The following is a 220,143-nucleotide window of genomic DNA, read 5'->3' as shown; positions in this document are numbered from 1 at the left end:
CTCCCAGCCATCACCCCTTTTGTTTTGCCTCATGAAACCCATCAGGAAGGCCGGCAGGTCTTCGAAAGTGTCCCAGTCAGTCTTGTTGCAGGCCTCCTGGGTGGGAAATCTTTTCTTATTCACAATGCCTTATTTTCCAGAAATGCACCTTTAACCAGACCTTTCAGCTAATAGCCAAAACCGGCCAATTTTGCCAAAACAAACTAGATAAAGCCTGTTTTTACAAAAACACCGGTGAAAACTGTAGCTTTTTTAAAAAATAAAAAATCTTTTTGTTAAAAAGCATTTAAAAAAATTAATTAAATTAGTCACAATATGATGGGGGAACATAAGAGAGAAGGGCCAGAGGGGGGGCAATGGGCCAGAGGGGGAGCCATGGCCATGAGGGGAAGCGATGGGCAAGAAAGCAGAGGGGGAGCGGTGAGCCAGAGGGAGGAGCAGTCGGCAAGAAAACAGAAAGGGAGCTGAGGGCCAAAGAGGGATCAGTGGGCCAGAAAGCAGAAAGGGACTGGTGGGCCAGAAAGCACAGAAGGGGCAGAGGGAGTGGTGGGCCAGGAAGCACAGAGGGAGTGATGAGCCAGGGGTGGAGCAGTGGGCCAGAAAGCACAGCGTGAGCAATGGGCTATAAAGCAGAGGGGGAACAGTGCGCCAGAGGGCGAGCGATGGGCCAGAAAGAAGCTACAAGCAGCAGATTTGAAGAAAAGATGGGGGGAGAGCATGATAGATTAGGAGAAAGGATGTGAGATGCAAGAGCGAGAAGGAGGTAAGGACTGTAGACTGCAGGAGGAACTGGAGAGGGTAAATTCAGAGTTGGGCACATGGTTGAGAGTGTGGCGGGGACTAGGGAGTGTGAGTTGTGAATTGCCAGTGTAGCAGAGCAAGTGAATATGCACATGACTGTCCGGGTGAGAGGTCTGGGAGTGTAAATTGTGATGGAAAATTTTTGGAATTGGTGAGAGGTTTGGTGAGTGGGAGGTTGTGTGATTGTTTGGGGAATAGGAGAACACAGAAAAGGAGTATTTGCACCATTACAACTGACAATGAATCAATCAAGTCAATGATATATAAGAGGCACACACATTAAACAACTAGAGCAAAACCAATACTGTTTTGTCAAGCCGGGGACATCTGGGACTCTTTCTATTTGCTATCAGAGACCACATACAAAAGGTGCAAATAATGACAACCTGGATCTCTTCTTGCCTCACACAAACTGCCTTTTTCTAGAAACCTCGCTCTTTTACGCACTGGCAGTCTAACACCTGAGAGTCAATAAACAATTTGCTGCAACAATGCTGCATTAAATACAATTCTATACTGCAAAACTTGCTTTTTTATGCAAATTTTATTTACATTTCATGCCGTAATATCCTGGAGGATCTATTAAACAGCCATCATTTCAATTAATGGTTGCAGAAGACACAGTAAGCATCTTAAGAGTAGCCCTTTCCTCTCAAAATGTCAACTCTGCTGTAGTGATGTGTATTGTTTTATTTGCAAATGTGCACATTATAACAACAAGATGCATGCCTTTGTCAAACAGTGAATACAAGCAATTCATAAAGGATCTTCTGGCGGTTTGTCTAAGCCCTGAACTAGTTAAGTCCTATGAGACTGTTATGGATATCGCAAGTTGCCCGACGTCAGGTGCGAAATAATCAACCATTCCTGGCGTTTAGCCTCTTATCATCTTGCTTTATGCTATGCTGTAGTCGGGCATTTATAATGTGTTAAGGTATGCAAAATGACAGGCACTAAAAAAGGCCAGGATATACAGAAAATGTACAGAAAATGGCTTTAGAGCTACTTTTCTACATATGTTTAAAAAACAAGAGGGTTAATGAAGCAAACATTTTCAGTGTCAGCTGACCCATAATGGGCGAAGGGGTGCTGACCCACGACCTAATGAAGAGGGGCCACCAAATACAGAGCCAGCAAAAGCAGGGAAACTTAGTTTCCCTTCACATTTTGCACTTCCCCAGAGCGCAAGTCCAATGTTTCATGCAGGCCACAGGGCATTTTGTTTCCCTAACCTTGCATGGCCCATTGCACAAGCATTCTGGGAAAATGCAGGCCCACATGTGTGTAGGCGGTGCTTTTGTGCCTCCCCGGAAATTGAGGACTCCTGAGCAGTGACGTAATTTCATCAAAATGCTTGGGGTAGTGGAAGTGACATCACACAACCCTTGACCTCTGATGAAATCACAGGAAGTGATGTCATCTGACCACACCCCGCAGTGACATCATAGGAAGCGATGGAACACAACCTTTCACCCCTTTACAAAACTGGAAGGTGAATCACATAGCATTGTTTCTAAGTAGACTATGAAAAATATGGTTACAGTATCACCATACTGTGAATGGAAGCAGACGACCAAGGCCAAACGATAATGTTGTGATATTATATAGCACTTACTCTTAAGCGCTTCATATAGAACAAATATACATACGATATCACCCAACCTGTGTTGGTACTTATTTATCAACCTCAGCAGGAAGAAAGGCTTAGTTGACCTTGCCAGGAGGTGAACCTGCAACCTGCATATCACACACACATTGCAGAAACAAGCGCTCTACCCACTGAGCTATCTTACCGGCTATAGCTACCAGAAAACCAGCCACTACAGAAACAAAGAGCCACATGCTGCTGGCCACAGCCCGGGAGCCTCAATAAACCAAAAATAATAGTTTATTTTTTTTGTAGGGGTAGCAAGCGAGACCACAGGGGTAGCAAGGGAGACATCAGGGGTCGCAGTTGCGACCCCCGGCAACCCCTAAATGACGTCCCTGCTCCTGGGTAGTGGTTCTAGCATTATTGCTCCACCATACATGGCAGGAACTAGGCAGGGCATCCACCTGGTTTCTTTCTGCTGCAGGAATGGGTAAGCAAAAATGCCTCTTTGTATGTGTATATAAGGGTGTGTATGTGTGAGAGAGGAGTTGTGTCTGTGTAAGTATGCTTATGAAAGAGAGTGCAGTGTGAATGTTGTGTAAGGGTGTGAATGTGTGTGTGCAAATGGAAATGAAAGTGCAGTGTGAATGTTCAATGGGTGCGTGTATGAATAAGAGTAAATTGTGCATGATGTGGTGTGCGACTGCATGCAAGAACTGGTATGAATGTGTGTGTGCGTGTATGTGTGTGTGTGTGGGGGGGTATGAGTGTGTGTGTGTGTGTGTGTGTGTGTGTGTGTGTGTGTGTGTGTGTGTGTGTGCGCCCACACGCGTGCAGGCAGAGGGGCAAGGCTCGAGGGCCTAAAATAACCCAGTATGAATGTTATCTGACATAGTATGTTTTACTCACATTATGGGTAAACACATCTTCAGTGTTCTTACCTGGGGTGGGGAGATGACATTGGGGGCAGCCAACATGGAAGGTTTCTTACAGTGAGTGGCATGGCATGTTTTACTACAGTTATGGGCAAAGCCAAAATGCCTAATGCTCTTTTGTGGAATACTTGCCTGCATTACTGCAGCCAGTATGGACATGTTACTAGAGTGGTATGGCATGTTTAACTGGCATTATCGGCAACGCAACATGATGCGTGTTCTTTCATGGTCATAGTGACCTACATTGGTGAAATCAGTATGGTCAAGTTTACGTAAAGTTGTATGACATTTTTACTGGCATTAAAGTCAACAGGAGTATGCTCTTATGGGGGCATACTGACATATATTGGCAGAGCCAGCGCGGTCATGTTTTCTTATTGCATAATTATTGACATAATGGGAAAAGCAAACATGAATATAGTCTTATGTGGGAATGCTGGTACACATTGCTGTAGCCAGCACAGACATGTATGGGCACAGCCAGCATGAAAATGTGTTTTACACTGGCAGAATACTGGCATATATATCATGAGCAGGGACATCAGGAAAGTGTTGAAAATGTGTTGTAAAATGCTCCTGTGCACTGTTGGTGACTTGGATTTGTTCATGCGTTGTTCTACAAAACCGACTGTAGATTGTGTGATTTTTTTACCCATTTCTTTCGCAGTAACTATGCTGTAACTGCACCACTTTAACACATTATTTAAAAAAACATTCTTGTGAGTATTTACAACCCCTGGCTCTCCCCCTCCAACCCTCAAGCACTTTGATTGTTTCAGGCTCCCTTAATACATTTGGTCGCTCCCATATTTTCATGGGAAATGGTTCTGCACCTAGAATCAAAACATCCCCCAGCCGCTAGTGGTGATTTTAGTTGAGGAGAGCGGGCAGTGGTGTGTGCGTATTCTTAACTTTGGTGGGCAGATACTTTGCAGGTAGACGTGTAGATTACTGTTGTGTGACTAAAGTGAAAGCATTTATCCCTCCTAACCGAGGTTCATCCCTTGGGGCGTGGTACACAAATATGTCGATCTCCAGAGAGCCAACCTTTATGTCAGATTTCTGGCAGGGCCATCTCTGCGCTTTCACTTTCATGATTGCAATACCTACCTGTGCTACAAAACAATCACATGCTTTAACTAACTACTTTAAGGTGCTTACAACTTTTTTTTATTGCAAATCGTCATACTTTTACAGTATTAGGATAAAGGTTTCAATATGTGTACAATAAAAAAATTGCCTCACAGTTAAAAAGTCAGCAGCCATGGTTTAAGGAATAGCCTTTTTGCACAGAGGCGCTCACACTCTGCATTCCTGCGAATCGCAGCCACGAAGCTGGCCACGAACACTTTTCTCGTTGCTCTTTTGGTCCTTCAGGCATCTGAGCACCGTACACCCAGTGGTCGAAGTGTACAAAAAAAGTAGTGGAACAACGTTTCCTCTGCCCCGCCCCTTTTACCCCACCCCCCCCATACTCACAGTCATTCCCCCCACGTCCAATTCAAACCCCCTACCTGGGTCCTTCTTTTGCTCCCCTCCAACCCCACAATGCTGTGTTTTACAACAGTTCTCTCAAGACTGAAGAAAACATGAGGAAATAATATACATTTAAATGACCGAAATAAATGTGTCATTGTCCCCACTCAGTCTGCAGCTTTAAGCAGTCTCCCCTTCCAATCAGCCACCATTGGCATCTGTTAAGGGTCATGCCCAGGACTATGGCCACTGACACACCCCTCCCATTGCCTGCAAACACCTCTGTGCATAGCAAGCACCTCTGACCCTACAGCATTTCCCATATTGCTGCCTGACTGCCAGGAATGAAGTCGAGGGGAGTCCACCCACTTTTCTCAATCCCCCGAGCTAAAATGAGCAACATTGAATGTCCTGTTTGAACTTATGAATGTATGCCGACCTCGGGGGTTGAACCGCAGTTGTGAAGTTTGCAGGTTGGACAACTTTTTTATTTTTTTAACCTCCTCGCTCCGGCAAGGAGGTTAAATAGGTGCCGTTAGCACCCCATTGTCATTGAATGAGCCCGCCATCACAGACGCCTGCCCAGAGCTGGCCTTAGGGGGGGGAGCCGGGCGACCGCCGGGGCGCCACACCCCCCAGGGTGCCTTATGCCCCTGCCACTCCAGCTCGGGGGTGTCTTTCAAGGGCTCCCCGGAGCTGGCATTGTGGGACAAGGCGCAGCAGACGGCCTTTTACTGTAAAAGGTGCCCGTGGCGGCGGGTGCATTTAAATGCGCCCCTCTGCCGTGGACACTTTTCACAAGAAAAGGCGCCATTAACCCCCCACCACGCCAGCTCCGGGGAGTCTTTCAAGCGCTCCCCCGAGCTGGCGTGGTGGCAGAAGGTGTGGCAGGCGCCACATTGTCATTGAATGAACCCGTGATGGTGTGCTCATTCAATGACAATGGGGTGCTAAAGGTACCTATTTAGCCTCCTCGCCAGAAGGAGGAGGTTAAAAAAAAACAAAAAAAAAATTGCCCATCCTGGCCCTGCCGCCTTCCGCCCCGCCCCCTGTTAACCAGGGGGGCGCCGTGGTCCAGCTCGCCTCCCCCCATCCCAAAGGCCGTTTCTGGTATTGATTTTATGAAAGGCAAATGCCATTTGTCCTGTGTACTTTGGGTGGTCAGGCAAAGGCAATTTAATGAAATGTGCATATTTTCCCTTGATATGCTAATTTCTGTCAACGTCAACATCTCATTGCGTTTGTTAATGAGTCCCCCCACATTAATTTTTAGAATTTTTAGGGCTTGACCCCTACCGATTGCTTGGAAATTGCTTCACGAGCCAGAAGACCATTGATAAATAGAGAAAGCTTGGCCACCACTTGTGAGATATAGCACAGTGAGGTTTGACCCAGGACTGTTACTCGTGGAAGCTAGGTTTAAATTCCCAGCGGGGACAAAAACATTTTTTTTTTAAGTGCCCTTTCCTACCGTCGTGGAACGTACTCCAGGTCACATCAAGTAAGTGAACAACCCGGGGCACGACAACAGATTAACCTGAGAAGGGAACCTCGTACCCTTTAGTTCCCTCCCACTTCGACCTTCGTATAGATCAGACTATAAAATGACAGTTCTGACGTCACGAAGATGCCAGTTGGCTTCAGTTCTGTAACACAGATCATTACCCTGAGGTGCATGGAAACTTCCAAAGACAGAACTCGCGTGCGTGGGCGTGGCAACGTCAATGTTTTAAGCAAGGTAAGCCCAATAATGGAGCCATACAAGGAGTGGGCGCGGCTTAAATGCACGCCCTCTCCGCCTATTGGTCACAGATAGGCGTACTCGCCCCTGACATGCTCCTGCCCCTCCCATTTCCCCAGGTCACGGTGAGCGCTCTAGTGTCTGAGATGCCACCACAAGCCGGGTGCTTGTCACCTGTGCATGGCATCCGTGCACGGCTCGGGTCGCGTCGCAGCCGCCCCCTTCCCTCCCTGGTGTGCGGGGAGCGAGATGAGCCGCCCGTCCTCCGCCGGAGCCTCTGCTAGCAAAGCCTGCGGCAAGCAGCAGCCGCCGCCGTCGCTGCTCACCGGCGTTGCTGCGGTCGCTGCCGCCCCGCTGCTGCTGCCCGGAGCGGTCACCTCCCCGCCGCTGCCCGACCACCAGCTCATCTCGCTCTTCGAGTGCCCAGTGTGCTTCGAGTATGTACTGCCCCCGATCCTGCAGTGCCAGGCGGGGCACCTGCTCTGCAACCCGTGCCGCCTGAAGCTGACCTGCTGCCCTGCTTGCAGGGCGCCCCTCACCCCGAACATCCGCAACCTGGCCATGGAGAAGGTGGCAACCTCCGTCTACTTCCCCTGCAAGGTGAGCCCCCGGGACCCCGAAGAGGAAGAGTGGGGTGTGTGGAAAAAGGATAGGGAGTGTACCCCGTAGAGGAGAGGGGGGCAGCATTTGATGAGGAGTGGCCAGCGACGAGCTCCAAAGGGGGCAGCAAGGGTCACTGGGTAGAAGGAGAGATCAGCTGAGTGTGGCAACTGGACGAGGGCACACCAGGGAGCTTGGGAGCAGCAGGGCTAAGAGGAGCGGAATGGGTACAGGATAGACCTAAAAGATGCAGATAAGGGGCAACGGGGCGATGGATGGGAAAGCAAGGACCTGAGGAGAGGGGTTCTGGGTGGGGCCTCCTTCAGCATAGGAGGAGTTCAGGATGGTCGAGCTGATGGGGGCTGCAGGGACGGGATGGAGAAACTGAGATGGGTAACAGGGAGGGGAAGCAGGAGGACAGCAGTGAGCTGAGGGGAGAAGGAAAGAGGCAGTGGGTGGATGGTGAAACCGGGAGCAGGACATGGACCACAGTGAGCTAAAGAGTGTGGGGGGGGGGCAAAGGGTCAGCAGAGAGGCAAGGGGAGCTCAGTAGTGGAGTAGGCGAGGTGGGTGAAGTGGTGAGCCGAGGAGATGGAGAGCAAAAGACGGCCAACAAGAAAAGCGAAGAAAATAGATCAAAGGTCAGGGTCTCTGAAGGCGTACCCTTTTGGTGATCTGAGGCAGTCTGGATGCTTCGTCTTAGGGTCCATTGTATATTATCGGTATCTGAGCTGTACTAAGACCCAACTAGGAAATTAGTACATACCAGAGAAAAGTAAACTATAACCGCCCTCTGCCCAACTTTGGGATTACTTGTACTAGTGGACTATCCAATGACACAAATGCAACTTGAGGTACAGGGACAGAAAATGAGTAAGGTATCCAGCAAGCTAGAAGTCATTTTTGGAAAGTCAAGTCTGATGTAGCTGTTTAACGAATGTGGCACTTTGGCCATTGCACCAGTGTACGGTGGCGGTCATTAACAGCACTTATGAATCTTCCCAGGATAATTGCTATACCATGTGGCAGATAACCCAAGTTCTGGAATCGTGTTCCTCAGATGCGTGGAGATATTCACTTAGTTTATTTGTTCATCCATACGTATACTTCTTTTTTTCAATATTTTGTATTCATTCAAGAAGATTTGGGGTTGGGGGAGTGGCCATTTCATGTTTGTGACCGTCCCATTGAGAGATGGGATCAGAATCGAGCATTTCTACCTGGCCTTCTCGCGTTGCGTGAGTGGGATTCAATCTGATTACTGTCACATGATGCGTTGGAGCACATCAACATTATTCAGCCATTTTGATTTGTGTTTTAGTTGTTTCTCATACTAGGTACAATATTTCTCAGGAAAACTACTTTGAAACTGTAAGTAGTGGGCAGAAATTCCTTATCTGTAGTTCAAACTTTGTCTACAAATAAGCGAATGCAAAGTTTGATTGTTACTCTACCCACCTCGACCTTTAAAAATTAAAATATGATTTATTTGTTATTATAAAGAGTATACACAAAACCAAACTCACCTCCGACCCCAACCAGAACAGGCATCATCTCTTGGTCCAATTTTCAAAATGTATGATACAGTTCAGTTTCCCTCAACGCATACATAGGCGGAGGGGCCAAAGCTTATCGCCCCGGCAACCTCTACAGGACCCCGAGCATAGAGGTAGCAGGAGCAAGGAACAAGGAGGGAGTAGTAGAAAACGAAACGGTGTAGACGCAACAAGCATATTCATCTCCAAGGTAACTCCTATCACTCAGTCCTAGCTCGCAATAATAATTCCTGGAAAGTCGAAGGCAAAGCTCAGCAGATCTGGACCATGTTGGGTCCTCAAGTTCCACAGCGATGAAATTAAAACTTCTGGCTGAGAGGGCAGCCATCTCCTGCAACCAGTCCTCCACTCTAGGTTTGCTCAAGCGCTTCCAAGGCCACAGTGTCAGCCCCTGTGGTCAACATGGATAAGCACCACCTGACCAGAACATATGGGCATGTATCGCTTCATCCTCCGCCATCTCCTCTACTCTACTGCACCACCTGCAATGCAAACGTCATTTAACGGACAGTTCTCTGTGTTGAGACATATTAACGATATATATCTAACAGAAGGGAAACATTTCTCACTGTTATTGTTCAGTAATGCTCTCCTATAAAGGTAATCTTATGAATGATGACATCGTCATATTGATCTTCCTCTCTGTGCCGGCCCCAATTTCAAGCCATCTTCTGTCAAAATCAAATCTTTATTAAAATGTTAAACCACATCCCCCAAGGTGTTATCACAAGGGACCCCGCTTTCATCCTCCTTCATTAAATATCAGGTATGTGCCCAGTATTCCAGGCCAAAGAACCTTCCGCTCGTACTGCAGCCTGGGTGGATAACTCCCAAGTTAAGTCCTCGTCTCTCACCTAGACCCACAGAAAAAGCTCTGTCCTGCAGACTGCCTAGCTAGGTGCCCACTGAAAAATCTCTATCCTGCAGACTGCCTAGCTAAGTGCCCACAGAAAAAGCTCAATACTGCAGACTGCCAAGCTAAGTGCCCACCGAAAAAGCTCAATCCTGCAGACTGCCTAGCTAAGGGCCCACAGAAAAAGCTCTATCCTGCAGACTGCCTAGCTAAGGGCCCAGAGGAAAAATCTCTATCCTGCAGACTGCCTAGCTAAGTGCCCACAGAAAAAGCTCAATCCTGCAGACTGCCTAGCTAAGTGCCCACTGAAAAATCTCTATCCTGCAGACTGCCTAGCTAAGTGCCCACAGAAAAAAGCTCTATCATGCAGACTGCCTAGCTAAGTGCCCACCGAAAAAGCTCTGTCCCGCAGACTGCCTAGCTAAGTGCCCACCGAAAAAGCTCTGTCCTGCAGACTGCCTAGCTAAGAGCCCACAGAAAAAGCGCTATCCCGCAGACTGCCTAGCTAAGTGCCCACTGAAAAAGCTCTGTCCTGCAGACTGCCTACCTAATTGCCCACTGAAAAAGCTCTATCCCGCAGACTGCCTAGGCGCCCACAAAAAAAGCTTTATCCTGCAGAGTGCCTAGCTAAGTGCCCACGGGAAAAAGCTCTATCCTGCAGACTGCCTAGCTAAGTGCCCACAGAAAAAGCCCTATCCAGCAGACTGCCTAGCTAGGGACACCCAAGAAACATGGCATTGAAACTCTCTGGAATTGCATCTTATAACCGGGCATGCACATTTCCATTTCATCTCCCAATTAAATCCTCTGTACAGTGGTTTCTGTAGCACAAACCTAGCTGGAAACAAGAGTGATGTACAATAAATAGTGCTTGAAAGAGGGCAGGCAGTAATGGTGAATGTTCTACCAAAGAGGCTTCCTCCGCTATCTTTCTGAATGTGTAAAGAATGGACTTATTCCGCAGCACTATGCACAGGCAGCGACACCTCACCATATGATCAGAAAATATATATACTTCATACAAACAGCCTGTTTAGTGGTAGTCCGCGCGAGTCCTGAAATGTGCTACGGAATGTTCACTCTACACAGGTCTCCGTGGAACAGATGATCCAACACACATTCATGATGCTGGTAATCAGTATATTGACACAAGCAAAGAACATTAAAGAAAGAATAGACTTCTAAATCTATATGTACTGTAAAGATCTACCAATAGTGTAGGCGTCTTGGTACATCACAAAGGCCCTGTAGTGCACTCCTCGATATATATGATGGCTTAAAAGTACAACTCATTGAGGACCGGTATCTATACAGTATGTAATCCTATTTGTTGACAATCTCTTGCCAACACGTGTTTTTTCACAGTGCACTTCCTTAGGGTGTATACATTTGCCAAGACTGCTTCTCTATGTGAATAAAGCATTAAGGAAAAATAAAAAATGCATTCTCTTATACAAGGGAGATGGTTTTCCCAATGGAGTGACCACTGTTGTTTCGGTAAATCCCATCTGGTGGATATGTTTATAACTTAATTTAACTCTGAAAAAATTAGAACATAATACATGTAGACGTTCACAAAGTTTTGATATTGGGGGGATGAGGACAGCCAACTCTTAGTCTGGTGCTCTTACATGGTGAGCTTCTGAGATCAAGTGCTACGACCGTACTTTGAGTTACTTGCATTGTTGAATATAAAAATTGGAATCCAGTCTCCCCCTGCAATGAGAGCATCAACCTACAAGCACCCATGCCTATTATAAGGTTACAGAAGGCATTTCATATTCAACTTCCCAAAAATCCTCTCAACCCACTTTTGGGGAACCTGACACTCTCGAGGTAAACTCCTTTCCACTCCCCAGCTACGAGAGTGAGTTAGAGGTGCGGCTCTGCAATTAGGTGAGGGTTACAATGGGAGGAGCCAGGGCGCTAAAGGTTTTTCTGCCACAGTCTTTTTGGGCTGGAAGGATAGGAAGCAAGAAAAGGAAGAACGCACTAAGATGAGATTTTTTTTATTAATGTTGAAATAATATTTGCTAACTACGATAACAGAATAAAAAAAATTAGATTCAACAACCTATGGCATCCATCTCTTGGTTTGGCTTCTCCAATTTTCTTCCATCTGTGTCACAACTAGGGGTGCGCCCAAATTTGGCTTAAAGTAGGAATTCAGGCATATTCCAGCTGAAAATGAGAGATTCAGCTTTGGACAAATGCTCAATAAAATTTCTCTCAAAGCCGAATAGTTTCCCTTACAAATACATTAAGTACTGCCTTGACTGTGCCTGAAATACGTCAGGCATGTCATGGTAATCCATTGAAAGGATCATTAAAGAAAAGCTGTTGTCACATTTTTGATTGAGTACAGACAGAGCAGAGGTGTGAAAGTGCAAAATCTCAGCCCTTCATGTGCTGGACAGACCAACTTCAATCGGTAGTTTGCTGGGGAAGGGTGAGCTAATGAGATGTCTCTGGTCTCCCCTGCATAGTCAGCTGGAACAATGGTATACAAAGTCGCTATTGGAAAATTGTATTTTCTTCAGGACCATATTCATTTTCCGATGACCTTTGTGAATAATATGAAAGTTACAGATTATAATCCAAAAAATCCCCATTCCAAGTAATATAATCAAGTGGATTAATATAACTGCTGCAGATATCCCAGGAAGTTCCAACCCCTGAGTAAAATAGCTCAGGAGGTAGTGGGCCTGAAGCACTGTATTGAGCCTGTAAACCATGGTCATAAAGCAAGTAAAATGGCTCAGTGGGAAGTGTGCCTGTGACGGTGATGTGCTTGTAATATCAAAACATAACTTCCAATTCCTGCCCTCCACCTTTCTCATGTTGCTAAAATGAGTCCCTTATAATTGGTTAAAAGTGACGGATGTTACTAAAGACTGGGAGTAAATACTTTTAACCAAAATGCCCCAGTCTGTGGCAGCAGAGATATCTCTCCCATCATTAGAGAGTTAAAACCGAGGGGTTGTTTGAGTAATAAAGATGAGGAGATAAAAGTTTACAATTTAGAAACATTGGACCAAATGGATGTACAAGTGAAGCAAATAACTAAAATAATCATACACATGCCAATTAAAGATCCGAAAATCAACAATGTCCCGTCCCTATAGGGTCACCCAAGAGCCATGGAGGGTTCAGCATTCCCTATATATTTTTAGCTGGTGTCTTTTACCATGCCCCAAAACCCCACCAGGAAAACAAAGAGTCTCAAAGGAGCATTTGAAAGTGTGAGTAGACACTTTCCAGTCCCCCTCGCAGTGATGCATAGTATACTTTTAGGCTAGTTTTAATTACTTGGGTCCTGCCCAACAAGTGACTATGAATGCACAAAAATATAAACTGTGCTGTTATTGAACAGTTTATTTTCTGATAAATTATTCCTTTCATGGTTTACACTAACCTCTTCCATAGAAAACAAAGAAAAATGCAATGAAGAATGGGCATATATATTTTAAAGTGTGTGTTTTCATTTACAAAGTGTTTATCTTGGTCACATAATTAATGTATTAAAAAGGCAACTATTTGGCACTGGCTGAATACTTGTCCAGCTGTTTGGTATTTGGGTGAATTATTAAATCTACGATTCGTTACACCCCTAGACACAACAGAGGTGTTTGAGAGTCAGATGGTACTTTGTCATCTGCTTTTTCATACAACAAATGCCCATTTTGAGACTCCATCTACTCTATCTTCTGGAGAATCCACTATTCACATCGGTTTTGTACGATCGGACCAAAAAAAAAATGTGCTACAGTATAGTGAGCAGGGGTTGCGGGGGAAACCCCTGCAGCCCTCGTAGTATGTAAGTGTGTTCGCATGAGAAAGGTGCAAACTTTTGGTAGTTCAATCAGCCGTGGCCAGATCACTTAGAATCATTCACATCTGAGGGCAATCTTTGAGCATTTGCTTTAGAAAGCAAGAAATCTTACCATGCTTCAACACACGCACACAGTGGATACATGCCATTTGGAAAACGTCTGTGTTTTCAGCAGGCTTTTTCTTTCATCACAATTAATCCAATTAATTTGGTCTCGTGCAGGCGGTGAAATGATTGGCTTGTAAACACCGTTTGTCGTTCTGGTTGCCAAGGCAGCCAGCCAGCTTCTGTAGGAGGCAGGGGTGGACACCTAATTCGTCTCGGATACTTCTCCCTGCTTGTGGGTGGTTTGTGAACAGGGCATAGTGTTGCATTCCAGCTTCCCAGAAGCAGTATTGGGGTCAGAAAAAAGGTTAGGCTAGACTAATCCTGCAGTGTGAAGGCACTCGGAGCTAATTTTAGTTGACACATGTTCCGACAGGTAACGCAAAGATCAGCATGCCAGTACCAGGCTGTAGTACTTTCTGATGCACGTTAGGTGAGTGGGGAGGGAGAAGAGGCTTATGTGTAGGTATTTTGTAGGAAAAATGTGGTCTCTCAAGTTAAAGGATTCCTCGCCTGAAACATGTAGACTGTGCTCGGAAGTCTTGAAAGGGTGCTTCATGAAATAATTGTGCTTCCTTTTTTTGAAAGACAGCTTTGGTGAAGTTCACCCCGCTTTGGGAGCAGGGTGTCTGTTTAGGTTTTAGCATTGCTTTGTGTGCTGATGTTTTAATGGGATGCGTCTGCAGGAGTTCCACATTGGGATTTCCCTCTCTGCGCTGCATCTCTTGACCCAGTGGCATCGCAGGAGGTCGCATCCCATTTGGTGGCGAATAGTGTAGTCCTGTTTTGTTTTTAAATCCAGAGAAGCATAAACAACAAAGAAGAGTTTGGCGTTGTTTTTACTTTTAAAATCAGTTTAAGATTAACGATTTGAAAAAGGACCTAATCTAACCTATGTATTTGGCTGGGTCATGTTGTATGGTACTCTCCCGTGCTGTGCCAAAGTTCAACCCATGGATTCTGGAATGGCAGTGGAGAGCCGTTGAAGGGAGCTGATTCCAGCTCTTACTGAAATGTCTGCCTCCTGAGGTATTATACGCTACATATTGGTGACAAGGCAGCAAGGGGCGGCCAGGCGAACCGAGACCCCTGGCCAGGTAGAGCAACCTTTGCGTGTCCGTTCCCCAGCTGAAGGCCCTCAACGCCACTCCCTGCGGGGGGCTGTCTGGTGTGTGGAGGATCAGGTGTGCGGAAGGCTCCCTAGCAGCACAGGTCGTGGGATAGACACTGATAGTGACTAACGCAGCATACTCTTCCTCGTCCCAGTACTGCTGGGAAGTAATGCATACAACCGTTGGGAAGTAATACAAAAAACAAGAAAATATAGGAATAGGCGAATGGCACCCAGAATTAAAGTGGACTGAACTTTTAAAGGGAGAAAGAATGCAGCCATGGTGCCTGCTCCATGGCCATTCTTGGCGTCTCCTGGGGGTCCACACATACCATGGGAGCAGTGGGTTGACTCCTTTTTAGGTGTATGTTTGTGCCATTTGGGGTGCAAACTTTAATGATGATCTGAAGGAAGCGTCAATTTTGAACTGTATTGATGTTGAAGACCTGAGGATTTTTCACAATCTCCCTGATGTATCTAGCCCGGAGGGGCACGGGACGGTACATCGGGCACAACCAGGACGTATGAGGTGGCTTTGGCTAAACTAGAGACATTTTTGGGAAATGAAACCAATGTCATGCTTGAGAGATACTACTTCTTCACGAGAAAGCAAAAAAAGGACGAGTCCGTAGATGGCTATATTGCTAAGTTGAGGCCTCATCACTTCCTGCAAATTCACAGGTGTGGCTGACGAATATTGTAGGAACCAGCTCATGCTGTATACTGCAGACTTACAGATCCAATCAAAGTTGTGGCGAGCAAAGGACCCCATGTTGGGGCAGGCATTTGAGTTGGCAAGGACAATCGAGTTAGGAAACAAATGCATGAAAGTATCTGCTATTTTCAGGAGTGAAGAAGATTGTGTAGGATGATGGCAGTGACGATGCAGAGATTGCTTTGGGGAGGAAGTCCTTAGCTTCTGCTTCACTACGTAAAATGAATGTACGTGACAAGATTAAAAGGAAGAATCGCATGATAAAAATGTGCAGGGCACATGTCCGCAGTCAAGATGCTATAGGTGTGGACAATCCAGACATTACAGTGGCTAAACGAATGCCCTGCTGCCAATGCAGAATGCTATAAGTGTGGTATGGTGGGACATTATTGCAGAGCTTTCAAAAACTCTAAGGATAAAGGGTGACACAGCATAAAATAATTGAAACTCATTGGGGTACCCAGTAGTCTCCGCACCATTGCAGATCAGCAAAAGAATTACTGTAAATATTTGTAGAAGGAAGGGCCCGGGAGAATAAATGGAGATCGACAAGATCCTTTTGAATGTTATGGTGGACACTGGGTCGCCCCAGGCCACAGTGATTGTTCTTATGCATCGAAAAGAACTGGGTGGGTGCCTTCAAGATTTAAACCCACCAGTGTGAGAGCTACGGGCTATGGCAAGAGCCCTTTTATTTTTTGCATTTTTAAAGCACTCACACAGCTCGTGGCTCTGTTCCAGGAATAGTTTTTTTTTTTACTTGCATGATTGTTTTTTTTGTCTTAGTTGCATATTTATAACGCGCTTAAATACCCAGAGGTTTCTAAGCGCGGACCCGGGTTGCTTCGTGTCGTCTTGCTTCCAAGGCGAGCACGTTGGCGCTGAGCTATCCTCCCGAGCCCTATCAGCATTTTAGGATATACATGGGTGCACATCAAGTATAAGAATAGAGAGACATAATGTAAACTATACGTAGCTGAAAATGGATCATCTATCATAGGATTGGTGGAGCAAACTGCTCTATGACTTCAAATGTATCTGGGTGAAGACAACCCGATACTGAGTGTCAGAACCCAAGACACCTCCCCTAAAGAAGGGTAGGCGCATATGTTCAGTGATAATATTGGGAAGCTGAAGGGATTTAACACCGAATTGTGTTGAGAAGGGGAGCCAGGGCAGTGAGAAACAAACCCATTGACCGTAAGGACACTTAGAAAAAGGAGTTAGAAAAGTTGTGCAAGCAAGACATTATAGAGCCTCTAGTCTTCAGAATGGTTGTCTCCCATTGTGATAGCGCAGAAGGGTGATGGCTCGATAAGGATGTTATGTTATGTTATGTTATTTTGCATTAATATAGCACCTTATATACCATTGGTATGGTCTGAAGGCGCTGGTAGGTTGAACGCCCTTGGGAACCGAAGTTCAAATCAGTAGAGAGAGTCAAAAGGTGCATGTGAGCACCGGGTATGTGTGCAGCTCGTGCGATATCCGTGTAGTAGCTGCTTCTTAGCGGTAGGTGTGGTGGTTGAGAGGTCAGGAGAATGTGTTTGTTCAGGCAGGTTTTATCCAGAACGGCTGCGGCTGCGTTAGGCCTGAGGATAACGCCTGGCTGGGGGGTGTGAGACCAACAGTGTCAACTTAGAATGATGTGGGGGTGAGCGGCGGATGTTGATATGAGAACAGTTATACCGAATGGTGTCATAGTATCTCTGTGTTCTAGTTGAGTGGTGATGTAAGGAGAGAGTAAGCATGGTGGTGTGATATGATGAGTAATATGCTCTTTCAAACGTTCTTTACATTCTAAACCATACTATATACGTTGCGCAATATTTATGTGTTCCAGTCCGTACCGTGGACAGCTATCCATTCTATGCACCCCAGTCCGGTCCAAATACACTCTGGTCCGCCCTGCACGGTCTAGTCTGCTCCGCGCTTGCGCTCTTGTCTGCCACACGCTTGCGCTCTTGTCTGCCACACGACTGTCCACTTGTCTGCCTCACGCATGCACTTTGACTGCCCAAGGCATGCACTCTTGACTGCCCCAGGCATGCACTCCTGACTGCTTCATGCTCTACGCATTCAGTAGCTCAACATACTCATCCATTCTACGCACTCATCAGTACTGGATGCGTCAGTGCTCGTTGGTTCTACATGCTCGTTGGCTCTACGCGACTGGTCAGTTCACTCTGGGCACTTGATCGCTCCAGGTACTCATCCACTTTATGCCCTCACGCGTGCTATGCGTTTACCTGTTTTATGCACTCACCCCCTATACGGACTCACCCCCTCTACGGACTCACCCGTACCACATACTTAACCGTTCCATGCACTCATCCTCTCTGCACTCATCTGTTTTAATCACTCGTGATTTTCACGCATCCAGCAGTAATATCTTGTTCTATATATTCATCTCTACACTCATCTGTCCTATACCTTCATTTACTCTATACATCCACTTCATATATTCATCTGTTCGATACGCCTATCCGCTCCATACTCCATTCGGCTTCATACACTCAGCCTCTCCATACACCGATCTGCTGGCTGCATACCTTCATTACTCTGAATGTGTGTTGACCTTAGGGATATGTGTTGATCTTGGGCATCTTAATGCTAGCATTTGGGTTGACAGACATCCCCTCCCAAATATTAATGAGTTTTTGACCACAGTTTTTTCACATTAGACCTGTCATCAGTTTACCATCAGGTCATTCTGGATGAAGATTCAAAACACTTGAAATCTTTTGTTACACTTTAGGGGCATTCAGATAAAAACTCATGCGTTTCATTTTGGCAACAGCGGCTGCTGTTTTCCGGAGATTCATGCAACAGCTTGTTGGTGGTCTATAAGGGGTTTATTATTTTCAGTACGATATTCTAATAGCTAAATTCACACAACAGGAACATGATCCAAAAGAGGGGACTTGCATTGATTGAAAATTGAAAAGTACAAGATCAAACTTTAGAAATGACATATTTGGGCCATGTAATTAACTGTGAGGGCATCCAGCCTAAAAAGGAACTAGTTGAGACAATAGCAGATATGCCTGCCCCATCAGTAAGAATCAACTCTGGTCTTTTTTGGGACTTGCTGAATATTATTCTAAATTTGGCCCATGTTTTACAGAGAAAACTCAGCACATGAGAGGACTAATGAAAACATTTGTGAAATTCTGCTGGTCAGAGCATTGCCTGGCAGAGTGGGAAGACATCAAAATAAATGTCAGTAGAGCCCCGACTCTGAAGACGTTCAGCAGCACAGCTACACATATCATCACGGTGGATGCCACCAATGTGGACTTGGGTGGAGTATTGAAAAGATTCATGAGGGGAGTTGAGGTGACCTTTGCCTACACTTCCGGAGTGCTTAAACAAGCAGAGTTAAACCTCGTAAAGGAATACCTTGGTGGGAAGTGGGTTCTGGAGCACTTCAGGATTCTCATCTGGGGTCTTCCAGTGGTTGTTAAGACTCATCATAAGCCATTGATCCAAATCATGAATGCCAAAAGTCTGCATTTGGCCTCAACAAGAATACATAGGTGGATGTTAGAGATCATGCAATATAATGCCAAAATTGTGTGTACTCCAGGCAAAGGAAATGTTATAGCAAATGTTTTCTCCAAGCTACCGTGGACCAGTGGAGTTGTACAGTCAGATTTGAAGGATTTTGAAGAGAGTGTCATTGCACACAGACAACCTGGAATTGTGAGGGAGGAGCGAGTCAAGGAGTCTGCCTAAAACCCAGAACAGTGCTTACTCAGACTGGCCATTCATGATGGATGGGAATCTGTGGGAAATTCTCCACCTGAGTAGGCTCAAATTCAAGATGAAATTGCAGGCAACACAGAATGTGTGCATAAGAGGAGATCGTATAATACCTCTGAAATCCGTGAGAAACAAGATTCGTGGGTTGGCACATGAAGGACACTTGGGCAGGAGTCTCACAAAGAGATGGCTGGGAGAAAAATCCTTGTGGCCTGCGATGCTGGGAGAAGCCGAGGAGTTAGTTAGATTTTGTCAAGCTTGTGCAATCAGCGATAAATCAAAAGAAATGATTGTTACACCTCTCCAACCAGTGCGGACTCCCGATTCGGTATGGAAGATGCTCGCAAAGGATATTGCAGGACCTTTTGAGAGTTTGAAGACCTGCAGTGTATATAGCTGCGTTGATAGACTATACATCCAAATTGGGCGTTATGGAAGAAAATATGACCACCACAAATATTGTGAGATTTGTGGAAGCTTTGTTCAGGAGAGAAGGAGACCCGGAGGTATTCATTACAGACAATGGGGCACAGTTAATCTCTGAGACATGTTTTCTTTCTTTTTTAAACCATTATTTAGTAAACGTGCTTGAAAATACAACATAAATTAGGTCTGACCATTTCAAACAGTGCATTTTTACATCACACTAGATACTTTCTGAGGTAGGACAGGTTGGTTACCAGACCATTCTCATACATTATATCTTGGGACTCTTGTAGCTGCCTAGGGACTCTGAATTGGGCTCCTCACGTTGCATACACAGTAAAGGGACCAAAAGGGGACCACATGTCTACCAGTTTACACTTCACCGGCTGAAGCGGGGTCCATTTCTCTTCCTGATCGGATGCCCCACGTCACGGCCCTCATCCACTGTGCAACTGTTGGGCTAGCAGGTTTAAGCCACCTCAACAATATGCAGTGGACCGATAATAACATGCAGAGGCTGGCAAGTCTGTGAAAGCCTGATTGTAAAGTGTCGAATATGTGGAACAAGCATTGCCGTGGAGTCCCTACAATTTCACAAATAAACATATCTGACATCATGTCGCATACCCCATTCCAAAGGTCTTGCAGCTATGGACAGTCCCATATCGTATGAAAGTACCTTGCGTCCCCTGACTGGCACCTAGGACAGAGAGCAGAGTTCGCCTGAGAAATCAAATCCAACCTGGCGGGGTTATTGTGATATATATGTAACACCTTGAATTGATTTAATCAGAATCTGTAATTGAGGGATACTTTACGTGATTGCACACACCTGTGATGTCAATATTCAGATCCCTTGCCCAGTCACTCCTTATCTTATTTAAGGGACTATAGCTACGATCTGCATTAGCTCGTACAGCGCAGATACTCGGCCATCGGTACTGCTTGATTTCATTATAAACTCCAACATGGGTTCATCCGCAGGTAGTACTGGAAACCCCTCCCATGCCTCTCTAATAGCCCTGCATAGTCCCCCATATTGCAGTCCTCATGCTGTTTGTCTCTGCAGTAGGCCTGAAATTTCTTGGGGAGAGATAAAGTTACCCATCACATACACATCTCTCAAGGTCACAAACCCCTCCTGGGCCCACTGCCGCACTGCAGTCTTGTTCACCCTGGGCAATGATGGGACACAATTCCACAGTGGTAGGTCTCCATGGAATAGACAGGGGACCCCCAGAAATCTCCATATCTCATTTCATGCAAACGCAGTCACACTAGCATGGTTACACATGCATGGATATCTGAAATGCAGGGTCAGCACAGCCGATCGGATATCCCGAGTTCCCACTGCATAGCGTTCATTTTTGACATGTGGTTGGGTACTATTTTCTGTGAACCAATAGGATGCAAACTGCGCCTGTGCTGCCAGCCAATATTTCTCGAAATCTGGGGCCACCAGACCTCCATGCGAGTAAGGTCTAGACAGCGTGTTCCACTTTAGGCGGACTGCTCTGGATTGCCACATAAAGGTGTCTTTCAAGGCTCGCAGCTCTTTGAAGAACTTGCTCCCACCCACAGTGGCACGTTAAATAAAAAAAGAATACAGGAGTTTCGGGAGTGTAATCATTTTGAGTAATGTCACTCTGCCTGCCAATGTGATAGGTAATTTTGCCTGGTTGTGAGTGAAGCCATATATGCATCATAATTACGTGCCATCAACACAGAGGGGCTCCAACCGACCACCACCCAGTAGGTCTTGCGGTTCAGCTGTTGCATATGTTAATGGAAACATTTCCGATTTGGCGCAATTCACTTGTATCCCTGAGACCGCCCAAAGGATACTATGATACTATGTCCCACATGATTGGGGCCATATGCACTTGGGGATTTCGTACACATAGTATAGCGTCATCAGTGTATAGCTATATGATCTCCGACCTCCCATGAAATTCTCGTCCCTCTATGGAGGTCTCTATGACGAAAACCCGACAGTGTCTCAAACGCTATAGCGCAAAGTAGGGCGATAGTGGGCACCCCTGTCAATAGTAATGGGGGAGAGAGCATAACATTTGTCCTAACTTTAGCCAATGAGGATGTATATATTAACTGGTCCCATGATATAAATCGCGGACCGGAGTTGCAATTTTGAATGACTTTCCACATGAACCACCATGACACTGAATCAAAGGCCTTTTGGATATCGAGTGTGCCGCCACTGCCAGCACCTTAGGGTCTATCTGGGAAAGGATGTTAAATAACCATTGTAGATTAATTTCTGTAGATCACCCTGGTATAAAGCCTGATTGATCGGCGTGCACTATATAACCCATATATGGCATTAGTCTGGTGGCTATAACCTTGGCAAATATATTCACATCTGAGTTAAGCAGGGATAGGGGTCTATCAGACCCACACTGTTCAGCCGGTTTATTGGACTTTAACAATACCATTATCACTGCCTCTCTCAGCATGGAAGGAAGTTTCCCACAGCGGCATACCTCCTCCCACATCTCCAAGAGTCTAGTGACCAGATACGGCTTGAATTGCTTATAGAATTCTATTGTGAGACTGTCCAGCCCTGGCACCATCCCGCAGGGAGCATGTCTATGGCTTGAGTTATTTCTTCCAGTGACCTAGGGAGGTCCAATAATTCCCTGGCCTCGAATGACAGTTCTGACAAGGGAAGCTCATTCAAAAATGCATCCTTGTCAGGGAGGAGGTGGGCCTCATTCTCTGCGTACAAATTGGCATAAAAATTATGAACACCTGATTCACTCGGTAGTGGAGTGGACCTCATCCCCGTATGTATGAAAGTTTTGATTGCCTAGACAGTCTCCTTTCCCATACCTCTTCACTGCCCTTGGGGTCTCATAGAATTTCAGTTCCCTTTCTGCATGTGTTTTAAAGTTATCGAACTATAAATTGATGTCCCCTAGTGTGCTGGGCTGAGGCGAGGCAGCATATATTTGTTCCAATTGGTGCAGAGCAGCTTCACCGGCTTCTATATATCGACGTATCATCTTTAAAATTCCCAGTTCTGTGGCCATGGAATTCCCACTGATATAAGCTTTGAACGCTTCCCTTAAAACAGCACAGGATTCCACCAAACAGTGTTTTCCTCAAAGTACAATTTAACATGGTTCTCCAAGTCTGTCCTAAAAAACGAATCCAATAGCGCCAAGGGCATACATTTCCACATCGGTCTTAGGCCAGGGGTATCCCTCAGTGTCAATGTTAATATAACAGGGGAGCGATCAGAGCACATTCTTAGTAAAATCTCTGCCCCACCCACGGTTCCTACCAGGGAGTCTGACAGCAGCCACATATCTGTTCAGGATTGATGAATAATGATCAATAAAAGGAGTAACTACGCAAACCAGGGTTGAGCAACCTCCAAATGTCTACCACCTTCAGTTCATCCATACCACTCCACACAGCCCTGGCGTCCCTAGTGAGCTGCCTAGGCCTACACCCAGACCTGTCTAGATCTATGTCCAATATAGTATTAAAATGTCCCCCCAGATAACAGGCACCAAGAGGTATTGCGTAATAAGGCTTACTATTTCAGTAGAGAACTCTGGGTCGTCTAGATTTGGGACATATACATTCATTAGCAACACCTCTTTGCCAAATAATTTCCCATACATAAGCACATATCTCCCCAGAGGATCTACATGTGCTTTTTTGTGCACGTATTGTAGGTATTTGTGGATTAGTGGTAACACCCCTATACTCTGCGTGGAGTATGAGGTGTAAAACCTCTGTGCGCCCCAGCTATGGCAAACCTTTTGCACAATACCCGTTGCATGCATTTGTTGCCAAAGTAATACTTTATGCCTTTCAATGTATAGTTGTAGTTTCTGCATTTTAACAGGGTTCCCCAGGCCGTACACACTCCAATTTAGGCAGTTAATCTCATCGCACCCCTCTACGCCATTCAACAATTTTTGTCTCTGCCCCTGTCGGGGTCGACCCAGTGCCTTCCAGTGTGTGCATAACTTGATCTTTGTGTGCCATTTTAAATTAAACAAACTTGTCAAGCGCATTTTGTCCTTTTAAACCCCACTCACCTCCCCATACCCTTCTCAATCAGGGGAATGCATCTGCCATATCGTTCTTCCCAACAAAACCTGCAACTTCGCATGGGGGGCAACAGCCCACGCTTCAACACAGCATAACGCAGGATCAAAGGACAATATTTCAGGGTGTAACTCTGAAGCTGTCAAAAAGTCAACTATTAATACCGACAGAGCGGCTGGCGGCTACGATAAGCCACACCACACACACCCCCACCCTCGATTGCAAACGGCAAAGAAGATAGCTCGCAATCAACCACCGTGGCATCTCCAATCCACGGCGGCGAAAGGAAAACCCAGAGTCTCCACCGCGGCACCTCCAACGCCGCAGTGACAAGAGACACCCCAAGTTCAACAGTTTGATTAAGTTTGGTTGTGTGGGCGACAGATGCTTCAGTTGGGGAAGGAGTATGGGGAGGGGGGAGAGTTGGGACTTGATCACGTTATTTGTTGGCAGCAGGAAAAGCACGGCTATGACATGCACTTTGAGTTGAAAGGACACCAGGGCAGCCCAAACAGTCACAGCGCAGGACTCCTCTCGTCTAAACTGCGACCACTGACACAGACAATCACACACGACAAGGAATGAGTGTGACTGGACCAAACACCAAAAAGCTTACTCTCATGACGTGGAATGTTAATGGCCTGGGAAACAGTATTAAGAGAAGACTGGTAACACAATACCTGAATCGTCATAATCCAGACATAGTACTACTTACCGAGACACACCTGGCTGGCACAAGATGCCAATTTTTCAAGAGAACCAAATACCGTACAGCAATACATGCAGGCTTTTCAATGGGCTCGAGAGGTGTGTTAATACTAATAAATAAGAGAACCCCTATTGAAATATCCAGTATAACCCAGGATACTGGAGGAAGATTTGTCCTCATACAAGGAACACTATGGAACCAAACCATTGCCATACTGGCGGTCTATGCTCCCCCTGCGCTTATAACAACTCTACTCGACGACATCACACCGATCATAGCCAATAATACTGCAGATATACTAGTAATAGGTTGAGATTTCAACGAAGTAATGGATGTCAATAAGGACCGCACACATATAAGGGGGAGAAACCCAGCGATACCAACCAAAATAGCCACCTTCGCAACGGCAATGGGACTAAAGGAGGCATGGAGAGATTTGCATCCGACAGAAAGACAATACTCTTTCCACTCAGGTGCACACGCATCGTTGTCTAGACTGGACTATTTCTTCCTCCCCGGCGAAGACATGCACAAGGTAACTGAGGCAACTCTACAGCCCCGAGGGATATCGGACCACTCCCCGTTAATTATCCTACTTGAAACAGAAAGACCCCTGCCCCCACCGACATGGCGACTAAATACATATTATCTATATTCCCAGAGCTGGTAGAAAAGATCCAGGAAGCTACCGCTTCATATTTCGACCTAAATCAAGACTCTATAAACGATGAAAGTACCATATGGGAAGCATATAAGGCAACTTTGAGAGGTGAAATACTGAGTTGGACAGCAGCACACAAAAAAGCGCACAGGAAAGGGGTTGAAGAGGCTGAAACAGAGGTGAGAAATGCCAAAATGCAATATATAAACATGGGTGCATCAAATGACAACAGAACCCTGCAAGTGGCACAAAAGAAATTGCATAACATCATACTCACCTGTGCGAAACAAGCACACAGAGCCATGCACACTAGACTATATGAGACTGGAGACAAAGCCAGCAAGATGTTGGCGTGGTTGGAGAAGAGAGAGGAGGGGCAACGCAAGATAAGATGCATAACCACCATAAATGCAGAACGGACCTCGACAGATCCAGACATCGTTGAAACCTTCGCAGCGTACTATGAGGCGCTATACGCTCCCCCCCCGACGACTCCGATAGATCCCAGCATTCTAGATACACTCACCATTCCACATTTAAACGATACGCAAAGAATGAGTCTAGAAACAGAAATCACAGAAGAACTATCAACAGCCCTATCCCAACTCCAAAATGGGAAAACCCCAGGACCTAACGGCTTCCCAGTAGAGACGTGGAAAAAGATCGGCAGTGGACAAATAGTACCACACATGCGTAAAATGTTCCTGTATGCCAAAGGAAGAGGAATCCTGCCCCCGGATTTAAGAAAGGCCACTATAGTGGTGATACACAAGGAAGGCAAACCGTCAGACGCATGCAGCTCCTACAGGCCGATTTCACTTATAAACATAGAAGCCAAAATACTAGCCAAGGTACTGGCTAACAGGCTCCAGACAGCAATAAACACTCTTATCCACCCAGACCAATGTGGCTTCATGCCGCAGAGATCCACACGAATGAACATTCATAGGCTGCACGCCGCTATTGAAAAGACCCCAACACTGCAGGATTCACTAGCACTCCTCACAATTGACTTCGAGAAAGCCTTTGATTCAGTCCACTGGGAGGCCTTGTGGAACATCATGGGTAGAATGGGGCTGGGTGAACACTTCATAGGTTGGGTCAAGCTGCTATACAATGCACCGACAGCTGAGATAAGGGTGAATGGATGGACCTCACGTAGCATTAACTTGGGTAAAGGGACCAGACAGGGCTGACCCTCTCTGCAATGCTATTCGCACTGGCAATTGAACCCCTTGCAATAATGCTGAGAGGATCACAGCTGTGGAAAGGGTTCCAATGGGCCCAGGACTGGGAAGATAGAGTCTCCCTCTATGCTGATGATCTACTGATCTACCTGAGTGATCCATCAGTGTCATATCCCATCGTCACCCACATACTAAATAGATATGGAGCATTTAGTGGACTACAGGTAAACTATACTAAATCCATTCTATTCCCGATTAAAGGAATTGATGCGACAGCTCTAAATAACTGCCCATACAGAATAGAAACTGGGCAGTTCAAGTATCTTGGGGTACAGGTTACGACGGACCTCACGCAATATGTATCCCAAAACCTACACCCAATTAGAGATAGATCCGCAAACGATGTGAAACACTGGCTGACCCTCCCTCTTACCCTATTAGGAAGGGCGGCAATGTTTAAGATGCTGGCTCTACCACGATTTCTATACATCCTCCAGAACGCTCCACTGTATATACCCAAAATAGAATTCCATAAAATAGACGAGATTCTCAGGAAGCTGCTGTGGGGAGGAGGGCACCCCCGAATTGCACTAAAAACCCTACAACGCTCCGTATGGGAAGGAGCTATAGGACTTCCCCACCTGCAAACATACTACTGGGCAGCCCAGATGCCAATAATAAATGACATTCTTCACAACAACCCTGAATTACCACACATTAGAGCGGATAGCCAGATGAGAACAGGGCTCACCCCACTAGAGACCCTCTACCAAAGCAGGACACGCACGATCCCCAACACAACTACAGCACATAGAACGCAAATATGGATAGACGCACACAAGCATCTAGGTTTGGAAGGGAAGCTCACACTGGCACAGCCCCTATGGCGGAATAGGCACCTACCGGAGCTTGGTAACTTCCGAAATGGGCAACCTGGGAGGTAGCTGGGATAACAAGGCTAGCAGATATAATGCAAGATGGAGTGATAATACCATTCCAGACCCTGAGAGACAAATTCAAGCTATCTTCCACAGAACACTTCCATTACAGACAGATGCGTCATGCACTTACCACATGTGCGATAGACACACTGAACATTCCAGACTGCACACCAATTGAGAGGAACATTGTGGTAGAGTGTATCGATAGTAAAATAACCTCCATAATGTACAACGCAATAGCCTCTTTCGCTACAACGGAACTTAAAGACTTGAAAGCAAAATGGGAAAGAGATGTGGGACCAATACAACCGGAAGAATGGACCGAAGCACTCATGTATCCAAGGGAAGTCGCCATATCGGCTAGAATCAGACTGATTCAACTTAAAATCCTACATATAGTATACTACCCAAGAAAGGCCTTACATCAGTGGGGTAGAGCAACGGATCACAACTGTCTAAGATGCCAACAGGCGAGAGGGACCTTTTTTCACATCTTATGGGAGTGTCCACAAATCCAGATCTTTTGGCAGAAATGTTGTGACAGATTATCATCGGTCATGAGCCAAAGAATACCTATGGACCCCAAACTGCTATTACTCGGGATGGATGAGGACTTGGATATATCCCGATTTGAGAAACTCATGCTGGCAACGACCACAGGGCTCGTAAAGAGGAACCTGGCCCAGCTATGGGGCTCTCCCTCATCCCCACAATATGAACAATGGATAACGGACGTAGATATCTGTGTGCAAATGGAAACAAGAATATACACTACCAGAGGATGCCCAGGGAAAGCACGCAAGATCTGGCAAAAATGGGAGGACACATAAAATGTTGAGAACTCATGAATAGACTCGATAGACGTTCGGAGTCCCTCTGAGACCCACCTGCACTATGTATAAATTGGAAGCCCCAAAACCTACTATATGAAGAACCTTTTGTTATTTGAAATGTGTATGGAGAACCGTGCTTAGAGAATGCTTGTATGCCCGATTGGTGTGATCGTATTACTTGTCGTTAATTTGTATGTTTATAAAATCAATAAAATAGGTTATCAAAAAAAAAAAAAAGTCAACTATTAAACTCATAACTGACGAACCAAACCAATTGGCGGAGTTTAGACTATTTGGCATTCGCCCCACAATGTATCTTTACCACACCGGGTAGCACCAGGATCACAGCGGGTGCCTGTCTCTGAATCCTTCTAGTCACCCCGGTGGGCATCACTCATTTGGGTCATCCATTCGTGCGTTCATCCAGGAAGTTAATGGCTTCCTCGGGTATGGTAAAAAAGTAGACTTTATCCTTGTACTCAATCCACAGCTTTGCTGGATAGAACAATGCGTATTTCAGGCCTTGGTCTCAGAGCCTCCTTTTTACGGCTATAAAAGGTTTCCTTTCCTGTTGCACTGCCACCCAAAAATCTGGGTAGATATGGATTTTGTTGGCCCCCAGCATTAATTCGCCCTTACTTCCTGCAGCACGCAGTATAGCGTCTCTGTCTCTGTCTCTGTAGTTAAGTAGACGTGCTATTATGGGGTGGGGTGGTGTACCTGGTTTAGGTTTGGGGGCCAGGGACCGATGGGCCCATTCGAATGCGAACTGGGGGGATAGCTTAGGTGCCTTCAGAGGGGCATGCTCCACAAACTCTTCCATAGACCCATTAAGATTGTCCTCTGGATACCTATAATTCGCAGATTATTGCACCACAAATGGGATTCTAGGTCATTTTATTAAACTACTGGCCAGTACCTGTTTGGTGAGTGAGGTGGCATCCGCTCTCAATACCACGGTTTCGTCCTTGGCAGTGCCCATCATGGTTTCAGTTTCAGTAATGCGGTGGTCTGATTTCTCCATCCAGGCCTTAATGGAGCTGATGGTACCACTCATGTCGTCCAGCTTGGTGTGAATAGCTGAAAATCCCTCCCACACACACTCCATCATAGGGTACACCTGAGTTCCCCCAGGTCCAGTTCACTCCCAAAGGAGCTCACTGCTGCCTCAGAGTTTTGGGGGGCCTTGGCAAACATATTCAATGAACTCTGTTTTTTCCCCGTACCTTTCCTCATGTCGTGGTGTATCAGGGGCTTCCTTCCACCAGCCCGAGATGCGATATCCTTGCTGGGGAGGGCACGCAGGGAGCTTTTTCCTATATCTTCTCGCAAGGTCCCTCTGAGGGTTTGCGTCGCCTCAAATGTACTGTGTGACCTGCTTTGCAGTCACTGTTTGGCCCTCTGAAGTGCTCCTCCACTGATGTCTGTGGCTATATCACCCGTCTATCACGCAGTGTTGGGATCACCAGCTACCGTGATAATTTTCCCCAGCTTCCAATTCCAGTAAAATTGTCAGGCTTCTGCTCTTTATTTTGCAGTAATTGTCACAGCACGCTGGCTCGTTGACTTCATTGTATTGCTGACTCGGGCCCACGCCAGGGGCTCAATGCGTCTCTATCTCTCCCATGAACCGGCAGACTCCCCAGTACCCTGTAAGGCGTGGCAACGGTCCCTCAGCATGCTTGTCCGCTGCCCCTCTGTGAGCAGCAGCAACTGCAACGACCGCCCTCCCAGCGCCGATCATGTGCCACAACCTTGATATGCTAGCAGTATCCGAGGCCACACACCTTTCCAGCCCCTTCTCGCCTCTCCACCAGCGGGTCTGCACCCCGCTCCACTCCTTAGATCTCGCCGGGCAGGCTGAATACGGCACCGGCGCTCTGCCACGGCCACAGCGACACCTCGATTCTGCAGCCACACCACATAAGAAGTTCTTATCTGGCGGACTCGGTGACAGTCGTTTCTGACTTCTGTTTTATGTAAAGGCAGGTGTTTTCGACCCACGGAAATCATTTTAACCATACAGAAATTCCTGGGCTGTAAAGCTCCCAAATCAGGCGGCCATTTTCAGCCTTGTGCAACAGCACCACCATGCAAACGTTTTTGAGAGATTGTGGAATTGAGCACAGATGAACATCATTATAGCAGCCGTTGGCAAATTGACTTGTGGAGCGTATGAATGGCTTCATAAAGGGGATGATTCAATTGGCAGTGGCAAACTCCTTGCCGTGGAGAGACGCACTCAAAGAATGGTTGGATGCGTACAGGATGAGCCCTGATTCTATGACTGAGATTGAGCCTTTTGTCATGATGAGAGGTAGGGTCCGTGTAGTTGCCTGAGCCCATCCGGGTTGACGAAGAAATATGTTAAAGCCGTTGACATGGAGGAAGTTCTCAAGAGAGTGAGAGAGGAACAAGTAATGTATAAGAGCTATTATGATTGGATCAAAGCCACTTGTGATATTAAGTTCAAGGAAGGCGATTGGTTCAAGGGTTAAGCAACATCGCAAAGTTATTAAAGGACAATCCAAGGCCAGGAACCCCCAGAGGATTGAGAGAGTGGGGAAGAACAGAGTGATTCTGGATGATGGGAAGGTGTTGACTTTCAATGACATTGTTCATTCTTCTGCTCTGCTGATGTACCCTGTAGTGGAACACCAGGTGAAGAGCATGTGGTGCATTTTCCCAATCATGTGTGCCATCCCAAAGAATCTGCCTTGCCTACTGGAAGACAAAAGATTACTCCTAAAGTCAGAGATGATTTTGTTTATTACTAAGCTATGCCTTTTTCTAGTTTTCCATCCTATACGTTACCCACCTGTTCTCCTTTTCTTTCCCATTCTCTAGGTTACCTACCTGTTCTACTGTCCTTTTGTTACCAGTGTTTCCCCATCCGACCTTTTCTTCTTTTCCTCTACTGGTGTTTCCTTTTGTTGTCAGTTTGCTTGGGGGGAGATATTGTGTGATACTATCCCGTGCTGACCCAGAGTTCCACCCATGGATTCTGGAATGGCATGGTAGAGCGGTTCAAGGGAACTGATTCCAAGTAGAACATAGGTGCACAACATACGGGCCAGTTGCGGCCCGCCATGCCCTTTTGACCGGCCCGCGAGGCACAAAGACTTTCCTAATGGAGGGCGGCCCGCGGCCGCCCTCCATTAGGAAAGTCTTTGTTGTCTTCCGGGCCGGTGAAAACACTGGCCCTCATTGGCTCAGCACACACACGCATCACGTCGCTCCTACGAGCCACGTAATGCGTGTGTGCTGCACCAATGGAGGGCCAGCATTACGGCTGGCGTGGCCCATAAGGCTTGATGCCGGAAGGCATTTCAGCCTTGGACCATGCCAGCCGTAGTGCGATTCCAGCTTACCTGCCTGCCTGCCTTCCAGCACGTCTCCGGTAAGTGGTCTGTTTGTGTTTGTGTGTCGGGTTTGTTTTGCTTTATGTTTGTGTGTATGAATGTTTGTGTTTGAATGTATTTTGTGTATATGTTGAGATGCGGGGGTGGGGGGGGGGTGTCGGATGTGTATGAATGTTTGTGTTTGAATGTATTTGAGTGTATGTTGAGATGCGGGGGTGAAGGGGTGTGTCGGATGTGTATGAATGTTAGTGTTTGAATGTATTTTGTGTATATGTTGAGGTGAGGGGGTGTGTCGGATGTGTATGAATGTTTGTGTTTGAATGTATTTTGAGTGTATGTTGAGATGCGGGGGTGGGGGGGTGTGTCGGATGTGTATGAATGTTTGTGTTTGAATGTATTTTGTGTATATGTTGAGGTGAGGGGGTGTGTCGGATGTGTATGAATGTTTGTGTTTGAATGTATTTTGAGTGTATGTTGAGATGCGGGGGTGGGGGGGGTGTCGGATGTGTATGAATGTTTGTGTTTGAATGTATTTTGAGTGTATGTTGAGATGCGGGGGTGGGGGGGTGTGTCGGATGTGTATGAATGTTTGTGTTTGAATGTATTTTGAGTATGTTGAGATGCGGGGGTGGGGAGGTGTGTCGGATGTGTATGAATGTTTGTATTTGAATGTATTTTGAGTGTATGTTGAGATGCGGGGGTGGGGGGGTGTGTCGGATGTGTATGAATGTTTGTGTTTGAATGTATTTTATGTGTATGTTGAGATGCGGGGGTGGGGGGGTGTGTCGGATGTGTATGAATGTTTGTATTTGAATGTATTTTGTGTGTATGTTGAGATGTGGGGGGGTGTGAATGTTTGTATTTGAATGTATTTTGTGTGTATGTTGAGATGCGGGGGTCGGATGTGTATGGATGTTTTGATTTGAATGTTTTTTGTGTGCTGAGTTGGGGGGTGGGGGTTCGGGTCTGTATGGGTGCTTGTTTGAGAGTTTGCTGATTTGGGGGGGGTGGGGGGTTCGGGTCTGTATGGGTGCATGTGTGTGTGTGCTGAGTTGGGGGGGTGGGGGGTTCGGGTTGTATGGGTGCATGCTTGAGTGTGTGTGTGCTGAGTTGGGGGTGGGGGTTGGGGGGGTGGGGGGTTCGGGTCTGTATGGGTGCATGTTTGTGTGTGTGCTGAGTTGGGGGGTGGGGGTTCGGGTCTGTATGGGTGCATGTTTGTGTGTGTGCTGAGTTGGGGGGGGTGGGGGGTTCGGGTCTGTATGGGTGCATGCTTGAGTGTGTGTGTGTGCTGAGTTGGGGGTGGGGGGTTCGGGTCTGTATGGGTGCATGTTTGTGTGTGTGTTGATTTGGGGGGTGGGGGGTTCAGGTCTGTATGGGTGCATGCTTGAGTGTGTTTGGGGCATAGTGTTTGGTTGGGGGTGAGGGGGCCATGGGGCATAGTGTTTGGTTGGGGGTTAGGGGGGTGAGGGGGCCATGGGGCATAGTGTTTGGTTGGGGGTGGGGGCCATGGGGCATAGTGTTTGGTTGGGGGTGAGGGGGCCATGGGGCATAGTGTTTGGTTGGCGGTGAGAGACAGGGGGCATAGTGTTTGCTTGGGGGGTGAGGGACAGGGGGCATAGTGTTTGGTTGGAGGTGGGAGCCATGGGGCATAGTGTTTGGTTGGGGGTTAGGGGAGTGAGGGGGCCATGGGGCATAGTGTTTGGTTGGGGGTGAGGGGGCCATGGGGCATAGTGTTTGGTTGGGGTGAGGGGGCCATGGGGCATAGTGTTTGGTTGGGGGTGAGGGACAGGGGGCATAGTGTTTGCTTGGGGGGTGAGGGACAGGGGGCATAGTGTTTGCTTGGGGGGTGAGGGCCATGGGGCATAGTCTTTGGTTGGGGTGGGAGCCATGGGGCATAGTGTTTGGTTGGGGGTGAGGGGCCCATGGGGCATAGTGTTTGGTTGGGGGTGAAGGGGCCATGGGGCATAGTGTTTGGTTGGGGGTGAGGGGGCCATGGGGCATAGTGTTTGGTTGGGGATGGGAGCCATGGGGCATAGTGTTGCACTCCAAGAGTGAACTCAATAATAAAGCTAAAACAGGCACAGTTAGGAGATGTACATCCTTTGCTTTTTTGAGGAAACCTGACTCAACAAAGGCCATACTCCTCTTGGGTAACCCAAACAGCAAACTATAGCAGTCCAAAATAACGGAATGTCCAATCAAGGGTCAATAAAATATATGTAATTTAATTAAACAGACGATATACAATAACTAAATCGAAATAAATGATAGCAATGGAAAATGTGTAGTACAAAATGTAAGTTTGAAATGCAATAAAAATCGTTACCCCTCAAAAACATATCTTTTTCCATGTGTTTAATACAAATTGGGGGTTGAAAAAGCCTCCTGACATGTCCCGCCTACCGCCCCGCCCACTTTTACTTTTCGGCCCACTATAGCCCTCATGTAAGGTACTTTCGGCCCTCTGTCAAAATCAGTTGTGCACCCCTGAAGTAGAAGTTCAGTTCTTTCTCCCCTCCTGTAGAGGGGTCTCTGTTATAGTGAATACACCTCCTACCGAAATGTCTGCCTCCTTAAGTACTATTCGCAATCGGTCATTGGAGAATGGCTTGAGGTCCAAGCCTCGCAGGGCCACTAATAAAGGACAACATAAATAATCACTGAAATGGTCAGTGTAAATAACTCCATTAAGCTGTGTTCACTATCTATGCTGGTACTGGCCAATGTAAATCACTCCCTGAAGCTGCTATAACAGCAGAGGAATGATGCAACAAAATATGGGGATAAAACGGTATTTATTATCACTCTAATATCCATGGGGCATCATGTAGTAGCAGTTCTGGGCTTACAATGCCTAATTGTTGGCCATTCACATATTAATATGCTATCATTGGCCTGAGGCTTGATGTAATAATATCACAGTAAGTGTAGACATAAAGAACAGACTCTGCATGCCTTCCCCTTTATAATAAACTGCATTGATATTAACAAGTGAGCAGTCTTATGGATACAAAAAAATAACAATATCCTGATAGAGTTGAACAAATTGACTTATGTGGACATTTAAAAAAGAACAGATAATCTTAATTCTAGTGGGCATATTGGTTTTCTTTTGGGGCCAACAAACAATGGGAGAATCAGGCGCAGTGCCATCTTTGAAGCTAAATTGCATTTTGTGTACATGATCCATGACCAGCTCCTGGCTTGCCTTGTAAGAACTCTGATCCTTACACACATCATACTGCCATCCCGGCATTAAGGTACTACAAGGTAAACTCCCACAAAGTAGCTCAAATGGAGTAACACCTCTGGCGGGGTGTGGCATGATGTGGTAGATAACAAAAAATGGCTCCAGTTTTTCTCCATTCACACCCGTTCCCTACAGCAAGTGTGACTTGGTCTTGAAGCATTCTACCACACCAGTTCCCTAGGCACGAAACAAGGGACTATGAATGTGATTAATCCCTCATCTTTTGAAAGTTCTTCATTTCAGAGGCTACAAATTGCACCCTGTTATTGGAGAACAATTTCGAGCTAGCCCCTTCGACAGAAACAAACTCAAGGGCAGATTTAACAGGGCCTGGGATTCTCCACGGACATGCACATCGCATAAAGCCAAGGAGAAATCTAATCTATGACAACTAACATATACTTTAGATTCGGGGGCAAACTATGAATAGGGCCCCCAATAGCTTTGAACACTTTCTTCCACAGACTAGCAGGCAATTGGGTAGGAATTAAAGGGCCCACACTGGTTGATAATGCCCCCTCACTGGATGCAGAAACAAAACAATGTCTGCCATGTTTTCAGTATCAAATTTTTGACAACTGCATACAATTCATCAAAGATTTCCAATATACTTGTACCCAGGAACTCGCTTCCCGTTTGGCATGCAAACTCAATCTAGCCTCCCCTCAGCCAGCTCCCGCTTAGAGGCATGTGCCTTATCCCACTCGCCTTGACGATTTGGAGCAGAATGCCACCATGATACATCTGGCATTGCTACAACTCAGTCGCTAACAAATGCCACTTAGTTGTCCACATGTTCTTCATCCTGGCATTCTTTAAATGGATGCCTATGAGAAAATCAACCTGAATGATAATTTGTATTGGGAAGATATAGCATAGTACAATTAAACAGCTGGAGTGTCACTGACAACCTGGCATGTCTCTGCAAAATATGTCTGCTGCAATTCATGCCTAAAACCTCAACTAAAGGCTTATGGTGAATATGGATCACACATTCCCAATCCCACAAGAACGTGGGGACGTAATTGACTGTCCATACACACACCAGATCTTTCGTCCCTGTAACAGAATAACAGCTCTTAGCTCTAGACTACGGTGGGGAGCAGCAATATGGGCCTCATTACGAGTTTGAAGGCAGCAGGGCATGGCTGCCTCCAAACTCGGGTCCGGGTCCGTGGTCCCTGAATGGGGAAATACCGGGCCATTCCGACTTTGGAGGGCCCAGTATTTCCCCATTCAGGGAACACGGACCCGGACCATCCCCATTTGAGCCCCCATAGGGATCAATGGGAATGGGGAGCATTTAATGATGGGCCCGTTGTTAGCATGCTGTCATGATCTCTGCTTCCAAAGGGTCAGGACTTACCCAACTCCCTTGGAAGCAGACCCATAACCCCGGTTCCGGGTGCCGGCCAGTCCCAATTGGGACCTTTTGGACCCTGTCCTGGCGCCAGTGGCACCAGGCTCATAAATATGCCCAGTCCCAGCGCTGGAAGCGCCGGGCTCATAATGCTTGGGTTGACTTACCTGCAGCAGACCATGCTGCTTACTTACCTGCCAGTTGAGCCCCTGATCCTCTTCTGTTTGGGACTACTTTTCCTGTTGGGTGGGGCAGGAGCCACTCCCTAGGTTCAGAACACTGGAACTCTTCTTGAAAGCAGGAACTCTTTTCTTACCTAGGCGAGGCCGTGGAAGGAGACACCTAAGCACTACAGGAGGCTATTTAAACCACACCCGATGGATGAATCTTGCTTTGCGTTATTCTGCATTCTCTGCAGCAGAACGCTCACCGTGTCTTCTGATCCTGTGCCTAAGGGAACAAAGGCTTACCATCCTGGAATCCAGTCTTCAGCAGCACCTTTAAAGACAAAGAAAGAACAGGTTAGCACTACGGTCTTCAGTGGCAGCGCATCTCTTACCTGGTCCAGCGGCTGTCACCAACGCCTCGCGCTGCATACCTGCATCTGAAAGACAAAGGCTTACCGACTCTTCGCACGCTCCGGAGGTCTTCGCGCTGCATTCCCGCATCTGAAAGACAAAAGAAGGTGCGTTTAGAGACATTGGGCAACTTTACTACTCACGTGCCATCACTCCTTTCCACGCCAAAATCAGCGGGTATCCCAGCACCCTTCAGCTTCTCTAAAGCTCCGAACTTGTACCTGCAAGGTAAAAGAGACAGTTAGTGCACATCGTGAAGCAGGCAACAAGCGCTCACTTACGTGCTTCCAAGCGCTTCTATTCCTCACGCGGGTTCGATCCTCAACTCTCTTCAGCCCGCCATCCGCCATCGCCGGAACCCTGCAAAACAAGAGGTATCATTACAAAAGAACTTTACATAAGTCAAAAGCCATACTCACGTGCTCCTCGGCACCGCTCCACAGCAGCTACGCCTTACGCACTTAAAGACTTTTAAGACATTTGAAGTGCCCAGAACTTACCGTTCGTGCAGTAAACGACGGACAGCAGTCCTCTGAGGTCAAGAGGCCTGCACCCTTATCCAGTGAAGAAACTGGTTACGGCACCCTGCCCCCGAGGCAGATGGAGAGCTCGGCGTTCACCTACCTAAGGTGAGATCGTTAACCTTTGGGGTCCTACAGGAGAAGAGAAAGGGAAGAGGAGAGAGGCACCCAATAACCCCAGTTCATTAATCCCATATTTTCTATCTGCAGACATCTTACTCTCCGAGTCAGACACACAGTGCACAGAGGTCCAGCCCGAGGAACCAACCGTGTGTTACACATCACCTTTGAAGACACGGCATTCACCCAGTCAAGACCGGCGCCTCTGCGGGAATCAGGTGAGCGTTACACATGCTGGTTCCCTCGTAATGAGGAAGTACAGGGTTAACGGCGCCAGTACCTTTACTGGTGCTGTTAACCCCTTACCGCCTCACTTGTAATGAGGCCCTATGTTTTGCTATTGGAGATTTGTATCGGCACAGCCTGGAATCCGTATGCACTTGGATCTTAAATTAGGGTTCTCCTTCAATACATAAAAATGACAAGGAACTGTAGCATGCAGATTTTATTTTTGATTTCTCTGAAGGTTTTTCTCTTTACTTGGTCCAACAGAACTCCATCCCTTTTCATAGAAGCTTTCTCAGCAAAATTGCCTATCACTTTGAATAAAAATCATTAAGTCCCAAGGACATTAACTGCTCCTTGATTTGCGGAGAGTGGGCATCTTGGATAGCAGAGAAGAGCTTCGCCTTAGGCATTATACCCTCCTGTTACTAGGTATGACCCAAGCACTCCACAGACACGTTAGCAAAAGGACACATTTTCTTCCATAGAGTTGTCCTCTTGATAGACATTTTCTTTAGTACAGCATCCTAAATCTGACAATGTTCTTGCATAGTTTCAGAAGATATCAGACTGTCATCTTGGAAAGCAATTACAGCAGGCATATCTTTAAACCTGTGGTACATACGTTCTGGGAAAAAACAGTAATTTTTAAGCAACAGAACAATGAGGGTCTTCTCACAGTCAGCAGCGGCAGACCCTATACCCCCAGCAACCTAAAAAAACTAGGCCTTGCCAAAGCGGCCCAACTCTGGAACTCCCTGCCTCCTTCACTCAGACAAGACCAGTCCTAACAGAACTTCAGATCCAACACTATCACATGACTCAAATCCTCTGACAAGTAAACCTGGTCGGTGTAACCTACACCCAGGGATGACCCTATTTCCTTTGCTACTAAGATGTAATATAGCACTGCTTGATTGTGATTCCTATGGGAAGAACGTACATTTTTGTACTGTTTGTAATATTTGTAAATCCTCTCTTAGTTCATCTAGTCTTCATCCACCTGTGTATGTATTGTATTTTACTGTATGTAACATTGTAACTAAGCTTTGCACATTCTTGTAACTGCTGTGCCCTGATACCCCCGGGTCTGGTGTGCATTACAAATAATAAAACAAACAAACAAAACAGATGCACTTGCTAACTCAAAGGACATCCGTTTGAATCTAAACGGCCCATTTGGCATAAGAAATTGAGTTGGTTCATGGAGGTTTGATGGAAGGGAATCTAATATGTGCAGGCCATGTCTAATGTTTAAAAATGGCACGTATTACCAAGCAGGGCCAACATTTCATGTAAATTCAGCAGTGGGTGGCAGTCAAAAGCAATGCTATCTTCGAAGGTCCACACATAAGCTTAAACTTTGAATGGCTGCATTGTTAGAATGAAAGCTGAGACCCGCTCTGACGAAGAAATTGGTCAATGATATAATGTTTGGTTAACTCCTCCAACATGGAAGATAAATAACTCTTGCCTGAAATGTATGGGACCTTCCTCCAAAAATCTGATTTAATGTTGACAACACTGAAGACATCCGACCTGACTAGAGCAAATTGCAGAATGTTTGTCAAGCAACTCGGCAACCATATTGTCACACAATGCAAGCAAAGGATCTCTCTCACCCGGATGCAATCTTATTTTTAACGCAGCATGCAACTCCCATCCAGTTACTGGCACTCCGTTGTCAGTGCAATAGACCTTTGCTCTTGCCACTCTACCTCTGTATTCACTTTCACAAATTGTTTTCCTCTCATCTTTGTAACTCCCTGGAGAAATATCAGGTGGAAGCATGGTCTCAAAGGACCATAACATCGGAAATATAGTCTTAGGAAGTAGGGTGACCCAAGTTAAACACGAAGATGACGTCTTCCAAAACGCAAAACACACCACAGAAAGACGATACAGCATACCCCATCTTCCCGGACCGGCCAATAAACATCCTCGTCCACTACATGCTCAATGCAATCGTGTTCGCATGTTTTTTGTTTCTTCACCCTACCCATTTTGGCAAAATACCCTTTACATTTGCATATAGCACACACACAGTAAACAGGACACCTTTCATCATTTTCTGAAGGACCCACACTTGCATAGCAGAAACATTCCACGTTGTTGGGTACATTCCTCACACCTCTCGCTTTCTGCTCGTCTAAAGGTATTACTGCTTACCTACAGCACACATGTGAGCTGGCGGGTCCTGCTTTAACTCCTAAAAATTGCTTTCTAGTATTGCAATGGTTCTAGCCAGCTCCATTGTCTTTGCCTTTTGTGTTTCTGACGTCCACTTTCTTACCTTATCTTGTTGTGGGCGTGCATTAATATCTGATCTCGTAAAGCCTGTGCTGAGTTCATATTTTTAAAGTCGTACTCTGCTGCTAAACAGATCATATCCACGTCAATACCCTCTGAACTGCTCTGCTTCCTCGTTTAAAACATGAATCTCTGAAGCACAATGTTTGTTTTTTCTTTGAAACCGAGCCCAGCCCCCTCGTGGAAATGTCATACTCACTCAAGCCAGCCTCACCTGAAGGAAGGTGCTAAATGAGCCCCACAACCTCTGGTTCCAAACAACTTTTTTTTAAACAAACTTCTTGGAGGGACAAAAACCCTCTCCATTAATGCATTCTTCAAACTACTCCTGCCAAAGTACCCATGTCTGAGTTGGTGGAAACATGGTGAGAGGATTAGCAGTATGCAAGCCAGCCATATGATGGGTCACGACCTCCATGTTGTATTGCACTCACTGGTGCTCTGGCGTTCCAGCCTGCTCTGAGTGAGGCTGGGGCCGGCAGGAACATGGAACGCGTGCTATGCTCATAAAAAGACTGCCGCATTGCTTTATGGAGTGCCCGGAACGGACTCTCCCTATCCGGGGTGACGTCACAGCGTTTATTCTCACGCACCGCGGTGAACATGACATCCCTATTCTTTCCCCTTGATAACACCAATACAAACTTATTTACATATCCATCATTCACACCAACAGCCTCAAGTTAGCACACATAACTTTCCAGGGGGTTTCAGTGCCGCCCTCAGGTGGTATCAGCTGTGCTGCAACCCCTGGGGTCGGGGGAGGTGTCGGTTGGTTGCTCTCCTTCTGGCAGTAGGGCCGGACTGTCTGCTTCGGCCGGGCCGGGGGTTTGTTGCCATCCTCCTTCACGGCTCGCTTCCACCTCTGTTGTCTGTTCGGCCTAGCTCCTCTCTCCAGACTGTAGGGGGAATCTTCTTGAACCAGGCTGTGTTCCTGGTGATGAACCCTTCCATCATGGCCTGCTGTGATCATGGTTCCCCTTCATCTGGTCACCGTCCATGGAGTGGTCTCGAAAAAGGCTTAGTAGCTTAGTCCTCAATGGGTTTAGGAGGACGAATACCTGATCCCCTATATTTTGGTGGGACCTCTTAGCTTGTCTCTTGTTGCTCATATGGTCATTCACTCAACCCTCTTGTTGTGGCGGTGGTGAGATATTGATGAGCATAATAATGCTCTGAAAATGATGTCTGTCAGGGAGTAGGGGGTGTCGGTTGACGCATGGGGTAGCAACCGATCATTTTCGGGGAAATCGGTATATTTCTAACTCCAATGTGGTGGCTTGAGCCTTTGCAATTCTGAGTACCTTGTTAACTGTTCTCATAAAGCATTCCGCTTTGCCGTTCGTCTGGTGCCACCACGGTGTGATGAGGTGCTGTGTTATTTGGAGGTCATCAATGTATTTGGTGAACTCTCCTCCTTGTAATGGTGGCCCATTGCCACTTTTTATGTGCTTGGCAGCCCGTGTGTTGCAAACATCTTCTCTAGGGCTGGCAATATTGCTTCTGCCACCGGTGAATGAACCACCTCCAGGTCCGGGTATCGCAAGTGTTCGTCGATGGCCACTCAGAGGTATGTCGCTTCTTGTACCATGCAGAAATCGACAGTGACTGATTCCCAGCGTGACGTACCCCTTGGGCAAATCGACTTAGTTCTGCCGGTGCCCCAGTGGTCCGGCACAGGAGGTATGAGGATATGATTGCCACTTCTTTTGCATGGATCTGTGGGAACCACACTCAGTTTCTTATTCGTGCTCTGGTTCTCGCCATGCTCTGTTGGCCTTCATGCACTAAGGCCACAATTCTGTCCTGCAGAGTAGGCGGTACCAGGATGCACGTGCCCCTATGGATAGTTTGTGGCAGACTCTGAACACCCCTGCCAGGAAATTCTTTGCCCCGTAGTACAATTGCGATTGTTTTGAATGAAAGAATTCCATTCCCCTTCCAGGATAGCGTTCTTTGTCAGAGTACAACAGGGATCACTGTTCGTGGCTTTCACTATTTCCGATATGCTCACAGCCTTTAGTTTTGTTGATTGGATAATCAGACATATGTGTTCTTCCATTTCTACGGACTCCGATATCTCTACAGCTGTGGGGGCTTGTGGGTGCCTTGACAGGAAGTCTACGGGGTTGTCTGTGCCTGGTCTTTGTAGGTGGTTGAAATCGTACTGTTGTAGCTGCAGCAACCCCTTCCCAATCCATGCTGGTGTGTGGGGTGCTAAGCCCGTGAAGATGGGAACTAACTGTTTATGGGCTGTGTATGTCTAAGATTTCTACCCATACATGTACAAGTGGAAGTGCCTGCACCTCCACAGCACGGCAATGGCTTCTTTCTCGATGTGTGAGTAGTAATGTTCTGTGGGGGTGAGGGCCCTGGTTGCCTAGGCCACTGGTCGAGTGTCTCCTTCCGGGGTATTTTGCAACAGTACGACTCCCAACCCCACAGGGCTCATGTCCCGGTATAGCTCAGCAGGGCCGTCACGAGGGGGGTGCAGGAGGGGCAAACTGCCCCGGGCCTCGCGCCTAGGCATGTCATGAACCTTCGGACGCGTCCTTTCTGGACTTCCTGGTCCCTGACCCATAGGGGCTTGTACTCAGCAGTACTCCCAACATGGCCGTTGAACGCGGACCACTGTTTACCAGTTTCCGTGTCGTACGCATTACGTTCTATAAAGCGGACACGCCCCCGCGGCCCTGCGCATCTCAACGCTACCGCTTGTCGTGGCTAGATGTGTGCTACCGTAGTTCGCTTGTGCTTATCCTTTGATTCCTGGTTCCCGGTTCCCCTAAATTCCTCCTCCTTCATTCCCCCTCTTTTTGTCCTCTATTGCATCCCGGATCTCCGTGCACTCGTCTTCCGTGTGCACTCTTCGCGGTTTTCCTGGATTTCCTCGGACTTCCCCAGACATCTGAACGTTTCCAGGAGTCGGACCGCTGAACGCACGCTGGAACCCGAGGACCTACACACAGGGTTATACAAGACCCGAACTGTGCGAAAGAAGACTCCATCGAAGAACTCCAACAAACAACATAGACAGGTGAGAAGGGGGGAAACCTGTGACAAGGCAGGGCCTCGCGTCTGCCAGAAGCACAGAAACATCCTCAGCCTCATCAAGGTTGTTGTGTGAGGTTCTCATATTCGCAGCATTTCCAGCTGGGAAGTTTGTGAACATTGATTGTTGACCATAAATCCTCCTTCCGCCCGACCAGTCTGATTGTGTTTATTCTGACAAAAATGCAGCACGTTTTGTTTTGAGGAAATGAACATACTGCAAAGGCACCATAGCGCCAGTAATTAAGCCCGCCTTGAACATGTCCTGTCGCATCAGCCTATGCTCATGTGTGACATTTCCACATAGCTATACTTTTTAGCTAACGTCTAACTTAAACACCTGACTTAAAATACCCACCAAATACTCACATGAACAGTACAAATTAAAGTTCAGACTGCAAAGTGCTTTTGACTTTAAGGCCAAGACACTTGTTTTTTTTTTCTTATAGGGAAGTACTTTTTTATACACAGCTTTTTTTAACCTATGGCAGGCAGCTCTCAACAATGTAGACATATACATCCTCAATATTAATCATCCAAGTGATAGACTATGACATCCGTTTTAGCTATTAGGTGAGCCACCTGTAAGTCAAAACGACTGCATTAGAGTACAGATAGGGGGAAATGGCACAAAGCTTGTAGATGTTGTCTGGAAACCTCCCTCTACCCCTTATTGACTGCTTGATTGATGCTAATACCTATGGCTATTTCCACCCAGTCCCTGACTCCCGCCACCCAAAACACCTCCTCATGGCAACAATTTGAGCTAGCTTTAATCAATCATTACCGTCAAACTTTACACTCGAAGTGCCTGCCAGTGTTTTCGCAAAAGCATCTTCTTAGAGTGAATTACTTAATGGGCACTGTAAACACACCACTGGTGTAATAAACATGTATTGACCAGGTCTGCCTTCAGCCACTTTATTTAAAAGTACCATGCCTGTCCTTTGCTGAAGTCCTGTTAAAAACAATCATTGGCCAAGCCAACAGTTTTGGCGTGTGCATAAGTATTAGGTATTTTCCAGGCACTGCTATTAGATGGGAAGGTTCTCGAACCATTTTGCACCTGCTCCCATCGACGGTCAGTTAATTCCAATACAGCAGTACCTTTCCCATGCCTACACGAAAGCCCAAACTATTGCCATTGCAAATGCTTGTTTTGCTTTACCCCTGATGCACAGGGCCATGCATCAAGGGTAGAGCAAATTTAAATGTTACTACATGGCTAATCTGGACCACATTGAATGGAGGCCAGTCTAGCCAGTAATAACACTGATGGTGTGCAGCCAGCCTGGATATACATTGTGGGAGTCCTTATAGGGTAATACTGGCATATATTGGTGCAGCCTGCATGGACATGCATGGGAACATCAAGCATTAACATATTTTTATACTGGCATATGTTTTGGGCAAAGGCGGCATGAAATGCATTTGAAAATGTTCCTATGCATGGTTGGTGACTTGCAACTATTGGCTTTTCCATGTGCTTCCATACAAAACCAATTGCAAACTGTATGGCTTTCTACCCAATTTTGTTAAGAAAATGATGTAAAATGCACAATTTTAACCCAATGTCTCTAACATTTTCTCGGGAATGAGAACCCCTCTCAAGCACCCCTTGTTTGGTTTGGGCTCCCTCACCAGTCTCCACTGTACATGTCACTTTGTATGATGTGTGTTGTAATGCGCATACAGGGGCTGGACCGTCCTTAATGCTGGTGCCTTGCATCACATGTCGGCATGCCATCCTATTCATATTTATGCATATGATACAAAGGTTAGTCTGGCATAAACCTTTCTTCAGTAGAGAAACCTAACTTTGCTGTAGTTGATTCGCAGTTGTAGGAACACACCATATTTTGGTTCCTCCACACAAAAACTCAAGGGGATATTTCTCGTATTTCTGGGTTGTGGTGGTGGCCCCGCTGGCCCAGTGCAAATAATCATAAGGGGGCCTCACCAAATTTTTTGCCCCGGACCTCACCACACCTTGTAACAGCCCTGTAGTTCAGTCTGTAAGTAGTACTGGCCAGCAACGACTCTTTGATGCTCTTGAATGCCTCTTGGCATGTCTTGTTCCTCTCCCATCTGGTGTCCAACTTGGTCAGAGCTCGCAGTGGTTCTGATAGCGTGGTCAGGTTGTTAATAAACCTCCCGCAGTACGCGGCCATTCCCACGAAGCTGCAAACCTTGGTGGGCATTGTTGGTGGTGCTGCTCCCTTAATATCTGCTACGTTGAGGGGGGGAGGGGTTGCCGACATGCCCCTGCTTTTGAACACATGGCCAAAGAAAATTAGCTCCTCTTTGAAGGGCTCGCATTTGCCCTTGTGGATGGTCAGGCCAGCATTTACTTGCTGGTCAAGGACCGCTGCCAGCCTGCTCATGTGTTCTGTTTAGTCTTTTACATGTACAAGGATGTCATTGCTGACATTTAGGATGCCCACGAGGCCTTGTAGGATGGTCCGTTTGTTTTGCTGAAAAACCTCTGCTGCGAACGATATACCAAAATTCATTCTCTTGTTTCTCCTCAGCCCCAGATGCGTTGAGAATGTTGTTATATACCTTGAGTCTTTATGTAGCTTGAGCTTGTGATAGCCCTTATTTAGGTCTATTTTGGAGAACTTGGTCCCTGTGAGTTCTGCAATTATTTGTCCAGTGTTGGGGTGGTGTGCCTCTGCCGAATGATGGCCGCGTTAGGGAGGCACATATCGATACATATTCAAATTTTCACCGGTTGCTTGGGTTTCTTTGTTACGACCATCGGGGAGACCCAGGGCGTTGGTCCTGTCACTTCTTCAATTATTCCCATTTTCTCCAATTCGCGTACTTCTTTGGCAATCAGGTCTCTCATGTGGAACAGGATTCTCCAGTGTCATACTGCCTGCGGTTCTATGATTGTGTCAATATGTAGTCAGATTAAATTGTCCTTCAGGCACCCGATGCCTTGGAGTAGCATGGGATGCCTTGTTAGGTCGCAGATTTCATTGTCATCTGTGATGTCGCAGATACATTTGATCAGCCCTAAGTCTTCCGCTGAGCTCCAGCTGAGCAGGCATTCAATGCCCGCATCTACGACATACATTTTGTGATAGATGGTCGGCCGTGCGAAACCGCCCCACCACTGGTATGGGTTGCCAGCTGCCATATGCATACAGTTGTGTGTGGGCGTTCCTCAGCTCTGGTGACGTGAACATAATGCTCCACAAAAGCAGAAGGGGACTTTGACTCCATGTGGATGGTGAGCACAAGGCAGGCCCTAGGATTTGCATAAATAGTGACATCCGTGACATTACAGAAAATGATATGGATTGAGTCTTCAATACGAAACAGTATCATGGGAAGTTAAATTAAAAACATGTTGCAGTGATTAAGGCAGCAGAGAAATAAACTGTAACGTCCAGTATAGGAATGTTCACTACTAATATTTACCTAGGTAGAAATATCAGGAGTGAGACTTTTTACAGTGTGAGCTTAACACCTTAAACAGACGTTTCAATTTGGCAGATAAGGGCTAGTGAGACAAAAGGATTCGGCCAGGAGCACCCACTTTGGTTGAGTAGAGAAGCTGGGATTTGAGACCAGTTTGCAATTCAGGAACTTGAATACTTCTCTTCACCGATGTAATTGGTAGAAATATTGTTTGTAAACGGTCTTGTTGAAAAGTTTGTTTAAAATCACCATCTGACCGTGGAAGGTCTTGGAGAAATATGGTTCTTGTATTTTGCTAAATGAAGTTAACTGCTGTTTTTACAAGTGTTTCCCAAATCTTTTTATTTTTATTGTGGTTATGTTTGCCCATACTGTCCAAACTAGCAATATGCTTTTATTTCAGAAGCTACAGATTAGAATTATTTGGGCTGTCAAAAGAAATAAACTCCAAGCAGGCTATAAGGAGGTCATGTCAGGCAGGGATTGGCATGTTGCGTCCACTGCAGCATTACCTTATAGTGTGATAGAGCGTATTTACCTGGGAGGTCTTGAGGCAGGAAAGTAAGCATTTGTCAGGTCTTCAAATGTTGCAAAATTAACATTTGAAGGCTCAAGTCATTAAAAAAAAAGGAGTGATATGGGGGACTCAATGATGTACGCATAGGTGCTGAGAACATGGGGGCAAAGGGTGTAGGTGCACCCGTTCTCCTTGCCATGGTCCTCTAAATCACTGGTTGTGGCAAGGTTTCTTTCTCCTCCCCTTCTGGGTTCAGGCTTGGTGATGTATTAGCATGAATCTGGCAAAATGTAGCAAGTGCTGCTCACTTCAAATTTCGAAAGTAACTTCATTAATGTACCATCTAACCTTTGATTGGACGGGTTGGGCAGGCGAAATCTGCTTTGCCGAAGTAGCAGGGGATCCCCTGGCAGAAGATAAATCAGCAAGTTAGATGACTGTTGCTGAGATGTTATCTGCACAGACCTTCTGTAAATCATTGTTTTTTTTTCTATTCCTGCTGCAAAATATGCTGTAAAATGTGTTTGGACCTGGGGATGGATGTAGCTCCCTTGCGTCACTCAGTGTTGGAATCCCTGTCCCCATAGCAAAAATCAAATGCTGCCACACATTCATATATGCACAGATATATATATATATATATATATATATATATATATATATATATATATATATATATATATATATTATACTTATAAGAATTTCTTCCACGATAAAATCATTACTACAAGTGCAAGACTGGCAGTTGCTCATATGCAATATATATTGAGGTCCTACAGCACGCGAGGAGGATACATTTACGGAAGTACTCATGAAAGCAATAGACGATGCTAGGATTGAGTGTCCAAAACTCGAAATTCTTCTATGTGGGGATTTCAATATGGAATGCTACGACAAGAAGCAAAGGAAAATTGAGTTTTTGCCTTTGACCGCCGCTAAAAACATAACAAGAGGAGTAAACATGGAGAGGGTACTCACAGCTAGGAATATCCACATGGTAAATGGTAACTTGTTGGGCGACCAGCCAGCTGCCCCACATGGAAACGGGCCAACCAAACGAGCACATTGGACTACATCTTTGTATCGGAAAATCTTTTTGGAAACCTAAGATCGTTGAAAGTGGTCGCTACGACCCAGAGTGACCACAACATCCTGGAACTCGAAACTGAGGCCTGGGTCAAATTTCCCATTATTCCTGCTAAACATCTACTAAACCAGTTCCTCGAGTTAACTCCGGGGGGAAACAGACTACGCATGGGAAGAAAAGAGACGGGCCTAGCGTTGGACTCCTTAATCAAGGACCAAGGCTCCAACCTGATGGAATACGCTGAAGCACTGAAGATCTTTCGTACAAAGGGTGCTGCCAAGGGTAACTACCAATGTACCCGGCACACCCATGATTACCAAGTAGTGACCAAAAAAAAAGTTGTGAGAAAAGCCAGGAGGCAATTTCTTAAAACCAGTGCACCAGTTGACTTACTGCTGTATAAAAAACTCAGAAACAATTACAGGAATTGGCTCACGCAGCACAAACACCAACTAGTGCAACAAGATAGTGAGACGATGTTAAAATTGTTAACTACTAAAAACCTCTCCGGTATCTGGAAACTGATTAATGAAATAAACATTCCTCCTGACTCCAAGATGGTGAATCCCATAGCAGCAACTGTATGGGAAAGTCACTTTCGGAACCTTTACTCCTTGGGGAAAACCCGTGGTCCACAAACGCCCCTATTATCTAACGAGTCTTGGGACCTTAAATACGACAAACAAGACATCCTAGACCTCATTAAAAACTCAAACTCCTCAAGGGCCGCAGGACCGGACGGCCTAACCAACGACATCCTCAAAAAGGACCCGGAAAAATGGGCCGCATTTATGCTGTTGTTCAACGATATAAAAAGTTTAAAAAAGTTACCCAAATCGTGGACGACGTCCATAATCGTCCCGATTTTTAAGAAGGGTGACAGATCCGTGCCAACGAACTATAGACCGATAGCCCTCTTGGATGCCGTGGAAAAAATGTTTGCAGCACTTATTTTGAAACATCTGAACGATTGGAGTAGGTTGGCAAATCATTTGGATCCTTGGCAATCAGGGTTTCGTAAGGGCATTGGGACTTCCCTAAATGTTCTAATAATAAACATACTAAAATGCCTGGTCAAGGAAAAGAAATACAAGAACATCTACATTGCCTCCATTGATTTGGAACAAGCGTTCGACTCCGTCGACCGTTGTATTTTATGGCAAAAACTGAGGGAATGGGGTTGTCCGAACAACCTGAGAGAACCCTTGGAAGCACTGCACACTGGGACAACTCTAAAAGTTAGGTTGGACAGACAGGGCAACCTTTCAAACCGTGTGGAGGCTATGAATGGGTTGAAACAGGGCTGCCGGTTGGCTCCAGCGGTATTTTGTCTCTTTATATCTGACATGCAGGAACGCTTCGAAGCAGTGAGATGCTTCCCCCAAAGATCGCGGGGACTTCCGTGGGAAGACTGCTGTTCGCTGAAGACCTCTTGTTACTAGATCAGAACGCTGTTGGACTACAGCGTCAACTGAAGGCACTGGAGTCGTATATACAAGGAAATGGCCTCCGAATAAATCCAAAGAAATCAAAGATCTTGAGGCTAGGTCCCAGCATGGGTGCCAAAAATCTAAAGTGGTTCCTGTCGGGGGAAGTGGTACCAGTAGTTTCAACAATGGTATACCTTGGAGTAAACTTGAACAACAGTATCCAAGATGGTCCGGGTGTTGAAAGACTTAGAAGCAAAGTCATGAACTTGGCTTCTCAAGCGCTTTCAATGAAGCGGCGATACTGTTCCTTCTCTCTCCGACCACTGATAGACTTCTATAAACTGAAAGTTTCGCCCATTTTGACTTATGCTGCGGAGGCAAACTTCTTCCTTACCCCGGAGATTTGGAAATTGTTAGAGGGTTTATTTTGGAAAAGAGTACTGAGCCTACCATCATCTATTCCAATTGAAAGCGTCCGTAAAGAACTGGGCCTATCCTCACTCTACATATCTATAGTTTGGAAATCATTGACACTTCTTGGCAAATGTCTGCACCCACAGGAAAGAAGTGGTTTCTTGGCCATTAATGAAGCCATGACAAGAAAACAGATCCCAGCTTTAACCAAGTGGCAGCTAATCTGCACAGAAATCTTGAACAACATAGCCTTGGAACCAGACAACCTAGTGCAAAACCAACACCTGGTAAAGAGGAAACTTCTGGATTGGGACTGGACAGTTACCCTGGGCAGGTTTAGTGCCCTCCTGTCTATAACTCAGGGCACGGACGAGCACTATAGTAGAGGTACCGTGCACCCATATTTGGACAAATTTCCTTCTAACACGGAAAGGCACTACTTTCTAAAATTCCGATTAAATCTTCTCCACACAAGTTTTGGGGAGAAGAAACAGAAAGGAGGAGCAACCAAGTTTGATGTGTCATTGCTGTGGACACGAGGTTGAAACTTTACAGCACCTGGTGATGAACTGTGCTAATCTATCCGGATCCAGAGAAAAATGGCTAGGGACGCACTTTCAAAATTTAAGTACTTTATCCATGCAGGAGAGGTGGATAATTTTAAGAAGGGGAGGAAAAGTATCCATGACTTTGGCCCTGCCGAACTTCGTGAAAGAAATTTTTACAAAATTGGACACTTAGTGTCCTTTTTTTTTTCTTTTCAGCACACCACTCTTCCTCCCCTATATATAATCGATGTAATTTGTGTTCTGTAAGACATTTTTTCTTTTAGTATGCATTTAAAGTTTTTTTTTAAAACTAATTGATGCAATAAAATAAAAAATAAAAATATATATATATTATATGAACATAACTTAAAGTGAAATATTCAAATTCAGTTCAATTGACCTTTCCCTTTAGAAGAAAGTGCACAAGACAAATTGAAATTGATATTTTATTTATATAGCGCTCATACACATGTGTTTCTTACACACATGAGCATTTGCCTTTCAAAAAAGTAATCCACACTGGAAAAATAACCTGAGAGAGGAGAATTTCCAGTAACTATGTCAGCAAAGTATAGAAGGCACGCACCCTTTAAACTCAACAATTTATAATGAAATATTCCATAGAAAACAAAATTCAAACAGGAGACATGTGCTTTGATGACACTTTTATGTGGTCTTGTGGGTAAGCGTCTGCACTGGAAACATGACAACCTCGGGTGAAATCCAAGTAGCCGGACACCCGAGTCAGCTAATGTTTTTTTTAAATGCTGGTCTCAAAAACACCAAACAGGGTTTTTTCTGCCCCTGGAAAAAAGTGCAGATGCTGTCCACCCACATGTATCCTCAACTTGTGCCCTGAAATTCCGCACAGGTCCGGAGCCAGAGAAAATAACCCCTCCAGTCGCCACCCTCCCTTGCCACATCTGAGCATATAGTCATGATTCTCATCCTTACCATTCTCACCTCCACATTTGGCTTTCAACAATACTCTGTTTTATAAAGAGAACTTGAAAAGTACACAAACCATAGTAAAGTAATCGCACATATGTATTTAAATCCTTATGGAAATATGCTAGGCAAAAGTTTACAATTGTGGCATATTTACCCCCACCTTGAATGGAAGAATACAAATACCTGAATGAAATTTAGCAGAAAGCAAAAAATGGCCTATGGATTTTAAAAATGTACTTTCAAGACTTAAACACTAAAAGGTAACGTGTCAAAAGGTTACCTGTTTGTGTTTCAATGTTTGTCAAAGGCATGCTTCATATACAATGGTGAAAAAAATGTTACATTCTAAATAAACAAAAAAGAAAAAAGTTTTGGGGTGTGGTAAATACGTGAAAATTGGGCAGATAGTTTAAAATGTTTTGTGTGATATGTATAATTGTGCTCGAGGGGGACACAGATTTTAGGCAGACAACTGGTGCTTTGAGTGTGCTTTCAAAATAAGAAGGTCCCTTTTCAGTTCTTTACAAGAAAACGTTAAGAACATCTTGCCCAAAACAATGGTCTTTTAAATAGGCTATCACTTGTAAATTGCTCCCACTTTCAATGTTTTGCTTTAAGAAAGAAAGCGATAAGCAGTGCTTACGAGGCACGCAGCGTCCAGTGGGCCGCTGGGATGGGGCATTTGTCTCGAGAGCGTTGCAGCAGCAGCAGGTTGAGAGTTGACACGTTGCCTCACCAGGACAAACAGAAAGGGAGCCGAGCCTCTTACATGGAGGGTAGGCTTTTGAAATAAATATTCCTTTCTATGCTGGAAATGGGCAGCTGGTGCCTGCGGTGTCCATATGACTGAGGGGCCTGGGTCAGCCGCACAGACTGCCAATGCCTCGGGCCGTCCCTGGTGGAGCACTCTCCCTGATGGTGAGCACTCTCCCTGAACACACATGACCGAATGGTACTTAAAACGTGTCTAAATATATGCCAAGTATGGGATGTTATCCTGGATATGTTCCCCAAATCAGCCCATGGAGTGCAATGGGCAACGTTCAACACAAGAAAGAAACTGTAAGAAATGACAGTAAGTAAACGCACTGTGCTCGCTTCCTGACCCCAGAAAACTTTGTCACGCAAGTCTCCAAGCAAAGACTGATACAGAGCGTCTGCAAGCTCCTATAGCCGTCACTCCTCTACAACCAGGAGCAGTCGCTGATGAGCAGCATACAATGGAATCGGGTGAGTCAAGGTATAAACTATTCGGACATCCTCATTGCCAATATTTGTAACAGCAGATAAATATGGAGTGTCTGAGCGGTAATGGTTCCAGGTACAGAATGTCTGACCGTATTGAACTTTACCAACATTGCATCACTGACATGAGCCATGGTGTAAATATTATAGGTAATTGTAGACATAAACAAAGGACCCACAAGTTGTGCCAACAATCTGTCTTTGCCACCACGAACATTATAAATTACTTGCATATTTCAAGCTACTTCTCAGTCTGCACAAACTAGTCATTAACATTTGCTAATGGCGACCCTACTTTACAAACTCACATCTATTCATTGAATTCATGTCGTGCCCACATACCAAGGCGGCCAGATAACCCACACACACAGTTATACTGACTAAAAAATACACATACACTACACACACACACTCTAGCACTTATCTGAGACAGTAACATACATTTGCACCCAGGGAAGGACCATTGGCCAATCAGATGGCTGGAACAGCAGCTGCGAATATACCTTCTCCGTCCGCTGTTCCAACCACCCAAGGCCCTTCCCCGGGTGGCACGATAAAAAAAAAATGATGTTTATATGGACAGGCAAATTGTTGCCTCCCCCTTCCCGCACCCCCTCAAAAACAACAAACCCCCTGCTTACCCCCTCCCAACTTACCTGCAGGACCAGAGCTTTGAGCTTTGGCTCCAGTGCTCTATCCGATCCCGGATGTCACCATAGAAAGGGAAAGGGGACGTAGTCCCTTTTCCGTATGGCGGAGGCCATCTTTTTTTAATAAAAAAAATGTTTTTCTTCCCTCAGTAGATTGGCTGCACAGACAACCAATCTCCAGAGGGTGGAAAAAACAAATCTTCACACCTCAGATGAACCCCGGAGTCAAATGGCTTTGACGCCCTGGCGAGGGGGGCGGATATGGCCGATAATGGTCCACAGCCCTACTATGGCTCGGGCTGGCAGGCTGTTAGTGCCCATGTCTGCCCCCTCCACCCCCCCCCCCGCCGCGGCGTAAAAGCCATATAACACATGCACCCCATGCAGATTCCAACCCTTGCATCTATTTGAGTAGTACCATATTAAATGATTGGTGCACACTCCTGGAGCGAACGCATTCCCCACCTCTACCATATATATCTTCTTGGGCCACAGACTATTGTCCATACCACAAAACACCCACTTGCAGAGGCTGATACACTGTGATTGGCATGGGTGCTGGGGTGGGAGAGGGAGGTCCTTCTCCGGATGGGGCTAGTGTGCGGGAAGGTGGTCCTTCTCTGGATCCAGCCTGGTACGGAGAGGCTGACCATGCCTTGGGACCTGAAGGCATTGTGCTACTGTATCTCGTGCATGAAGTCTCAGACTCTGGTTTGGCACAGCAGAGTGTCAGAGGGGACCTGGCAGCTCACTGCTTATTGACTAGCCCCCATCTCAAAACTCTTCAATGTAAAATTAGCACATCTGGCACGGAAAAATACTTCAAATACCTGTAGGATACATCGTTGGGGTCAGCCTTTTTCCAGGGTCTTGAGTATTTCCTTCTTTGGGCTTCCATACAGGTGAAACCACTGTGTTAACTGCACAACCCTTCCGGATACGAGATTGATGTTTGAATGGGGAAAATGCAGAAAACTGTGGTTCAGGAGAAAACACATCAGTGTTGGTCACTGAAAGCAAAAGGCTGTGGGTGGAGACCTCGGATACCTCTATTCCAATAAAATTGCAACAGGGAGGCAGCAAGGTGGGCCCTCTCACCAGAGCCCACTTAACGGCATGTATGGAAATCATGGGAGCCAACTTCTTAGGTCATTTGAGGACCAGTTCACTTGAAGGGAGACTTCATGAAATCCATTGCAGATATCAGCACTGATGTGCCGAAGGTGGAGGAACGTGGAGGAACATGTTCCTCTGACTGAGGTGGCCATTCATGAAACAGTAGAAACATGATAAATTGGATATGCAACTGGAAGAAGTACGTAAAAGGCCACAAGCTTGGGAATTACACTGTGAAGATCTTAAATATAGATCCAGAAGGGAACATTTAAGAATTAGAAACTTGAAAGAGGGAGTTGATCTGCTTTTGTTTCTTAAAAGAATATTCACACATGTTTAGGTGGCCTGGCAACTTCCCTACCTAAGATAGAAAGGGTGCACAGAAAGGGTGCTGAGAGAAAGCCGGACTCTGAAAAGCCCAGGGATAGTGTGCTAAAACTCTCATTTCATTTTAAAGGGAGTCTCATGTGGGAAAAATACATCTCTTCTTAAGTATCAGAGTTTAATTTCTATCAATACCTTGCCCAAAACACTCACAAAAGATGTTGCAACCAATTACTAAGAGAACTCATTAAGCACCAAGTCAAATATAAGTGTCCATTCCCCTTTGCCCTGCAATTTACATGCAAGAACACTCTATTTAAGATTACTACCAAGGAGGAAGGTTGCTCAATTTTGAAGAACAAAAAAAACGGACTGCCATACATCCTCAGGACAAGGGTGAATACATGAAGGCACCTCGTCCCTGGAGATGGACTAGAGCAGGAAGTCGACCAGCACGTACTGTTCTGATATGATCTAATCACTAGTCAGATTTTTCTTTTGATTTTTGCTATGGGAGAGCTGGCACTGCAAAGGAAGAATTTTATTCGATAGTTATGTCTGATGGTTGAGATCATTTTGCATTCTACACCAGGTTGGGCTTGGGCTATTCCTTATTTCTGAATTGAGAATTGAAGGGGAATGAATCTGGGGGTGGAGGGTGGTCAACATTACACCTATATCCCATCCCCAAGACACACCGGCTTTCCACAGGTAGATTGATTATCCTTTCTAACACCTCAGGACTTGGTTTTACTGCACTGATCCAATAAAGACAAAGGGCCTCATTAAAAGTTAGCCGGTCCGGATTTAACGTTGCTGGTAAAACTGTGCCGGCACCGTTTCCGGACTGGCTAACTACAAGTTCTGCGTCCGGTGGTGTTACCGGCCACAGATGGACGTGAAAACACTGGCACCATTACGGCATGGTGCCGGTGTTTCCACGGCCCCCATTCCCATGGAGTCCTAACGGAATGCCGGCTCCAAAATTACCAGACCACCAGGGCTGTAATTTCGGCAATTCTGGAGCCGGTAATTCACTCCAAGTCCGGCAGCAGATTTTCCGGCTCGGTTACCACCGGACTTGTAATGAAGCCCTTTCTTCTGTCGGTCCCATTGGAGAATGTTTTTTCTGATTTTCGTTTCTTTAATTCTATTTGTGGAATTCATGACTTCTTGTTTAGTAATGAGTTGTTGGGTGGGCTTAGGAAAGACGGTCCTTATAGCCGTATCACATCAATAGTTCTGGCGGAATTGATGAGGAGTAGGAGATCTTTGTTCTCTGAGAGGGCATTTCTGGACATGAGAAAGCTGATTTTTAATAATGTTGCTGAGGGCTTTTCTCTAGCTAGAACTTTATACTTTTTATTATGCCTAAAACTCCTAACTATTAATATTTGTGGTTTAAACTCTCCAGCCAAGAGGAAGACAACATGCAATATGTGTAAAGAGAATGCCTGGATGTGTTTTGACTTCAAGAGATACAATTGGTAAAAAATCTGTTTCAAAGTTTCATCACAAACTGTACCGTCACATCATTATAGCCTCCACCTTTACTAAAATGTCATGGTGGTGATTGGGTTTCAAGGGAATGCCAAATTTGCCATTTTAGCCCATGCAGTGGATAAGGAGGGCAGATATGTTATGCTCAAAGGTCGCAGACAGAGAGAGGGACAATGACTTTCATATGCCTTTAACAGAGGTTAAGTCTCCTGTTTAGCAAAGAAAAGGTGCTAACCTTTGCAGAAGGGGAGATAATTCTCATGGGAAACCTGGATCTAGAGTGGGATCCAACTTAAGATTAGTTGAGATACCTACACTGTTATGGGGCAGAACCCACAAACAGGCTACGGGCAACATTTGGGGTTCAAGTGCTGGTTGATGTCTGGAGCGAGATGTACCTGTGGTAAAGAGATTATACATTACACTAAAGCATGCACCAGTCTTTCTCTTGCATAAGTTGGAACTTGTTGGGTCAGATCTGTCCTCACAGATTGGATACATTAGAGACGGCTAGTGCCCTCACGTTTTAGTGATCGTTGATTTGGGTTTCACACAAGAAAGAACGGGGTTGTTGGTCATTTCAGGCCAATCTTCTTAAGAATCTCCTTGTAAAGGCTGAAATGATCAAAATGAAATGCTTTATTTTTACATTAAGCAACCCAACCAAACCCAATTAGGCCAACAATTGGGACACAATCAAGGTTTTGATGAGAGGGCGATAGTGAGATTTATAGTGATGCACAGAATGCATGGATTTGCTGAGGCCTCTCTTCTGGAGGACCGGAAAGGACTTGAAACTGATCAAAAGACGGCACTGTCGAGAAGAAAACTGTGGAAGATGTGGGCTTTGAGGACAGAGAATGCTCTCCTATATACATTTCAGCACCTCTATATTAAGTGTAATTGAACTGATAAGCTCCTAGCCTCTTAACTGAGGGGCGTGGGAGCTTCCCGGGAAATTAGCAGGATTCAAGATGCACAAGGACTACTGCATACAATTTAGTTGTAAATAATTAGTTTGATTTTAGTGAACTGTACCGGTCGGAGGGCCCCCTCTGAGACCTCTATTTCAAACTGTCTGCAGGGACTGACCCTTCCTTGTACCACCTCCTAACAGAGGGAGGCACTAGAGCATCCCATTGCAACTGTGAAAGTTCTATCTGCAAATAAACCTATAAAACCCCACCATCGTGCCCAAAGGGGCTTATGAGCAAATTTAATAATAGCACTCATTCTAGCTAATCTCTGTAATTCATGTGGACCAAGAGGCTTTACAACAAATTCAGTAGTGGAATCAAACATTCTGTTGATCTAATGTATGGAAGGTGTCTGCAAGGTGTATGAAGAACATCCAAAGAGAATGAAACCCAGCAGCCCGTCCATCACCTACAATATCAGGCAGCTCTTAAACTTCATTGATGACCTGACTGACCTCAGTTGTCTAGTGTAAGTGCTGTACAGGATTTCCCTTACCAGCGCTAGTCTTGCCTGTCTATTTCGCACCTTCCGAAGTCAATGCTTTGCCATCATACCTAGTGGTTATTTACTTCCCACTGACTAAGCCGCTGAAGGAGTACTCTGCCATTACCAAGATTTCATTGTTCCTCATTTTAATATGCACTATTTTAGGAAGCATTTAAACTGTGCCACACCGCCACCGTAGTGGTGTCGTATCACCCATGCTTGTTAAGAAGCAGGCGTAGTGCCTCCCATCCAGGGTATACCAATGTTCCTTGCAGAGGTGGAAAGAGTACAGGGACCACAGATGATGAAAGTGGGGTATATGCTTGGGTGTATGTGGATTGAGTCATTAGCAGACACCCACGACTCCTCTGCTCTCCACTCGTGATATCCAGGTGATGGGGAGACTTTGCGACCCTTGCAGCACTCATGCGTTATTCATATACATTAGGCACCAGGCAGCACTGGCTGAATTTGCAGCGACCTCGACCTCTCTACACCAGGCAGTGCCGACTGCATTTGCGGCGAGCCCGACCTCTCAGCACATGGTGGCTCCAGCTGCTTTTGCGGCAGCCTGGACCACAAACTCTACCAAACACCAATTCTGACCCTGGTTCCCCACAAGCACCACTAGCTGAATCTCAGCCCTTCATATATGAAATGTCAAAGAATTGATTAGTAACTGCACCTGGCATGTACAAGATAACAGGCAAATTGCACCCACAGTGGTTGTGATAGAATCATCACCATCGCAATGGGACAAATTGGAATGTACTGAGGGGAATTGTCAAGGGAGGATGTGTGCCATGGCCATGTCTTGCACCAGAGGCCAGGTGGGGATCCCCCATGTAATACTCCAGGAGGGCATCAAGAGCCATCCCCTGAATCAGTCTGGAAGGAATAGGGGGATGGGCAGGTATTTCACATGCATGAACCATAAGATGAGCCGTCCATGGTCAAGGTAACCACTGAAAAGGTTCAGTAAGCACTCGCTATCTGGATAGACTCGCCACACTATCCGCTTAGGCAAACCGGGAAGTACAATCGGTACTCCTCTTGTTGCAAATAGGTGGAGCATAGACTGTCGCTAACCGTTTTATCGCAGCCACAAGAATCGACAGACGAAGCCAATAACCTGAGCGGGCACACAAACAACAACTCACCACAGAATTCTGCTTGGTACGTATAATGCACCACTCTGGTGGACACTGGCTGCAGGCATGACCACCTGCACACCTCAGAATACAGCAAGTACTATGAGAAAATTAGGTCATGCTGTTCACATAATTAACTGCCTACTTACACTAGATTATGCCTCAACACCTCTGACATCAGAATGCAGTGAAGACCTATGACAAATTTGGGCACGCTGAACACATAGCGAGTCTCTAGCATTCACGTCTTCTCCTGACTCGTCTCAGCACCCATCCACAATCCTAACCCAATGGGTTGCTTTCTACCGGAACCTGGCCAGCCCTGATAAGCCTTAAATGCATATACGCATCCTATTCTTACTTCGTGACCTTCAGCACTTTGGACTTCGGTCCTCCGAGGGTATTCCCACTAACAGCGTATGAGACTATAATAATGGTAAAAGGCACTATATAAATGACAAGTACAATACAATACAATATCCAAAAAACTAAAGATTCTGAGGCATGTTTCTCTTACAGATTCATGGCAGCGATCACTGTGAGTGCCAAGATTTACACCAAAACCTTTGCTTCAAGGTTAAAAGATATTATTCTACAATTAGTCGATGTTGATCAGTCAGGTTTCAAAAGAAAGACAGACTTGATAATTTAAGGATGCTATACCACCTGATTGATAAACGTCCAAACATATTTTTCTGCCTTCTTGATATCCCTGGATACTGGAAAGGAACTTGATATAGTAGAATGGAACTTTATGTTCTAGGTAATTAGGGTGATGGGCTTTGAGGAGGGCTTCCTGTCCATTGTGAAGGCTTGCTATTCGACAATGAGGGATATGATATAGGTTAAAGGTCAAAAGAGATCTTTATCTGAAAGGCTCAAAATACGGGTGACTGTTATCTGCTTTTTGTTTGCCCTAAGCCTTGAACCACTTGGGACCAGAATAAGAGAACATATGTGAATTCAAGGAATACAATTTGGAGCTATGACTCAGAAGACAAATATGGTTACAAATGATGTTTTACTATCCCCAGCTGATCATCACCACCTACCTTTATGACAGAATGTGAGCTCTATAGAGTAGAGGAGGGTGTTAAAATTGATTTATGAGAAATCTGAAATCCTTAGCTTAACTTTTAAACCCCAAGAAGTCAGCACAGCCTAGAGTGTCTCGAATTGTAAATGGTCCTCAACAAGCAATACATATCTGAGGATAGTCTTGACTCCAAATCCTAACTTCTTCTGCCAGGCAAACTACCCAACTCTTTAAAAGCAAATCAAGACACATATGGTGAAATGGTCTCCAATGGGAATTTAATGGATCAGCCTAAAACACAATTTAAATTAACGCATTGCACTGTCTACTGTATTTGGTCCAGGTGCTTCCGGTCATGCTCCACTGTAAGGAACGTATGGTGGCAACAGTAAAGTCAGACACAGGTGATCACAGTTCAAGGGTGTTTATTAAACTGTAAATGCAGCATGGAAAATCAGCCTAATCTGAACCTAAATCTAAGATGGGAGCAAGCGTCGACCATCAAATGAAAAATAAGGCAGTCCTTGTGGCATTGTGTCAAAATAAAAGAGCCTATACTAAGAACATTTATTGCCAATTCCTTACAACTAATGATACAAAGAGTGAGGGATAAGGGTTCAGTAATGAAAGAAGTGTTCACAAATAATAACTCAGGATGTGCCAGGGGTCTCCCTTCCCCACATTTTCAGCATGGGACAAGGTGGGACCTTGGAGCACAGTACACTCTTGAGCTTTCTCAGCGCGAGCTAACAGTTCTGTTGCAGCTGTCAGGTTCTTCGATGGATAAGTCTCTTTTCAATGAAAAGTCTCTTGCCTTTGAGGGCCTGATGTAGTCAACAACAAACAAACAAAAACGTCCTTTCTCAATGGACTTTGGGTGAGGACTTTTCACTCTTGGATCTCCCTCGACCGGGCTCGGACCCAATTGATAAGGGGGACCATTCACATCCCCTGGTCATCCAATGCTTCTTGCTTTCATGGGTCTTAATGTCTTTTTAAACAGTTCTTCAGTCTTTGCCCCTGATTGTCGGATTCCCTCTGCCGTGGTCCTTCTCGCCAACTTCTACAGACAGTTCACTATGGGACTTTAGATTTCGCCCGGTCTCGTTTGCATCCCTCCGCCGAGTTCACTCTTGCCAAATTCTAGCAAACAGTTCACTATGGGACTTCAGACATCGCCCCTTCTCATTAGCATCTCTCTGCCAATTCCACTCTTGCCAACTTCTAACAAACAGTTAATGTACTAGTTTTCACCATGCGGGATTCATTTCCCTTTCTTTCACAATCATCGGTCGGTGAAAGACTTTCAACGGTACACAGGATTTTACAGGACCCATGTATGATCACTTTGACCTTTCTTCACCTCTTCCCAAACTCTTCTGGTTATGGTAGTCTCTATCAGGTAATCACCGAGAGTTTCCTGCGTGAGCACCCACATGGTGCCAGTAGCCTCTTTTATGGGTTTCCCCCTCTTTTCTTAATAGTTCCTTTCAAAGTTCAAATCAGCTCATGCCACTTTTCGTTCAACACAGTTTGGTTTCTTATCGACTCTGCCCTCAACTCACCGGCTGTGATGAACCACTTGGCCTTCTTCTCCTTTGAGTCAAGGTTGGTACCACTGAGGCAAGCGTCTCTCCCCGGCTTGGTTATTACCGTAGACATCTGCTGCCACACGCTGGCCTTTGTTTGTGGTCTTATGTTTCCATCCGCTGAGGTTTCACGGACCTGGATCGGAAAGGGCAATGTCACTTCTCTCCTTGTTACCCTCTCGGTATTTGCCGTCTTTCGCCTCCTTTTGAACTGCCGTGCTGAGTTAGCCCTCACTTTGTGTGGTCTGTCTTGCTCATTCTGTGCTCTTATGCTCCACCTTTTATCCCTATGAGGAAGGGAAAGGGTCATCAGGTGTGTGTGATTTTAGTCAATTGCCCGACTTTGTCTGACCCTTGTATTGGTACATGTCAGGTAAACGGCTCTAGAATTAGTATGCCGTCTTCCACGGGGTAAGAATGGGTTTGTGTCAAAAGGGGGGTTTTGTCATAGGAAATTATATTCTTCATCCCGAGGGGGTGGGGGGTTGGTAAATTCAGAAGGGTGAGATTGGTAGGGTTTTTGAAGCAAACGGGAATGATCAGCATTATTATCACAAAATAAACAAGGGGGTTTGTAGGAATGGTAGTGTTTTATCTGAGCAGGTTGGAAATACAGGAAATGATAATCGGAGGGACGGGAAGAAGAATGATTGGGAATATCCGGTTAGAAGACAGGATAGAAAGGATTCTGGGAGTTGTGGTTTCTGATGGATTTATCAGATTCATAGGGGTTGTTGTATTCTATTTAGGGAGATCAATTGGGTGGAAGGGAGGTAGCCTATGAAGGCAGCCTATAAAAGCTATAAGGACTTTGTCCTCCTCACCTTCTTCCCCGTTATAATACTGCATCTCACCTGGGGTATTTCCCCAAACATATCCCCAGGTTCCCCAACCCAGGTGATCCTCCCTCACTCTTCCACCCCCAGGGTTGGGATCTGAGAGTGCCACACCTTCCCTGGCCACTTGAATAAGGGACTACCAAGGTCTACCTGGGAGAATACCCTCAGGTTTCTCACACAACTCATATTTTTTTTTTAATTGACTAAAATGTCCCTGGGCTTCATCTGTCATCTTGTCTGTCATCTAAACTACTTCAATATCCTCGAGACAAAGGAGAGTTGCATTTTCTGGATTTTATGGCTTACTTCAATACTGCGCCTGATATTCTACTGGTCACAGAATGAATTTGGAGAAGGTTTTGGTGTGGATGGACCAACCAATGATGGGGCCCTAACTAGCAGGATCAATGTGGTTACCAGAAGGATAGACCTTGTATCAAAGTGTAAAGAGAGGAACGGTAGCAAAAAAGTTGATAAATTGGCAGCTGTGAAGGATTTAACTTCCTTCCCTAACCCTGACTTCACCCCAGAAAAACCTGGGAAAAGTTTGATAATTTGGAAATCGGGGGATGTAGGAGACTTGGTGACCTTTTTGTTAAGTAACTGATTAAACCGTTTCAACAATGTAAAATGGAATGTAATCTCTGTGAGGTTGACTCCAGTATCTGCAAATTCAAGTTTGGGCCCTTTTTTCGGGTCGGGCGGGAGCGGGGAGGTAATGGGGGGGGGGTGTGATTCCCCTAAATACAAAAAAAGCATGCCATAAGCTTACCCCTTTCAAAATATGGTGAACACAAATAGGCACGTCTCACTTCACTTCTTTTTTATTTGTTGAGTCAGCCCAAAACCATACAGAATGGCGTTTTAAGCTAACCAGGAACATTTTTGTACTGCTCTATTAACTACTCCAATCTTGTCTTTCCCAAGGATCTACCTCTGGCTCATCCTTATGTACCTCTTTGGTTATCTGCAATATGCTCATACCCTAGGGGAGCTCTAACTCTTCTCCCTGACTCCTGTCGTTATCCTCCTATGCTTCACCATGGGCTAGTATGTCCTTCCATCCACTTGCACCCTTTGGCTGTAGGGCATGTGTCCCTTCTCGTCTTCTCCTTGCTACATTACTACTTCTCACCACTGGTCTTCTGCTGATATTCCACCTTCTTTTCCTTAAAGACTTCATCACCCCTTGATTACTAATTGCCACCTCTTCCTGTTCATTACAGGTGTTCTCTTTCGAAACCTGTTACCTGCTCTACTTCTCTGTACCAACTCCTCCTCAATACCTTTTGCCTTATGTCTCTCGCCACCACCTCACATCTCCCATGTATACCTCCAATATTCTCCAGCCAACCCCCTACAGTAACCAGCCTCTTGCTCCTTGTGCATCCTTGTGTTGTTATTGTGATCTGTGATATTGTGATCTGGTGTGTGTTATTTGTGTAGGGGATTGTGGAATGGCTATTCTCTCAACATGGGTGGTTCCGACGCATCAGGATCTGCCTCAATCATGCTCCATCTACCTTCATGGACATTGCAGTCTTAATGAAAGTCTGCTATCTTGGGTTTTCAGTCTGGGCATACACGAGAGAAGACTGTCCTGTGTGTATAGTGCAGGTATTTTTGGAAATGTGCTGGATTGAAGTAAGCTAGTGTCTGCCGAAAGTGGCAACTCATTCATGCTTGCTCTTTGTCTGTTTGGTTCATGCATGTTTCAACATAGGCTCTGGAATAGAATGACCAAATGGATTGGTTTCAACACTGCAGGGTGCCTCCTGTGAGTTTAGGTGCAATGTATGGTCAAACCTTTCTTTTTTTTTTATTTTCAAAGTTTATTTTTTTATTGAAATCTCGGACCACATAAAATACATCTCAATATGTAAACCAATAATATATAGCATCACAACTAATTAATATTCATGTGCTGAAACTTCATTTTAACTGATTAACAATGCATCTGTTGCTCTTACACTCTTTATCACATTCCTATTAAACAGGTTAAGAAAGGTTAGTTTGAACTGGGATTGCAAGCAATTCAAAAGCAAAAAAGGGGAAGGAAGAAAGGTATTAAAAAAAAAAAAAAGACTTCATAATATCTTTGGTACTTTTGTCTAAGTCACACATTTCGGAATCATTGTCATGGATTCAACAGGTACTTCACAAGTCTCGGTTGAAAAAACATGTGCTCCTTTTCTGCTACATAGTCTAGGAATGGCCCCTATGTGCGTGTGAATTTAGGGAGCTTCCTTTCGATCGTGGCTGTCAGTTTTTCCATCGCAAATAGTTCCCAAACTTTCACCCACCAATATGCAATATGCGGACCCTCCACATCTTTCCAAAATCGGGTTCGTGTGAGCCGAGCGGCCATAAGTAGTTGAGAGATTAGTTCGGCTCTGGGGCCCGACAACGGGTAAGTTCCGTCTTCAGGGACATCCCCCAACAACAGTATTTGTGGGTCCATTGGAAGCAATGTATCACAAATCTCCTTGATTTTGGATCGTATCGCCAGCCAGAATGATTGTATAATCGGGCAACGCCACCACAAGTGTCTCAGGTCACCTCTCTCGCCACACCCGTGCCAACATGCATCTGGAAAATCTGGGTTCATTGCATGTAGTTTATGTGGAGATAGGTACCAGTGATAGCATAGTTTGAGAGCCCCCTCCCTTATGGGGGCCCTACTCCATATCTTTTGCCAGGAGTCCTGGGGAATCGTTATCCCCAGTTCCCTTTCCCATGCTAGCATGTAGGGTAATTTTTCCTCTAACGGGGCATTCTCCAGGAGGCGGTAACAAGCAGCTATTCTATGGGTCCGTTGGCCCTCCATAACTGTCAGTTCTATCCCTGCAGGGGGTCTATTGGCTGCTCGTCTTATGCTCAGGTGCGTGACCCAATGACGCAGTTGTAGATATCTGAACCTCTCTGTTTCGGGGAGCCTAAACTTCATCTTGCATTGTTCAAAGGTTAAGGGTATGTTGTTATCGTAGAGGTCTCGTAATCTTAGCGGTTTCCCTTCTGACCAGAGGTGATAAGCATTAGGTTGGAGACCTGGAGAGAAGGCCAGATTCTATATGATAGGAGAAAGGGGGCCCAATCCGGTTGAGAAGTCTCGCTGTGCACAGGCTTTATCCCAGCAACGAAGTGTATTTGTTGTGGTAGGCGGTAGGGAGGTTTGGTGAGTACGTGCTTCTTTTGGGAGGAATGGCAGGAAGCTCAGGGGGACGGACGACGCTGCCTGTTCAATATCGCGGACCAACCCAGCATTACTGCTACCTGAGCTGCTCTGAAGTATCTCGGGATAGAAGGGAGTCCTAGGTCCCGGAGCGCTTTCCGCCTCCTAAGAAGTCTGTGCGGGAGTCTCAGTTGTTTCCCTAGCTATAGGAACCGGCCAATTTCTTTTTGCAGTTCAAGGAGATCTTGTTCCGGGATTGCTATTGGGAGGGCATGAAATGTGTATATGGGTTTTAGGAGCAGGGACATTTTGACTGCACTAATACGACCGAGCCATAATATCTCTTGCGTTGCCCATCTATGCAGAGAGTCCCTGGCTTCCTTTAGGAGGTTAGGAATGTTGGCCTTCAGCAGGCCCTCGTAAGTTGGAGATAAGCGCACCCCTAGGTATGTAATGTTTGTGGACTTCCATTGAAATGGGTATGTGTTCTGTAGTCCTGTTAGAGTGGCCTGAGATTCCGACAGGCCCATTCCCATTGATTTTTCCGAATTTATTGTGAACCCGGGGACCATAGCAAATTGGGCCAATAAGTTCATGAGGATAGGTAGGGAGCTACAGGCCTCCCTAAGAAAGCAGGACACATCATCCGCGTACAACGCGACTTTATGATATTGCCCTTTGAAGGCGGATGTGTTGGGCTAGGGGCTCCATCGCTATTGCAAAAACCAACGGCGACAGAGGGAATCCCTGCCTGGTACCCCTGCACAGGGGTATTTGAGAAGACCACTGCGAGTTGACTCGCATGCGAGAAGATGGTGTCTGAAAGTTTGATAAGATTAGCCTAGAGAATTTAGGGTGAAAGCCTTTTGAGACTAGGTCTAGGTATTCCCAGGACATACTGTCAAACGCCCTATGGGCATCCAAGGACTGAAGAGAAAGGGTGCCCGGGATTGACGCGGCCAAGGATATAAGGTCTATAGCTCGGCGGATGTTATCATACACCGAACGGCCTTGGATAAATCCAATCTAGTCTCTGTCTATAATGTGGGGCAGAATCTCCCCCAGGCGGAGGATAATTTTGCTATATATCTTCGTGTCTGAGTTAAGGAGAGCTATTGGCTGATGAGATGCACATTCTGTTGGTTCCTTTCCCAGCTTCAGGATCAGGGTGGTGGCCGATTCTGCCATCGTCTGTGTGACAGTTCCTTCTTCCCATAGGGAGTTAAAGAGTTTTGTGAGGTGGGGTGGAAGTTCAGCTCTGAGGATTTTGTAAAACTTATTGGTAAACCCATCAGGGCCCGGGACTTTGTCAATGGGAAGGGCTTTGATCGTATTTTCAACTTCTTGGGCAGTTATAGGGTCCTCTAATGAGGCGCATAAGGCTTGTGGGATCTGGGTGACTCATGCCTCTATTATACATTTTTTGGCGGTTTGTAAATCTCCAACGTATATCCGTATATAGAACGGATGAGTGTATAGAGCGGATGAGTGTTAAGAGCGTGATAGGTGCGCAGGGCGGAAGAATGCACAGAGCGGGAGAGTGCGCAGAGCGGAAGAGTGCACAGAAGAGGCCACAGAGTGGAAGAGTGTGTAGAATGGAGGAGTGTGTAAAAACGATGGAATGTGTAGAGTGGATGAATGCGTAGAACAGACTAGTGAATAGAGCAGACGAGTGAATGGAGCAGATGAGTGAGTAAGAGCGAATGAGTGTGTGAGAACGGAGGGTGCGTGCGAGCAGATGGGTACATGAGAGCGCGTGAGTGCATAGAGCAGGTGAGTGCATAGAGCAGGTGAGTGCGTAGAGCAAGTGAGTGCGTAGAGCGAGTAAGTGTGTAGAGCGGGTGAGTGCATAGTGTGGGTGAATGCGTAGAGCACGAGAGGACATAAAGCAGATGACTGCCGTGAGCGGATGAGTACATGGAGCAGACGAGTGCATAGGGCGGATGAGTGCGTAGAGCTTGCAGAGCGGATGAGTACCTAAAGCAGATGAGTGCCTAGAGCAGATGAGTGCTTAGAACGGACGAGTGCCTAAATCGGATGAGTACGTAGAGCGGATGAGTGCGTAGAGCGGATGACTACGCTTAACTGTTGAGCGCCTTCAGCGGACGGAACGGGTGAAGTTTGTGGATGCAATGGGTGATGTATGTAAATAGAACAAGTGATGTATGTGGATGGGACGGGTGATGTATGTGGATAAGAACCGGTAACATATGTGAATGGAACGAGTGACATATGTGGATGAAACGGATGAAATATGTGGATGGATCGGATTAAGTATGTGGTACAGATGAAATACGTAGATCAAGTGCATAAAACAACTTAGAAATACTCTGGACGGATCGGAATGCATTGGACGGATTGGAGTGCGTGGAACGGATTCGAGTGCGTGGAAGAGACTGGAATGCATGGAGTGGACTGGAGTGCATGGAGCGGACTAGAGTCCATAGAATTGTGCAACTTTCATGGAAAGGTTTGGAATGCATAGAACGTCTGAAGAGCATGTAACCCACCATATCACATCACCACGCTTACTCTCTTCTTTACACCACCAGTCAACTAGAACACAGAGATACTATGACAACATTCGGTATAACTGTTCTCATACCAACATCTGCTTCATACTGCCCATCAATCTAACTAGACACTGCTGGTTACTCACCCCCAGCCAGGCATTCTCCTCAGGCCTAACGCAGCCACAATCGGGCTGTATAAATCCTGCCAGAACAAACACATACTCTTGATCTCTCAACCACAACACCTACCGCTAAGAAGCAGCCATTACACGAGTGCCACACCAGCTGCACATATATCCGGTGCTCACACGCACCTTTTGACTCTCTTTACTCTCTCAACTGACCTGAACTTCGGTCCCGAGGGCGTTCAACCTACCAGTGCCTTCAGACCATACCAATGGTATATAAGGTGCTATATAAATGCAGAGTAACATAACATAACATAACGTGAGGGGCTGCTTGCTCTTTAAAGTAGTTTTCCACATTGCAGAGTTTTCCCTCCTCAGAGGAAACATGTCTGCCCAAGTGTTCTCGCAGGAAGTCTATCCTGATCCGTTTTGCTTGTTTTTTTAAGTTTAGCTGCCAGTAATCTATTAGCTTTGTTCCCTTTTATATAAAAGTATTGTTTTACCCACATTATTTTGTGTGCTGCTCTGTATGTATGGTGCGCTTCTAGCGCCTTCTGTGCTATGCGAACATCTCTCAAGAAGCGGCGCGAGCCCTTCTCTTTATGTATTGCTTCAAATTTGCGGGCCTCTCCCTCTAGTTGGGACTGCAAGACCTTCCTGGCCCTCCCCCTCTGTGCAGCTTGTTCTATCAGGTGACCTCTGATAACAGACTTTGCAGCATTCCACATTACCCCGCAGCCTGTATTCCCTGTGTCATTCTCCTGAAAAAAGTGATTTATTGTTTCAGCTATGTGGGCGTGGATTGCCAAGTCCTCCAAGAGATCATTTAATCGCCAAGATGGTCTTTGTGGTGGGGCTTTTTGGGGAGGAGTTAGTGTTAGGCGCACCGGTGCGTGATCTGAGAGGGCATCTGGGAGAATTTCCATCTGTCGGCCATGGGATAAAGCTGTCATAGAGAAGAAACATATCTAGTCTGGAGAACCCTTTATGAACTGGTGAGAAGTATGTATAGTCTCGTTCCTCCAGATGTAAGAACCGCCATACTTCGATAAGGGAATGCTCTCGCAACAACGTAGTAAGGGCTAAGAAGTTTTTCCTGTCATTTGCCGTTGGGGGAAGTGTCTTATCAATTAAGGGGTTGACCACTGCGTTAAAGTCCCCACCCAAAATTATCTCGCCCTCAGCATGCTGCGCCAGGGTTTCTGAGAGTGAAGAAAAGAACAGGTCTTGTTTAGCATTCGGGGCATATAACGAGCTCAGAGTCATTTTCTGCCCCCACATTATTGCTACTATAAGGAGGAAGCTCCCCTCTCTGTCTCGTATTATCGTCAGTGCTTTTAGGGGGATGCCCTTGCGCACCAGGATGGCGACCACGTGTTTTTTCGAGCTACTGGAGGCAAAGAATTTTGTTGGGTAGAGTTTACTGTTAAGGCGAAATTCGTCGGCAGGTTGAAGGTGGGTTTCTTTGAGAAATAGGAATGCTGAATGAAGTGTCGCTAGTCTTTGGAGTAATGCGTTATGTTTTAGGGGGGGTCAATCCTTGTACGTTAAGGGTGGTAAATGGAATATCTGGGGTCGCCATTCTGGGGTCGCTCGGCCTCCAGTGATATGCTAGTTAACTTCTTTTCCTCCCTGACTGGGGTCCCACCACCCCCAACAAACGATCTGGGAGGGTCGCATGGGGGCAAATGGCAACTCCCACCCCAGGGGCCAGAAACTCGACAGTGACCTGTGATGGACCATGAGAAAGACATATTGGCAGAGTGACCAACAGCAACCAAGAGGAAACAAAAACTATAATAAACGTAAAAACTAAAACATGAGAGGCTCTTAGTAGCCTCAATTCCGTCTTCAACTTAAACAAACCGTCAGCAACAATGGGTGCAATCCGACTTGGGTGCCCCAATAAGATATCTTATACAACCTTTGAACTCCATGAACTCCCCTTGTGGCTAATATACCCCATGCTGGAGCATTTCAATGGGTAGTCCCACTTTCAGTTCAGAGTTCTGTGAGATTGGCATTGCGGATCCCACTCTAGGTGACCGTGGTCCCCAAAGCCCCACCGGGAGATGTGGGGTCACAACTCTCTTGTTAGGGCTCAGTTCCACGTCCATCCTGGGCAGATCGGGCAATGTCATGTCGGCATAGATTTCCTAGAGGCCTTGATTCAGCTCATGCTACCGGGGGTCAATTTGTATTGTCTATCCTCTTCAATAGATTTCATTCAATTATATGTTTCTCACGGGGATGGCCTTTGAGTTGTTTGATGGAGCTCTAGTGCGTCTCTTCAAGCGCAATTTCCATGCCAGACTCTGCGGCTGCAGTCTATAGTGTCGCTCGCAGCATAATCCAAAAGATCATAGGAGTGCATCTCCCTTTTACCTGGCTTTATCACTGGTCAGCAGGGCGCTGTCCTGTTCTTGGTGAGTGTCCGGGTCGTTCAGTAGGTGCTGAGTGTACGTGCCATCCGTGGTTTCCATTTCCTGGTAGGAGGATCGTCCTACTCGCCGCCAACCCCTGGGCCTTCTCTTCTTGTCTTTTGGTGTGGGTTGAAGATCATGATCTACCCATGCTTGGGAGTCTCTGTCTGGTGTGACTTCAGTGCCTCTCTCCGTCATTAGATCCTGTGCCTCTGCTTCCGAAGAAATTATATAGTATTGGTTGTGAAAATCGAAGATCAGTTTACAAGGGAATCCCCACCGGTAACAAACTTCCGGGCTTGCAGCCATGAGGTCACCCTCTGCAAACGGCGGCCGATCATGAGGGTGTATGGGGATAGATCCTGAAACAGTTGTATTGACGCTCCGCGGAATTGTATTGCTTCAGCTTTACTGGCAGCCGCCATAATTTCTTCTTTCTGGCAGAAGAAGTGGACCCAGGTGAGGACATCCGGGAGGAGGTTCCTTCTCTGTTGGACCGACAAGTATACGTGATGCGTCCTATCTAGAATTAGTGTCTCAGAGGAGGGGAGACTCAATAGATTCCGGAATAGGTCGCTTAGATAGCTGGCCAACTCCTGGTCTGAAACTTGCCGGGGAACCCCTCGAAGGCGCACGTTGTTCCTCCTTGACCTATTCTCAAGGTCTGCCTGTTTTGTCCAGATGTCTTCTAGGTGTTCTTCGATCGTCCGCACCCGTTCCGTGAGCACTTCAGTATCGTGTGTTTGTTCGCATGTTATGTTTTCTAGGTCATTGACTCTGGCTTCGAGTCATCCCAAATGGGTAGTTAAATCAGACAGCGACCTAGCCAAAGAGTCTTTCGAAGTTTTTTATCTCTGATTTGATTTCTCGAGTAATCTCTTGTTTAAAAGAATTTAGGATCTCTTCAAAATCATTTTTGGAAAATGCCATGTCTGGGAAAGTCCCTGTAGTGGGGGCTGGGTGAATATCCGCTATCACTGTGTGGCTTTGGAGATTAGGTGCTGCCTGGGGTGCTAGGAAGGTTTTAATGTCCTGTGTTTTCTTCTTCCCTATTGCTTTAGGCATCGCCAAGAGAGCAGATACTGGGTAATTCAAGGGCGAAATGGATGCCCATATGGTACTGGTGGACTGATGCAATTGGGCAGCAGTTGCATGAAGTTATACGGGGTAACCAGAGGGACCAATCAGATCTAGACCCCTCCGAAAGGCGTTGGGTTGAATCGAGCTGGCACAGGTACAACTCAGGGTCACTGGATTAGGGCTCCAAGGGCCATTCACTGGTCTGAGATTAGTATCCGAAGATGCAGCTGTTGGGTCGCGATGGGAAGAGCTTCTGGGCAGGGAATAAGGGCAAGGACTACCCCAGACAGGCAACAGGACCGTGCATTAGCATGGGCCAGCCAACTCAGACCAAGGGAAGACAGGACCAAAACCTCCCTCCGCTCACCTTCCTCTTTTCAGGCCAGGTTTCCTCCTGCCATGCCGCTTATTAGATGGGCCTTCTGCCCTGCAGAGGCGCTATCGGCTGGAGCGGGATCCGCTGCGTCCCCTTCATTTCAGGGAGGTGGGGCACCGCAATCCTCTGCACCCGAGTGGGATCTCCTCTGTTCCTGGGCTCTGGCAGCACCCCCAGGACAGCAGGGCACGGTCCGGGCTATGAGCCCAAAGCAAGTGAGCGCTCATGGTGTAGCGCCCCTCCTCCAGCCTGGGTGGGCAGAGCACCACCACGTCCCCGGGGCCGCCAGCCATCGCCACCGAGCACGCTCCGTCTCCCGCACCGCGGGCTCTCGCTCTCTCCTTCCCGCAGCTCAGAGGGACCACGATTTCAGCTCCGCTCCTCTGTCTATGCGGCACCAGCACGCCGCACCCCGGCAGTCACATCAGGCTGTTCTGGGTTACCAGGAGTTATGCTGATTCATTGGTCCGCTCTGCCATCTTGCGAATAACGGTCCAAGGGAGAAGGGGAGAGTTCTGTTGTTTTTTTTTTTGTTTTTCTTTCCTCAATTCCGCTCCGTTTTCCCTGGGATATATGATCTGGTGATCCGCATTTGATTCGGCAAACAGTCCTGCCAATATGCCCTGGAGATCAGGTTGCTAAACGCTAATATTGCATTATTCGGGGCACCCTTTAGCAGAGCTCACAGCAGGCACAGCTTCATTGCGCGCTGCCTATGGTCAAACCTTTCTTTAACACTGCAGTCCCTAAAAGGGACTATATCCCATGGATCTGTGTGATGCCCCCGTGGTTACCTAATGTGATATGGTGTGGCTAGCCAGATATACTCCCCAGGCCAAGCATCAGGCCACACAAGTGGTGGCACCCTGCTCTCTTGGTTACTCCACCATCCATCTCCAATGGTTAGGCAGGGGACTTTGTCACATATTTTCCCACCCCCATCCATTTTCTTTGGAGCTTTCTCCGATGAAGTCAAGGGTGACAGCTTAAAAAAGTCTACATTTTCCCACAGATGTTCATCCTCATGAACAAAAGTAAACTGGTGAGGCTGCAACCATCTGATTACTCAAGTAACTGATTTTGCTTTATTAGCCAACCAAGTAGTATGGGTGTAATCAGTGTAAAATGTCAGGCTGTTTGGTTGTACCCCCATACCTGTTTTTTGCACAAACCTGTTGTGTTCTAGAGTATTATCCTTGATATGCTGTCTGTTAAGGTGCAGGACATTTTTAATGAATATATGGCATTTCATTCTCACTGTCCCTCTCTCCTGGCCGCTGTCAAGGTCCTGTGCTACTACCTTACTCCCCTACTCTGAAACCAGAGTAATGTCTCCTTGTTATTCTTGTTTGGACTTTTCAGCAACATTACCAATTGTGATACTAAATCTAAACTAAATACATTATTAAGAACATTTATCTACCCTTTACCCCCATTCCAGTACATCATTTAATGAAAGCTCATTTAAAAGTTGGTGCTAATTGAATTAATTTAATTTTGATACCATCCTCCAGGTTACTCATGTGTATTAAAAAGGTATTTTATGGTGCACTCTTAAACTGTCCATCTGCTACATCATGGTGGTTTGAAATGTGTTATACCATTCAATCTATTACATTGGGTCTTTTATTCCTGACTGAAACTTGGTTTTCACCCACCTAGTAGTAATTGACTGGTCTGATCAGTTTTATTAATTGCTTTTAATCTTTTAATCTATAGTTCATATCCTCACACTGCTCAACTAGTTGCCCCTAAATTTGCCACTTGCAATATTACTTTTTTCCTACATCTATTTTACGTTATGCAATAACGTCCGATGTTTCACAGGCATCAAATGAAACTGACACACCCACTCTATTTAATACTTTTTATGACACTATTTCTACATCAATTAATACCCCTTCATCTTTTAGTATGGGAAAGACAGCATGAAACAAACCGCAATCGGTGGTACACTCCTGGACTGACTGCCTGACTACAAAAGGATATGTAATTTGGTAAAAACAACAGAAATGGCCCCAGCCAGAAGTCGCTCGAACAGCTCAGTTTACCTCGGCAGTCTCGGAAAAAGATGATTGCCAATACTAAATCTAAATATTTCGCCAAAACCATTCAAGAATCTGATCCAGCTTTTAGAACTATTTTTGCTACTGTGTATTACTGCTTTTTTTAATAAGATAAATCTGATCCGTAGTGAACTCCTGAATAAAATGGCTGCTGTTGATATTCCTTTATTGCTTCCTCTCCCAAAACCAACCTGGAACTATTTTCATCTTCTTTCAATAGAAGACTTAACATCTACTCTGAATGCATTCAATTTGGTTTATTCTGATGACCCAATTCCTGCAAGATTGACGTTTGTCTGTTCGTATAATGTTAATTCAATTATAAACTCACTGAAGGTACTTTTCCATCATAATTGAAAATAAGTCTTATTACACCTTTCAACTTAAGAAACTGTTGCTGGATTTTTATGATTACTCCAATCTTAGACCAATGACCAGTGTCCCATTTTTTGGAAAAATTCTCAAAAAGGTGGCTTTCAGTTGAGTAACCATATAATACAACATCAATTATTTGACTTGTGCTGGCTGCTTTTTGTCAGTTTCGTAGTACAGGAACAGCTACACTGGATGACGAATTGAATATAACCGATGCTCACAAAGCTTGTTTACAGGTACTAATTGACCTATTGGTGGCCTTTGATACTGTAAACCAGGAAATCCTGCCTTGTATATTTTTAGTGCTCGGATGGGCTTTGATGGTACCATATTTAAGATGTTTGCTCACATTACAATCGCTGGTTGCAATGTGTTCTTGCGCAGTCAAATCAATCCTTCTCAGCTCTAGCTTCATGTGTGGTCTCACAGGGTTCAATTTTATCTCTCACTATGTTTAATCTCTATGTCGAACCTTTGGGAGATATTGGCCCTCATTACGAGGTTGGCGGTAACCCTGTAACACTGATTCCGCCACCTGAGATCCCAGTGCCACCAGGATATCACAAGTGGAGGCGGAATGGTAAATCCCCATTCCCATGTTTCTAACAATGAAAGTGCTTCAGTGAGAGACATGCCGGTAGGGACCTGATTTACCAGAAGGTCAAGCCTACCGACATTCTCTGAGCATGGCTGTCGGAAAAGGGTGCCAGTACGTTGCTGCCACCACCCTTGTTTCCAGGCCGCCATACTCGCAATGAGGCCCATTGTCTACCAATACAACATTGCCATTCATCAGGACGCCGATGACGTATAGCTGTGTCTTCATGTTTCCTCAGCTGATGACATCTGCAAGCTAACAGTTGCCTAGCTAATATTGCGAAGTGGATGGAATTGACTAACTTCGAATTTAGCTCTAGTAAAACTGAATTGATTCTTTTTGTTTCTCAGTCAGGAAACAGACATTAAAATCTGGATGGCCACTCAAAATAAATGAGGGTATTGTCAGTTTTCTAACCTTTTGCCTAGATTCCAAACTCTCACCGAAATATCATACTTAGAAAAAGCTAAGGCTTATAAGGTTGTTCTGCTTCATCAACCTCCCAGTTTGGCAAATCACCTGACAATATTAGTGGGATCTAGAGAACCTGAAGTGAAGACATTCTTCATCTCATGATCCCTAAAGTGGTGAAATCCTATACATCACGGCAGATGCTTTTGGTTGCTCTACCATGCGTGTGGAATTTATTACCTACTACCCTTTGGCTTGACCCTTCCCTTTTCCACTTTAGCAAGAAGCTGAAAAAGGTTTGTTTCCAACTTAACCTCAATAGTCTGTAGGTCCATCCTTTTGTATTACTGATTAACTGTTCTGCGTTCCTCTGCCTCTGGTTAGGTTGCTCAATATAAACATTTAAAATAAATATCACTGTTGCCTGCTTAATGGAAAGACACCCTAATTCCAAAACCGCATAATTGTGTTCACTAGTTTTCTGCTGATTCATTGTATAGAGTGTTCTACCCCACTATTTTCTTGGGATAAACCAGCCCCAAGATCCACCAGGAAGGTATTTTTGTATATGTTAGGCAGAATCCTGTGCAGTGCCCTTAGGGACCACTACACACAATTAAGACTACAGGTGGCAATACAAGTTTTACCTTTGGTACAAGCCTGTACTACTATGTTAAAGTGGTAGCAGTAGCGGAGCAGCCAGGCTTATCTCAAGAGTATATGAGCAGTAGCAGAGTTACACAAAGGGACCACAATTACTGTGACTCAAGCAAACACTGACTCAAGGTTTCAGGTAAAAAATATAAGTACATTTATTTTAAAACCAATTGTTATTAACACAACACTTCTATTAATTCAAAAACCACACGTAAAATATACTACAACTAACCAATTCACTTTATACAGTATTATTCGAGGTAAGTACCCTGTGTTTGAATGGACCGGTGTTATAAAACAGAACACGTTACCATGAATACAATTGCAATCACTTTTTGACAGTTCGGTCTACTAGATAAACGTGTATCCGCAGCAAGAAATATTACCGGGGTAAGAACACACTTAGCACCCGAAATACCCAGAGAGAGTTGGGGGCAAAAATCACAGGCAATATGTTGGTTAGACAGGCAGAATCGAAGAACACACACAGACAGGAATTCAAGAGTCAAGGGGCCGGGGCCAAAGTCAAATGACACCGGGTGCTTGTTGTCGAGGATCACACAGTCGGAAAGTTCGAGATTCAACGTTGCCAAGAATACTTTGATATTGTCAATGTTTGGAAGCAAAAGTTATAAGATGGAGGGAAAAGTAAGGACAAGCCTTAAAATAGAGAAATAGGGATTTCACCCAAAATTCCTCAAACAGGACACAGTACCTTTCTCTAAGTACAAACCTAGTGGCATTGCAGTTGTTCCTGTTGGTTTCCCGCAGACCCATGCTTTCCTGCAGCTTCAGCACGAAGGACGATGAGGGGGTCCGCACCACACAGGGATGAGGCCGGCAGCAGCGACAATGAATAAAAGGTGCGCTCCTAAAAAACAGCAGAGGTTCTTCAAGTGGCTATCCGGACCACTACAGCAGTGTGCAGCGATTTCGACCATGAAGGCGACCTCTGACTGAAGAAGATGAGCTGGTTATCCCCACCAGGCTCAAGGGAAGAAGACTCCGGACTGGATCTCCTCTTAGTCGTTGAAGGGTAGATGGCTCAGGACTACAGCAGGGCTTCACCGGTACGGGGTAGTTCCAGCAGTCGACCTCTCCTCCACTTCTCGTCAGTTCCTTGTAGTTCCGGTGGCAACTCTTTGACTTCCAGCCGAAGAGACCTGCCTTTTATGCGCAAAACCCCCATTCACACAGCCTGGCTGTCAATCACCCAGCAGGGGGGTTGTCCAGCCCGGACAACCACCTCAGCCAATCATGAAAAAGTGCAACTTGGGTTTCCTAGGATACCCTGTGCAGGGGGTGACTATACCCCCCCATCCCATTCAGCCCACCTAGACACCCAGGCGCCTGGAGGCGGGCTTCTTAGCAGAAGCCCGCCAAAAGACAGTGAACAAAGAAGGCAAACCTGGTTTGCCGCGCAAAGTAAAACCCAAGTAGGGTTTCAACAAAAAGAAATGGCGAATAAACCGCACCGGAGACAAAAGAAAAAGCATTTGGTCAAGCGGGTTTAAGTTCGAGGCTAACGCAAGAGCCTACAATATTACCATGGTTATATAAGATAACTGCAGTAGAAAATTAGGGTAGATACCACTGCCACAAGCCATGTCTAAATGTTAAAAAGAGCGAAACAATGTTCTGCGAGGTACAGATAAAAAGAGTTAAGAGTTAACCCTTCCAGCACTCCATGTAAGATGGTGTGTATTGGATCCGTGGTTAAATTTCACTAAGTAAAGTTAATGGTAACTTTACCCTTTTCTGGGGGACAGTAGTCGCCTCAGAAATGGAGTCGGCGGAGTCTGAACGACAACCCTGTGCCACTGCACAGAAGGTGCTGTGTGACACACAAAGAAGGGGGCTACAGAAGTGGCGTACTTCAGAGCCCACAATCATAAAAACAGGTCATAACACAGCAAAACACAAGTAAGAGTGGGGGAAAGCTCACACTCTTACCAAGTGGAAAGAAACAACTCCAGGGATCCAGCAAAGCTGCTGAGGGACTCACTAGGTAAGGAAAATTAGCCATGAAATGAGAATTCTCCCTAACAGTGTACAATGAAGTTCTAGTTAAAATCTGGCATTATGAGGAGGGACCAATGTCAAAGCGTGTGTTCAGGCGTCTACAGACACTGTTCATCTAAGTCCAGGAGATGTTGCTGCTCATGGGATTCTTCAACACTGTCAGTCAGAGTTTCTGTGACTGTTGAAAAGTTTGGTATGAGTTGTGCTAGTAACTGACAAGTCCTAATATAACTCACAGTAGTTTTCTTGTAGGCGGAGAGACCTTCTGTATCATCTTTTATCGTTGAACAGAGCCCTTTCTCACCTTAAAGCCGAGATAATGTACTGTTACTCCGGCCAGGTGAAATTCATGTGGATTAGCAGCATGGTTAGCCTTCCACAAACTCTGGGTGACCAGGTACGGGTCATGCATATATTCTGACCAGGTTTTACTGTGTATCATTTTCAACCAACTGGAGCACAGAAAAGCTTGGTGGGGTGCAGGAATCTGTCTCTCACGCAATGAAAAGTTGCTTGGGTGGCGTGCGGCCCAAAAGGCAACCCCATGAATTTAAACAGACCTGAAGGTGGCAAATGCCATTTCTCGCAGTCGCCTGTAGACTGTAGCCCATGGCACCTGCCAGTGAATGGCGGCTGGAGAATGTTTGTTTCATTAAAGGGGTGTAAATGTATGCCTTGAATATGTGGGAGCCTGAACCAACCAACATTTTAAAAATAACAAGTTAAAATGTTGCGTTTTGCAGCAAACTTTCTGTGAAAAATGTGTTAAAAAGCCACGCAGTTTGCAATCGGTTTTGTATGGTAGCCTGTGAAAAAGAATCCAGTAGATGCAAGTAACCATCCGTGCGCCGGAGTGTTTCCAAATGCATTTTCATGATGCCTTTTCCCACAAAAGACGTTGGTATAAAAACGTTTCATGCTGGCTGTGCCCATTCATGTTCATGCAGGCTGCACCAGTAAATGCCAGAGTTAGCATACAAGAATGTACTCCTTTTGGCTTTGCCAGTAAAAAAATCTCATGCCACATTAAGAAAACATATCCAGACTAGCTGTACTAATGTGAGCCAGTCTAGCCATGTACTAACACACTCATGTGTGCTTTACCCTTGATGCCCAGTAAAAAAATGCCAGGCTATGGTAATACATTATAGTCAGATTGGCTGCACCAATGATGACCACTTTAGCAATGTAATAAAACTCATGCTGGCATCACCCTTCATTTCAGTAAAAAGTGCCATGACGTAATTAAAAAAAATCCATCCTGGTTGAACCAATGTGGGCTAGTCTAGCCATGTAATAACAACACATATCTTGTTTGCTTTAACATTGATGCCCAGTAAAAAGTGCCATCCTACAGTAATAAATGTCGAGACTGGTTGCATCAATGACGGCCAGTCTCGCAATGTTATAACACTTATGCTGGCTTTACCTTATGCCCAGTCATAAATGCAATGTCACTGTAAAAAACATGCCATCAACTAGAGGCCCGCTCCCAGCCAGGTGCACACACATACGTTCACAAATCATTCATTGATTCATACACGTTCACGGTTTTTCACACATGCACCTGTACCATATTCCTACACTTGCTCATTCACATGCACACGCAAAGAACATCAACTCTCTCATTCATGCACGTATACTTACACATTCAAAACCATGCATACATTCATACATAATTTTCCTTATCTGCAGCCCCATTTTGGACTCCACCTGAAACGATCATACTCCAGCTCCTGTGCAGCACACTGCATAACCAGGAAGTCGAGAGAACTTCCTGGTTCCCAAGAGCATGCATGGTAGAGCTGGAGCGTCTCCTTGGCGCTGCCCCCAATAGCCCTGACTGTGCAAGAGCACCCACTATGCCCATTCATGCCTGAAACTCCAATGGGCAATGAAAGTCTGGAGAACCAAAACTCTCCCAGGCTTGCATGGTCTATTAGACATGCACACTTGGGTAGTGTACACTGTCAAAGAGATACCCCTTTTCCCTTTGACTGCTAATGCATCCCAGGAGCTTGCTGCATCTAGGGGAGCTCTCAGTGTTTTCATTGGGCTTGCTTATCTCACCTATACGAGTGGTGGGATGATGCCCCAATGTACATTATGCAAGAGCCATCCATGCTGCTAGTAGCCCTTTGAGATTCATGCTTCAGCGTTTGCACCCCTTCCAACTGGATGGCGGCTTGCTTCTGACAACCAGTAGGGCCTTATCAGAACAGATTTCCCACAAAATGGTGTTTTTATAGAATGGACAAAGCCTTTTACTGTGCCAGGTTTGTCAGAGTAGACGTCTTGTAGTAAGTGTGGTAATCCTTTATAATAATTTGTTTGGTAGTTCTTCATATTTTCTGGAACCAGCTCCCTGACATTGTTGTTCATTCCAGAATCCGGTTCAGTCTCTGCACTGTCGTCTAGGGAGTGATCTTGTGGATCTTTCCAGGCTTTTAACCAATTGATATGATACAATTGGAAGGTTTTCAGCTAGTTCGCCTGCTGCACAAAAAATGTTGCATGGCTTGGGAAGTTCCAGGTCCTAGACATTAATATTTTCCTCGCTTTGGTTTGTTCTGTACCATTAAGACAACCACTTATTATCTATAGTTGGCAGAAGTACCAAGAGCTGGAATGATTTCTTCCCAGCCATGCTCCCTGAGCCTAGAACTTTTTTTTTGTCTTGACTCGCTGGAAGGTGCTGATTCACAATATTAGTGAACCGACCTGACCTTCTCTTGGATAGTTTGGGTAAACTGGGCAGTGTTCTGTCCCATATTCTCCAGGATCTCCCAACCCACTTTCAGTATGTCGAGGATGCCTTCATGTTCATGGCCATAAACTCGCCCAAATGGAAAATATTGCGTAGAGGCTTGAAGTTTCTTCACACCACAAAGAGCCCAGGGAAAAAGCTCATCCCAAGTTCCGACATGATCAACCAATTAATTACTAGCTTCTTCAGAGTATGACATTTTCCACACAATAAATGGTGGTGCAGAGTGTGTCTTAAGTTCTGTCATAAGCTTGGATGTGACTATAGACCCTTGGTCTGTAAAGATCTCTTGGGAAAACTCCACCCAGGACAAATGTGAGACTATATGCTTAATCATTTGCTATGAGGTGCTTTTGCTGAGTGGAAAGGTCATGTGGTACCAGGTGACCTAGTCCACTATAATCAAGATGTATTTGTTCCCTGATTTTGAGAGACTCTGTTGTCCATTCCCAGACCAGGAAAGGTTACAGCAATAGGCAAAGGTTCCAATGGGGCTTTGGTTACATCAGAACATTAAACCATTTGGCATGAGGTGCATCTTCAAAAGTTTTTTATTTGCTAAAAGGTACCAGGCCAAAAGGAGTGGTTGAGCACATAGTCCTGTGTTTTAGCCACGCTCTGGTATCCCAGTGTAAGATGTGAATGGACTAAATCAAGAACTGCTTTCCTAAAACGTGTTGGGAGCCTATAGCTGGTATGTGGTCTAACCATGCCATTTCACATTTTTGTTTCTTCACAGTAGAGCAATCCTTTCTTGCTCTACAAACAATGGGCCAGCCTTCCGCATTCCCATCAATGGGCAGGGGTTACAATTTGAAGTTGCAAGTCTCAGGAGGATAGCTCAGGGGCAACGTGCTCGCCTTAGAGGCAAGACGACACGGAGCACCACAGGTTTGGTCTGCGCTTAGAAACCTCTGGGTATGAAGCGCGTTATAAATAACCTATCATATCATATCTACTAACCAGGCATAAAAAGTCAGTTGCCCCCTCAATTCTGTACATGCACACAGATACTATTTCGTATTCGCCAAGAGTCAATTGTCCCTTGCCATTGACTAGTAGCGAGTGCCCAGCTCGAAACCTGAATGGCAATGGTCTTCTCAAAAGCATATCTGCAGAAAGGGTCGTTCTCTGGCCCATTGCGAATTTCGGGTTAGTGTAGGTGTTATGAGAAACTCATCACTGGGAATGAGGTGGGTATGAAGAACCACACACTTGGCCCGTTCCCCCACTTGTGTCTTATTTATTGAAGGATGTTACTTCTTCTGGTGCGAAAAATGGTGTTAAAAATTCTTTCAAAACATCAGGGCTATGACCACCCCCGCCCCTCGTCCCTCCCGGTACCATAATTCTTTGTCCAAAAGTTAAGTAGCAAAATGTTAACTACACCCTTCTGATACTCGTCTATAACATCAACCCCACCGGTGATCATGTACTACATCCAAAGACCAGATTCGGCAGCAATTCATTTGTTGGTGCTGCTTGAGAGTTGCAAGCTTCGGATGCTATGAATCACAGCCTGAAACTTGGTGTTGTCTACATTCTCTATGCTACATAAATGGAATCCAGCACATCCTGGGATGGCCTAAAAGGGAAGCTTAACTCTTTATAAGCCTTATCAGATTTAGTGCTAATGTTGTTGGGACATCATATGTCAAAATGCTGAGTAGGATCAACAAGTTAGACGTAGAATTCCTGTTAAGCTGTTTTAGGGGCAAAATATACAAAAACGGCAACTAAAATATGTAACGTAAAATAATGGCTTCCTTGGTTAATTAAGTCTCAGTTCCTTCCCAATCATCTCCCTTTACTAAGTTACTTCTGAAAAGAGGTCACTTTATAAGCAAACAGTCGCTGGTAAAAAAAAGTCTCTTAATTTTGCTTATCCTTCAGTGGGGCACAGAGATCTTCTCGTTTGTTTCTTGATCTTAGACTTCTGTTTCAGGTTTCCCATCTGGCAATTACTGGGCACGGATGAAGGCAAATCCTGAGATTCATGGACGTCTCCTCCTACCCCATAGTGTATACCACGACTTGTGTTTTCAAGACGTTTCTTGGTCCTGCTCTATTAACTTCTACAATCTATCTCTGGCCCCTCCCATCTTATCTACCTCCTCTCCACTGTAATTCCTATCCCTGAGTACTGTCCTCTTAAATTATTACCATCTCCTTTACACTTCACAATATGGGCCTAGCTCCTCTGTCCGCTCCCACCCTTTGACTTCAGGGCGTGGCTCCCTTTCTATCTACTCCTTCTCTGTATTGGACTTCACACCAATCTCCTACCTGATGCTATACATCTTCTCTACTTTCACTACTTGTCTTTTGCTGATGTTCCAGATTCATTTCCCCCAAGGCCTCATGCCAGTGCTCCACCACCACATGACTAAAAACAGATTGCTGGCTCTTGAGCACTCCAAGAGCCCGATTGCAGAAACTTTGCATGAGTGCAAGTGCAAAGTTGCACGGTTTTGGCACTAGGGAAAAGTTTGCCCTATTTCTAAAAACTCTGGGACATATAAGAAAACCATTGCACCATGACAAGTGCAGTTTGGCATGGTATAAGCACCAGGGCAAAAATCTCCCTAGTACAAAAAAGGTACATTTTCACTGCTGTTTTGCACTAGGGCACATTCTGTTACATGTGACAAACACAGAGAGGTTCAAAGTATAACTGTTGTTACCATATTCCATTAACAAAGAGATATTGGGCCTCATTACGAGTCCGGCGGTAACCGAGCCGGAAAAAACGGCAGGTTATCACCTGACTCATATTACCATTCCGCCTTCGTGATTCCCGGAATTACCGGGGCATTACGAACCCGGTAACTCGGGAATTCTGGAGGCGGAATTGTGGAAGTCCCCATTCCCATGGAGCCCCATAGGACAACATAGGGGTGGGGACCATGGAAGCACTGGTTCCGTCTATGACAGAGCCAGTGTTTCCGTGTCCACCTGCAGGTGGGTGGTGTTGGGACTCTTAATCAGCCGGTCCGGAAAGAACGGTGGTGGCGGTTTTCCCACCACCGTTCTTTCCGGACCGGCAGGGTCGTAATGAGGCCCATTGTCTCAGAGACCTTCAGGCAATGAGATTTGCAAATCCCATTGATCAGATCGCATCTACAACTACAACATTTAACCGTAGTCTAAACTGCCTCTTCATAAATGTCTGCTCATCAGTGAAAAACCAATTGCTGATCTGATGTGATTGTTGATAATGAGATTGATATGCTGTGTATGTCAGAAACATGCCTGTCTGACAGTGATTGGTGACTTGGTTCCTTGCGACTATAACAACTTTTACTGCTCCTGCAATAATTGTATTGGGGGAGGAGTCACAATAATGAACCATAACAAATTGTCCAACACAAAACAGGACTTGCCTTCTCTTCCAAACTATTAAACACTATTCGTTCAAAATTATATAGACACAGAATTTAAAACTAAACTATTACTTGTATACCGATCACCACATTCCCATAAACATTATACTAACGCACTGGCTGAAGTTGTAGCAGATGTCTTACTGTTTGGTAATCAAATTCTGGTCCTGGGTAACTTCAAAGTTTTATTTGAATTGTTAACTAAGACAGACACATTACATTTTCTTAAATGTATGGTAGAGCTTGTGCTTGAGAGAGGCCTTGAGTTTTCAATCAAGTTATACCTATATTGACAGCCGAAGCGCTATGCAAGGAAAGAACCCATATCTGCTCTTGGAGAAAACTCTCAAGGAGTGCTCAGATATCATCTGCAGTCAGGTGCAGTTTCTGTGAATCTGACAGTTAAATAAATAACTTGGGGAAACCTACTCAACAAAAACATTGAAGAAGTAATAGATATTCTTGTGCCTAAAAATGTTTTACATCAGAAGTTAATGAAGTCCAGCCTGATTCTTCAAAAATTGGGAAGAAAGTGGTAAGCTAATTACAACCGTGAAGATGGAGTGAGTTTTAAAAGTCAATCTCTGAAGCATGAAGCCACTTATGCAAAGCCAAGAAGTTCTTCCTGTTGGCAAGACTTAAAGGTACGACCAACATTTAAAAAAATAATTAATTGGTGACCAGATCCTGAATCCAGAGACCATAACCTCATGGATTGAAGCCACCCAGGAGTTAGTGACCTCACTCTCGATTTAGTGACCTCACTCTCGCACCATTTTGTGAAGAAGATCAATTTGATCAGATACATTTTGGCTGCCAGCACACAATGCTCACATCAGTCACCAAATATTAATTCACATGATCATACAGTCACTTTGACTTTAGTGGCTCATTTACCCTACTAGTCCTGGGGGCACTTCTTAGTAGTGCGACTAATGCCAAATGCTAGGGCTTTCTCAACAATCCTCTTCCACCAAAAATCACAAAAAACATTCTTTTACTATGCTTTGGAGGTAGTGGTTTGCCCAATTCTTAAGAAGGCCACATTAAGAACAGGTGACTTAAATAATTCTTGGCCGATCTCTTAGATTCCTTTTCTAGCTAATTTGCTAGAACGGGTAGTCTTAACCCAGTTACAATCATTTGTACAAAGTTTGCACTTTAGGTCCAATGCAAGCAGGCTTTAAACCTCAGCAGTGAAGCTGTAACCATGACAATGCTTTATAACCCAAAGGTGCCAATATAGCGGCTTCTGGAGCCTTGATTCTACTGGATCTTATGGCAGGGATCAATAGGTTATTCCTTGCAATTCACAGCGAATTAACAATGTTTGGTGGTCTAAAATCCCCTCTGAAATGGAGTAAATGCTTTTTCAACCAGTCCCTATTGAATTGGAAAATTGTTTATCTCCAAAAGAAGCTTTAACCTAGGGAGTCCCTCAGGTCTAGGCACTTTCTCCACTACTATTCAACCTCTACATGGTCCCGCTTGCAGAAATTATGCACAGTTATGGTATATTCTTTTGAATTATTTTGATGACACTCACCTATTTATAAAGTTCACTGGCAACAGAGAGGCAACATCCAATAAGGCTATGAACTGTGCTAGCTACCTGAACCTGGATGTATAACAACTATCCTAAAATTAATCCAGCTAAGACCGAAATTGAATTGGTTAATGCAAGCCTCGCCCCTGGGTACTAGTGTAGGGCAGACCACTAGACAAATAAAAACAATCCTCTAAGAAAAAACACTCTGTGCACCTCTTGCAAGGTAAACAAGGTTTATTTTGTATACAAAAAGGAAAAAGGTATGAGAGGGTGCTGTAGAACCCAACTGCCATGGAGATCTCTGGCCTAGTTCAAAGCACACACAGCATTTTAAGAGACAATGTCATCACTCGTGATGCAAACAGCATACAGTATTCATTCCCCACCCTCATTGGCAACCCCCTATGTACATACTACCTGTCCCCTGTAGTACCTCGATCAATTGGACGCACCTAATCTATTCCAACCCCCAGCACATGATCTCCCCCCTACCCCCGCCTTGAGCTCTGTGTACATGATTGGCAGGCATTTGAGAATGTTATCCTCCCAATGGGCCGAATCACGTGAAGTGCACCTGGACATTGACATGAGCTCAGTGGATAATTTCAGGGTCGAATTAGCCTTCTGGAATAAGGAAGCACTTGCCATGATCCCAGACACACAGGTGCCCCTGCTATGCCTCCCCTGCGCAGAACCAGATTTGTCGGTATCACCCCTTGCATCTCCATAGTACAAATCACAGGATATCTTGCTCTGTTCTCCCCCCTTAGCAGCTGCCCCTCCCTAGATTTCACCTGGGCCTCACTAATCAGTGGCATTATGACGGATTTAGGAGTTTTGTTTGTGGGCATCTGGCAGTTCAAATAGGATGACCAGCATTTTGGGGGACGCTAGTGCCCTAAATCTGGGTTGGATTGTTTAGGCAGCTCAGGACCTCTGCCCTGGTTCCCATGGGTTTGTCCTTCAGGACGGGCTCAGCTTTATCCGTGCTTGGCAATTCACATTCCATTCTAATTTTGCAGGCCTGCAACACGATACAATAACATTTTATCTATCCTGCTGAAGGCCTTCTTTTTCATCTCTCTTTCTGGAGAATGGGATGGGAAAGTGACTTGGGCCTCATTACTATGGTGCACTGCTAATTCTACCGCAGCCTGTGATGGACTAGGCCTTACTTTAATATCGCAGCACTTTGGTATTTCCTGTGGTGGGGACTGGAACTGACTGTTATGTTTCCTTTATTCCGTTGTCATGACTATATTTTAGTAACACACATACACCCTAGACCTAGGCCTTCTAAGATTCTGCAACTCCCTGCCCAAAATGCCCCGCACGTTACCCCACCTTTGCATGTTTCACCCTCTACAGCCGCACGCATCCATTTCTGCATCCACTTAATATATTTTCCTCAACCTAAATCACTGGGGGGACAGAGGAGCTGGACATGCATCCCAACATTTCCCCCTTTACTTAATCCTCCATTAACTAATCCCACTGCTTTGCAGCCCCTATCTCTGTGTTAATCCTTAGGTACCTATACCATGCACACCTAACGCATGCTTCCTCCGGCTTGGGCACATTTCTGTAGGGTGCATGTAAGGTAGATATAGACCCCATCACCTGCTAGGTTGACCCAATGTTCTGTGTAATTCTCTGGGTCTGGTGGAGGTGTGGTCAGAGTCTCCCGGTGGTCTATGTGACTCTCAATTCTCACCATGCGAGGCATCTGTGGATTGTCTATTTGAGCATGTTCATCTTTTCTACTAGGAAGTGTAATACTTGCCCCTATCAAGACCATCATCCTCGCACTGTTCGGGAGTGTCTTTACCCAGCACCGGAGTATCATTTGACATGTGCAGAACATCACCAGCAGGAGCACCATGACGGGGACCAATATCTTCACTACTACTCCAAGCCACTTAGGTGCCCATGAAAAACATTGTATCAAACCAACCTTCTGCTTCTACTCCTTCACTTTCCATGACTGTCTTTAGTTTGTGCAGAGCCCCTATTATATGCGACGGGGACCCGTTATCTGCATCATTTGGGGGGGGTCGTATGTGCAACATGACAATCCTATCTTCTTACATATGTCCCCTTCCATGGCTGTCTGCAAGTCCAACACATATCGATTCTGAATGGTCATCAAATGGATAGCACACATTTCACTCTGAATCACGTTCAATCCTTGCTCTGTGTCGTTTGCCAACTGTCACACCCCTGGAGCATCTCACAACTCCTCACTGACCATGGAAGCCAAATGTAGTTGACCCCTCCCACCTGGGTTGGCACGGGCTCCTGATTCTTGCTAATGGGTAACTTCGAGGCCGCCAATGGGTGGTGGGGGTGCTAGGGAGAATTTGTGGATAGGGAAGGGGGTGTTAGGGTAACCGGATAGAGGGTTAGGCTTCATGTAATGGATGGGTAGTGGGGCTTTGAAAGGGGAAAAATGCATATAACATTGACCATAAGAAAACGGCTATAACCCTCTTGCTCCTTGGGGTTTCTTACTCCTGGACACACTCTCCTATTCAGCAGAGCACATTCCTTCTTAGTGAGGAATATGCTTTCATGGTATTCGTACATTCAAAAAATCATACCCTAGTTTATAAGCGACTAACATAAGCATACAGCATCCAGGAAAACCTAGTCAAAAGCAGTAGCACAAACAGGAAAAAGAACATTAGCATAACATTTTGCACTTGAACACTTGCTGAGCATCATGACCCAATGACCTCCTAAATGCGCTTGGCAGAGGAGTTATTTCCACTGTTCAGTACTCCTCTGAAAGCAAAGCATGCTGTCTGGAAGTCTCCACATATGCGTGTGTTAGTAAGCAGCAACAAAACAAACATAGCGTGCCCTCAGGACACATGTCCTCTCTAAATGCTCTTCCAGGAGCATTCAAACGCTTCCAGCAAGGTTTCCTTCCAGCAGCGTTCTTGCCCTGGTAGCAACTTTCTTTCCAAGTGGCGTTCATGCGCCTCTCACTTCGCCTCCTTCCCTCCCCTGTTCACTTGCTCTTACGCAAACCACTAAATGAGGCACTTAACTGAGCCCTGGCCGGGCCGGATGGCACCTACCTAGGGCAAGGATGAACATGCGAGGAAAGCAGGTGGACCCTGTGGTCTTAGTAGCGCTTGCCTCTAACGCTGTGAAGGAGGGCGAGCCGATGTCCCCTCCAGTCCGTCATCCCTCACAGCATCTCACCATGCCAGCCTCCTTCCTCAGTCTTCCAGCTCTTCTCCCTGTTCTCCTCCAGCCCGTGCCTGCAGACGCCAAAATCACCAGCATGCAGCACGGGGCGAGGAGGAGCTTTATAGGAAACAGCATTGTGCGCACGCACACACTCCAACCGCCCATGATGCTCATGGGAAATGAAGTCTTTTGGCCTTTTCAGCTCATGAATGGAGTTTCCTGTGCTTTCCTGTCCTAACAGCCCCATGAAAAACCCCTAATCCCCATTTCCTCACACCAACTGGATCATTTCCCATCTGATAATGTAATGTGCAGCCATTTTGCATTGGTTGCAATCTGGGCCCCTGGTAACATGAGGGACGCAAAGAAGACCTCTGCCTTGTTAAACAGATGATATTTATCTGGAATTTCTTTCAGCAATTTGGAGGATTCTTCAGATAGTTACTTCAACCACCTTTTCGGTCTTCTAAGTGAGCGTTTCTTTCTTCTCACTTGCAGGGGCTGAGATGGAGGTTGCATCGACCTGCTTGCGACAGATTTTGGTGCTATTGTTAACTTGAAGTTGCAGATAAAAATCAACCTGTGTGGCTAATCGTATTGCTATCAGTTTGTGAAACACTGTCATCAAAGAATGTCCCAATATTGTGACTGCCCAATAAGCTTAAAATGGACATTAAAGATTTGCGTTATATTATGCGGTTTCAATGTAACATAGTTTGTTTCATTTCAGGATGGCTGTGCAATGCTCTAGCGTGATGAAGTCATTGCGCATTAAAATAAATAGCGGCCATTTTCTGATGCTGATCCCTTATGCAGGTTGGCGTTCTTGATGAAAGGACAATAGTATCCTTCTCTTCACTTACTGAGCCAACAGGTAAAACTGTAATTGGTAACCCCCTAGTATTTGCATCCCCAAATGGAACATGTTAATACTTTTTGGGACAATTCTTTGAGACAATTCTAATATCGCAAATATGAACATTTTCAGATTACCACACCCAACTAGGAGGTGACTAGAAGAGACATTTTTCTTGTCTTGAACCCTACATAAAAAATAAGGGTGAGTGCCTATTTAATCATTATTATTCAAGAGTCATCCTGAATATTGAACAGAAATAATTGAGACCGCCTTTATCAATATGAATAGATCATGTTCAGCAAGAATTATTAATTTTGGAATACTGAGTTCTTGATTAAAAAAAACGAATTCTGAGTATACTAACCTCCTGATGAACCACTGGAGACACAGTGGAGAAACATGTGTTCATATTCAGGTTCAGGTTAAAAATCAGTGAGAGTTCAAACACATTTATTTTCTCTCAAAAAAAAAGTTAACGCTCATTGAAGCCACCAATTGACATTTGATTTATTTTGTGCAAATTGGGCATTAACAGATGGAGTGATTCAATCTATGTGTGTTATCAACAAGCTTTAAATGCAATGAAAGACATGTAATGGAGAGGACATTTTCACTAAGAAATGACAAACTTAATTAAAAGATTATTTTCTTCACCCTTTTGGATCTATAGCAATCATTTACATCACACAAACTGGTGCAAATATAATGACCCACTTAAAAAAGATGTTGGTGCTATTGTTAAGTGTACTTCAGGAACCATGAGGATAGCAGTATGTAACATTGCCAATGAGTATGTTCCCCCACCATGATGGTGGGAGATGCAGGTATGCCTGCTGGCTCACACCCAATAGATGTCCATGAGTGCTACTGTACCTTTTCTGAGATCAGGGACATATAGAGTCTTTTACACTTGCTGTTGATTCCCACAGGAAAAGTTCTGTGGCCTCACAAACAGAACTCATGCTCTTCCACTGCTTGCACTTTTATTGGCATTGAATCCATGTCAGTTTAGAAACATATGTAGCCCATATAGTGAGACAGTTCTTGTTGCCATTCCATATCACTTCTTTGTCGAACCCCGCCAACCCCCCTGCGTGCAACTCACTACTGCTTCTTGCCATCTGTTTGTTTGCTATCTGTTTAATACGAACAACACACTGTCAGGGTTGGATTGGCCCCTCGACCTTTTGGCCGTGGCTGGGGCTAAATCGTCCTTGGGGAGTGTGGGCCGGTTTCTGGCCATGCCTGGGCCGGTTTGGAAGAAAAATAAATTAGAAAAAATATATATATCTTTTTTTTTTACTTTTCTTTTTTTTTCAAAAAGCCTTTCATCCTTCTTGGGTCGATAAATGAGTACCAACGCAGGTTGGGTGATATTGTATGCATATTTGTTCCATAAAAAAAGACATTAAGCGTACCTGCTATACAATAACATATTATCAATTGGCCTTGGACGTTTGCTTGGATTCACAGTCATTTAGTGTACTTAGGACCAATGCTATTTGATGGCACTTCCTGTTTTGTCAAGGGGTGAAAAGTCGTGTTTCATTGCTTCCCGGGATGTCACTATGGGGTGGGGTCAAATGACATCACTTCTGGTGATGTCGGTCAAGGGTTGTGAGGCGAGGGGTGGGCCACTTTTTTTGGGTGACTGGGCCTATTTCTTGTCCTAGTCCGACCCTACACACCGTCCATTTTTAGCAGTGTGCACAGCTTACATTGCGGGTCTTTGTCGTTCTTTGCACACTTGTCACTTTTCTTCATCTTTGTCTATTGGCACAACTCGCACTCTGTGCCCCTGGAACAAGCTGCAAACTCAACACAGTGCTAGATGAAGCAATCACTGGGCGTTCAAAGATGGCGTTTCTTGGGCCACTAAAATTGTGGGTGTTCCCAATGCGTGGGGGGATCAGGGAGCAGACATTGCAGCTCCCATGCACCCTCTGTTTCCCCACTGAGCGCATGTGGCTATACCACTCAGAATTCTGTATAGTGCACATCAGACATTGTATCCAATATAACCCCTTTATTCTGGTCATATTCACTTTCTTCACTCCCCCCCCCCTTTTCCCTCTCTGTTTCCATTGTCATATGACTATATCAATTACCCATGTTCATTGTACCTTTTTATGAGGTTATCTGAGAGAACAACAGTTCAAACTGTACCATCCTCGAAAAGATCATCTTCAGTTTTTATCACCCCCATCCCCTTTTATATGCCTCAACTATATAAACTGGCTGAGTGTGAAAATGCTGAAACCTAAGAAAAAGTCAGTACAAATATATACCCACATGTTGATTACACCATTAATACAATGAGAAGGCTGCAGAAACCAAGAAGTATTAGCTAACATTACATTTCATAAAGTGCTTGATGTATTTACAAGTGCAGCAATTATTGTATGCCAACATTCAGTGAACATTGTAGCAGATGCAATCTGGAGATGCTGATAATATCTGTGTCACTGTTTGGTGAGATGAGGTAGCTGTGCTGTGCAAAGGTAATGCGGTTGACCGAAATACAACAAAAAATAATAATGTCCAAGTGGAAGGAAGTGAATAAGCAGCAAAAAGGCAATCAATAAAACAGTCTCTTGCAAAATCAATTAAATGTAGGAGTCCTTTTGAGATACATAGGACGAGAAACAAGAAGGATGTCTATGATCCTGTTCTACAGATTCAGGTGCAGTAGGTGTTGTATGGGGGGACCGACGGACATCTTAGAGATGCACCTAAAACCACGCTCCTTCAGTTGGACCGCAAATGGAGTTACATAGACAACGGTGAGTGGGCCATTGTACCTTGGTTCACTCCACCTGCGGACAAAGTTACTACATTAACCTGGTCACCAGGAGTCAGCTGAATGGGTGGCAAGCTCTCAGATTCTGATGCACCGCATTTTCTTCTTCCGATCGCCATGCTGCTATGTGTAGAGAGATGAGGTTTATTGATTTCATAAGCATGGACAAATATATTTTAAATACATCACCCAAAATGGATTCAGCCCTGTTGGCATAAGAGGCACTTCGCATAGGTGAAAGTAGTGTGTGTATGCGCCGCTCTGTCATTATTTCGTGAGAGAAGAGGTGATGGTCCCTGCAGGGCTGTGTCGGCATACTGAAGAGGCCCAGGGGCAAACAGTGGACCCAATTCTTCTTCAGGCTGACATATAACTTTGAGAGCTTGGCCTTTTAAGTGGCCATTGATCCGTTTGACAACACTGTTGGCTTGGGCTGGTAGATGGAACACAATGTTTGTCGAATTCCTAATAGAGCTGTTATTTCTTTAAATCGCTCATTAAAGAAGTGGGTGCCATTGGTCAGACCTAAGTACTTTGCACACTCCCCAGCAGGGAAAAACTGGTTACATTAAAAATGTTGCTGCTGACTTAGCATCAGGATGTGCACAAGATCTGGCCTCAACCCACGAGAGAAGGGGCACACAACAACAATTAGGTACCAAAATGTGTTGCACCGTTCTCCCATGTCAGCGAAGTTGATGTGTAATTCCCTGAATTGTCTACTGGGGTGGGGGTAAAGTGCCTCACAGCGTTCGTAGTGTTTTCCCCGTAGTATGTGGATAGATCACACAATTCAGCAATTCCTGTAGGTTTGGAACATACCCATCCTCCTGTATGTCTGCAGCTATGTGCTTTTTTGACAGATGGGAGGGGTGGTGCAACTGCTCGAATGCTACCATCCCCAATTCCTGGGGCATTACCAGCGTACCTGTGGTGCCCTGTCTCCATATCTGATCCGTAATGGACTACTCTTTTCTGACACTGAAGCGTTTCTGTCTGTGGTGCCTGCCCTGCAGCTCTATTATTTGTGATACTGCCAGTGTTGTGTAAGGGACCTGTAATTGGACCTGCATACTTGCTATCTATGTGTATTCTGAAATGTACAGAACTGGGAGATGGGCGGCTATCATTGCAGCCTGGTCTGCTGCAGCGTTCCCAAGGGAAATTACATCAGTGTTGTTTGGATGATTGGCACATTTCACCACTGCTACCAGAGTGGAACACGACAAAGCATAAATCAGTCTGTCTAATAGGGCAGCATGTTGTGTTGGGGACCCATCTGCTATTTTGAATCCTCTCCCATCATGACACCCCTGAATGTACAGTGGTAGCAACATAAGCTTCATCTGAATAAATGGTCACTCTGCAACCCTGGGACACCTCTAGCACACCTCTAGCACTTCATACTCCGCGTCTACTAGCCAGACCACTGCTGCCCCTGTGTGCCTTTTGCCATCTCCTGGTCAATAGACGCTGACCCATCAACAAAGAACACCTCTCCGTCTTCAAGGGCACAATCTCATGCTTTTGTAATGCTCTTCGTATGTGGCACAGTCATGTACTTCATCATTGTGAGTGATTGCTTCTGTCAGGAAAGTGGCTGAGTTCACTATTTTGCGTGGTCAGGGTGGATGTGGACCTTTCTTGGATGGCAAATATGGCACGCTCTACATGCAGCGTTACTGCACATTAGGGGCGTGGCCAGGGTCCATGCTGTGAGGACATGCCTGACGTGAGCTTCTGCTTGGATTCTCACATTGATCCTTCCAGCGATGTGTTTTATAATACTGATCCATGAATCTTCACTTGTTATGGTTGCAGCAGTGCTTTACTGATTTTTGGGTGTCCTTTGAAGACTGCTGGAGCCCCTGGAGACACGGCAGCAAGTGGCCTGTCTGCGCTCGCTGGATCCAACATGGCGGCTGCACTGGCTCTGCGCACAGACTGAGGGAGGAACAGACATCCGTGACCACTGAGGAAGTTGCAGCCCAATCAGGAGCTTGGGGCGAGGAGTACGCGTGGGCAGCGAGACCCACAAAGGAGATGGAGTGTGTCCCGCAAGATCGAGCAGACGGAGAAGCTGCAGGTACACACGCTGGGTGCCCCATGATGGTGGGAGCCCAGCGCTGCTGCGGCCCACCAACGAAGGGACAGGACAGGGTGTGGGGATGGCCAGTGAGCTGTGAGAGGGGATGCCATAGCATTCTTAGCCTCCCCTGCAGTACAGGCCCAGAAGGGGAGGCTTTTCCAATATATGAGGTCTAATGAGGACACAGGCAGATCTGGAAGGTGCTGCAGACGGCTGTAGTGGCTCCTGCGCTGCAGAAGAAGGTACCAACAAACATGTTGCAGAAGTAAACTGGTCTAGGGGAACCTTCTGGATTCCACTTCCAATGCTATTAAAACTGAGTGGGGGCAAACAACAATTGGCATGGCAGCCTTTAAGTGACTCTGATGCGGTGACTGGCACACTTCAAAAGTGGAGGCCGGATTAAGCGGAGAGAGAGGGCGGTGCACCCATCTTACCAGAACGCCAGGAGGCAATAGGGGCATGATAATGGAGTATATTTTACAGCTAAAGGGAACCAGCGAGACCCGACCCCATTGAAGGAGGCAGAGCAGACTTATGCGTTGCTGGCACAAGAGGAGTCTCATGAAGATAAGATCCTTGCAGCAATTGTGGCTAAAAGTTCCTCTTTGGAAGGTAAGATTGAAGAAGTTAAGATAGATGTACACCTCCTGAGACAAGATGTCTGATCCCTGGTGGAGAGGGTCACAGCTAGGGAATCATTGCTGCAGGAGAACGCGACAGCTACCACTGACTTGGAGTCGAGAGTGAGAGCCCTGGAAGAAAACAATGCTGTACTAGTGATGCATGCTTAGGATGCAGAAGGGAGTTCACAAATTTGATTTGATTTATTTCTCATAAAGCCATACAAACCCGTAGGCCGCAGAGCCCTACACAAAAGCAAAACTTACAAACAACATCAATATAAGAAATACAAATAAATACAAATAAATACAAAGGAAACAATCCAGGATAACATCAGAGAATGAATAGATAAGAATGAACATTTGTAAGTAATTAAGCATCACACTGAAATCATTAAACATATAAGGTCCCATTGGTATGAAAGCAATTCAGGTTTACAGATAATAACAGTCAGATAATAAGCTCAAGATTTGTAGAGCTCATAGGAAGATATACACAGTTTCAAGTAAATAGGCAATGTGCCAAGTCCACATCCTACCACAATGCAGTCACTGTTCCCTAGGGAGCACCAATTGGCCAAATTGATTCTGCGCAAGAATTTCAAATCGGAGGAGCGCACTACGCCTGGCCCCGTTCGTGCACGTAACCAGGCCAAAACTTTATTATGGAGTGCTTCTCTAGGTTCATTCTTCATTGGTCTGGGGACATTGGAAATAACAACGTTCCGATTGTCCAACACTAAGGCCTTAGTGTCTTCGTGCTCCAGGGGTGGCATATTTATTTTCCCGAGGTGCACAGTCCTTAGGTCTGTCCTTCTAGGCTTCTGAGTCTCCCGATGACCAACCGACCATGCTAGCATAGGAACAGAAACGGGTTCTACCAAAGCCGAGCTGGGTCTTTGTGATGACATTTTGAGGGGAACAGAGATCAGCCCTAGGGCCAATATGTGACACCATCGTCAAGTCAACAGAGGTTGCAGCTTCTTTATAGAGAAATTCTGGGCCTCATTACAGGTTGGGCGGTCCGGAATTAACAGTGGCAGTAAACCCGCCGCCACTGTTAATTCAGGACCGCCCGATCCCAAGTCCTGCAGGCGGGAGGTGATCTTCCCACCAGGTCTGACCTGCACGGGTTGAACATCTCCCGCCTGCAGGCGGACGTGGAAACACCAGCACCATAACGAGATGGTGCCGGTGTTTCCACTTCACCATTCCCATTGAGTCCTATTGGACTCAATGGGAATGGGGATTTACCGAATTCCGCCTCTGGAATTCCCGGGACACCAGGGCTGTAAAGCCCTGGTAATTCCGGGAGTCACGGAGGCGGAATGGTAATACGAGTCCGGCGGTAACCAGGCGGTTTTACCGCTGCGGTTACCGCCGGACTCATAATGAGGCCCTCTGTCTGAATATAGCAGGTTCCTGTAGGCTGCAAACTCACAGGTGGAAGATTGTCTGCTTCTGGACAATCAGTGTGAGAGGAGCGTAACACCTTCTTATTAGGCGACATTATCTTAGATGGATCATTGGTTATGTGTGCATTTCTAGAAAAGAAAAATGCATGATATTTTTCTGCTGAAATGTCTAAAGTCACAAGCCAAGCATCGAAATCCTCAGAGGTGTTGCAATTCTTGAACTCTGCTATGAGAGATTCTTTCCAAAGACTCCAGTGTTCAGTAATACAAGTCATGTCAGTGCTCTTCGGTGAAAGCGAGGGAAAGAGAGGGGGCAGAGCGGTGATGAGGATGTCACTATTCCCCCCTGGTGAAGAGGGTGCCAGCACGGTGGGGGATAGCCAATCCCTATTTATTTCAATAATTGGGACAGGCATTTGAGAGATCTTATTAGGAGTATTTTCACTGCTGAGCATTACTGAAGTTGTAGAAGTAGATAAACCAGAATTATTTGCCTGCAAATTAGTACTAGCTGCCCTAAAGGCTAGGTAGTTTTTGTTTGTTATGCCCAAAGTTACTGAACTCCTTGGGACACAGGTCAGACCAGCATCAGGAGTTATGCAGGGCTCGTCAGGAAGCCCAAGGAGTCGGGCAATAGGTCAGGATGCCTAATACTAAGGCGATGTCTCCTACGGGAGCTAGGAGCTAAAACTTCAGCCGTTCGGTCTTTTTTAGGGACCGCCTGCAAAACCAGAGAATAAGCTGCAGGGTTATTTAAAGGCATCATAGGCAGCTACTGCCTTATTTACCTCGCCTGAGGCACAGAGCGCCTATGAGAAGTAAGAGGAGACACCGTTAAAAAAAGGTAATTGCTAATAAGCTTTTAAGCAATGAGGGCGTACCTACGAGCTGTGAGCACAGCCTTAGCCTCAGGGCCCCCAGACTAATCTTTCCGTGGGGTCCATAGGTCTGTGGGTGTAACAATGGCACAGCAGGGCACAACGGGAGGGCAGTTCCAGTCCTCCTCCAGGTGGAGAGAGCCCGGAGCAATGCAGAGCACTGAGCAATGCGCGCCGGCACACCAACAGGAAGGGATAACCAACGAAGGAATAACATTTCAGTGCTGGGTCTGCTAGAGGGAAGCTGAGGCTCTGGACCCAACATCCTATATAGAGAACTTGATACTGCAAGAAGTAGGCCCAGGAAGATTGTCCGAGGGCTTCATGATTGAAGGGGCAGACGGCTCAATGCAGAAAAGACTGCCGCCGGGAGCCAATCTATGGCCTATAATCACTAGGGTCCTTAACTTCAAGGACAGGGAGGTGATCCTGCAGTTTTCCAGGGAGGGAGGCACGATACAACGAGACAACTTGATGATTGCCATAAACCCAGACTATACGCCACTAATACAAAAAAGATAAACATATTTGTTCCTACAAAGGACAAAGGAAAGGCTCTGTGCGGTGGGACTCACATATATGCTTGTCTATCCTGCCAAACTAAAAGTGCTTTACAAAGGAAAGGCTATCTTCTTCGAGACCCCAGAGGCTGCTAACTCGTGGATGGACCACAATGGCTTGACGGACAGGGCTTCGGACAATGGATCGGACAGAAGGAGGAAGAACCCCTGAGCTTATTTGAGTGGGAATCATGCTTTAGTATACAGTATACAATTGGTACTTGCATTATCACTGCTGCTTGGAGAGACGCCTTGTAGCTGGAGCACACCGCTACTGCCCATGGCGTGGAACTTCTGACACCCCTGGAACGTTTGACATAGATGGTACTTGGCTTCTGCTGGTACCCTCTGCCCGATATCCCAACAACGATGTTTCATCTTGCGGGGATGGGTATGCCAGAACGGGTTGTTGCTGTTGAGCATTGTATTAGCCTCATTGTTGGGGGTGCACGTTTTCTGTTTCAATATGGTTGGTTGTTATTGTTTGGTGGGACTGTTGGCATCTGTGATACTGGGAAGTGGCTGGGCTGGGGCTGCAGGAGGGAGGGCTATATACGCAGGGCCTGTATGTATGCATGGGGGGCCTGATAGCTTGGGAGATGATTGCCGGTGGGGTGTTGTGGCGAGGATTTGGTTTAGAGTGCCTGCGGCTAATGGCAGGTGAGTTCATGTGCTATTTGGATGGCATTGATTACAATACTGACCTGGAATGTCAGGGGGATGGGCTCCTACCTGCGCAGAAAGTGGGTGCAGTCCAATTTATGCAGAAACAAAATATCGATTTTCTTACTGCAGGAAATGCACCAGTTCTGTGCAGGAGAGGGTTGTTGCCAGGTGGAGAGGGATGGGATATGGGTCCACATACTCAGAGTTTGCCAGAGGGGTTTTGGTGTGGATAGATGCTGTGGTTGCCTTTAGGTTCCTCGATGTGGATGTGGATGTGGATGAGGACAAAGAGGGCAGATGTGTAATTGTACATGACTATGTGGAACTTCAAGATGTAAACATAGTGAACTCATATTGCCCTAACCATGTGATATCTACTTACCTTTACCCTTTGGGCAGCCGACTGACTTGAATGAGGGGCGCCCTGTTCCTCTGAGGCGGGGATTTTAACTCCACTAGAGACCCTGTCCTAGATAGCTCAGACTCCGTACAGAAGAGGTCGTAACCAGCATTGGCAGTTCTTAACGCTGTACTGACTGAACTATCGCTGGTGGATATCTCGATGTAATGGAACATGGGCAGACAGGGATACTCCTATTACTCAGCCCGCACAAACATTATATCAGAATTGACTATTTGTCTGTGGTGGCTGAGCATTTGGCTGGATTCTCAGGTGCAGAATATAAACAGGGCACTCTGTTTCAGATCACTTACTGATGGTAGTGCGCTGGGATAGTCGGGGACCCAGACCGCCAGTACCAATGTGGCGTATGTCGGCACAGCTATTTTGGCATGATGTCTTTAGAGACTGTCTGGAGGATTTTCTTGCTGCTTTTCAGATGACCATTGTGGACAGTGTAGACAGCTGTGGGACAGTGTGCTGAAGGTGGTGATCAGGGAGGGGGTAATTGCTTGAACAGGAGGGGTCACGAGGTTGTTGTGGGAAGACTTGGGGGCTTTGGAAGACCGGATTCAAACTATAGAATTGGACAAACACAGACTCTTCTGCTGAGTCTGAATTTCTCCTATTGCAGACCCAATGTACGGAAGGATGGGAGAGACTGTGCAGATTTGATTACTCAATATACACAGCATGCATGCTTGCATGGTGAGGGGGACAAATCAGGGAGGTTGTTAGCCTGGGTTGCTAACCCGGGTTGCTAACCGAGCAACCCAGGCAAGCAATCGCGCTGATGCATGATGAATGCGGCGGTCTCAGGCAGTGATAAAAGAACTCTTTAATACCTTCTACAGTGGGCTGCATAAACATGAGACACTGGTTGACTCGGCAGAGGTGTGCTCTCGCTGAGCAAGCAGCCACACTTGAGTTGCCTTCAATGGAAGAAGAGATAGGTCAGGTGATTGCATCCCTGTCAACCGGGAAGACACCAGGGGTGATACTCCCTACAGAGTTTTACAAAACATTTGGTTTTACTCTCACCCCTGACCTACTGAAAGTGTATGAGGAAGCCTACAAGCGGGGCCTGCTCCTGCCTAGCATGTGAGAAACAGTGATCATCCCCATATCAGAACCCGGAAAGTCAGCAGAGCTGTGTGAATCATATCAACCTCTGCTAAATGCTAAATCAAGACATCACAATACTAACACAATACTAACAGCACTGCTGGCCGGGCAACTCCAGAGGGTAATTGGCACGCTAATACACAAGGACTAAACCGGATTTGTGCCTGGACGGAACACCTCTATGAACCTCCACCGCCTCCAACACATAATTGACCAGACTATTGCGCTGTATGTGGTAACATCATTAGATGTAATTAAAGCGTTCAATTCAGTATATTGGGAATGGATGTGTGCTGCGTTGCAGGGTTTTTGGATTGGCGAGAACGTCATTCGATGGGTTATGCTGCTATACTGACAACCAGTGGCCAGGGTGAGAATGGGGAGGTAGGTTTTGGGGTCAGGGGACATACAAAGAGGTACCCAGCAGGGATGCCCGCTGTTGCCCATGCTTTATATAATGGCATTGGAACCGCTAACAGTATTTATGTATCATGAATTCTCTGCGGCTGACGTTGAGGTGGTAGGATCTAGGCATCTTGTTTCTCTATATGCGGATGATATCCTTCTATACGTGTGTGAATCGGAACATAATCTGCTCATCACCCTAGAGGTTCTGGACGACTTTGCCAGACTGTCCGTCATCTCCTTTATCAGGTAGAAGCCATGTCTCTTCCCCTTGGGGGGACTGCGACGATATGATGCCTGTGACCTACCCGATCTGGGGCTGCAGTGGGAGGTACACATATTTAAGTACTTGAGTATACATATAGTGCACACACCAGAAGACATTCACACCAGAAATGCGGTCAAGGCGGTAGATTGGGTGAGACGTTCCTTGAAATTCTGGGGTAGACTGCGACCATCTCTTGTGGGCCAGGTAGCGTTAGTAAAAATTATAATACTGCCATGCCTACTGTACTCCTTTGCAAATGTACACTGCTACATCGCAGCTGGCTTTTTTTCACCACCTGGATACTGGGGTCACGACAGGCAGAAGATCGCCTTGAACACCCTGTGTATGGCATATAAAGATAGAGTTGTGCTACTCCCACGACTGGAGCTTTATTATCTTGCTGTGCAACTTCAATATGGGACTGGCAGGCTTTCGGATGATCTAACTATGGAATCCAAGTTGCTGCATAGTGTGCTGTGCCCGGTAATCCTTAAGGAGGCCCTCTGGGTCACAGACCGCTGTATAGGCCGAATGACACTATTGGTTTGACTTGGACGACAGGTGTGGGAAAGGGCGGTGAAGATATTGTAGCTATGAAATCCATACTCGCCACTTGATTATCTTTCATCAAGTGACAGGGCAGGGGCCAGTGTGTTCCTGCAGTGCATCCTCTCACAGGGGGCTCCCATAGGGGTAGAGACAGCACATTCACTTGAGGCCCATGGACCGACATAAATGTCACTTATTAATATGAGCCCATTAAGTCCTATGTTCAAGGGAAGTAATAATCCGGTAGTTACAGAGGTTTATCATCCAATGGGTGGAACATTGCATGAAGGAGTGCGTTCCACACCTCTACATTCTCCGTGGGCTCCCGGGTACCGTCTCTCAGGGCTCTATGCCAAGTAGCAGTCTCTGAAGCACTCATAACTTAAAATCCCCTGGACCATGAGCAATATTGCAGCCCCCTCTTTTGCTTCCATGACATTGCTATTCGTCTTTTAGCTAAAACACATGCTAAGTCCATAAATGTAATCACACGCCTGTAGTTGTCTGGCCTTGGGTAGACGTCCAGCAAGCATTCCACCGGATTCCACTGCACACACTGTCAAAACATATAAACAATATCCGTGCCGTCAGTGCCACACCATGGACAGATAGGCTGCACCGTAGGATCAAATCTGGCCACTCTGCTGGGTGTCATGTACGGTCTGTGAAGTAAATTAAGTTGGAGGAGACAAAACCTTGCATTACGTCAAACCCTTTTGACAAAAAATAATTCATTGCCCCATTAAGTGACGCTTAGCTCCTGCCCAAATTTGCTTTCCACTGCGCTTTCAATCTCATGTTCCGCACACTTATTACACTCAGCAAGCACCCAAAAGACCGGGACACCGGGCTCCAGACATCTTCAAACTCACACATCAGTGTTAGCAGCGCAGCAGGTTCCGGGTCCCCGGCCAGTCTGTCCATTTTATCCTTGCAACTGTCACAAGATTTAGGTATCTCAAGAACTGACGTCTAGGGAGACCTTCCATCTGCCCAGATCGCCAAGATCTCGGAAAACTCTGTCCCTGTACATATCCCCCCATGTAGTGAGCCCTAGCTCATCGCAACGCTTGGCAACCCTCAGCTCACCCAACTCCGTACATCCATATAGTGTGGAGAAGTGAGAAACCCATACTGGTTCTGGAACTGCCGCTGTTAAAGACAGTGCTATTCTTTGATTATCATTCAGAACAGACCAAAGTTCATGAGTGTTCTTATTGCCCAATGTTTTGAGCATCATCTCTGCATCGAGTTGTAAGCGCTGTGATTTAGTGATAAGTAACACATTTTTATACTTCTGTTTTCTTTTCCGAATCAGTATACAGCGATCTTCTGCATGGGTCGACTTCAGTTTTCTTATGTCTGCCCGATATATTTTCTTTGGGTCGACCAATTCGGCGTTATACATATGGGGTCCTGTATAAGGAATTTTGAGGTTTTTTTTGTCTCAGACACTTTACACCGTATCAGCATCCATTCATATTCCAATCCCTCTGCACTCCTTTTTGGGTGATTTTAAAAATGTAGTCGTCATGATTCGGGACATACGATGCAGCAATTTGAAGTCTGTTTTTCCCATTGGTAAATTGCAAAGTCGGTTGTTTATGGAGAGTTAGTCCTGTTTGGTTATTTTTCCAGGTTAAAGCTAATAGGCGATGATCGCTTTTCGCAGTTAGCACAACTCTCAAGGAGTGTAACTCGGAGATCAGTTTAATTGAGGCAAAGATATAGTCCAAATATGCCAAGGAATTTCCCCTCTGCCAGGTGGGAGTAGGGGGGATATCTTGAGGCAATTATCCGTTTAGCAGAAAAATCGATCGTGCTTCAAGTTCCTTGACCCATAAATGTGCCTTCCTGGATAATCTTTGATTGGATACTAATGCTCCTGCTTTGTCAAAGAGATGGATATTTAAGCCTCGACATTGGAGCTGTTTACATCTCAGTTGTAGATCATCCATTGTTGCAAGGATTGTTTCGATGATTAGCGCATCATTTATGCCCCCCCCGGATTCCAGTACAAGTTGTAAACAGCAAAATAGTTGACAGGCTCCTTTTTTAGGGAGGTCTTTGCAATGACCACAATTTGAATGAAGGAATTAGGATTCATCTCCTCTTGAACTACTACATTTCTAGCTGATTTTATTAGAGTAAGCAATCCTGAATACAGCGCCATTCAGTCACTTTTAGGGCTGGATTTAAATACGCAATATACCCATTACAGGCTGGGAGGGATTGAATCCATGTTTTTTGCAGGCAGACTATATCATAAGTCTGCATCATTCCATTTCCTTCCACGAATCAATGTGAGGATCCTCGGGTGTTCCAACTGCACAATTTCAATGGACATGCCACTGCCATTCCTGGCTGCTAATTTCTCTGTTATAGTGCATTTCTTTGTCCATCATGGGATATGGCATGGTTCGGATCTCTTCTTAACCCGGTATTATCTAACAGCTTCACTGATTTCAAAGAGAGGTCATCTTTGTTAATGAGGTTCACTAATCATTTGGGCAAGTGTTCGTATGTTTCCAGCTGCCACCAGAGGGATCATCATTTAGGCTGGCGTCTGCCTTTCTTCGGCATATGGTTTTCTTCCCCTGTCTCATAGGGTCCATGGTAATCATTGGGGATCTCACATTCTTCTTATACGCCAGCCTTTGACTTGGCTCAAAGAAAGAAAGCATTGCGTGCATGAGGATTGCTGTTTTCACCACCTATGAAAGCATGGGGATTACCAACATAACCACTTTTTGCCTTTTTGGAGACATATAAAGGCCAAATTAGTGTTTGACTACTAACATTCACACAATTAAACACATTCCACAACAGTATCCTTTTCGGTGAGGTTGAGTTAAGATGGGGCCACTAATGCCCACCTATAACAGGCTATGTTGTTAAATATATAACATAATGGTTATTTGTTTTTTTTTTATGATTAACAAAGAGTGAAATTTACACAAATATTAATATATTGTTATATGCAAATTTCCTTTCTGTAGAAATTATTTGATGAATATGCTGCCCCTGATGAAGAGTTTCAACTACTCGAACCGCGTTGGGCCTACCAAGATACAAATAAAAAGCAAAATTTGTTTCTTATAATAAAGAATTGATTATTGAATTTTTCATTTAAATTGTCTGGATATATGAAAATTCTAAGTGTCCATAACTAGTAAAGTAATCTTCGGATTGTAAATCTCCATTAGGCCATCTGGCCTCTTAGAAAGTGTGCAGGGGACGTAGCTATCCTCATCGGATATCTTTTATGTTTCTTCACTGCCTATGAGAACAGATGTACAGTCACCCAATTGTTTATTTTTTCATCGACAAACTGTATGATTTGAATGTCTCTGGAGTCAAGATGTTTGAGTTCAGGGATGAATTGCAAAGGTTTGACAACATTGGTACGATTTCAAATCAAACCATCTGATGATTTTAATATGCGTTCTATTATTACAGAGCAAGGTTGTTGCGTCGATCTCTCTCAAATTCTGGAACTGTTTGTCTCAGGTCTTTGTTGTCTTGTGTTACATGTTCTCTTTCTTCATGTTCATATTGGTTAGCACTTTCAGTCGCTTCTGCTTTAGCATAAGAAAGGCTTTTTCTCTAGAAGCAGCTAGGAAATCCACAGTCGTGAACTCTCCAGATACGGTGTGCATGGATAAGTTTGAAGCTTCCAAGTCCTCATATGAGATTTCTTCCACTGGAAATTGCGGGTTTTGGTTGTCATCAACTTCTCTCTCAGATTCTTCTTCCATTGGATAAACAGATACATTCAAGAGAATCTCTTGCTGTTCTTGTTTACGTCATTATTTGCAGTTTCTGCTAAGTGGTTTCTTGTGAATGGGGCATAGAGGTTTTTTTCCCCAATCTTCTGTAATATTTTGGAGGCTGTTGAGTGACTCTCTACTGGTATCCTTATATTCCGTAGGAACGCTCTAGATCAGGTTGTTCGTGGTTTAGGACCACAAGTTTGATTTTTTTGCTACTTAGGCAATCTCTTCGTAGTTTTAATCTTCTCTATATTTTTGTCGAAGATAGTAAAGAGTTCCTTGTTCAAAACCTCTGTAGTCGCCAACCCATGTGCCACCTCATGGAGAGCAAGTGGAGCATTCTCAGGAGAGATCAATGCAATCTGGGTCCTTCCTTGGGATTCATCTATGGGACTGTCTGTAGTATGATCCACCTCTGTCAAGCAAGGACCATTAACACTGGAATTTTTCGTTGTATCCTCCCTTTGTATGGTGCCAGAGGATTCATTCAGGTGCCTTCTATCTTCTTTATTGGTTGACCCATGAAAATTGGAACTATATTTCTTTTTAGGTTTTAACCCGGAGCCAATACTGGAAAGTTCCGGCTTGGTATATTGCTCAAGGAGGGATGTTGATCTTCTGTACGAAGATTTGAGCTTTGAATCTGTGTTGTAGCATTGCATCTTTCCTGACACATTAAATTCATCATATCCAAGATCAAATTCATCATTGTTGTTTTATCTGCATGGTATCCTCTTGCTATATCAAATAACATAGCTTGCCACTGTGCTTTCTGTTCCGCAAGATTGGATCTTAGTTGTGAAGGCTTCTAGGTATATTTGTTTTGAGTGTACCATTGCTAATAGCGTCTCCTGATCTTTCAAGGCGTCACTAATACTCTCATAGAGTTTTAGGAATGGCGCTAGTGAGATTTTTAAAGCACTCATCACCATATTCTGTAGCTTCATCATGTCTATTGGAGAGAAGCATGGTTCACTCCTTTTTCCCCCTTTATTGATTGTTGTACGGGTGAACCTTTCCATGAGGATCTAGATTCACTAGCAGAGTCATTAGCCTCGGTCACTGGGCTTGTTTGTTGAAGAGTTGGTAGCTCTGTCGGTGTAGAGTGGTCCGCAGTTTCATCTGTCACATCGTTCATTGATGTCATTACTCATCACTCCGGGGAGGAGAGCTGCAAGGGCTCATTTAGTCTTTTTCAACTATCATTTCCAGTATTTTTTTCTCTTGTTAATGGCACCACTTCTAACCTGCCAGTGGTCGATGTCTTCGTTTGTGGGCTGTACTGCCCTTTCCATTGAAAATCTTTCTGTATGACGGGTCCAAAGAGCACATTTCTTGTCTGTTGGTTTTGGATTAGTGCCTCAATTTATTTATGTCGATAGATAGTCTCGCCTCTCTGGCACTAGGTCTGTTTAGCTTAGTTCTTGGTATAGGCAAAGAAAAAGAGTCCTCGGTAACAGTTCCATGGTCAGTACCTAAATGTGCGGTCTTAGTTAGCATCACTGTTCGAATGATCGTGGGTGAAGCACACAGCTCCCACTGTGCCTCAGCTCATTATGCTTATTAATTGCAATTGGCAACGTTCCATAAGGACCGCGCATGGAGAGAAAAGGACGCTTGTTAGAAAATCAAGCAAAAAAGCAACATACTGCATACAAGATAATGGGCAGCACAAGTACGGCACATATTTAAAATATATGAGGACAGGGGTAACCATTCCACAGACATGCCAAGTTACTTGTAACACAACCTTATGATAATAAAATTTGAATACTACAGGATATCACTAAAGGTTTGCAACACAAGTGTATATTTATAATATTTGAAGAATAACCTCCTGAAGAATCATCTCAAACATTTGGGGACGGGGAAACACGTGTCGAGATTGAGAGGTTGAAGAGGTTGAAACAAAATATAGCCATTCTGATATGAATAATGGTACCCAGAGACTGAGATTTAAATATTGCCTTTATGATACAAATAATGGCACTTTAAAACAAGGATGTGACTAAAACTTTGCTACGAAGATATGAGCAATGGTATTCAACAATTAGACAAAGGTGAAACAAAATGCAAAGAAACAAAATGCAGGACATTATTTAAGTACCAACAATGAAATATGAAATATGATATAAAGATACACAGAATGAATGTTTAGGAATGAATACAATTCAAAACTAATTCTCTGTACAAAGGAGAAAAAATATACTGCAAAACGGAATTAAATTGCAAATTTGAGACAAAACTATTGCATTGTATATTTTTTTGGAAACAAAGAAGACAAATCAAAGAAATATCTTGGAGCGCAAATGGTAAAATATCCATACGAGATAAAATATGTATGCAAAATAGTTCTGGACATCCTCAGAAAAAATGGAATTTACATGCTGCTCCGACAGAATCTCTCCGTATAAATAAAACTAGGGACTCGCCAGTTGCCCCTTAGGCTGTTTTGCTTTTTCTTTGTACAAACGTTCCATTAGTGTTAATATTCTGTGCTTCATTCACCCCGCGGGACTGAGTCTCTGTTAATCAGGTCGCCGGCGAGATTAAGTCATCACATTGTTTATGTGCGATAACCCCATTCAAGCATTTCAGCGGGATCTCTACATCCACACAGACTGTATTTCCAGAGTGAATTACAGACGCTGGTAGGCAATTAGTTGTCGCTCCCTGGCTAGTTGAATGAACAGTGTCAGGCTGCTTGAAATCTTTAGGGGTAGTCTCTGCACGCAGTAGAAGGGATTCGAGTTCCGCGAGTGAGTCTTGTGGCGGGCTCTCTTGGACCTGACTTCCTTCTAGTGGAAAGTTAAGGCTTGAGCCCCAAAAAGCACTTGTTTTAGTCAGGTTGGGGTAGAGGTTGTAGAGGAGGGTACTGTGATTGGTTTTGTCACTGTAGTTTAATTATAGTTCAGTTAGCGCATATGGTCACTCATTTGGTCACCTCCCACCATGCTCACCTCGTCATGCCTTGTTGCAGGATTCTCCACAGTTGAATCTGTTTCTCTCTCTTCTTGGGAGTCAGTCCATGGCCATCTCGGCCGCCATTATCACACCGTTCTGTCTTGCCACATTCTTTTTCATTTGATTTCTCATTTGCGGGCCGGCGGTGCTCACCAGCTGGGGGCCCTCTCATCCATCTGAGTTAACTCCAGTTAACTCTACGCCAACTCTCGCACCAGCGCTTCGCGCCCCAGTGTCGGCTTTGAAGTTGCAGGTTAAAGGGAAAGCAGCTCCTAGGATCAGTATCGCACAGTCACCAGTGTCCACAGCAATTGTTGTATAATTATAGACTGTATCTCCGCTCACCCTTTTGTTTCAATCCCCACTATCTTGTCGCACCTCCTCGAGAGCCTTTTTTTGGCCACAAAATTAAAGAAAGGGATCGATTGATACCATGACTTGCCTGCATTATTAACTGGAGGTCCGGTGCGTCTGGGTAGGCATGTCGTAGCGCCGGCCACACTTGGGCCCTGATATCATTGAAATGTCTCTGTCATGGCTGTCATCCGCTAGGCACACTCCAGGATACCCCGCTTTGGTCAAAATATGATCTGCTTGATCCTCAATCGCTCACTGCCATCTGCTTTTCAAATGCCTAAATCCATTTCTCCACCCCAGCAGTAAGGGATGGCGCCGCATTTATGAAATGATTCTTGTCTATGTGCGGCCATGGTACACACTGTGCCCTTTCTCGTCCTTTGTGCAACAGTGGAGCCCCCACTGTCTTTTCACCTTCTTTTTCTCCACCTGCTTCCCTTTGGCCACCCCCATGCGCCCATACCTGTTCCTCAATCTGGGCCCCCGCAGACTCTCCACCCATGGTGATCCCGTGGGTGGGGCCTCTTCTCCTTCCACCTCATCCTCTGTATCCCGCTCCCCCTCCCCTGGCCCTCCTCCCAGCTGGTTCCCAGACCACACCGTCCCATAATCCAAGCTTCCGGCACACTGTCTTTCCTGCCCCATCCTCCTTTCCAATATGCACATCTCTAATGGCAGTACTATAAATTATAAACAAGATATCTCCACCCCTCCATTGGTCTACCCCACCTAGTGCATTCTGCCCATCCGTTCTTTCTCTTCTCAAACATGCCAATTCCTTCTGGGTCTTCCTTAATGCATCTTCCAACTCGCTTTGTGGCTTACAATCTAGCTCTCCCCACTGCCTGTTCTTGTTCGCGAGCGGCTGCAGATGCTATGGGATTCGGAAGATGTGTGGCCAGGAATCCTACACCCCTTTGGAGGATCTGGGATCGCGTCAAGGTCACCACATTTTGTAGGGTAGACAACCAGGCAAATAAAAACAATCCTCTAAGGAAAAAAATCTCAGTGCATCTCTTGCAAGGATAACAAGGTTTATTTTGTATACAAAAAGGACAAAGGTGTCAGCAGGTGCTGTAGAACCCAACTGTCACAGAGATCTCTGTGTTAGTTCAAAGAACACACAGCATTTTAAGAGACAATGGGCCTCATTACGAGTTCGGCGGAAGCCGTGCCGGAAAAACCAGCAGGCTGCCGGCGGACCCGTAATACCATTCCGCCTCCGTGATTGCCGGAATCACCGGGGCATTACAACCCCGGTGACCCGATAATTATGGAGGCAGAATTCTGTAAATCCCCATTCCCATGGAGTCCTATAGGATTCCATGATGATGGGGACCATGGAAACACTGGTTCCATCTATGACAGAGCCGGTGTTTCCATGTCTGCCTGCAGGCGGGTGGTGTTACTCGGAATCAGCCGGTCCGGAAACAACGGTGGTGGCAGATTAACCACCACCGTTGTTTCCAGACCAGCTGACTTGTAATGAGGCCCAATGTCGTCACTCATGATGCAACAGCATACAGTATTCATTCCCCACCCTCTTTTGCTACACCCTATGTACATACTACTAGTCACTTATAGTACCTCGAATGATTGGCCACACCTAATCTATTCCAGCGCCCAAGCTTGTGATCTTTTGTCCCGCCGCCTTGATTTCTGTGTACATGATTGGCAGGCATTTGACAATGTTACCCTCCCCATGGGCTGAATCACATGATGTGCACCTAGACATGGGGCCTCATTACGAGTCTGGCGGTAACTCATTACACTTTTCTGGCATCTGATATCCCAGTGCCACCCGCAGATTACAAGTCCGTGCGGATTGGGAATTCAGGCACCGGAAAATGTTGTTCCCCATTCCTGTGGACTCCCATAGGACACCATGGGAGTGGGAAGATGGAAGCACCGGCACCGTTGCTAACAATGGCCCCTGCAGGCAGACTTGTAATGTGGCGGTCCGAAAAGGGTGCGCTACGTTGCTACGGGCACCCTTATTTCCAGACCGCCACACTTGTAATGAGGCCCATTGACATGTGCTCAGTGGATACTTTCAAGGTCAAATTAGCCTTCTGGAATAAAAAGCAAGCACTTCTCGTGATCCCAGACACGCAGGCATCACCCCTTGGTGCAAATCACAGGACATCTTGTTCTGTTCTTCCCCTTGGCAGGTGCCCCTTCCCAGGATTTCACCTGGGCCTCTCCCGGGCCATGCTAATCAGTCACATTGTGAGGGATTTAGGAGTTCTGTTTGTGGGCATCTGGCAGTTCAAATGGGATGACCATCATTCAGGGGGGCTTTAGTGCCCTAAATCTGGGCTGGGTTGTTTTGGCAGCTCAGGAACTCTGCCCAGGTTCCCTTGGGTTTGTCTTTCGGGATGGGCTCAGCTTTACCGTGCTCGGACATTCACATTCCATTCTAGTTTCGAAGGCCTGCAACACGATACAATTACTTTTTATCGGTCGGGCCTTCTTGTTCGGCTCTCTTGCTGGAGAATGGATTGGGAAGGTTACTTGGGACTCATTACTATGGTGCACTGCTAATTCCATTGGGTCCTGTGACAGACTAGGCCTTACTTTAATGTGGCAGCACTTCAGTGTTTCCTGTGGGGGGGACTGGAACTGGCTGTTATTTTCCCTTCATTGCCTTGTCATGATTATATTCTTAACACAAATACGCCCTAGGCCTACTTAAGATTCTGCATCGCCCTGCCCAAAATGCCCTGCACATTACACCACTTTCATATGTTTCACCCCCCAACAGTCGCCGGCATCCATTTCTGCCTGCCCTTAATATATTTTTCTCAAACTGAATCGCTTTGGGGGACTGGGGAGCTGGACATGCATCCCAACACTAGTCTTCCTAGCCAGAGTCATTTGGAAACTGCATTGAGCCGTGCTTCAATGTGAGAAGTTTTGCCCTAATATTTGACTCAGAACTAGCTCTCTCAAAATAAATCGGCCATGTCTAAATCGTGCTTCTACTAATTAAGAAGACTATGGAAACTGTTTTAGTAAGCATCAAGCAACCATTGTCAATGCATTTATCAATGGCCATCTAACAGTATTGGTCCTAATGCCACAAACACTTTAAGAACAACAGTACAATATGTAGCGGTGGGACTTCTGCTTGGTCTATAAAACAAAATGATCATGTATCGTCAGGATTACGTTCACTTCCCTAGCTACACGTGAAGCAAAGAATTTCATTTAGGAGTATGTGTCTGATCCACAAAATGATCCATGGACAAAATAAGGAGCCTTTGCTGAACAGATTACAACTTTATCATCCATCCAGATGTTTACATTCTCAAAAAGACAATCTCTTACTGATCCCCCCCCCATTCCCCCAAATATCGCCAGATAAGAATGGGAGGTCCGACTTTCATACTAAAGGCCTCCCAATTTATGAACAATTTTCCTTACACATTGAGGCAGCTTTTTAAAATATTGCCATTTAGGAAAGCACTGAAAATGTATCTATTTCATACACTTGACAAGGCAGGCTTAAACATCTGATTCAGTTATTATCACATGGCTGTCCCTTCTATCTTCAACAGCACCAAGATACCTTACAGGCGAATGATCGCGCTCTATAAAACCCACAGATTAACATACTCACATGCATCGGTGGTGCTAAAGTGCTACATATAAGTACAAATGACTGCATTGGAGTAAAGCTAGGAGAGAGATGGGATGTAAGGAGGATCACATAGCCAGTGGGTGTTGTTCTGTTATTTACCCACCCATTGACTGCCCAGGGCTATGTTACTTCATTGGAAGTAACATATTTTGTTAAGTCGTTTCACATTAATGACAAATTAGAAGTGCTTTGAAGCAGCGATAAGGTAGCAGATAGCACACAACAATACACTGAAATAAATATATACATGTAAGATGTTCTGCTCCTGAAAAGGGCCATAACATGACCCATACTAGAGGAAGTGCTCAGGAAGACCCCCCAGAGGACCGCAACCTCCCCAACGCTCCCCCACCACCTCCAACAAAGGGGGATATGCACTCATGGTTCGTGGAGCTACAGGATAAGTTCATGACCACGGTCCAGGACCAGTTCACCACAATGAGAAATGAAATGAAACAGGTGGTGCAAGAAATAAAGAGGGACATAGCCAAACTAGAAGAGAGGACGACACAGTAGAGAGAATCATCCAAAACCTAGAAGACGAAACACGCCAATATGGCGAGACCCAGGAACATTTGTTGCGTTTAACCCACAACCTATAGATCTAGTTCGAAGACCTAGAAAATCGCTCCCGTAGATCCAATATTCGAATCAGGACCATCACATAGTCGGTACTCGACAAGGATCTCAAAAAGGCAGTCCAGGAAGTGTTCAGAGACATTCTGGAAGAACAGGAAGCGGACTCCATAGGAATCGACAGGGTCCACAGAGTGGGACCAAAAAGAACAGGAGGGCCCGGAGAACGACCAAGAGATGTCCTAGCTGCCCTCTCTTCATACCCACAAAAGGAACAAATACTAAAGAGGGTGCGACAATTGGATCACATCAGGATGAATGGGACGGACATCCACCTCACCTATACCACCTCAGTGACATTACAAAAAAAAAAAAGAGCTATGGCACCGCTAGTTAAGGAACTAGTGGCGAAGGAAATACGATATAAGTGGACATTTCCGTTCAGCCTCCTATTTAGCTGGGAGGGCAAACAAAGAAGAGTGACCACATGTGACGAAGGTCTACAAGTAATGGACATACAAACAGAAGGAGCGAGGGGATTAGCCAACAGAACAAGCGGAGGGTACCACAAAAGGCCAAGAGGCTGGGAAGAAATACATCAAAAGAAGAAGCAAAATGGGTAAATAAGTGAACACATTAAAATGTCCACGGAATGCACAAATCGGCGGCCTGGCAAGGAGCCCTTGGAACTGAAACTCAGGAAGGTCTGAGGAAATGCGGGGTATAGGAACCCCCGCGAAGTTGATACCGAGTTCACTGAGGGCTGGGAGCGATAGACTCAACGCCCTAGCAACTTTAGGTACCCGGGCCCTTCTCGGGAAGTTATTTGTTTCAAAGTTTGAAGTTGGGGGGAAGTTGGGGGAACAGGTTGGGGGGGGGGGAACGCACTGAAAGAAGCAAGGATCTCACCGCACAGGGAATCACTAAAACTCACAATGACATAATACAAAATGGGGAAACTTAGAATCCTAACATACAACATAAGAGGCTTGAACTCCCCGGTCAAGAGGAAGAAAGTAGAGACCTTGCTGAGGAGAGAAAAGGCGAGCATTCTCCTACTTTAAGAAACACACATTAAAGCCCAGGACAAACAGAAAATACATCTCAGGGGATACCGGATAATAGCCAATGCCAAAGATAAAAGAACAGGGGTCATGATAGCAATAAAAGAAGGAGTGAATGTAGTCCTAACAGACAGGCTAACGGACAAGGAAGGGAGGCTCGCGATCGCTAACGTTCAACTAGACGGAAGACACCTAACCCTGGCCTCAATATACGCACCCAACACGGGTCAATATGGCTTCCTTCGAGACGCTCTGGAGAAGCTCGAGGGCTTTGCAAAGGGGGAAGTGATTATGGGGGGAGACCTAAATGGAGACCTAAACTTAGCATGATATCCACAAACAGATAGGAGTGCGGGGGGTCCTATCACACAGGGTGTGCCTTCCAAACTTCTCAAACAAAAAATGGACCAGCTGGCACTCTGCGACATATGGAGAGAACAAAAGGGCCTGCAGAGAGGATACATGTACTTTTCACACGTATATAATACGATGTCAAGGATAGACTACTTCTGGGTATCGGTGGGCCTCTTGGGTAAAATTAAAAAAAAAGAAATGGGATCAATATCACTATCAGATCACGCCCCACTCTGGCTAGAAATGACGACTCCTGAAAAGCGGGGAGGGCTATGGCGTTGGAGGCTCCCACATGATATTCTCCTGGATCCAGTACTGGGGGAAACGATCAGGGACAAGATAATTGAATATTTTGCACAAAACGACACAGGGGAGGTCCCATTAAGCACAGTTTGGGAGGCATTCAAAGCGGTAACCCGTGCACACTTCATAGCACTAAAGGCCACTAAAGAAAACCAGAGACACCGCTGGGAAAAAGAACTTGAAAAAAAAGTAACAGACACACAAGAAGAACTTCTGTCCCACCCCTCCAGAACCCTCAAGAAGGCCCTAAAACACATACAGGGACAACTAGAAATGCTCCGCACCAAAGGGACCGAAAGAACCCTCCAATACCTCAAACAACGACTATATATAAAAGCCAATAAAGCAGACCGATTATTAGCGAGACAACTATGAGAAAAACAAAAGACTACGAACATAAAGAGTATTCGAGAATCACAAGGAGAACTACAGACACGAACCCAGAACATAGGAAAAGTCTTTAGTGAATTCTATCAATCACTATAAGCCATGGATCACCCGAATGAAACCGACCAAGGCAGTTATCTGCAAACTCTCCCCATTCCTAAAATCCCAGAGGAAGACAGAGAAGCATTAGAGAACCCGATCACGGAAGAGGAAGTAAAAAAGGCAATAGCCGCACTCCCAAATGACAAGGCACCAGGCCCGGATGGCTTTACCGCCCCCTTTTACAAAAAATATGCAGATATACTCATCCCATCTTGACGAGACTCCTAAACTCCTTCAAAGAAAATGGAAATGTGACTCACTCAATGAACAAAGCAAAGGTGCTGGTATTCCATAAAACAGGGAAAGACCCATCCCTCTGCACTGATTCATTTAGATGCCAAGCTATACACCAAAATTCTGGCAAATAGGCTATCCCCTCTCCTTCCGTCCATAATAAACCCAGACCAATCAGGATTTATCCCAGGGAAACTTAACGCACGATAACTTCAGAAGAATAATACACCTAGTCGAAAACACGGAGATCACACTCAAGCCGGCATCCTTACTCTCACTAGACGCCGAAAAGGCTTTTGATAGGGTTTAGTGTTCAATATTATTCAAAACTCTAAAGAATATGGGCTTTGGGGAACAGTTTATAAAAATGGTAAAAGCTAATTACACCTCCCCAACAATCAGGATTTCCATAAATGGGGTGGTCACAGACAAAATTGAGATCTCACGGGGCACCAAACAGGGCTGCCCACTCTCCCCCCTTCTGTACGCCATATTCTTGGAACCTCTCCTAATTAGAATAAGGGAGTCAGTCCGCTTAACGGGGATAGAAATGGGAGGCACATAACATAAGGTAATAGCGTACGCAGATGATATGCTGCTAGCCCTAGCGGGCCCGGGGATGGCATTATACATAGCTATCAGAGAGCTGGAGACATTCGGGCAATCTCGGGCCTCAAAATAAACAAGAAAATATCAGAACTGTTACTCTTAGCAGGAGAGAGGCCGGAAATGGAAAGAATAGCAGCAACATTAGACTTGACAATAGCTGAAAAAGGGATCAAATATCTGGGGATAACCCTGACACACAAGATAGAAACACTGTACAATGGGAACTACCCCCCGCCCCCCCTACTGGCACAGGTAAAGAGGGACCTGGAGCGCTGGACCCCCTAATGGTTTCATGGTGGGGTAGAATTCAAGCAGTAAAGATGAGCATCCTCCCTTAAATGCTATATCACTTTCAGGCTCTCCCAATAAAACTTCCAAAATCATTCTTTAAAACATTATCTAAAGCAAGGTTGTCCAACATACGGCCCGCGGGCCACAATGCGGCCCTCCGAGCCGTTTCATGTGGCCCGCTAGGCCGAACAGACAAACAAAGGAAATCCAAAAGAACAAGCTGCATGGGTTGTGATTTCCATTGGCTGAGAAACAGCCAATGGAAATACTGTTGCCATGCAAGGTACGGCGAGCGCACCACCTTCACACTCCTGTTCCAGTCAGCTTCGTGTGAATCACCAGCCCAGCCCCCCAGCATCACGCCTGTGACTGAGGCCTGGTAAGTTTTTCTTTTTTTTTATTTATTTGCAGGCCACGGCCTGGTTTATTTATTTATTTGTTCGATGTTCGTCGGGTCCGTGGACCCGACGAACATCGAACAAATAAATAAATAAACCGGGCCGTGTGTGGCGGAGCACTGTTACTGCCTCTGGTGCCCCCTGGAAGGGGGCACCAGAGGCAGTTACAGGCCCGGTGCATTTTTTTTTTTATGAATGTTTGTCGGGTCTGTAAACCCGAATTCTGGGCCATGGGGGGGGGTCTGTTACTGCATCTGGTGCCCCCTTGCAGGGGGCATCAGAGACAGTAACAGGCCACGGCCGGGTTTATTTATTCATTTGTTCGATGTTTGTCGGGTCCGTGCACCCGATTAATTTATTTATTTCTGCAATGTTGGGCCTGACCAACATTGCGGATATAAATAAATTAATCGGGTCCACGGACCCGAAAAACATTGAATAAATAAATAAACTGGGCCGTGCATGGCAGAGCACTGTTACTGCCTCTGGTGCCCCCTGGAACGGGGCACCAGAGGCAGTTACAGGCCCCGTGCATTTTTTTTTTAAAGAATGTTTGTCGGTTCGTAGACCCGAATTCTGGGCCGTGGCGGGGGACTGTTACTGCCTCTGGTGCCCCCTTCCAAGGGGCACCAGAAGCAGTTACAGGCCCGATGCATTTTTTTTTTTTAAAGAATGTTTGTCGGGTCCGTAGACCCGAATTCTGGGCCTGGTTTATTTATTTATTTGTTTGATGTTTGTCGGGTCCGTGGACCCGATTAATTTATTTATTTCTGCAATGTTAGGCTCGACCAACATTGTGGAAAGAAAGAAATTAATCGGGTCCACGGACCTGACAAACAATGAACAAATAAATAAATAAACCAGGCCATGTCAGAGTTACAGCCTCTGGTGCCCCCTAGAAGGGGGCACCAGAGGCAGTTACAGGCCCGGTGCATTTTTAGACTTTGCCAACTTTGCACCAGACCTGCAGATGAACTTAACTGGTCTGCTGTTAAATCTCAGTTACCAGTTTAATGATATCCACTACACTACAGAATAATTGCTCATTTTACTATAGCCAATATGATAGCTCAGTGGGTTGAGCGCTCACTGCTGCGATGTGTGTGTGATCTGCATATTCGAATCCCCGCAAGGCCATCTCAGCCTTTCATCCTTCTTAGGTTGATAAATGAGTACCAACACAGGTTGGGTGATATTGTATGCATATTTGTTCTATAAAAAAGAGCTTTAGTGAAAGTGCTATAATATAACATATTATCATTTGGCCTTGGACGTCTGCTGCCACTCATAGTAATTTGACAATAGGGATCTATACACACAGATATTAATGAAACATATGGTGATCCATTCTTGTATGAAATGTGTTCAATGTTTGTCAGGTCCGTGGACCCGAGTAATTTTATTTCTGGGGCATGGCGGAGGACTGTTGCTGCCTCTGGTGCCCCCTGGACCAATCACCTATGGTAGCAGACATACAGGCTGCAATGGATCTAGTTGCAGCTCACTAATTGTGCCCCCTGCTCCTCATGAACCCCCATAGTTGGTCAATCTAGTGGTGTCATCAGGAATCAAATCTAGGAGGGGCACAGAGGGGGCCAAAGGCAAAAGTAGGGGACATGGTCAACATAGATACAGAATATTTACTTGGCAACACTGGTCAAAACTATTATCTGCATAGTGAAGTACCTAATCACCAGTGCCATGGTATGCTCAGGCGGCATCAATCATGCTTTGTACAGGACAATGCTGCCTAAATTGGGAACAACCAGCACAGACATGTTGCTACAGGGGCATATTTTGGGCACAACCAGCATGCCAATGTGTTACATCAGTGACAGTGCTGTTTTACAACACTGTGGACACATTGATCATTAAAATGTGTTGTGTTCTACAATGTTCTTGTCTTCTGTTGGTGACCTGGAATGTACATGTTCCCCTTTAGAACGGATTGTAAACTTATGGCTTTTTGGCCAGTTTTCCTGCTGTAAAATGCACCATTTCAGCCCCATATTTGGAAATAAAATCTTGGGGGGGGTCCCCCCAAACCCTCCCCAGATCATTATAGCTCCCTCGCTACGCTCGGTCGCCCCCACTGTTTCAGAAAAATATCAACACATACACACTGGTGGAAGAAATCACAAGAAACTAACCTTTGATCACTGCCCCTGACACCCAAAGCTATCTTTGGGACTGCATGGTTATCACTGCCTGTGATGCTATTGTGTCAAAGGTCACACACCATCGATTTTGAATATACTGCTTTGGGTAAGGGTGTTGACTTTTGGCTCGCCGGCCCACCGGCCCACCGGGTGACAAAAAGTTAATGCTTCGGCCCCACATTCAAAAAGGTTGGACAAGCCTGATCTAAAGCAACCTCGTCCTATATTTGGAATAAAATGCCCCCGAGGATTGCCAGAGCGACTCTTACTGCTCCACCAGGGAGGGGGGGAATGTCCCTGCCACATTTCCGCAAATACTATCAGGCAGCTCAACTATGGGTCCTGAGAGAATGGCTGGGAGACAACCAGCAAACAGTATGGGAGACACAAGACCAGGCGGTAGCCAGATCCCCTTTGGAAGAAACCCTATGGAAAGCTAAACAACATAGGCATCCCAACCTCTGTATAAGTGAAATCATGAAAACCACCCTAGAGGCCTGGGATGAACAAACGCGGAAGGGCATCATGACCACAGTGGAGGGCCCCTTCACACCCATTTGCCGGAACCCCCAATTCCCACCGGGAATGGAGCAGGGAGCCTACGAGAAGTGGGAGGCAGCGGGATACTCAAAAATAGGAGCAATGTACCAACACGAAGAAATAAGGACATTCAAAGAATGCAAAACAATACTAAAATTAACAGAAGCAGACAGATACAAATACGAGCAGCTTAGGCATTGGCTGGCAACTCCAGACGTCAAAACAGCAGCCACAAGAGAACTCAAGCCATTTGAGAAGTTCGTAATAACCAACTCTGGATCAAGAAAACTGGTATCCTTGCTGTACACCTACATCAACTCCCAGGAAGAGGAAGTAAAATGGGCATACATGGTCAAGTGGACGAGGACTCTAGGGGAGGATGTCCACAAACAGCAGGGGAGAGACCTGTGGCATACCATTCCAAAAATGACCTGATCAGTCTAGAAAAGGGAAATGTGGCTAAAAGTAGTAACCCAATGGCACTACACACCGGAAAGGCTGTACGCCATGTACCCCCAAACACCTAACATGTGCTGGAGAGGCTGCACAGAGGTGGGCACGTGGAGACACATATGGTGGGACTGTAGGGAGATCGGAGCCTTCTGGTCAGAAATAAAGACGGAAATCATTAAGATGTTCCCGGATGCGGAACAACTAGGGGAAAGAGTCTGGCTATGCGGAATAAAAGATCAGGCAGCCAAGACATTTAGGAAACCACAATGGAGATGTTTCATGGGTCTTCTCATAGCTGCATGGGGGACAATAGCCCAAAACTGGAAAAAACAAGAACCCCCACTGATCTTTACATGGCTCCAAAAAGTATGGGCACAACTGACCATGGAAAAGCTCACACACACAATACAAGGATCAAAAGAAACCTTCACAAAGGAATGGGGAGAGATTCTGGACTATTTGCAATCAGACTACATGGAACAATGGTTCCCACATAATATAAGAATATCGGACATTTTCAGATCATAGACAGTCCCTGAAAAACAACAAAGACATTTAGAAATCTTCCAGGGTGGGAGGGGGGAGGGCAGGGGGGAGTTGGGAGGAAAATATGGTTTCCTGGTTTGTATTTTGAAAAGAATAAAATAAAACTTTAAAAAAAAAAATGTAAGGTGGTAACCAGACTATACGCTTGCTTGAATCTAAGTGCCCTCACGATGTCCTTTATTATTAGGACAAGGTAAATGCAGCTCTGGTTTACAAAGGAAAATCAGGCTGGATTATGCTGATTTTACTCACAGAAGGGGCTTCTACCTCTTGCCTCCCACATAACTATCTATATCCATCTCCATGAAGTTCAAAGCGGGCATCAAGAACTCAAAGTAAGCCCATGCCAAGTCTTCTGTCCCAGAGGGACAACTCTTTAAATTCCACCCTTATTTGAAAATGCTCTCCTGTTCCATTGGGCATGGTTTCAACACATCCGGGCTAACAAGGACACACTCAAAAAACCAATGACCTTTGCAAAACATATTTATATTTAATGAGTAAGAAAATGTATTAGATTTTGTGGCAATCCAGTCAGCCCTGTACAATGGATAAAGACAGCTGTGCAAAGTCATCTACTGAACATCAATTTTGAAAAATCTATTAGTGCAGAATTGCGAAAAAGTCATAGACACATATATCTCAATACAAACATTTCAAATGACCACTCTAGTTTCTAACACTAAAATCTTCTATACCTGACCCTCTCTTCAATCACACATACACACATCCATATCCAAAAATGTTTTGATACAATTGAATTCAAACAATCATAAAGTAAGCAAACAATGAGCACAGTAGTAAATCCTGGCTAGCATTTGCTTTCTTTATCAATAGCTAAATGCTTGACAAATTGTTATCCCCGATGTACAATACATCAATTGGGAACTAAGGTCCAATCGGTCAGATGTCAATCAGAAGGAAGCTAAAAGGACACACTGACATTGTGAAAAGCTTCTTACCTCTTACTCTTCTCCCTTGCAGTCCAGGAGCAGGAGCTCCTTTTACATCCGTGAGCTGCTGAAGCAGCTCACGAACATCCACTACCCTGCTACAGCATCCGCGGCAAAACTGTGCATGAAACGGCACAATTTGCGCACACACACGACGCCAGACGAGCATGGAAGGAATCCCCTTCTAAATTGCCTATAACATTATTGGGATACACCAGCCCGCTCCATCAGAGCATTATATTCAGCTTTTTGCCATTGTGTAGGAGAATCGCTGTTTTTATCAATATATACCACGAGGTTCTGATGCCTCCAAGATGGTGGCCACTCTGTAATCGGCACATCTGACCAGGACAGCGTTTCTAGGCCCGGATTGGCCAGCCCTTTGCCTTTTTATCCAATCCTGCACCACCGACAGGCGCCAGCCGGCAGATGACAAAGGCAGGAGAACAAGGCATCTGACTGAGCTGACCGAGCTCAGAGCGAGTCACCCCCGTTCCAACTTCGCCTCCAGTCTTGCCTGAACTGTGCCTTCCAAACTGGCTTCCAAACTACACCCAAGAAACTGCATGGTTGACGTCCGCCATCAACCACACCCAAATCCGACTGCCCTACCCGTAAATACCCGGTGAGACTACTATATCCTGCTTTACTACCTAATTTGTAAGCCTTGTGCCTTAGCGCCTGCCCTATAAGTGGCTTACTGTAAGTCCCTCGCTGACCGAACCAACATATATATATGTCTAAAGAGTATCGTAATCTTGGCTAACATTTCGTTATTACCTGTAAGCTTCTACTGTGATCACCTGATTTAAAACGCCCACGCGCCATCACTGAACCAGCTCCGGTAGCCTTCCATGTGTATCTCACGGATCTTATGATTTACAAATATAAACCTTATCCAACTTCTTCTGTAAACAAAACATGCAACTCCCGCACCATGCCGACTAGCTACTATTAGCATCCTCGCGCATCTGTCAGTTTAGGCATAGTAATCTGATATCTATTCAAACTAGCGAAGCACTCAACCGGCTGATCAATAAGAGTATGTTAGCATTTCCAGCCCAATGCGATATCTGCCTACTCTCGGTACCAGGACCCTGTATTTACTAAGGCACATATCATGAATCTCTAATGTTGATTTTGCTCAACCGCCAATGCCGGTTATTCACTTAACCATACCCATTGAACTGCAATGCCTGTTAGTTATACATTATGCGTGTTATGCATATGACAATACTAGGCCCTTTATCACTGTTACTCCTTCCTATTAGAATTTGTACCCATCTCCTTTGTATCTACCTTGCATTCTTGACCGTTGCATTTTTTATCATAACTGCCTCACCGACCAATACCTGAAGCTGCATCGTATACATGTTAAACTTTAATGTTACTATTGTTTCATTTTGCATTATGAGCTAGACCTGCCTACACTGCTCATATCTTGTATCTGACCCTGCATTTCAACAGACTGCCTATCTAGACTGCATACTGTGTAACTATAACTGATCCACACTTGAACCTGATCTGCCTAAGCCAAGCAATAGAGCCGTATACATGGCTGCTACTATTTGTGACCTGCACTAGCTCATCATACTGTGAAAGCATAACTTCTGATAGGTACTATCCATTGTCCCATATGCGATTCGTGCACAACACACTCCCTACTATCTGAAAGCCAGACTACCACATCATCATGGAGAATATTACCCCACTAAGACAATAGCACAAACAAAAAAGGAAAAACTAGCCATGCCGTAACCAATTCATGCTTTATCATACATCCGAAATTGCCTTATCTATTGTGAACTAACTCTATCAATAGCTACCTTTGTCCACACCCACCCAATAACCATGAACACTCTTATTAATCCTCCTAGGATTTACATTACCTGCCTTACTATGTCAACTACACTCCCGGCCTCAGCTCTCATACCACTGTCGACCTTCCTACAAACAGGCCTGTACCCTGAACAGAAACATCCTCTAAGGCTATCTCTAACTCTTTCACTAAAAACTAACTCAGGACCGTCCCTTGACGCCCCACTTTGCTATGCAAACACACCAACACCTAAGCATACCCACATGCATCTCCCAGAGAAAAACACAGCAACCTAGCACACTCACCAGAACGCACTCCTCTTCTTGCTCACTACCTCTCTGAAATCACAGGCTCAGATCATGCCTCACACAACCTCACACCCCAACCAGCAACAACCTCCTAGATCAGAACCCACAACCATAACTAACTCATCCTCCACACCCCTGAAAACCAAGAATAGTCTACACACAGCCAAACAAAACATCCCCACTCCTACCATCAAAGCTGGCCTCATCAATGCTAGATCACTACCTGCACATGCACTTGACATCGCAGACTTCATCACGCTCCATGACCTGGACTTCATTGCCATCACAGAGACGTGGCTTCACGCAGCATCTTGCCCCTCTCTAGCCTTAGCTATCCTGGATAAATACCCAATCTTCCTAGCAGACAGAGAGGCTACTAATACCAACAATACCAAAGGAGGCAGCACAGCCTTTATATACAAAACAGCCCCTGGCCTAAGAATCACCAATAACCAACACCTACCATCAGCAGAATTACTTTCTGTTAAATTGTCCACATCTCCAACAACTACCAACACGATCCATCTGATCTACCGACTACCTGGCCCAACATCATCCTTCGAAAACGATATCGCAAACTTACTATCAACCAACACGAAAAGTAATTCCCAAGTCATTATCTTGGGTGATTTCCACCTAGGCCTCCTAGATCCTAAAGACCCTAAAGCTGATGCCCTTAAGGATACTATCACAGAACTGGGTTATACTCACAGAATACTTAATCCAACCCATACAAAAGGAAGAACGCTAGATTGGCTAGCGGACCTAAATTGCAATATTGACATGCTGTCCAATACACTCTGTGCCTGGACCGACCACCACCTAATTTAATTTGCCATCAAAACTGTCGAGACACTGACACCACCTACCCTCTAAGAAAAAAGAAAATAACTGCTGAATCACTCTGGAAGAATAACCCCTCACTCGTCAATAAGGATACCTTTACCACAGCCTCTATCAACTACAAGCTACAAATTATCCAAGCGAAAAAAAACAATTTCAAAGGGCGTATTACCAATGCTAAATCTAGCACAAAGGAATTATTCAATATCTTGAAAGAGCTGCAATCCTCAGCACCTCCTCCTGACATTTGTATTAAAGACACCCAATGGTGCACAAACATACAAAATGCATTACAAAATAAAATGTCCTTACTCCAGAAGAAAAAGAAAATAGAAAACAAAAAAGGCCTCTTAGCCGATCTGGACCCCAGCCTTGAAGCTCATAAAGCCACCAGGAATGACCTTCCGTAATTTAATTTCACCCCTACCTCTCTATCAAAGAGGTTGAAACCATTATGCTGAAAGTCAAACCCTCTAATTGCCAAGGAGACACTTGCCCAGCCCCTCTCATCAAGGAAGCCACAAAAGGGCTATCCCCTTTCATCACTGATGTCATCAATGCCTCCTTTATGACCAACACAGTACCCACCAACTTAAAGGACGATTGGGTACTCCCATTGTTAAAAAAAACAACGCTAGACCCTACCAACCCATGTAATTACAGGCCGATCACAACAGTGCCTTTCTTATTAAAAATCCTAGATAGGGCAGCCTACCTTCAGATACAGCGACACCTTGAATCCAACAATCTGCTAGGATTAAGACAATCGGGCTCCAGACCCAGGCATGGGACTGAAACAGCGCTCATTGACCTAAAGACCCAAATTCAGTCGCTGAAGGACAAGGGTAGACTAGCCTTGCTTCTACTCCTTGACCCCTCAGCGGCATTCGATTTGGTGAACCATGACATCCTATGCAAACACCTCTCACTGCGGCTTATTTCTCGGACCAAGCCCACGCTTGGATCAAGTCCTTTCTCAACTATAGATCTATGAGGGTCTTTGCGCCTTCAGCTTCGGCCCTACCTACTGCAGTTACATGCGGGGTACCGCAGGGATCATGCGTGTCCCCTACTCTCTATAATGTGTTCACCAAGCCCCTCTTTGCTAGACTAGATGATCTGGGAGTCATATACACAAACTACGCTCATGACACCCAGATACTCGTACCAATCACCGGTGACCATATTATAGACTGTAAGACCCTTAACAACATCTACAGTACAATACAAGCATGGATGGTGACACATGGACTGTGCCTAAAAGATGAGAAGACTGAGCTGCTTCTCCTAGGGTCCTTAACTAAACTAAACAAACAAGGAACAATTTTCAACTCCTTCAACATCGATGGTAACTCAAAGTCTCTAAAGCAGTGAAAACATTAGGGATCTATATAGACTCCGCACTCATGCTAAAAAGACAGCATCCACCGTTCACACATGCAAGCTCATTAGAGCATACCACCCGGATCTCACAACACCTAACTGTATCGCATTAGCCAGAGCACTAGTATTATCTAAGCTTGACTATTGCAATGCATTATATCTTGTAACTTCCAAACTTAACCTCAATAAAATGCAAGTTATGCAAAATAATGCTGTCAGAGCAGCATTAAACATTCCAAGGAATCAACATATCACTGCAGCCAGACAAGCCATCAATTGGCTCAACATTAAGCAAAGAATCGACCTTAAAACGCTGCCCCTTACACATAAATGCTTAACCAACGAAGCACCTATTTACCTCTCTAGTACCATCAGCCAATCATCGACCACTAGACCTACCAGAGCAGCCCAATCACATTGTATCCCTATCCCACGCTTTAAACAACGTGCAGGAGGGATTAGTTTCCCAGTCTTAGCGGCCAAAAAGTGGAATGCTTTACCCACCCACTTGAGAGAGGAACCTGCATTCCTTCTCTTCTACAAAAAGGTAAAAACCTGGTTGCAGGAGCAAGACCCCCCAGTGATGCATAAATATGTAAGTACACACACTGTATATATGTAAAACCAGGTACTGCCTCTCCTTCAGCCTCACTAGGGTCGACTGACTTTGTCATTTCCTTGATGTATCTGACTATTCTGTAGGTACACTGTAAATATTGTATTTGTTAACGTTTTGATTATGCCTTATGTTTGCCTGTATAAATGTAACATGTACGATTAGCGCCCAGATGCCTCAGGGCTGGGTTTGTGCTCTATAAATAAATAAACTAAACTAGACTTAAAAGCCAGGCGACCCCAGAGCCAAAGACATTCTCGCATCATTTCTCACTAAAGGGTGCCAGAAGGTCACTGGACATGCAACTAGCCCATCTATCCCTACCTGCTCTGTTTTTATGTACATCCACATCCACCTTCCACACAGTCTATTGAACGCAACTTGCCCAGGGAGCTGAGGGTATACTTTCTCACTGTACACATGTTCGGATTGACATACTTTGGTAGCCTACTTCCAAGTGAGGCACAACACTGTGTCGCCATGGACTAAATATATCGAGGTGCCTGTTTTTTTCAATGTTACCATATTAGTGTGAGCACTCCATTCTCTTGGCTTCTGTTAGCAGCAATATTCTACTTGTATACACTGCCTGTTCTTGTCTAGGCCAGGCTTGGCTCATGCTTGTAGTTTCAGAATAAACATTCTGGAGTTTAGCCTAGGATTCAATGCATAGAGATGACCAGTCAAATAAGCCACAAAACCTGCATGCATGCTCTCGCCAACCCCAACATTGCTTTGTGTACCAACTTCTAATTCTCCAAATCTGCCTTGGGAACTGAACTGTATTATCGCACTGATTAAGGGCACCTCCTGCTCCTGCATATTTTTTTTAAATATTTTTGTGGTTGAACTATGGTTCACCTAATGGGACTAGCATGCACTCATAAAACATTATTCCACTGCTGCATTCCTCGGCTATTTTGTTTGTAGCACCTCGTTCACGCTTTCCCATCCTTATATGCCCTACTCTCCTTGCTCGTTGTCTTTCCTCCAACTGGATAAGGACTGGCTCTTTCTCTTGCTGGGTCACAAAATGCCCCTCCACTGACATGCTAAGTGCTCAACCTACTAGAGTGGTAACTTGGCACAGTATAAAAGCTTATTAACTAAGCATAGGCTAGATATAGAGTGTCATAAAACATGCTTGGGCTTCTGCACTGAATGAGCAGAGAGCATTCTGGGAAATGTAGGCCTGTGGTGCCTGTGTACCTTGTGGACTACAATCATTCTGGCATGTACAGGATTCTAGAAGTAGGATGGCAAAACATGGAAAGCTATGCGTAGTTGAGGCTGAACATAAAACGCAAGTCTGGATTTGGAATAGGATCCCCCATCTGAGTATCTGATGACAAGACCTTGGTGTTGGCTGACTGCAGCCTGGAGTAATTGATGCGGCACCTGTAATATGATGGCAGCACCTCACCATATGAAGCTGTACTTAGCATATTAAAGGAGCACTAAAGTGTGTCTTTGGGCATACACTGGACCTTGCTCAGCATATGAAACTGTAAATAGCATTAGCTGAAGCCAAATCTATTGGTTTGATCAATGCTTGGTAAAATGCAGAGCAAAAAGGGTTCTTGTGTTTATGTAGAATGCTGGCTAGGTTATGCGCATACGCTTGACATTTTAACCGCCAAACAACTCCACTAAAAAGCTTGATAAACATCAGGTATGCATATATCTGCAGATGACATCTAACCCTAGGTAAAATGTCTGCATTGACACTGCATTGGAGTGAGCGAGCAAAGCGACAGTGCCCACAATTCTAGTGTCGGTCAGGAGGGGAGAGGCCATTGCGGGCATTTCTGCGATTTCTAGGATTTGCAAGCACCTTTTTGGAGAGAAACACGTGCATTAGTTCAGATTAGTGTTCCGATGTAATCAATGGGCCACCTGTTGGTCCAGCATAACCAAAACAGTTTGAGCTTCCCCAGTTAGTGGCAATGTCATGCCGGTTTCAACAGTGCCAACATAGTCTCTTCGACAGTTAAGCACATTGGTATTTTAGTTTCTCCAGTGCCCTCAAGATGTTATGATAGTTTGACTTTTCCCACAGAAAATGCCCATGGCCGTTTCGAGTGTCCATTGCATGTTTTGCCCCTTTCAAGCACATTGTCATCTTAATTTTCACATTTCCTCCGAAAATGTCCTATCGTTTCAGATTGCTCTTACACATTTCCCTATGTCATTTCACATCGCTTTTCCCTGTCATTTCACATTGCATTTCCCTGTCATTTTACGTTGAAGGCAGAACTGCTCCACGTCGCTCATGTTGCTCTCAGAAATATCCAATCTCACTCTGTTGCCGTCAGAACGGCTCCATCTTTGATTTTAACCCCACAATTGAACTTGGTCTCGCTCTCCTTGGTTCAACAGCAGTACCCTCCGCAGGCACATAGTGATGGGTCACAAAGTTTTGTCTTGCTGCCCTTCTCGGCAGGTCTGGATGATCAGCTCTGACTAGGAGAGCTTGCCTAAACTTAGGTAACTACATTCACCATGCATGATCAGTGCAAGTCAGACAACTTTGATTCCCAAGGACATCTTTCCGTTTTTATATTTTTAAAAATGGTATCGTGGTCTTGCTGCTGCTGGGATATCTTGGGCCTGGTACCAGCAGACTTCCTACATCGAAAAATTCAGTTAAAATTATGATGTGAAAATAGGGTAGACATATATGGGCCTATTACTTGTTTGCTGGTATACCCGTCTGTGCTACCGGCAGTGTTACCGGGATATTACGGCTGTTCCGGCAACAACGGTAAATTCCCATCCCACGACTCCATGGGATGGGAACTACTCAATCACTACTGTTGTTAATGGTGCCAGTCATTTCTCTGCTGGTAGGGCCCTGAACTCAGGCAGGTTAGGCCTGCTGGTAGTTCAATGCCCCTAGCAGAAGACTCTGAGTCAGCCGGTCCAGTAAAAATGCCAGAGCCGGTGGTCACAGCATTTTATCCAGACTGGCTCACCCGTAATGAGGCCCATAGTCTGATTTACCTTTTTTGTCAACCAATCCAAACTTACAATACCCTGCATAAAGAGAGGAACATAAACATCCTCTTTCACTCTTAACTACAAACAAACTTGACCTCAGAATAAACCAATCTTACTACAGATTTAGATGTAAATTTCTCAAATGGCTAAGATCCAACGACCTTCACAACTAACCAATGTGCACCATGTACTAGCCTCTGAACCCCCTCTGGCACTTATTTATTATTCTGTACCCGATCCTCAGTTGTATTGTGTCCCTCCTTATGTAGGCATATATGTATGATCCTTTACTAGATATGTCGAATGTGTAATATATGCATGCACCTCCCCTAGCCTCCCTACTGTGTAACTAAGCTTTAAGTATCCTTGTATTCTGTTGCGCCCAGTTACCTAAGGGTTCGGTGAGCCCTACAAATCAATAAACAAACAAGGATTCACCCCTCCATTTTGTCAAGGGACAGGTGTAGCTTTCTTTTACACTTTGGGTAGTGAATGAGGACATTTATGTGTGTTCCTTCATGTGGGATATGGTACTCTTTCCCTTGACATTTTAAGTGATGAAGGTGGACCCACACATGTAGGATGTTAAGGTGTACATTGCTGCAGGCATATGTTGGCAGTTTGCGAATGGAAAATGTTCATTCTTAATAATCTAGTTTGGCAGAATTGAGGCTAAGTGTGTGCAATCCATCTGTCCCGGACATCCCTTGTTTCATCTTTTCAAGCATATGCTCTTACTTTTGGATTAAAGGAGGGGCGGGGGGAACATTTGATTGTTCTAATTGTGGAAATTGCACAATGGCATGGCTACATTTCAAAATATGCGTCTATATGACTACGATGAGCAGATTGGAAGAAAAAATAAAGTGGCATGAATGTTGGTGGAAATATTGCCTGGGGCCAATTTCCAGGCGAGTGTGAATGAATTCACAGACTTAAGCTGTCTGCAGAGAAAGAAAAACGTTGGTACAATTTTAAACAATCCTAATCTCCTTTTTTGGCTTCGATCGCCACCTCTTTGCCAATGATGTCCAGCCTTACTGCTATTATTGGATGACTCTGTTTTGCCTAATGATACACTCCTCCAAGATTGAACCCCTTTTTCTGAATGCCTCCAATGCCAACCGCAGTCTCCCCATCTCACAAATCCTTCCGTCCTGCCCTCCCCACTCCTTGAGCAATGGCTTGCAACTTCTGGGTTTTGTTTGACAGTGGCTTAACTAAGACTCCCAACATGTAATTCGTGCCACTGTTCCTAGGATCAACCTTCTTAACAAAAGGAAGATCTGCCCGACCTCACCCACCTGTTTGCTAAAACTCTGAACTCCACCACTGTGCTCTGCAAACTGCACAATTAATCAAGCCTCTGCATTGGACTACATCCGTACTCCTTCTCTCCCCTTTATAAACTTTTCCCAATTTCACAACACACAACCTCCTCAACGTAATTCTTTTACTCTCCAAACCTTTATTTATCAATGTCTTGCTAGATGGCTCTCTATCTATAATTGCTCTCTTTGTTCTCCTATTCTTCCTTTCTTTCCATGGCCGCTCCCCTTCCCCACCTTGCTGACTATGTACTGACCTTCCTCTCTCAACAACATGTATATCCCTCACACTCCCATGCCTCCTCCAGCTTCTTATCCCACTCTCCACTTGCCTCCTACTCTAGAAAGCTTCCTCACACCTCTTTCCCTTCTGGAAATGACAGATAGCCAATCAGTGGAACCATTTGAAGCTTCACCTGCTAGCCGGTTAAGGGGTGTCCTTTACACCCTCCCTAACCATTCCCCAACATGCCCCCCTCTCAGCTTCCCTTCTTGACATGTCACATATGCAATATTTAAACTCTTCTTTTGACTCTTGAACTAGCCCTTTGTGTATAATTGATCGCTTATGTCTGTTCCCTAATCACTGACTCCAATTGATCTTCCACGATCATTACCTCACCACTGCAAGATACATTCGCCCATATCATCATTGTTAAATGTAAGGCAGCATACCCTGTGTATGCCTTAGACCCATTATGTATCCTATGCACGTAATTTCTGTCTGAATTGGCATACTAATTGCCTAATAAATACAAATAACCTGTGAGTGATATTTGCATCTTGACTGCATGACATTACCGATGTATGGTGATACTAATTAGCAACCATATTTTGCTAAGAGCTATCCATATGCTTTCTATGAAGGATCACCCCATAGTCTTTGGACACAATCGGAGGCAGAACTCCATGTTACTTACCCTTAATTAACACACCCTTTTCTGTAGATGGAAGGTTTGATACATTTTGGTCCCTTGTTGACTATTGCCTCCTAGTCATGCAAGGAAGATGAGTTCCTCTTCTAAGATGTAACATCTGAAATATTTAACGCTAAGGACGAGTATGCTTGCCCTTTTTGCATAGACTTGCATAATAGCCTGGCAGTTTAAATTGGTTTTTACAAAGGAGCAGTAAAGGCATATTTAGAGTTGTATTAATGTGCCCAGTGTATACTGGCACGTTGGAAGAAGCTTAATGTCCTCTTTTTGAGGGTTTAGCTTGTCTGGTCTCTGCCTCTTCCTTTCTGATATTTAATAACAGACGTCATTCAGATCTGCTAGAGCTTTGCGAGTACATTATTGATTATTTGTCATCCTTAAAGAAATCTTTAACTCTTCTTCTGATACGTTCAATCACTGGGAGAATGATTTGTGACTTTTATTCTCAATGTTTAACAAATAGAATCATACTGGCTTTGCTTGCCTAAAAGGGATTGTTGAACTATGTTTAATGATTTGATTTGTTATTGCTTGTATGTGCAGTACAGCTGTGTCACAAAGACCTGCTTTGTGTATGCTGCATGTACTTGTATACAACTGCTAACAAAGAGCTGACATTTCACCATGGAAACATGGAACGTGTTCTGAATTATGTTCTCAATTAATTCCCCTACTTGCAGTTGGATTCCCATGACCCACATCTGCCTTCATGTCCGATAGATGCATTAAGACTGACTCGATACAGACCTATTGGAGTCTATGTAGATGCGGTTTCAGGAGAGCTGCACAGCTTAGGTGGCTACCATTCCCACCAAAGCCAGTGATCCACCTCATTTTTTTTATTTGTTCTTTTTTTATGAATTCTTTGGGTTCTCTGCATTTCTCTGTTCATAAATGGATTGAGTTACTGTTTGAACTATATATCTGTAGAGTGTGTGTGTTTAGATGTACAGGGATCAAACTAGATGATGAGACAGTAGCTAAAAACCTCTCCTGGGTATCGGACCGAGAAAAGGTGATCCAGATTACAAAAAGGTGCCAATATATTGTTACTGTAAGGAACTCATGGTGGCAAGACTAAAGACGGACACAAGTGATCACAGTCCAAGGGTGTTTAGTAACTGTAAATGCAGAGTGGAAAAACAGCTAACCTAAGCCTAAATCTAAGATGGGAGCAAGCTTCAACCATCAAATGAAAATAAGGCAGTCCTTGTGGTGTCCTGTCAAAATAAAAGGGCCTATACTAAGAAAAACCTATTGCCAATCCTTACTCTAAGTACAAGAAGAAGTGTTGGGTAATGTTCTCAATAAAGAAAGAAGTGTTCACAAAATAATAAGTCTGGATGTGATTTCCAGGGGTCACCCTTCCCCACATTTTGAGCACGGGACAAGATGGATCTCCTGAGCACAGCACACACTCGAGCCTTCCCAGCACAAGTTGACAGTTCCGTATCAGCTATCAGGTTCTTCGATGTTTAAGTCTCTTTTCAATAAAAGTATCTTGCCTTTGAGGGCATGATGCATTCAACAAACAAACACAAAGTTCTGTTCCACAAATACTTTGGGTGGTGGCTTCACACCTGAGTCCCCCTCGCACCCAACTGACAAGGGGGACAATTCACTTTCCGTGGTCTTGCATTCACAGATCTTAATGTCTTTTTAAACAGTTTTTCAGGCTTTGCCTCTGGTTGTCGGCTTCCCTCGTCTGGGTTCACTCTCACCAACTGTTACAATCTGTTCACTATGCACACCCCTTGGTCAGGTTCACTTCAGTCAACATACTATTCTGGTTGTTGGCTTCCCTCTGCCGGGTTCACTCTTCGCCAACTTTTACAGATAGTTCACTGTATTTCAGGACTTTAGACTTTGCCCCCTTTTGTTGGCATCCCTCCACCGGATTCATTCTTGCCAACATTTACAACACGCAGTTCACACTCTAGTTTCGCCAAGCGGGACTCATCTCCCTTTCCTTCATCATCATCTGTCGGTCAAAGACTTTTGACGGTAGATGGGATTTCACAAGACCTCTGTATAACCACTTTGACCTCTCTTCGCCTCTTCCCAAGGCCTTCTGGTTACGGTAGTCTCCACCATCGGGTAATCACCCAGAGTTTCCTGCGTGATCACCCACATGGTGCCGGACACCTCTGTTGCTGTGTTTTCCCCCTCTTTTATCAATTGTTTCTTTACAATGTTCAATGTTCAAACTAGTTGTTTGCTATTTTTCGTTCAACACAGTTGGATTTCTTATCGACTCACTCACCAACTGTGATGAACCGCTTGGCTTTCTGTCTCTTTGGAGCCAAGGTTGGTACCTCCGAGACAAGAGGCTCTCCCCGGTTTGGTAGTCAGCAGAGGAGGGTCTTGCGTACCATTGGCATCTGCTGCAACACACGCTGGCCTTTGTTCGCAGTCTTATGCTTCAGTCTGTGGAGGTTTCACAGGCCTTGATCGGAAAGGGCAAGGTCACTTCTCTCCTTGTCACCCTCTCGGTATTCACTGTTTTTGTCCGATCTTGTACTGCTGTGCTGAGTTAGCTCTCACGTCGTGCAGTCTGACTTGCCCCTATGTGCTCTTGTCCGCCACCTTTTATCCCTGTGGGGAGGAGAAAGGGCCATCAGGTGTGTGCGATTCTGGTTAATGGCCTCACTCTACCTGACGCTTGTGTTGGGACATCTCAGGTAAATAGTTTTAACATTAGGCCCTTGTCATTTACCATGCAAGTAAGTGTTTGTGTTGGAGACAGAGGGTGGTAGGTTTTTTCAGTATCCTGTGGTGTAGGATGGAGAAAAGGTGTTTTCGGTAGATTGAGATTGATGGGGTTTGTGAAACAAATGAGAATGACTAGAGTTCTTATCGTGACTTGAATAGGGGGAATTGTGGGAATGGTAGTGTGTTGTCCAAGCAGACTGTGTTTGGAAAAGAATAATCAGAGGGAAGTGATGAAGACGGATGGGGGGTGTTTGGTGGAAAACAGGAAAACAAGAATTATGGGAGTTGTGGTTTTTGACTGGGCTCCTAGTTGGTTTACCAGAGGTGTAGGGGTGGTTGGATTTTATTAAGGGAGCTTCTTTGGATGGAAGGGAGGTAGATGTGGAATACCCAAAAAAGGCCCCTGGGACTTCGCCCCTGGTCGAATACTGCATCTCACCTGGGGCATTACCCAAAGCACAATCTCGGACTCCCCTACCCAAGTGATCCTCCCTCACTCGTCCACCCCCAGGATTGGGATCCAAGAGCAATGGCCCTTCCCTGGCCACCTGAGTCAGGGATCCCCGGGAATAGCCTGGGAGAAGCGCCTTGGGGTTTGTGTGTGTGTGTGTGTTGGCATCCGGGGGTTGGAACATCAGATTCAGAAGTCATCCAGGCAGAGAGGTGGGGGCAGGGCAGGGGGATATTTTTGTTTTTTGCGTGCCGCCTAGAATCAGCCGAAAGAACTCAGTCTTTTTGTTATGCGACCTGCACCAAGCAAGGTGTGTCTGTATGACAGCAGTTAGTGAGGAGGTTCAAAGGACGCTCTTTGATGTAGTTTGTGTTAAGTTAACCAGGCTCCTCTACGGTATTGATCGACCACAGTTATTTGTTTCCCCACATACTTAGGAAGGGTTAGCCTAGGCAAATCGTTTACTTTACCTCAATGCCATGTGACTAATTTGCAACCATGTTTGTTACCAGATGATCCGTCTTGGTGCATCACCTTGATTGTGTTAAGGTGCAAGGGGATCCTACAGACTAAATTGGAGTTATTCTCCCACCCGGAAGCACGGATGAGTGCGAAGGGTCTGTTATGTTTGCTTGCTGCGCTAACATTACTTAAATGTCCTTCGCCTACATGGTGGGCCTCCTGCCAACGTTCAGAACTTTTCCCCCTTAGTTGGGTAATAAATATGTTCCAACACTATGCTACTCATTGACTCCAGCCGAACTCTGTTTTAAAGGGGGCTAGTTGCTTTACGTGAATAGATCAAGTAAAACAAAACCCAACATTTTTGATTTTTCGAGAAAGGAAAAAAAGACCCTCCTTTTCCCTGACACTTGAAGCTGTGAGTGGCCGATTCCCACAGAAGTAACTTGGTTCCCTCCTGATGCATGAGTAGTAAGTCAGAGCTGCTCCTATTAACTGGTTTGCCAATGGGTTAATCTTGGAGATGGCGAAGTCAGACAGACATTCTGAATCTACCCTTTACGTGAGTATTTGATTAAGTATATGAACTGGAAAACACATGTTAATGAATAATTTTAAAATGAACACAAAGAGGGACATTGCAACATGTATACTTGGAAGAGATAGAGCGGTCTTTCTAAAGCAAACTGTCATGCCACTGCTGCACACAATTGCGTGAAGGGGCGGGTTCAGGAAGTAGAGGGAGAGAGAGAGAGAGAGAGAGAGGGGGAGAGAGAGGGAGAGAGAGAGGGGGAGAGGGAGAGAGAGAGAGAGAGAGAGAGAGAGAGAGAGAGAGACAACACACACCCCAACGCACGCATTGGGGTGTGTGTTGTATGTAAGTGTTTTGATTTAGGCGTTTGGAGTGGGTAGGCTGGGAATGAAATCCTGTGGGAGAGGGTGGGGATTGGGAAGAGAGGGATGGGGCTGAAATCCCGTGGGAGAGGGCAGAGGCGGATCTAACAGTCGCCTGCCAGACAAATGGCAAGCGAGCCCCACACAGCACAGGGCCCTTTCTGCTGTGGCTGGCCTGCTTTGCGGCGGCAAGTTCTCTGCTTGCTTTCCCCCTGACTGCTGCAGGAGAGCACAAGTGCCATCGCCGTGTGGCTCAGTGTGGATCTTAACACTGCTGGTCAGCCCTGAGAGAACACGGCAGGCTTTTATATGACAGCTTTCACACCATAAACGAATCCAAACAAGGTTGGTGGGAAATGAAGAGGGGTTTGGTCACTGACGAAAAAAAAAAAAAACTCAGTTCCAGTGGCGTGTTTTGCATGTTAGGTGTCACAGGGTTAGGGCTTGCTTTTATTTTTTTTACTTTTCCTTTATTTAGGAAGTTTACGGAGCACAGCCCTACCCTAGTATGCGCCATATGGACTGATTTACAAAAGCACTTTTCAATGGAAAAATCCCATTGGAAACATTTTGTAAATCGGGCCCATAGGGGTGTGGTATGGTTGGGGAGTGTCACAGCATTCTATCATCTTTTGGGGAAAAAAATCAAATGAATAAACTAATAGATACAGTATTTGGTCCTGCAGCGATCACAAGCAGCTCATCACACTGTTGTCACAAACATCAATTATCTTCTTGTTTGTTTTTTAACACCGTTCACATTGATCCATTTTGCATCTAAAGTACACGCAGATACAAAATAGTGTTAAGGGCTGTGTAATTCCATACTAGTACACCCTTATACAGATCTGAAGTTTTCACTCTCCAACCCGTGCAGCAAAAGATTAACACTATGCAATTCTGCCATTTTGCAATGCATGGCTGCAGCAACGCCCGCACAAACAGAATGACGTCATTTTTCTGCTACAAGGACGCGTATGTTCTCTAGGTTTACAATATTTAGCATTAATAGCAAAGCCTGCTGAGGAGGTCCAGATGTTTCCAGTTAGTCAGACCACTACACACAGGTAACTGTAATGAAGACAACTTAATAAAAAATTGCTTTTGTCCCTAAAGTTTGCCATTGTGCTCTGTGACCACAATTAACTCTGTCCACCCAAAGCTCCGCCTCCATGACCCGCCCACCTAGGGCCCTGAGTCAGGTCCTGCCCTCGGGTCCCTTTGCCTTAAATCTGCCACTGGGAGAGGGTGGGAGTGGGGGAGAACAATGGGGGAATGAAACCCCACGAATATTATAAAGAAAAAAGGGAAAAACGCATTTTAAAGGTCTCAAGAAAAAAAATACCTTTACAATGACGGTTTTCCGATCAAATGAAATCGGTCAAAGTAAATCTGTCTTTTTGTCTTAGAACCACAAAATCACGTGCTTGATAACTGATTTGATGCACTTCGAACACGCTCCATACCCTGGGTTCTGTAGCTGTTTTTCCTGCGAGTTCTGTGGGTCACAGCATTTGGACCTCCCTTTTAAGGGCTATATACCACCAATCGGACCTAAATAGCTCCCAACCAATACGAACCCAAATGAATATAATGCCCCATCCAATTATTCATATACCATATTTTGCATATTCATATTTTTCTTGCTGAAAATAATGTAATCTCAAACTTGAAGGATCGTGTGGATATTAACATGTTCATGCCTACAGGTTAGCACCATGATTTGTGTGGTCAAATACCTTGATAAAAGATGTTCTCTAGAGTGTGGGATAAAACTGGGATGGCAAATAAATGATCATACATGTCATTTCACTTTTCAGTTTCAGCTTCTTTGTGTGAGCCAGATTGATTGCTATTAGCGTGGAAAGCATTGCCTTATAAGATGGATCTTTCCATAATTTGCTCATGCCCTTGGCGTCTCAACATTCAATGGATGGACACGTGCATTGGTGGCGTATGTCCCAAGAGGACAGGGGCAGCACCTGTCATTGGCTTTTGCTGGTGTCATTCAGGATCTCTGACTCTCCAAGTAGAAGTTCCTGAATGCAGCGATGAAAAAATAAATTACAGGCCTCATATTCCAAAATAGCCATCTTGCTAGTAAACGATTTACTTTCCTACACAAATCTAGCTAGAGTGAGCGGGACATGTAAATGCATGTTTTCGCCGACAAAAATGTTTTTCTAACAAACTGGGTAGTCACGTGTCTAATTGCAAAATATTCTGTTACACTCATGCTTGTTTAAATGTTTACAAATTGTAATTAGGCATGCGTGTGATGACCTGTGTTAATGAATACATTGATGTCATTTCTATTGTAAGATGGACGTCCATTCCCAGCGCCAGAGTTGTATAGCCAGTATTTTCCTTCTTCAGCTCTGGGACATTTGACATTCCTATCCTACATTCGCGCCCACCCCTTGCATGGTCCTTTTGTTTGAACTCTTTGACTATCAGTATGTTTGCCATCAACTTCATCTTGGCATTTTAGTCCTTCAAAGTTTTCAGGTGGCTTCCGGCTCCAGGAGAGCAGTTTGCAGCGTGACTGAAGCACTTTGATAGGCAGTGGGAGGGGAGCAGTCTGAGTGGGACCGAGCAACTCATCTGTCCATTAGTGTACCTAGATCCCCGCATTGCAGCTTTGGCCTCACATCAGCCTGCAGCAGAGAGGGTAGTGTTACCGTAGCATTACACAGCAGGCAGCCAAGGAAGCTACACTAATGCTCCACTTGCTTTCCCCTACATGTTCCTACCCTTCTGTACTTGCTGTTGGCCACAGTTAAGGATTTAAAAATAATACTCTCCACACTCTGGTCTCTGATGCAGCGCTGCCAGTACTGTAACACGTTCTCATCTCTGATCCAAGCTCCTGCTACTGCAGAAAGCTTGATATGTCAATCTTTGAAAGCACAAAGTAGTAGCTCCAACAGTGTGCACTGGAAAATAGGCTGAAGCCAAATGTTTGCTTCACACTTCTAGTGCGGGGTGCCCACCCTGGGGGCAACCAACCTAACATGGCATTTCCCTTCTTTTTTCCTTGCATTTTCTACAGTAAACATAATTCAACACTGCACAGATCACTACAATGCAACTCCAGAAGTATCACATTTTGGAAATAAAATTCTGAGAGACCATGGTGGATACTGCCACGGCCTGATTACATACTGAGTGATGTCTGGAATGCATCGTACTGTACCCGAGATTGACATTTGGATAGATTGACATTTTACTTTATCTTTTAATCACTCAGAACAGCCATTACCACTATTTTGCCCCAAAATATCTCTGATAAATGTCCAATACGGCCCTTTTACATGCCATCTTATTGTTTCGTCACTGGGTGCACTCGCAATTCAGCGGAGCTTGAAACACTTGTACATGTATGCCCTCTGCACACGTGCACTAGTCTCAGACACTTAAGTAATCAGGCATAATTCTTAGGAAGAGTGTTTTGGTCTAAATTTTAGAACACTAGATTGCCAGGCTCTAAGGATGTACTGGCTTATTTGCCTGCTAAGTCTGATCAATTGATTGGTTCAGCTTGCATAAAGGCATGAACACCTATTATGCAGTAGTAACTTAAAACCTGACATGCATATTCAGGCCAGGCACAATAGGCTGAGGAGGACTGTCTGAGTTATGCTGAATTAAAATAAAATCTCCCAGCATAATTCCTCCTAGACTACCAGTGTTTGTATGCAACTCCCAGTGTAGAAGAGCATCATGAGGCCGAATTTGGAAATGTGTCCACCCTTCTGTCCCCTTTGGTCAACCAATGCTCTTTTATCTGATGTTAACTTTGGGAACGTGATTTCAAGTGAGCATTGAATAGGACGCTTACTGTTCTCAGTACTAAATTGCTGCTTGCTTGTCTTGAAGGTTCTTTGCATTTCAGGTGAGCGGATGGAGGAAGCAACAACTGTCCTGTGAGTGAGAGGCAGTTTGTAATGTCCTTAGTCCTTGCCAGAGCATAGGCGAGGGTTCTACATTGAAATAGCGAAAAATAACAACGTGGCACAAAGCACCTGATTTTTTTCAAATGAAATGTTGCCTTTTTGGGGGGTCAAAATCATCCGGGGGGAGACCTCCCTCAGCCCCTCCCCCAAAATCCCCTCACTTTAATTAATACCCTATCTCCACAATTCCTCTATTTTTCGATAAAAAAAATTGGCAAAATACGGTATTTTCTGCTATGTTGTTTTCTGGCTCGTAATTCTAAAGCGGATACCTTTCAGGTGAGAGAACCAAGGAAGCAACAACCATCCCATGAGTGAGAGGCAGTTTGTATGTCCTTGCCAGAGCATTAGTAAGCTGTAGGTTAAAGCCCCTGGACTGATAATCTGGCACATCATACAGTACATCAGCAGGACACCATCACACAGACTTCTTTTGTGTGGCCACAGGAAACCTGCATCTTATGTGGTTGACTGTATTGTGTTACTCTATAAAATGTTATTCTGTAAAAAATTGTCAATGCACACCTAATATTTCACAACATTACACTGTTCATTATTTTGATAAAGTCCAAGTCTGACTATCTACAATACTAATAGTCTGTTTGACGCCTGTTTATAGGCTTAAACACAGCACAGTACTTCACAATGTGCTGGATACAGCAGAGTAGGAGGTAGAGATGTTGATGAGTACTTAGACTGCAGGACAGAAGATAATGAAATAGTATGGTTAAATCTTGCGCATGGGCAGTGCAATTTCTATCTACCCACATATTGTGCGGTTTGGGGAGCATAGCAGTCACTTTTCCCTTTTGGGTGGACAATAACATCCACCTTTCGAGAAAGCGACAATTGTGGCATACTGTATGTCCCAAAGCACCAGAAGTGACCAATTCTTGTATTTTTTTTACACCTTTCTTCCGTTGTTAATAGGGTGACCAAAAACTCCCTTTTAGGGGACAGTCCCCGTTATTCACACCATATCCCTATGTCACGCTAAATTTATGAAATATAACCCAATGTCCCACTTGTTATGATATGATATGGCATTTGTAACACGCCTGTACACTATGTTAGAATAGCATTGGAAGCAACATCCATATCTGAGCACTTCCATGACTGCAAGTTAGGTTACAGATGCCGGGAAAGGTAGTGTGAATAGAACTATCTTTTATTGAGGCCAGAAGATTGGATAGTTTATTAAATCAAGAGGGTGGAACAGATGAAAGTGTGTGCACTAAGTGATGGAATGGTATAAAATGGGGGAGGACTGTATAATCGACAGAGGAGGCAATAGAAAGACATGGAATAGAAGGGAGGGTTGATTCAAATAATGACAGCACAGAGTAATAGAAAATGTATGTATACTCATGGTCTCAACGTTCAAGAGTGCCACCCTGAGAATATATTCATAATGTTCTCAAGGCCTCCACAAAGAAAGATCCCATACTTCTGGGATTGTTTAATCAACTGATATATTTTAGGGTTGTGGTATCTGCTGCAGAAACCATATCAAGTGAAATAGTCTAAGGATACTGCAAATCTAGTTGGAATTAAAAATAAAACTATGATAAAAACACATCTTCTGTCGGTGGCCTTTGATGATTGTTAAGCGGAAAACCTGTACAGTTCCCTCTGGGACCACTGCAAAAGATTTAGGCCTACAGGTGTTGGCAGTAAACTCACTTGGTAGCTGTCTGTACCACACATATTCACCTGGTAGCTGTGGCTGAGCAGTCAGACCTCTCTCAAGAAAAGTTAGGCAGTATGTGGAGTATACAAAATAGGGCAATTTACACAGTAGAACAAGCAAACACGGAACAGAGCTTGGGTGTAAAGATATATAGGTATTTATTTATAACAACACATCTATGAAAACACTCTGGCACTAATACGGCAAACAACTTCAATTACAATTACTATAAGTAAATCAATCCCCCTAACAATAGTTCGACAGGTCTAGGTTCAACGGCACCACTTATTTGCAGACAGAGGTGAATGCTTTAACCTAGATGGTACTCTAATATTCGTTAGGATGGGAGAGAAAAGGCAGGGTATGAAATCAACTCGGTACCAACACTTTTACGAACAAATGCAAGGCAAGTAAGGCAGGGTCTACTGTGGATCGCAAAGTCAGAGGCCAGGCCCACTCGGAGAGAGGCGAGGCGATATGTCCCCAAAGAGTATCACAGTGGAAATGCACTTCGAGTCTTTGTCGCAAATTGTTATAGAAAGATTGGACCAGTTCAGAACAGAAAGTTAAAGAAAGCTTGGAGGCGACCCAATGGAGAGGCGAGGATTAAGACACCTCACGCTACCCGTCACGAGGGAAGCCAGGCGGACACGGTACCTTGTATGTGGAGAGACAGCTCTGGCAGGGGCAGTTGTTCCTGGTGGTGGATGCAAGTCGGGGCTTTGCCAAGAGAAGCGATGATCTCGTCGTCGAAGGAAAGTTGAAGATTGTTGCACCACCACCAGGGAAGAGACCAGCCGCGGAGTGCTCCGTCACAAGGCACCACCTTTTGGTCGTGGTATGGGGTAGTGGCTATCCGGTTGCCGGGGTGCTCAGCACGGGCAATTCGACCACTACGCCCTGGAAGCGAAGAAAAAGCAAAGGGGACTGGTTGTGCCCACCAGTCAGGGGAAGAAGACTCTCCGGCGGGGAGATCTCCTCTGTCGTCGGGAAGTGGTGAGTCGGTTCAACAGGGCTCCACCGGAGGTGTCGTCGTTGCAGGTCGGCTCAGCTTTACCCTCGTCGGATTCTTAGGTCCTGTGGCGACTTCTGAAGATCCACTCCCAAAAGCCCTGCTTTTATGCAGAAAACCCCCATTCATTCAGCCTAGCTGTCAATCAAAACATGCTAAGTGGTGAGCGGGGTGGCTCACCACTTGGGCCAATCACACCAGAGTGCGACTTGAGTTGGCAAGGCAACTCAGTCCAGGGTGCCTAAACCCCCTCCCACACCCCATGGGGTACCCAGACAGAATGGCACCACTTTGGAGGGCCTCTGTGCAGAAGCCCGCCAAAAGTGGAACAAAGGGCTCAACCTTTGGTTTAGGAGTCACAGAGACGAACACAGACGCCATTTTAAAAACCGAGTTCTGGCAGAAAATACCAACCGATAGATTTGTTTAAGACAAATAAACCGGTGGTCTGTTAGAGATTAACGAGAAAAAGTATCAACCTCCAACAATGGGAAGAATCCCATAGAGTTATATTCGGGGTCGAATATAACAAGTAGTTTCCACTGCCACCAGCCAAAACTCGACGAGGGGGGACGGGACAGTGCCCCCTCGAATAACAGACCCAGGGGTAAACTAATTACCCCTACCAGTATGTCCACAATAGGATGGTTTGTACTAGTTCTGTTAGTAAATTTAGGTCTAGTAAAGCCAATGGTGACTTTATATGCCCGGGGAGACAGTAGTCAGACCCCGGGTATGGAGTCTATGGTGTGGGTCCTCTAGGACGCCCCGGTGTTACGGCACGGAGGGTGCGTTGTAACACACATAGCAAAACACATGAGACCCTATGGAGTAAAAGACCCCATAGCCCATAGAACACATTGACATTCAAAGGAATTGCCACATTCATGTCCAAGAGTGGGAGAAAAGAGTCTCACTCTTGGCAGGATGGAAAAAAACAAACTCCAGAAATCCAGCAAAGCTGCTGGGGGACTCACTAGGTTAGGAAATTCAGCCTAAACAGAGAATTCTCCCTAACAATGATCTGTTCCGTCACATATATTATACGTTTCAGTGATAAGCTTTCAGGGATTTGTCTTTCTTCCATGAATATTATAATGACTTTATAAAATTGTCCCAGATTTATGTTCTTAAATTCTGTTCACTCTAGTCGTTAGTGCAATATGGTGGAGTTTGATATTATTGCCATTGCAGAAATCCTCCACTAGCTTGTTCGCTCGCCTTCAGGTTGAAGCAAGACTGGGTTGAGCTTATGATCTTCATAGAGCGGCCATAAACTCGCCAACCTACATGAACTATACCATCTTTCTTAAGTATAGTTATTGAAATTGCTTCGCCTTGGGACATGAAGGATGTCTTCCACAGAAAAGTGTTATACAAGACCCATTTACATTACATTTGTGTCAATTTTGACTTCAATCCACTGTAGTATGCCTGTTTCACAATATTATGTACTGTGTGTGCAATGTAACCGGGCAAATAGTGGTGCAATGGTTCATTGCAACCAAAGTGCAAGTGTGCTATCTTCAAAAGTCGCATACTGGCATCAGGCATGTGCTTCCTTGTTGTTGCAAAACACGTTCAGTATTCAAAACAACACGTAGCACACTGTATTTGCTGTATGCACTAGTGTGGCAATTAAACCCCTCTTCAAAATCCCTGCTTTTCCTACACTGTTTCTATAGCTCAAGTGTGGTGGGCTGTGAAAGGTGCAGGAGTAAGGCTCGGAGGACGTAAGTTTTGCATTGTTTCGTTTACAAACTTTTATTTATAGAAGTAAAGGGTAACTAAGAGGTTTCCCTACCCTACCTCAAAGAAACTAAAGAAAACTGTTGTCAGAATGTCCAAATGAAAATAGTCAGTCACTGTCTTGTCACAAAACCCTACTCCCTACTTCTGACACTCGCACTGTGAACTAATGACTAACGTGCAAAGACTCCAATACTCCAAAGTGAACTAGTAGTGACAGTTCTTGCCACTTCAAAGTTCTCAAAGTCTCAAGTATTCAAAGGAAAGCAAATGTTCAGTTTCTTAACAAACGGTATTCCAGTGTTCAGGGTTTGTGTCCTTTCTCCTGGCTTCTTCTCAGGCCTTCATATGGATGCAGGTCCCCCAGATTCTCTAAGTTTTATCACAAAGCATTGATTTATTCTCTTGACAAACATATACTTCCTTCTGGACAGTCTCTGTTTCCCGTAGGGTCCCAGACCCTCTTATTTGATCCTCATGTGGGTGTGGGTCCCAGACTCACAATGCAGCAACCAAGACTTGGTTTACAGTGCTGCCAAGTACGTGTGTCCCTTTCATTCTATGTTTCTCGTGGACGTGCACATCCCACACTAGCATGCTGGTTTCAAGGTCCCTGACCATTCTCAAATGTTTTCTGCAATTCTCCCTCGGCTTCTCCGGACCTCCAGCCCATCTTGATATGCCCGTGTACCTTTTCTATTGGTTCGCATCTCCCCAGGAACGGTGCTCTTCTGTGAGTCTCTGGCAGCATTTGGAGTCTTGGCTTCGCTGTTCGATTTGCAGCCTTTTGCATCCTTCTCGGAGAGACTCTGCTCTATGTTGCAGCTGTCCGGTTTGGAGGACGCCCAAAGCTTAATTCAGGTACCTGCGCAAACCATCCCTTCTTCCTGGAATACCAGCAGCGTACCTCGGTCCACTGTGAGTGGTATCTCCCCCTTCTCCACCGGGCTTGCCAGTGTGGTTCTTGCGGCTGCTTGCCCGTTACCAGCTGCTCTCGACTCTCCTACTCAGAGGGTAGCTCTCCTTCGGTATCATAGCTGACAGGGATTTGAACTCCTGCACTTCCATTTTGTGTTGTTTTCGGACCAATCAAATATTGTGGAAGACTGGAGCGGTCACTTTGGTTCTCTGGAGTTATCTGCATCCTCCTGGGCAGCTTCTTCACAGTACTTATGTAAACTTTATATAAAAAACCACTAGTGCCCTCTGGTATTCTAGTGAAGTCTGAGGTACTAAGTTGACTGACTGTATAACAAAGAATGTTGGCCCTATCTGAAAATAGGAAAGAAGGTTTGATCTTTGATAAAGAGGGGGTTTGAGATAAAGCGGGATTATACCACGTTCTCTGGGAAGGGTCATCCCTGATCCCAAAAGGGGGTTCCTCTCCCATGTGATCCTCCCCCATGGGGACTATTGTACTCTGGACACAACACCATAAACCCATGGGCAAGGTCCCCGCTCCCCCACCCCCAAGGGAGAAAGGACGACATCCTCAGATTCATCACAGGGGCACACGTGCACATTTTCTTTCTAATCATTGCTTTGCTAAACTATAAAACCATTCCATGTTAGTGGTTCAAAGTAAACTATTTTGTATTGATCTTAATGCTGATGGATATCCTTTACCGAGAAAGATTTGGCATTATATAGGACAATAGAATAATGTACCCATATATAGGAAGAGCCTTCCAAGCTGTGTTCAGCAGCCAAGGATAATGGCTCCTCCGTTTAATCCCTTAGAGGGACAGAGTGAGTGTGCAGCAAGCTTTGGGTGTAGTAGATATGGGTGGCTTTACTAATTATTGTGTTGGAAGTAGGCCTTCTTGGTACTAAACTACCAGGAATGGGATATTGGAATAGCTGATGCATCCATCACTAGGGCAGGACAGTGGATACATGTGGGTGAATGGAACTCGTATTTGATGCTATTTCTAAAGTTGTAAAAGCACCTAGAAGTGCAATGGAGATCAAAGTGTGATTGAGGTTATACCTCACAAAGTTCCCAGTGGGCGCCCAATGAACACACAAGCTAAACATGCAATTATTGATTTTTTTCACCCTGCCCATTCACTTGAAAACCAGCAAGCACAAACTAAATCTTAGGGTATCCTCGGTGGAACAGAAGGCATTAAAACAAAAATAAGGGTATGCAAATAGTTAAGAAGTCCAAATGCAACGATGCACCCGTGAATGTACACAAACATGTAACAAGGTTGTGCCGAAAACAATAACTTTACTTTGACTATGGTGAAGATGCAATCTGTTTTCTGGTCACTGAGTCGGCCTGTGGTCTTTTGTTAATTGCTGCCCTTCTCGTTGCCACTTGTCCCCATTTCCATTATGAAATCATGGCTCAATCAGATACGTTCCTTTCCATTAATTGGAAGAAGAGTATTGCAGCTCCTTCTTAAATCCCCCGTCCCAGGCCCAGAAAAAGAGTCAATCCACCTTCCGAAGCCTATGTGCTTCATGGGTTCCTGAGAGCTCTGGAGTGGAAAATAAATAACATCCCTGATCACGTCCCGCAAGAAACCCAAGGAAAGGAAGAGCAGCTGTTAGGAAGGAGGGGGAGAAAGGCTACCTGATCTGGGTCGGGAGATTTGTCTAAGGAGCAGCCTTGCAGCTATGCTGGCAAATGGAAGGGGGATGCTTGCCTGGCGGCCTTTATGTCGCAAGAGTGTAGGCCTAAATCAAACCTAGTGTCCCAGAAACCTCAATGGAGTGAACCCCAAATCCAGAAGACCATAAACTGATGGAGGAGCACATCTGATTGCATAAGTAAAGGCAGCCATTTCACCGCTAAGTAGTGGGTAAGGTCTCGAACAGTGTGTAAAGGAAACATATATGAACATATTACCGAAAGAAACCCTGTTTTGGGCTGACGTGCAGCAAGATGTAGATGAAACGAGGCCTTCAGTTTCAGGTGAAAAGGGCTTGAGTGACAACCACTTGGTGTGTCTCTGTGCCCAGAGAGGAAAGTCAGGTCATCTGCTTCCCTAAACCCCGAAAGGCCACATTCAGTGGCCTGTGCATTCCGATGTGACACTTGACCACAACCCCTCACATAGCAGTAACACATCTTCAAGGAGGGCCCAACGTAGGAGATCCTGCAACGCAGCTCTCATAGCACCCTTCACCGCCAGTTAGCCTGCAACCTGTCAAGACCCCTTGTCCGGTTATGGGGCACTCTGTTATCATCCTCCCTGCGCTACTCCACCTAGGAGTAAAGCCTCCATATTGAGCCATAATATGGCAGTGAACAGCAAGAAGGGTTACTTGAGTTACCAAAGAGTCCAATCCAGGAGCAAAATCCCACGAGGAAACAGAAACCACTACTGTGAGAAAAACCCAAGGACAAATCCCTCCCGTCATGAGGAACATTAAAATGCATTTGTGTGTAAAAGTGGGCACTATACCACAAGCTTTTATCTGTCTCTTTTTAGTAGAAAGTTTTATGGAGATCTCACTGTTTCGCCAAGTACTACCTGTCCATACAAACAGAGGCGCTGCTAGGGGAGGGCTAAGGGGGCTATAGCCCCATGTCTTTTGGTTGTAGCCCCGGATAGAAGCTCAGGGGCTACAGCCAAAAGGCTAGCTAGCCACGAGTTTCAACAGCCCCGACATTAGCGTAGCCCCGGATCTCTTCCAGATCTAGCAACACCCTGCATACAAACATGGCCTCCACTTCATAACATCATGCCTTCTGGCAACTGCTCTATAATAAACAATGGAAAGCACCAAAATAGGTACTCCAAATGAACTCCTATCGCTTGAGCTAAAATCCAATATGCCCATGGCATCATTTGACAGTATTTTGAATCTTTTAAAACGACTGTGAAACAAACAAGGAGTGAAACCAGTCCGGATGTCAGTAGTCCTTCAAAACTACCATGCTCAGTGGAACCCAACATGTTCCTCCGCAATAGTCACATTTTGTGCCAATTACTATAAATTGATAGTGGTGGCAGAGTCGAGAATGTATCCCACGGGAACCCTCCCAGGCAAGCGTTTGTTGATGGCCTGATGCCGCAACTTTAGGAAACACAATGTTTCCACCCAGGAATGACAGCCAATGATCTCTTCTGAAAGGTAGCAAACCTCATCCCCATCAGCCCCCTCAAGATTGCCCAAAAACATCCCGGGGACAGAGTCAAACAGTGCACCATGACCCCTGGGCCAGACCATGCTGCATCCTCTTCCTTTCATTCTGTGATGAGGGCTCATCCCTTTTGGAAAGGGACTTTCATATTCAGGGCTCTAGTGGGCCCTTTATGGAACCCCAGTCCCCCTAAGCTTGTGGAACTGCCTTGGTTCCAGGAACCACTAGACCAGTCTGTAAACCCTCTATGTAGGTCCGCAAACCTATGTTTTTTTTTATTTTACCTAAGGAAATCAGGAAACAGTATAATCCCCCCCCTATAACCCATCATATATAGAGGTCCAGCAAACTCGCACAGACAACCAACCTGACCTGCTTATACAGGCCCAGCCACCTTATGCTCAAGTGGCCAGGTCCACATGGCCCAATCACATGTTTATCCTGCCCCTGTACCACAGGTGAAAGCTAGAGCAAAAGGAACCATTGAGGGGTAGGGGAGACTGTCCTTTAAAAGACAGCTAACCCAGGCAGTCCTTGTCACACCTGGGGGGGAACTTGCAAGTGGAGCGGAGCAAACCCTGGGAGATCCCTGCCCAGGAGACGCGGAGTGAGCACAGCGTCACAACCAAGACTCTTGAGGTAGAGAGACTGTCGTGTGGTAAACGGGCAGATGTGTTGTACAAACAGGCGGGTATATTACTGTAGAGGTCAAGGGGCTATTCTAAAGCAAAATGAGGAGCAGGAGAGTGGGCGAAAGGTTGATCTTGGGGACCTGGACAAAAATGTTAGCACAGGGGAGAGACCCCCCCCAGCTCCCATCAGCAGAGAGCAGTACAAGCTAGAGTGGGATAGAGTTGGACTATATTTGACAGCAACCCATCTAGCGAATACAGGGAGATTCCGGAGGACTATGTTGGTCTAGGACACGTTGGACTAGATACAGGTGGAGGATCGAGATGGCACCACTTCTGGGGAACAGGGAGGCATGCATAGACTCGGCAGAAGGGAGAAGACACACAGAAAGAACACTGAGTGGGGAATTGGAAGGAAGTCAAGTAGAGCAATCCTTCTCCACTAAACCCCACCAGGGCATCGCAAGCCAACTTGCATGTGTTGACCTAGTGCCCCGCTTGGAGGAAGGAGGGCGGTGCGTCTTCTTTGAACACCAGCAGAACGCGTTAAACCATTTTGTAAGTGGCACACCTGGGCCATGTCTGATCGAGACCCCCCAGGATAATGCCTACGAGTCGGTGATCCACCTAGTGATCTGATACCCCCATCTTCCCAAGAGCCATGGGTCACCACCTGAGGAAACTGGAAGTCAAAGGGATAGGGTCTGAGGCTCTGATCCCTTCCTTGGAAACCCCAGGAAGGGAATAGATGCCCTCTGCGAGGAGAGACTTTGTGAGCACTTCGCGTAATTTGGGACATTAGAAGATTTGTATGGGCACTGGTTTTGGCTGTCACCCAATTTGGTTTCTATGGAACTTAGGAACACTTTGCTGGAGAACCCCTTTGGAGTAAGGGGGTGGGTGTTGCCTCTCCTATTGGACATTTGAGCCGCTTCTTGGACCCCACCTCTCATATCCTAACACTAACTATTTTCATGACCCTCCCTGTTTTGCTGACTTTACAAGCATCCTGACACATTATGGTACATTTGAACCTTTTCTGTAATAATACCTTTAAATATTATTGTTGTGTCTTGGTTCTATTCTGGAGCACAGTGATGGACCAAGTGACCTTTCACAGTTCCCTGGCCTGATGTGCACCATATCCAGTGATAATGTCACTGTGAAAATGGCCACCAGGTGGTAACATTTCCCTAAAAATGCACCCTCCAGAAAATCGAACACTTTCCCCAAATATTCTGGGATTGGAGGTAATGATATATAACTATACCCCTCCTAGAATATTTGGGGAAAGAATTTTAGGTGTCAGGAAAAAGGTCACCTACCTGGCGGCTTTTTCATGCGACATTATCACATGGAACCATGTGCACTTCGGGCTGCATAGGCATTTGCCAGGCCATGTGTAGCTGCTCCTATTCGCCTGTCTCACTCCATTGAAGACCACCGTTTCATCACCTGTAACCTTCCCTTTCACACAAGGAACTGCCCCCAATAGTAATGTTAAGAATCCTGTCCAACTCCCTCCCACATTCCCACGGGCATGTTCTTTTCATCAATCCAGCCCCAACTGCATTTGTGGCTGCTCTCATAATTCCCGAAACTTAAACTTTGCTGTAACTAACCCATTACCACCCTCTTATCCCATGTGTAAACTCTTACTTCCACACAATCCCCACCATATCCTGACCCCCAGCAAGAGCTGCAGATCACTGCTATCTTCAACAGGGCAACAAAAGTGCCAAATAAAGATGAAGGGCTCTGCTACCCCAATGTTGTTTTACAAAAAAAAACTGAAAGATAATGTGTACTCACCTGACCTGTAGGATTCCCGCAATCTGCTGCGCTAGCAGGGTGGTGACGGAGGAGACATGGAATGAAGAAAGGCAGGCAGAAATAATAGGGCAGAGCTCCATGCCGGATGGCCGAAGGCACCAGTACTACTGGTCTAAGTTCCTTGCAGAGTCCTGCAGCAGTGATCCAAGCTCTCCCAGGATGGCCAAGAATGGGATGCTAGAAAGCCTTCATCTCACAACCTCTGAATCAGACACCAAATCTACTCTGACCAAACCAGATGGCCCTGAGAGAAGCCCCAGCCGGCACAGCAGCATCCCATGATGTGCACCTCTCCATTGCTCGCTTGACCCCTCTGGGCCACACCACTCCCGCCTTTCTCTCCCACGATGTATTTTCTTGGCTACGCAGTCCCTGCACACTCTTAAACTCCAGTATGCATTGGGCCTTCCATGAGCCCTCCCCTTAGAAGTGTTAAAATACCTGACGCAAATCTATATACATTTAGATCAAAGATGACAAAGCACTTTTGCCCCTTTAGGTCAAAATATAAATCTGCAATATCCAAGCAAAGGACCACCATCTTTACATCCTTGGTACATAGGCTCAACTGGCTCTGAATGTGTGTGCAAAAAACATTTACAATACATTCTGACTCTTTGAGAAAGCGTGCATAGACCGATATGCGTGTTTGGAGACATTTACTTTGTGATACAATGCCCAAGAATGAAACTCCATGAAATTTGATAAGTCACTCCCTTCTTTAAACCAGTGTGGGTATAGCCTTTCTTCACAACCTGGCTAAACTGCCGTGTATAAATATCAGTTTGTGTTCCCCTACCCAAGGTGAAGCGCAGATCACACAATCGCCCAAGTCAGATATGACCTGTGAAGACACATTCAAGGCCTGAATACCTAGAGCTGTACATGATGTCCAATTGTACACTGACAAACAATGGCCCTCATTACCAGTCCGGCGGAAACCGTGCCGCAAAAACCGGCAGGTAGCCGCCGGACCTGTAATGAATTACCGCTGCCTGACTTCCTGCAGTAACTAGGGTATTACAGCCCCGGCGGTCCGGTAAATCAGGCGGCGGCAATTGTTATTCCTCATTCCCATCTAAGTCCCATATGGCACAAATGGGTCAGAGCATCAAATTCAGTTGTTTTTAATAGACTTGATTATTTCCATGAGGGTAGTGGGGCAGTGGGCAATACAATGTAGTTGTTACTTTTCTGCTCTTAGAACTTCTCTCCTGGTTAAGCTGTTCTGTCTGATCCATTAACTGGCTAATGAAATAAGAATCTCAAGATTATACTGCATACCTAGAAACACTGTACAGGTGCGGTATAAATGCCATATCATATCATAGTCTCCATCAGCAAACCTGAACGTCCACCAGAAGAGGGTCTAGCAAGGGCTTCCATTCAGCCTTGCAACACGTGGTCAGCTCTGCTGCAGATGTCATTGCTAGCCCTGCTTTCTCTGAATGCCTCTTCCTCTCCAATTTGTAGATCAGTTGCCAAACCGTCTTTGTTGGCAACAGGTGACCGTGGACACCTGGACCGGGGTGATACTTCACCTGATGCTGCTCCAGCTGTCACCCAGGGACTTTTTTTGTTTACAAAGTTTCAAATCCGAATATAAACTCAGTATATGAAGGTGCAATTTAGGGACTTCAAGGCGATTAAACCTCAGCCTCCTTTATTCACTCGAACGAGGTTCATCAGTAGAGGTTCCTCCTGGTTTTCGCATTTGGCCTGCCTATGTTAAGTCAGACCCCTCTTACTCCATCAACACTGCCTATTGTGGGTCAGCACTTGATGCTTCAGTTGGAGGCACTGGATCTACTTGCACCTCCACAAATGGTTCAAGCTCCTGCTGCTCCTCGGCACAATGCCTCCTCCAGTGGTGCAGGTTGCTACACCTGTTGCTCTGGTAGCTACCCCTCCCCATTCTTTATTGCATCTGTCTGGCTCTCCAGCTGCAGGTTGAGGCCCGCAGTTTCTTATTGGGTGACTAGTGATGACCCAAAGTAGGAGGTTGCTTCTTACGTCAGATCCTTCAATGAAAGGATGTTTGGATGGTTGGAAATCCTAGACATGCTCTTGTCTGTGCCTAATCTAGTAAGTATCCAGCACTCTCCAGCATCCTCTTGCAATGGGGTGCTATTGAAAATCTCAGAAGCTTAACCAGAATGTGAATGGTGCATGTCCAATATTAGCCCATTCCTTCTGAAATTGTCCATCTGGAATTGATCCAGCAGCCTTCATCCTCAGTAGTGGCTGAAGCAGACGTGCATTAAAAATATTCTACTTCAGCTCCAGCTTCTGCTGTGCTTATTAAGGGGAATAAAATCCTCAAATTGATTGGTGAAGTTCATTAAAATCTGATGCTAGGCTTATAACAGGATACTTCTGATGCCCACTTGGCTTCTGCCAATGAAATTGTGGTGTGGCATTTCTGAGTTTGAGCAGTATATCCTCCAGGACAAGTTCAACCAATTTAGACCAGGATTGGCTAATGTATGTTTTGGAGCAAAAAACACATTTAACTCTGCAGCATGCCTTTTGGACACAGCAGCCAAAGATATGTCAATTGGAATCGTTATCAGCTTGGCTCAGGCGTCTATTAGACGTTCTTAACTGCCCGGGCAAAACCACGTTGGCATTTGCACCATTCTTACTTTTCCTCAAATGAACATTACCTTTCCCAAGCAAAGGTTCAAGAAGATTGCACCAACATAGATTTGGTCTGCTCTTCATCTGGGACATTGGCTATGTGCAGTGGGTCCGAAAGATGCGTATCTTCATGCCCAATTTGAAAGCAGCATTGACTTCTACTCAGATCCTGCCTTGGTAACAGCCCAAGATCATCACTACTTTTGCCTCCTTTCTTTGCTTGAAAGGGGTCCACACCTATCTCTATTTAGTTGACTGGTTGGTCCAGGTTTCTTTCCTCTCCATGATGCCACTTGCCCCAAGCCTCAACCAGCTCTTCAACCTGGGTACCCCTTCACAGAAGAATTCTTCATTGACTGCCTCGCAAGAGCTGTATTTTCTTAACATTTTTTTCAGGTATTGGCTTCAACTAGAACACTTCAAAATAATGTTTTTCCTGACCTTTGAGAGGGTAGCAGATATTCATAAAACCTGCTATCTTTTTGAGGCAAACAGTGAGGCAAACAGTCATTTAAGAGGCTTCTGGTCCTGAAGGCATTATGAGTCCTAGTGGTGCACTTTGCTTGCCTCAGAATGCGACGGCCCCTATCTTCATTTGGGATGCTTGTGGTCTCCAAATTCGGCCAACATTTTTGCAATTCTATCTGTTCCCCCAAAGAGTCCTGCCAATATTCTCTGGTGGTTCGAGACTGGCCACGTGATGATTGAGGTCCCCATTCTAGAGAAGCCCACTACACTAATGATTTCAATGGCCTCTTCGCTCCTTGTTTGGGGATGGGTGACCTTACCATGAACTGTAGCCCTTAAGGGACAGACAACATAGCGTACATGTTCTGGAGCTTGTGAACGTTTTTCAAGTCCGTCAAAAATTCCTGTTCAAGATTGCTGAACAGATGGTATTGATATTATAGGACAACATTATAGTTTTATTTGATCAAGATGGCTAATATAAATGTCAACAATTGGCCCTGATGGTAGTGGAGCTATGTGAAGGGCTTAGCATCAGAAGAGGGGGGTGTGGCCGGCAGCTGAATGGGCAAGACGTGAAGCACTAGAGCTACGTGAAAGATGCTTGCCATCTGTACATTTCTCCTTCTAACACCTTGATATGGTCTTAGAAAACAACATGGGCAGAACAGCGACTCTTCCTGATCCTTTTTCATTAAGAAAACACTTCTTGTTACCTAGCCTCACAGGATCCGAGGTACCGATTGCTGCCAAATCACAGACATGGTGGCCATCTTGAATCAGAGCTCACCAGCCATGAGGCGAATTGAGAGTAGCTGAGCCCCTGAGACTCCTGTTGCCGAAGTGAGAGGGACACTTTGACCTTGCCTTGCGAACAAGCCCCAAGCCGGATATAGATCAGGGGAGGCAAAGACGGAGCCTCACTGCCGTCCTCGGTCAACGCAGGTGAGGAAGCAGATGGCCACGGAGATTGATAATCCATGAGCATGTCCTCGCCCCCGCAGACGCATAGTGGACTGACCTCATTGGACTTCATTTTTGCAGCGGGAGGCCCCCGCTGGTGAACATTCAGTGCAATAACTCTGATCCCTCATAGGCAGACCTAGTTAGACTCGGCTGTTGTCTTGGCCAAATTAGGAGACGGCAGAGAGCTACTGGTTCTGTGAACCGTAACCAGCAATGCATGCAGAGCCTCGCAGCGCATGCCTTACATACGTGCGACACAACATTTCACACATATGCCTGCAGCACATGCAGACCTCGAGCAAATCATTGCCACCTGGCCACTACATCATGCATGAATATATGGCTGACGGTGGCCTCATAACCAGTGCGAAAGTACTGATGTTACCATGAGCGTCTATACTTCCAGCCGGCATATTGAATCTGATTAGTGTAACTGCCCTGGAGCAAATTAGTCTATTAAATTAATGTAGCTGAGCTAGCCGCACTTTTGATACTTAACACGCCTATGCCTGAAGAAACTCTGAAACAACTTGTCTCCCAACTATGCTGTGAACAGACTTTCAGTGACCCATTGAATAGCAGCAATAACTTGATGTAAAATAGCTAGCTGATGTTGCATCTCCCCTGTGTTGATGCAGATGTTGAATGCGGGTCTAGAGCTGGGGTCCAAACGGAGTAAAATTGACATTATGTGCAGAAATTGCACGACGACCTACAGAAAACCAAACGCACAACAATGGAGAAGCCAGAGATGCCCAAAAATAAATCTGGTGCTATTGACGATAGTGGCCCTGTGCTCCTCACTGGAATACATGGGGTGCGAGGTCCAGGTGGACGTATCACTCCTGCAGCAAGATCTGCAAAAACTAGTTGGCAGAGTGGGCACCATGGAAGATGAACTGCAAGAAACACAACAAGAAGTAACCACCCTTCGTAAACAAGTATACAGCCTTCAGAAACACACACATACCCAAGTACTGCTATCAGAAGATGCAGAGGGTTGGGCTCGAAGAAATAATGGAAGAATCATCGGCCTACCTGAGAACATGAAAGGACAGTACCAAACGGAATATGTGGAGAACCTCCTGCTGCAATAGTTGGGTACGGGCACACTATCTCAAGGCTTTACAATTGATCATGCACACATAGCATTAACAAAGAAACCCCTCCAGGAGCACCACCGTGTCCACTCATTGCCAAGATTCCAAGCTACAAAAATCGAGAAGCAATATGACATTTTCAAGAGGCAGAGGCAGGATAACAAGAGTTGGCAGACCCCAGGCAATTTACCAGGACTATACCATAGAGGTGCAGAGAATAAGGCACTCCTTCAAACATGTGAAGACCAAATTGAGACAGATACGATATATGCTGGTGTTCCCTGTGAAGCTGAAAATAATATATAGCAGCACTGTGCTCTTTTTTGAGACACCAGATGATGCACAAACTTGCTTTGACTCTGCCAACCCCAACAACGCAACGAAGGAAGGCAATGATCGCTCAAGGGAACCTCTGGATAGTACAAATGAGATGTTGCAAAGACTGGAAACTGGACCCCGGAATCAGAAGAATGCTAACACCTGAGGGATAGGCTGATATGACAGCGTCCACTAGACAGTCATTTGCTACACTGAATGATGGCTACCTACTCGCACCAGTAACCAGAAGACATCATCAATGTATTGGGCATAGCCACACGCTCTAGGATAATATAGCAAATACTGTACAGTAGACATCAACATGCCAAATGTGCCCTGTGAGGCACCCGCACAAGATCGTCCTTTCCTACCCTGGCTGAATCAAGAGGACTCTCTTTTGCCCGGGTAGCACATAAACTGAGTAATCCACTGAAGTCACAATTTGGGTTCTCTCTCCTTAGAGGGACCCGTTTGACATTCTGGTTTGGGCTTACATGCGTATGCGACTCTAATAATTTAGGCTGTTGAGACTTGATTTTAAGATCAACAATTGTTGTTTTATTGTTATAAAAGTTCTATAATGTTGTCACTGTCTACACTGACAATTTTTGATACCAGGACACATGCTTTAGATGCTTCGCTCTCTGGTAGTTGGGGACATTAACGGTAGGTGGGGTGGACCGGAAAGGGGGAGGATAAATCCTGGAGCGCATACAACCAAGATAGTCATTTCTCACTCGGGTTGCACACAGAATGAATGATGCCTTTGTGACATGGAGCATGTGAGGCCTCACTGGCTTTGTAAAGAGCTGCAGCGTCAAACAATTGCTCCAAGAGACACACCTAACACATGAACGACAGTCTAGATTACTTTATAGGTGGGGAGGGCGAGGCTTTGGATTGGTCTACTCATCCTACACGAGAGGGGTACTGATCTGGATGCATGACTCTGTTCAGATCGGATACCATACATAAGGACAAGGAGGGTAGGCTGAATATAGTTGAGGACTACCTAAAACACAAATATTTCTTTTATTTCTAAAGCACTAAAACAGACGCCCATTGGCATAGTAGTGTTAAACAGGGACAAACAAGAAGTAAACAGATTAGGGCCAGCGAAGGAGGCAGTCAAGAACTGGGAGGGCGGCGGGTGTTCATTTTCAGACCATCCTTGAAAATAGCCAGAGAAGAGAAGGCCCTTAGGTCAAGAGGCAGGGCATTCCATCATCTTGGGGAAGCATAGGGAAAAGATCCTTCAGTGACAAGTGATAGATTGGACTTTGGGTATTGCAGGAGTCATTTGACCTAAGTGTTGTCCATTTAGGAAGCGTTGACAATCTACCAGATAGATAGCCTGGGCTATTCCCATAAACACAGGTATGTGTAATACACAGTTTCCGAAATGTGTTGTGTTTGTCAATGGGCAGCCAATATAAGGCTCTTCTAGCATCAGTTACATGGTCAGATTTACGCAAACCCATTACCACGCGAACTACACTATTTTGAACAACCTGTAGGTGATTGATTTCACCCCTACCAATGCCCTGCATAAGGCCTGCACAATAGTCAAGGCGAGTTCCAGTAATTGCGCAGTTGGTGGAGTCAAGAAAAGGTCTAAGCTGTGCAAGTAGTTTGATATAACAGGAAGTGCCTGAAACACAGCTGTTGATGTGGGCCTTTGTGATAGTCTTGGTCGAGGATGACTGCAAGGGTCTTGACCTTTGGCAGGGTAGCCAGGGTGCATTCAGTCATTTGAAAGAATTTGTAGCCGGCTTCAAGGTTACGCTGCTGTGGTGCCGTACCGGTGATCATGATCTCTGTTTTTGCATTGTTTTATGCCAACCCATCTTCAATCATCCAGATGTGAATAATGTTAGAAATGGAATCGACAGTATTGGTGTCAAGGCTGTGGTTGCCTGAGAGTGGAATCAGACACTGTCATCCGCGTAGTTGACGATGCTACGCCGTCTGCATTCAGCAGCTCAAAAAGGAGTAGAGTAAAGATGGTAAATAAGGTGAGGAGACACACGGCACCTCTGAGGAACTCAAGAAACGCAAGATACCAGGCAAGCACCAGCTATGGCATCCTCATGATAGACATTGGTTATACGTTCAGCCAGAAAAGATTTGATCCAATTGAATGCCTCAAGAGAGAAGGAGGCACAGTCTTGCAATCTGGATACGAGAACTGAGTGGTCTACTAAATCAAACACTGCAGTCAAATCCAAGAGCATCATGAGTGCAGTTTTCCCTTTTTCCCAGAAGTGCAAGGTATTTGCCTTAACGTCCATTAATGGGTATCGGGTAATAATATCGCCATATATATGGTCGCCGTAAATAATATTGCCGGAAAAATGTCGTGGCGATATTATTTGGGTGACCATATATATGGGAACAGGGGCAAAAAAAAACAAATTTTAAAAAAAAAGTTTGGGGGTTGCGGGGGTGTCCCCCGCATGTTCCATGCAATAATGTTGCCACAAAAAACGGCCATTTTCAGCGATATTTTTGCATGGTGAGATTTTTGTGGCGACATTATTACATGGAACCCATTAATGTTGTGCTGTGGGCACTACTGAAGCCTGACTGTTTCTGACCTAGTATGTCCTGAAGGCCTAAAAAGTCTGAAGGTGAGCCGCCTTATCGAGGATCTTCAATAAAAACGGTGTATTAGTGATGGGACAATAGTTGCCCTTAAGGTTAGGATCCAAAGATGGCTTTTTTAGGAATGGCGGAATGAAGCTCTCTTGGAAAGAGGTATTCACGCATTTTATGATAAGAGGTGCAAGCTGAGAGGCACACGATTTAACAATAGATGCCGGACAGATGTCACCCTTGCAATTTGTGGGTTGGATTCTTTCTACTATATCTAAAATTTCTCCTTATGAGACATCCCTAAATTTTAACTGGGGTTGCAAGATGTTGGGTCTTAGGGTCTTCCTTTTGATGTTTGATCTATCCAATATACTTAGATTGGATGCAATATCTCACTTAATTTTTTCAATTTTGCACAACATGGCATCCTGATTAGAGGTGCATCATGTTAGTATCTTTAGTTACTGAGGGAAGGATGGGGCAGGATCTTCCAACTCCATAAAGTTTTTAAATAGTTCCTTGGTGTTGTACGCTGCCTCCTTAATTCTCTTGTCATATGGTGATTTCTTTGGCTTTGTAAGTAGCCATGTTGTGTGCCTTAACAGCACAAACGTATATGGTTTTGTCTTCTGCTGATTCGGTCTTTTTCCAAAGACATAGGGCTCTGTTTATACTAAGTTTTATTTTACGGATTTCAGCTGAATACTAGATTTTTAAGACTTGACTTTTTACCAGCCTTCTTTTCTCTGGGGCAAGGCTATTCACTGCGTTAGCCATCATGTTTTGCTAGTACCCAGCAAATTTGATGGCGAATTATAATTGTCAACGTCAGCCAGGGTAGAGGCAAGATAAGGCATGATTGAGGTTGGGGAGAGTTTATGTATATTCCTATTTTTCACATTTTTGTTCAGAAAAAGAAACCAGCATGCCAGAGTGAGGATGATAATAGAGGACTGAGAAGATTCTGGGTACCTGGGCATGGTACCAAAGAGAAGACTCCTGTGAGACTGGGTGACAGTGGAAAAGACCCCTGTTTTGCACACTGGATGCCTTTACACCATGCAGAATGCCCACATGTTCATGTAAAACATGAGGAGATGGATGTCAGCCTTGAAGTCCAACATCATTCCCAGAGGGTGTGGTACGATGCCTGTCTAAGTACTGGGATTTACATAAATCACATTACAATGTACAGGCAGGGGCCACAGTCTGCAAGTTGTAGTTGAAAAGGAAAGGTTCTGCTGTGGTGGATTGGGTGGACATGCTACTTTGAGGGTTAAACTCCATCCAGGTGGCCATTGTGCAATGCTGACTGTCGAAGACTAGGGCAACAAGGAGCAGGTAAATCCCATGCAGGAATAGCCAGAGGTTTTTAACAGAGAAAACTGTTGGCTGCTTACAAACATTGCATTATGCTTGAGGGAGGCGTGTGACAGAATATCAATATGGTTAGACCGGTATCAATCAGATTCATGGATGAGCAACAAAGGGAACACCAGCAACTGGTTACAGATGTGTTATAGAGCACATTGAATCCTCAGAGGTGGCTGTACCTGGTGGTTGTCTGAAAGCCCAACAACTCAAGCAAGATGCCTGCTGATAATGGAGACCTGAATTCCAGTATATGGGTCCATCTAACCAATAACTCAATATTTTGCTAGATTCTTGCAACCTGTGAACTAGTGACTGTGTTCTCTACACTTGATCAATCATCAACGTACCACCAAATAGAACATTCGCCTCATTTGCAGTGCCGCTAGGTAACTACTGTTATCTCTGTTTATCATTAGGAATAGCCTGGACTGGAGCTGCGTTTTAATGACTAATGCAGGAACTATTTGGTGGAATCAAAATGAAAGTATCAGGAAAAGAAATTTAGACTTGATAAGACCCTGCTTAGCATTAGAACAGAAGGGCTTAAATCAACGACCACAGTACCTAATAAAATTTCCCTCGTATCACTAAAGGGATTTGCTGATGAGAGTGTGTTTAAATCTAGTAGCTACTGGAGAAGTTAAACTAGCGAGAAAACAAATAACACTAGCACAATCACATTGTAGATTCTGTGGTTCCCCAGGTGAAACTGAAACTTTGTGCCATCGTGTGACTGCTTGTGTGGCCTTGAACCACCTGCAGACAAAGGGGCGGATTCATGGAACAAACGTGCGCCGGAAATCTTTGCGCAAGAAGGCGCAAGCGCAAAAAAACAGGCGCACGCGCACGCATCCGATTCATGGAAGTCCCTGCGCGTGTTTTCCTCGGGATGTGCGCCAAACCCGTGCATGGCGCACACGTCACTGCAACATCCCGAAAGGCGTGCGCAACGCGCACATTGAAAGCCACAACCTCGGCGCATACACCAGAAAGTGGGCGGAACACGGGGCGTAACGCGCGGAATGGGGAACAACGCAAGAAAATAAGGGCGTAACTGGGGATGTACTGCAGGGAAGCAGACGGAACGCCCACACGCACTCGAACCACACGTATTCATGGAATCGAATAGGGCAAAGGCACGCACAGCCAAAGACACGCACAAGCCGAAACACGTCCGCCACACGAAGGCAGGCGGTAGCGTCCCTGCGCATTACAAAAGTGGCAACATACAGCAATTGGGCCTGTGCGAGCGGGGCACGTGTATTTCGGGGGTGCGCGGGAAGTTACACACGCGATTGAGCGGGGCACGTGTATTTCGGGGGTGCGCGGGAAGTTACACACGCGATTGAGCGGGGCACGTGTATTTCAGGGTTGCGCGGGAAGTTACACACGCGATTGAGCGGGGTACGTGTATTTCGGGGGTGCGCGGGAAGTTACACACACGATTGAGCGGGGTACGTGTATTTTGGGGGAGCGCGGGAAGTTACACACGCGATTGAGCGGGGTACGTGTATTTCGGGGGTGCGTGGGAAGTTACACACGCGATTGAGTGGGGTACGTGTATTTCGGGGTTGCGCGGAAAGTTACACACGCGATTGAGCGGGGTACGTGCATATCAGGGGTGCGCGGAAAGTATCACACGCGATTCCATCAGGGTACGTGCATTACAGGGGTGCGTGGGAAGTTCCACACGCGAATGTCCAGGCTATGTGTATTTTGGGGTGCGCCGGAAGTTTCACACGCGATTCCATCAGGGCACGTGTATTACAGGGGTGCGCGGGAAGTTACACACGCGATTGAGCGGGGTACGTGTATTTCGGGGTTGCGCGGGAAGTTACACACGCGATTGAGCGGGGTACGTGCATATCAGGGGTGCGCGGAAAGTATCACACGCGATTCCATCAGAGTATGTGTATTACAGGGGTGCGGGAAGTTCCACACGCGAATGTCCAGGCTACGTGTATTTCGGGGTGTGCGGGAAGTTACACACGTGATTGAGCGGGGTACGTGCATATCAGGGGTGCGCGGAAAAAGTATCACACGCGATTCCATCAGGGTACGTGCATTACAGGGGTGCGCGGGAAGTTCCACAGGCGAATGTCCAGGCTACGTGTATTTCGGGGTGCGCGGGAAGTTTCACACGCAATTCCATCAGGGCACGTGTATTACAGAGGTGCGCGGGGAGCACCACACGTGAATTGCACGTGTGGGTCCTCCCAGGTGTTCCCTCTACACCCTCCATGGCCCCTGCAGGTGGCTCACACCACAGGGGCCTACCCTGCACATGTCCTGCAGGCACCCCATCCACCATGGCCATGCCCCCCAGCCAACCCACATGTCAACTTGCACTACTGCCCACCAACACATGTCCCCCTGCAACCCCAGCCACCAGGGGCATCCTCCAACAGGCCCCCACCCATGTCTCCCAACACCCCCACCCCCCAGCACTGTGGGGCACCGGTCAGCAGGCCCCCACCCATGTCCAACTCCTGTTCCCCACCACCCCCACCCCCCAGCACTGTGGGGCACCTGCCAGCAGGCCCCCACCCATGTCCAACTCATGTTCCCCACCCCCCAGCACTGTGGGGCACCTGCCAGCAGGCCCCCACCCATGTCCAACTCATGTCCTCACCCCCCAGCACTGTGGGGCACCTGCCAGCAGGCCCCCACCCATGTCCAACTCATGTCCCCACCACCCCCACCCCCCAGCACTGTGGGGCACCTGCCAGCAGGCCCCCACCCATGTCCAACTCATGTTCCCCACCAACCCCACCCCCCAGCACTGTGGGGCACCTGCCAGCAGGCCCCAACTCATGTTCCCCAGCCAACATGTCATCACAATCTAGATCCCTGGTCCCTATGGTCAGCCTCCAAATGCAAAACACCCACCCGAGTATTGCATCCACCCACTCAGAAATGGCAATTACATGACAGAACACCAATTGCAAGTTTCGAAACAAACACATGTCCCTCACATACACCCAATGGGTGTCAGTGAATCTCAAAACCCATATCATGATATGCATGAAACCAATGAGATGATAATACACATTGAAGTTCGATAAAAAAATATGTATTAAAGGAAACATAAATAGATTAAAAAATAAAGAAACAGAAATGGGAATGTACAAAAATGAAAAGAAGCATGTCAGTGAAAAAAAGCAAAACCAAAAATCAAAGTAATGGTGTCCAAAGTCACTGTCCACAAAGGAAAATCCAATGGGAAATAATAATTGAAAGCCATTGCTCCATGGGTAAATTGTGAAAGAAAAATAAAATCCAACAGTGAACTATGCACAGACGAACAAGCCACGGTCCATTATCCCAACAAAAGAAATGAAACCTATTTAACAACACTAACTAATAGAATAAACTATATACAAAAATGTGGCCAATGTCCAAAAGGTCCAAAAAAAATCAAAAAACAAAGGAAACCTAACACTACCTACAAAACTATGTACAAGGGCAGTGGGCTAGTCTGACGGCTCACTTTTGGATGTCCCGGGCCAGGGCATCATCAAACTCCTGCTCAATGTCCCGGAGGCGGTCCTCCTCCATGGCCCCGAGGGTCCGCAGGGCCGTCGACGTGTCCACCTCCAACCCCCTGCGGATTGCCTCGAGGCACTCGGCCTGCCTCAGGGCCCTCCGCATGGAGTTCTCCGCCCTGACCATTGTGAGCCGTGCCTCTGCTGCCTGCTGCCGCTCCGCATCTATGGCATGGCCCAACCGCTGCCACACGGAAGACACTCTCTGTCCTGGGTCCCCCTGCCCTCCGGCCGATGCCTGCCCCTCCGATATTGAAGGCCCCGAGCCTTCATGGCTCCCACCATGTTGCTGCTGCTGCTGTGCCTCTGCCCGTGCACTGCCTCCTGCTGCCTGCACATCCTCCGCCGGCTGGGGTGCAGTCGTTGATGTGGCCACCCCTGCTGGATGTCCGACTCCCGACTGTGGCAGGGCTGCCTCCTCCACCAGCCTGGCCGCACCGTCAGAGGCAGCTCCACAGGGCACCCAGGTGACTGATGGGTGGGAAGATGGCACGGAGGACGACTGGCGCGTAGGGGGTTCAGTTAAGGAGGGGGGTCATAGCAAGCCCCATCAAACGGAGGAATCCGGCTTGGGTGACCTGTCCCAGCAGGCTGACGTGGTCAACGAGCCATTCGAGATGACGTGCAGTCTCCTCATGAAAAGACTGCAGGTCACCTCGCATGGCCCATTGACGCAACGCCACACCAGTCAGGACAGGCTCAACCCGGACCCGGATAGCCACGTCCGCAGGCAGAGGAAGGCCAGTTGTCGTTTGCTCATCCCCTGCCTGAAAACAGGTCTGGACGTAGGCATCCCTGCTGGTGCAAGATGATGCAGGGACAGGATCAGGGACAGGATTGCACACAGGCACCTCTGCGGCGGCCTGTGCTGCCTCCTGTCCCTGGTCCTGCACTGCACCACTAGCACCAGTGGGATCCCCACCTCCAGACCCCGTCTCTGTTGCTTGCACGGCCTCCTCCTCCACCAAACCCCCCCACCAACATGGATGACTCCGTGCCATCTTCCCCCGTTGGGCCCTGTGGGGTCCCAGCTGCCCCTTCTGCTGCCGAGGAGTCCAACTCCAACCTCCGCCTCTTGGACCTCCCCCCGGCAGCTGCGGCCTGGGACGCGGCACCGGACTCCTCACTCCCCGACGAGATGACAACATGGGAGGGGAGCCGGGCCTTGCGTCTCCGGCTGGTGGTGGGACCCCCGCCGCTGTGCACCACAGCACCTTCTCCGCCCTCTTCATCAGTTGACGCTGCAGACAGGGAGAAATAAAACACAGGCATCAGGGCACTGTACAATGGACACATACACACATGACAGTTGTACATGAGTGGCATTGGCAAACCTCAGACATGCCATCACAATCCCCAACACACATGTCATTTCAACTCGCACACATGAGCCATACCACAGCCATATCGCAACTGCCAGCACCATCCATACACATACAAAAGCATGAGCAGGCAAAGCTGAGCCAGACATCACATGCAACACAGGAAGAGCACCACACATGTACACACACCACCACACTTGCATGCATGTGTACACCTCTGCCAAGTGTCGCAGTGTTCAGATGGGCATCCATGTCACATCTGCCAATCAGGCTTCCACATCCCGCTGTCACATGCATCCATGTTGCATCACTGTTGCACCCTTGTCAAATACACACAAATGCACATGTACACAGTGCTGATACATGCAGCTGAAAATAACATACATGCGTGACATCACGGACATGTCTACTTACATACACATTCATCCAAACGTGTGCCCACACAACTGCATTTGGCATGCAAGCCTACACACACAAGCACCATCCATGTCTCACACATTACAGCCCTTGCATGTGTTAGCCCCACAGCCCTGTACACCCCCACCCATACTCGACCCCATACAAACAGATGTGCAACCTGCACACTACTGAAACATCACCACGCGCACAGCTCACAATCAGGATGCATGTACACTTACCGCTCAACTCCAGACGGGTCTGATTCTCAAGGACCTGGACGTGAAGCGCTGGGGATATGCGTTCCAGGACCCTCATCTGCCCTTCTGACAAGTGGCCCCGGCGCCCCTTGGCATCCGCTGCCTTCAAGAGGTGCCGGGCCTTGTTCAGGGTCCCGGACCTGAAGTCCTCCCAGCGCTTCTTGACATGTTGGAAGTCGCGGACTGCCACCCCCTCCGCGTTGATGGCAGTCACGATGTCAGTCCAGATCCGAGTCCGTCCTTCCTTGTCGGCGCGGGAACTTCCGAAGAGGGCATCATACTGCCCCAGGACTTGCTCCACTAGGACACCAACTTCGGTGGCACTGAAGCTGGTGCCCCTCTGCCTCTCTGGCCGGGGGTTGTCAGTGGTGCCAGATGTTGCAGTGCCCAACATGACAACCCCAGAGGCAGGAGTGGGTGGGCAACTGGGTCCTGGGGCTGGGCTGTGGAGCGATGGAATCCCAGTCGGGAGTCTTCGGTTCCAGCAGGGGTGGACACAGCAAATGGACCCCTTCAGATGGCTGATGTGCAGGCACCAAATGGCAGGGCACGGTGGCAGCAGGCAGGCAGGCAGCAGCAGATGGCTCGTGGGAGGCTGCTCGGGGCTCTGGGGGGCAGTAATTCGGCCTTTTGGGCAGGAGCGTGGTCTTCCGTGTGCTACCAACATGTCAAGAAGCGCTGGGATGACTGCAGGTCCAGGACCCTCTTGAAGGCCCGGCGGTGGAGGGGGGCCGGGCCGCATGAGTCCCATCCAGATGAGGGTCCTGGAACGCGTAGGCCCAGCGCTCCACGCTCTGATCCTTGAGAGGCAGACCCGTCTGAAGTTGAGCGGTAAGTGGCCAAGCATTGCTGTGTGAGACAGGGCATGTCGCAGTGTGCTGGTTGTCTGATACTTGCCTGTATGTGTGACATAGGCCATGTATGCATGTGTGTGTGCAGGGACGTCATGCATGTGAGACCAATAATGTGTGAACCACACGGTTGGTGCATGTGTCCAAATGCACCATGGGTTGCCCTATGCAGAATGGCCACATGAAAGCATGCCAGTCTCTGTTCCTGGACATGGGTGGGGGTGAGGGATGGGTGCTGATGCCATGTACATGTATGCTGTCCATGTCTGTGTGTCTGACCTGTGTGTCTGTGACTTGTGAATGCCAGGGATGCATGACACATGTCTGTCGCAATGTTCAGGTTTACTAATGCAGCCTAGTCATCCTTGTATCCACTGTGTCTGTGGTGTACGAGGCCAGATGGATGAGACTAGGGTGAAGTGTGTGTGTGTGTATGTGATAGGCATGGCCCATGATGCATGTGAGTTCCAAAACAACATTGTATGTTCCAAGAATCCCTTGGACATGTATGCTAATGTCCATAGCATGCGCCATGCCTGTTACCGCATGTGTTTTACCTGCACTGAGCCATGTGTTGTGGAGGGACATGATGGAAGTGATCTTTGACAGTGCCACTCATCTGCTATTGCTTCCTGTCTAGGGGACCATTGTACAGTACCCTGATGCTTGTGTTCTATGTCTCCCTCTACACAGCGCCACGTGAAGAAGAGGGCGGAGATGGCTCTGTCGAGCAAAGCGGCGGGGATGCCCCCACGACTGCAGCAGAAGGGATGGGTGAGCCCCCACAGGGGCTTGCAACGGTGGAAGACGGGGTGGAGCCATCCAGGTTGGTGGTTTCCACAGAGGAGGAGGAGGCCGCTACTGAGGCGCACATGGGGCCTGCTGGGGGCATCCCTGCTGGTGCAAGTGTTGCAGTCCAGGGGCAGGAGGCAGCACAGGTCGCCGTGGATGGGCCTGTGCATGTCACTGTCCCTGACACTGTGACTGCACCACCATGCACCAGCAGGGATGCCCCATCCCAGGCCCGTCCGCAGGTAGGGGGGATGTCCATGTCATCTGACTCCCCTCCACCTGCGGACGAGGGGACCCCTGGCCGTATGGAGAAGGTCCTGATTGGTGTCGCGTTGCGTACAGGTGCAATTCGTGATGAGGTGCGTGCTTCCCGGGAGGAGCATGCACGTCATCACGGAGATCACCGTGCCGACGTGGCCCAGTTGGGATCGGCCATGGTCGGGGGTTTCCTACATGTGTCGGCCAATCTGGCGACCCTCTCCTCCTCTGTGGAGACTATGCACCAGTCGTTCTCCATGCCGTCTTCCGGCCCAGATGCCACCAGGGCCCCCTGTGGACCTGCCCCGACCAATGCAGCCGGCTCGGTGGGGATCCCATCCCTGCCACAGTCAGGAGTCGGAGGTCCAGCAGGGGTGGACACACCAGCAACTGGACCCCAGCAGATGGAGGATGCGATGGCATCATCGGGCAGGGCACGTGCACAACGGCGTTGGTGGATTCCATCAGCCTGGATGCCATCGTGCTGGCACAGGCAGTTGCGTCGGAGGCAGCGGCAGGCTCAACGTGGGAGGCATCATGGCTCGGGGCCATCAACATCAGGGGTGCAGGCATCGGCCGGAGGGCAGGAGAACCCTGGAATGGGAGTGGCTTCCGTGTGCGAGCGGTTGGGCCAGCAGATAGGTGCGTAGCAGCAGCGGGCAGAGGAGGAACGGCTCACAATGGTCAGGGCAGAGAACTCCATGCGGAGGGCGCTGAGGTGGGCTGAGTGCCTCGAGGGTCTTTGCAGGGAGTTGGAGCTGGACACTGCTTTATCCCTGCGAGACCTCGGGGCCAGGGAACATGCCCGCCTCCAAGCCATTGAACAGGAGTTCGATGATGCCGTGGCCCATGACAACATCCAGTGAGCCGTTGGACTAGCCCACTGCCCATGTAAATAGTTATGTAGTTAGTGTTAGGTTTCCTTTGTTTTTTTAATTTTTTTGGACCTTTTGGACATTGGCCACATTTTTGTATATAGTTTATTTTATTAGTTAGTGTTGTTAGATAGGTTTCATTTCTTTGGTTGGGACAATGGACCCTGGCTTGTTCGTCTGTACATAGTTCACTGTTAGATTTTATTTCACTTTCACAATTTACCCATGGAGCAATGGCTTTCAATTATTATTTCCCATTGGATTTTCGTTTGTGGACAGTGACTTTGGACACCATTACTTTGGATTATGATTTTGGGTTTTGCTTTTTTTCACGGACATGCTTCTTTTCATTTCTGTTTATTCCCATTTCTGTTTCTTTATTTTTTAATCTATTTATGTTTCCTTTAATGCATATTTTTTTATCGAACTTCAATGTGTAGTATCATCTCATTGGTTTCATGCATATCATGATATGGGTTTTGAGATTCACTGACACCCATTGGGTGTATGTGAGGGACATGTGTTTGTTTCGAAACTTGCAATTGGTGTTCTGTCATGTAATTGCCATTTCAGAGTGGGTGGATGCAATACTCAGGTGGGTGTTTTGCATTTGGAGGCTGACCATAGGGACCAGGGATCTAGATTGTGATGACATGTTGGCTGGGGAACATGAGTTGGGGCCTGCTGGCAGGTGCCCCACAGTGCTGGGGGGTGGGGGTGGTGGGGACATGAGTTGGACATGGGTGGGGGCCTGCTGGCAGGTGCCCCACAGTGCTGGGGGGTGGGGGTGGTGGGGAACATGAGTTGGACATGGGTGGGGGCCTGCTGGCAGGTGCCCCACAGTGCTGGGGGGTGGGGGTGATGGGGAACATGAGTTGGACATGGGTGGGGGCCTGCTGGCAGGTGCCCCACAGTGCTGGCGGGTGGGGGTGGTGGGAGACATGGGTGGGGGCCTGGTGGTGGGTGCCCCTGCACTGCTGGGGGGTGGGGGGGTGGGAGACATGGGTGGGGGCCTGGTGGAGGCTGCCCCTGCACTGCTGGGGGGTGGGGGTGGTGGGAGACATGGGTGGGGGCCTGGTGGAGGCTGCCCCTGCACTGCTGGGGGGTGGGGGTGGTGGGGACATGAGTTGGACATGGGTGGGGGCCTGCTGGCAGGTGCCCCACAGTGCTGGGGGGTGGGGGTGGTGGGGAACATGAGTTGGACATGTGTGGGGGCCTGCTGGCAGGTGCCCCACAGTGCTGGGGGGTGGGGGTGGTAGGGACATGAGTTGGACATGGGTGGGGGCCTGGTGGAGGCTGCCCCTGCACTGCTGGGGGGTGGGGGTGGTGGGAGACATGGGTGGGGGCCTGGTGAAGGGTGCCCCTGGTGGCTGGGGGTGCAGGGGGACATGCGTTGGTGGGCAGTAGTGCAAGTTGACATGTGAGTTGGCTGGGGGGCATGGCCATGGTGGATGGGGTGCCTGCAGGACATGTGCAGGGTAGGCCCCTGTGGTGTGAGCCACCTGCAGGGGCCGTGGTTGGTGTAGAGGGAACACCTGGGAGGACCCACACGTGCAATTCACGTGTGGTGCTCCCCGCGCACCCCTGTAATACACGTACCCTGCTGGAATCGCGTGTGGAAGTTCAGGCGCACCCCTGGAATACACGTACCCTGCTGAAATCGCGTGTGAAACTTCCCGCGCACCCCGAAATACACGTAGCCTGGACATTCGCGTGTGGAAATTCCCGCGCACCCCTGGAATACACCTACCCTGCTGATATCGCGTGTGAAACTTCCCGCGCACCCCGAAATACACGTAGCCTGGACATTTGCGTGTGGAACTTCCTGCGCACCCCTGGAATACATGTACCCTGCTGAATTCACGTGTGAAAATTCCCGTGCACCCCTGATGTACACGTACCCTGATGGAATCGCGTGTGGAACTTCAAGCGCACCCCTGTAATGCACGTACCCTGCTGAAATCGTGTGTGGAACTTCCCGCGCACCCCTATAATACACGTACCCTGCTGAAATCGCGTGTGGAACTTCCCGCGCACCCCTGAAATGCCCGTACCCAGCTGAAATGACGTGAGGTACTTCCCGCGCACCCCAGTGATACACGTAGCCCGCTTCCCGTGCTGGTACAGGGTTAGCGCATCCCTTTTCGCTGGATTGGGGATTTTGATGGCTTTTCCCTGCGCGAGAGGCGTTCTTGGGGGCGTAACTGGCGCTGCTGCAGGGTCGCTGCACCACTGTGCGCCACGGCTGGTTTTGGTAGCTGGAATCCATGAATACGCTGTGCGCGGAAATGGGTTTTGGCGCACGCGGCTGGCGCAGGGATTCGCACGCGCACACTGTGCGCCAGCCGCGTGCGCCACTTGTGCGCTGAATTCTATGAATTACCCCCAAAATACTTACAGCCCCACTGTGTTCATCAGGCTCACACTCTAGATCTGCAGTGGTGGGGTCTGGATGGGTAAGTTTATGTTTAGCAGTTCTACAGCTGGTAGAAGTCTTTGTAGAGCAATTTGAGGTGACTAACCAATCTAAAAATGTGAGGTCCTATCTGTGTGAGGTCCTATCTGTATGTCAAGACGGTTGGAAGGAAAAAACTGACTGATAATTTTTCTGATGGTCATTTTCTTTCTTCTTGGTTTTTATTGGCATTTGTGATATGTATCGTTGTAATATATTGGAATTTGTGTTGTGTGATGAGTTGAAAAAGATGGATACGGATTGTGTTTTAATGTAAATGGTTTAATTTACTTGTTGTAACCAATAAACATTTATAAAAAATTAAAAAAATTAGTTACTGGTGCAAATAAGAAAGAGCACAATGCACGATTGATCAGTTTTGGGCATCTTCAGATCCAAGGAATTGACGCCCAAGTATTAAAAATGCAGGATTGCTTTGCGGCAGCATTCAGCCAAAAAATAAATTGTTTGATTGTTTAGCTCCACCAGGGAATAAGTGCCATCAACACATTTGTAATGGTCGAAGCCCATTAAAGAGGTCTTGGAGATGCCCTTTTGCAAATGAAATGTGGCAAAGAAGTCCCTATTCTTTGCATCCAAAACTTTGAGGAGAGTTGAAAAAATAACTCAACAGAGGAACATGAAGTCCTGGTAGCTTTATTGGTGTTGACACTTCAAGGCAGTAGTCTGGGCCTTCCCATAATGGCCAAGACTAACCATAATCCTTTGGTTCATATGTTAAGCATGGAGGGCATTCCTTCAACTTCCCAACACAGCTGCTGCTCAAATGTGGCACGCATGAGCCTTGAACACTGAGGTGGTCTATCTCATGGCCACAGAATATAGGTTGAGATTGCTGATTCAGGCTACCGAGTGTTCCAGGAAAGTTAGATTCATAAATGGTCAGTGATATGGAGCGAACTGACGTGTATGTGGTGGAATTCCTAAACCAGGGGGAAGAGGAATGTAGGTGAGGATGCAGACCTAATTGGAAAGGTGTTAAGGAACTGTTGGAAAGCGTTGGACGCTGGGCTGTTTGGCTACAGACAAATACCTGAAGAGTAGTTTGGATGGACCGTGAAGTTGGGGAGAAGGGAGAAGTCTGATTTACCCTCCCTTAGCTGTGGCTCTTTGCAGGAAGGTCATCGACCTCACCCCTCCATCTCTTCCCCCCACCTACTTGATGAGGGCTATTTGGGGAGCAGTATGACAAAAGGCGTGCATTGGAGAAGTATTGGTGGACTGGATTGTATGTAGAACTTGATGATGTGGTATGAGGTTGTACAACATGTGAACATGGCGATTTTAAAACCAAGCAAACAATACGACATCCTCTAAGTTTCGAGGAAGTGCCAGGAAAAGTATGGGCTAAGGTGGTCCTATTTATAACGGGCTCATTGGAATCACTGGGCCCCAATACTCTTCCTGTGTTCCTCACAATCAACACTTCTAAGTGGGTGGTCTGGAAGACTTGTCAGCAGGCCGATGAAAGCGAAGATCGTTAGGTTCCTGGCTGCAGTGTTTGATTGGAAAGGAGTACCAGGGCAGATGACCCGTAATGGAATGCAAGGAGCTGAAGTCACCATTGGATGATTTTGTGAGTGTAAAGGAGCCCTGGTTGTTGCAAAAGGGATTACCTATATACAGACCACAAGCAGTGGTCGAAGTGGGTGGGAGCGGTCGGGAGCGGTGCTCCTCTACTTCTTTTAATGACGTTTTACCGTTCCTATACTTTTATTTTAAAAAGAAACCGTTCCGGAACGGTTTAGTTTTAAAATAAAAGTGTAGGAAGCAGTTGAAACTTGCACTTTCAGTGCAGTGCACTGGGCATTCCCTTAAACTGCAGGCGCATGCATTTGGGGGTTTATATTGTGCTTTGAGGGGGTATGGCGATGGCGTTTGTGGGGAGCGGTGCAGACCAGTAGGGAACATAGCTCCACTACTTCTTTTCGTACACTTCGACCACTGACCACAAGCCAAGGTTGTTTCCAAGCGTAGGAGCTGAACAATAGAGATATGGTGAAGGTGCGACTGAACCAAAGTGAGTGTGGTAGGGCCAGTGGGAGTCTCGCAATACTTCTGAACAAAGCCTAGTTTGCAACAGAGGTCCATCCACTCAAGTGAAGGGGCCTATCAAACCAAGGTGATGTTTACCTATTACTGATCCTTGTTGCACTTCACTGCCCTTGCCCCCAAACACCCGACCTGTTTCCCTTGTGTTCTCCTAGGTATCAGGGAAGATGTTATGTTCTACAGTGCATTTTCTTGTGGTATATTGGCAGTGTCACTTGGAATGAGATGGCATTTTGAGATTTGTTTATTTTACTTCTATAGTGCTTTTTGCTGAAGCGCTTTACAGAAATGAGATCTGGTACAAACAGATAGCAAAGCAAAAGCAGGGATACAACAGAAGGTAAAAGTGCAAAACAATATTAACATGGCTGACATGTAATTGATGGTCCAGGAAAACAGTAAAAGTGAACATCCAGCAAAATAATGAATATTGCAAGACCAAGCAGAGACCACCTCCACAAAAGATAAATAACCACACAGAGAGGAGCCAATCTTAATAAATGTAATGGTCCAAACATGAATGATATTAAGGAAGAAGATAACTCCCATTGTCTCTTGAAATACAGATGTCCTCATGGGGCTCAGGCCCTCTTCTCTGATGGAGTAAATGGAAGGACACTGCAGTGTGATATCTGACGAGGATAGGAAAGCCCTGTTTTTTTTATTTTTATTAAATAATAAAATGATATAGGTATTCCTGTTTCCAAAGAGTCCCCCGACCCCTTTTAGAAAGCAGCATGCTAAAAGCATAGTGTGTACATGTGCCCTTGCTGCACCAGTTTGCTGACCAATGCAGCACCTGATCTTCAGTGGCAAAGAGCAGGTTCAAGTGTGTTTGTGTATCTATCTATCTATCTATCTATCTATCTATCTATCTATCTATCTATTTTTATAGAGTCTTTATTAGACATTCTTTTATTTTGGAGTCTTTATACTAGTGCTGTTTGTGTCACTGCTATTGTTTGTCACCTTGCGCCCCGCCTGAAGATATAGCTTGCCCTTTGTGTTACCACAAAATGTGAAGGAGGTCTACCTCTTCGCCTGTGACTGTTTCACTTAGATCATGTGGCTCACTGCTGGTCTTGTAGTAGTGGAAAGCAGAGTAGCCACTATTCATCCCTATACTCCTACGGAGCAGTGGCCATTTCCTCTCAGACACAAATCCCTCCCCAGAGGCACCCGGAGCCCAGCCAGAGCCAACCAGCCCCAGGCTGCTTTCCCAAGTCTAACACCAGCAGCTGCTCCCCAGTTGTGCAAAGCGGCTGCAGCAGCAGATTCCCCAAAGCAGGGCAATAGTCCCCAGCTATGACCTCCAGGATCCACCTCCGGCCATCATGCACTCTCCAAATGAGGTGAAGATCTTCCCAACCTGATGGTACAGGCAGATGTCTCTCATTCAAACCCAGCTGCACCAGCACCAGGGTTCAAGTTGAGGGTACACGTGAGTGGATGGAGTCCACCCACTTTTTTCAGAGGGTGGACTCAGTCCCCCCAAGCTAAAATGAGAAACATTGAATGTCCTTTTTGAATGTATGAATTTAAGCCGAGCTCAGGAATCGAACCAGAGTTGTCAAGTTTGCAAGCCGGACACTTAACCACTACACTATATAATCTCATAAAAAATAACAAACAACTTAAGGTAAAATGTCCCATTTCGGTACTGCAAGTTCCAGGGAAAACATTTGCATTTGTCCTTGGAGTTTAAAACCTGCACACCTTTTAACGTTTTCAAAAACACAATTAGAAGAAAATATCCTTTCTTGGTTTTGTGTCTCTGTTGATTTTATGAAAGGCAAATGTCATTTGTCCCGTGTACTTTGGGTGGTTATGTAAAGCCAATTTAATGAAAAGTGCATATTTCACCTTGATATACTAATGTCTGCGACATCACATTGCGTATTTTGATGAGTCCCCCCCACTTAAATTTTTGGGATTTCACCCCTGACCAGCACCCTTCCTTGCCCCACTGAAGAACAAGCAGACGCAGCGAATTTTCAGAGGCAACGTGTACCCCCCCGACCATTTCTAACCCCTCGCACACGCCAATTCCGCCAGGATGTGAACTACAAACACACTCCCAGAAGGTTTCCTGTTCATGACCACCAGAGTCCCTGCCACATGATAATCTTTGACCTTGTCTCTGGGCTGCATGCAGTGGTCCATTGCCATGGGCACCAGGAGTTGGAGCAATGTTGACCAGACGACATCCCATGAAATGAGGAGGCAGTTAAGTGTGGGATGCCATCAGGAGTGTAGTGCTGCATGGAACCCAGCATAAATCCGCCTTCCCAAGCCTACTGTTAGAGAAGCTTGATTGTTGCACTCTTTGCACAAATATTCTAGGAGGGTGTCGTTTGCTATTCCAACTCCAGTCCTAAAAGTATGAGGTGGTGTTGGCTTTTGGAACTCTGCAGGTGCACCTACATGAAATCCCCCTTGGGGACTTTTGAGAGAATACTTGGGGCATCTGCGGAAAGCTGGCCTTTAAGGTCACCATCGCCTAGAGCGGTAATATTCTGCATATTGGAGAGTGATTCCCTTCAAAAGCTTTCACCTCCGAAAAGTCTTGAGGCCCTCGCAGCAAGAGCCAAAGCCGCCTCGGTTGTCCAGTGTCACGTCCCATGGGAGGTTGCTCCTGATCTGCAACCTGGGTTACTCCGCCAGCCTTGTGTACCCATTACTGCATGGATGGCTGTTCCAGGACTGATGACTAATTTGGCCAAAGAATCCTGAGTAATCTCTTTGGCTAAATTAGATGTCATTCTACACCTACTGGGGTACTTGTGCTTGTGAAGCTCACAAACCTATTTAAGAAAGGGGACGGGACGTAGGGGTAGGAAAACTGTACTCCAACTCAATACTCTAGCCATCAGTCTGGTACCTCTGCTCCGAATAATAGGACTGCAGGCAAAGACTAGTGTGGTTCCCGGAGGGGTAGGGTCGGGTTAGCACGTGCCTGACTTGGCCTTGAAGATAACTTTACACTATTCTTTGCTAAATTCTGCAGTCCCATCCCAGTGGGATGAGAGTTCACTTTGCTCCATAATTCTGTGAGCTATGGACTAGGAGTACAGTAGTCAGTCAGACTGGTAAGTAACTTTTGTTTCAGAATGCTCTTGAAGTATCACTTTCCATGATCTGTTTACATTGCACTGAGGATTTTGAAAGCTTGCATGTGTGGAAGAACTTGCTCTATCTTTAATTGCAATGTTCTCTTCTCTACTCAGTATGCCTCAACCGGATGCTCCTTAACAGTTCACCACTCAGAGAAACCAGAACACGAAGATACTTGCGAATACCGCCCCTACGCGTGTCCGTGCCCCGGTGCCTCCTGTAAATGGCAAGGCTCCTTGGAAGCAGTCATGTCCCATCTCGTGCATGCCCATAAAAGCATTACCACACTTCAGGGAGAAGATATTGTCTTTCTCGCGACGGATATTAACCTCCCAGGAGCCGTGGACTGGGTGATGATGCAGTCGTGCTTTGATCATCATTTCATGCTGGTGCTAGAAAAGCAAGAGAAATATGAGGGCCATCAGCAGTTTTTCGCTGTAGTTTTACTCATTGGCACACGCAAACAAGCCGAGAACTTTGCCTACCGACTTGAACTTAATGGTAGCCGCCGCCGATTAACCTGGGAGGCCACCCCTCGTTCCATTCATGATGGTGTGGCCGCAGCGATCATAAACAGTGACTGCCTAGTTTTTGATACCGCCATTGCGCATCTTTTTGCTGATAACGGTAACCTTGGAATCAATGTGACCATTTCTACATGTTGCTCATGATGACGAGCTCTGCATCACATGGCGTCCTAGTGTGGCTGAAAGTTGGATATTCCTTTTCCATGTTGCTCTTTATTTATAATTGTATTTTATTACTGCACTAAAGTTGCTATGTGTTCAACAACAAGCACATAGACAGGAGCGCTTGTTGGTCTCATCTGCAAACCAGAAGCTTAACACCAAGGGGCTGACATGTAGAAGATGAAATGGGTGTTATCTGAGATGGTGTGAAATCCATACGAGGCTACTAAATTGTTAAATCACTTGGTGCAAAGCATCTATTCAGCAGGGGTGTTGTCAGACATCTCTGTTTACAGTGAAAACATACCATGGTCCTCATGACTGCAAGACACTTCTTGAGAGAAATGGGATCTTGGTGTGGCCGAAGGAGATGGTATATCGTGCTGCACCTTCAAGTCTTTGTAGGTAGGAGTCAGCTCTCCCGGTCTCCGGTGACTCCTGACCTCCCATGAAGGCTTCTCTGATAATGTACATTGTATAAAAAGAGATACATCTACAAAGAACATTATTTAGATCATATTTGCTTTTTAAGGAGTGTTGCCATATTTAGTTTTTTAATAAACACAAACAAAATCAATGGTTGCACGTCTGTTGAAATGCTGTGCAGGATATTATGTTCTCTCTGCAAGTTATGTGTTCATAGACAGGGGAAGGCATATTGATCCCCTCCCAAGCTTCTTCCCGAGCCGTAACTTGTCAAACGGTCATTATCCAAAGCAATAATGACTCCTTGCGAGGTCCATAATGCTATTAGCACATAGTGCTAGTAACAAATGCATGTTTTGCAGTTGTGGTGGTAAAAAACATGTTAGTTTTAATAATGTGTAATGTACACAAAATGCGTTAGTAAATTAAATGGGGCTTCATTTTTTTATATTTAAATAACCAGGTTCTCTTTGTAAGGTAGGCATTTTTTAATTGTTAACTTGGTTGAACTGGAGCCCTTTTAGCATGAGCTTGCTGCAGTGTTTGTGTTAAATTACATTGGAGTGTCTTGTTGGAAGAAATGATGCTGGGAAATTTAAGCTGTTGTTTTTTTTTTTTTTTTTAATGCAGAGAAATGTTTTTTGTTGCTTCTGAAGTCAGAATGTGCAGCAATAACCAGTAGTTATTCACTGCATTCTGAACATGTTAATTGGCTGAAAGAAGGTCAATAATGACTTCATGTGCTCTGTTGAATGCTAGCCTTTATTGAATGGCTAAAGAGGAAGGTTATAAGACATTCAACCTGTCTAAAAGTTTGTGTTTTCTTTTATGGCCATAACAGCAGAAGAGAAACCTTCTCTCTGCCACATTCTCGCCCACATGAGCAGTATGGGTGCAGGCATTTGATGCAAGTTGGTAGACTAGTTGGTAGACTAGTTGGTAGACTACTTGGTAGACTAGCCTTAGTCCAAATCTTCATTCCCTCGAAAGAAATGTGAAGAGACAAACGTCGATGTTGTTTAATCTTTATTGGAAATGTCCTTGAGGATCCCAGCACCAACTACCACCGTTGAAATCCCAGTCCGAGGTTCCATGCCCATGACCTGACTCGTGCACGATGACAGAGTACAACACAATGCAGGTGCTTTGGCTCCAGGATCGGCTCTGTGATGAAAGGGGGTCCAGATATGGGAAGAGAGTGGAGATGCTCTCGGAAAGCGATTCATGACGAGTGCCCAAGGTTGGCCAATTGAGAGGCTTAAGTATAAGGAGTCGGAACTGAGCACTGAAAGGGAGGTGGAAATTGTGGTAGATTCAGGAGAATAGCTGCATGCGGTTTGGGGGACGTTTAAGTGGGGCTGAGCATTTACTGGATGATCTAAAGATATCTGTGGAAGGCGTGGTACCTCGAGTTCCATCAAAAAGGAAGGATTCCAAAATGAGAATATTAGTCAAACTCTGTTCGTCTGCCATGATCTACAAGGTTTCCCACGCCTCTTCAACCCCCAGCCCCTTTCAAGGATTCCTTGGCAAACACTCCCCTCACCACCAGTCCTACCGTAGACTCACCATGGTTACCCTTTTTGTATAATGAACATCACCCAGCCTTTTAAGCGTAGTTAAGACTTGCAATTTATTTTCTTTATCATAACCAGTCTGCATGTACAGGATGTGATCTATACCAAACTGCTTTTTAAAAAAAAATTACAAATCCTATATTTGTTAGTTTTGTGTAAGAAACATTATAGCAAAAAGAGGGCGCTAGAGGGCCAACCAAGATGGCCGCATCTTAGCGAGCTCCCGCACAGCCCAGAATTAATCCTGTATAATCCAGGCAAAATCGATATTATACCGCCTTGACCGTCCACCAGCCCAGCAGACCAGACGCTGCCTGACAAACACGTAAAGTCTGGGACCAAAATGGCGAAGCGGTGACCCCAAACGCAGCTGCCTGGGTTTGGCGCCGGAGGCGGACGAGAGAGCCCAGCAGATCGCAGAACTACAAATGGCGGCCCGAGGCCGCGCGGGGACTGGGCAGAGGAGTCCCGCCAGTCACCAACACACTCCTGGGAGGCGCAGACCAGACGTGCCGAGTCGGGCCGCGGCCGGGAGCCGGGGCGAGGGCCCCCTCCCTCCCCTCCTTCCCCCGTGGGGACGGCCCTGCAGCTCCGAGCCAACAACAGCGACGGTCACGGCAACCCGCAGGCCACGGTTGGTGCCCGGGAGCCGCGGGGGGAGTGGGCCCGATTCTGGCAGCAGCGGCGGGGAGGAGCAGGAGGCTTCCCCCCTCCTCACGCCGCCGGATCCGGCGCGGCGCACAGTGCCCCCTCTCTCCGAGCCAAGAGAAGAGGGAAAGAAAAAGAACCTGGAGGCCTCAGACGCCAGCCCCCCCCCAGGCGGCAACCACCCAGCAACTGCTCCAGAGGGACCAGAGGTGACCGGCGGCAGCACCACCCACGCACCCACGCATCACATCAGGTACAGCGCACGCTTATGAAACAAGGGCCTGGCCCCCCCGCCCCATGCTGTGGTCCCCCCACACCCGAGCAGACTGCCTCCTGGGGGGGAAAAAAATCCCTACAAACCGGCCTCCCCCCGCCAGATCGCACCATCCACACGAGGGCACCACACCTTGGGTACCCCCTCCCCAACAGGGTGAGGTGAGGAGACGTCCACAGCCACCAGCCCACATCCGCATCTGCTAAGGAAGAGGTCTCTGCACCATACCACCTAGAAAGCGGCGCACTCTTCCCCCCGAACCTGACACTAGCCCCTAAGCACTCCCAGGAACCTCAAGCCGGCAGGCCGAACCAGAATCCAGCGCCACATCCATCTGTCTGGCCCCAGAGGGTCACTCTTCTGCCATCAGAAGACATCTCGCTCCGGTGCCATCCACAAGCACCACTTTCCACGCGGATCCACCTGCAGCCACGTAAATCCAATGGGGAAAATGGACAGATCTCAGAGGAAAGTAACCTTTTAGACCGGAGCGCCATCAAGACCCCCAGTCTCCAAGAAGATCCAGAGCCCCCAATGGTCGACTCACACCAAATGGGCGAGGGAACCTCCGCCACCGTTATCAAAGGACTCCTGCTAGACTCACTGCAAAACTCCTCATAAACAATAATCAATCCCTAACCATTCACCTAATCTATAGACCTCCAGGTCCGCTTGGGACTTTCGAAGAGGATCTGCACAAGCTACTAACCTTCAATGCCAAAACCACCTCACAATTGCTGGTACTAGGGGATTTTAACCTAGGATTTAATGACCAAGCAGATGCGCACGCCGCAACCATTGCCCACGCTATTAACTCCCTAGGATTCTCCCAAAAAGTCAACAACCCAACCCATACGAAAGGCAGAATACTAGACTGGGTCGCTGATTCAAACTGTACAGCAGTTATCTCATCCATCTCGGCATTATCATGGACTGACCATTCACTAGTGTCCTTCAACCTCCTAACCTCCCGACCATCCTCTACAGTCGTCCCCATGGCACTTCCATGCCCAACAAGAAATAAAAAGAATATGACAATAGACAATGTCATACCCGCTATTCTTCCAACATTAAATGCACTGCCTGACAACCTAGACCCCAGCATATTAGTGCACGAGTATAACAAAATCATGACCGATACTATGGACAAAATTGCCCCACTTAAAATGCGCACAAGCAAACCTAAAGCCCATCTAAATAAATGGTTTACTCCTGAACTCAAGGCCCTCCTCCTCACCAAGAGAAAATATGAATCTAACTGGAAACTATGCCCAACTGCTAAGAACAAGGCCAACCTAACATCTATTTCCCGACAATACAAAAATGCAGTTTGTCTGGCTAAGAGGAATTCATACAATTATCGTATCGCCAACTCTAATTCAAGCATGAAGGAACTCTTCTCCATACTGAAGGAACTTGAGTCACCCATTGCCATACCAGACACCTGTACTAAAGATCAGACCTGGTGCACAGATATCCAACATGCTCTAACCAACAAAATTAACACCCTCCAAAATAAAATTCAACTGAAGAAAGATTTGCTCAACCTTCCTACTCTGCCACCACCCAAGGCTACCAACAAGCCCCAGTCTAGCAATTTCTCTTTCACCAAAACCACCACACTAGAGATAGAAAAAATCATCCTCACCCTCAAACCATCGAATTGCAAAGGTGACATCTGCCCAGCACAGCTGATAAAAGACGCTGCCAGAGATTTAGCACCGTTTATTTCCAAACTTGTCAACGCATCCTTCGCCACAGGCATCATCCCAGCTAATTTAAAACAATCCTGGGTGCTCCCGTTGCTCAAAAAGCAAACTCTTGACCCTCTCATCCCTACTAACTACCGTCCAATCACTACAGTTCATTTCTGTTGAAAATCCTGGACAAAGTGGCCTATATACAGATTCAAAAATACCTTGAACTGCATAAACTACTAGGATCTAGACAATCTGGCTTCCGCCCACTACATGGAACGGAAACAGCCCTTATCGACCTAAAGACCCAAATAGACGAATTGAGAGATCAAGGTAAAACAGCCCTCCTCCTCCTACTAGATCTCTCGGCTGCATTTGACCTTGTGGACCACAAGGTCCTCTGCGGATACTTGGACTCTGCCGCTCACTTCTCCACCCAAGCTATCAGTTGGATAGAATCCTTTCTGAGTGAGAGAACTATGAGAGTTTTTTCCCCATCGGCAGCAGCAGACCCTATACCCATCACCTGTGGAGTCCCTCAGGGATCCTGCGTCTCCCCGACTCTATACAATATATTCACCAAACCTCTGTTCGATGATCTGGACAATCTTGGTATCACCTACACTAACTATGCAGATGATACACAGATTCTCCTCCCACTTTCTGGGGATCATAGTAGGGACAGGGAGTTGGTGAATAGAGTGTACCTCATCATTCAGGCATGGATGGCTACTCATGGTCTCTGCCTGAATGATGATAAGACAGAGTTGATCATTCTGGGTACACAAGCCAATATTAACAAATTGGGCCCGGACTACTCAGCTTTCAACATAGATGGAAATGTTATCAAAGTCTCGAGGGAAGTAAAAACACTCGGTTTTTACCTCGATTCTACCTTGTCCTTCACTAAACAGGTCAACTCCCTAGCTTCCACCACTGCCTACACCTGTAAATTGATAAGAGCAGGCAAGACCTTCCTGTCCAATACCAGCTGTCGAATCCTGGCTAGAGCCTTAATACTTTCCCGACTCGACTACTGTAATGCCCTATACAGTGGTGCCAATAAAGCCACCACCCAAAGACTCCAAACGCTACAAAACAATGCTCTTAGAGCTGCATTAGGCATAAAGAAGAGGGAGCATATCTCCTCTATTAGGCAGCAACACAAATGTCTATCGACAGGCAATAATATTCAACTATAGATGATCTCCTTGACCCATAAGGCCCTAAATAATGCTGCTCCTAGTTACTTGATAGACAAAATAAAAAGAAAAACATCTATTAGACCCATGAGACTCGCCAACTCCAATTGCCTGGTAGTACCCAGATTTAGACTTGCTAAAATCGGTGGCGCAAGCTTCCCTGTGAGAGCTGCCAACTTGTGGAACGCTTTGCCACCCAACCTAAGAGTAGACCAACCCTTCCCACACTTCAGAAGGAACTTCATCAAACACATTAACGCTAACAACGACTAGACACCTGTAATGAACCTTCACAAGTGTAGCCCTACTTAATGTACTCAGATGTGTGTAACCTTATGTTTATAACTGCTAACTCTGTATATTGCCAACTGTACATTCATGTAAATACTGCAACCGGTAATTGTACATTCATGTAATATTGTAATATTGTAAACTTATTCATGTAGGTTTGTAACATTGTAAGTCTTGCATATACTTGCTGCTGCGCCCGGTAACCTATGGGTCTGGAGCGCTTTATAAATAAATAAATAAACAAACAAACAAACAAACATGAAAGCAGGCATAGGAAGCCTAAACAACAAAATGGATAGACTCTCCTCTAAAGTCGATCTCCTACAGCGCTGAATGGACACCCATACTGAGTGGTTGAACGAGGTAGAACAGCGCATATTTAATCTAGACGACGGTGCAGCGACCCTAGCGGCAAAAGTCACCCAACTTGAAACCCAAATGAAGGCTACCAACACCAGATGTGAGGATTTGGAAGCCCCTCTAGAAGAAATAACATTAGGATTGTCGGGGTGAGACAACACCAGCTGCAATCCAAAATGCAAGACTTTGTCGAAACGCTCTGCACCACCCTGTTTAGTCGGGAAGCTCTCTCTCACATGTTCGTGGTAGAGAGAGCCCACAGAATTCCATCCTCCAAACCCGCTCCAGGTTCCCCCTCCAGGCTGATAATTGGGAAATTGATTAACTATAAAGGCCGTGATACCATTCTCTGATTGGCCGGAGAGAAAGGTGAATTGCACCACAACGGAGACAGGATACACTTTTATCCTGACTTCTCCCCAGCGGTCCAGTCGCAAAGGAGACCCTTTGCCTCCATCAGACAGAGGCTCAAAGACAACCAAATATCCTATTCCATGCTCTTCCCAGCACGGCTGAGAATTCAACACAGTGGTAAAGTCCACTTCTTCCAAATGCCGGAGGAGACGAAAGCATTCCTAGAACGTGCAGGCTGCCCCGGGCCAAATCCCAACCAGGCACGTGCGCAGAGGGAAAGATTTCACAGAAACCCAACATAACTAATTCAAGGTCAATGGCATGAGTCTTAAGTACTAAACGCAGCTACCTTACCGGAATAAACATGGGAGTTATACACTCCAAGGCCGTGCAGCCTGGGAAGCCCCTAGTACCCCTTGCACAGCAAAAGTCATCTCAACTGTTTATTGTTAATGGGTGGGAATTCGGGTAACGGACACGCACCGTTGCGGTTCGTAACCCGTTCAAGTGAGCAAACAGGCGACTTGGGGGTTGCCTGTGCAAGGAAGGAAGTTGATGAATGGGGATGGTTTAGCGCCTCCGAACCACCTACCCATACCGGCCCCCACGGACCCCCAGGCAGTAACGTGCCCCCTCACTCAAACACCATGGAGACCTCCAACACTCAGCTGTAGACGCCGTCCACAGTGCCCTGTGACCCCTCAAATTGAATGCAACAATACTAGCTCAAACACGCAAGCCAATCAAACAATTCAAAGTCGCCACATGGCACATTAGGGGAGGCAACCTCCCCTCTAAAACAAGAAAGATCCTGCAATACCTGAAAAGACATGACATTGATGTAGCCATGATCCAAGAGACGCATCTACTCCCTGAAAAAGAACACCAATGGGCCCGAAATTGGGGCTGCCATAGATACTTCTCCTCGTTCTCATCATATGCCAGAGGAGTGGCGATCCTGATTAGCCGAAAGACTGGCTTTCGATTGATAAACTTTGAGAAAGACACGGAAGGTAGATCACTTTTAGTAAGAGGGATCGTTGCAGGCAAAGAGATCGTTTTAGTCAACTCCTACGGACCCAATATAGATGGAGCAAACAACTTTGACTGGGTGCTCACACACCTCTCGGCACAAATCTCTATGACGATCTTTTGGGAGGGCTATCTGAACACTGCCCTAGACCCCACGAAAGACAAGTCACGGACCACGACATCGTCCATTTCCAAAGCTAGCCTCCAGGTGCAGGAAATATGTAGAGCCTACGATCTCGTAGATGCGTGGAGACACAGCAATTGGGAGCAGCGCGACTACACGTTCCATTCAGCAGTACATGACACCAGCTCCTGAATTGATTACCTGTTAATTTCGGCCAGGGGTCCCCTTCACTGGGGGCCCTGTCAAATTCTACCTTAAACTTTCTCAGATCACTCCCTGGTCACCCTTATCTGCAACCCGTCGGCCACTAAATATTGCCTGCTGCACTGGCGCTTCAAACCTGGATCCCTGCAAGACCAAGTGTTTGCATCAGAACTACGGGACGAAATCTCTTAATTCTTAGAACAAACCTGGGCACCGTGGACTCGATGGGTACAATTTGGGAAACGTTCAAATGCTTGATAAGAGGCGTCTGCCTGGCGAAGGAGAATGGCATCCTTAAGCTGATCCGACGAGAACTGACCTCCAGTGATGAACGCTTAAAGCACCTCGAACTCAAAAACTCCACCACGAATGACCCACGCTCACAAGCAGCACTTAAAGAAGAGTTGCAAACATTCGGAACCACGGCAGAACGGGAGTTAAAATTCCTGGGCCGGAACAGTCAAGTCCGTCAATACGGTGAAGGCCAAAAACCAGGTGCCCTCCTTGCAAGACTGCTCAATGCCAACAGGAAGCCGACGACGGTCAAAAGGATACGAACCAGACATGGCACGCTTGTGCACACAGACAAGGAAATAGTCGAAGAATTCCAAACCTTCTACCAAAACCTGTACTTCTCAAAATACAACTCAGACTCTGACACTCTAAACAGGTACTTTGACGATGCTGATCTCTACTGGGTAGAGAGAGAGCTGTGTGAACCCTTGAATGAACCCATCACTTCCGAGGAGATAGTAGAAGCCATCAAAACCCTTCCAAACACCAAGGACCCGACGACCTAACGGGAGAATTCTACAAATCCTTTGCCAACACCCTAGCTCCCCTTCTAGTAGAGGTGTACGGAGAGGCGCTATACACGGGCTCCCTCCCACAGTCCTCTCGCGAGGCCAATATAATCCTATTGCATAAGACTGGCAAACCCCCAGAAGAATGCATCGTATAGGCCCATTTCTCTACTAAACCTCAACAAAAAGATATTGGCGAAAAAATACTCGCGGAGCAGGCAGGTTTTGTGCCTGGCCGCAGTATGACATTCGGCATCAGGAGGCTGTTTGGAATTGTCGAAGCCCTCGACCCCACTCACCAGGCCGTCACTGTTGTGCTCGATGCCGAAAAGGCCTTCGATTCGGTAGAATGGCCCTTCCTATTCGCAGTGCTCACCCAGATGGGCCTAGGTGTCAGATTCATTAGACTTGTCTCCCTGCTATATAAAAACCCCCAAGCTACCATATTAGTGGCTTCGGCAAGATCTTCTACAATCCAACTACAACGAGGCCCTAGACTGGGGTGCCCGCTGTCAGCGCTAATATTCGCGCTGATAATGGAACCCCTAGCGTCGAACTTACGATCCAAGCAACTCCACAGAGGGCTCAGCATCGGGCCACACAGGCTGATTATATCCCTCTATGCGGACGATGTAGCACTATTTATTCGCAACCCCAGTGAAAACCTAAACCCAGTCATGAGAGAAGTAATTAAATTCGGGGCAATATCTGGCCTAAAAATCAATCATACTTAATCTATCATATTCCCGCTTACTCCAGCCACTAGAGCATTCACTGATGATTATCACTTTGCATGGATGACTTCACGGGTACGCTACCTGGGGATACTCATGTCATTAAGCTACCACAATGTATTCTGAGACAACTACAAAGTGGTATTAAAAACACTACAAGATAAAGTAAGCAGCTGGAAGTCTCTCCCGTTAACTCTGTGGGGAAGAGCCTCACTAGTTAAAATGGTGATCCTGCCAAAACTACTATACCTTTTTGCCAACATCCCCATTCTGATCCCACAATCCTTTCTAAAGAGAACTAAAAGCCTAGTTATCAAACTACTATGGGTGGGCAAACCAGCCAGAGTCGCTCACTCAACACTGATACTTCCAGTATCCAGTGGGGGGTTAGCCCTCCCAGACTTAGAGAGATACTTCTGGGCGGCCCAAGCGCAGTTCCTCAGCCACTGGTACGCAACGCACTTCGTCAGACCACACGTGCAAATTGAACGTGCCCTGGCAACTCCCAGTTTGCTAAGGGTGGTCATCAGTCAGCTCCCAGTACCCTTTAACACTATGAACATGGTCCTCGTGACCTATGGGATCTGGAGGAGGCTTGCACAAAAATACAAAGTTCAAGTGAGATATTCACCTCTCCTCCCGGTAAAATTCATACCAGGGATCCCTCTGACCTCCGAAAAGGTATTTCACCAATGGGTGGAGAAGCTACAGATAAACAATCTTGGTGACCTGTTTAGTGAGGGAACCTTCATTACACCCCAACAAGCAACAGAAAGAGGAGGCGTCACTCCCCTAGACAAGTTTTTATACTTCAGAACCCGATATACTCTCCAAGCACTATTCCCCTCCTTTCCGCAACAACCTCCAACTTGGCAACTATTGCATAACGTGATCCAGGCACAAGGCGAGGGTAGACTAGTCTCAACCATCTACAAATCCATCATAACAGACAAAGTACCTGTCAACACGCGTACAATAACAAGATAGGAAAGATCCCTCCAATTTCTAATCCCGGATGAGGAATTGACATACATCCTGCGACAAACACAAAAAAAATCACACTCAATTCACGCCTCAAGCAAATACACTTTAACTTTCTTCACCAGACGTACTTTACACCAGCTAAAAAGAGCAGACAACAATCATATGTACCCGCAAAGTGTGAAAGATGCGGAAGCCACACGGCCCACTTTATACACCTCACATGGGACTGTCCCAAGCTGACACCATTCTTGACACAAGTCCTTCAGATGACATCAGCAATCATAGGAGAGGAAACACAGCCAATCCCGACGGTGGCATTGCTTGGGATGGCGAAACAGCTATCACCAGCAGTGAGGAAACTGGCAGGGGTAACCCTAACGTGCAGAAGAGTCACCATGTCATGGGGCTGGGGACCGGCCCGACGGTAGCTAACTGGCGAAAAGACATTCTCTACTGCCAGGACGTAGAATCGGACTTCATCAAGACATTGCCCCAACACGCACGCCCCCCCCCGATATCTGGGGCCCACTTGTAACATACCTGATCAACAAGGAAGACGAGGATGCATCATCCTCGTCAGGAAGGCACAGCACCCAGGACGCTGAGATTTAACTTACCCAAACATTGGAACTAGAGCACTCACTGATGTACATGGAGGAAGAAACAACCTACTATCAATTTAGCAGACTGAGAGGGGGAATGAACTGGGTGTGGGGTATTCAGATGGCGCCCAGGGAGCACGCCCTAATGTGGGTGTGATTGTTCTGTAACAGTTTGGAAAAAAAATCTAAAAATAAAGTTTTAAAAAAAAAACATTATAGCATATCTCAATGCCTGACTAAGCGAGGCCAATCACATCAACAGCAGAAATGGTTACTCCAAAGAATATCTTTGTCCTCGGTTTCCAGTGGACAGATAGTTTGGTGTAATTTGAGTTTTGTTAGGTCTTCTCACACCTCTGTTGTTTTTTGTACCTCTTTGTATCATATTTGCACGCGTCTGCCTTCCTGTTGCCTACCATTGTGACCTTGCTGACCCATGGGACTAAAAAGATGCATGTCATGTTTATAATGCATTCCCCTTTCGCCTGGCTGCCTCATTCACTGGCATTCCAAAACATCCTCAAGATGGCTCACAATCGTTGCCCCTCTTCTCTCTGGCTGCAATCTTCTCCCACAATTCTTGGTGAGAATCTGTAACACCTGCAGAATTTTCGTCTGGGGGTAAGGGGCGGGGGGGCGATCAGCTCTATCAAGCCATGCTGTAACTGGAATCCCATCTCCAAAGACCCTCACTGTGTGCTGGTGGCCGATCAACTCCAATTTATCGGGATGCTGTTCAAGCTCCTCATCCCATTGGTGGTTCCTTTGACCTTCAAATGTTTGGCTTGTTGTGTTCTGTGGTGTAATTTGACTTAATTAACAACAGTTTTGTTCAACTTGTCCAGCATGGCATTGATCTGTCGCCCACTTTTTCTTGAAGCAGTTCTATAAATGGGTGACTGGAAATTACGGATCTGGTGAGCGAGTCCAGCGTATAGTCCTATTTACATTTAATATCCTCCTGTTGGAGAAGTCTGTTCACTCTGATTGTGTTGCTGCACTCTTTGATACAGGTTACCTTTTTTATTGTACTTGAAAGCTGACTCCACAGCATCCTATCCGTTACGCCATGAAAAAGCTAACATAACTAGTGTGATTAGACCATCTCCACTTCTATTCATATTGTTTCCTTTATGTTGTTAATGCCTATGTCAGGGGCTTATGCCCCAGCATTTGGGCCACCTCTTTTACATTGCTGTTCAGCTGGGGCTGTGAGTCCATGCCTGTGTCAATAGTAGCCTATGCATTTCCATGGACAGGACTGTGTTCCTACATGAAGGATCCTGGTGAGTGCAGTTAGGGACCACTAATGCATCTGGGTCAAACTCCTGGTTCACACACTCCTGCACTTTTTGTATGTTTGGGGAGGAACGAGGTGTGATGTTGAGCGGGCCAAGGATGACAACAGCTCCACTTGAAGCAATACAGTGTTCTAAACTAAGCAGTCTTTTAACCACCATGTACACCCCCTATCACTAAACTCAGCAAGAGAGGGCATCCCACATTGCTGATAATGCTGATAATTGATAACTGTGTGGGCTGCCTGAAATGGCACCTGCTAGAGAGTCTCCATAGTTCACATTCTTGGCTGTGGAACTCTCTCCCTCTTAGTTAAAGGTCTTAGTCTTTTCTTTTGTATCTTGAAAATTATGTTTCTCACAGTAAATCTCCCATTTCTGATTCATCTAACCAGCACCAAGATGTCAGTGGTGACTGACTGCTTTAAAAAAAAAAAACGCTAATTGAACCCTATTCAAACCATGCTGCTTGCTGTTCAAACCATGTGCCCACATACATTTTCTTCAACTATATATGTTGGTGAAACCTATATCTTTCTCTGCTTTCTTCCTCTGATTTGTCTTCAAACATTTATTGAGTGCTTTGCGAGAAGGAGCAGTTTCCCAGTTTGTATGCGGTCAGTGTTCTCACTTTCCATCTGGAACCCACCTACCTTGCAGGGATTTCATCCTCAGCATGCTGACAAATGACACTATAGTTGCTTACCGATTACAGAAAAAAAAACAGATGTTGAGATGCCACTCTAGGCACGTAGCATAAATCTATACCAGCAATTACAAAGCCAACCGTTTTGGCTTTTGTATAGGCATCTGCCAGACACTGCTAGTTTATGCCCTGGAACTAGCACCATTTCCAAGCAGTGTCTGCCTTCTAACCAATTTGTGACATACTCTGTAAGGTATTACCAAGATTTGGCATGCATGAACTGTCCAGAAAGAAGCTCTTGAGTCATAGTCCCATAAGACCTTTGAAAGAAGTTTGAAGTTTAAAATGTCCTTAAGGTTATAAAAGGGAAATTCCACTCCAGTAATATAGCTCAGTAGGTACACAGACCTGCTGCAGACATCAGTGTAGAAACCATAGTTCACATGTGGGCAGGGTGTACTCTGCTTTTCAAATCTTCTGAAGTGGATGAAATATATACCATGGAGTTGGAGAAACGAGACTTCTTCAAACAAAACAAAGATTTCCCAACTATTAAAATAAAAGATGTACAACACCACAATTGTAGTTAAATGCATCACACCTAGCTCTAAAATCATAAAGAGCCTGGTACAACGAAAAAGATACTCGCAAGGAAACTGCCAATAGATTTAATTGCAAAACGTGTTTTACTGATAAAAGGGGCAAATCTCAGTGGCTGCAATTTTTAGTTTGGGCTATTGGGTGGCGCTTAAAGTGCTACCTTTAAACTGAAACTATGGCCATTAAGTTAAGAGCTTCAAATATGGGCTTTGAATGAGGGTCTGTAATGCTTTTTTCCAAGGGACATGACATTTGAGGAGGGATACACAGTTGTAATCGCTCCCATTCCTGGAACCTAGCCAATGTAATCCCTATGGCTCATCCCACCCATTCCTGCCCATCCCTGAACTCTTTGAGCTCTTCCATGGAGGTATTCATCTTGGATGACTGTCTCTAAGTAAGTTCTCTAGGAACAAGCCAAATCTAGCGGCCATCTTTGAATGAGAAAGATACCATTCATCTTCCAAATAAAATGTTATATTGTTTAAAATAGCTAAAGTACACCTGATCCTGTATGCTTCTATATTTACCTCTTTTTTATTATATTAATTGTGCATCCTATGTTCACTGCATAATAAATGCCCTTTTGAAAATGTCACAGTACTAAAGAAAAAAAATGCATGCACTCCGCCGTCTTCTCCCTGAGGTTAAATAATGCTTAATTCTCCACCTGATCTGGTGACTTTAAGAGCACGGGCATGTTACGGTATGGAAATGGCGTCCTCTCTGCTGATGGCTGGTCAGCTACTCTGCCTTATACATTACAACCACTAAAGAACTGATCAAAGATTCTCTGCAAATTTTGTTATCAAATAACGGCTGTTTACACACTTTGACTCTACTTTTGCCGGTCGTCAAATAAATTTATTTCTTTTCCTGCAACTTGAGCATTTTGCCAGTGTATACGAATCAACAATCTCCTGTCGGCTCTTCACACTGCCCAGCGCAGGATGAAGCCACTGAGGTAGTCGGCGTTCACATTCTGATTGCTGGCTACTGCTTTAATTTCTTCACCTAGTTTTTTTTAGGAGTTTGTAGCTGGCACATACTCTTTGATCAATTCCTACATAGGTCGTCCACTGCTTGTACCGTTAAAACAATGACCCCGAAGAGGGCGCTAGAGGGCCAAACAAGATGGCCGCATTCTAACGAGCTCCCGCACGGCCTGAAATAAATCCTGTTTAATCCTTGTTACTCCGGATCTCCTTTGCCTTGACAAAGACATTTCTACTCTGCCAGAAGGTCCCTCTACAGAATTGCGCAAAACCGCTGCCAAATCGCGCGGCCGTGCGGTTAAACGCAGCCCTCCAGACTTTAGACCACGTTGGAAGAGTGGGCCTGTAAGAAGCCGCGAGGCGAGGTGCCGAACTCGGCCGGCGGGCTGGGCAGAGGTGAAGGGACTGCCGGCACGCGGGCGGATGCCTCGACTGACCCCCCGACAACAGCAGGCCGGGGGAAACCGCTCCATTCCCTCATCATCCCGTGGAGCTGGGAGCGCCGGCGCGTCGGCGTCGGCGGCAGCAGACCGGGAGGAGAGACCTGCAGCCACGGCCCCATGGGACGCGGCCGGTGCCGCTGCTGCCTCGCAGGTGCCGGAGGCTCACTAGGCGAGCCGGGAGCCAACGCCGCCCTGTGGCCTCCCCACGGTGACCGGACCCGAGTCGCGGGGTTGAAAGGTCCAGACTGAGGGGCCGTGGCATTGGAGCTGTGGCGCTGCAATCCCGGGGCCGCGCACACTGACAACGTCGCCCGCAGCCAGAGAACCTGGGTGAGCAGCCTGCAAGAATCGTCCGCCTCATGAACAGGTACGGGGTGTGCGAGGGGGGGCAGAAGTCTCTAGCCGCGTTTCTGTCATCCTAGACCCCGCCACCCACCCCCCCATGACCTAAGTGGGCCGCGGCCCGAGTGTTGGGACTACGCTGGGACCCCTACCATCAATCCATCCGGTGTGGTCCTAGACACACATTGACTTCACCCAGCCTGGCCAGAATACCAGGTGAATCCAGCCTCCACAGACTGGAGCCTGGCGGCAGACCCGGCGCAAATCAATTCTTCACGACGGTCCTTCCACCTGAGGCAGCCAGTCCTTGTGACCTCCTCGCTGACCTGGCGGTCGGTGTGCCCATTCGGCTGGCCCCCGGACTCCGCTCACCAGCACATAAGCGTTGGGGGCAAGGTGCTCTGTTAATCATAAGATATTCCCTTTGAAATCCCCCCAGTGTCTCTGCTGTCCTCGGCCACCCCCCCAGAAGAACATTGAAGGGTGAACCTCCCCTCTGGCAACTCAGATACAGCACAGCTAACGCGAGTCTCTCCTCCCAGTCATAGTAGTATTGGCACCCCAATAAAAGCCGAAAGAACAGACCAGACGTGCCTCTTGCTCCTGGAGTGGTAAAGCTCTCTGGACACCGAACATCACGGCAGTGAGTCTATATACATTTCAGCAGAAGCCGCTTGAAGCCACGGTTAAGCCGCACACACAAGCCCCACAGACACATCTGACAACTGGGTGCCACCAAACTCTCCGCGACACTAACCATGCTCCCTTGAAGGGTAACGACCTCCAAGTTGCAGCCGCAGCCCAAAACTGAGATCATATCCACAATACAGCAGCCTAAATGGGGAAGACGGACAGATCACAAAGAAAACTCAATTTTGAGGGGGGCACCGCCCCAATAACCCCAAGACTACAAGAGGAAGCGGAATCCCCCTGAGCCAGTGAACCCCAAATGGAAGACACAAAAGCGACCACCAATATTAAGGCCCTTCTCCTAGAGCTGAAAGCTGGCATAGGGTGCTTAAATGGTAAAATGGATGGTCTCGCTTCGAAGGTTGATCTCCTCCAGCATCGACTGGACACGCACTCCGAGAGGCTCACTAAGGTGGAGCAGCGTGTGTCTGGCCCTGACGACAGCACATCAAACCTGGAGACTAGACTCACCCAGCTAGAATCCCAAATGAAAACAACTATCGCCAGGTGCGAAGACTTGGAGGGTCGCTCCCGTAGGAACAACATCAGGATAGTCGGGGTGGGAGAGAGCCACCTTGGCACAAAGATGGAAGATTTTGTAGAGACACTATGTACCACTCTGTTCGGTCGCGATGCGCTCTCCCCTCTCTTTGTTGTAGAAAGAGCGCACAGGATCCTTGCCACTAAACCAATCCTGGGGGGGGGGGCCCCCAGGCCGATATTGCTAAATTGCTAAACTACAAGGACCGGGACTCCATCCTTCGCCTGGCCCGTGAGAAGGGGGAAATGCACCATGAAGGGAACAGAATCCACTTTTTCCCGGACTTCTCGCCAACAGTCCAATCCCAGAGAAGATCCTTCACATCCACCCGGCAGAGGCTTAAAGAGAACCAGATCACATACACCATGTTGTTTCCAGCTCGCCTCAGGATCCAACACGGAGGTAAGGTCCACTTTTTCCAATCTCCAGAAGAGGCTAACGAGTTCCTGGACCGCGCAGGTTGCTCCGGACCTAACCCCAATCAGGCACGCCCACAAAGAGACAGAAACAGAAACCCTTCGTAAACTAAATGGTAATCAAAGGCAATGACACAAAGCAGGGGATAACTCATCTCAAGTTCCGGAAAAGATCATTGAAGACGGACACCCGAAGGCCGTACACCCCGGGAGGTCGCTAGGGCCCCTTGCTTGGCAAGGTCAACGGGAAGCCCCGAGCGCCCCTTGCACAGCACCTGTTTGTTTCGCAGTTATTGTTATGGGAAGGGATTGCAACCGACAACCTGGTGAACCCAGGAACCGTCTCCTGCAACAGATCACTTACGGGCCAGTTGGGGGTTGTCCGTGGAAAAAGTTCACTAGGGGTAGAGGGGGAAAAAGTGCACCGCCCACCCGAAACCTCCCGCCATCTCCCAACTCACCGCCGGCATTACTGAGCCGTCCAATAGGTACCTCACAAACAGCAACCAAGCCGTTGAATCAAGGCTAGCCTTGTCAGCTATGACGGATTATGAAGGTTTAAAAGCTAACATGTATATTAACCCGCACAGTTCATTGTCGCAACTTGGAACATAAGGGGGGTAATATCCCGTCCAAAACACGGAAAATCCTACAGTACCTGAGAAGACATGTGGTTGATGTGGCTATGGTCCAAGAAACACATCTAATCCCTGGGAAAGACCACACATGGGCCAAATCCTGGGGTTGCCACAGGTACTTCTCATTGTACTCGTCCTACTCCAGGGGAGTCGCTATCTTAATCCACAAGAAGACTAACTTTCGCCTAATCAACACAACAAAAGACTCCGAAGGTAGAGCCATCTTGGTGAGTGGCATTATAGCAGGCAAGAGGATAACCTTTGTTAACTCCGACGCACCTAATGTGGATGGCCCAAATAATTTTGGCTGGGTACTATCACACCTCTCCTCACAAGAACCGACTACAATGATCTGGGGAGGAGATATGAATACGGTCCTCGACCCAATTAAAGACAGATCATGAACCGTACCACAACCTAAATCTAAAGCCAGCCTGCAAATAGCTGAGATCTGCAGAGCATTGGATTTAAAAGAAGCATGGAGAGCGGCCAACGGAGAAATGCGAGACTACACATTCCACTCGACGGTACACAACTCGAGCTCGAGAATCGATTATCTGTTCGTCTCAGCAAATGGTCCTCTAAAGAATGGCCCTTGCAGGGGCATAGGAGACCCATAAAATCTGGGGGGGGCAGGGGACACCTTGGGAACTTGGGCGGGGAGAGGCAGGAATTGCCTGCTCGCAGATACTCCTTTACATCTTTCCTCCATCACTGACATATGAAGTGGATTGTACAGTAGCTTACCTAAATGTTTGGAAATACTTTTGTCTTAATAATATTCCCCCAACGGGCCTTGTTTTTCTCTTCCACCTCAGTTGGTGTGATGATCCGTTTCACTTCTTGTGTTTCTCCAGGTTTCCCAGCGATGGACCTTTAGAGAGATCTTTTATAATACTCTCACCTGCGCTTTAAGTGCAGATGCTTTATGGATTTTCGCCAACCCATCCTATCCTATTCCACTTAAACCCTCAATGATGGAACATGAGTGTGCCCCTTTACAGCAGTGTTGTATGAGCTGTAATCATACCTTGGCACCAGGGTATTCACTGGATTTACATGGATAGCGGAACAGGTGCTGTTGTGAATCTCGAGGCTCTGCTTTATTTTTTTTCTGGGTCACCCAGATGGCTTATGGTGGCCTCTATTAAAACATGTCTAAAACTCATTATTCAGCTTGTGGTGGGTACCAGAAATTCAGTTGCATCCCTATTTTCAAACAAGCGTTGGCAATGCCAACCGTTTGGGTTTTAATGTTGGCATGGAAAAGGCACTTGCCAGGCACCGCCATAGTGGTATTAGGTACCCTCTGATGGTAGCAGCTGCAAAATGGTGCAAGTACCTGGACTTTTAATGGCAGTGCCTGGCAAATGCCCAATATATATATACACAAGCAAACACTTGCCATTGATGGTTTTTAGCAGGACTTCAGTGAAGGAAATGCAAAGTGCTAATAGAGTGGCTGAAGGCATCCCTGGATAAGACATTTGTATTACACCAGTAGTATGTTCCCAGCTCCAATTAAGTTATTAACTACACAGGGCTTTGTAGTATATGACATGATATGATATGACATTTATAACACACCTATACACAAGTGTTTCAAGGCGCGACGAGGCAAGGGAGGGGGAACAGAGGGAAGACAGACAACAATCCTACTAGGCCAGGTATCATTAAGATCACGCAAGTGCATGGGAAGGGGAAGAGGGAAAGTGCAGAGGGGAGGGGGGAGGGGACAGTGCAGTACATGGGATAATAAGATAAATAAACAAAGTAAAACTAAGCCCAGCAGGTGGCAAATGCAAGGGTAAGTGCAGACAACAGGTGTCAAGTGCTGGTAGTGGGAGTGTATGGATACAGAAAACAGTCCCCAAGTGCAGGGGTTGCCAGGAAGGCAGTGCAGGAGTGCGACTGGCGGGGGAGGGGGCCTGGGTCTGAGATCAGAGGGTGGCCAGGTAACCAGTGCAGTTTCAGTATCAGCCAGGAAGTCAGCAGTGGAAAGGAGGAGAAAAAGCAGAAGTAAAGAGAAAGGTTTTGAGGTGCTTCCGGAACCGGAGATGATTCTCCTCAAGTTTCAGGGAGGCAGGGAGGCTGTTCCAAAGGGGGGCCCCAGCCAAAGAAAGAGATCTACCACCACCTCGTTGCTTGGAGGAGCGTCTGATCCTGAGGGAGTTGGAGGCGGATGAGCGAAGAGCTGAAGATGGAAGATATTTAGGGAGAGAGAGTTGTAGGTATTGAGGCCCCAGGCCCCAGAAGGCCTTATGGACAATGCAGAGGGTTTTGAACTTAATCCACACAGCCACTAGGAGCCAATGCAGAGATTTCAATCCTGGAGAGATACGATCCCTGGGCTTGAGGCCAAGGACAAGTCTCGCAGTCCTGTTCTGGATGAGTTGCAAAGGGCGTAGAGTAGCAGGCAGATTTAGAAAGAGGCTGTTGCAACAGTCCAGCCTAGAGATAGCCAGAGCTCTGGAGACAGTGAGCTTCTGGGGGAAGGAGAGGAATGGAAGAATACCTCTGAGGAGGTGCACCTGGAGTTAGACCTCTTGGAGACGTCAGAGATGTGAGGAGAGAAGGAGAGTGTGGAGTCGAAGATGACGCCAAGGTGTTTGGCCTCACAGCTAGGAGCAGGAAGAGGGCCAAGAGAGGCCAGCCAGATAGTGACAGGAAAGGAGGGAGTGGGTGTGCTGATAAGGCAAATTTCAGTCTTACTGGTATTAAGGCAGAGCTCATTGGCGGCACACCACTCCTGTATGGCGGGCAGACAGTCAAAGATGAAAGAGGGAGAAGAGGTGGCTGAGGGTAGCCTGAATGTTAGCTGAGTGTCATCTGCATAGCACTGGAAGTTGGGGCAGAGCACAGAAATGCGGTGGGCAAGAAGTGCCAGGTATTTATTGAACAGCCATGGAGAGATGTTAGACCCCAGGGGAACACCACATGTAGAGATAGAGATGGAGATAGAGGAGAGGAAGGACCCAAGTTGAACCTGGGAGGGTCGATCAGAGAGGAAAGAAGTCAGCCATGCCAGGGCTTGACCGGTAATCCCCAGGTTATCACGGAGACGGTTGAGCAGGATGGCATTGTTGACTGTGTCAAAGGCAGAAGAGAGATCAAGTAAGATGAGGACACATGGGGTGTTGGAATCAAGGTTGGAGAGCAGGTCTTCACGAATTTCAGGAGAGCAGTTTCCGTGCTTCTGGCATCTCTGAAGCCAGACTGATGATCATAGAGACAACCAACACATTCAGTGTGAAGATTGAGCTGGGAGATGGCCAGCTTTTCCAAGAGTTTGCTCAGGAAAGGAGTGATGGAGATTGGGTGATAGTTAGCCATGCAAGACGGGTCGGTAGAGTGTTTCTTAAGGAGAGGGTGCACAAGGGAGTGCTTCAGGTTTGAAGGGAAGACTCCAGTGTTGAAGGAGTGGTAGTAGAAGTCGGCCAGGGCAGGAGCCAGGTAGTCAATGTGGTCCTTGATGGCTTTGGAGGAACGCCACCTGTTTTGATGCGACTTTCATAGATCGGACTTGCCTAGAAACCTTGTCTGGGGAGAATAGGGGAAAGGCAGAGAAGGAAGTGGAGAGGTGGCCAAAGAAGGGTCAGAGGAAGAGCAGGGAGTAGAGGGAGGAAGGGGAGGAGAGGAGAGAGAGGACAGGATGTCCTGAGTTTTAGAGATGAAATGAGAAGCGAGTGCCGTGCAAACATCCCTAAATCAATGGCTTTATCCAAACCCGAAGCACATCCTATGACATTTCTGCCGTACACCATTCTCCCTGTGTTCTGGTCTTTCCTGAACCCGTCTCTTCCCTGCACACACTGGTCACCCCGTGCTGAAAACCATCCCCATCTTTCATCTGCACTCCATTCTTGTTCCCATCTCTCCCCTCCCTTGTTCCTCTCTTTTTCTGTCCTCTGCACCCTTTCAACCCTTTTTCACTTTGCATTCCCCCACTCTACTGCAACCCAGTCCCTCACTTCGCATTCCCCCATGGCCAGAACACCACAACTCTCATCTGTACACTTACTCAGCACTTTCTCCTCAGTCTTCAGAGCACCCTCGATATCAATTGGGCGCTTTTCTACAACTATTAGTCATGCTTCATTGTCGTACCTCATTTTGAGGTCTTCTCCAGGTCACTGTCGAGGCAAGACCCAGCCAGTGCTGTGCACACATGCTTGTAATTATTATTTACACTATAATGCTGCTTGCCGCTTGCCGGATGCTGCCCCTCCCCCATACCGGCCTGCACCGCACTGGTCTGAGACCACATGTTTGCCTCATCTGCATTGTATGCAGTGTCAGTATACATACACTCATCGTTCTGTGGTGATAAAGTCCAGGTATGGACCCAGCAGGGGGTTGAGGGGGGCAAGTAGGTAATGGAGATTATAAGCCACTTGAACTTCCATAAACTAGTGCACTGTTCTGGATGTGCTAAGGGAATGGAAGGGAAGATGGCAACATGCTTCTTCTCACAGCAACAGCATTAATACTGCATATACCATAGTGAGCTCTGGGAGGCAAACACACAACACAAGGGAAAGGAAACTGCAATGGAGCATGGACAGGAATGTGCACTGGCAGGCAGGTCCATGGGGGAAAGAGACCTTCTAACAAGGCCATACAGTGCTGTCACGGGTCACTGTCACCAGGTAAGTAGCACGATGTAAGTGACTGGTCTGCACTTATTTTCGGGTGTTAACCTGTGGGGTCAGGTCTTTGTAGTATTTACACATTAGCCTGCAGTGCAGGTCTAAGTAATTTCTCATTTCTGCATTCATGTAATGCAGACTATTCTTTGTAGTCGACACGATTTCCAAACGGTCATCTCCCTATCATGGCTTTTTTATTCCCATGGGGGCAGGTGGTGTGGCGGTGGTGGTGCTCTGACCTCACACTACACTTAGGGTTCCTAAATCCAAATTCGAGATCTGCAGAGCCTAAACAAGCTCTCCCCTGGACCCGGGCCAACCGCTCCCTGCGACGCACACCTCCCCTCAGCGACAGCCACCACAGTACCATAGTTGGGTTCTACTGCTTCCAATGAATCCACAGACGTGTGAGCACATCCCTTTGCTCCAGTTACAGGTTGAGGCAACTTGCATTTCACACCCACTTTTGTGGTCCTCATGAATGCCCTCATTATCGGGAAGACCACACTGCACAATGCACCTCATTATGAGCTTCAACATAAACAAATAGCTTAATTTTCCAAACAATGGAGACCTTACCAGAAAAGCGCTCCGGTGTATGTCCTCCAGGTATGTCACCACAAACCAGTTTGCCTGCGGCGACCTGCAAAGAGTTTCACCGGGGGGTAAAAATCAGTACATATTGAATCCCTCTGAACTGGGGGCTTTTTTCTGAAGTGTCGTAGGTTTGTGATGCACTCATGAGCACGATGCGCAACACAGGGGTCTTGGATGTTGATTTATCATTGATGTTCTGTAATGGGGCTATGCGAAAAGTGAACAGTGCATGCAACACATCAGGGACATATGTATTTTGCTCATCGTTTAAAAGTGCACATTGCATGCACAGAACTGCCCAATTTAGCACTTGTGTGCTGTTGGGTCACCTGCATGCAATTTGAAACCTTCATGAGGCATGAGGCGAAGCCTGTCTTTTCCTGTTATCATGAAATAAAACAAGGGTTCGACCCTCAGGTTTTTCAATTCATGATGAAACATTAAGATGCCAGGATTCCCTGATCAGTTTGCAATGCGCTGCACGTGTTTACAAACTGTATAAATATGATGGCACATTCCCCTTAATAAATCATCCGTATGCCGGCCTGTACTGCACCTGGGAGAGGGGGGCCATTTGGCTTACCTTAAGTACGGTAGTTCGGGTATCAGGAGGTCGAGTGGCAGTCAGTCTCACTCTGTCTCCCTCGATATTAACACACGCTGTCAGTCAGTCACTCTCAGCAGGAGCATGCGTCGCTGCCTGGCTTCTCCTTCGTTCTGGAAGTTGAGGCTGGGCAGCAGTGCACTGCGCTGGGGCACATGCTGTTCCCCGGCCTGGGAACGTTCCAAATGCACAGGCGCGGGGCATGCATGAGCAAGCAGCAGAAGTTCTTGTTTTAGCCCGCTGCTGCAGGCAGTCTGAAGTTAACTTGTATTTTTGCACACATGACCAGTGATGTCATTTCACCAAAATGCCAGGGGTAGTGGAAGTGACATCACACAACCCTTGACCTCTGATGACATCACAGGAGATGTCATTTGACCCCACCCTGAAGTGATATCGCGGGAAGCGATGGAACCCAACCTTTCACCCCTTGACAAAACAGGAAGTGGCATCAATTAGCATTCTTCCTAAGTACACTATGAAAAATATGTTTACGATATCACTATAATGTGATGTACATTTCATACAAGAATGGATCGCCATATGCATCATTAGGATCCGTGTGTATAGACCCATATTACTAAATTACTGTGAATTCTAGCAGACGTCCATGGCCAAATGATAATGATGTGTTATTATATAGCACTTATACTTAAGCGCTTTATATAGAAAAAATATACACCCAATATCACCCAACCTGTGTTGGTACTCATTTATCGACCTCAGAAGGATGAAAGACTGAGTTGAGGTGTTTAAGAACAGACTAAATCAGTGACACACTGAAATTAACCTTTAATGAGTCTATCAATTATTGTATAGAATTCCAGAAAGACACATTATTTGGTTTTCCTATTCTTTCTTATTTAGGGTCAGTGCTGAAAGTGTTAGACTTGTGGCACCCCTGTTCTTTTTTTTTTTTCTTCTTTTTTTTAGAGGTATGTACAAAAAAGCCAGCCACTCCAGAAGGCAAGAGCCATATGGTGCTGGCCACAGCCCAGGAGCTTGCAATACAAAAAGAAAAAAGACACTTTTTTCCCCATTTATTTTAGGGGTAGCAAGGGAGACCACAGGGGTAGCAAGCAGTTGCAACCTCTGGCGACCCCTAAATGACGTCCCTGCGCATGACATCTGCAGCCTGCAGTGCAGGCTGCAGACATATTTTACATGTTGAAAAGACACAAATTCTGGGGGGGATATATTACATTATATCCCCCCCACTTAAAATTGTGGGGGGGATTTGTCCCCCCTGTCTCCCCCATGTCCTACGCCCATGGGCCCTTGCCACATACTTCCAAGAACCCTCTCTGGCCACTCCCCGATAATCCTAAACCTCAACTCCTGCCATCCTAAATCCACGCTGCAATGCTGGCGCTTCAAAACCGGCTCCATGCAAGACGAGGTGTTCGCTGCCGAATTGAGAGAAGAGATTGACACATTCTTAGAAGCCAACATTGGCTCAGTCCCCTCCGCCAGCATGATCTGGGAATCTCTGAAGTGCTTCTTAAGGGGAGTCTGTCAAGCCAAGGAAAACGGCATCCTCAAACTCATCAGACGAGAGCTGGCAACCAGTGAAGACCTACTTAAAAACCTCGAACGCCAGAACAGGAGCTCAGATGACCCGAGAGTAAAGGCCGCCCTGAGAGAGGAACTACAGAAATTCAACGCCACGGCACAGCGAGAAAGAAAATTCCTAAACCGTGGCAGCCAAATCAGACACTACGGCAAGGGTCAAAAACCTGGTGCCCTTCTAGCAAAATTAATGAAAGCCGACCGCAAGCTGACTCCAATCGAAAGCATCCGCAACACTCAGGGAGTGCTAATACACACAGACGAGGGAATGGCGGAAGAATTTAGACTCTATAAGACCAAGCATAATGGAAACTCAAATCTACCACTCGAGTATTTAAAAGATACAGAGTTGTTTTGGGTCGAAAGTCAGCTACGGGAGCCTCTCAACAAACTGGTCACGCAAGAGGAGATCATTGAGGCTATCAAGTTTCTTCCAAACTCCAAAGCCCCTGGCCCGGACGGCCTCACCGGAGAATTCTATAAAGCTTTTGCGAATACTTTGGCCCCTCTCCTAGCAGATGTGTACGAGGAAGCCCTAGAAAAAGGCACTCTCCCCCAGTCTACCTGCGAAGCCAACATCATCCTCTTGCATAAACAAGACAAGCCTCTACAACAATGCGCATTCTACCGTCCCATTTCCTTACTAAACCTCGACAATAAAATATTAGTGAAAGTACTCACGAGCAGGTTAATGCCACTGATGCCCGCCCTAGTACTTGCAGACCAGGCAGGGTTCATACCAGGCCGCAACACGACCTTTGGAATCAGAAGGCTATTCAGTGTCATGGAGGCATTAGATCCATCCCAGCAAGCAATCACAGTCCTACTCGATGCTGAGAAAGCGTTTGATTTGGTGGAGTGGCCGTTCCTGTTCGCAGTGCTCACCAGGATGGGACTGGGAGCACGCTTCATTAAACTGGTATCCCTCTTATATACCAAACCACAAGCCAACATCATAGTGGGGTCAGCAAAGTCAGCTACCATCAATCTGCAACTCGGTCCAGACAAGGCTGCCCGTTATCAGCTCTTTTATTTGCCTTGGTAATGGAACCACTTGCCTCTAACCTTCGGGAACAGCAACAACATAGGGGACTCATCATTGGTCCACATAAACTCATAATTTCCCTGTACGCGTACGACGTTGTGTTATTCGTGCGAGACCCCGGAGATAATCTGAACCTGGTCATGAGAGAGGTGATCAAATTTGGTGCAGTCTCCGGGCTGAAAATCAACCAGTCAAAATCCATAGTGTTCCCACTGACCTCGGCGACCAAACCATTTGCAGACGACTTCCAGCTTACGTGGAAAACATCCAAAGTCCGGTACCTAGGAATACAACTGTCACAGATTCAACAAGAAGTGTTCCATGACAACTATGAAGAAGTCGTCAAATCATTGCAGGAGAAGGTGGGTCGTTGGAAAACCCTGCCTCTAACCCTCTGGGGAAGAGCCTCCCTAGTTAAGATGGTGATCTTACCTAAGCTGTTATACTTATTCACCAACATTCCCTTATTACTGCCACAACCCTTCCTGAAAAAATTGAAAAGCATGGTACTCGATCTACTATGGGCGGGCAAACCTGCCAGAGTGGCGCACTCAATACTGACTCTTCCACTGACAAGCGGAGGTCTGGCCCTTCCGGACCTGGAGAAATACTTCTGGGCGGCGCAGGTGAAATTCCTCGGCCACTGGTACTCGACACAGACAGTCAGACCCCACGTGCAGGTGGAACGAGCCCTGGTGACGCCCAACTTACTGAGGGCGGTCATCTTCAGCCAGATCCCTGTCTCCAACAATACCATGAATGTAGTACTTTCGACGTAAATAAATCTGGAAGAAACTCGCTCAAAAATGTGAGGTACAAACGAGATACTCGCCCCTCCTCCCCGTCAAATTCATACCGGGGATCCCACTGACGTCAGAAAGGGTTTTCCATCAATGGTTGGAAAAGCTTCATATAAATACCTTGGGAGACCTGTTCACCGAAGATAACTTCCTAACTCCAGAGCAGGCAAAAATGAGAGGCGGGACCACAGCGCTCGACACCTTTATCTATTTCAGAACTCGCTACACATTTGAAGCACTCCTACCCAACTTCCCACGTCAACCTCCAACCTGGCAACTTCTACACAACGTAATACAAACACAAGGAGAAGGAAGGCTGGTCTCACAATTATACAAGGCCATCATCGACGACACAACCTCCGACAACTCCCGTGCAAAAGCCAGATGGGAGAAGTCTCTCAGTACAACCATCTCAGAAGAGGACTGGTCGTTCATCCTGAAACAAACACAAAAAATTGCACTCAACAAACGCCTCAAATTAATCCACTTCAACTTCCTTCATCAAACCTATTACACACCAGCAAAGAGGAATAAACACCACCCTGAATCTCCCTCAAGATGCGAGCGATGTGGGACACCGCCAGCCGACTTTGTCCATCTCGCATGGGGCTGTCCCAAACTGACCACGTTCTGGAACCAGGTTCTAGAAACTACTGGAGCAATCATCGGAGAAGCTATTCAACCTGCCCACACGGCAGCCCTACTGGGAATGACAAAAATGCTATCAGCACCAACAAGAAAACTGGCAGGTCTACTGTTAACACTCGCCCGCAGGAGGGTCGCGATGGCTTGGGGCCGAGGCCCGCCCCCCACAGTCTCCTCCTGGCGTAAAGACATCCTTTACTGCCAAGATGTTGAAACAGACTTTGTCAAAGTGCTGCCTCTCCACGCCCGTCCTCCAGACATATGGGGCCCACTGACACTGGTCCTGATGAAGGAAGCTGAGGATGCCCCGGCCTCCCCTGCCAGCACTCATTAGACATTGACCGTGCTGTAGTTAACATTTGAGCCCAGCACTCCACATCACTCTGTAACGAGGAACTGGCTACGACCATCAAATAATATGGCTTTCCTAGTGGCGTCTTGTCAAATAAAAGGGCGTCTTGTCAAATAAAAGGGCATATACCAAAAAAAAAAACTCTTTGCATTCCTTACAGGTAAGTTACACAAATAGTGCAGGTTAGTGTTCACAAGAAAAGGAAGAAGTGTTCACAAAAAGGATAAGTCAGGACGGTATAGCGAGATCTCCCTTCCCATGTTTTTTAGCACAGGACAAGGCGGGCCTCTTGAGCACAGCACACAACTGTTTTTTTCCAGCACAAAGCTATTGTTCTTCTCTGCGATATCAGGATCTGCGGTGGTCAAGTCTCTTTACCCAATGTCTCTTGCCTCAGAGGGCCTGATGTGTTCAAAAATACCAAAATAAAAGTTCCTTTCCGTATGTACTTTGGGTGATGACATTTCACCCCTGGGTCCCCCTCTTCCGGGCTCAGACCCTTCTCGAATGTTAGCCTCCCTCCATCTGGTTCATTACGGCCTTTTACTCAAAATATTTCATCTGTTGTATTCACGAGTCTCTATGTCCTTTTTTTAAAAAATGTTTTATTAATATAGTGTGTTATAGTTACAAAAAAGGAACTTTTCACACTTAGAAATTCAAATTCAAATTCAATTACATCATTTAAAAAGTGTATCAGCACGTCTTATGAACCAAAAGTATAAAATAGCTCAAGCTTATACAACAGTGATATTTAACATAACCACATAAAATACAAACATTAAAAGTTTACCTAATTCTTACATTGAAATATTTACACCAAAGATCCAACAAACTTCTGTCATTAGTAGATGATAATACACTTTTTCTAAACCACTTACTGACAAACAAAGAAAATACTTTGACCGCACTAGATGTTCATTTTGTGGCAATATCAGAGTCGTTCATTTTTCAAAGAAGTTCATCTTCAATTTTAACTAATAATCTAACGAGGGCACACATAAAGGCAATGTGAGGGTTACTCATACATTTTCTCCACAGCATTTCCCGTTAGACAGAATTTCCAACATTTTTGTCTCCCAAATACATAATTCTGTCATCTTCAAAATAACTGCAATAAATGACCAAGTGTTTTATGGTTTCTTTTTGTGGATCAAATTCCCAAAAGCGGCAAATATCAGTTTCAAAATGCAACCATTGACCTATGCGTTCTTTAGAGTGTAATTGGTTTAGACGAAAACGCATATACATATCCCGTACTTTACAGTCTGGTAGTCTCGGGAATTTTTTATGTGAATGGGAGGCAAATTCTTTGTACAACCGATATGTTCCAACCGTCTCCTGTGAGTCAACCCAGTCCATTTGGTACAGCATTTTTTTACAATATCCCACTCTCACCACTAGATCTTCTTTTGTGATGTTAATCCGGAGTAAAGCTGATTCCATCTTTAGTTTAAACATTACCATGGATAGTGGATTTTCTAATAAGAACATTTTCGCAAACTCAACGTACATTGAATTTCTAGGCGGATTTTGAATTTTAGCGTATGCAGTTATTTGACGCCACAGAAAACGAGAGGCTAGACTTTATAAACCCAATTCAACACGTATACACGCATTAGGAATTGAGTTTGCCAAGCCCAATACCTGCTTCCCCATACGGCACTGGACAGAGTTCAATAAGTCATCAACATTGTGCAAACACAGATCCAAGTTATACAAAATTATATGTTCAATCTTCATCTGGTAGAACTGAAGAGCGGGATTTAATGAAAATTTACAATACTTCCTATATATTATTTTTAGAAGTGAGATCAAAGACCTTACTTTCTTTGTTATCACTTGAAACAAATTTTTTTAGAAAAATCATTAGAGATGTCAAAACCTAAATATTTTATCATAGTAACTCTCTCCAATTTCAGATTGTTAAGCGTCCAGACATATCGTGTAATCTTTTTTGAACCTGACAAAATGAGTATCTTGGACTCACCTACATTTGCACATAGATTGTGTTCACTAGCAAATGCAGAGAACGCTCCAAGTTTATTTTGAAACCCAATGGGAGTTTTATCAAAAATGATGATATCATCAGCATATGCTAGCCAGTGAATACTGAGATGCCCCAGATGCACCGGGTAGCACAGAACTGTTTTCCAAATTTCCCCAATATCGACCAAGTACAAGTTGAAGAGAGTCGCAGCAAGGCTACAGCCCTGCTTAACCCCGATGTAAGTGGGAATGCTGTTCGGAACATCACCCTGTCTGTTTATTCACATCACAGTGCAATAGGGCGAGTAATTGAACAATATTCTCAGGAAATCCCAACTTTCTCAATTTGCATCACAGCTTGTCACCTACAACACAATTAAAAGCAGAGCGCATATCGAGGGATGCCATATAGATGTTACCTGTTTTTATTTTTTTTACACGGATGTAGCATATGAGATAGAATCGCTGCATTGGTCTCCTATGTCCTTTTAAATAACCTTTCACTGTGGACATCCCTCAGCCAGGTTCACTCTTTGTCAACACAATGCTCCCGGGATTATCATGCATCACCCCGTTTTGTAGGCATCTCTCAGCCGGGTTCACGCTTGCCAGCTATACTGTTCACTTTGCTTTATTGCAGTGCAGGATTGACTTCCCTCAGCTTTCCTCTTGGTTACAATGGCCTCCCTCGATCGAGCGCAGACCATCAATTAATTGCAAACATCCCTCGGTTGGGTTCTTGCATGTCATTCTAACACAGTTCATGATCTTCTCATCTCTTTATAAAAGAGGGGGTCCTTTCCCCTAGCAATATTTTGACATCCCTCCATCGACTTCACACTTGCCTTTTATTCACAAGTTGCCTTTTTGGGTTGTTTTCCTGCTTAAGTCCGCATCTCAGCCCCCAGTCAGGCTTCACATACTACATTGTTCTCGGGTTGTTTCCAAACACCCTATTTCACAGGCATCCCTCAGTCGGGTTCACATTTGCCTTAGCTTTTATTCACTTTACTCATGTCCGTATTTTAGCCTCCAATCAGGCTTTCCTTTAAAGACCCCAGTCAGGCTTTCCTTTAAAGTCCCCAGTCAAGCTTTCCCTTTGGTTGTGGGTCAAAGACTTTTGACTGTACAAGGGGTTTTACTCAACCCTTGTATGACCACTTCGACCTCTTACAACAGGCTCTCCTATAGCCCTTTGCTTGGTCCCCTTTTGCTAAAACTACAAATACCAGAGTCTTTCAACTGAGCCCCCACATGCTGGTCTTTCCCTGCGGTTTTAACAGTTCTGCAACACACACAGTATTTGTTCTTTAATTCATTTTATGTTGCCATTTTGCAACCTTCGCTCAACATAGTTCACTTTACTATCGGTTCTCCCTCCGACTCACCAGCTGTGATGAAAAACTTGGCGATTCTTTATCTCTGGAGTCAAGGACGATATCATGGTAGCGAGCGTCTCTCCTTGCCTTGGTTATCAGTGTAGGAGGGTAGCGTTGACATCTGTGTTAGGACAGTTTTTCTGAAGTCCAACTAAGGGCTTAGTAAAACCATTCAACTGAGGCAGTACAAGAGTCCACTCTTAGTATAAGGCTGTACCACCTGAGTATATGGTAGCGTAGACAGAGCAGTAAGGCTTATCTTAAGAGGGAGAGAGGGCTGTATAATCTGAACAAGTGAAATTGTCATAAAAATGACCCAAAGAAACACTATGGGCCTCATTACACGGTAGGCGGTGAGCCATGGCGCTATTAGCGCCATGGCTCATGCTGGTAAAATACCGGCACCGCCTTGGCGGAAAGGGGATTTACCGCCCCATTCCAAGGTTGGAGGGGTGGTAAATCCCCTTTCCGCCATTGCCCTTCCCCATTCCCATTTCTGCCCCATAGGGCTCTATGGAAATGGGGAAGGCGCTAATTACGCCACCGCAATTTTGCGGTGCCGTAATTGGCTCCGAGGTCCCTTAGCGGGTTGGATTTTAACGCCTGCAAGAAGCAGGCGTTAAATCCTCCAACCTGCAAAGGGACCTCGTAGTACGGCGGTAAGGGTTAACGGTCACCGTTGCCATTAACGGTGACCGTTTACCCTTACCGCCATCCGTGTAATGAGGCCCTATGTATTGTAAAAATAAAGGATTTATTTAAATACAGGTAGGCCCAGATAAATCTAGGAGTAAGTAAGTACTGACACATTATATGAAATCACAATATAAAACCACAACACTATACTTGAAAGTACAGAGACCCAAGTATAGACCTTATTTGGAGTACCTAACAGTAGTTCTAGGGAAGTCAAAACCTTTTCATACACATTCAGTATAGGTCAAGCCTATTCTTGGGGAGTAAAAACCAATGGTCACTTTTTACAATTACATTCAGTAATGCAAGGGCAGTAGACCCTTCCTGTTGTATAATGATTCTCAGCACAAATCACTTAATCGGTCAACCGGACAATATACTTTTGATTAATAGTGAAACGCTTATTATAGGTTCAGTAAAAACCTATAACTACTTTTGTCATAACACACAGTTATACTAGGTGAGGTAAGCAGTAAATCTTTTAACTTATTTTGGATGGCACACAGCTAACACAAGGTAAGTAAAAGCCACGTGCTTTGTTTAACCTCACAATGGAGGGGAAAGTAAAACCCAATGTTACACTTTACTGAATGGTTATTCTAGGTAGGCAACAACCTAATGCAGACCTATTAAGGACAGACTAGCAGCAAGTCAGGGGAAGCAATACCCATTTGGGGGACACCCATACAATTATCCTCAAGGGAATAATCTGGTGATACCAACACTTTACTTTTGGGAAGAGGCACAACCTAATCACAGGAGAGTAAAATACCTTCACATCTACTTTCTATTAGGCTGGCAAAACAGTGGCTAAGGAAGAAAAGATTTTAACCATACTTTTAAGAATAGTGCGTCACACATTCAAGATCAGTAAGAACTTTTGTAACTGTTCACTCTTAGAATTATAGTTACCAACCAACTCTTTACAAGTAAATAACTTTTAAAACACTTATTTTCTTTTCTCGGCAGAAGTCCCAATCCCTTGACAGTCTTTCCCTTATTCTTGGAGCATGAGTGTTCTCAGTGGCAGAAGGGGGGTCACTAGGACTAGTGACCAACAGGCAGTGTCAGAATAGGTTCTTCAGTAGCAAAAGTCAGAGTTCCTTAGGAAAACTGGGGAAGCAGGTAAGTACTTCACTTTAGAGTTAGAAGAGGGTCCAGGGGCTTCACAGAAGACACCGTAGCAGGATTCTAGCAGTGGAACTGGGTGTTCTGGATGCCCAATCACAATAAACGCCACATGACTACACAGAAATCCTAACTGGCTTAAGGTAAGTACCTACCCTAGCCAACACAGTACCTCAGCATTGAAGAAGATTTTGCAGCAGGAGAACTTCTGGGTCTGCAGCGAAATACCCGGTCAATGGATTCCTTGTCGTGGAGACTGAAAACAAGAACTCAGAAAGGACTTTACAGCAGGGATCGATGAAGAAGCCTCTACGCAAGGTTTCCCTCGTGGCTGAATGTGGTTCTGCGGATTTGGCGCCTTTTCATGGAGAACAGAGTAAGACAGAAAATCACAGTTGAATTCTCATCGTTTTAAAGGTCCAGCAGTCTGGTGAGCGAACTTTTCAGACTCAATTCGTGTCTCTAGAGATCCACCAAGTTGCCCACGAACTTTCAGCGAGATTCGGTATTCGGAAGACCGTGCACCGCATGATGGCTTGAGTTCCCAGGGTATTAGGGTATTGCAACAACGCAAGGTTGCAGCAACCCGCGGGGTGGCTCAAAATGCAGGTCTTCTTGAGTCTAGTGGGTCCCACCAGGCTACGGGTCGGGGTCATCCTTTTCGGAGTCCCGAGGTCGATTGGAAGGAAGGGCTACAGCAGGCTCCGGTTACACAGCAGGCTCTCTGGTCGCTGCAAATCGTCTCAGCCGCTTTTCTTTAATCGTCCTCTTCGGTTTAAGTTCCAGTGGTCGACATATCTTCAGGTTCCAGGTTCGCAGCATTTATCAGGAATTACAACACAACCTCTGCATTCTCTCCCTGCATTTTACAAGAAGGGACGGTCTGGTTGTCCAATCAGGGCAGCCAGCCCCCCACTGGGATTTGTCCCCATTCAAGCCAGGCGTAAGACAAAGGGCTGGGGAGTTTTGGACTCCTCCCTCACTTCCTGCTCTCACTGACACACTGGAGCCTAAGCGGGGAGTCCAGGGGACTCCCGCCAAAGACAAAAATCACACAGAGGAATTTCCCACCCTGGAAGTCAGGGGAAGGAACAAGAAATGACAAGAAACACTAAAATGGCAAAGAAAGAAGACGGGGGCCATTTTGGTAAAAATGGGCCCCTTAGGTCCCTTTACTGGAGCTGTGAACGAAGCCCGCGGTAAAGATACACCAAATTAATACAAGGTATCACTGCCACCAGCCATAGAAGGTAAGCTTGTAACTGTAACAGAATTGTTACAGTTTTAGTGTGTCTCAGATTTAGGGGGTTCTTTGTTAAGGTTAATACCAGGATCCTCCCTCTCTTCCTTCTCACCTGATTCTTGTTCCTCAGATGAGCTCTCAGTAGTTATCGTCCTTCGGTTTCTCCAAGCTCCCTCTTCTCTCTCTTTGTAGGTTTTGGGACAAACTCGTCTGGAGGCCACCTTGCCAGTTCGCAGATTTGCTCGGCAGTGGGACCCTCAGGGAGTCCGCCCCCAATCCCAGGGAAAAAGGCGTATGCCGGAAAAAACCCTGGCGTGATGGTAAACTGCTGCGGGATGGAATGCAGGAGAGCGTAGAACGTGATTCCCAATAGACTCGTTCAAGAACCAAACAAAGCGAAGCGAAGCAAAATCCAGGCACAACAAGGCGGAAGGTGAGTGAATGCAGCTGAGTGGAGGCAGGATTCGTACACGAAGGAAAGCGAGAAACGAGAGCTGGATCAGAGAAGAGAAGCATAGAGCGGGGACGGAAGGCAAACAAGGTAAGCAAGCAAGGTAAGGCGGAGAAATGCGGGAGACAGAGCCCCAGCGGGGGAAACAGCTGGAGGGCAGAGAAATACTCACACGGAGCGCGAAGGAAGGAACTTCAGCGTGTTAACCCGAAGCGGAGACTGAGGGTTGCAACGCATCGGCGTAGCTGTTCGGTGCGTAGATAACGTTGAACCTCAGGGGGCGTGGCACGGCAGTCCGGACACTAGACCGTAGTGTATAGTTCCGTTAGTGTTTCCTCCATCGATTCCACAGTTTCCAGGACGGACGCGTCGTGACAGTATAACCTCTTCTCCTCTGGATTCCTCCGGGTTTCCCCGGATGGTTTCTATGGAAGAGACGTAGTAGTCGGGGTGCACTGAGGTTTCTTGCAGGTTCCCAGGACCTTTCGGTCCAAGGGTATCCCTTCCAAAGTATGAGATACTGGAGAACCCCGTGTCTGTAACGAGAGTCCAAGATTTGGGAAACTTCATATTCGGGGTTTTCTTCTAAGTTTGGGATGCATTTCTTGATCGGTCTTAGATATGGATCTTTTTTGTAAGCCTTGAGAAGGGACACGTGAAACACTGGATGGATCCTTCGTAAGAAAGGGGGTAGCTTAAGTCGAAAAGCTACTGGATTGATCTGCTGTTCAATGATGTATGGGCCAATATACCTTGGAGTGAATTTTCCTGGACGTATACGCCTTGGTAAGTATTTTGTGGATAACCAAACCTTATCTCCAGGCTTCCAGATCGGATTTGCTCGTCGCTTTCTGTCGGCCCATTTCTTATAGGATTGACGGCTAGCTGTTAATGTTTCCTGAGCTCTCGAGTGGGTTTGTTTGAGAGTATTTAACAATTGGTCTACAGTAGGTATGTTAGTGGTTGGAATCACTGACTGTGGGATATGTCGAGGTTCGTATCCATAAGTACATTTGAAAGGGCTCATACCAATCGCTGAATGTGCTGTATTATTATAGGAGAACTCGGCTATGGATAGAAGTTGGCTCCAGTTATCCTGTGTCTGGTTGCAGTAACATCTGAGGTATTGTTCCAGGGTAGCGTTTAGTCGTTCGGTTTGTCCATTGCTCTCGGGATGGAATCCGGAAGACAATGCCCTTTGGATCTGTAATTGTTTACACAATGAGGACCAAAATTTCGAGGTAAACTGAGTCCCTCGATCCGAGACTATTGTATGTGGTAGACCATGTAGTTTGACTACGTCTTTCAGAAATACTTCTGCAGTCTTAGTAGCAGATGGAGTACCCTGGAGGGAGGAAAAATGAGCTAGTTTACTAAATGAGTCTACTACAACCATGATGGCTGTGAATCCTTCTGAAGGAGGTAAGTCCACGATAAAATCCATGGATATATGCTGCCAGGGACCCGCAGGTAATGTATCCTGTTGGAGAAGGCCCAGTGGTTTGGCCGTGCTGTATTTACCTTGAGCACACGTGGGACAAGAAGATACATAGGCATAGACATCCTTGACCATTGTCGGCCACCAGAAGTTTCTCTTTAGTAGGTGTAATGTGGCTGCTCGGCCCTTATGTCCTGCCGTGGGTAGATCGTGACACCAGGCTAGTGCTTGAGACTGTAGACCGGTATTTGGTAAGAACAGCTGGTCGTCTTTAAACAAGTATTCACCCTTCTTGGTTAAGGATGGAAAACGTGTGACTATGGTTCTTGTTTGTGCCTCAAAGACTTGTTGTAAAAAGGTGTTGACTGTTCCTATGAATTTCTTCCCTTGAAGTAACTGTTCGTGATCGGAGTATGAACCCGATTCTTCCCCAAAACTTCGGGAGAGGGCATCCGCTAGGTGATTCTCCTTTCCTGGTAAGTAGGTTAGTTCGAAATCATATTGAGCGAAGAAGTATGCCCACCTGGCATGGCGGGAATTTCGACATTCCATACTCTTGAGTACACTAAGATTTCGGTGATCAGTTCGTACTTGGAACGGGAAGTTCGCTCCTTGTAAAAGGTGTCTCCATTCTTCACATGCCTGTCTGATGGCCAACAGTTCCTTTTCTACTACAGAGTAATTCTTTTCACTCAGGGAGAGTGTCCTAGAATAATAAGCAACAGGATGCTCCAGTTTATCTTCCTTCTTTTGGGGGAGAGCAGCTCCAATCGCTCCTTGTGAGGCATCTGTCTCTACAATAAAAGGTAAGGTTTGATCAGGTTGCCTGAGGATGGGTGCGGAAATGAAAGCCTCCTTGAGATGTTTGAAAGCCATATCAGCTTCTGTGTTCCAGGAAAATCGTGTGCCTTTCTTTAGTAAGGCTGTGATGGGTAGGACAATGTTGGAAAAACCCAGGATAAATTTACGGTAAAAATTTGTCAGTCCTAGGAACCTCTGTATATCTTTTACAGAGTTTGGAGTGGGCCAGTATTGGATGGCTGAGGTCTTGTTGGGATCCATTTCTACCCTTCCTTCTGACAGGATAAATCCCAGATAAGGGACTGTACCAGCCTCAAACAAACATTTTTCTGGTTTGACTAGCAGATGATGAATACTGAGCCTTCGAAGTACCTCTGATACCTGCTGACGATGTTGTGTAAGGGTTGATGAAAATACCAATATGTCATCCAGATAGACCACTACTGAATTGAACAATAGATCACAGAAAACCTTATCCATAAATCTCTGGAATTGAGCTGGGGCATTCACCAACCCAAAAGGCATCACTTTGTACTCGTAATGACCCAAGGGAGTCCGGAAAGCGGTCTTCCATTCGTCTCCTTTTCGTACCCTCAAGAGATGATATGCTCCTCTTAGGTCTAACTTGGTGAACCACTTGGCTCCTTGCACTGCTTCCATTATATCTTTGATCAAGGGCATGGGGTACCGATCCCGAATGGTCAAGCTATTAAGACCCCTATAGTCAATACAAGGTCGGAGCTCCTTGGTGCCTTTCTTGGGGATAAAAAATAAAGATGCTCCGGCTGACGAGGTGGATTCTTGTATAAGACCATTTTGAATATTGGTGTCCAAATAATCTCTTAGAGCTTCCCTTTCAGGCAGAGACAATGGAAACATACGTCCGAAAGGAACTACAGCATCCGGTACCAGATCGATCTTACAATCCTCATTGCGACTTGGTGGTAAAGGTCTGGGTTGAACGTCTGCAAACACATCAGCATACTCTAGATAGTGTCTTGGAATGGTGTTGATACTTCTTACAGAGAGAGTAGACACTTGAGGACATAATTGTTCCTTATCGGATAGACAGGATCGAAAACATTGTTCAGAGCGGAATTCCACTACATTGGCTGTCCAGTCAATGCCAGGATTATGCCTTCTTAACCATGGGATGCCTAGGATTATGGGAAAGTGCGCTGCTCTTATGAGATCGAACATCATCCTTTCCTGATGAAATTTCATCTTTACTCCCAGTTCTTGAGTCTCCTGCCTGATAAGGCCCGAGGACAAAGGGGTACCATCCACCCCTTCTACAGGGATTGGGATAGGTTTCGTTCTTCTGGGGATAGCATGATCTAGAGCCCATTGATCGTCCATGAAATTCCCGGCCGCTCCACAATCCAACATGGCCAGACATTCTACAGAGTGTCCTCCTTTCCAATCTAGAACCACAGGTAAAACCATCAACTGATGTGAGGCATTTGGTACTTGGGGTGTATTAGTAATACAGGGATCTGCTGTTTGAACCCCTTCCTTGTCCCTGTTCAGGGTCGGGGTCTTTCGTTTCCCGATCTCCTGGGAGGCACATGCGGACAATCTCGCAGTAGGTGTTTCTCAGAACCACAATACATACATAAGTTCAAGTCTTTACGTCTTTTTTTTTCTATTACAGTTAGAGGCCCTCGTGCAGTTCCAACCTGCATGGGTTCTTCTGTTTGTCGCGCGGTCCTTTCAGGTATTGTAGGAACAAAGGAGAAGGAAGAGGAGGGTGTTATTCCAGACTTGGATCTTCGTCTCTCCGTGCGTCTCTCGGCCATGCGGTACTCTATCTGAAGAGCCAGAGTAACCAGTTCCTGGAAGGTCTCTGGTCTAGCGACCCTCGAGAGTTCATCTTTAAGTTCATCTAGTAAACCCCGTCTGAAGAGGGTCTGTTTGGCAGAATCTGGCCATCCTGTTTCCGCTGCGATTCTTTGAAAGGTTGACAAGTACGTCTGTACGTCTTGAGACCCCTGTTTTATATCCAGTAGGTTCTCATATGAGGAGAATAGTACTTCAGGTCTTTCGAATCTTGTGTGGAACTGTTGAACAAAGGCTCCATAGTCAGCTAGAATTGGGTCGGCGTTAGTCACCAACGGAGTTGCCCAAGCAAGGGCATTGCCTCCTAGATTGGAGATAAGAAAACCGACCTTGGCTCTGTCAGATACAAACATCCGAGGGCGAAAGGTAAAGTAAACTCGACAGGCATCAAGAAATTCTTTCATTCCATTGGGATTTCCTTCGTACTTGCCACAGGGCAAGGGCATAGGAGGAAGGTCATCTCGTACCTCCTCCCTTTGTGTAACTTGTAGGCGTAGAGCAGCATTATCCGCTTTTAATGCATTATTATCGACCCTTACTGCCTGCAGTTCGGCTGTAATCCCCTGAATAGCATTGACTAGTTCCTGATATTGCTCCAAACTGGCCATCCTTGGGCGTTGCAATCTCTCAGATTTAGGGGGTTCTTTGTTAAGGTTAATACCAGGATCCTCCCTCTCTTCCTTCTCACCTGATTCTTGTTCCTCAGATGAGCTCTCAGTAGTTATCGTCCTTCGGTTTCTCCAAGCTCCCTCTTCTCTCTCTTTGTAGGTTTTGGGACAAACTCGTCTGGAGGCCACCTTGCCAGTTCGCAGATTTGCTCGGCAGTGGGACCCTCAGGGAGTCCGCCCCCAATCCCAGGGAAAAAGGCGTATGCCGGAAAAAACCCTGGCGTGATGGTAAACTGCTGCGGGATGGAATGCAGGAGAGCGTAGAACGTGATTCCCAATAGACTCGTTCAAGAACCAAACAAAGCGAAGCGAAGCAAAATCCAGGCACAACAAGGCGGAAGGTGAGTGAATGCAGCTGAGTGGAGGCAGGATTCGTACACGTAGGAAAGCGAGAAACGAGAGCTGGATCAGAGAAGAGAAGCATAGAGCGGGGACGGAAGGCAAACAAGGTAAGCAAGCAAGGTAAGGCGGAGAAATGCGGGAGACAGAGCCCCAGCGGGGGAAACAGCTGGAGGGCAGAGAAATACTCACACGGAGCGCGAAGGAAGGAACTTCAGCGTGTTAACCCGAAGCGGAGACTGAGGGTTGCAACGCATCGGCGTAGCTGTTCGGTGCGTAGATAACGTTGAACCTCAGGGGGCGTGGCATGGCAGTCCGGACACTAGACCGTAGTGTATAGTTCCGTTAGTGTTTCCTCCATCGATTCCACAGTTTCCAGGACGGACGCGTCGTGACAGTATAACCTCTTCTCCTCTGGATTCCTCCGGGTTTCCCCGGATGGTTTCTATGGAAGAGACGTAGTAGTCGGGGTGCACTGAGGTTTCTTGCAGGTTCCCAGGACCTTTCGGTCCAAGGGTATCCCTTCCAAAGTATGAGATACTGGAGAACCCCGTGTCTGTAACGAGAGTCCAAGATTTGGGAAACTTCATATTCGGGGTTTTCTTCTAAGTTTGGGATGCATTTCTTGATCGGTCTTAGATATGGATCTTTTTTGTAAGCCTTGAGAAGGGACACGTGAAACACTGGATGGATCCTTCGTAAGAAAGGGGGTAGCTTAAGTCGAAAAGCTACTGGATTGATCTGCTGTTCAATGATGTATGGGCCAATATACCTTGGAGTGAATTTTCCTGGACGTATACGCCTTGGTAAGTATTTTGTGGATAACCAAACCTTATCTCCAGGCTTCCAGATCGGATTTGCTCGTCGCTTTCTGTCGGCCCATTTCTTATAGGATTGACGGCTAGCTGTTAATGTTTCCTGAGCTCTCGAGTGGGTTTGTTTGAGAGTATTTAACAATTGGTCTACAGTAGGTATGTTAGTGGTTGGAATCACTGACTGTGGGATATGTCGAGGTTCGTATCCATAAGTACATTTGAAAGGGCTCATACCAATCGCTGAATGTGCTGTATTATTATAGGAGAACTCGGCTATGGATAGAAGTTGGCTCCAGTTATCCTGTGTCTGGTTGCAGTAACATCTGAGGTATTGTTCCAGGGTAGCGTTTAGTCGTTCGGTTTGTCCATTGCTCTCGGGATGGAATCCGGAAGACAATGCCCTTTGGATCTGTAATTGTTTACACAATGAGGACCAAAATTTCGAGGTAAACTGAGTCCCTCGATCCGAGACTATTGTATGTGGTAGACCATGTAGTTTGACTACGTCTTTCAGAAATACTTCTGCAGTCTTAGTAGCAGATGGAGTACCCTGGAGGGAGGAAAAATGAGCTAGTTTACTAAATGAGTCTACTACAACCATGATGGCTGTGAATCCTTCTGAAGGAGGTAAGTCCACGATAAAATCCATGGATATATGCTGCCAGGGACCCGCAGGTAATGTATCCTGTTGGAGAAGGCCCAGTGGTTTGGCCGTGCTGTATTTACCTTGAGCACACGTGGGACAAGAAGATACATAGGCATAGACATCCTTGACCATTGTCGGCCACCAGAAGTTTCTCTTTAGTAGGTGTAATGTGGCTGCTCGGCCCTTATGTCCTGCCGTGGGTAGATCGTGACACCAGGCTAGTGCTTGAGACTGTAGACCGGTATTTGGTAAGAACAGCTGGTCGTCTTTAAACAAGTATCTTCTGACAGGATAAATCCCAGATAAGGGACTGTACCAGCCTCAAACAAACATTTTTCTGGTTTGACTAGCAGATGATGAATACTGAGCCTTCGAAGTACCTCTGATACCTGCTGACGATGTTGTGTAAGGGTTGATGAAAATACCAATATGTCATCCAGATAGACCACTACTGAATTCAACAATAGATCACAGAAAACCTTATCCATAAATCTCTGGAATTGAGCTGGGGCATTCACCAACCCAAAAGGCATCACTTTGTACTCGTAATGACCCAAGGGAGTCCGGAAAGCGGTCTTCCATTCGTCTCCTTTTCGTACCCTCAAGAGATGATATGCTCCTCTTAGGTCTAACTTGGTGAACCACTTGGCTCCTTGCACTGCTTCCATTATATCTTTGATCAAGGGCATGGGGTACCGATCCCGAATGGTCAAGCTATTAAGACCCCTATAGTCAATACAAGGTCGGAGCTCCTTGGTGCCTTTCTTGGGGATAAAAAATAAAGATGCTCCGGCTGACGAGGTGGATTCTTGTATAAGACCATTTTGAATATTGGTGTCCAAATAATCTCTTAGAGCTTCCCTTTCAGGCAGAGACAATGGAAACATACGTCCGAAAGGAACTACAGCATCCGGTACCAGATCGATCTTACAATCCTCATTGCGACTTGGTGGTAAAGGTCTGGGTTGAACGTCTGCAAACACATCAGCATACTCTAGATAGTGTCTTGGAATGGTGTTGATACTTCTTACAGAGAGAGTAGACACTTGAGGACATAATTGTTCCTTATCGGATAGACAGGATCGAAAACATTGTTCAGAGCGGAATTCCACTACATTGGCTGTCCAGTCAATGCCAGGATTATGCCTTCTTAACCATGGGATGCCTAGGATTATGGGAAAGTGCGCTGCTCTTATGAGATCGAACATCATCCTTTCCTGATGAAATTTCATCTTTACTCCCAGTTCTTGAGTCTCCTGCCTGATAAGGCCCGAGGACAAAGGGGTACCATCCACCCCTTCTACAGGGATTGGGATAGGTTTCGTTCTTCTGGGGATAGCATGATCTAGAGCCCATTCATCGTCCATGAAGTTCCCGGCCGCTCCACAATCCAACATGGCCAAACATTCTACAGAGTGTCCTCCTTTCCAATCTAGAACCACAGGTAAAACCATCAACTGATGTGAGGCATTTGGTACTTGGGGTGTATTAGTAATACAGGGATCTGCTGTTTGAACCCCTTCCTTGTCCCTGTTCAGGGTCGGGGTCTTTCGTTTCCCGATCTCCTGGGAGGCACATGCGGACAATCTCGCAGTAGGTGTTTCTCAGAACCACAATACATACATAAGTTCAAGTCTTTACGTCTTTTTTTTTCTATTACAGTT

At 46.2% G+C, this 220,143-nt stretch overlaps 1 protein-coding gene across 1 annotated transcript; it reads left to right on the top strand.

Annotated features, from left to right (window-relative positions):
- Positions 1-6,652: 6,652 nt before the first annotated feature.
- On the top strand, positions 6,653-177,421 carry SIAH2 (siah E3 ubiquitin protein ligase 2). The gene is made up of 2 exons (XM_069620370.1): positions 6,653-7,144; positions 176,290-177,421. Exons 1-2 carry the CDS (start codon positions 6,725-6,727, stop codon positions 176,845-176,847), a joined length of 978 nt encoding a protein of 325 aa, XP_069476471.1. The 5' UTR covers positions 6,653-6,724; the 3' UTR covers positions 176,848-177,421.
- Positions 177,422-220,143: the final 42,722 nt, after the last annotated feature.

This window comes from Ambystoma mexicanum, chromosome 10 (assembly GCF_040938575.1).
Source record: "Ambystoma mexicanum isolate Mex_15411 chromosome 10, UKY_AmexF1_1, whole genome shotgun sequence".
Lineage (NCBI taxonomy): Eukaryota > Metazoa > Chordata > Amphibia > Caudata > Ambystomatidae > Ambystoma > Ambystoma mexicanum.
This window is presented reverse-complemented; position numbering and strand designations above follow the sequence as displayed.

Bases quoted from the DNA above. Each gene is read 5' to 3' on its own strand.
- SIAH2 (XM_069620370.1), top strand. From the start codon at position 6,725: ATGGCATCCGTGCACGGCTCGGGTCGCGTCGCAGCCGCCCCCTTCCCT. The intron at 7,145-176,289 runs GTGAGCCCCCGG...TTCTCTACTCAG, and splicing joins CCGTCTACTTCCCCTGCAAG to TATGCCTCAACCGGATGCTC.